This window comes from Oncorhynchus tshawytscha, linkage group LG17, assembly GCF_018296145.1.
Source record: "Oncorhynchus tshawytscha isolate Ot180627B linkage group LG17, Otsh_v2.0, whole genome shotgun sequence".
Lineage (NCBI taxonomy): Eukaryota > Metazoa > Chordata > Actinopteri > Salmoniformes > Salmonidae > Oncorhynchus > Oncorhynchus tshawytscha.
In genome coordinates this window covers 2,999,885-3,288,242 of record NC_056445.1, presented here as the reverse complement: position 1 = coordinate 3,288,242, position 288,358 = coordinate 2,999,885, and the positions used below count along the sequence as shown (strand labels likewise).

The 288,358-nt window shown below is 42.5% G+C and overlaps 4 protein-coding genes, 1 long non-coding RNA gene and 1 other non-coding gene across 6 annotated transcripts; 1 reads left to right on the top strand and 5 right to left on the bottom strand.

Annotated features, from left to right (window-relative positions):
* Positions 1-1,225: 1,225 nt before the first annotated feature.
* trnav-aac lies at positions 1,226-1,298 on the bottom strand. Its single transcript has one exon. It is a non-coding gene; the product is annotated as a tRNA-Val (tRNA).
* Positions 1,299-1,683: 385 nt separating this feature from the next.
* On the bottom strand, positions 1,684-3,306 carry LOC112237967. The gene is made up of 3 exons (XM_042300025.1): positions 3,189-3,306; positions 2,451-3,002; positions 1,684-1,998 (listed from the first exon to the last, which is right to left on the bottom strand). The coding sequence occupies exons 1-3, from the start codon at positions 3,267-3,269 to the stop codon at positions 1,699-1,701; spliced, it is 933 nt and encodes a 310-aa protein (XP_042155959.1). The 5' UTR covers positions 3,270-3,306; the 3' UTR covers positions 1,684-1,698.
* Positions 3,307-64,260: 60,954 nt separating this feature from the next.
* LOC112216706 (beta-1,3-glucosyltransferase) lies at positions 64,261-175,780 on the bottom strand. The gene is made up of 15 exons (XM_024376717.2): positions 175,546-175,780; positions 145,750-145,793; positions 126,734-126,773; positions 112,049-112,158; positions 104,216-104,292; positions 103,036-103,147; positions 101,032-101,168; positions 98,944-99,007; positions 87,519-87,650; positions 84,971-85,040; positions 84,274-84,387; positions 71,077-71,176; positions 70,492-70,611; positions 66,606-66,750; positions 64,261-65,186 (listed from the first exon to the last, which is right to left on the bottom strand). Exons 1-15 carry the CDS (start codon positions 175,607-175,609, stop codon positions 65,019-65,021), a joined length of 1,497 nt encoding a protein of 498 aa, XP_024232485.1. The 5' UTR covers positions 175,610-175,780; the 3' UTR covers positions 64,261-65,018.
* A 65,808-nt stretch (positions 175,781-241,588) lies between these two features.
* Positions 241,589-248,527, bottom strand: LOC112217233. The gene is made up of 3 exons (XR_002948440.2): positions 247,518-248,527; positions 241,961-242,014; positions 241,589-241,667 (listed from the first exon to the last, which is right to left on the bottom strand). It is a non-coding gene; the product is annotated as an uncharacterized LOC112217233 (long non-coding RNA).
* A 1,056-nt stretch (positions 248,528-249,583) lies between these two features.
* Positions 249,584-256,117, bottom strand: LOC112217232 (testis-expressed protein 26). The gene is made up of 8 exons (XM_024377504.2): positions 255,873-256,117; positions 255,581-255,764; positions 255,244-255,334; positions 254,959-255,121; positions 254,273-254,429; positions 253,230-253,406; positions 250,812-250,973; positions 249,584-250,584 (listed from the first exon to the last, which is right to left on the bottom strand). The coding sequence occupies exons 1-8, from the start codon at positions 255,891-255,893 to the stop codon at positions 250,451-250,453; spliced, it is 1,089 nt and encodes a 362-aa protein (XP_024233272.1). The 5' UTR covers positions 255,894-256,117; the 3' UTR covers positions 249,584-250,450.
* A 4,582-nt stretch (positions 256,118-260,699) lies between these two features.
* Positions 260,700-263,469, top strand: LOC112216705 (high mobility group-T protein). The gene is made up of 5 exons (XM_024376716.2): positions 260,700-260,856; positions 261,747-261,909; positions 262,082-262,227; positions 262,331-262,505; positions 262,917-263,469. Exons 2-5 carry the CDS (start codon positions 261,763-261,765, stop codon positions 263,028-263,030), a joined length of 582 nt encoding a protein of 193 aa, XP_024232484.1. The 5' UTR covers positions 260,700-260,856; positions 261,747-261,762; the 3' UTR covers positions 263,031-263,469.
* Positions 263,470-288,358: the final 24,889 nt, after the last annotated feature.

Below are 288,358 nucleotides of genomic sequence, written 5' to 3'. Positions count from 1 at the left end.
TGAGATGATTCGTAGATCAGGTAATGCGGTGCATTACTCAAACGACCCTCTTGCAAATTCTACCTAATGTATGTCTTATTTTTTCTCAGGTTGCCATCAATTGAGTACCGTTTTTAATCACAGACAGCAGAAATTGTTTGATATGTTACACGTTTAAGATGATATTAATATCTTTGTCCACAGGCATCATGGTCGCAATATCTTGAGAAATGTGGCCACCAATGGCGACTTTGCTAAAATGTGGGACAAATTCGCTCCGAGGAAAGAGAGAGAATCCTTGAGGGAGGTCATCTCAAAGGTTAACCTAAAAAAAGGTAGATTCTCTCTAGATTATTAGAAGTGTGACAAATGAGCTGATATGATTACAGAAATCCAATCCCACTGGGCACAGACATCAGTTCAATGTCTAATTTTGATATCAAATTTGGGAACTCAACCAAAATGTGAAATCAACCAAAAATGTTGGTTAAAAGGTGGGTGAAAAAAATCCAATTGTGTTTTCTCTGGTGATTCACCGTCATCACATAGATTTTTTTGTGGTTGAAATGAGGTGGAAACAACGTTTATTCAACCAGTTTTGGCCCAATGGGATGAATTTAATATACTGTAAGATTATATCTTTCTGTCTTTTCTCTTTTTCAACAGGAATATCTGAATATTTCCCAACTTGACTATTATCCCCTCCAGTCCCCAAACTCCAATATTTTAGTTCATTCTAAGAAATTTGACAATATCATCCAAACCCTCATGTAAATGTATCTTTAAACTGCATTGACTCCTTGTTCATGAATTAAAATTTCTGAAATGAGGCATTTATGAAAAAAATATCTATTACAAATACGTTACTTATTGCATGTGACAAAGAGCACTGTTTCCACCCGGTTTCAAACCGGGGAACGTTCGCGTGTTAAGCGTACTGAATTTTACAAATATTCATTGCATGAATTAAAATGTCTAAAATTAGGCATTTATGGAAATAAGTCTCTTTTACAACTACGGTAATTATTGCATGTGAAAAAGAGCACTGTTTCCACCCGGGGACCTTTAGCATGTTAAGCGAACGTCATAACCACTACACTACAGAAACTTCTGCAAGAACTATCAGCAAGGAGTAAATCCGAATTTTATAGATATTCATTGCATGAATAAACATTTCTAAAATGAGGCATTCATGAAAAATCTCTCTATTACAACAGCGGTAATTATTGCATTTGACAAAGAGCACTGTTTCCACCTGGTTTCGAACCGGGGACCTTTCGCGTGTTAAGCGAACGTGATAACCACTACACGATAGAAACTTCTGCAAGAACTATCAGCAAGGAGTAAACTGAATTTTACAGATATTCATTGCATAAATTCAAATTTCCAAAGGAAGGCATTTTTGACAAGAAGATTTCTCTGTTCCAAATATGGTAATTATTGTATGTGTCAAAGAGTCCTGTTTCCACCCAGGATGAAACCGGGGACCTTTCGCGTGTAAAGCGTACGTGATAATCACTACACTACAGAAACTGCTGCTAGAACTATCAGCAAGGAGTAAACCAAATTTTAGGGTCCAATTAGCCTTGAGTAAAGGTTATCTCACTGTGAAACAGGCAAATCAAGTGTGGAAAAATGTATTAGCCCTGGGCTAAAGCCATTTGTGTCCCTTCCCTTCCTACTGTTTTTCTATCACTCTACCTAGCTTCACCTCCCTGTCTAATTTACATTAGTGTGAGTACATGAGAGGGACTGACCTGAGCCGGTGGCAGCCTTTGGCAGGCTAAGGAACCTTATAGGCCGAGGCTGTTTGCTCCTGGGCTTGGTAGGAGGGGGAGCAGGCCTGGGTGGGCTGTCAAGCGACTTGACCGGGGTCCCAACATCCAAGTAGTCACGGAGCTCCGCAGGGGTGTTCATATCCACTGAGCTCAGGCTTCCCAGAGAGCTGGTGGCTATTTCCCCCGTGGACATGGCCGAGCCCAAACTTCTCCTGCCCATGGCCTTCACCTCATGTACCACCTTTGGTGTAGACCAGAAAAGAATGCTCCCATCATAGAAATACATATAGAACTAGTATATACATAAACTAATACACAGAGAGATCCTGTATTCTAGGATCTATTCTATCATGCTGTCAAAAAGAGAGTATCCTTTCTAACCTGTACCCCCGCACACTGACTCGGTACCGATACCCCCTGTATTTAGCCTCGTTATTGTTATGTCATTGTGTTACTTTAATTATTATTATTTTTTACTTTAGTTTATTTGGTAAATATTTTCTTAACTCTTCTTGAACTGCACTGTTGGTTTCACGGTAAGGTCTACACTTGTTGTGTTCGGCACATGTGACAAATAAAGTTTGATTTGATTTTAAGACATGGAACCACTATCTGTTTTGGCAATTTATCAGTCCAAGTATAATTCTGAACTGCAAATTTTCACATTTACAATAAATTCGAAGTCCATCCTACCTTCCAGGCCTCCTCCTTCAGGTGAGGCTCGATGTCCCTCACCTCCTCCATCAGGTCAATGGGTCCGTTGTTGTCAGCACAGCCCTGGTCCGACTGGACTTTCAGGGCTTTGACTCCCCGCCTGCCCTTCTTCTTCTTGCCCCTCTTGGAGGGAGCTCCAGTGGGAGGGACGGGAACAGGCCACACGCTACTGCTGCTGAATGACTTATTTACCTGGATGGACTCCAGAGAGTGAGATCCGGGTCGAACTTGGGCTCCGTCCACCCCCACCACATTCTTCAGTGGGGCCAGAGCTATGTGTTCAAGCCTTCGTGGCAAAGGCCTCGGTGGAGCTTTCGGCCGTGGAATGCACTGAATAGAGGGGACGAAGTGGTGCGCGAAGGTGCTGCCAACCCCGATGAGAGCAGTCCGGACATAATTCTCATGGATAGCACTTATCTTTCTTTGCTTTGCTTCCATGGCCTCTCTCTCAGCTCTCTGCATCTGCAGAAGTCTGGCATCACTGATGAAGCCACGATGGCCCTCTGGGATTGGGTAGCTCTCCTGATAGCCCTGGATCACAATGGTACAGTATGAAATGTATAGCAGAAGTGAAGTAGGCAAAATAGTTTCTACAGTGTGTCATAAAAAACTTTTAAGCTAAAGATTTTATGGATGTAGGCCTACTGTATGTCTATGAAACCACAAAATAAACAGTGATATTTTTGGAAAAACGTTTGAAAAACTGATGAGCCTTACAAAACTTGAAAACTTGTCCTGGTCATCCTGTTGGTTTAAAGCCATGTTTTGCTTCCTCAGGTTTTCGATGACGCTCTTCATCTGTGAGTTCTCCTTCTGGAGTTTGTCAAACTCACTTGATTTTTCGATAAGCCATTGATGATAAATATTAACACTCTCAAAATAAGAACTTAACCTATCTCTGTGAGATCTTCTCCTTTTGCTTGTCAGATGGAACCAGCAATTATATCATGGCAAGGCTTCCGTTACATTGTCATAATGGGGTCTGTTGACAGTGCTGAGCACATCAGCACATGGTGAACATAAATGAAAGCTTTTTGATTCCCATATAGAATCATGAATGTGGTGAATTTGTAAATACTATATATATATATATATATATAAACTCAGCAAAAAAATAAACGTCCCTTTTTAAAACTGGACAGTATTGAGAGCAGACTCTGATTGAACCACTAAAAAAATGGATCATACTGTAGTCTGTATCTGGTTTTAACTACATGAATTCTCAAGCAACTCAATGTTATTGTTGAAACCCATCTCAAAGCTGCCGTCTATGAGTCCGATGAGAGAGCTGGACAGGTCAAAGTTAGTGAGTGATGGCACTCTTCATGTAGGTCCCTGACAGAGCTTTGGTGAAGGAGGTGAACGACAGGGCCTCAATGAACTGCTGACAAACACAAGAGAGAGAACATTACTGTGTGTTTGTCCGTGTGTATGTGCATGTGTGGATGAGTGTGCAGACAGAGTACATGTGTAGCTGAGGTGGCCTGCAATAATAAAAACAAGTTTACACAAGTTTACAAATGTTTTTTTCTCTTGTTCAATTGTCTATTTTCTTGTTAGTACTTTGAAAATATTCACATCAAACAAGTGCACACTTTAAATTACACAACATAAATGCACTTTACCGAAAGCAGAATTAAAAAATGTTCCACAAATAACCCTGTCTTAGTGTACGGTTTCACATGAAAACCACAATGTATTTCACATTCATACAATAGAAACACCTATATATGAAACCATAAATAACTGAATGTTTTTCTGTATACCGCTACCTCTACAGAAAAGTGACAACAATACATTCAGCTTTAAGATAGTGGCACCTCCAGAAAATCGTCTCTCTCTCACTGTATGCACTAAAAGTCCACCAGACTGAGCGTGGTCGGCCTGTTTACCAGCTAGTGAGCACAATTTTACAAAAAACAACCAATAACATGTAAAACCAACTCAGAAATCCCTTACAAATGGATTCTTGATAAAACATCTCCTAGACAAAATCCAGTACAAGTAAACTACTCAGTAAACATAGCCTCTGTGACTCATAAATGTTTGTTTTTTTACCTCAGCTAGCATCAAGCTAACATATACTCTCACTCAATGTAAATCACCTTCTTCTCTCACTCAGTTCGACACAAAGCCAAAACAAAACCTTTCCTAATGTGATAATATCTGGACAACGTTGTTAAATAGCATGTTATTACATATTGTGTATATATTTGAACGTTTGAAGTGCTGTTACGTACCTGTAATAGTAAAAGAACAGAGACAGTTTACCTCTGTAAAGTTCTGGTCCTTATTCTGCAGAATGGTGAGCTCTTGGCCAGAACTTGCTGTTTCTCCTGCTACAACAGTGCAAAAGCGCCATCTATTGGCCTGATGGACTGCTAACGCTAAAGTATGTAGAAAATACATTTTAGATTCATTAAGACAAATGTGTGTCTGTTTTTAGTGACTTTGTTTTCAACCCATTACACATGCACAATCATACATGTGTATTTTAAAGCATTATTAAGATCCTTGAGTGTGGAACTGCAGGGCGTTTAGGCAAAAACCACATGAATTTCACATGTGAACACGGGAAGTGTTCCAAAAACATGTTTTAATGTAATCTTATGTGAGGATAATGTGATAACATGTAAAGCAACATGTGATTACATTAAACTACACATGTGAAAATGTGATCACGTTGTGTTCCAAAATTAAATTTGTGCTCACATAAAATGTAAGTTGGAATCATGTGGTTTTTCTGTAAGGGCAGGAATATAAGATGCATTTTGATGTTATGGTTGATGTTACATGATCTTGAAAATGCAATGTTCTTTGATGTTCTTCCATGTTCCTTTCCATGTATATTCCATTTTACTTTCCCCCAGTCCTTTTCACTTTTCTTGGCAAAACAAGCTCTGTCTCCGTCAAGACTTATTCAGCTTCTGATGGATTTTAAACCATTCAACAAATAGTTTTATAATGAAGAGTAGACCTAACTAAACACCCTGGATTCTTTACACACACACATTGAAGGGCAAAAATCTCAAATTTGGACTAATCAGACCAAAGGACAGATTTCCACCAGTCTAAGGTCCATTGCTCGTGTTTCTTGGCCCAAGCAAGTCTCTTCTTATAATTGGTGTCCGTGCTTTAGTAGTGGTTTCAATGGAGCAATTCGACCATGAAGGCCTGATTCATGCAGTCACCTCTGTACAGTGTATGTTGAGATGTGTGTTTCTTGAACTCTGTGAAGCATTTATTTGGGCTCCAATCTGAGGTGCAGTTAACTCTACTGAACTTATCCTCTGCGGCAGAGGCTACTCTGGGTCTTCCTCATGAGAGCCAGTTTCATCATAGCGCTTCATGGTTTTTGCGACTACACTAGAAGAAACTTTCAAAGTTCTTGACATTTTCCGTATTGACTGACATTCATGTCTTAAGTAACGATGGACTGTTGTTTCTCTTTGCTTATTTGAGCTGTTCTTGGCATAATATGGACTTGGTCTTTTACCAAATAGGGCTATCTTCTGTAAACCATCCCTACCTTGTCACAACACAACCTATTTGCTCAAACGCTTTAAGAAGGAAAGAAATTCCACAAATTAACTTTTAAGAAGGTACACCTGTTAATTGAAATGCATTCCAGGTGACTACCTCATGAAAAGGTTGGAGAGAATGCCAAGAGGCCTCCCAGGCGGTGCAGTGGTTAAGGGTGCTGTACTGCAGCGCCAGCTGTGCCATCAGAGTCCCTGGGTTTGTGCCCAGGCTCTGTCGTAACCGGGATGATGGACTGTACCATAATTGAAATATATTGTGATATTGCAAATATGGTACAATCCAGGGGTGCAAAGCTCTTGGAGACTTACCCAGAAAGACTCACAGCTTTTTAATCGCTGCCAAAGGTGATTCTAACATGTATTGTGAATACTGTAAATTAGATATTTCTGTATTTCATTTAATACATTTGAGAAAAAATATTCTGGTATAAACAAAGCAATGGCTTCTGCAAAGCACATATACATTGTCCAATCAACATCCACACATTGATTTCATTCTTCAGGTCTTTATTCAAACACAAACACACTTGGAATAAAATGCTCTATTTCAGTGTTTTGTTGCAGGTTGTGCAATGTTCAAAAAGTGTGAGAGATTAGCATCAATGTGTGTGGGGTCAAGTTTGACTTGTCGTACATATGCAAATAGCCGAGATTGTATATTTCAGGACCATGGACAAGTTTAGCGATGTTCGTACATATGCAACATAGCGATTGTATATAGGACCATGGACAGCGGCCAGCGATATCTGTCATCCAGCACCACATGACAGTAGACAGCGGCCATCTCATGTGAAGTTGGCACTGGGGAAATCCCATGTAATGAGAAACGAGGTCAAGGAGGAAAAAAGACTGAAGGAGAAGACTCCCACAGGAACTCTATGCTAAACTGTTCTGCCACATTCATTTCAAATGTTACATCTTTCAATTTGTAAATAATAGGGAACACATCTGCAAATAATTGAAACTGACTACTCAAACTACACTGTACAGCTTTAGTGTGTCTGTGCATTATTTATTTTATTTAACCAGGAAGGGCTCATTGAGATTTAAAATCTCTTTTTCAAGAGCATCCTGGCCAAGATAGGCAGCACCAAGTCTTTACAAAAATTACAGACAAACAACATGAAAAACTACAAGTAAGTAAGTAAAAGTAAAAACCATAGAATTCACAAGAGTAAAACAAAATCAAAAACAGCTAATTAAAAACATTGACAGGTCAGGGAATCAGTCTCAAGATCATTCATCAGTGATTTAAAAATACCAATCGGGACAAGTTCTTCCAGTTTAAAAGTATTTTGTAAAAGGCATTCCAAGACGATGGCGCAGAGCACATAAAAGCCCTTTTACCAAATTCAGTTTGGACATTTGGAACAGTCAGCAGGATAAAGTCCAGCGAACGAAGAGAGTACCCACCACATTTCTGAACAATAAAAATGCCAAAATAAAAAGGTAGTAAATCCAAAATGGCTTTGTAAATAAAAGTATACCAGTGACTGTGCCTATGAGTTACTAGAGAAGGCCAGCCAACCCTGGTATACAAAGTGCAGTGGTGCGTAAGGGATTTGCAGTTTAAAATAAATCTCACAGTGCCATGGTAAAGGGTGTCAATTGATCTCAAACACTGAGCGGAAGCATTCATATATAAAATATCCCCATAGTCTAGTAAAGGCATAAATGTAGCTGGTACTAGCCTCCTTCTGGCTTCAACAGAAAAACAGGCCTTATTCCTAAAATAAAATCCCAATTTCAGCTTCAATTTATTTGTTATTTATTCGCAATTTAAAAGAGAGGCCATCATCAATTAAAATTCCAAGATATTTGTATGAGGTTACAACCTCAATCTCCTTGCCCTGACAGGTAGTAATAGGTGAAAGGTTCAGAGGTCTATTTCTTGCTTTAGAAAACACCATTTGTTTAGTTTTGTCAGTATTGAGGATAAGCTTCAATTGACACAAGGTATGTTGAACAGTATAAAAAGCAGTTTGCAAGTTCTGGGAAGCTTTTGTAAGAGAGAGGCACAACAGTAAATAACAGTATCATCAGCATAAAAATGAAGTTGCGAATTTTGGACATTTTTGTCTAAATCATTTATATAAATAGTGAATAAGAGAGGACCAGGTACAGAGCTTTGGGGCACACCATTAAAGACAGACAATTTAACAGACATAAGCCCATCAAATTGAGTGCACTGAGTTCTATCAGACAGTAGTTAGCAAACTTCAATGCAACTGCATGCTCTGAAAGACCTACAGTTTGCGACAAACTCTGCCTTTTAGTATAGCATGATCAACTGTATCAAAAGCCTTAGAGAGAGTAATAAAGAGTGAGACACAGTGCTGTTTTTTGTCAAGGGCTTCAGTGATATCATTTACAACCTTCATGGCTGCTGTAATTGTGCTATGGTTCTTCCTGAAGCCCAATTGGTACATTAATAAAATAGAGTTAGTAAATAAAAACTAATTTAGCTGTTCACTCACAAGGGTTTCAAGTATTTTCACCAGGGGTGACAGCTTTGAGATTGGCCTATAATTATTTAAAAGAGTTGGATCTCCCCCTTTTAAAAGTGGTAGGACAAATGCTGATTTCCAGATCTTTGGGGCACACCATTAAAGACAGACAATTTAACAGACATAAAGTGGCCCATGAAATCAGCTGCCACTGATTCTATCAGACAGGGATCCAAAAGCAAACCATGCAACTGCATGCTTTCTGAAAGACCTACAGGATTTCTCTGCCTTAGTATAGCATGATCAACTGTATCAAAAGCCTTGAGAGATCAATAAAAAGTTTGAGTGCTGTTTTTTGTCAAGGGCTTCAGTGATATCATTTACAACCTTCATGGCTGCTGTAATTGTGCTATGGTTCTTCCTGAAGCCCATTGGTATTCCTGAAATAAAATAGTACATGAATCCTACCAGAAATACAAACTGCTCATTGAAATTTAGCTTTTCACTCACAAGGGTTTCAGAGTATTTTCACCAGGGGTGACAGCTAACATTACTGTTACCAGATTGGCCTTAATAGCCTTCCAAAATTATTTAAAAGAGTTGGATCTCTCCCTTTTAAAAGTGGTAGGACAAATGCTGATTTCCAGATCTTTGGAATTTCACTACATTCCAGGGCTAGATTGAACAGATATGTAAGTGGTTCAGCTATGTAATCAGCTGCCAGATTCAAAAAGCAGGGATCCAAAAGATCAAGACCTGCAGGCTTTCTTTGATCTAAGGATTTCAGGGCGTTATGTACCACCTGCACTGAGAATGGCAAAAAGCTAAAAGTTTGACCAGCTCTCACTGGTTCATCCACACAGGGTTGTACAGAGTCAGAGGACACTGAATCAAACAGCCTGACCAGACTTGTCATAAAAAAAACTAAGGTCAGACATTTTTTTCATTAGGTTATCAGTGGTAACATACATAAAATATTCAGACTTGGCCTTGGTCTAAAAATAAGCCAATCAGCATCAGAACATGATTTCCTTGCTTTAGCCCAGGCTAGATTACGGTTGTGAATAATACAAGACAGCTCAGAAGAAAACCATGGATTAACCCGCCCTTTAACCCTGAACCTGCGGAATGGGGCATGTTTGTTTACTATTTGGAAAAACCATCATGAAAGAATTTCCAGACAGTTTCCACATCAGGGATAAACTCAATCTGCTCCAGTCAAAATAAAACAAATCATGAAAGAAAGCCTGCTCATTAAAACACTTCAAATTTCTCTTACGAATAAAACGTGGGTTTGTTTTAGGAACCTTAGTATTTCCAACAGGAACAACAGCACAATGGTCACTTAAATTATTACAAAAAACACCAAATGCAGAATATTTATGTGGAACATTTGTCAATATCAAATAAATCAGGGTAGATTGATCTAGGCATTTAAGATTTGGGCGAGTGGGTGAGTTAATCAACTGGGTAAGATTCATAGAATTACAAAACATTTTTAAATCATCAGACACACATCAGATACAAAACAGTAATTTAAAACCATTAGACCTTGGTAGTGACACAAATTCGTACTGTTCACATCATGCCACAAATACATCGGCACTTGGACGAGTGGACCGAGTGAAAAAGAGCGAGTTCGTGCAGACAAAATGTCTAATGAACGGGAGAGCACATTGTCAGATGTCCTCACCCAGCGGCAATGTTCGTTTTCTCCAGAGTTCAGTAAAGTCAGTGCACAAAGCAATACCACGAAAATGGTCATTTTCTCTGACAAATGTAAAAAATAGATACCAAAGAACGGAAGGGGAGAGAAGGCGCTGTATGTATGAGTCTGAATGTGAGTATTTGCGCGTGTGAGTAGATTGGGTGTTGAGGTCGTAGGTACAACTGTAAGCAATTCCGTTCTCAAATGTCTGTTTAATGTGAGAAACAAAATGAAAAACACCTGTTAGACCATCATACGTTTATTGTCATTCATACTCTTATTTTTTTAACCGAATATCTTTGCAAATGTGTTCATTGTTTCAATTTAGAGCTCAGAAATATTGGAATAATGTGTTTAAGGGGACTGACATTCAAGGCGCACAACAGGATAACACAACAACCACATTTTCAATTGACAATCATTGCTTTAAATGGATGTGGTCGATAGATTTGTATAGGTAGTAAATGTGAAGCTCCAGTTCAATTGCTTGTATTCAGAGTCTTTCTTATTACATAAACAAGTACTAAGTGTTAAGACACTACAATGGCGACGAGGATGATTACCTGCAGTGTGCATCACGAATACAGATGGAGTTCGTAGGAAGAGAGGAAGATTTTGACCCTGTAGCACAACAGCTAGCAAGCAGTGAAGACGAGGGGAGAGCTGACGAGAACGAGGCGGCAGATCAAAGACCCGTGGAGCCGGAGGTAAAGAGAATGGCTAGCATCGGGAAAATAGATGTGTTTGATGACACGCAAGAAAACTGGGCAACTTACATTGAACGACTGGAACAGTACTTCATTGCAAAGACATTGCTGATAACAAAAGAGTACCAGCGTTGTTGAGTTTAATTGGCCCAAAAACATACTAAACCACTCCTCATCGCGGAACGTTTTTGTTTCCACAAGAGAGATCAGAATGAGGGGGAGGGTGTTAGTACATATGTAGCAGTGTTGAAGAAACTGTCTGAACATTGCCAGTTTGGAGAGAACCTAAATGACACATTAAGGGATAGATTTGTTTCAAATCAAATCAAATTGTATTTGTCACATACACATGGTTAGCAGATGTTAATGCGAGTGTAGCGAAATGCTTGTGCTTCTAGTTCCGACAGTGCAGTAATAACCAACAAGTAATCTAACTAACAATTCCAAAACTACTGTCTTATACACAGTGTAAGGGGATAAAGAATATGTACATAAGGATATATGAATGAGTGATGGTACAGAGCAGCATAGGCAAGATACAGTAGATGGTATCGAATACAGTATATACATATGAGATGAGTATGTAAACAAAGTGGCATAGTTAAAGTGGCTAGTGATACAGGTATTACATAAGGATGCAGTCGATGATATAGAGTACAGTATATACGTATGCATATGAGATGAATAATGTAGGGTAAGTAACATTATATAAGGTAGCATTGTTTAAAGTGGCTAGTGATATATTTACATAATTTCCCATCAATTCCCATTATTAAAGTGACTGGAGTTGAGTCAGTGTCAGTGTCAGTGTGTTGGCAGCAGCCACTCAATGTTAGTGGTGGCTGTTTAACAGTCTGATGGCCTTGAGATAGAAGCTATTTTTCAGTCTCTCGGTCCCAGCTTTGATGCACCTGTACTGACCTCGCCTTCTGGATGATAGCGGGGTGAACAGGCAGTGGCTCGGGTGGTTGATGTCCTTGATGATCTTTATGGCCTTCCTGTAACATCGGGTGGTGTAGGTGTCCTGGAGGGCAGGTAGTTTGCCCCGGTGATGCGTTGTGCAGACCTCACTACCCTCTGGAGAGCCTTACGGTTGAGGGTGGAGCAGTTGCCGTACCAGGCGGTGATACAGCCCGCCAGGATGCTCTCGATTGTGCATCTGTAGAAGTTTGTGAGTGCTTTTGGTGACAAGCTGAATTTCTTCAGCCTCCTGAGGTTGAAGAGGCGCTGCTGCGCCTTTTTCACGATGCTGTCTGTGTGAGTGGACCAATTCAGTTTGTCTGTGATGTGTATGCCGAGGAACTTAAAACTTGCTACCCTCTCCACTACTGTTCCATCGATGTGGATAGGGGGGTGTTCCCTCTGCTGGTTGTGGACTGAAACATGAACACATTCAAAAACATTTGCTCACAGAATCGGAGCTCACGTTTGCAAAGGCTGTTGAAATTGCTGTGGCTATGGAAATCGCGACTAAAGATGCATTTGAGTTGCAAAAAGAAGTACTGACCTGTCACAAATTTCCCTGCACAAGTTTTCACGCAGTCGACAGCGCCCCCGTGTGGCCGAAAAATGCAACAGGTGTGACAGAGATTGTCACAGAGCAGAGGACTGCAGTTTCAAAGACGAAATTTGTCACAAATGCAGTAGAAGGGGGCACATTCAAAGAGCATGCAAAGCAAAATTCAGTCACAACAGGAAAACTGAGAAAATTAAAGGGTCTGTGAATGCACTAGCAGAGAACAGTGGCAGTGATTCAGATGAATGATTAATTGGTACAATGGAGTTAAACACAGTGACTTCTCCCAGCAGTAGCATAATATGGGTGACACCAGATATCGAAGGCAAACCCCTCAAAATGGAGCTGGACACAGGATCGGCATTGTCTATAATTTCCACTACCGTCTACATTGAGCACTTTAAGGCTATCAAGCTGAAGAACACAAATGTGTTGCTGAAGACATACTCAGGATAGAGATTGAGCCCAATGGGGGCGTTGCAGGTCAGAGTGCATTAGGGGGGCAAACACAGCAGTTACAGCTGTAATGTGGTGCCTGGAACTGGCCCCCCATTATTTGTCAGGGAATGGCTTTCAAAAATAAAGCTGAATTGGTGTGACTTGAAAATGCTCCACACGTTCCAGTCCAAAGAGAAAGGCACAGACCAAACACTGGAACACTTGCGGAAGAAATACAACACAGTTTTCAGTGATCAGATGGGAACAGTAAAAGGCTTCACAGCAAAACTTGTACTAAGAGATGACGCAACCCCAAAATTCTGCAAAGCCAGATCTGTTCCATACTCCCTGAGACCAAAGGTGGAAGCGGAAATCGATCGCTTGCAGGATACAGGGATCCTGATGAAAGTGGACAGAAGCGAATGGGTCACACCCATAGTTCCTATTGTGAAGAAAGACGGGTCTGTTAGAATGTGTGGGGACTTAAAGGTAACTGTGAATTCAATGTTGCATGTGGACCAATACCCCCTACCACGTCTGGATGACATCTTTGCTGCACTAGCTGGTGGGCAACACTTCAGTAAAAGTGTTCTGAAACAGGCTTACCTGCAGCTACCGGTTGAAGAGAGTTCCAAACAGTACCTGACAATAAACACACACAAAGGTCTATACAGGTATAACTGCCTGGTTTTTGGCATTGCATCAGCCCCAGCCATTTGGCAACGAACTATTGACCAGAACTATTGACCAGATTTTAACTTCTTGTTAATCCAGCCGCTGTGTCAGATTTCAAAAAGGCTTTACAGCGAAAGCACACCATGAGATTATCTGAGGACAGCGCCCCAAATACAAAATCATGAAAAACATATTTCAACCAGGCAGGTGCGACACGAAAGTCAGAAATAGCGATATAATAAATGCCTTACCTTTGATGATCTTCTTCTGTTGTCACTCCAAAAGGTCCCAGTTACATTACAAATGGTCCTTTTGTTCGATAATGTCCTTCTTTATATCCATAAAAACTCAGTTTAGCTGGCGCGCTTCAGTCAATAATCCACCCAGTTTCCCTCCATCAAAATGCATACAAAATGAATGCCAAATGTTACTAATAAACTTTTCCAAAGTCAAACAACGTTTATAATCAAACCTTAGGTACCCTAATACGAAAATAAACGATACAATTTAAGACAGAGAAGGCAGAAAACTAGGTAAGAGGTAATGGCGGACTGAACGAAGTTATGTGGAGCACTTCAAGATAAAACGTAACATTCAATATTGGCAAGTTAGACTAAAATATTAGCACTACATAATCTGGTGGGTGATAACCTTCAATCTGGATAATAACACAAAACAAATCTTAAGACTAGAGACATTTATCGACAAATATTACGAAAACAAGCAACACCCAAACATGACGGAGAGTAAGACAGGGGAATCGATTTCAAAACAGAAACGTGACTCTTCTACAGACACAGGCGATTTAATAATTTCACCACCGGGAATGATCGAAACTGATCTGTTAAAATCAATAAATGACTAACTGGATATACTTGAATTAGTTAGTAAGGATATAAAAGAGTTAAAGGCAAGCCTCGAGATGAGTGATGAAAAAGCTGCGACATTGGAGAAGGAAACACACAAGCTAAAAGGGACCGTCAATAAGATTGAAACCGAAATGAACTAAATTAAAAAGGAGAACACCGTTCTGAGGGAAGCCTTACTGGACATACAAACTAGATCAATGAGGGAGAATCTGGTACTTACAGGTATCCAGGAGAAAGAAGGGGAAGTTCCTGAATCTGTAGTTAGAGAGTTCCTCCTTAAAGCGCTTCAGATCCCACACGAAGTTATCTACAAAATCCAACTTGAACGTGTACACCGCTTCGGACAGAGAGGCCAAAGGAATGACCGCCCAATCGTTGCCAAATTCGCTTCATTTAAAGATAAAATAATGGTTAAAAGCCTGGGTAAAAGACTTGCTGGGACCAAAATTGGCATGAATGATCAGTTTCTGAAGGAAATAACATAACGGCGCAAAGTTCTGTATCCAATTTTCAAAGAAAATAGATTAAAAGTGAAATGAATAGCTCTCGTCGTTGAAAAAAACTATATATTGATAATCAGTTGTTCAGAGACACAAAGACTACTCTATTGTTATTTTAAAAATTGTAAAGTTCCCATAGATGAGGAAAATAAACACAATTCTAGCCCGGTTATGGATTGTAAACAATACAATAAAAAATATAGCTTTTCTATATATCTTCACATATAACTAATTGAACACACAAGCACTAATTCAACATAGTGAAGATAAAAACTAAGTAAACAGAAAGCACAGTATGTGTGGATGGTGTGGTGTATGTTTATTTTGATTTGTTATGTTTGTGAGTTGAGTGAGTGAGTAATGAAATGGTTGCATATCCCAGAGCCAATGTATTGCTGTGGGCTGGGATATGAGAGGGCTTTCAATGCTGTTCAGATGATGGATATATTTTTATAATGAATTATAGGTCTTATTTATTTATTGTCCTATCATGGTGGAACAGTTTTAAAATAGATGATACATTTTATTTGTTATTGTCCTATCATGGGGAACTACATTTTTTAAATAAATTATATCTAATTATTTATGATCCTATTTTAATGGTACGGTCCATGACCCTATACCCATGACACCCACCTGAATGACCCAGAGACTCAGGAGAAGTCCCTAACTGTTTTATGTGCATGCTGTAAGCGGTCTGTATGCAGCCACATGATTGTCAGAGACCAAGAGCAGCACTGCCCCCTCAAAATTCTGAGCCTGTAAAGCCAAAGCCCCCTAAAGGGAGAGCATACTATACAAGGAAATTCTCAAAGCTGCTAATGAGAACCTTGATGACATTGTACCTAGCCGGTGGGGATTCCGGTGGGGTGCCCCCACCCAGGCAGTGGCAGTGCTGGCAACACTAGCTACAGTAACCCATGGGGAGGGGGTCACACTCGGACATTCAGAGAGGGGGTATATTATTGTGACCCTAGTGGCACAGAATCAAAGTTGAACTGCATGGGGATGCTTGGGAATATGGTCAATACGGGTGACTGTATTGTGGGGGTTTCAGGGTAGAGGTGTACATTTGATCTCCATCATCTAGGATCTGACAATGGTAAATAAAATCTCTTAATTTTTGCCTAATTTTTTGTGCGGTCTTGTAGGCCTTCTCGTGCAGCTGCAACTGCGAGTACATTTGTAATTCAAGACCTATCTTGAGTTGGGCTCTGGGGTGGTGCAATTGTTGAGTAAGTGAGCTTATGGTTGTGTGGGGGTATGGGTTGAGTGTGTGTGTGTGTGGGTGTATCCCACAAATGTTGCGAAGAAGTAAAAGATGTTAGGGACAATAGAGGATGATCCACAGCTATATACACTGCTCAAAAAAATAAAGGGAACACTTAAACAACACAATGTAACTCCAAGTCAATCACACTTTTGTGAAATCAAACTGTCCATTTAAAGCAAAGAAGCAACACTGATTGACAATAAATTTCACATGCTGTTGTGCAAATGGAATAGACAACAGGTGGAAATTATAGGCAATTAGCAAGACACCCCCAATAAAGGAGTGGTTCTGCAGGTGGGAACCACAGACCACTTCTCAGTTCCTATGCTTCCTGGCTGATGTTTTGGTCACTTTTGAATGCTGGCGGTGCTTTCACTCTAGTGGTAGCATGAGACGGAGTCTACAACCCACACAAGTGGCTCAGGTAGTGCAGCTCATCCAGGATGGAACATCAATGCGAGCTGTGGCAAGAAGGTTTGCTGTGTCTGTCAGCGTAGTGTCCAGAGCATGGAGGCGCTACCAGGAGACAGGCCAGTACATCAGGAGACGTGGAGGAGGCCGTAGGAGGGCAACAACCCAGCAGCAGGACCGCTACCTCCGCCTTTGTGCAAGGAGTAGCAGGAGGAGCACTGCCAGAGCACTGCAAAATGACCACCAGCAGGCCACAAATGTGCATGTGTCTGCTCAAACGGTCAGAAACAGACTCCATGAGAGTGGTATGAGGGCCCGATGTCCACAGGTGGGGGTTGTGCTTACAGCCCAACACCGTGCAGGATGTTTTTCATTTGCCAGAGAACACCAAGATTGGCAAATTCGCCACTGGCGCCCTGTGCTCTTCACAGACAAAAGCAGGTTCACACTGAGCACATGTGACAGACGTGACAGTCTGGAGACTCAGTGGAGAACATTCTGCTGCCTGCAACATCCTCCAGCATGACCGGTTTGGCGGAGGGTCAGTTATGGTGTGGGGTGGCATTTCTTTGGGGGGCCGCATAGCCCTCCATGTGCTCGCCAGAGGTAGCCTGACTGCCATTAGGTACCGAGATGAGATCCTCAGACCCCTTGTGAGACCATATGCTGGTGTGGTTGGCCCTGGGTTCCTCCTAACGCAAGACAATGCTAGACCTCATGTGGCTGGAGTGTGTCAGCAGTTCCTTCAAGAGGAAGGCATTGCTGCTATGGACTGGCCCACCCGTTCCCCAGACCTGAATCCAATTGAGCACATCTGGGACATCATGTCTCGCTCCATCCACCACCACAGACTGTCCAGGAGTTGGCGGATGCTTTAGTCAAGGTCTGGGAGGAGATCCCTCAGGAGACCATCCGCCACCTCATCAGGAGCATGTCCAGGCGTTGTAGGGAGGTCATACAGGCACGTGGAGGCCACACACACTACTGAGCCTCATTTTGACTTGTTTTAAGGACATGACATCAAAGTTGGATCAGCCTGTAGTGTGGTTTTCCGCTTTAATTTTGAGTGTCTCCAAATCCAGACCTCCATGGGTTGATAAATTTGATTTCCATTGATAATTTTTGTGTGATTTTGTTGTCAGCACATTCAACTATGTAAAGAAAAAAGTATTTAATAAGAATATTTCATTCATTCAGATCTAGGATGTGTTTTTTTAGTGTTCCCTTTATTTTTTCGAGCAGTGTATAATACAAATCGAGGTGAGGGCGATGGAAATGCATCTGGCAGTTAATCTACTTCAATTCGGTAAATGGCACTGTGTGCTCTTTCCAAAGGATGGATCCCAGTCGGTTATGGGTGATGGGATACAGGGGGTCGAGGGTGGTCTGCCGGGCATTGGGATGACAAACCAACACGGGATGAGGAGGGCTTTTAGCGGGTGGAATAGTAGGGACCAATTGGAGGCTTACTTAGTAGAAAGGCAAAGATCATGGTACAGCTATATAGACACTCAATCATCATATTACTTTTTAATGGTACGTTTACAAACATATATTTTGATAAAAAATAATTGAAAGTTGTGTCTCATTATGATAGGTGGTGAAATAAGTATAGCCAGTTAGAATTGTAATGGCCTAGCAGATAATAAGAAAAGATAAATCAGTATTTACCTGGCTAAAAGAGAAGGAATATAATATATATTGTTTACAGGAAACCCATTCAACAGTTTTAGATGAAGTTTTGTGGAAAAAGAACTGGGGGGGCGAAATATACTTCTCCCATGGGCAAAGAAATTCAAAAGGGGTGATGGTTTTAATGAACAATAATTTTGATCCAAATGTGCAAATTGTCCAAACAGATCCTCAAGATAGATGGATTATTTTAAATATGTTATTGGACAAAAAACAGATATGGCTATTACCCTATACGGTCCGAATAATGATGATCCAAGCTTCTTTGAAAGTATATATAAGAATCTATCAACTCTACAAGCAACACTAGACTCTATTATTATGGTGGGAGATTTTAATACTGTCTTAAATACCTCTATGGACCGGAAAGGAAATCACACTACAAACTATCACCCTCAGGCATTTAAGGAAATCGTGAATGTCATGGATATATTGGAATTAGTGGATATATGGAGACTTAAATACCCTGATCTAGTGAGATCTACATGGCGGAGGCTTAATCAAGCTAGTCGCCTTGACTACTTTCTTATACCATTCTCTCTGGCACCAAACGTTTTAAAAAGTGTTGATAGGGGACAGAATGCGGTCGGTTCATCACATAATTGGCATATATATTACTCTTACAGAATTTCCACGTGGGCGAGGATATTGGAAATTAATTCAAAGCCTACTAGATGATAAATTGTGTAGAACTAAGACAGAAGAATTTATAACTGACTTTTTCAGACATAACATAGGTACAGCAGATCCCCTTACTGAATGGGACACTTTTAAATGTGCCTTTAGAGGCAATGCAATTCAGTACTCATCTATAAAACCAAAGCAATTTAGATCAAAAGAGTCCATATTAACCAAAGAAATTGAAGGACTAACAGTACAGTTAGATAGCAATAAAAACGGTACCATGGAGGCACAGAATAAGTTAGAGGAAAACAAAAAGAAACGGAGGAACTTATTCAAGAAAGATCTAGTGTAATATATTATAAAAATAAAGCGAACTGGATGGTATATGGGGAAAAATGCACCAAATTCTTTTTCAATCTTCAATATAGAAATGCTACCAAAAAAATGTATTAAAACTTGTTACAAATGATGGAGTCACGCATGATTCTCCAAATGATATTTTGAAAGAGGAAGTAAAGTACTTTAAGAATATGTTTTCATTTCAGACTCCTCCATCTCCACTAACTGAAACTAATTGTATGGATTTTTTTTCCTAATTATAATGTAAAATTAATATCTGTACATGTGAAGGCCAAATTACAGAGGAGGAACTGCTTGAGGCAATTGGGGAGTTTAAGGATGGGAAAACTCCATCGCTGGATGGCATACCAGTGGAAGTATACAAAACCTTTTTTGGTATACTCAAAGGACCATTGTTGACTTGTTTTAACCACTCCTATATAAATGGTAGATTATCAGACACGCACCAAGAAGGTCTGATATCATTATTACTGAAACAGGACCCAAGTGGTATATATAAAGATCCAGTCCATTTAAAAAATTGGAGACCTCTTACACTTCAGTGTTGTGATGCAAAAATCCTAGCAAAATTCTTGGCACATAGAATTAAAAAAGTATTTTCAGATATTATTCATCCTAATCAGACAGGTTTTTTATCTTTTTGGAGATAATATAAGACAAGTACTGGAAACCATAGAACACTATGAAATATCGGGGACACCAGGACTGGTTTTCATAGCTGATTTTGAAAAGGCTTTTGATAAAGTGCGACTGGAGTTTATATATAAATGCCTAGAATATTTCAATTTTGGGGAATCTCTTATAAAATGGGTTAAGGTTATGTATAGTAACCCTAGGTGTAAAATAGTAAATAATGGCTACATCTCAGAAAGTTTTAAACTATCTAGAGGAGTAAAACAAGGTTGTTCACTATCGGCATATCTATTTATTATTGCCATCGAAATGTTAGCTGTTAAGATTAGATCAAACAATAATATTAAGGCATTAGAAATCCGTGGCCTAAAAACAAAGGTGTCATTGTACGCTGATGATTCATGTTTTCTTTTAAAACCACAATTGGAGTCTCTCCACGGCCTCTTAGAGAATCTAGATACTTTTGCGATCCTCTCTGGATTAAAACCAAATTATGATAAACTTTACCATATTACATATTGGATCACAAAAAAATGCACATTTTACATTACCATGTAGTTTACCAATTAAATGGTCTGACGGAGATGTAGACATACTCGGTATACAAATCCCAAAGGAAAGAAATGATCTCACTCCAATAAATTTTTCTAGAAAATTTTTATAGAAACTATAGAAACTAGAAAAATAGATAAGATCTTGCTACCATGGAAAGGAAAATACCTGTCTATTTGTGGAAAAATCACCCTGATTAACTCACCCTGATTAACTCACAGTTTACCTATTTGCTTAAGGTTTTGCCTACACCTAGTGACCAGCTTTTTAAATTATATGAACAAAAAATATTTGGAACGGCAAACCAGATAAAATTAAAAGGGCCTATTTATATAACGAACATGAATTCGGTGGGCAGAAATGATTAAATATTAAAGCATTAGACCTCTCACTAAAGGCATCAGTCATACAAAAGTTATACTTAAATCCAAACTGGTTCTCTAGTCAATTGGTACGAATGTCTCATCCTATATTCAGGAAGGGCCTTTTCCCCTTTATTCAGATTACACCTGCTCACTTTTGGTTGTTTGAAAAGGAAATAATCTCCAAAATATCTTTATTTTTTAACCAAGAAAGTTGGTTGCAATTTCAGTTTAATCCACCTGAAAGGACGGAACAAATAGTACAACAAATATTGTGGTTAAATTCAAATATACTAATTGATCAAAAAAACTGTATTTATAGAAGACGTTTTTTTTAAAAAAGGTATAATTTTAGTGAATGATATCATAAATAGGACTGGTGGAGTTATGTCACACATGCAGCTAACAGACATATGGAAATGTCTGCTCTACCCAAAATTACAACCAATTAATTGCAGTATTACCACAAAAATGGAAGAGGCAAGTAGAAGGGGAAAAAAGTAAGGAACTTGTATGTCGGCCCTGTATTAAAGAACATAAATGGTTAAAGAAAAGTGTGATAAATAAAAACATATACCAATTTCATTTAAGGACCAAAAAACTGACAGCTGTGCCATATAAATTGCAAAATAGTTCGGAAGAGATTTTCGATGTACCCATTCCATGGCACATGGTTTATGAATTGATACGCAAAACAACGCCGGATTCAAAACTTCAAATTTTTCAATATAAATTGCTATACAACATTCTTGCAACTAATAGAATGTTATATATATGGGGGATACAATCTTCCCAGCTCTGCAGATTCTGCTGTGACGAGGCAGAGTCATTAGATCATTTATTTTGGTATTGTCCATATGTAGCTCATTTTTGGTCACAGGTCTAGGAATAGCTGAAGAATTGCAACATTTGCCTAGAACTAACACTACAGATAGCAATACTGGGTGATTTGAAAAGCCATAGTCAATCAATCAATAATATAATAATTATTTTAACAAAAAAATTATTTTTAAATTTACAATCTGTAGAAGCTATGAGAATAGGAAGGTTCAATTCTTTTGTGAAGCATCACAGCACAGTTCGAAAATATATGGCAAGTAGAAATCCGAAATGGATGATGTTGAGAGACAGATGGGAGGGGTTGAAGTTGAGCTGAAGGGTGGGACTAATAACAAGATAAACAATGTAAAGCATACGGGATCTGTAGAATGTATATAGGTTCGGAGCTTTTGTGAAATAGCATAGTTACAAATAGAAATCAAACTGGATGGACATCAGAAATAGAGGAAGGACTACGAACAAACAAGAGAGAACTATTGTAAAGTAGACTGTGTCTGTAGAGTATGTATAAGATGTATGGATTGAAGGTAGAAGCAGAAGTGTTTATTTGTTTACTCCAATTGGGGGATCGGCATATAAATGTATATTCTTTAAAAAAGTATGTATGTCTATATAGGTATGTGTATGTATATATGTGTATATATATATATGCATGCATGTATAGATATATATATTTACCAAAAAAATATGGAGGATTGGAAATGATGCAGACAATTACATTGGAAGCAACATTCTTTCCGCAATATTAAGCTGATCCACCCTCAAAAAAAAGAAGACAGAATCGTTATTGTCTTTAACGGAGAAAAATACCAAAGTACGCACTCTCATTCACGCACTTGGAAACACCACAGCCAAAATGGCAGCCACCTAGAAAAACTACAATTTCTGGCTCATATTTCCAAAAACCAGCCTGAAACTCTTTCTAAAGACTGTTGATATCTAGTGGAAGCCGTAGGAACTGCAATCTGGGAGGACTTCGCCTTATAATAAAAGTGACAGCCATTGAAAATAGTGATCGGCTGAATTTTTTTTTGGGGGGGGGGATTGGTTGTCCTCAGGGTTTTGCCTGCCATATCAGTTCTGTTATACTCAGTTCTGTTATACAGACATGATTCTAACAGTTTAAAAACTTTAGAGTGTTTTCTATCCAAATCTACCAATGATATGCATATCCTAGCTTCTGGGCCTGAGTAACAGGCAGTTTATTTTGGGCATGCTTTTCATCCGGACGAAAATACTGCCCCCTACCCAAGAGAGGTTAAGCCGTTTTGACACGTTCTATTGTCCAGACTGTAGATAGCCAAAGAGAATTTACGAAAGCACCCGAATGTCCATTGAGAAAGCACAACGACTATACCATGTAGCTAAGCTAAGAATGATGAGAATAATAAAGTCAATAAACATTGGGTAGTTAGATAGCCTACAGTTAATATACTGACAAGTTTGATGTAGAACTACTAACGTTAGGTAGCTAGCTAACATACCGGTACATACTGCTGTAATGATATGATATGCTATGTGATTCATAAGGACAGCGTAGCTAACAAATTGTCAGCCAACAAAACATGTAAGGTAACTTATTTGAAAAGGCATTACTTTATTACATTGAGTAGCAAGTTACCCCTTGTTCGTTAGGGTAAATCTGGTCTGTGATAGGAGTGGGGGTTTTCACACCTAGCTCGGCTATTGTGTCCAAGACATCGTAGTAGTGCAGTGGTTTGCTCACATCTTGTTTACTTTTTGTATTTTTCGTCCTTTTTGTATATATTCCAATTTATTTTTCATTCAAATCAAATCAAATGTATTTATATAGCCCTTTGTACATCAGTTGATATCTCAAAGTGCTGTACAGAAACCCAGCCTAAAACCCCAAACAGCAAGCAATGCAGGTGTAGAAGCACTGTGGCTAGGAAAAACAAAAACTCCCTAGAAAGGCCAAAACCTAAGAAGAAACCTAGAGAGGAACCAGGCTATGTGGGGTGGCCAGTCCTCTTCTGGCTGTGCCGGGTGGAGATTATAACAGAACATGGCCAAGATGTTCAAATGTTCATAAATGACCAGCATGGTCAAATAATAATAATCACAGGCAGAACAGTTGAAACTGGAGCTGCAGCACGGCCAGGTGGACTGGGGACAGCAAGGAGTCATCATGTCAGGTAGTCCTGAGGCATGGTCCTAGGGCTCAGGTCCTCCGAGAGAGAGAAAGAAAGAGAGAATTAGAGAGAGCATACTTAAATTCACACAGAACACCGGATAGGATAAGAGAAGTATTCCAGATATAACAAACTGACCCTAGCCCCCCAACACATAAACTACTGCAGCATAAATACTGGAGGCTGAGACAGGAGGAGTCAGGAGACACTGTGGCCCCATCCGATGACACCCCCGGACAGGGCCAAACAGGAAGGATATAACCCCAGCCCCCAGCCCCCACACCACTAGAGGGATATCTTCAACCACCAACAGACAAGGCCGAGTATAACCCACAAAGATCTCCGCCACGGCACAACCCAAGGGGGGGGCGTCAACCCAGACAGGATGACCACATCAGTGACTCAACCCACTCAAGTGACGCACCCCTCCTAGGGACGGTATGAAAGAGCCCTAGTAAGCCAGTGACTCAGCCCCTGTAATAGGGTTAGATGCAGAGAATCCCAGTAGAAAGAGGGGAACCGGCCAGGCAGAGACAGCAAGGGCGGTTCGTTGCTCCAGAGCCTTTCCGTTCACCTTCACACTCCTGGGCCAGACTACACTCAATCATATGACCCACTGAAGAGAAGAGTCTTCAGTAAAGACTTAAAGGTTGAGACCGAGCTTGCGTCTCTCACATGGGTAGGCAGACCATTCCATAAAAATGGAGCTCCTTAGGAGAAAGCCCTGCCTCCAGCTGTTTGCTTAGAAATTCTAGGGACAATTAGGAGGCCTGCGTCTTGTGACCATAGCATACGCGTAGGTATGAACTTCAGGACCAAATCAGAGAGATAGGTAGGAGCAAGCCCATGTAATGCTTTGTAGGTTAGCAGTAAACCCTTGAAATCAGCCCTTGCCTTGACAGGAAGCCAGTGTAGGGAGGCTAGCACTGGAGTAATATGATCACATTTTTTGGTTCTAGTCAGGATTCTAGCAGCCGTATTTAGCACTAACTGAGGTTTATTTAGTGCTTTATCCGGGTAGCCGGAAAGTAGAGCATTGCAGTAGTCTAACCTAGAAGTGACAAAAGCATGGATTAATTTTTCAGCATTATTTTTGGACAGAAAGTTTCTGATTTTTGCGATTGAAAAAAGCTGTCCTTGAAACAGTCTTGATATGTTCTTCAAAAGAGAGATCAGGGTCCAGAGTAATACCGAGGTCCTTCACAGTTTTATTTGAGACGACTGTACAACCATTAAGATTAATTGTCAGATTCAACAGAAGATCTCTTTGTTTCTTGGGACCTAGAACAAGCATCTCTGTTTTGTCCGAGTTTAAAAGTAGAAAGTTTGCAGCCATCCACTTCCTTATGGTCTGAAACACATGCTTCTAGCGAGGGCAATTTCGCCATGTTTCATTGAAATGTACAGCTGTGTGTCATCCGCATAGCAGTGAAAGTTAACATGTTTTCGAATGACATCCCCAAGAGGTAAAATACAGATAATCTTACAGATAAGATCTAAACCAGGCCAGAACTTGTCCGTGTGGACCAATTTATGTTTCCAATCTCTCCAAAAGAATGTGGTGATCGATGGTAACAAAAGCAGCACTAAGGTCTAGGAGCACGAGGATAGATGCAGAGCCTCGGTCTGATGCCATTAAAAGGTCATTTACCACCTTCACAAGTACAGTCTCAGTGCTATGATGGGGTCTAAAACCAGACTGGTTTAAGAGATATCATAACCGCCATCAATAAAATATTGTTCTGTGCAGCCATCTTCATCGACCTGACCAAGGCTTTCGACTCTGTCAATCACCGCATTGTTGGGGCGGCAGGGTAGCCTAGTGGTTAGAGAGTTGGACTAGTAACCGAAAGTTTGCAAGTTCAGCTAACAATGCTAACAATGTACAAATCTGTCGTTCTGCCCCTGAACAGTTAACCCACTGTTCCTAGGTTGTCATTGAAAATAAGAATTTGTTTTGCCTAGTTAAATAAAGGTAAAATAAATAGTTAGACTCAGCAGCCTTGGTTTCGCAAATGACTGCCTCGCTTGGTTCACCAACTACATCGTAGAGTTCAGTGTGTCAAATCGGAGGGCCTGTTGTCCGGACCTCTGGCAGTTTATGGGGGTGCCACACAATTCTCGGGCCGACACTTTTCTCTGTATATGTCGACGATGTCGCTCTTGCTGCGGGTGATTCCCTAATTCACCTCTACGCAGATGACAACAGCAGAGGTGTCTTTGGAGGGCAAGTTCGTCAGGATAATATCTAACAGGGTGCCCATGTTTACGGATTTAGGGTTGTACCTGGTGGTTTCCTTGATAATTTGTGTGAGATTGAGGGCACCTCACACAAATTAGCTTAGATTGTAGGACTGCTGGGGTGTTAAGCATATCCCAGTTTAGGTCACCTAACAGAACGAACTCTGAAGATAGATGGGGGGCAATCAATTGACAAATGGTGTCCAGGTCACAGTCTGGGAGCTGAGGGGGGTCTACAAACAGGCGGCAACAGTGAGAGACTTATTTCTGGAGAGATTCATTGTTTTTAATTAGAAGCTTGAACTGTTTGGGCATAGACCTGGAAAGTATGACAGAACTTTGCAAGCTATTTCTTCAGTAGATTGCAACTCCTCCCCCTTTGGCAATTCTATCTTGATGGAAAATGTTGTAGTTGGGTATGGAAATCTCAACATTTTTGGTGGCCTTCCAAAGCCAGGATTTAGACACAGCAAGGACATCAGGGTTGGCGGAGTGTGCCAAAGCAGTGAGTAAAACAAACTTAGGATGGAGGCCTCTGATGTTGACATGCATGAAATCAAGGCTTTTTCGATTACAGAAGTCAACAAATGAGAGTGCCTGGGGACGCGCAGGGCCTGGGTTAGCCTCCACATCACCCGAGGAACAAAGGAGGAGTAGGATGAGGGTACGGCTAAAGGCTAGCAAAACGGGTCGTCTAGTGCGTTAGGGACAGAGAATAAAAGGAGCAGATTTCTGGGAGTGGTAGAATAGATTCAGGGCATAATGTGCAGACAGGGTTATGGTGTGGTGCGGGTACAGTGGAGATAAGCCCAGGCACTGAGTGATAATAAGAGAGGTTGCATCTCTGGACACGCTGGTTATACTGGGTGAGGTCACCGCATGTGTGGGAGGTGGGACAAAGGAGGTATCTGAGGCATGTTGAGTGGGACTAGGGTCTCCACAGTAAACTAAAACAATGATAACTATCCTAAACAACAGTATACAAGGCGTATTGACTTTTGAGAAAGACAAAGCGAGGCATAAAGCAATCACAGGTGTTGATTGGGAGAGCTAGCTAAGACAACAATGGGTAAGACAACAACAGCTAATCAGCTAAGGCAACAACAACAGGTAAAATGCCGATGAATGGGCAGAGAAAGTCGGTTAACTACATGCAGGGCCTGAGATCGGGGCTAGGACCGACAGATAAACAAAGGTAAACAAAGTGGAGTACCGTGATAAATGAACAGTCCAGCAGGCATCAGCTATGTAGCCAAGTGATCATAGGGTCCAGTGTACAGCAATAGATGGAACAGGGAAGCCGCGGGGTAGTCGTTGCTACAGGTGGCACGCGGGAGACAAGGCGTTTAAAGTTAGCAGGCCGGGGTAAGGAGAAGCGTGTGCTCCGACATCGGCAAAAGCCGGTTGAAGGCACAGCAGAGGAATTACGTCTGCGGACCAGTCGTGGTGGTACAGCGGAGCGCCGTGTCGACGAAGGGACCTGGCCAGATGGCGAAAGAGGTATTGTAGTTGTGGTAATTTTGTTTGCTAGCCGGGAGATGCACCTGGCTCAGGGCTAGCTTCGGGGCTGGGTCACTCAGTGGCAGCTAGCTAGCTGGAGAAATGGTCCAGGGTTTATGGCAGGAATCCAGCATTGTAATGGAGAAAAACAGTCTGAGGCTGGCAGGTATTATCCAGGCTAAAAAATGGCTGGTGCATGAACAGAGGGGAAAGGACACTAACAGTGGCTAACAATGGCTAAATAGCTTGTAGCTAATTAGCTTCTGATGGCTAGCTGCTGATGAAAGTAAGAACTTGCAACCTTTCTTACGGCTGCAGGGGCAGTATTGAGTAGCTTGGAGGAAAGGTGTCCAGAGGTGCCCAGAGTAAACGGCCCCCTTCCTCAGTCCAGTTGCTAATATATGCATATTATTAGTAGTATTGGATAGAAAACACTCTGAAGTTTCTAAAACTGTTTGAATGATATCTGTGAGTATAACAGAACTCATATGGCAGGCAAAAACCTGAGAAGAAATCCAAACAGGAAGTGGGAAATCTGAGGTTGGTCGATTTTCAACCCAGCCCCTATTGAATACACAGTGGGATATGGATGAAGTTGCACTTCCTAGTGCTTCCCCTAGATGTCAACCATCTTTAGAAACTTGAATGAGGCTTCTACAGTGTTGTGGGGCTGAATGGGAGCTGAATGAGCCAGGTGTCTGGCAGAGAGTCAAGTGCTGGTCATGTGCAATTCACATGATAGCAACCTGCGTTCCATTGCTTCTCTACAGACAAAGAAATTCTCCGGTTGGAACGTTATTGAAGATTTATGATAAAAACACCCTAAAGATTGATTCTATACTTACTTTGAAATGTTTCTAAGACCTGTAATATAACTTTTTGAAGTTTTTGCTCGACGTTATGCTGCACGAGCATTTAACCTGCACGAGCATTTGGATTTGTATACCTAAGCCCTAACAAAAGTAGCTACTTGGACATAAATAATGAACAAATCAAGAATTTATCGTGGAACTAGGATTCCTGGGAGTGCATAATGATGAAGATCATCAAAGGTTAATTATTAATTTTATCTCTATTTGTGCTTTTTGTGACTCCTCTCTTTGGCTGGAAAAATGGCTGGGTTTTTCTGTGAGTTGGTGGTTACCTAACATAATCGTTTGTGGTGCTTTCGCTGTAAAGCCTATTTGAAATCGGACACTGTGGTGGGATTAACATCAAGATTACCTTTAAAACGGTATGAGATACATGTATGTTTGAGGAATTTTAATTATGAGATTTCTGCTGTTTTGAATTTGGCGCCCTGCACTTTTACTGGCTGTTGTCATATCGATCCCGTTAACGGAATTGCAGCCATAAGAAGTTTTAACTACCCTCCAAATCAATGCCATACATCACTCCTTCTGTGGCCTCCAACTGCTCTTAAACGCTAGTAAAAACAAATGCATGCTTTTCAAATGTTTGCTGCACGCACCCGCCTGCCCAACTAGCATCGCACTCTGGACGGTTCTGACCTTGAATACGTGGACAACTACAAATACCTAAGGGTCTGATTAGACTGTAAACTCTCCTTCCAGACTCATATCAAATGTTTCCAATCCCCAAATCAAATCTAGAATCGGTTTTCTATTTCGCAACAAAGCCTCCTTCACTAACGCTGCCAAACTTACCCTAGTAAAACTGACTATCCTACTGATCCTCGATTTTGGCGATGTCATCTATTAAATAGCTTCCAATACTCTACTCAGCAAATTGGATGCAGTCTATCACAGTGCCATCTGTTTTTCTACCAAAGCCCCTTATACCACTCACCACTGCGACCTGTATGCTCTAGTCGGCTGGTCATCCCCAAAGCCAACACCTCATTTGGCCGCCTTTCCTTCCAGTTCTCTGCTACCAGTGACTGGAACAAATTGCAAAAATCGCTGAAGCTGGCGACTTACATTTCCCTCACTAACTTTTTAAATAGATATTGCCAGATGTTCACTGTTCAAGGAACAGGCCGTGGAAGCTTTATTGCTCGTAAAAGTGTCCATAACCAGAGGTAATTAACCTCTTGATTCTAGCCATCCCGGATCCGGGATCGTGAATACAGCCTCAAGCTCATTACCATAACGCAACCTTAACTATTCATGAAAATCGCAAATGAAATGAAATTAATATGCTAGCTCTCAAGCTTAGCCTTTTGTTAACAACACTGTCATCTCAGATGTTCAAAATATGCTTCTCAACCATAGCAAAACAAGCATTTGTGTAACAGCTAGCGTAGCTAGCGTAGCATTTAGCGTTAGCATCAGCAGGGAACATTTTCACAAAAACAAGAAAAGCATTCAAATAAAATCATTTACCTTTGAAGAACTTCAGATGTTTTCAATGAGGAGACTCTCAGTTAGATAGAAAATGTTCAGTTTTTCCAAAAATATTATTTGTTTAGGACAAATTGCTCTGTTTTGTTCATCACGTTTAGCTACGAAAAAAACCTGTATCCAGGAGTGTAATTATCCCCGCAGCTCATTAGCATAACACAACGTTAACTATTCATGAAAATCGCAAATGAAATGATATTAATATGCTAGCTCTCAAGCTTAGCCTTTTGTTAACAACACTGTCATCTCAGATTTTCAAAATATGCTTCTCAACCATAGCAAAACAAGCATTTGTGTAACAGCTAGTGTAGCTAGCGTAGCATTTAGCGTTAGCATCAGCAGGCAACATTTTCACAAAAACCAGAAAAGCATTCAAATAAATCATTTACCTTTGAAGAACTTTGGATGTTTTCAATGAGGAGACTCTCAGTTAGATAGCAAATGCTCAGTTTTTCCTGAAAGATTATTTGTTTAGGAGAAATCGCTCCGTTTGGTGCGTCACGTTTGGCTACCAAAAAAAACAGAAAATTCAGTCATCAAAACTTTTTTCCAAATTAACTCCATAATATCGACTGAAACATGGTAAACGTTGTTTAGAATCAATCCTCAAGGTGTTTTTCACATATCTCTTCATGATATATCGTTCGTGAAAGCCTCCTCTCTCCTCTCAATCACTGGATGACTGCGTGCAGCTTGTAGATTACACACCAATTTAGACAAAGGACACTGGGTGGACCCCTGGTAAATGTAGTCTCTTATGGCCAATCTTCCAATGATATGCCTACAAATACGTCACAATGCTGCAGACACCTTGGAGAAACGACAGAAAGGGCAGGCTCATTCCTGGTGCATTCACAGCCATATAAGGAGACAATGGAAAACAGAGCCTCAAAAATTCTGCTCATTTCCTGTTTGAAGTTTCATCTTGGTTTCACCTGTAGCATGAGTTCTGTGGCACTCACAGATAATATCTTTGCAGTTTTGGAAACGTCAGAGTGTTTTCTTTCCAAAGCTGTCAATTATATGCATAGTCAAGCATCTTTTCGTGACAAAATATTGCGCTTAAAACGGGCACGTTTTTTTATCCATAAATTAAAAGAGCGCCCCCTATATCCAAGAAGTTAAACTGTTCTGTGTTATTTTGCTCCATATCTGCCTGTCTTGTTGTACATGGAACCTGTCTCACATGCATTAACCTTACTAGTGCAGGGGTTCGGCTAGCGGAGCACCTCGACAACATTCCACTGAAAAGGCAGCGTGCAAAAATTCCAAAATAATTTTTTGAAATATGTAACTTTCACACATTAACAAGTCCAATACAGCAAATGAAAGAGAAAGATCTTGTTGATCTACCCATCTTGTCCGATTTAAATAATGCTTTACAGCTAAAGCACAACATATGTTAGCACAACATTATATTAGATCAACGCTAAGTTGAAAAAAAACACAGCCATTTTTCCAGCCAAATGTAGGAGTCACAAAATGAATCACTAACCTTTGATGATCTTCATCAGATGACACTCATAGGACTTCATGTTACACAATACATGTATGTTTTGTCCGATAATGTTTATATTTCTATCCAAAAATCTCAGTTTACATTGGTGCCTTACGTGCAGTAATGTTTTGATTCCAAAACATCCGGTGATTTTGCAGAAATACTCATAATAAACATTGTGTTATTCACATAATTAAAATAGACTTCTCCTTAATGCAACCGCTGTGTCAGATTTTTTTTTAAATTACGGAAAAAGCATAATCTGAGAACGGCGCTCAGAACCCAAAACAGCCAGAGGAATAGCCGCCATTTTGGAATCAACAAAGTTAGAACACCATAAATATTCACTTAACTTTGATGATCTTCATCAGAAGGCACTCCCAGGAATCCCAGTTCGACAATAAATGACTGATTTGTTCCATAAAGTTCCATAATGTATGTCCAAATAGCCACGTGTTGTTAGCGTGTTCAGCCCAGTAATCCATCTTCATGAGGCGCGAGCATTTCATCCAGACAAAAACTCGAAAGGTTCCGTTACAGTCCTATAGCAACATGTCAAACGATGTATGGAATCAATCGTTAGGATGTTTTTAACATAAAACATCAATTTTATGGCTGTTACTAGATTCAATGGTTTTTACTAAATTACTTGTAGTTTTTCATGTTTTCTGTCTGTAATTTTTTTGTAATGACTTTGTGTTGCCTATCTGGCCAGGGCGCTCTTGAAAAGGAGATTTTAATCTCAATGAGCCCTTCCTGGTTAAATAAAGGTTAAATAAAATAAATAAAAAATAAGGTTCCAACCGGAGAATTCCTTTGTCTTCAGAAAGGCACTGGAACAAGAGGTAACTCTGTTGGGAGCGCGCGTCATGAGACCAAGGCACTATTCCAGACCACTGACCCAAACAGGTCTCATGAGCCCCTCCTTTATAGCAGAATCCTCATTCAAGTTTCAAAAGACGGTTGACATCTAGTGGAAGCCCTAGGAAGTGCAACCTCATCCATATCTCAATGTGTACTCGGCAGGCCAAGCTTCGAAAAACTACAAACCTCAGTTGTCCCACTTCCTGGTTGGATTTTTCTCAGGTTTTCGCCTGCCATATGAGTCCTGTTATACTCACAGACATCATTCAAACAGTTTTAGAAACTTCAGAGTGTTTCTATCCAATACCAATAATAATATGCATATATTAGCATCTGGGACAGAGTAGGAGGCAGTTCACTCTGGGCACGCTATTCATCCAAAAGTGAAAATGCTGCCCCCTATCCCAAAAGGGTTATTAACTAAAAAAACCTTAAGATGTCAGCTGCTAATTTTCAGATTTACACCACATCAACACAGCCATTTTCACTGCACAATCCTATGCTATCTGTTGCTGCCAAGTCATGAATTCCCTGGGGGTTAGCCTTGCAATATCCAAGTGGTGCGACACATAGCCCTCTATATTTAAGTGTTTCAGGTACACTCCGATAGGTGTCTGCGTCACATACAGTATCTTTTATTGACATTATCTTCTATTGTTAGTCCTCATGTGTCTGATTTTCAGCATAAAGTGCTCTGTAGCCACTTAGTGTGGACACCAGGTGAGAACACACTCACACAATAACAGTCTCTCTTCTCCACTTCATCCCTCTCCCCCTTCTCCCTAAATCCTCTAAGTTATATCAGCTGTTTTGGTGAACCCCTCCCGCATCTGAACTGGCTGACACAGAGGGCACAGCATGATCAGAGGTGAGAGGTCACTTGGACAACAGGAAGTATTATTAAAGAGATGCTTTGCATTGAAATACAGACAGAGATGTAGTAGTCCCAGAGTTAATGATCCAAGGTCAGTTTTGCATTTCACCTCCTGATGATTATGTGACGGACCGTGTTAGAATAAAAAAAACAAAGCTTAATCATGCTCTCTCTCTATCCATCTGTCTCTCGTCTGCAGAGATGTTTTGATGTGAGAGAGGAAGCCAGTCCGGTCATCGCCACCTCACCCGCTCTTAAGATGACCTTCGGGCCGACTGGGGGCCCAAGGCTGGTTAGGAGACACCACAATTGTGATGAACTGAGAGAATATTAGGGTAGCACTGTAATTCATGAATCATATGCTCTCTGCCGCTGTTCTTACTTCTTTCCCTTTCTGTCTTCTACACCTCTCTCCCCACCTTGTCTTTCTTCCTCGTTTTATAATGCACACCATATGTGCAAGTACAGATTGAACTTGTATTGATAATATTACAATTATCTTAATTATAATGCATTTATAACACCTGGATGATGAATTTCTTTCAATAAAGCGTTTCACATTCTCCACTGGTTGAAATTAAGTATCTCATTGAAATACTGTCCTGTGTCCTCAGATTAATGCAATGAAAGGAGATAAATATGCATAGTTTTTTTCTGTATATATGAATTACAAATAAATCATGTTTCTAATCTATTGCATAGATACAATGTGTAATCATTGATGTCCCAGGAGCAGGAGTGGTAAACACTGATGAAAGGGTATAATTGTAATACATACATGCAGACACAGAATCATTCAAATAATGGAGTTTGATATGACTGAAAAAGAATGTCTCAGAGAGTCATACCTGAACCGCAACTTTATTTGCCAAGAAAGAGTACATGATCAGTGAATATAATCAATGTACAGGCTACAATGTGGGAATGTCATGCATGGTAATAACTACAGTACATTTTGTATATAGGACTTGCATCCTTGTGTCAGGCGTTGGGTGTTGCTGGTGCATGAAGTCAGGCGCAGGAGAGCAGAAATAAGTGAACAACACACTTTAATAAAGGCAAATGCACAAAGTAACAAACCCAATGTGCGAACAAAATAACGGTTGCCACTAAACACGGGTAAAACAGCACCCGGGAAATAAACCAGACGGAAATGTACCGACCTAACAATAAACAATGATGCACAAAGACATGGGGGAAAACAGAGGGCTAAATACACAACACATAATGAGGGAAACGAAACCAGGTGTGTGGGAAAACAAGACAACACAAATGGAAAATGAAAAATGGATCAGCGATGGCTAGAAGACCGGTGACGTCGACCGCCGAACACCGCCCGAACAAGGAGAGGCATCGACTTCGGTAGAGGTCGTGACTCCTTGGCACTATTAAGTTATTATATTCTGCTCGATCCATAGGCTTCATAAATGCCTTTCAAACTTGATGTTGATACAACAACTATGATAGCTGAGGTTCATAGATTGATATGAATATTAGTTCAGAAGCTAACGTTTTATAGGGTCCATACACAGATTGGCTACATATTGTAGCTAGCTACACATCCATAGGCATAGTTATTTTTATCCTCCACTACACAGTAAGCAAGTAAATAGTTAGCTAGCTATGTTACTTCAGCTGCATTGTAAGGCAAGCTTACACAATTGTACATTCAATTTGCAGTAAATACTTTAGCTAGCCTGATTCTTTACATCCACTGCTTCACAAGACGACAGCCTGGTTTGCTGGTTGTCTCAGGAGACCCTAAAACATTAAACAACATAAATTACAAATTCATTCTCCTAACACTAGCCAGCTGGCTAATGTTAGCTAGTCAGATAATTTACCAAAAACGCTATATAGCAAGTTAACTTTGACAAACAAATAAGCACAAACGTTTGTCTCTACATTCCTCTCAATTGTAAATGTTTTGCTTGACTCGTTATGACGTTATAATAACTTACATCTGGTTCCACCGTAATATTTTGTCAGCCATCCTTGTTGAAGAACGACAAGGCAAGGGTGGTTAGCGTCAAAATTCGTCATTGGAACCACTCGATATGATTAGTCATATAAACAACCTTGGGACCCAAACGCATAATGAGTGTTCTAACTCCCCCTTGTGGTGGTCTGGAGCAATGAAGCTGTGACACTGGTGTAAGCTCACAACTTTTAAAGGAGGAACCACTGTAGGCACACAGTGCTACAGTTGAACCTGTTAAGGGCCTAAACCTTCCTAGGCACGCAGTGCCCGCATTGCTACAGTCTAAGCTGTTAGTGGGCTAAATCTTCCTAGGCACGCAGTGCCTGCAGGAGCCTAGTCTAACTTTCAGGTGGCTAAACCCCCCTATCCTTTCATTTGTATTCACCTTACGACTCTACTCTCCCCAAGATGTCAGAATGAGTAGTGTAAGAACTTTGCCAACCATGTTTTTATGTACCGGCTCCTGTTCCACTGATTCAGATTATCCAGTTTGACTATAAATCGTTGTGAATCCTGCCGACAAAGCCAACTGTTAGGTGCTGAACAAACAAAGTAAAACATTAAAAACAACTGGGTCATACATGCTAGAACCTTTGTGGGTATGGAAGTATATATGTGTGGGATAGGACCTTTCCTAACCACTTCATCTGACCTGACCTCGGCCGAATTCCCCGCTCCTCCCCAGTGGCGATTTTAGCAAGTAAATCTTGGTGGGGCAAAAAAATTATAATTTTGGGATGCATGCCAGCAAAGCCACTACACAACACAACACTATACAATACATTAATTGCACTATAACGGTGACAAACGGTGCCCACAAACTGTTAGGGCCTACATAAAGCTGTCCCGACAGCAGTCCTAACACCTTATCACTAATACACCTGGCGGAGCCTTGTCTGGCAGCGAAACAGTTCCTCATTTACTGCCTTTTAAAAATATGCTGATAGGGCTGACTTGCTTAAACAAATGTGGTTGCTACTGACTATTGAGATGTACAAACTATGGCATAAGGGGACGACAAGCGCATAAGAGGCAATACGTAATTCCATTTACAACATTCATGAGCGAGCTAGGACGGATGTAGTCAATATAACTATTTGTTCAGCACTATTGAAATGTACAGCGATAGAATTCAGAACATGGGCCGTTCTTACAGTGTTCTCGCTGAACACCAAGTCAGAACCATAGGATAAATAAAGGGGGCTTATAAGCAGACAATGAAATGTCAGGTATACTCCCTCTCTGGCGCTCTAGGTCACCAGGCTGCTCCTGGCCGGAAGGTGAGCGCATACTCAGCAGCCGTCTGATTCCCCTACTGTAGCTGAAGCAGACGCTTACCTCCATCTCTGCCCTCCGCGGGATGATTGAAAATGCATTTAAACAGAGCCATGAACCGCTCATAAGAATCTAGCTCTTCCTCTCCTCTCTCCCAGATCCTAATGGCCGACAGTCGAGTCCTTGAACTGGAAAAGGAGTGGAGAGTGGAAAGATGGTGTCAGGTATACTCCCTCTCTGGCGCTCTAGGTCACCAGGCTGCTCCTGGCCGGAAGGTGAGCGCATACTCAGCAGCCGTCTGATTCCCCTGCTGTAGCTGAAGCTTACCTCCATCTCTGCCCTCCGCGGGATGATTGAAAATGCATTTAAACAGAGCCATGAACCGCTCATAAGAATCTAGCTCTTCCTCTCCTCTCTCCCAGATCCTAATGGCCGGCAGTCGAGTCCTTGAACCGGAAAAGGAGTGGAGAGTGGATAGATGGTGTCAGGTATACTCCCTCTCTGGCGCTCTAGGTCACCAGGCTGCTCCTGGCCGGAAGGTGAGCGCATACTCAGCAGCCGTCTGATTCCCCTGCTGTAGCTGAAGCAGACGCTTACCTCCATCTCTGCCCTCCGCGGGATGATTGAAAATGCATTTAAACAGAGCCATGAACCGCTCATAAGAATCTAGCTCTTCCTCTCCTCTCTCCCAGATCCTAATGGCCGACAGTCGAGTCCTTGAACCGGAAAAGGAGTGGAGAGTGGATAGATGGTGATGTTGAGGGAGGAGGCAAGGGTCTGATCCATAAAGTTTCTCACGGCGCCGGAATCCACTAAAGCTGTAGACACAGTACATGAGGGACAGTCAGCCAAAGAGTCTAGCAAGAAAATCTGAATCTGGAATACTCTGTCCTGGTCCAAGGGATGGAACTTCACGTGACTGTCCCTCTGCTCTAGTGGATCCCAGATTCTGAAGTACTGGACACCGCTGGATCTGGTGCCCTCCTTGCCCACAATACAGACAATAGCCCCAGCTGTATCCGTCTGCGTCGTTCTGCCTTGGAAAGGCGTGTGACACCTACCTCCATGGGTTCAGGCTCTGATCCCGAGTACTTGCCGAAGGAGGGAGAGAAGCGCTGAGAATGCCGACACTCCCAGAGAAGGTTATCCAGGCGGATGGCCATCGCAATGAGTGCGTCCAGGTGTGAATCATAATGATTAACAGGTAATGATTAACACGTAAGGATGAGTGCCAGGCATGCGTAATGATGTATCCCAGGACCAGTGGTTAGTATTCTGGCAATGTCATACACCAAAGGGGAGGAGCAGGAGAAGATGTGACAATACACCCCCCCTCCTGACGTGCAGCTCCAGCCGCAGGATGACCCCGAGGACGAGGAGTGGGTCGGTCCAGGCGGCGAATGTGGAAATCACGGATGATGTTGGGGTCCAGAATGTACTCCACCGAAACCAAACATCGCTCCACTGGGCCATATCCCTCCAAGTCCACCAGATACTGGTGCCGGCCCCTACGACGTCGGGAGTCCAGTAGGGATCTGACAGCGTACACTGGACCAGTCTCAGCTGGTTCGTTGGGCTCCTACACCTCGGCCGGTTTGTCAGATTTCCGTGCCTCAGCGGAGGCGACCAGTCCTCTCCTGATGCCCGGGATCGTCCCTTTGGTCAGCGTCCTGAAAATAGACCAATTTATTAGGGTGAGGCACATGGGCTACTAACAGCTAACTACACAATATACACTTAGTATTACTTTCTTAGCTACAGTTTACATATCTCCCTGGCATTGTAACGGCGTTCGTCTGTTGAAGGAGAGTCGGACCAAAATGCAGCGTGGTGGTTACTCATGTTCTTTAATGAAAAATAGCGATACATGAAATAACTAAATAAATACAAAAACAACAAACGAAACGTGAAAACCTAATTACAGCCTATCTGGTGAACACTACACAGAGACAGGAACAATCACCCACAAAATACACAGTAAAATCCAGGCTACCTAAATATGGTTCCCAATCAGAGACAACGAGAATCACCTGACTCTGATTGAGAACCGCCTCAGGCAGCCAAGCCTATGCTAGACACACCCCTAATCAACCACAATCCCAATGCCTACAAAAAAAACAATACGACAACACAATAAACCCATGTCACACCCTGGCCTGAACAAATAATTAAAGAAAACACAAAATACTAAGACCAAGGCGTGACAGGCATATTATATAATTTATGTAGCAGCATACAATACATTTTTGGACTCACCTTGTTGTGCTGTGCTCACTTAAACAGGAAGGTGGCACGGCGGTCTTTCGTGGGCAAATTTTGTCATCAAACTTTGTCATTAAAGTCTGGCATTCTCTGGATTTATAGTGCTGTCAAGAACTCAAAGAAAAAAGACCACCGTCAATGATCTTCAGGTCGTAGCTCTAGAAAGAGGTCCGAGTTTACAATTCCGAGTTGGATGAAAGTTCAAAACGTATTTTCCCAGTCGTAGCTCGTTTTTCCCAAGTTCCCAGTTGTCATGAACTCACTAAAGTCAGATTTTGCAGTTCCCGAGTTAACATTTGTTCTGAGCGCGGCACAAATCATGCTTCATTGACAGCATGGCCAATGTTGAATGTTTATAATTTTAAATTAGGAAAAGAGACCCTTAATCTTAGACTTGGGACCACGCAGCCACTCCACTGAATAGCAGGCTAATGATTGCTTTGCAATGCTTGCAGTTAGCCACTGATTCCTTCCAAACCACTCATTGTGGAATTTGCGATTTCCAACTAACAGTCCAATCAATGCTACTGTAGATATAATGTGATTTGACATCATTTTATCTGTGGCCAATGACCGTGAGCCTTCTTGGATGGGCACTTCTAATGTAATTCTATGGCAGCACCCAAGGGGCTTGAATTTTCTACCTCGGCCCTTAGACTTGGCGGTCACATAGAGTCCCCATGAGTGACAGAACACTGAGCCAATCACGGTGCAACGCTCCGTATTTTCTGCTGGCTAGCCCCACCACCACAGAAAGCACTGAGCTAGACTGAAACCTTTTGCATTTTGGAGCTGCCTTACTCAATAAAACAAAAAAGAGACCATGTTTGTATGCGGCTTTATAACTCAATGATATATATATTTTTTTACATTGTTTGCAAACTGATATGCGACACGTATTAATGCCAAAATAACATGCATAACAGGAGAGCCCTGCTAAAAGTGTAGGGCTCAGAGCCCCACCTGCCCTGAATGACGGGTCGCCACTGCGCCTCCCCAATCTCTGACTGTCATATCTTATCAGTGACTGAAACCAGACTGTTGCCAATTGAGCACATCTGGGACATCATGTCTCGCTCCATCCACCAACGCCACGTTGTACCACAGACTGTCCAGGAGGAGATGCTTTAGTCCAGGTCTGGGAGGAGATCCCTCAGGAGACCATCCGCCACCTCATCAGGAGCATGCCCAGGCGTTGTAGGGAGGTCATACAGGCACGTGGAGGCCACACACACTACTGAGCCCCATTTTGACTTGTTTTAAGGACATTACATCAAAGTTGGATCAGCCTGTAGTGTGGTTTTCCACTTTAGTTTTGAGTGTGACTCCAAATCCAGACCTCCATGGGTTGATAAATTTGATTTCCATTGATAATGTTTGTGTGATTTTGTTGTCAGCACATTCAACTATGTAAAGAAAAAAGTATTTAATACGAATATTTCATTCATTCAGATCTAGGATGTGTTATTTTAGTGTTCCCTTTATTTCTTTGAGCAGTTTACACACTGTTGCTACATAACATACAAATACACTGAGTTAAAAAAATAAATTAAGAACACCCCCCTTTTGCCCTCAGAACAGCCTCAATTTGTCAGGGCATGGACTCTACAAGGTGTCGAAAGCATTGCACAGAGATGCTGGCCCATGTTGACTCCAATGCTTTCCACAGTTGTGCCAAGTTGGCTGGATGTCCTTTGGGTGGTGGACTATTCTTGATACACACAGGAAACTGTTGAGTGTGAAAAACCCAGCAGCGTTGAAGTTCTTGACACAAACCGGTGTGCCTGGCACCTACTATCATGCCCCATTCAAAGGCACTTAAATACTTTATCTTGCCCATTCACCCTCTGAATGGCACACATACACAATCCATGTCTCAATCATCAAGGCTTAAAAATCCTTCTTGAACCTGTCTCCTCCCCTTCATCTACACTGATTGAAGTGGATTTATTTGTGTTTCTTCCCTTTATTTAACTAGGCAAGTCTGTTAAGATCAAATTCATATTAACAATGATGGCCTACCCCGACCAAACTCTCCTAACTTCCGGAGATGGCCGCCTCGCTTCGCGTTCCTAGGAAACTATGCAGTTTTTTGTTTTTTACATGTTATTTCTTACATTGGTACCCCAGGTAATCTTAGGTTTCATTACATACAGTCGGGAAGAACTACTGAATATAAGAGCAACGTCAACTCACCATCAGTACGACCAGGAATATGACTTTCCCGAAGCGGATCCTGTGTTCTGCTTTCCACCCAGGACAATGGAATGGATCCCAGCCAGCGACCCAAAACAAAGACTTCGTAAAACAGGGAAACGTAGCGGTCTTCTGGTCAAGCTCCGGAGACGGGCACATCGCGCACCACTCGCTAGCATACTACTCGCCAATGTCCAGTCTCTTGACAACAACAATGTCTCAGGCCAATCTCCAGCTCCAGGCCCATCTCCAACTCCAGGCTCATCTCCAGCTCCAGGCTCATCTCCAGCTCCAGGCCCATCTCCAGCTCCAAGCTCATCTCCAGCTCCAAGCCAATCTCCATCTCCAGGCCCATCTCCAGCTCCAAGCCCTTCTGCAGCTCCAAGCCCATCTCCAGCTCCAAGCCCATCTCCAGCTCCAAGCCCATCTCCAGCTCCAAGCCCATCTCCAGCTCCAGGCCCATCTCCAGCTCCAGGCCATCTCCAGCTCCAGGCTCATCTCCAGCTCCAGGCTCATCTCCAGCTCCAGGCCCATCTCCAGCTCCAAGCCCATCTCCAGCTCCAGGCCCATCTCCATCTCCAGGCCCATCTCCATCTCCAGGCCCATCTCCAGCTCCAAGCCCATCTCCAGCTCCAAGCCCATCTCCAGCTCCAAGCCCATCTCCAGCTCCAAGCCCATCTCCAGCTCCAAACCCATCTCCAGCTCCAGGCCCATTTCCAGCTCCAGGCCCATCTCCAGCTCCAGGCCCATCTCCATATCCAGCTCCAAGACCATCTCCAGCGCCAAGCCCATCTCCAGCTCCAAGCCCATCTCCAGCTCCAGGCCCATCTCCAGCTCCAGGCCCATCTCCAGCTCATATCCAGCTCCAGGCCCATCTCCAGCTCCAGGCCCATATCCATCTCCAGGCCCATATCCAGCTCCAGGACCAGCTCCAGCTCCAGGCCCATCTCCAGCTCCAGCTCCAGGCCCATCTCCAGCTCCAAGCCATCTCCAGCTCCAAGCCCATCTCCAATGCCAAGCCCATCTCCAGCTCCAGGCCCATCTCCAAGCTAATCTCCAGCTCCAAGCCCATCTCCAGCTCCAAGCCCATCTCCAGCTCCACCTCCAGCTCCAGGCCCATCTCCAGCTCCAAGCCCATCTCCAGCTCCAAGCCCATCTCCAGCTCCAAGCCATCTCCAGCCAAGCCCATCTCCAGCTCCAAGCCCATCTCCAGCTCCAGGCCCATCTCCAGCTCCAAGCCCATCTCCAGCTCCAAGCCCATCTCCATCTCCAGCTCCAAGCCCATTACCACCCCCAGGTGCAAACAGATATTCTAAAATAAAAACATTGCTCCATCTTTTCATAATCAGCACACACATTTTCCCAGAAAAAAAAACAATAACAAGCGATGGATGGCCATATATAGCAAAGCTCACCCTTAACCATTAGTGAGAGCAGTTGCGCCTTCTTCACCACACTGTCTGTGTGGGTGGACCATTTCAGTTTGTCCCTGATGTGTACACTGAGCAGCTTAAAATGTTCCACCTTCTCCACTACTGTCCCATCGATGGTACTGAGTTCACATTATTCACATCCAGTCGTAGGTATAATGCAATAAGTCATGTTTCAGGTGGGCTTGGTATTGCCACAGTGTTGTGTTGCTATTGACATGGTGATTTTGCTTCTGTTTGTAAATAACTTTGTAGCAATGGGCTGCAAAGTCACATCAAACTTTATTCACCAAGAACATTTACATATACCAGAAATTTGACCTGAAAACATGGTGTTGATATACAGTATATGGATTATAACAATATTACAAGGTCTCATGTATTTGAGTTGTGCTGGAGCATGGTAAGGTCCAGCTTGTCAGATGTACCGAAGCGTTAGAGAAGGAGCTTGACCGAGTTCAATGCAGGTGGCTATATTTTGCTCCCTTGCTACCCAGCTCTACCCTCAACGTTTTGGCCATGTTTGGTGACTTTAACAGAATGTAGATAGGATGCCACACTTTTACTCCTCAAAGACATGAGAGATCCATCGCACCCCCTTCACGACCTCTCTCCACTCAGAGAGCACTGACAGTTCACAGGGTCCAAGTTCCACCTGCTAGTACAAAGCCATTCCAACTATTTCCTACATTCTGCAATCAGACTCTACAGGTAGAGATACATTTACATCTACATGATTCTATGATATATTCAAATCAAATAACATATTTTATTGGTCTCATACACATATTTAGCAGATGTTATTGCAGGTGTAGGCAAACACTTGTGTTCCTAGCTCCAACAGCACATTCATATCTAACAATTCACAAAAATACACACAAATCTAAAAGTAAAAGAATGGAATTGAGAAATATATATTAGGACGAGCAATGTCAGAGAGGCATTGAATTGAATACAATAGAATATACTATTTACATATGAAATTAGTAAAACAGTATGTAAACATTATTAAAGTGACCTGTGAGTCCGTCTACGTACAGATTAAGTCGGAAGTTTACATACACTTAGGTTGGAGTCGTTAAAACTAGTTTTACAACCACTCCACAAATTTCTTGTTAACAAACTATAGGTCTACTTTGTGCATGACGCAAGTAATTTTTCCAACAATTATTTCACTTATAATTCACTGTATCACATTTTCAGTGGGTCAGAAGTTTACAAACACTTGTCACGACTTCTGCCGAAGTCGTTGCCTCTCCTTGTTCGGGCGGTGCTCGGCGTTCGACGTCACCGGTCTTCTAGCCATCATTGATCCATTTTTCATTTTCCATTGGTTTTGTCTTGTCTTCCCACACACCTGTTTTCAATCCCATTCATTACCTGTTGTGTATTTAACCCTCTGTTTCCCCTCATGTCTTTGTCAGAGATTGTTTATTGTCCGTGTTGTTATTTTGTTGTGTTGGTGCGCGACGGGTCCTCGTACCCATGTTTTTTCATGTCTGTACATTTTAGTGTTATGGAGCATGTTCTGTTGACATTTACCTGGTACAGATTCAGGTACCCATTTGGGAACCAACGTAAACTGGGACGTGGCGCATGGAACGCAAAAATATTCTTAGAAATATTTAACCTCCACACATTAACAAGTCCAATAGCTCAAATGAAAGATAAACACCTTGTTCATCTAGCCAGCAAGTCAGATTTCTAAAATGTTTTACGGCGAAAACATAGCACATATTTATGTCAAACCACCACCAAAGACACAGCTAATTTGAATTAGCCACGTTGAACAAAATATGCAATCAACAACCGCAGGATTAAAAGAAAAATAATTCACTAACCTTTTGAAAATCTTCATCAGATGACAGTAATAGGACATGTTACACAGTACATTTATGTTTTTTTCAATAATATGCAATTTATATCCATAAATCTCTGTTTACAATGACGCCATGTTAAAAAAAATGCTACTCAGATGTCCGGAGAAATGATGATATCTGCCGGAGCTAACGTCAGATAACAAGCAATACACATCATACACAGATTGATTGGTACGTCATTTCCGGTCACAACTTGCAGGCTTGTTTTCGAGTTGCTGTGCGTTTTGTTGCCAACCTGTTTTGCTACCTGACAACTTTACGGTTTTCACTTTTTAATTACCGTTCATATATTTATTTATTTTTTCCTCAACTTTTTCAACTTTTTCACTCCGGACGCTTTATCTGGACACGATTCATCAGGACCTCCAACAGCCGAAGCTAAGTAGTAAAATTAACATGATGCCTTCTAATTGCAGCCGCTGTACTCGCCTTACGGCGAGGATAGCTGTGCTGCAAGCCCAGCTTCAGACGCAATCGTTAGGCAAGGGTAATTTCAGTGTAGGAAAGGATGAAACAGCGTCTGTGCCACCAGTAAGTACAGATAGTTTCTCACGGTTTCTGGAAGGAAATGCTGTAGGAACGCTCAACCGGTGTCGCTCATTCAGCCGACAGAAACTTTCAACCGGTTTTCCCCATTAAGCAGCGGGTCGGAGTCAGAGGCCGATTCTTCTCTGGTCTCTACTCCTCCCGTTACGGGGTCTGAGACGCCGAAGCTTCCCACCATTAGCTCTGACAAATTGAAAACTCTAGTCATTGGCGACTCCATTACCCGCAGTATTAGACTTAAAGCGAATCATCCAGCGATCATACACTGTTTACCCGGGGCAGGGCTACCGACGTTAAGGCTAATCTGAAGATGGTGCTGGCTAAAGCTAAAACTGGCGAGTGTAGAGAGTATAGAGATATTGTTATCCACGTCGGCACCAACGATGTTAGGATGAAACAGTCAGAGATCACCAAGCGCAACATAGCTTCTGCGTGCATATCAGCTAGAAAGATGTGTCGGCATCGAGTAATTGTCTCTGGCCCCCTCCCAGTTAGGGGGAGTGATGAGCTCTACAGCAGAGTCTCACAACTCAATCGCTGGTTGAAAACTGTTTTCTGCCCCTCCCAAAAGATAGAATTTGTAGATAATTGGCCCTCTTTCTGGGACTCACCCACAAACAGGACCAAGCCTGACCTGCTGAGGAGTGACGGACTCCATCCTAGCTGGAGGGGTGCTCTCATCTTATCTACCAACATAGACAGGGCTCTAACTCCTCTAGCTCCACAATGAAATAGGGTGCAGGCCAGGCAGCAGGCTGTTAGCCAGCCTGCCAGCATAGTGGAGTCTGCCACTAGCACAGTCAGTGTAGTCAGCTCAGCTATCACCATTGAGACCGTGTCTGTGCCTCGACCTAGGTTGGGCAAAACTAAACATGGCGGTGTTCGCCTTAGCAATCTCACTAGGATAAAGACCACCTCCATTCCTGTCATTACTGAAAGAGATCATGATACCTCACATCTCAAAATAGGGCTACTTAATGTTAGATCCCTTACTTCAAAGGCAATTATAGTCAATGAACTAATCACTGATCATAATCTTGATGTGATTGGCCTGACTGAAACATGGCTTAAGCCTGATGAATTTACTGTTTTAAATGAGGCCTCACCTCCTGGCTACACTAGTGACCATATCCCCCGTGAATCCCGCAAAGGCGGAGGGGTTGCTAACATTTAAGATAGCAAATTTCAATTTACAAAAAAAAATGACGTTTTCGTATTTTGAGCTTCTAGTCATGAAATCTATGCAGCCTACTCAATCACTTTTTATAGCTACTGTTTACAGGCCTCCTGGGCCATATACAGCGTTTCTCACTGAGTTCCCTGAATTCCTATCGGACCTTGTAGTCATAGCAGATAATATTCTAATCTTTGGTGACTTTAATATTCACATGGAAAAGTCCACAGACCCACTCCAAAAGGCTTTCGGAGCCATCATCGACTCAGTGGGTTTTGTCCAACATGTCTCTGGACCCACTCACTGTCGCAGTCATACGCTGGACCTAGTTTTGTCCCATGGAATAAATGTGGTGGATCTTAATGTTTTTCCTCATAATCCTGGACTATCGGACCACCATTTTATTACGTTTGCAATTGCAACAAATAATCTGCTCAGACCCCAACCAAGGAACATCAAAAGTCGTGCTATAAATTCACAGACAACACAAAGATTCCTTGATGACCTTCCAGACTCCCTCTGCCTACCCAAGGACGCCAGAGGACAAAAATCAGTTAACCACCTAACTGAGGATCTCAATTTAACCTTGCGCAATACCCTAGATGCAGTTGCACCCCTAAAAACTAAAAGAATTCTCATAAGAAACTAGCTCCCTGGTACACAGAAAATACCCGAGCTCTGAAGCAAGCTTCCAGAAAATTGGAACGGAAATGGCGCCACACCAAACTGGAAGTCTTCCGACTAGCTTGGAAGGACGGTACCGTGCAGTACCGAAGAGCCCTTACTGCTGCTCGATCATCCTATTTTTCTAACTTAATTGAGGAAAATAAGAACAATCCGAAATTCCTTTTTGATACTGTCGCAAAGCTAACTAAAAAGCAATTCATTCTTCTTCCGGCGCCGACAGAGATGGCCGCCTCGCTTCGCGTTCCTAGGAAACTATGCAGTTTTTTGTTTTTTTACGTGTTATTTCTTACACTAGTACCCCAGGTCATCTTAGGTTTCTTTACATACAGCCGAGAAGAACTACTGAATATAAGATCAGCGTCAACTCACCATCAGTACGACCAAGAATATGTTTTTCGCGATGCGGATCCTGTGTTCTGCCGTACAACCAGTGTAACCGAGTGGATCACATGCAGCGACCAAAAAAAAAACGACTCAGAAAAAGAGGGACACGAAGCGGTCTTCTGGTCAGACTCCGGAGACGGGCACATCGTGCACCACTCCCTAGCATTCTTCTTGCCAATGTCCAGTCTCTTGAAAACAAGGTTGATGAAATCCGAGCAAGGGTAGCATTCCAGAGGGACATCAGAGACTGTAACGTTCTCTGCTTCACGGAAACATGGCTAACTGGAGAGACGCAATCCGAAGCGGTGCAGCCAGCGGGTTTCTCCACGCATCGCGCCGACAGGAACAAACATCTTTCTGGTAAGAAGACGGGCGGGGGCGTATGCCTTATGGCCAACGTGACATGGTGTGATGAAAGAAACATACAGGAACTCAAATCCTTCTGTTCACCTGATTTAGAATTCCTCACAATCAAATGTAGACCGCATTATCTACCAAGAGAATTCTCTTCGATTATAATCACAGCCGTATATATCCCCCCAAGCAGACACATCGATGGCTCTGAACGAACTTTATTTAACTCTCTGCAAACTGGAAACGATTTATCCGGAGGCTGCATTCATTGTAGCTGGGGATTTTAACAAGGCTAATCTGAAAACAAGACTCCCTAAATTTTAGCAGCATATCGATTGCGCAACCAGGGGTGGAAAGACCCTGGATCATTGTTACTCTAACTTCCGCGACGCATATAAGGCCCTGCCCCGCCCCCTTTCGGAAAAGCTGACCATGACTCCATTTTGTTGATCCCTGCCTACAGACAGAAACTAAAACAAGAAGCTCCCACGCTGAGGTCTGTCCAACGCTGGTCTGACCAAGCTGACTCCACACTCCAAGACTGCTTCCATCACGTGGACTGGGAGATGTTTCGTATTGCGTCAGACAACAACATTGACGAATACGCTGATACGGTGTGCGAGTTCATTAGAACGTGCGTTGAAGATGTCGTTCCCATAGCAACGATTAAAACATTCCCTAACCAGAAACCTTGGATTGATGGCAGCATTCGTGTGAAACTGAAGGCACGAACCACTGCTTTTAATCAGGGCAAGGTGTCTGGTAACATGACTGAATACAAACAGTGCAGCTATTCCCTCCGCAAGGCTATCAAACAAGCTAAGCGCCAGTACAGAGACAAAGTAGAATCTCAATTCAACGGCTCAGACACAAGAGGTATGTGGCAGGGTCTACAGTCAATCACGGACTACAGGAAGAAACCCAGCCCAGTCACGGACCAGGATGTCTTGCTCCCAGGCAGACTAAATAACTTTTTGCCCGCTTTGAGGACAATACAGTGCCACTGACACGGCCTGCAACGGAAACATGCGGTCTCTCCTTCACTGCAGCCGAAGTGAGTAAGACATTTAAACGTGTTAACCCTCGCAAGGCTGCAGGCCCAGACGGCATCCCCAGCCGCGCCCTCAGAGCATGTGCAGACCAGCTGGCCGGTGTGTTTACGGACATATTCAATCAATCCCTATACCAGTCTGCTGTTCCCACATGCTTCAAGAGGGCCACCATTGTTCCTGTTCCCAAGAAAGCTAAGGTAACTGAGCTAAACGACTACCGCCCGTAGCACTCACATCCGTCATCATGAAGTGCTTTGAGAGACTAGTCAAGGACCATATCACCTCCACCCTACCTGACACCCTTGACCCACTCCAATTTGCTTACCGCCCAAATAGGTCCACAGATGATGCAATCTCAACCACACTGCACACTGCCCTAACCCATCTGGACAAGAGGAATACCTATGTGAGAATGCTGTTCATCGACTACAGCTCGGCATTCAACACCATAGTACCCTCCAAGCTCGTCATCAAGCTCGAGACCCTGGGTCTCGACCCCGCCCTGTGCAACTGGGTACTGGACTTCCTGACGGGCCGCCCCCAGGTGGTGAGGGTAGGCAACAACATCTCCTCCCGCTGATCCTCAACACTGGGGCCCCACAAGGGTGCGTTCTAAGCCCTCTCCTGTACTCCCTGTTCACCCACGACTGCGTGGCCATGCACGCCTCCAACTCAATCATCAAGTTTGCGGATGATACAACAGTGGTAGGCTTGATTACCAACAACGACGAGACGGCCTACAGGGAGGAGGTGAGGGCCCTCGGAGTGTGGTGTCAGGAAAACAACCTCACACTCAACGTCAACAAAACTAAGGAGATGATTGTGGACTTCAGGAAACAGCAGAGGGAACACCCCCTATCCACATCGATGGAACAGTAGTGGAGAGGGTAGCAAGTTTTAAGTTCCTCGGCATACACATCACAGACAAACTGAATTGGTCCACTCACACAGACAGCATCGTGAGGAAGGCGCAGCAGCGCCTCTTCAACCTCAGGAGGCTGAAGAAATTCGGCTTGTCACCAAAAGCACTCACAAACTTCTACAGATGCACAATCGAGAGCATCCTGGCGGGCTGTATCACCGCCTGGTATGGCAACTGCACCGCCCTCAACCGTAAGGCTCTCCAGAGGGTAGTGAGGTCTGCACAACGCATCACCGGGGCAAACTACCTGCCCTCCAGGACACCTACACCACCCGATGCTACAGGAAGGCCATAAAGATCATCAAGGACATCAACCACCCGAGCCACTGCCTGTTCACCCCGCTGTCATCCAGAAGGCGAGGTCAGTACAGGTGCATCAAAGCTGGGACCGAGAGACTGAAAAACAGCTTCTATCTCAAGGCCATCAGACTGTTAAACAGCCACCACTAACATTGAGTGGCTACTGCCAACACACTGTCAATGACACTGACTCTACTCCAGCCACTTTAATCATGGGAATTGATGGGAAATGATGTAAATATATCACTAGCCACTTTAAACAATGCTACCTTATATAATGTTACTTACCCTACATTGTTCATCTCATATGCATACGTTGATACTGTACTCTATATCATTGACTGCATCCTTATGTAATACATGTATCACTAGCCACTTTAACTATGCCACTTGGTTTACATACTTATCTCATATGTATATACTGTACTCGATATCATCTACTGTATCTTGCCTATGCTGCTCTGTACCATCACTCATTCATATATCCTTATGTACATATTCTTTATCCCCTTACACTGTGTATAAGACAGTAGTTTTTTTTTGGAATTGTTAGTTAGATTACTTGCTTTTTATTACTGCATTGTCGGAACTAGAAGCACAAGCATTTCGCTACACTCGCATTAACATCTGCTAACCATGTGTATGTGACAAATAAAATTTGATTTGATTTGATTTGAAAGCAGCATTCCCCAAGAGAGGATGACTTTCACTTTAGCAGTGATAAATTCATGAACTTCTTTGAGGAAAAGATTATGATTATTAGAAAGCAAATTACGGAATCCTCTTTAAACCTGCGTATTCCTCCAAACCTCAGTTGTCCTGAGTCTGCACAACTCTGCCAGGACCTAGGATCAAGAGAGACGCTCAAGTGTTTTAGTACTATATCTCTTGACACAATGATGAAAATAATCATGGCCTCTAAACCTTCAAGCTGCATACTGGACCCTATTCCAACTAAACTACTGAAAGAGCTGCTTCCTGTGCTTGGCCCTCCTATGTTAAACATAATAAACGGCTCTCTATCCACTGGATGTGTACCAAACTCACTAAAAGTGGCAGTAATAAAGCCTCTCTTGAAAAAGCCAAACCTTGACCCAGAAAATATAAAAAACTATCGGCCTATATCGAATCTTCCATTCCTCTCAAAAATTTTAGAGAAGGCTGTTGCTCAGCAACTCACTGCCTTCCTGAAGACAAACAATGTATACGAAATGCTTCAGTCTGGTTTTAGACCCCATCATAGCACTGAGACGGCACTTGTGAAGGTGGTAAATGACATTTTAATGGCATCGGACCGAGGCTCTGCATCTGTCCTCGTGCTCCTAGACCTTAGTGCCGCTTTTGATACCATCGATCACCACATTCTTTTGGAGAGATTGGAAACCCAAATTGCTCTACACGGACATGTTCTGGCCTGGTTTAGATCTTATCTGTCGGAAAGATATCAGTTTGTCTCTGTGAATGGTTTGTCCTCTGACAAATCAACTGTAAATTTCGGTGTTCCTCAAGGTTCCGTTTTAGGACCACTATTGTTCTCACTATATATTTTACCTCTTGGGGATGTTATTCGAAAACATAATGTAAACTTTCACTGCTATGCGGATGACACACAGCTGTACATTTCAATGAAACATGGTGAAGCCCCAAAATTGCCCTCGCTAGAAGCATGTGTTTCAGACATAAGGAAGTGGATGGCTGCAAACTTTCTACTATTAAACTCGGACAAAACAGAGATGCTTGTTCTAGGTCCCAAGAAACAAAGAGATCTTCTGTTGAATCTGACAATTAATCTTAATGGTTGTACAGTCGTCTCAAATAAAACTGTGAAGGACCTCGGCGTTACTCTGGACCCTGATCTCTCTTTTGAAGAACATATCAAGACCATTTCAAGGACATCTTTTTTCCATCTACGTAACATTGCAAAAATCAGAAACTTTCTGTCCAAAAATGATGCAGAAAAATTAATCCATGCTTTTGTCACTTCTAGGTTAGACTACTGCAATGCTCTATTTTCCGGCTACCCGGATAAAGCACTAAATAAACTTCAGTTAGTGTCAGAGACGCATGTCAGAGACGCAAACTCGGTCTCAACCTTTAAGTCTTTACTGAAGACTCATCTCTTCAGTGGGTCATATGATTGAGTGTAGTCTGGCCCAGGAGTGGGAAGGTGAACGGAAAGGCTCTGGAGCAACGAACCGCCCTTGCTGTCTCTGCCTGGCCGGTTCCCCTCTTTCCACTGGGATTCTCTGCCTCTAACCCTATTACAGGGGCTGGGTCACTGGCTTACTGGGGCTCTCTCATGCCGTCCCTGGAGGGGGTGCGTCACCTGAGTGGGTTGAGTCACTGTTGTGGTCATCCTGTCTGGGTTGGCGCCCCCCTTGGGTTGTGCCGTGGCGGAGATCTTTGTGGGCTATACTCAGCCTTGTCTCAGGATGGTAAGTTGGTGGTTGAAGATATCCCTCTAGTGGTGTGGGGGCTGTGCTTTGGCAAAGTGGGTGGGGTTATATCCTTCCTGTTTGGCCCTGTCCGGGGTGTCCTCGGATGGGGCCACAGTGTCTCCTGACCCCTCCTGTCTCAGCCTCCAGTATTTATGCTGCAGTAGTTTATGTGTCGGGGGGCTGGGGTCAGTTTGTTATATCTGGAGTACTTCTCCTGTCCTATTCGGTGTCCTGTGTGAATCTAAGTGTGCGTTCTCTAATTCTCTCCTTCTCTCTTTCTTTCTCTCTCTCGGAGGACCTGAGCCCTAGGACCATGCCCCAGGACTACCTGACATGATGACTCCTTGCTGTCCCCAGTCCACCTGGCCATGCTGCTGTTCCAGTTTCAACTGACCTGAGCCCTAGGACCATGCCCCAGGACTACCTGACATGATGACTCCTTGCTGTCCCCAGTCCACCTGGCCATGCTGCTGCTCCAGTTTCAACTTCCACCTGACTGTGCTGCTGCTCCAGTTTCAACTGTTCTGCCTTATTATTATTCGACCATGCTGGTCATTTATGAACATTTGAACATCTTGGCCATGTTCTGTTATAATCTCCACCCGGCACAGCCAGAAGAGGACTGGCCACCCCACATAGCCTGGTTCCTCTCTAGGTTTCTTCCTAGGTTTTGGCCTTTCTAGGGAGTGCCACCGTGCTTCTACACCTGCATTGCTTGCTGTTTGGGGTTTTAGGCTGGGTTTCTGTACAGCACTTTGAGATATCAGCTGATGTACGAAGGGCTATATAAATAAATTTGATTTGATTTGATCATAAACTTTGACTAAATATACATGTTCTACATATAGTTAGAAAGATACACTTCTTCTTAATGCAACCGCTGTGTTACATTTATTTTTAACGTTACAGAATTCGTTCACTAGGCTATAATATGAGACGGCGCTCAGAAATTAGCATTATGTCTCCTCTATCTCGGAGTCCACAGAAACCCATAATTAACACATAAATATTCCCTTACCTTTGATGTTCTTCGATCAGAAGTCGTGGAAGAAGTTACACTTACCAAAAACTGCGTTTGGTTTTCAAGTCTGTGTCTTTAGGTTATCAAACACGACAAATTCCGGTCGAAATGCAGGCAAAATTCTAGTGGATGCGCATCAAAACTTCAAAATTACATATTATATGTCGACTAAACTGGTCAAACTAAGTGCAGAATCGAGCTTTAGCATGTTTTTAACATAGAAAACAATCCTTAGCGTGAACAGACAAACCTACATCGTTTGGTGAATCTTGGAACAAAGGGAGCTCCGGACCAGACGTGCGCATGAAAGTGCATGTATTTTCGCGTGACCCGGAGGTTTCAGCCCGCCAAAACTCGAGGGAGCCCGCGATTCTCACAATGAGAGGCCCCACTGAAAGGGGACATCGCGCTGAAGAGATAGGAACTGTTCCCAGATCTGTAGCTGGTTGGGAAGGGTGGGGGCAATGACGTCAAAGTTGGCCCAACTTTTCTGTTGTCAAGAGAGAGTTTGGGAGAATGGATGCCCTGAGAGTTCTGCTTTACATAGAGACATAATTTGAACGGTTTTAGAAGCTTTAGAGTGTTTTCTATTCAATAATAATTATTATATGCATATATTAGCAATTTTTGACAGATTTTTTTTCTGTTTACTATGGGCACGCAATTCCTCCAAAGGGGGCAGTAGTCAGCCCTATCCTTAACAGGTTTTAAGTCTCAATTTACACTTCATTTTGACTCTCCTGTGCCTGACTTCCCTGCCACCTATACACACGATGCTGACAACACTAAGTTGACTGTGCCTTTAACCAGCTTGGAAAACTCCATAAAATGATGTCATGGCTTTAGAAGCCTCTGATAGGCTAATTGACATAATTAGAGTCAATTGGAGGTGTACCTGTGGATGTATTTCAAGGCCTACCTTCAAACTCAGCACCTGTTTTGCTTGACATCATGGGAATATCAAAATAAATCTGCCAAGACCTCAGAAAGAAATTGTAGACCTCCACAAGTCTGGTTCATCCTTGGGAGCAATTTCCAAATGCCTGAAAGTACCATGTTCATCTGTACAAACAATAGTTTGCAAGTATAAACACCATGGGACCACGCAGCCGTCATACCGCGCAGGAAGGAGATGCATTCTGTCTCCTAGAGATGAACGTACTTTGGTGCGAAAAGTGCAAATCAATCCCAGAACAACAGCAAAGGATCTTGTAAAGATGCTGGAGGAAACAGGTACAACAGTATCTATATCCACAGTTAAACGAGTCCTATATTGACATAACCTGAAGCAAGGAAGAAGCCACTGCTCCAAAACCGGCAAAAAAAAGCAGACTATGCAACTGCACATGGGGACAAAGATCGTACTTTTTGGAGAAATGTCCTCTGGTCTGATGAAACAAAAATAGAACTGTTTGGCCATAATTATCATCGATATGTTTGGAGGAAAAAGGGGGAGCTTGCAAGCTGAAGAACACTATTCCAAACATGAAGCACGGGGGTGGCAGCATCATGTTGTGGGGGTGCTTTGCTGCAGGAGGGACTGGTGCACTTCACAAAATAGATGGCTGTATTAGGAAGGAAAATTATGTGGATATATTGAAGCAATATCTCAAGACATCAGTCAGGAAGTTAAAACTCAAGGCTAGGGGGCAATATTTTGACATCCGGATGAAAAGAGTGCCCAAAGTAAACTGCCTGTTACTCAGGCCCAGAAGCTAGAATATGCATATAATTGGTAGATTTGGATAGACAATAATAAATCATGTCTGTGAGTATAACAGAACTGATTTGGCAGGAGAAACCCCGAGAACAAACCATCCAGGGGAAAAAACTAAATTGAGGTCATAGGATTTCCCAATTGATTTCTATGGGAAGCCCTATTTATGAGGAACCTGGTTGAAGTTCCTATGGCTTCCACTAGATGACAACAGCCTTTAGTAATTGTACAATGTTTTTCTTTTGAGAAATGAAGAAGTAGGGCTATTCATTCCATTTGTCACTCTGAAGGTCCTTACTATTTTGGTGCATGTATCAGGAACAGGCTTCACGTAGTTTTTTTCCAGTATTAGAAACAGTTTATTCAGTCTTGAATTTTATCGATTATTTACATTTTAGGATACCCGAGGTTGGATTAGGAACGTTGTTTGAAATGTTTGGACCAAGTTTACAGGTAACTTATTAGATACTTTGTAGTCATATTGGGTGAGTTGGAACCGGTGTATTTCTGAATCAAACGCGCCAAATAAATGGACATTTTGGGGATATAAAGAAGGAATTTATCGAACAAAACGACCATTCACTGTGTCAATGAGACATTTGGGATTGCAAAAAGAAGATCTTCAAAGGTAAGGCATTTATTGCTATTTGGCTATTTCTGACTTTTGTGTCGCAGCTGCCTGGTTGAAAAATTATTTTAATGTGCTTGCATGGGGGCCTCAGATAATTGCATGGTCTGCTTTCACCGTAAAGCCTTTTTGAAATCTGACACAGCGGCTGGATTAACAAGAAGTGAAGCTTTATTTTGATGTATTACACAGATATTTTCGTGAATGTTGAATATTGATATTCCTGTAGTTTGAATTTGGCGTGCTGCCATTTCACTGGATGTTGTCAAATCAATCCCACTAAAGGGATTGGCGTGTGAAGGGAGCCGTAAGAGGTTTTAAAGCTTGGTTGCAAATGCATCTTCCAATTGGACAATGACCCCAAGCATTCTTCCAAAGTTGTGGCAAAATGGCTTAAGGACAAAAAATTCAAGGTATTGGAGCGGCCATCATGAAGCCCTGACCTCAACCCTATAGAACATTTGTGGACAGAACTGAAAAAACGTGTGAAAAAGCGTGTGCGAGCAAGGAGGCCTGCAAACCTTACTCAGTTACACCAGCTCTGTCAGAAGAAATGGGCCAAAATTCACGCAACTTATTGTGGGAAGCTAATGGAAGGCTACCCGAAACATTTGACCCAAGTTAAACAATTTAAAGGCAATGCTACCAAATACTAATTGAGTGTCTAAACTTTTGACCCACTGGGAATGTGATGAAATAAATAAATATGTAATAAATCACTCTCCACTATCATTCTGACATTTCACATTCTTAAAATAAAGTGGTGATCCTAACTGACCCCAGACATGGCATTTTTACTAGGATTAAATGTCAGGAATTGTGAAAAGCTGAGTTTAAATGTATTTTGCTTAGGTGTATGTAAACTTCCGACTTCAACTGTATGTACCAATTGCAGACTGTAGCTTTAAAGTCTTTATCTTGTTGTAATTTGGCTAACTGACCAGATAAGCCAAATATGATGTCTTTCCCATGACGTCCTGATCTCTTCATGAAAAATGCATTTACCTGGTAATAACAGAGAGCAAGTTGTAATCTAATTGTATTCTATTCAACTGCAAAAAGCGTTTACATCCAGAAAATTACATGTAGACATCATGTGCCAAATTTTGCCTGCTGGGTTGTTATTGTGTTGTACAGTATCCACTGGGCTGACAGGATGGAAATGTTTGAATGGATTCAAAAGAAAGTAAAATGCTGTCTATATCATTCTCATCCTTAAAGAAACTCAATCTTAATTTGTATTATATCTCTGAAATTCATATGCCATGCCCAGATGCTGAGAGCCGAGGAGCAATATCAATTTTATTTTGAATCCTGCGGCTCTGTTGTGCTAACTTGCTGTGAGCACTTCTATCTGTCCCGGGATCCTGCCAGATTCCATATAGGGGGAGAGATGCGAAAGCACAGCTAGCCTAGCTGGCACGGTGGCCTCAAATAGGAGCCGCTATTAAACGTTTCCAGCATTGCAGGAGCTGTATTTACTTTGCTTTGTTCCGGGACAATGTGGACCGCGCTGACTTTCAATGTAGCAACTGATTGCTTGCGGAGGACTACAGGAGTGAAGTAGCTACTCTTAGCAAGAAAGTAGCAAACCTACATAAGCTACTGGGGAACCCAAGCCTGCCTACTTTTTCTTTTTCTTCCACCCCAGTAGCCAGATGCCGCTCTGGTCTGGTGGAAGTTGGCCGCCGTGTCGGCTCAAGGCAGGGTTCCATCCCCAAAGGGATCTCCCCCTTCCCTAGAGAACAGAGCTGATCTCGACCCAACCAACCAGCCATGGAGGTACGTCACACTGGACATTGAAGGAGGGGTTGTCTTGCAACGGGGGTCTCCTTGGAGATGTTGAGCCCAGAACTGACACAGACAAGAAACAGCTTTGCCGCCCTGGATCCAGAGGTTCCGGCACCTTCGTCCTTGGTGGCTTCCCAATCAAGATCTGATCCGGAGGTACCTGCGTCTTCATCCTCGGCTCGGTCTCCCTCTCCGGGGGCCTCTACCTCGAGTTAAGCTCCTCGGAGCTCTGAGACCGGTCCATTCAACATCACCAGCTGTCATCATAGGCAGCTCTATGGTGAGAAACATCTCGGTCCCCAAGGCAAAAACCCTGTGCTACCCAGGAGCATGAGTACAGGACATAACAAGGCTGCTTCCAACTGTTCTACCACAGATCCCGAGAGCTGACACTGTCGTAGTCCATGTGGGGTCAAACGATATCAGGAGAGCTTGCTCAGAACATTTGAATTATTTAAAAAAAAACTGATTTTAGCACTAAAAGACTCCAAAAAACGGCAATAATTTCAGGTCCAGTATCATCGTTCGGCCGCGGGTGTGAAAGATTCAGCAGACTGCTGGCATTACACATCTGGCTAAAAGACTACTTTAGCTCTGCTGGAGTCACTTTTATTGATTATTACACCTTCTGGAAATAGAAGATACTCTACATGAATGACGGAGTCCATCTAAATCCTCTTGGCTCCTGGACTCTGTCCATGCATTTCAAGGCTGAGTTGAAACAATGACTGGTAAATGATCCAAGACCAGCTCAGTTAATCCCTACCATTGTGACAATGAGTCGTCATAATGCTGAATCAAATGTACATGATCGTAGGGGCATTGGTAAACACAATGTAAGTTATTTAATTTATGTACGCCAATTGCACTTAAAACATATGTTTATCCTACAGCTATTGTAAGCAGTAATCACAAGCCTATAAACCATAGTTACACTGTTAGCACTGAGGCGGTGTGCAATAGTAGGAAGACCACTTTATGCAGCTCACCCTGCACTATCAGCTCCAATATAAAAAACATGACTAAGTCTACCTCTGATAAGCTTCCCAGTAAAGCATTAAAAACAATCAAGCAACCCAGAAAAGTGTTAAAAATAGCCCATATTAACATATGTAGCCTAAGAAACAAGGTCCATGAAGTCAATTTTTATTTTTTATTTCACCTTTATTTAACCAGGTAGGCTAGTTGAGAACAAGTTCTCATTTACAACCGCGACCTTGCCAAGATAAAGCAAAGCAGTGCAACACAAACAAAAACACAGAGTTACACATGGATTAAACATGCGTACAGTCAAAAACACATTAGGTAAAAAAGAAAGTCTATATACAGTGTGTGCAAATGGCGTGAGGTAAGGTAATAAATAGGCCATAGTAGCAAGTAATTATAATTTAGCAAATTAATACTGGAGCGATAGATGTGCAGATGATTATGTGCAAGTAGAAATACTGGTGTGCAAAAGCTCAGTAAAGTAAATAAAAACAACATGGGGATGAGGTAGGTAGATTGGATGGGCTATTTACAGATGAGCAATGTACAGCTGCAGCGATCAGTTAGCTGCTCAGATAGCTGATGTTTAAAATTAGTCAGGGAAATAGAAGTCTCTAGCTTCAGCGATATTTGCAATTCGTTCCAGTCATTGGCAGCAGAGAACTGGAAGGTGGCCAAAGGAGGTGTTGGCTTTGGGAATGACCAGTGAAATATACCTGCTGGAGCGCGTGCTATGGGTGGGTGTTGTCATGACCAGTGAGATGAGATAAGGAGCTTTACCTAGCAAAGACTTATAGATGACCTGAAGCCAGTGGGTCTGGCGAATATGAAGCAAGGGCCAGCCGATTAGAGCATACAGGTTGCAGTGGTGGGTAGTATATGGAGCTTAGGTGACAAAACGGATGGCACTATGATAGACTGCATCCAGTTGTCTGAGTAGAGTGTTGGAGGCTATTTTGTAAATGAAATCGCGGAAGTCGAGGATCGGTAGGAGAGTTTGGCAGCATGAGTGAAGGAGGCTTTGTTGTGGAATAGAAAGCAGATTCTAGATTTAATTTTGGATTGAAAATGTTTAATCTGAGTCTGGAAGGAGAGTTTACAGTCTAGCCAGACACCTAGGTATTTGTAGTTGTCCACAATCCACATATTCTAAGTCAGAACTGTCCAGATTAGTGATGCTCGTTGCGCGGGCGTGTGGCGAACGGTTGAAAAACATGCATTTAGTAAAACTAGCGTTTAAGAGCAGTTGGAGGCCACGGAAGGCGTGTTGTATGACATTGAAGTTCATTTGGAGGTTAGTTAACAGTGTCCAAAGAAGGGCCAGATGTATACAGAATGGTGTCGTCTGCGTAGAGGTGGATCAGGGAATCACCAGCAGCAAGACTGAAATCGTTGATATATCCAGAGAAAGGAGTCGGCCCGAGAATTGAACCCTGTGGCACTCCCATAGAGATATCGGAGGGCCTGTTGTCCGGACCTCTGGCTTTGACACACTGATCTCTGAGAAGTAGTTGGTGAACCAGGCGAGGCAGTCATTTGAGAAACCAAGGCTGTTGAGTCTGCCGATAAGAATACGGTGATTGACAGAGTCGAAAGCCTTGGCCAGGTTGATGAAGACGGCTGCACTGTACAATCTTTTATCGATGACGGTTAGGATATCGTTTAGTACCTTGAGCATGGCTGAGGTGCACCCGTGACCAGCTCGGAATCCGGATTGCATAGTGGTTTTCGAAATGGTCAGTGATCTGTTTATTAACTTGGCTTTTGAAGACTTTAGAAAGGCAGGGCAGGATGGATATAGGTCTATAACAGTTCAGGTCTAGATTGTCACCCCCTTTGAAGAGGGGGATGACCATGGCAACTTTCCAATCTTTAGGGATCTCGGATGATACGAAAGAGAGGCTGAACACACTGGTAATAGGGGTTGCAACAATTCTGGCGGATCATTTTAGAAAGAGAGGGTCCAGATTGTCTAGCCTGGCTGATTTGTAGGGGTCCAGATTCAGCAGCTCTTTCAGAACATCTGCTATCTGGATTTGGTTGAGGGAGAAATGGGGAGGTTTGGGCAAGTAGCTATGGGGTGTGCAGGGCTGTTGACCGGGGTGGGGTAGCTAGGTGGATAGCATGGCCAGCCGTAGAAAAATGCTTATTGAAATTCTCGATTATCGTGGATTTCTCGGTGGTGACAGTGTTTCCTAGCGTCAGTGCAGTGGACAGCTGGGAGGAGGTGCTCTTATTCTCCATGGACATTGTCCCAGAACTTTTTTGGAGTTTGTGCTACAGGATGCATATTTCTGTTTGAAAAAGCTAGCCTTAGTCTTCCTAACTGCCCTGAAAAGTTGCATATCGCAGGGGCTATTCGATGCGAATGCAGTATGCCACAAGATGTTTTTGTGCTGGTCAAGGGCAGTCAGGTCTGGCTATATCTGTTCCTGTTCTACATTTTTTGAATGAGGCATTCCTATTTAAGCATGCTGAAATTCTGTGAAATAGCATTGTAGCTGGTCAAACACAATTTTTTCCAGAAGCTTACTAAGGGTTGTAACAGGCTGATTGGTCGGCTATTTGAGCCAGTAAAGTGGGCTTTACTATTCTTAGGTAGCGGAATGACTTTAGCTTCCCTCCAGGCCTGAGGGGAAACACTCTTTAGTAGGCATAAATTGAAGATGTGGCAAATAGGAGTGGCAATATTGTCTGCTATTATCCACTGTAATTTTCCATCCAGATTGTCTGACCCCCAGTGGCTTGTCATTGTTGATAGACAACATTATTTGGTCCGTTATACTTGGATGTGTATTGTCAGCGTTTGTTGCTGGCACGTAATCCCTTATTTTGCCAATGAAAAAGTCATTAAAGTAGTTTGCAATATCAGTGTGCTTTGTGATGAATGAGCCATCTGATTCAGTGAAGCGTTAGTAAAACTAAATGCATGCTTTTCAACCGTTCGCTGCCTGCACCCGCCTGCCCAACTAGCATCACTACTCTGGACGCTTCTGACTTAGAATATGTGGACAACTGCAAATACCTAGGTGTCTGGTTAGACTGTAAACTCTCCTTCCAGACTCACATAAAGCATCTCAAATTCAAAATTAAATCTAGAATCGGCTTCATATTTCGCAACAAAGCTTCCTTCACTCATGGTGCCAAACATACCCTCGTAAAACTGACCATCCTACCCATCCTTGACTTCGGCAATGTCATTTACAAAATAGCCTCCAACACTCTACTCAATAAACTGGATGCAGTCTATCACAGTGCCTTCCGTTTTGTCACCAAAGCCCTATATACAACCCACCACTGCGACCTGTATGCGCTCATTGGCTGGCCCTCGCTTCGTAGTCATGCCAAACCCACTGACTCCAGGTCATCGATAAGTCTCTGCTAGGTAAAGCCCCGCCTTATCTCAGCTCACTGCTCACCATAGCAGCACCCACCCATAGCACGCGCTCCAGCAGGTATATTTCACTGGTCACCCCCAAAGCCAATGCCTCCTTTGGCAGCCTCTCCTACCAGTTCTCTGCTGCCAATGTCTGGAACGAACTGCAATAATCACTGAAGATGGAGCCTCAAATCTCCTTCGCTAACTTCAAGCACCAGCGGTAAGAGCAGCTCACAGATCACTACACCTGTACATAGCCCATAACTCTACTTGCACACTCATTTTCTACACATCTATCACTCCAGTGTTTAATTGCTATATTGTTCTTATTTTGCCACTATGGCCTATTTATTGCCTTACCTCCCTTATCATACCTCATTTGCACACACTGTATATAGACTTTTTCTATTGTATTATTGACTGTATGTTTGTTTATTCCATGTGTAACTCTGTGTTGTTGTTTGCACTGCCTTGCTTTATCTTGGCCAGGTCGCAGTTGTAAATGAGAACTTGTTTTCAACTAGCCTACCTAGTTAAATAAAGGTGAAATAAGAAGGACGCTCAACATGCACAGTACTTACACAAATGACTGATGATTGGCTGAGAGAAATTGATGATAAAATGATTGTGGGGGATGTCTTGTTAGACTTCAGTGCAGCTTTTGACATTATCGATCATAGTCTGCTGCTGGAAAAACGTATGTGTTATGGCTTTACACCCCCTGCTATAATGTGGATAAAGAGTTACTTGTCTAACAGAACACAGAGGGTGTTCTTTAATGGAAGCCTTTCAAATATAATCCAGGTAGAATCAGGAATTCCCCAGGGCAGCTGTTAGGCCCCTTGCTTTTTTCAATTTTTACTAACGACATGCCACTGACTGAGTAAAGCCAGAGTGTCCATGTACGTGAATAACTCAACACTATTACACGTCAGCTACTATAGCGACTGAAATGACTGCAACACTCAACAAAGAGCTGCAGTTAGTTTCAGAGTGGGTGTAAAGGCATAAATTAGCCCTAAACATTTCTAAAAATAAAAGCATTGTATTTGGAACATAACACTCACTAAACCCAAAACCTCAACTAAAACTTGTAATAAATAATGTGGAACTTGAGTAAAGTGATGCTCTGCCTTCTTAACAACACTATCAACAAGGCAGGGCCTACAGGCCCTAGTTTTGTTGCACCTTGACTACTGTTCAGTCGTGTGGTCAGGTGCCACAAAAAAGGACTTTGGAAAAGTGTAATTGGCTCAGAACAGGGCAGCACGTTTGGCTCTTGGATGTACACAGAGAGCTAATATTAATAATATGCATGTCAATCTCTCCTGTCTGAAAGTGGAGGAGAGATTGACTTCATCACAACTTTTATTTATGAGAGGTATTGACATGTTGAATGCACCGAGCTGTCTGTCTAAACTACTGGCACACAGCTCGGACACCCATGCATACCCCACATGACATGCCACACATGACATGCCACACATGACATGCCACACATGACATGCCACACATGACATGCCACACATGACATGCCACACATGACATGCCACACATGACATGCCACAAGAGTTCTCTTCACAGTCCCCAAGTCCAGAACAGACTATGGGAGGCACACAGTACTACTGTACATAGAGCCATGACTACATGGAACTCTATTCCAAATCAAGTAACTGACACAAGCAGTAAAATTTGATTTAAAAAACAGATTAAAAAAACACCTTATGGAACAGCGGGGACTGTGAAGCAACACAAACATTGGCACCAACACACACTCACGCACACACACACGATAACATATGCACTATACATACACATGGATTTAGTACTGTAGATATTTGGTAGTGGTGGAGTAGGGTCCTGAGGGCACACAGTGTGTTGTGAAATCTGTGAATGTATTTTAATGTTTTTAAAATTGTATAAAATGTTGCTCGACCCCAGGAAGAGTAGCTGCTGCTTTGGCAATTGAGCCGACATATAGTCTCTGCTAACACGGGAACGTTACCTAACGCTGTAACACTGAACTTACACGATACTGATTGATTAGAGCCCGACTATGACAAGGTATAATGAATTTAAAGTAATGAGAAAACTATCCCTTCAAGCTGCTTTAGTAAAACTGTCCAACAGAATGCAACTAAAAGAGGATATAATTAATTAAAGTGCATTTAGTGAGTTTCACCACGTTAATTTATTCATAAGTATCCCAGACTACTCTGATAAATAGGGAAACAGAAGACCGAAGAGGACGCTCTATTCTTGGTGAATGACTCAATCATGACTTTACATTGTATAATGCACAGGTGTTAAACTCATTCTATGGAGGGCCGAGTGTCTACGGGTCTCTGCTCCTCCTTTGCACTTGATTGATGAATTAAGGTCATCAAATAGTAAGGAACTCCCCACATCTGGTTGTCTAGGGCTTAGTTGAAAGGAAAAAAAACAACATCTGCAGACACTAGGCCCTCCATGGAAGGAGTTTGACACCCCTGATGTAAAGGGTTATTTTTAACATGTCAGCCTAGTTGTATTATTCACATCCCTTTCCCCATGCTGGGCCTGTGATAAGTATTCCATAAATAAAGTTACACAAGTTCAAACCGATCACTCATGAAGTTATGAAGTAATGTGAGGAAAGTTAGTGTGTCATGAGGAGAATATGGGTGTCCCCCCCAAGCACAGGGCAAGGCCCTTTGCTTTCACAGGTATCAAATCAAAGCAATAATAAACCAAACATCTTGAGTCATTTCTCATAGCTTCTATTTGAAATTGCATTCAACAGTATTTGGTGTGTGTGATAATAGGGGCAATGAAAACACACACACGTTTTCATAGCACCTATTATTTACATTGACAATTAATAGTCATTAATTAATCCTGAAACCAAATGCCAGAAATAAAACTCCAATAAGACAGCGCAAACATATATTTTTAAGTAATAACACGTTGATATCAAAATAGTCCACATTGTACAGCATGTAGTAATAATGTTGAGATATGTCCTTGAGGGAAAAAAAACTGTTTCATTGTTCAACTTGGCAAGGAATAGATGATATCATATAAATATACACAGACAAGATCTGAACACACACTGACAACCTCAACATGCAAATCAAGTGAAACTGTGGCCGGGATTCAATACGTATAGCTGAGCGTTAGACAGCCGACAATAGGTCTTCCAAAGACGTTTTCCCCGGCGTTCGCCGAGATCGCATTCATGGTCAATGCTAGCATGTCGACTCAAGCATCATTTACCTTCGAATGTCCATTATATTGTGCTGCTCTAACGCGCCTTGGATTGAATCCTGGCCTCAGTCATGAATAAGTTCCCATATACACAGTCAGGGACAGGCTTGCATGAACCTTCCAAATGATATCTCCGCAAGATTCACAATATAGAAAACATTTACACCGATGGAGGAAACATGCTGACAATATGTTTGTCCATGACTACACACACACACACACACACACACACACACACACACTGTGTCTGAGTGACTATAACTCTTCCTTGGTGCTCTTGTTTAGTCCGTGTGGGCTTGTTGACACCGACTCATCCTTTAGCCACCTGTTGAAGACGGCGACGGGGTCGATGTTCCAGTGTTTGTGGAAAGAGATGGGCACCTGGTGGGCTAGGAAGTCTCTGGAGTAGTCTTCAGGTCGTGCCTGGAGGGACAGAACAATTATTTAAAAGCTAATATCGAGGTTATTGACTTGCATTGGTTGTGTCACAAATGCTAAAAAGTTTGCATTTGGAGACAAAACCAAAGCATGGATTGCTCTTTTATTTTGTCCATAGACTGCTTACCAGTGGTGTAAAAAGTACACAATTGTCATACTTGAGTAAAAATATAGATAACTTAATAGAAAGTTACTCAAGTAAAAGTGAAAGTCATCCAATAAATACAACTTGATTAAAAGTCGAAAAGTATTTTGTTGTATATATACTTAAGCATAAAAAATAAAAGTATAAATCATTTCACCATGTGTTCTCTTGATAAGTGCGTGAATTTCACAATTTTCCTGTTCTGCTAAGCACTCAAAATGTAACGGGTACTTTGGGTTATCAGGGAAAATGTATTGAGTAAAAAGTACAATATTTCCTGTAGGAATGTGGTGAAGCCACCGGACACCGCACTCCAGACTGTCGTACTACTCATAAACAGGGCTATTAAATACACTGGTACAATCAGAGAGAATTTCATAAACAGGGCTATTAAATCGGAGAGAATTTCAAAGACTAGTATCTTCGTTACCAAGGCCTTGCTACAACAATCAATGTTGAACTGTGAAATGTTGGTATTATCAGGTTAGAATAATGGGTAAACAGTATTAGGTCTTAAGTAACTTATTAGATAAAGGTAATGGGTTAGGGTAGTTGGTATGAGGTAAGGGTAATGGATCAAAAAAGGTATAAGGTAATGGCTAACTCCCTCTGTGCGTTTTTGATCATCCAAACGTTGTTATGTCGTGCAGTGGATGTACGACATAACAGCTAATACATATGTTCATACATGTATTAATACATATGTACATACATGTTCTCACTTGTATAAATTAAGTTCTATCTGCTTTGATTTGAATTTGTCAGAAAAAATAGCAGATAGCAGAAAGTGCTTATTTGTCAAATATGCCATAATCTGTGGTCGAGCATGCCTTCAATGTGGTTAACAAAATTTAATTAGGATATTTTCACTCCATAATACTTGTCATTTGGGTATAGAAAATCTTAGATAACATGTGTATAAAGATGAACCAATTGCTTCATATTTTCTACAGTGCATGCCAGTATGCAGCGTTCCTATTGGCGTGGAATCTTCTTCGTAGCAGTGTTCAGACAGTACGAACAGTACAGAGCTACGACAGAACATTCTGACATGTTTGGGACAATTTGGTGTTGTCGGGAGATCACAAGTGCAGTAAATCAGCTATTGTTGTCCTTGCGACACCGAGCGACTCTGGAGCTCCCATTTTTCGTGTACGACAATAACGATCATGAAAATAGTATGTGAAGCATGAGTCGTGTCAATAAAATAAAACTGTGGGTTCCTGGCATAAGGGTAATGGGTAAGGTCAGTGTTTTACCTGGTGGAAGAGGGAGCTATGTGTGACAGGGAGCCCCAGAGCGTTGAGACACATCCCCAGCACCATGTCATCAGGGGCGTCATCACGGTAACACTTGCAGTCACTGGCCAGGAGCCTCACCACCGCTGCCCTACTGAACACCATCCTGACAGGACACAACACACACACACACACACACACACACACACACACCCCAACACACATTAGCTTGGTGAGTGTTCTGGCACAGAAAATGGTTGAGCACCTAAGTGGACAATCCAATACATTATTATTATTATTAACGGCACACGTCAACATTACTACTCTGACCAACACAGTTCAGAGAAAACAAGGTTGATTGAACCTGTTAAAAAACATTATCCCAAGTATGAATACAGCAATGTACATACAGTTAAGGGTAAACAAATATGTTTTGAGCAAAATAGTGGAGTTGGAGTAGGCCATTAAAGGAATTGATCTGATGGTGCCCTCTGTCATCGGCTCCCCCCTTGCTTGAGGAGCAATAGAGAACAGAAGAGAGACCCCCACCCCCCATTTTTGCCATGTCAGAGGACACCTGGACCACCTACTGAGTAAATCAGGTGATAAATGAGATGAAAAATAGACTGGAGTAGGACTTTAAAAGTTTGTGTTCAAAAATGTCCAGTAAAGAGCGACCCTTAGCAGAGCAGTCTGGTTAATTTCACATGTACTGTACACACACATCCCACAAATAAAGATTTGTTGTGTTTTGATGTGTAGCATATTAAAAACTTTATAGCCTATTGTTTTGTTTTTTACTTTCCTAAAACAATAATTGTCCACCTCACGTTTCAGCTGTAAGAGATTTGAGCGGAAATGCATCAAGGCATTGCAAGCATATAGGCCTATAGGTATACTGTATGATATAAAAATGTTCAAATATGAAGGAAGAGAAGCTTAGCCCTAGAGACAGAGAAAGATAGAGATATGCCAGGGCCATGTTTCCAACATGCATTTCTTTATCCTTGTGAAATAGGCTACTACTGCTATACAGATATTGGCATATAGAAGGAGGCTATTTTGAAACATTTTCTACCAGAATATTTTTGTATAAAGATCAGCCAGAGTCCATTATAGTCCATTATATTGTTAGATTACAGGAGTAACTCTGGTAGGCCTGAAACAGTCTTCCTCACCTCAAGTTCAACTGACAGTTGGAGCGCCGGTGCCCACTGTCTTCATATCATAGGCCTGCAGTAGGGTTATAGCCTAATAATAGCCATACCACACAAAACCGTCACAAAAGTTTATTATTTTTTATTTACTTAAAAAAATATTCGCCCCTTTTTCTCCCCAATTGTGATCTTGTCTCCTCACTGCAACTCCCCAACTGGCTCGGGAGGCGAAGGTCGAGTCATGCGTCCTCTAAAACATGAATCGCCAAACAGCGCTTCTTAACACCCACCCGCCAGCCACACCAATGTGTTGAAGGAAACACTGTTCAACTTTTTTTTATTTAACTCAGCAAAGTCAGTTAAGAACACATTCTTATTTACAGTGATGGCCTAGGAACAGTGGGTTAACTGCCTTATTCAGAACGACAGATTTTTACCTTTTCAGCTCGGGGATTCGATCTAGCAACCTTTCGGTTACTGGCCCAATGCTCTAACCACTAGGCTGGCTACCTGCCGCCCCAGGAAGAGTCCAAACTTTTTCCATTTAAGAATGATGTAGGCCACAGCGTTCTTGGGGAACCTTCCATGCTGCAGAAATGTTTAATATTCTTCCCCAGGGCACTAAACATGACTTGGTTTTTGCTCTGACATGTACTGTCAACTGTGGGTCCTATGTGCGTTTCCAAATCATGTCCAATCAATTGAATTTACCACAGGTGGACTCCAATCAAGTTGTCGAAACATCTTAAGGATGATCAATGGAAACAGGACGCACCTGTGCTCGAAATAGCAAAGGGTCTGAATACTTCTAAATTTGAATTTTTTTAAATCTACAAAACATTTTTTGCTTTGTTATGGGGTATTGTGTATATATTGATGAGGATTTTTTTAAATGTAATCCATTTTAGAATAAGGCTGTAACGTAACAAAATATGTCAAGAGGTCTGAGTACTTTCCGAATGCCCTGTATAAGATTTCCTAAGCCTGTGTTAACCTTAGACCTTATTTTCGGCATTTATCCCAGAACTCTATTAATTTCTCCCATGACAATGGCTAAACAAACCAGAGGTAACTCATTTCCGGGTGGACCTTTAAGCTGGTGCTTAAAGCTAGTGAGGGAGATTCTGGGAGAGTCTCCAGCTTCAGTGATTTTTGCAGTTCGTTCCAGTCATTGGAAGCAGAGAACTGGAATGAAAGGCGGCCAAAGGAAGAATTGGCTTTGGGGGTGACCAGTGAGATACAGTGGGGCAAAAAAGTATTTAGTCAGCCACCAATTGTGCAAGTTCTCCCACTTAAAAAGATGAGAGAGGCCTGTAATTTTCATCATAGGTACACTTCAACTATGACAGACAAAATTAGATTTTTTTCTCTCCAGAAAATCACATTGTAGGATTTTTAATGAATTTATTTGCAAATTATGGTGGAAAATAAGTACTTGTGAAGACTTACAGAAAACGTTTGACCTCTGTCATTGCCAACAAAGGGTATATAACAAAGTATTGAGATAAACTTTTGTTATTGACCAAATACTTATTTTCCACCATAATTTGCAAATAAATTCATTAAAAATCCTACAATGTGATTTTCTGGATTTTTTTCCCTCATTTTGTCTGTCATAGTTGAAGTGTACCTATGATGAAAATTACAGGCCTCACTCATCTTTTTAAGTGGGAGAACTTGCACAATTGGTGGCTGACTAAATACTTTTTTGCCCCACTCTATACCTGCTGGAGTGTGTGCTACGGATGCTGCTATGGTGACTAGTGAGCTGAGATAAGGTGGGGCTTTACCTAGGAGAGACTTGTAGATGACCTGGAGCCATTGGGTTTGGCGACGAGTATGAAGCGAGGGCCAGCCAACGAGGGCATACAGGTCGCAGTTGTGGGTAGTATATGGGGCTTTGGTGACAAAACGGATGGCACTGTGATAGACTGCATCCAGTTTGTTGAGTAGAGTGTTGGAGGCTATTTTGTAAATGACATCGGCGAAGTCAAGGATGGGTAGGATGGTCAGTTTTACGAGGGTATGTTTGGCAGCATGAGTGAAGGATGCTTTGTTGCGATTCCCCTTGTCAATTTCTTTTCACTATAATCTTTCTACTCTAACTTCCATTTTACCTAATTAAAAAAAGGCCTCCATCTGCGCAATCAAGAGTAGCCTATAGGCCAAGGCTCCTCTTACTCTCTCTCTCCTCAGCAGCAGGCGCACGTGAGGTGAGCGGCCGGGACCAGTTTCAGTTGGACATAAGCTATACGTTTTATTGAGTTGCAGTTAGCTGACACAGACAAGCTTGCGCAGTTCCCATCACATCAGACATATTAAATTATCAGAGGACAGGTCCAATCAAGCCCAGTCGGCAAATCTATTTTAGTTGCACATACAAGAGACATGTGACTGTTACATCAGATCTGACCCAGATCCGAGACAAAAGTAAGAATTTAGGACTTGGATCCGCTCGGGTCCCTGGGCGGGTCTCGGAATTTTGGGTCTGTTGGAATCATGAAAACCTCTAGTTGGGGGTCCTCGAGGATCGTAGTTGAGAACCAATGCTCTATAAAGATGGGTTCTGTTTCAATTAACATAAAATTCTGCATCCAAAATGTATGTGTCAGAGATGCTAGCTGAGTCCCAAAAGGCACCCTATTCCCTACAGAGGATTAATACAGCATTTTTGACCAGGGCCATCAAAGGTACTGCACTATGTAGCGAATGGGGTGCCATTTGGGATGTAGAAGCTGTAAGTGACTCACCCCCCTCCTCCGGTGATGTAGCTGTAGCCTCCCTGGCCCAGCCCGTAGCCGTACCTCTCCCCTAGACACACCGGTTCAGAGGGGTTGTAACAGCTCAACAGCATCTGCAGTCTGGGCAGGCTGGGGAGGGCATACACTCATCAGGTACACATGCATGTACAAACAAACATGTGTGCATGCATGCACCATTCACGCATGCACACACACATATATTCTCTCTCATCACACAATACACACACACACTGGTACAACAGGTAGGATATTCCTCAAAACCCCCACTTAAATTTTGACTCCACTGCTCTCTACATCTGGTAACTTAACTTCCACACTAAATAAAAAATAATCAGTTTGCCGACTGTGCCCTCAGGAGGCAGTCTTGAAGAGTTCTTACATTTTTTTTTATTTGACAGTTTTTTCACTGCATCAGGGGTTTTGGCATAAGTGAAGACACACATTTTGGAGGAACTATCACTCAGACACACCATCGGCCTTAGTGTCTGTCTGTATCTTTGTGTGTGTGTGGCTGCATGCGTGTGTGTGTGTGTACACGTGTGTGTGTGTGTGTGTATATACTGACAGCTTTACCTGATGAGTGTGTCATCATCCACCACCAGCAGCCAGCTCGTCTTTGGCACCGCATCGCTGATATACCTCTCCAAGATGGCAAACGTCTTCCCACAATGACCTGTAGAACAACACACACAAAGTACCGTTTCTTTTTCTGTATGACGCAAGATTGCATTAAAGGGCTGAATCTTAATTTGAGAACTAAAACTACAAGTTGAGATCTAGAACTAGAACCATTGACATCAATGCACAATTGAAGTTAATAATTGTGCATGTCGATCACAATTTAGGGTCGACTGTGGGATATACAGTGCATTCGGAAAGTATTCAGACCCCTTCCCTTTTTCCACATTTTGTTAAAGTTACAGCCTTATTCTAAAATAAGTTGAATAAAGCATTTTCAGTCTACACACATTTTTGCAAATATATAAAAAATATCGGTCAGTGACAGTGGTGCGCAACTGGGTTATTTTCATTACTTTGCATAGATCCTTCATGATTCGTGACATGAACGGGGATCCGGTCGGTTTATCTCATTGGGGATGCCTACTCGGCAGAACAGCATGACTAACTCATGTGCGATTCCCTTGGTGGCCATGGTGCGCAGGGGAATGGCTTCCGGGTACCTGGTGGCATAATCCAGAATAACCAGGATGTATTGGTGCCTTCCGTTGCTCTTGGGTAGAGGTCCCACCAGGATTGTGTCACAATCGGTTTTGTGTGCGTCTCAGGCCCAGTCAATTTTTGTGACTCCAATCAATTTGAGTGGCTCTGTGCGTTAACTGATTCTGACATTTTCTGAAATTACAATGCAACAATATGATATGTAGGTCCTTTAAATTAAGCTTTCTGCAATATTACACATATTGCCATGGGGTGGTGATACATCTTTGCAGTTTTAAAGTTAATTTCCTGCAATTCTACACATTTTGCCAAAACTTATGTCATGTTAATGAAATCGGAGTGAGAGTGACTGACAAAATCAATGGGGGCCCCTGGGCACCTGCTCTGCATGCTCGGTTGGTATTCAGCCAATGATTACTAGATACCTGGCTAGACTAACTTACCACCCAAAAATTATTAGCTGACATTTTACTCAGTAAATTCATTGAGTGACTGTCAGTGACTGACATAATGAGAAAAATTACACCTTGTCTATTCTACTATTCTAACTTTCATCAGTAAGTTGAGACCCTGAGTTCTAAAAAATGTAATACAAATATTTTTAATGAGGGATACCTGGAGGAAATTGGATCTCTTTTAAATAAAAATGGATGGCCTTCCCTTCAATAATTATATTCTTTTACCTGACCCTCCCTGAACGCTTGAAAAAACAAACAAGTGACCCTGCACTACACCAACAATAGTAATTAAAACATATAGTGGATAGCAGAGAACACCCTAACTCCTAGGAGAGACCAGAGCCTTAGATATGCACTTTTAGAAACTGTTCTTTGTCTTCCAAGCATTACATGGCAACGTAGCAATTTTTTTAGCGTAGGGCTGCGGGCCAGAAGGTTGTGTGTTCTCAGACCACAGAGGACAAGGGTAGGGTGAAAGATCTCCTTTGTACACTGAACAAAAAATATAAAAGAAACATGTAAATTGTTGGTCAAATGTTTCATGAGCTGAAATAAACGATCCCAGACATTTTTCATACGCAGAAAAAGCTTATTTCTCTAATTTTGTGCACATCCCTGTTAGTGAGCATTTCTCCTTTGCCAAGATAATACATCAACCTGACAGGTGTGGCGTATCAAGAAGCTGATTAAACGGCATGATCATTACACACCTTGTGCTGGGGACAATAAAAGGCCACTCTAAAATGTGCAGTTTTGTCACACAACGCCACAGATGTCTCAAGTTTTGAGGGAGTGTGCAATTGGCATGCCGACTGCAGGAATGTCCACCAGAGCTGATGCCAGATAATTGAATGTTCAATGCTCTACCATAAGCCACCTCCAATGTCGTTTTAGAGAATTTGGAAGTACGCCCAACCAGCCTCATAATCGCAGAGCCAGCCCAGGACCTCCACATCGGGCTTCTTCACTTGCGGGATCGTCTGAGACCAGCCACCCGGAAAGCTGATAAATTCTGCACAAACTGTGAGAAACCGTTTCAGGGAAGCACATCTATGTGTTTATCATCCTCACTGACTGCATTTTTGTGTCTTAACCGACTTCAGTGGGCAAATGCTTACCTTCGATGGCCACTGGCACGCTGGAGAAGTGTGCTCTTCACAGATGAATCCCGGTTTCAACTGTACCAGGCAGATGGCAAATGGCGTTGTGTGGGTGAGCGGTCTGCTGATGTCAACGTTGTGAATAGAGTGCCCAATGGTGGCAGTGGGGTTATGGTGGGGCAGGCAAAAGCTACAGACAAAAACCATTGCATTTTATCGATGGGAATTTGAAAACACAGAGATACCGTGATGAGATCCTGAGTCCAATTGTCGTGCCATTCATCTGCCGCCATCATCTCATGTTTCAGCATGATAATGCACAGCCCCATGTCATAAGGATCTGTACACTATTCCTGGAAGCTGAAAATGTCCTAGTTCTTCCATGGCCTGCATGCTCACCAGACATGTCACCCATTGAGCATGTTTGGGATGCTCTGGATCGATGTGTACGACGGTGTGTTCCAGTTCCTGCCAATATCCAGCAACTTTGCACAACCATCGAAGTGGAGTGGGGCAACATTCCACAGGCCACAATTAACACACTGATAAACTCTATGTGAAGGAGATGTGTCATGCTGCATGAGGCAAATGGTGGTCACAATAGATACTGACTGTTTTTCTGATCCACGCCCCAACTTATTGTTTTAAGGTATGTGTGACCAACAGATGCATATATGTATTCCCAGTCATGTGAATCTATAGATTAGGGCCTAATGAATTGATCTCAATTGACTGATTACCTTATATGAACTGTAAAACCTTCGAAATCGGTGCATGTTGCGTTTATATTTTTGTTCAGTGTAATAAAGGCATTGCATGAATCTATCATCGTATTTGGGGATCCAAGAAGAAATATCCTTTTATAAACACATTTCATGCAATTATACATCCTTTTAAATGAATGGAGACAAGAATAATATTTTTGTTATACAACACCAGTGCATGTGAGCAGAGTAGATTGAGGAGGCGCACATGCGTAATTTGGCTGGAGCGCTGAGAGGATTTTTAAAAGTTTGGAGTGTTGGCCCACTCTCCAGCTCCAATTTTGCTCTGCTACCACTTAACCATGAGCTCTGGGCATGCTCTATCCAGCCTATTTCGGTTCCTTTATCATTATTCTTTTAATTATCTCTATTGTGTTGCATTTATTTAGCCTACCCCACTACTGGTAATGCAGATAGGGCTACCTCGGGCTGTGGCAGTCATGACATTTTGTCAGCGGTGATTGTCAAGAAAATAACTGACATTAATTAACATAAATACATTTAGCATTTACTGGCTTCCACACATAGCCTACAAGCTACTGAGGCAGACCTTTGGAACATCTACATTTTTAAAAGTCTAATAAATCCATGTAATGTAGCCTTTATTTATTTTAGACAGATCTAAAGCATGATAAGAAGAATGTGTAGTCTATTTCAGAAGAACAGAATAGCATACTCAGAGTTGTCCTTTTGTCAGGTCCTAATCTGACTATGCCATATGGCTGTATGCTACACTAGTTTATTTAGCAGTTTATTTAGCAGATAAGGTTTGCTTATTATTCCGTGTCATTATTTTATAGTATGTCGAATACAATTGAACAAAGCTGAATAAAATAAATATTTCTCCAAAACGATGAGGGAATGCGCACATGCGGCTATTCTGTCTTGACCCGTTAACAAATAAACTATACGCTTAATTTAGAGTTATTTATGCTACAAACGTTGGACTATACAGTGCATTCGGAAAATATTCAGACCCCTGGACTTTTCCACATTTTGTTACATTAAAGCCTTATTCTAAAAAAATATATTTATTTTATTGCCTCATCAATCTACACACAATTCCCAATAATGACAGAGAAAAAACAGGTTTATAGAAATGTTTGCACACAAATGAAAAACGCTGAAATATCACATTTACATAAGTATTCAACCAATCAATCAATGAAATGTATTCATAAAGCCCTTTTCACATCAGTAGATGTCACAAAGTGCTGTACAGAAACCCAGCCTAAAACCCCAAACAGCAAGCAATGCAGATGTAGAAGCACGGTGGCTAGTAAAAACTCCCTAGAAAGGCAGGAACCAAGGAAGAAACCTAGAGAGGAACCAGGCTCTGAGGGCAGGCCAGTCCCCCCATATCCTCAGGCAGAAGAGTTGAAACTGGAGCAGCAGCACAACCAGGTGGACTGGGGACAGCAAGGAGTCATCAGGCCAGGTAGTCCTGAGGCATGGTCCTAGGGCTCAGGTCCTCCGGAATGGAGGAAGAAAGGAAGAGAGAGAAAATTAGAAGGAGTATACTTAAAATTCACACAGGACACCGGATAAGACAGGAGAATAACACCAGATAAGACTGACCCTAGCCCCCCGGCAAATAGACTACAGCACCATAGATACTGGAGGCTGAGACGGGGGGTTGGGAGACAATGTGGCCCTGACCCTATATACTCAGTACTTTGTTGAAGCACCTATGGCAGTGATTACAGCCTCGAGTCTTCTTGGGTATGACGCTACAAGCTTGGCACACCTGTATTGGGGTGTTTCTCCCAGTCGTCTCTGCAGATCCACACAAGCTGTCAGGTTAGATGGGGAGCGTCACTGCACAGCTCTTTTCAGGTCTCTCCAGAAATGTTTGATGGGGTTCAAGTCCGGTCTCTGGCTGGGCCACTCAAAGACATTCAGACTTGTCCCATCGCCAACTTCTGCGTTGTCTTGGCTGTGTGCTTTAGGTCGTTGTCCTGTTGAAAGGTGAACCTTCGCCCCAGTCTAAGGTCCTGAGGGCTCTGGAGCAGGTTCATCAAGGATCTCTCTGTAGTTTTTGCCGTCCACCTATCCCTCGATCCTGACTAATCTCCCACTCCCTGCCATCATCCCCACAGCATGATGCTGCCACCACCATGCTTCACCGTAGGGATGGTGCCAGGTTTCCTCCAGACATGACGCTTGGCATTCAGGCCAAAGAGTTCAATCTTGGTTTCATCAGACCAGAGAATCTTGTTTCTCATGGTCTGAGAGTCCTTTAGGTGCCTTATGGCAAACTCCAAGAAGACTGTCATGTGCCTTTAAATGAGAAGTGACTTCCGTCTGACCACTATCATAAATACCTGATTGGTGGAGTACTGCAGAAATGGTTGTCCTTCTGGTTGTACTTTTCCCATTTCCACAAAGGAACTCTGGAGCTCTGTCAGAGTGACCATCAGGTCTGGTCACCTCCCCGACCAAGGTCCTTCTCCCTCGATTGCTCAGTTTGGCCGGGCGGCCAGCATTAGGAAGAGTCTTGGAGGTTCTAAACTGCTTCCATTTAAGAATGATGGAGACCACTGTGTTCTTGGGGACCTTCAATGCTGCAGAATTGTTTTGGTACCCTTCCCCAGATCTGTGCCTTGACACAATCCTGTCTCTGCGCTCTACGGACAAATCCTTTGACCTCATGGTTTGGTTTTTGCTTTACGACAGGAGTCCAATGAAGTTGTAGAAACATCAAGGATGATCAATGGAAACAGGATGCACTGGAGCTCAATTTCGAGTCTCATAGCAAAGGGTCTGAATACTTATGTAAATAATGTTGGTGTTCTGTCTTTACATTTTTATGCATTTTCCAGAAATTCCAAAAAATGTTTTTTTGCTTTGTCATTATGTGGGTATTGTGTGTAGATTGATGACATCTTTTTATTGAATCAATTTTAGAATAAGGCTGTAACGTAACAAAATGTGGAAAAAGTCAAGGGGTCTGAATACTTTCCAAATGCACTGTATGTTTATATTTTAATACATTCTAAAGCTGCATGGTGGGACTCTAATGATGTTTTGAAAAACGGTGCATGAAAGGCATGAGCTCTGATTTGTTTCTTGTTGAAGCTGCACACACTTCATCAGTCTCTCATTAACAATCAAACAATCAAATCACTGTCAAACGCTCCCTAAAACACTTCAGCGAGCAGGCCTTTCTAAGAGACCTGGCCCAGGTATCCTGGAAGGATACTGTCCTCATCCCATCAGTAGAGGATGCCTGGTTGCTCTTTAAAAGTGCATTCCGCATCTTCTTAAATAAGCATGCCGATTCAAAAAATGTAGAACTAAGAACAGATATAGCCCTTGGTTCAACCCAGACTTGACTGCCCTTGACCAGCACAAAAACATCCTGTGGCGTTCTGCATTAGCATCAAATAGCCCCCGCGATATGCAACTTTCCAGGGAAGTCAGGAACCAATATACTCAGTCAGTTAGGAAATTTGGAAATTAGTTAGGAAATTTGTATCCTGTAGCACCAATTCCAAAAAGTTATGCGACACTGTAAAGTCCATGGAGAATAAGAGCACATCCTCACAGCTTCCCACTGCACTGAGGATAGGAAACACTGTCACCACCGATAAATCCACAATAATCGAGAATTTCAATAAGTGTTTTTCTATGGCTGGCCATGCTTTCCACCTGGCTACCCCTAACCTGGCCAACATTTCAGTATCCCCTGCAGCAACTTGCCCAAGCCCCACCCCCGCCTCTCCTTCACCCAAATCCAGACAGCTGATGTTCTGAAAGTTATGAAAAATATGGATCCCTACAAATCAGCTGGGCTAGACAATCTGGACCCTATCTTTCTAAAATGATCCGCCAAAATTCTTGCAACCCCTATTACTAGACTGTTCAACCTTTCTTTCGTATCATCTGAGATCCCCAAAGATTGGAAAGCTGCCGAGGTCATTCCTCTCTTCAAAGGGGGAGACACTCTAGACCCAAACTGTTTCAGACCTATATCCATCCTGCCCTGCTTTTCTAAAATCTTCAAAAGCCAAGTTAACATACAGATCACCGACCATTTCAAATCCCACGGTACATTCTCCACTATGCAATCTGGTTTCCGAGCTGATCATGGGTGCACCTCAGCCACACTCAAGGTCCTAAACGATATCATAACCGCCATCGATAAAAGACAGCCGTCTTCATCGACCTGGCCAAGGCGTTCTACCCTGATAATCACAGGAATCTTATCGGCAGACTCAATAGCCTTGGCTTCTCAACTACTTCTCAGATAGAGTTCAGTGTGTCAAATCAGAGGGCCTGTTGTCCGGACCTCTGGCAGTCTCTATGGGGGTGCCACAGGGATCAATTCTCTCACAGGGACTCTTTTCTCTGTATATATCAATGATGTCGCTCTTGCTGCTGGTGATTCGCTGATCCACCTCTATGCAGACGACACCATTCTGTATACATCTGGCCCTTCTTTGGACACTATGCTAACAAACCTCCAAACAAGCTTCAGTGCCATACAACATTCCTTTGGTGGCCTCCAACTGCTTTTAAATCCTAGTAAAACTAAGTGCATGATCTTCAACCAATTGCTGTCCGCACCCTCCCACCCAACTAGCATCACTACTCTGGACGGTTCTGACTTAGAATATGAGGACATCTACAAATACCTAGATGTCTGATGTCTCCTTCCAGGCTCACATTAAGCCTCTCCAATGCAAATCCAAAATTAAATCTAGAGTCGCTTCCTATTTTGCAACAAAGCCTTCTTCACTCATGCTGCCAAACATACCCTTGTAAAACTGACTATCCTACCCTACCTATCCTTGACTTCGGCAATGTCATTTACAAAATAGCCTCCAACTACTCAGCAAACTGGATGTAGTCTATCACATTGCCATCCGTTTTGCCACCAAAGCCCCATATACTACCCACCACTGTGACCTGTATGCTCTCGTTGGCTGGCCCTCACTTCATATTCGTTGGCAAACCCACTGGCTCCAGGTCGTCTATAAGCCTTTTGTCGGTAAAGCCCCTCCTTATCTCAGCTCACTGGTCAACATAGCAACACCCACCCATAGCATGCGCTCCAGCAGGTGTATTTCACTGGTCATCCCCAAAGTAACACTTACTTTGGCCACCTTTCCTTCCAGTTCTCTGCTGCTAATGACTGGAACGATTTGCAAAAATAACTGAAGCTGGAGTCTTATCTTCCTCTCTAACTTTAAGCATCAGCTTTCAGAGCAGCTTACCGATCACTGTACACAGCCCATCTGTAAATAGCTCACCCGACTACCTCATCCCCATATTGTTACTTATCCTCTTGCTCTTTTGCTCCCCAGTATCTCCACTTGCACATCATCATCTGCACATCCCTCACTCCAGTGTTAATACTAAATTGTAATTATTTCGCCTCTATGGCCTATTTATTGCCTTGCCTCTCCACTCTTCTACATTTTCACAATGTACATTGATTTTTCTATTGTGTTATTGACTGTAGGTTTGTTTATGTGTAACTCTGTGAAAAAATACATGTCATCTATGCATTTAAATAGCGAATGGAGGAGGCTTTCCCGTGGTTCATTTTCATGCCAGCCAGGTAGGCTATACCCCTGTCGTAAAGTGAAGCAACGTGCTTAACATTAGGAAAGTTGAGAAATAAATATAGTAGGCCTAGCCTAAAAGCTGATGGGGTCCTCCTCTTTTTAATAGAGGCCATCAAAACTCTTTTCTCATGCAATTGCATAGCCTATAGAAATGTTTTTGAACATGAGCTCTCATGAAGTGTTTGATTAGATTTTCGATTACATTTTGCATTGATGTCAGAGGGACAATGAAGTGCTGAGTACCAGGCAGTTAGCACATTTTGTAGGCTGCTAATGACCATCAGCAGCATCAGTGCTTGGAGAAGCCTAATTACCGTGACTAAACTGTTACGTGGAATTTGACTGCCAGTGTGGCGGTAATACGGTCACCGTAACAGCCAAAGGCCTACCTCTGAGCCTACCTCTTAGTAGCGAGTGGTGCAGCGGTCTAAGACACTGCATCGTAAGTCTTTGAGGCATCACTACAGATCTGGGTTTGACTCTCGGCCTTTGCCTCTCCCGAGTCCGTAGGGGAGTTACAGCGATGGGACAAGACTGTAACTACCAATTGGATATCATGAAATTGGAGAGAAAAAAAAGGGTACAAGTACAAAACATTTTTAAATTAAATAAAGGTTGAATTAAAATGAAGACTGTTTAAATGAATTAAGCCTTCTTGAATTAGCCTACTTTCAGCACCAATCTCCAGTTGAAGTTTAACTCCGTTGCTCAAAATGTTCACGCTCTTCCTCTCAAACTTAACAGGACATCAGCACACACTGATACAGTGCCTTGCGAAAGTATTCGGCCCCCTTGAACTTTGCGACCTTTTGCCACATTTCAGGCTTCAAACAAAGATATAAAAGTGTATTTTTTTGTGAAGAATCAACAACAAGTGGGACACAATCATGAAGTGGAACGACATTTATTGGATATTTCAATTTTTTTTAACAAATCAAAAACTGAAAAATTGGGCGTGCAAAATTATTCAGCCCCTTTACTTTCAGTGCAGCAAACTCTCTCCAGAAGTTCAGTGAGGATCTCTGAATGATCCAATGTTGACCTAAATGACTAATGATGATAAATACAATCCACCTGTGTGTAATCAAGTCTCCGTATAAATGCACCTGCACTGTGATAGTCCGTTAAAAGCGCAGAGAGCATCATGAAGAACAAGGAACACACCAGGCAGGTCCGAGATACTGTTGTGAAGAAGTTTAAAGCCGGATTTGGATACAAAAAGATTTCCCAAGCTTTAAACATCCCAAGGAGCCCTGTGCAAGCGATAATATTGAAATGGAAGGAGTATCAGACCACTGCAAATCTACCAAGACCTGGCCGTCCCTCTAAACTTTCAGCTCATACAAGGAGAAGACTGATCAGAGATGCAGCCAAGAGGCCCATGATCACTCTGGATGAACTGCAGAGATCTACAGCTGAGGTGGGAGACTCTGTCCATAGGACAACAATCAGTCGTATATTGCACAAATCTGGCCTTTATGGAAGAGTGGCAAGAAGAAAGCCATTTCTTAAAGATATCCATAAAAAGTGTTGTTTAAAGTTTGCCACAAGCCACCTGGGAGACACACCAAACATGTGGAAGAAGGTGCTCTGGTCAGATGAAACCAAAATTGAACTTTTTGGCAACAATGCAAAACGTTATGTTTGGTGTAAAAGCAACACAGCTCATCACCCTGAACACACCATCCTCACTGTCAAACATGGTGGTGGCAGCATCATGGTTTGGGCCTGCTTTTCTTCAGCAGGGACAGGGAAGATGGTTAAAATGGATGGGAAGATGGATGGAGCCAAATACAGGACCATTCTGGAAGAAAACCTGATGGAGTCTGCAAAAGACCTGAGACTGGGACGGAGATTTGTCTTCCAACAAGACAATGATCCAAAACATAAAGCAAAATCTACAATGGAATGGTTCAAAAATAAACATATCCACTTGGCCAGGTGTTAGAATGGCCAAGTCAAAGTCCAGACCTGAATCCAATCGAGAATCTGTGGAAAGAACTGAAAACTGCTGTTCACAAATGCTCTCCATCCAACCTCACTGAGCTCGAGCTGTTTTGCAAGGAGGAATGGGAAAAAATGTCAGTCTCTCGATGTGCAAAACTGATAGAGACATACCCCAAGCGACTTACAGCTGTAATCGCAGCAAAAGGTGGCGCTACAAAGTATTAACTTAAGGGGGCTGAATAATTTTGCACGCCCAATTTTTCAGTTTTTGATTTGTTAAAAAAGTTTGAAATATCCAATAAATGTCATTCCACTTCATGATTGTGTCCCACTTGTTGTTGATTCTTCACAAAAAAATACAGTTTTATATCTTTATGTTTGAAGCCTGAAATGTGGCAAAAGGTCGCAAAGTTCAAGGGGGCCGAATACTTTCGTGGTTAGAGAGTTGGACTAGTAACCAGAAGGTTGCAAGTTCAAACCCCCGAGCTGACACCATCTGTGGTTCTGCCCCTGAACAGGCAGTTAATCCACCCGTTATTGAAAATAAGAATTTGTTCTTAACGGACTTGCCTAGTTAAATAAAGGTTAAAAAAAAAATTGCACATCCAGCAGAGAATGAGGGATAGCATCTGGCAATATAGAAATTTAACCCGTTGCGACTCTAGGGGCAGTATTTTCATTTTTGGAAAAAAAACATTCCCGTTTTAAACGGGATATTTTGTCAGGACAAGATGCTAGAATATGCATATAATTGACAGCTTTGGATAGAAAACACTAACGTTTCCAAAACTGTAAAGATATTGTCTGTGAGTATAACAGAACTGATGTTGCAGGCGAAAGCCTGAGAAAAATCCAATCCGGAAGTGCCATATATTTTGAAAGCGCTGCATTCCAATGAGTCCCTATTGAGCTGTGAATGTGCTATCAACCAGTTTACGCTTTCTACGTATTCCCCAAGGTGTCTACAGCATTGTGACGTAGTTTTGCGCATTTATGTTGAAGAATAGCCGTAGGCGTCTACATTGCGTAAATGGTCACCTGATGGCTCCCAGGGTGACTCTCGCGTAAAATACAGGAGGAAGCCATTACTCCAATCGGTCCTACTGAAAAAACAAATTTGTTTGCCATGTTTCTGTCGATATTATGGAGCTAATTTGTAATATTTTTCTTAATCGATTACGAATTTCATGACTTTTCCCTAGACTATATAAAAATGGAAAAATAATGACCCTCCCACATTTTTGTCCGGGTCCCGGTTCTGAAAATGTCTAACAGTCCCTAAGCAACCATTTATGTCGCTTATGCCTGGAGCCTGCACTGGATACCGATACCAGGTTAAGTATTACAATACTAGATACCAAAATTACAAAAATTCTAGCATTGATGTAGACGGACTCACTGTAGGGCTACCGAGTGGAGCAGCATCTCAGTGCTAGAGGCATCACTATAGACCCTGGTTCGATTCCAGGCTGTATCACAACCGGCCGTGATTGGGAGTCCCATAGGGCGGAGCACAATTGGCCCAGAGTCGTCCGGGTTAGGCCGTCATTGTAAATAAGAATTTGGTCTTAACTGACTTGCCTTGTTAAATAAATGTTAAAACAAATAAAAAAATAACTGTAGATAATGGTGGCACTACTTCTGTTGTTAAAATCAGAGAAACCAATAATGAGATGGAGACATTAGACTAAAATCCTTCTGCAAAACCATAAATGAGACTCATACAAAGTAATTTTACAATTAAATCTCAACTGTTTTAAATGTAATTTGATACAAATCAGCATAAAATTGCTCGTCCTAATGCCATAATATTGGGTCAAATTACATCAAAGTTCAAATAGGGTGCTACCATTTTAAGGCCAGCATCACACCCAAATATAGATTTTTTTCTCTTAATCATATCACAATCAACTTTAACCATTTGAATGTGGACACAAATAAAATAGGTGTCTGGTCAAAAGTAGTACTCTATGTAGGGAATAGGGTGCCATTCGGGATGATAACAGAGTGGTGAACGAGCTTTCCATGCAGAGCTAAGGCCTACCAAGTTTTTTGATTTTCGTTTTAGTGTGGCGTTGAATAATGAAGCTTACTTTGACCTCTTCTATCAAACTCAAGTCAATGGATGGTAATTTACTCCCAGAGCAGTGGTACTGGTTGAATCTGAGGTTTCCATATTCATTCCTAAACTATCCTAAAATGTGTCCATTTCCACCTGATAAAACTAAATCTTATACACTTCAATGGATGCAGTCTGTTACAAGAGTCCTGAATTAAAATGACCCATGTCGCAATCATGAAAAAACAAAACAATCTGGTCTTTGTTGTTTGACATTGAGAACCGTGGAAGAGATGAGAGCTGAAGTTTTCGTAAATGTGCAGATTCTGTATCTCAGTCACAAACAAGACACTCAATTAACAACCTCATAAGGAGTGGCAAAAAAGAGGCCCACAGCCCTTTGTTTCTTCCCAAATGTTATGATAGCAGGATCAGACAGGAAGCCAAATTATTCTTGTTTAAATAACAACACAATACAACGTGCCGTGCTTTGGTAGACTGGTATAACGTACCTTGCTGTACCTGTCGTATCAGACTCGCCATCTGCCAGAGTTAAAGGGACACTCCCAAATAAAGGTTTGTCAGACATGTCCATGTAATCTTAATAATTATGATCTAAAAGGCTAAACGGATCCTAGACTAGCACTCCTACTCTGAGATGTTATGGATACAGGCCCTGGACTAACTCACCTCTCTCTGTGTTGGGGACTCCTAGGTCAATGGTAGGTATGGAGGGGTCAGTGTGGTCACTGTAATACTCCAACAGAGATGCCTCTCTCTCCCACGTCTTCTTCACCACTGGGACTGGGGCAGGACAACAGGACAACAGGTAAAACAATACAGCTCAACACTTTCACAAGACAATAGTAAGTAGAATCAGGCTTCGGTACACAGAAAACGTGCAGCAATTATTAATAATGAATGTTAAACACATTTAGTCTTTTACAGAACTTTTTGAAATAAACATTTCAATAGATGTTTTTTGTAGTTTTTTTCCCTGTTCAATGTAAAAGAATTGGACCTGTAAAAATAAAATAAAAACACAGAAAGAGTCAAGAGTCAAAAGCATTAAAGGACTGGAGGCAACTGAGGGGAAAAATACTATTTTTTCACATCCAACCCTCATGCCATAAATACATCTAATGTCCCTTTTAGTTCTGTCTGTGTGTTAGTTGAGGATGACTGTAATTATTATAATCAGAGCAAGTAGCTGTGACCGACATGTCAGCTGGAGCTTATGTAGAATTTTCCGGATGGTTCCGAAATTCTAACGGCAAAATGTTATCTGTCTCATTAAGTTTTAATGGAGTCCTGGTACATCTGACTCAGCGCTGCCATGAAAGCTACATTAACAGTTAGGCTGTCGGGGGGGGGGTGTCTGACTCACCTCTCTCACTGTGAAACTTCTTGCATGTTTTCACAGCAACAAAGATGTCTTCCTTCTTTACAGGCTCCCCCTGTAAGAAAAGCAGGAATATAAGAATTAGACATATATTTTAGGGCCGTTTTTCCTGGGCAGGTCACATGATCAGGAATAACACTGGGCCCTAGTTATGGAACATACATCCCAAGAGGGGAGCTGTTATCGTTGTTGAAGCACCACTAACTTTTTCAAATTCCCTGCCCGTGTTGAAGAGACCTTGTGAATCTGGACAAGTTTCTCCAGATGACACATGCGGTATTATTAGGTTATTATTTGGGAGTGAAATGTAAATTGGCCATGTTAATTTAAGTGATCAGGTCTACTGCATGTCTGTCTGTGGCTCTCAGGCTGATTGCCAGAGGGAGGCCATACACCCTGCTAATAGGCTGTCCTCTGCCTCTCTGAGGCTCAAGTGTCTCAAATGGCACCCTATTCCCTATGTAGTACACTACGTTTCCCAAAGTAGTATACTATAAAGGGAATAGGGTGCAATTTGGGATGCAGACCTATGAGTTATCTCTGTCTTCTTGGCATATTAGAGCTCTGGCCAGGTTAGTGGGAAGATGTCGAGAAAAGGTAGGAGGGAGGAAGGGTAGGAGGGAGACTAAAAGGAGAGAGCCAGCATAGTCATAGATCAGAGGGGGAGAAAGGGTAGGAGAGAGAAAGGTTAGGAGGGAGACTAAATGGAGAGAGCAAGCATAGTCATAGATCAGATGGGGAGAAAGGGTAGGAGGGAGAAAGGGTAGGAGGGAGACTAAAAGGAGAGAGCCAGCATAGTCATAGATCAGGGGAGGAGAAAGGGTAGGAGGGAAGAAGGGTAGGAGGGGGACTAAAAGGAGAGAGCCAGCATAGTTATAGATAAATAAGAGGGGGAGAAAGGGTTTGGAGGGAGTACGAAAATGTATGCACTCTGGAATTAACTTTAATCAAATCGCATTTTAATGGGAAAAAACATGAATTGCTACATAATTTAGTAATTTTATGTCAAAACACATATCAAATGAGATTTTGCTTTACTACAATGTAAAAAATAATTTAAACTGAGCCATGTTGGTTTAAAAAGCTGACTCTTCCAAATGAAAATGTATCACTTTTTTTTGAGCACTCACTCTGGTTAAGAGTGTCTGCTAAATGACTAAAAGGTAATTTAAATGTATTAAAGTTAGAGAGGAATGATAGGAGGGAGGAAGGGTAGAAGAAATACTAAAAGGAGAGAGCTAGGATAGCCCTGGATCTCTCTCCCTAAGGGGAATGAGAGAGGAGAAAGAGTAAAAGGAGAGAGGGCACCTTGTTCTCTCTGAGCACTTTATGGAATATTCAGACCAGGCTGAAGAAAGGCAACACTTCCAGGGGTACAAGGCAGACACACTGAAAGGCATCAAGAACAGAGGGGAATATATTAAGCGCATCTGAGCGCAAACTAATAGGCCAGAGCTCAACACAGTGGTTTGTGTTGGGTGGGCAGCGGCGGTCCTCAATGGCCATGTTGGCATCACATTTCACAGCTCAACACAGTGGTTTGTGTTGGGTGGGCAGCGGCGGTCCTCAACGGCCATGTTGCTGGCATCACATTTCTCAGCTCAACACAGTGGTGTGTGTTGGGTGGGCAGCGGCGGTCCTCAACGGCCATGTTGACATCACATTTCTCAGCTCAACACAGTGGTTTGTGTTGGGTGGGCAGCGGCGGTCCTCAATGGCCATGTTAGCATCACATTTCTCAGCTCAACACAGTGGTTTGTGTTGGGTGGGCAGCGGCTGTCCTCAATGGCCATGTTGGCATCACATTTCTCAGCTCAACACAGTGGTTTGTGTTGGGTGGGCAGCGGCGGTCCTCAATGGCCATGTTGGCATCACATTTCTCAGCTCAACACAGTGGTTTGTGTTGGGTGGGCAGCGGCGGTCTTCATTGGCCATGTTGCTGGCATCACATTTTTCAGCTCAACACTCCACACCTGATTCAAATGAACTAATAACTACTTTTTATTTCAGCCCACAATTGGATTCATCAGGTGTACTGCTGTGGGGCTGGAGAAAAGGTATGACACCAACACGGCACGAGGGCTGCAGCTACCCGCCGATGTGAGACGGAATTCCAGTATAGAGGCTGTAGCCTGCTGAAGAGTGTCTCACCCAGGAATGTAAAGTACTTGAAGAGGATTTGACGGTACTTTAAAATATCACTTGAGGGAGAAAAAAGATTTGAGCAATGAAGTCATCCTGAGATTCCTCTCCAACCTTCTGATAGTTTGCATGCATGAAGACTGACACAATCATTGTTCCTGGGGGGTGGAGCAGACTTGGGTCCAAAGCATGTATCCTTTCCCCCCAAAATACTTGGATTTAGTGGGTGGGGTTGGCACTTTTGGGACTATTCCATTGGTGCAATTCCATTTAAACCCCAATCAAGTGCACCAAGTAAGTAAGCTGAAACAAAAAAAGTACTATTATTTCGACCTAGATCTATGGTGAAGAATAGACCTGTGATGTACAGTATGCACAACTTGGTACCTACACACAGGGGAGCAGGTCTCCTGAGGGTGGTAGCACAGTGTTGGGCAGTGGGAGAGTGTTCTGGCTCAGTACACAGCTCTGGGACTGCCGTCAGACGAGGCCCGTGGCCATTCTCCCAGATATACAGAGCTACCTGCAACAACATGGGAAGATACTGTTACTGTTTTTTTCAGCTGCTCATGCAAACACATTTTCTTCTAGAAGCAAGCCAAAGTCGGTAGCTGATGTCGACGCCCCTTCATCGGTGATTGGTCAACAGTTAGGATTCTTCAATGATGTGTTTGTTGTCATTCAACGAGAGACAAATGGTTCATGCAAAAAATTTCACTTGAAAAAAATACTCCACCAAACGTCTTAATGTAAAATTGCGCGACTAAGATCTCCTCGACAAAATGTCAAAATTATGACAGATTTCTTGAGTTTTCTTAGATTAATTCTGACTACTTTGAGGAAGTGGCTACGGCGTCTCAAGGTGGACAAACAGTACTATTGCAGCCTTTTCTTGTTTTTCAAGCAAAGGTAGTATGTGAGACGCCAGCCACACAGAAGCATGCAGAAGGCTTTACGGTCACATTGGAAATGACTGTATAAAATACTAATACAACAAAAATATTTTCTTTAAACAAGAAATATATATTTTTAAAAAGATGTCAAAATTATTGGCACCCTTGTGTTCAATACTTTGTGCACCCTCCAGTTGTGAGGATAATGGCACTTAGCCTTATTCTATAATGTTTTATGAGATTGTTAGAACACACTATTGCTCTATACAGAAACCTTCCTGATCCTTGATATCCTTCGGTCTGCGTTTATGGACTGCCCTCCGCAATTCAAACCACAGGTTTTTAATGGTGTTCAAGTCCAGAGACTGTCCAAAATTTAGATTTTGAGGACAATTAACCATTTCTTTGTGGATTTTGATGTGTGCCTGGGGTCATTGTCTTAATGGAAGTTTCATTTGCGACCAAGTTTCAGCCTCCTGACAGAGGCAACCAGGTTTTTGGCTAAAATGTTCTACTACTACGTGAGTTCATACGGTCGTTAACCTTAAAAAAGGGCCCCAGGACCAGTGGAAGCAAAACAGCCCCAATAACATCAAAGATCAACCACCATATTTTACAGTATGGATTAGGTTATTTTCCGCATATGCATCCTTCTGTCGAGGCCAAACCCACCACTGGTGTGCGTGGCAAAAGAGCTCTATTTTCATCTATTTAATCATCTTATCTGACCATAGCACCTGGTTCCAATTCAAGTGCTAATGACGTTTAGCAAACTCTAGGTGTTGCTCTCAATAAAGGCCTTTTTATGGCATCCCCTCCAAATAGCCTATTGTCATGGAGGGGGTATCTAATTGAGGATTTGGTGACCCCAAGATGCGAGGAAGTTCTGTAATTCTCCAACTATGGCCCTTGGACTTTGCACCCCCCCAATCTTCTTCACTGTGCGTGGGGACAAGATGTGTTCTCTACCTGGCAAGTGTTCCAATGTTCCAGTGGTTTTAAACTACTTCAAACCCAAATAGTGGTAGGTGGTATATTTGGTTTTTCAGTTGTTTTCATGTCCTCATTGCCTGACTTATGAAAGTCAACAACCATTTGTCTCCTTTCATTTGTGAGTTCTTTGGATTTTACATACGTGTTACCTTTTTTTAAATCCCCCAGTGAAACAGGAAGCCATGAAATGCCACAATACAGTTCTGTAAATTGAGATGAATTAAAAGTTCCTGCACAGCCAAAATCATGTTTTGCTTCTACATTGATAAAGTTAGATCATAAAGTTACTGGTCGCCTCCCCCATATCAAACACTTGGATTCAGGTGGGATTATTAAAAGGAATTTTGTGACATCACAAAATCTCTCATTTTAATACACCAGTGGTAATATCTTATTCTTTTACCTAATTTAAATTAGTACCACATTGTAACCAACATCGCAGAAGGTGTGTTCACAGGGGGGTGTGGTTTACATAACTAAGTAGCTAGTCTACTGGTGCCAAAATTTAAACTGCAGGGTGTCAGCGAATATAATTAGAGGTTTTGTGTGCGCTTTGGGGACCGTTAACAGAATGTGACTGGCAGAACAGATGTTGTATGTGGAAGGTGAGGGCTGCAGTAGGTATCTCAGATAGGAGGGAGTGAGGCCTAAGAGGGTTTTATAAATAAGCATCAACCAGTGGGTCTTGCGCTGGGTACACAAAGATGGCTAGTTTACTGGGGAGTATAGAGTGCAGTGATGTGTCCTACTGGTGATCTATAAATTACATCTCCATAACCTAGCATAGTCTAGATTTAACCTTAGCCTGCAGCTTCGATCTATGCTGAGAGTATGTCTAAAAAAATAGCAGCACAACATTTCTTAGAGTCAAGGGCAGTGGCGATATCATTAAGGTTGCAGTGACACATCCATAACCTGAGCAGAAACCAGATTGCATACCAAAGAGAACACTATAGACATCAAGGAAGACAGTCAGGTGATTATTGACAAGTTTTTCCGGCAGGGCAGGATAGAAATTGGCCTATAACAGTTAGGATCAGCTTGATCTCACCCTTTAAATAAAGGCTGCCTTCCAAGCATTGGGAACATCCCCAGGGAGAAGAGACAGGTTAAAACGTTGAGAGATAGGCTTTGCGATGATAGGGGCTGCAACATTAAAGGAAGGAAGGATCTAAACCATCTGACCAGATGTTTTTTTAGGGTCAAGTTTAAGGAGCTCTTTTAGCACCTCAGACTCAGTGACCGCTTGCAGGGAAAAGCTGGGGGAAAAGATGGAACGGCACTAGGCCTAGTGGCATTAGAAGGGCTGGGAGATGAAGCTTTGGACGGGCAAAGAGGCATTGCTGAGTCAAATAGGAATCCTGACTTAATGAAGTGCTCAGCCATAGAAATGTTATTTTTATGTCCACAAGTTTGCACCTACTGGGGACATGGCAATAACTGGGGACATGGGTTGGGAACCCTGCGAGGTGAGAGACATAAACAATAATCAAAAACAACTGAAGATGTAATATGAAAAGGAATGAGTGGAGGACATTAATCATGAACCTAAATTGAAAATCTTTTATTTGATTAAGAACTATTTCATGTGCGAGGGATATGCTACGTACAGCCTACTAACTAGCAGGAGATCCCTATGTGCACAGGTAAGATAAAGGATTATTGCCCCTGTGTATTGAAACAGGACGGTATTGTGATGAAATGGAAGAGGACTAACTACTGTTACCTTGAAGAGATAGAGAATGAAATTCACTCAATACTCTATTGCACTTTCTACCACGATTTACGCGAGTGAAAAGTCAGGTATACCATGACATTTTGTGGCTGAGTGATGAAGAAAAAGTTAAATGTATTTTTGTCCATTCTATATTCACATTTGCTGAATTTTTAGATAAAGCTTGGAATAAGAGAAAAATGGCAACCTATAATGAAATTACATATTTAGATCTAGACGTAGAGAACCAGTCAAAAGTTTGGATACATCTCCTCATTCTATGGTTTTTCATTATTTTAACACTATGATATAACACATATTGAATCACGTAGTAACATTGCACACTTGGCATTCTCTCAACCAGCTTCATTTGGAATGCTTTTCCAACAGTCTTCAAGGAGTTCCCACATTTGCTGAGTACTTGTTGGCTGCTTTTCCTTCACTCAACTCATCCCAAACCATCTCAATTGGGTTGAGGTTTGGGTGATTGTGGAGGCCAGGTCATCTGATGCAGCACTCCATCACGCCTTCTTTGTCAAATAGCCCTCACACAGCCTGGAGGTGTGTTTTGGGTCACTGTCCTGTTGAAAAACAAATGATGGGTTGGCATATCACTGCAGAATGATGTGGTAGTCATGCCTTGAATTCTAAATAAATCACAGAGTGTCACAAGCAAAGCACCCTCACACCATCACACCTTCTCCATGCTTCACGATGGGAACCAAACACGCGGAGATAATCCGTTCACCTACTTTGCGTCTCACAAAGACACGGCATTTGGAACCAACACTGTCAAATTTGGACTCATCTGACGAAAGGACAGATGATTTCTACGGTCTAATGTCCATTGCTCATGTTTCTTGGCCCAAGCAAGTCGCTTCTTCTTATGTGTGTCCTTTAGTAGTGGTTTCTTTGGAGCAATTTGACCAGGCCTGATTCACGCAGTCTCCTCTAAAAACAGTTGATGTTGAGATGTGTCTGTTACTTCAACTCTGTGAAGCATTTATTTGGGCTGCAATTTCTGAGGCTGGAAACTCTAATGAACTTATCCTCTGCAGCAGAGGTAACTCTGGGTCTTCCATTCCTGTGGTGGTCTTGGGGAGAGTTCTCTTTTCTTTGTGAAGGGCAGGGCGCCCTGGAATAGGTTCGCCCCGAGAGAGGGGCCCAAGCCCTGGAAAGCGTTGCGGTTCCGGTGGCGTCTGGTGAGCTCTCGCTGGCCCTTGAAAATCCGGGGGAGAGGGTGTAAATCTCGCGCCAGGCCGTACCCATATCCGCAGCAGGTCTCCAAGGTAAACAGCCTCTGGCATGTTAGAACAATGTACGCAAGGGAAGTCGGCAAGTCAGATCCGTAACTTCGGGATAAGGATTGGCTCTAACGGCTGGGTCGGTCGGGCTGGGGTGCGAAGCGGGGCTGGGCTCGAGCCGCGGCTGGGGGAGCAGTTGTCTAGCAGTGAAACAGTTCATTCAGCCTCATTTACTGCCTTTTAAAAAAACATAGCTGATATGGCTGACTTGTTTAAACAAATGTGATTTCTACTGAGATGTACAAACTATACAAGCTATGGCATAAGGGGAAGACAAGCGGATAAAAGGCAATCTGTAATTCTGATTAAGACATTAATGAGTGAGCTAGGACGGACGTAGTCAATATAACTATTTGTTCAGTACTTTTGAAATGTACAGCGACAGAATTCAGAACATGGGCCGTTCTTACAGTGTTCTCCCTGTACACCAAGTCAGAACCGTAGGATAAATAAAGGGGGCATACAAGCAGACAATGAAAGCTCTTACAACATTTCTTTAAAACAGGTCATATGCTACATGTGCACCACCAAGTCATACACTTAGTATTACTTTCTTAGCTACAGTATACATATCTCCCTGGCATATTACATAGTTTATGCAGCTTTATACAATACATTTTTGGACTCGCCTTGTTGTGCTGTGCTCACTTGAAGGTGGCGACCGCGGTCCATCGTGGGCAGATTTTGTCAACCAAGTCTGGCATTTTCTGGATTTATGGCACTTTCAAAGCAACTGGGAACCCGGAAAAAAACGTTGAATCATGACGTCGTCATTGATCTTCAGGTTTACAATTCCGAGTTGGATGACCGTTCAAAATCTATTTTCACAGTCAGAGCATATTTATTCCCAACTTCCCAGTTGTAATTTTAAACTTGGAAAAGAGCCCCTTAATCCCAGATTTGCGACCACATAGGCACTCCACTGAATAGTAGGCTAGTGATTGCTTGGCAATGCTTGCAGTTTGCCACTGCTTCCTTCTGTTAGGTTCCAATTTGAGTAAATAACTCACAGACACTAGAGAAGCTTAACCAAGTTTAATTCTTCCTAAAGGTTCATTACAACTGTAATTCAGACAAAAAGAAAACATTTCACACAGGCACTGATATTTCACCCTTTCTCCTAGGCTGAGTCTCCTCCTCCACAACTAAACAGCCCTGATGCCTAACAATAACATATCCTGACATAATGTAAATATTATACATTACCCTTCCTCCCTCAGTTACATTGTTATGTTCTAAGCTAAAAAGAAAACAAAAAGTCTATATACAGTGAGTGCAAATGAGGTAAGATAAGGGAGTTAAGGTAATAAATAGGCCATGGTGGCGAAGGAATTATAATATAGCAATTAAACACTGGAATGGTAGATGTGCAGAAGATGAATGTGCAAGTAGAGATACTGGAGTGCAAAGGAGCAAGATAAATAAATAAATACAGTATGGGGATGAGGTAGTTGGATGGGCTGTTTACAGATTGGCTATGTACAGGTGCAGTGATCTGTGAGCTGCTCTGACAGCTGGTGCTTAAAGCTAGTGAGGGAGATATGAGTCTCCAGCTTCAGTGATTTTTGCAGTTAGTTTCAGTCATTGGCAGCAGAGAACTGTAAGGAAAGGCGGCCAAAGTATGAATTGGCTTTGGGGGTGACCAGTGAGATATACCTGCTAGAGCGCGTGCTATGAGTGGGTACTGCTATGGTAACCAGTGAGCTGAGATAAGGCGGGGCTTTACCTAGCAGAGACTTGTAGATGACCTGGAGCCAGTGGGTTTGGCGACGAGAGTGAAGCGAAGGCCAGCCAACGAGAACATACAGGTCGCAGTGGTGGGTAGTATATGAGGCTTTGGTGACAAAACGGATGGCAATGTGATAGACTGCATCCAATTTGTTGAGTAGGGTGTTGGAGGCTATTTTGTAAATGACATCGCCAAAGTCGAGGATCGGTACGATGGTCAGTTTTACTAGGGTATGTTTGGCAGCATGAGTAAAGGATGCTTTGTTGAGAAATAGGAAGCCGATTCTTGATTTAATTTTGGATTGGAGATGCTTAATGTGAGTCTGGAAGGAGAGTTTACAGTCTAACCAGACACCTAGTTATTTGTAGTTGTCCACATATTCTAAGTCAGAGCCGTCCAGAGTAGTGATGCTGGACGGGCGGGCAGTGATCGGTTGAAGAGCATGCATTTAGTTTTACTTGCATTTAAGAGCATGGAGGCCATGGAAGGAGAGTTGTATGGCATTGAAGCTCGTCTGGAGGTTAGTTAACACAGGGCCAACGAAGGGCCAGAAGTATACAGAATGGTGTCGTCTGCGTAGAGGTGGATCAGAGAATCACCAGCAGCAAGAGCGACATCATTGATGGATACAGAGAAAAGAGTCGGCCCAAGAATTGAACCCTGTGGTACCCCCATAGAGACTGCCAGAGAAGTAGTTGGCCCTCCAATTTCACACACTGCACTCTATCAGAGAAGTAGTTGGTAAACCAGCCTTGGTTTCTCAAATGAGAGGCAGTTGAGTCTGCTAATAAGAATGTGGTGATTGACAGAGTCGAAAGCCTTGGCCAGGTCGATGAATACGGCTGCACAGTAATGTCTCGTCGATGGCAGTTATGAAATTTATTTGGGACCTTGAGCATGGCTTACAACAAGAGCAAACATTTAGCTACCAAAATAAAAGTGTCTTTCAAGCTCAATGCCAACATTTATACCAAGTCATTATCTGCTGTTAGCTAGCTACTGTTTAGGAAGGCTAGCCTTTCAAGAAAGCTAAAGTTAGCTAAGCTTGATGCTAATTCTGTTTTTGAAATTAAAGATAAATGACATACTCTGAATAGTTTTCAGTTCATGGAGTAATGGTTACTAACCCCATTGTAGCGACTGTGTTGGTATCACAATCTGGGGTGTTAACTATGTTTCTATACAAGCATTAATTGACATGGTAATAGCCCGATAGTATTGCTGAGAAGTTTTTTAAAAACTGACCCCTCTGATACTCTACGTTAAATTGTGACGTGTCATGACGTAACGCACTGCACGCATTATGCAACTCATTTTGTGTCAGACAGCCTCTTTCCACCAGGTGTAGCGCTTCTCTCGCAGTTTAAAAACAAGAAAGGGACAGGGTAAGGGGGAAACCTAGTCAATTGTACAACTGAATGCATTCATTTTTTGCGGCATCATGACTCTCAAAAGCTGCTGTTTACTTCTGAAGATAACTTTAGCGCCGCCCTAAAAATCTGATTCAAATTCGACACAAACCTTCAAATAGGTATGTAATGACACATTATATACATTCTTTATAGTGTTTTATTTACATTTTAGAGGTGATAAATTGGACAGATCGGGTAAAAAAAAAAGCTTTTTCCTCACTTCCCCACCCGCCATTTTTAAAAAGACCCGACAGAGCTCATTGCCTCCTTCAATCATGCAGCATTAAGGTCTCGTCATTGATTTTGCTGAAAAGGGGAGAAATTGTGCTTTACCATGGTATTCATATTACTGTTGACCTAAAAGTATTACTTTTTTTGGGCGCTAAAATAAGGTAAATGGTACGGAATAGTGCGATGTACAAAAGTGCGTTAGTTTCCGCTAACATTAGTTCACTAATGCTTAACAAGTTGTCTTGGCAGATTATTTAGTCAATGGTAAATGTGCGATTTGTACCAACTTTACAATAAGTCTCAAAGAAACGTAGCTAATTAAAATTAAGAAATTATACATATAGCACAAAAGCTATTTTTAAACAAGAATAAAGATAATCTCTCAATAACATGAACTAGCATAACTACAAATAATGTATGAATAAAAAAACAAACATACTGTTAATATTAATTAAGCCTTTACTAACATGAAACTGTCCCAACAGACCATTTTATAAATTAATAGTTTAGATGCTGGGACTTAAGGTTATATATTAACTAACATGAAATATCAGCTTTATAAATCATTTATTCATGCATTTTTGATGGCTTAGTAAACATACATACAAATAATTAATGTTTCGAAGATATATTAATTAATGATTTATTCTGCTTAACTAATGCATTAACTAATGTTAATATATCCTTATTGTAAAGTGTTATTCCCTGTCTTTCATATCTGAGGCTGTATCCATGAGGCAGAGAAATGTGACAGGCAATGTGAGTCCAGACAGTTGGAAGAAAAACCCAGCCGAGAGAAGGAGTGAGAGAGTGGGAGGGGGAGAGAAAGTCATACAGTGAGTGCTATTTTATTTCTCCCCTGAATGAAGGACGGAAGATGCTCTGAGATGAGGCTAAAAAAAAAAGAAAGGAAGAAAGAAGAGAAAGAAAGAAGGTTTAAGTTACAAGACCAGAATGTCCCTCAGACAACAATGTGACAGCCAGCTGGGCTTAAGGAGGTAGCTGGAAACTGCTTCTAATGGGGCTATTGTCAGATGTAATGAGTTTGTGACACCAGGTTATAATTTAAAAATTATAGCATCTACTAGGCTTAAGACAATGTTAGTGTATAGAATCTCCTGTCAACAACAGCAGGAAAGGACAGGGGACAGCAGAGAAGGATAATACAAGTTGAAGAATGTGCAGTGTCATAAACTCGATATTCATCCAATTGGCGACAGATTTTCATGAGAACATTCTAGAATTCGCATAAAGAAACACACCAGTGGTGTGTTTCCACCAAATGGACTTGTTGCAGGCAAAAACCATGGCGTAATGATAGTGCGCACACAATGTACACTGAACAAAAATATAAATGCAACATGTAAATTGTTGGTCCCATGTTTCCTGAGCTGAAATAAAAGATCCCAGAAACCTTCCATACACACAAAAGCTTATTTCTCTCAAATGTTGCACACACATTTGTTTATATCCCTGTCAGTGAGCATTTCTCCTTTGTCAAAATAATTCATCCACCTGACAGGTGTGGCATTTCAAGAAGCTGATTAAACAGCATGATCATTACACAGGTGCATCTTGTGCTGGGGACAAAAAAAGGCCACTCAAATGTGCAGTTATCACACAACACAAATGTCTCAAGTTTTGAGGGAGCATGCAATTGGTATGCTGACGGCAGGAATGTCCACCAGAGATGTTGTCAGAGAATGGCAATTTGAATACACAGAGATACCGTGACAAGATCCTGAGGCCAATTGTTTTGCCATTCATCCGCCGTCATCCCCTCAAGTTTCCGCATGATAATGCACAGCTCCAAGTCACATGGATCTGTACACAATTCCTGGAAGCTGAAAATGTCCCAGTTCTTCCATGGCCTGCATACTCCACAGATATGTCACCCATTGAGCATGTTTGGGATGCTCTGGATCGACGTGTACAGCAGCGTGTTCCAGCTCCTGCGAATATCCAGCAACTTTGCACAGCCATTGATGAGGAGTGGAACAACATTCCACAGGTGTCACGACCTCCACCGAAGGTGGCTCCTCTTCCTGTTCGGGCGGCGCTCGGCGGTCGTCGTCACCGGTCTACTAGCTGCTGTTGGTTAATGTTCACCGGTTTCTTGTTTGGGGTTTGTTTCAGGGCTATTTAAGCCTTCTATGCCCGCCTGCGTTTGTGTGGGCTTGTTCTCTGTTCTGTTTGTGGATGGTTGTGTTTTGTTATTTTTCGGAATGTTTGGTGTCCTGATTGGGGTTGGTCATTATTTTCGCCTGTTGTTTTTGGCGTGACCTTACTTACCGGAATAAATCAGGTTTTCCCTAAACCTCTGCTCTCTGCGCCCGACTCCGCACCCACCACTCCTAGCTACGTGACAACAGGCCACAAACAACAGCCTGATCAACTCTATGCGAAGGAAATGTGTCTCGCTGCATGTGGGAAATGGTGGTCACACCAGATACTGACTGCTTTTCTGATCCACGCCCTACCTTTTTTTTAAGGTATATGTGACGAACACATGCATCTCTGTATTCCCAGTCATGTGAAATCCACAGATAAGGGCCTAATTAATTTATTACAATTGACTGATCTCCTTTTAAGAACTGCTACTAAGTAAAATCTTTGAAATTGTTGCATGCTGTGTTTATATTTTTGTTCAGTATACTTTTACCACTTAAATTTTCATGTACCGAATACAAATCTAAAGTTCAATGTGTTTCCATCACATTTTCAACTGTACCGATAGTTGTCACAAAAACTGTTCCATTAAATAGTAAATGTGCATACTCTGGTCTTGGCATCTGCACTCTAGCCAACAGCTCTCAGATACAGTGCCGGAAGGCTAGTCTACATGATGACATTATTATGGATAAAAGCAAGGATATTTGTATTTGTCAAATACCAGTCAAGCATCATGTCACCAGAATAAGACCCTCAATATTTTTTGGGCAAGAGCATCAAGATCACTGTGCGCTTTCACCACCCTGTGAAGTTCATCATAACTTATTTCATCTGTAGCCTAATAGACTGAATGGTTTCCTGATTCGTAGTGGGAGGACCGCACACCATATCATTGCGTGACTTCAAGTTTATCTCAATAGGCTATTATATCAATATTTGCGCATAAAGGCGTTTCCACCACCATTGCACACATAATTAATCTTAGACACAAAAAGATCCTACCATGTTGAATATCTGTTGAATGTTGAATGTCTGCATTTATCAAATTGTACCGAAACGTCCTGTTTCCATCAGAGCTGTCATGATTAGTTTTATACGGTACGACTTTAAGTGCATATAAAACTGTGGATAGAAACGTGGTTAGTGACACACATTTTGATCCGATAACAACATCTGCTTTACTCCATGCCATCAGAAACTGTAGCCAAAATATTAAACTAATCATTTAAATTACTCTTTAATTATAAGCATTTTCATTAGAACCAAGCATTTCGATACACCAGCAATAACATCTGCTAAATATGGGTACGTGACCAATAACATTTTATTTGAACTCATAACAATAATGCTGTCGTATATACATCTTACCTCATGCTTCAGATCGATAGTGAAGTCAGACTTGAGTGGATCATCTCTCACTTTGTTTGCGAGCCTGGAACATCAAATCACTGTCTATTAGAATGTGCAGTTAGAATTTAATAAAATATGATTATTTTCCATAGACCACTAGGAATGTAACAATGATTGATGATATAATGAAAAAAACATATTGTCCAGCAGAGAACATCATTGCTGATATGTGTTTGCTATTCAGGTTTCTAAAGACCACTAGGGAAGAAACATGATCTATGTTAGCAGTGAATTCCTAAACTATGCCCCCCAGGGGGGTACGCCAAATAAAAATGTGATTCACGTAAAAAAAATATATTACAACACCTACTATTTGAAGGGTTTTTCTTTATTTTTACTATTTTCTACATTGTTGAATATTAGTGAAGACATCAAACCTATGAAACAACACATGGAATCATGTAATAACCAAAAAAGTGTTAAACAAATCAAAATATATTTTATATTTGAGATTCTGCAAATAGCCACCCTTTGCCTTGATGACAGCTTTGCACACTCTTGGCATTCTCTCAACCAGCTTCACCTGGAATGCTTTTCCAACAGTCTTGAAGGAGTTCCCACATACGCTGAGCATTTATTGATTGATTTTCCTTCACTCTGCAGTCCAACTCATACCAAAACATCTCAATTTGGTTGTGGAGGCCAGGTCATCTGATGCAGCACTCAATCACTCTCCTTCTTGATAAAATAGCAATTACTCAGCATGGAGGTGTGTTAAGTTATTGTCCTGTTGAAAAACAAATTATAGTTTCACTAAGCCCAAACCAGACAGGATGGCGTATCACTGCAGAATGCTGTTTTAGTCATGCTGGTTAAGTGTGTCTTGAATTCTAAATAAATCACTGACAGTGTCACCAGCAAAGCACCCCCACAACATAACACCTTCTCCTCGATGCTTCACGGTGGGAACCACACATGCAGAGATCATCCGTTCAGCCAAACCGCGTCTCACAAAGACACTGCGTGCGGTTGGAACAAAAAATCTCCAATTTGGACTCATCAGACGAAAGGACCAATTTCCACCGGTCTAATGTTCACTGCTGGTGTTTCTTGGCTCAAGCAAGTCTCTTCTTCTTATGGTGTCCTTTAGTAGTGGTTTCTTTGCAGCAATTCGACCATGAAGGCCTGATTCACACAGTCTCCCCTGAACAGGTGATGTTGAGATGTGTCTGTTACTTGAACTCTGTGAAGCATTTATTTGGGCTGCAATTTCTGAGGTGCAGTTAACTCTAATGAACTTGTCCTCTGCAGCAGAGGTAACTCTGGGCCATTCCTGTGGCAGTCCTCATGAGAGCCAGTTTCATCATAGCACTTGAAGAAACTTTAAAAGTTCTTTACATTTTCCAGATTGACTGACCTTCATGTCTTAAAGTAATGATGGACTGTCATTTCTCTTTGCTTATTTGAGCTGTTCTTGGTATAATATGGACTTGGTCTTTTACCAAATAGGGCTATCTTCTGTCTACCAATCCTACCTTGTCACAACACAACTGATTGGCTCAAACGCATTGACAAGGAAAGAAATTCCAAGGTAGGGTTAAAAGATGGTAGAGGGAGACTAGTGTTTAAAGGAGGGTAGATGGAGACTGGAGTTTTAAGAGGGTAGATGGAGCGTAGGGTTAGAGGGTAGATGGAGACTAGGGTTAAAGGAGAGTAGATGGAGACTAGGGTTCAACGCTGCCATCTGTAATTCAAACAACAACAAAATGGCCACCGCCACTTTTTGGTAAACAGCTGAGAGATGTGCCTGAAGAAATGTAATCACTCTCTCACGTATAGTTCTAACTATGTTTTAAAGCAATGACGTGTTTGTTTTCAATTGACATTGTTTACAAACAATGGAGTAAAACAAGCTTATATTTTGGGTTCTGATTGGACAAGACAGTTGAATGAGGCATTCATAAGTTATATTTTCCAAGAAGAAATAGCTATATAGTTAATTTAGAAGTCGAAAAATGTATGTACAAATCACAGATTGCAACTATAAAGAAAGGTAGATGGAGACAACAAAAGTTAAAGGAAGTTAGATATAGATTAGGACCTGACCTGTCAAGCAGGGGGATGCTAAGGGCCCAGGCAGCAGAGAAGTCTGGGTATTTAAAGATGGAGGGGTTCTCTGCAAAGGCGTAGTGGTGGATGATGGTCGACTCCTCGTCATGGAGAGGTTTACCCAGGAACCACTCCTGAGGGATGGATGTGACATCATCAGCATCATGATGACATAGCTGGTAACGCGCCACACATCTGGGCTGTATTCATTGAGATTAAGAATTATAAATGTTGCAGAAATAAATGTATTAAAAAGAGCAAGCTTTATTCCCAATTCGACATGACAGGCAAATGTACGTACGTCTTTGTTAAAAAAACTACAGCTTCCATGCATACACTTCTTTTAATCTGATAAACGGAAGCATACAGTATCTCTGAGGAGAGTCTACCAGTTATATTAGTAGTAGTTGTTTTTAAAGTACCCAAAACTATTTTCAGACTTTATTTGACCATGGTAAAGATTGTCCCTGCGTTAATACTGAATCGAATTCCCCCAAAATTGAAGTCACACATACAGTGTGTATACAAAGTGAGACATAAGACCACCTACATCCTCTCCTCATCCCTGATACAGTGCTCGGAGCTCAGCACTGTGTGTACCCCGCACAATGACACCCTCTGTATATAGCCTCATTATTTTAATTTTATTGTGTTAATTTTTTTGTCTTTTTTAAAAACTTTAGTTTATTTAGTACATTTTTTCTTAAAACTGCATTGTTGGTTAAGGGCTTGTGAGTAAGCATTTCAGGGTAAGGTCCACACCTGTTTTATTTGTCGCATGTGACAAACTACAATTTGATTTGATTTGTGTGATGAGATAATAATGAATACTATTTCCCACTTGGAATTGGGATCCCTTACAGGTTCCAGGCTGTCCCGGCTAGCAGATGGAAGGTTCACTTAATTATTATGCATCGTTTTTCAGAGTGAGAATAACTTGGACCTCGGTTCTCTGTTAAGGTCTGGTGTACCACCGGGAGGTGGAATTAGTTTGATGGAGTTCATTGGACGGTGTCGGGATGTACTAATCAGGATGGCCATTGGATGATTTTTGTCTCTTTCCCATGCTTTGGTTTAAAGCCTGTTTCAACTGTCGAGGCTTATCAAAACACAAATCATTCACCCATAAATCTTAGCAACAAAAACATAATTTGTGAATTCCCAAGATTACACATTTTATGTTTGACAGTAGGAGAGTCATTTGAAATTCTTATAAAACCTACACAAATTATTGATGGTAACAAACTCCAGAAAGTTTAAGCATTCACTTTGCTGCAGTCAATAGGATGAAACTTTGAAAAAAATGAGGCAACACTATCAACTGTCGTTATCTGGTTATTAAAAAAAAAATGATATTAACTCAATAACACTGTGGAGGACAAAACCTGTTCTATTGGCCTTCTGTTTGTGGTTTAAAACAAGTCGCTAATCAACCGGCAACACCTGGATCCTGAACCTCAGGGAGAGAACAGCTCTGGAGACGAGCTCGGAGTAAAATAGTTAATATCACCTTAATAAGACACAAAACAAAACCCTCCCTGCATCTGTGCTGCTGCTAAAAAACAATCATAACATCATTATTATCAATGGGCCTCCGGTGAGCCGGGCGGCTAAAGCTGCTCATACTGTGTTTGTAAAAGAGTCCATCGTTAATCCCAGACTCTAGTCACTGCTGTTGGCTAGGGTCTGAGTTTCCGAGACTAGGTCCAGCCCACTGACTCTATTACAGCAGCTGAGACAGACGGCTAGTGCTCAGTCATTGGCCAAGGAGAAGTGATGTACTGTGATTAAGGTACCAAGTAAAGGCAATTTGGGCCAAAATGTTAGTATGAGATCCATTAGACACTCTGTGGCACATACAAGAATGCCAGTGTACTGGAGTTTATTTTTCTAAACAAAGGTTTCACGTCTAAAGAGTGAGAGAGAGACAGACAGACACACACAGAGTGGTCATTTAGTGGAGATATAATCATTACAATCCTAAATCTGTGGGTCACTTACTTTTCTCCTGTCAAACTTCCTGAGGGCCTGGAGCAGCTTGGTCACCTTGACGTTAGTTTCCTCTTCCAGAAACACCAACCAGGATGAGTTCTTCCCAAACAACGAGGAGAGGCTAAGGAGGCAGAAACATCGTCATGGTCGCCAGACCTTTACACAGCTTATTGAACCAGTGGATACATTCATGATATGACCTATTCGTTTTGATCTTGTAGCAAAAGGCTAGCCTGGTCCCAGATCTGTTTGTGCTCTTGCCTACTCCATCATTGTTGTCATTGTTTGGCATGAAAATTCAATAAGGAGTTAGCAAGAGAGCCAAAACAGACTGGCACCCAGGCTAGCAAAAGGCCGAACAGGGCATAAGGTGACAGCTATAGGTAACTATCATATGGTAGGTAATCCTGTTATACAATAGGAGAAACAGTCATTCAAACTAATTAACTATTGTGTTTAGACCTTGTAGTATATCATGGTGCACAAAGTAAACAAAACTTTCATAGAACCTCAAATATTGCTACAAGGTTATTTGCGAAAAATGGTTAGTAAAGTTAGCAATTATTTCCCCCTCTTTTTTTACCTGACCCTATCAGATGGAGACAGCCATACGCTTTTCAACAACGGATTTGATAAAAAATGCCATAGCAAATTACATTGGTTTACATTGGTTTACATTGCAGAAGCCATTTGACAAACATTTGAATGCTGAAAGAGACGAGTAGATCAGGAATAGGCGTACCTCTCGATGGTCAGCGCGCGAAGCTGCACACAGCGTGCAATTTAAATCGGCTACTGATATTGCCTGGGGTTATTCGGCATGCAAAATGACTTGCAGATCAATGACTGTCAACATAATTACATTCTTAGTTTGACACTGAAGGAGAGGACACAAAATGTCACAAAATATGAGCGGTATTTTCAGAAGGTAAAACTAAAGTAATTTGAGCCAACAAAAAAAAAGAGCAGCCGATTCGTAAAGTTTGAATAGATTTTCTGACTGATAGATGCTACATTTGGATCGGTTTGGGATCCCGCAGGCCATGCACTCATATCTTAAACATTTGAACCGGGGACCAATGCCTACCGGTGAATCGTTATGTCCCTAACTGTACTGTATGGAATTAGAAGATGGAAGTCTTTGTGGATGTTGCTGCTCTTTTGAAAGCTGACAGGCCCGAACACTTACTAAGGCAGCAGAGGAAGGATGCTCCAGTCTCCCTCATTGTCTGTCAGACTGTGGAGGAGCAGGACTGGAGGGGGTGTCTGAAAAGAAAAAACGGTGTTTAAGTCAAGCCAGACAGGGAAACCCTTGTTACTGTACAGAAGTGGGACCTCTGGAAGTCTTTACTTTACAGCAGTAACATAACGACGTATTTAAGAGTAACCAAGGGAGTCTTAACAGAAGTAACCCAAGGAAGTAATTTCTTTAGAGTAACTAAGAAAGTATTTACTTTAACGCTAAGAGGTAGTCAATTTAGAGCAGAGTAACCAAAGAAGTCGTTAGGTTGTCCTTCCTCCTGCTGTAAACTAAGGAACCTTTGGAAGGACAGTCCTCAAAGAGTCTGGGTTTTAGAGTTTTAGTTAGAGATAGCAGAGACACACGGTATCATCCATTACGATAAGTAGCATATATAGAAAAATGTGAATTTTGAAATGAAATAAGTTTGCTAATATGGGTGATTGTAGCCATCAATTGTCCAATAAACAATCATCAAACTACTAGTAGTAGTTTAAAGGATCATGTTAGAAAACGGTGGAGCACATTAATGCTATGAACTTATCGCTCTTTTTATCGCATCAATTCAGGCAATTCATCACAATATGGATTTTTGTCCATATCACCCAGCTTTACTAAGTACCTATACAATGGCTATTTAAAACAAACAAACTTTGTGAAGCCTAATGGTACTGCCCTACGCACTGCTTGAAAAATTGCTTTTGGAGATGAAAACACAAACTTGGTTTCAATCAAACCTTGTTCTGAGTTGAAGGGCATGTGAGGTAATCAGTAGTGGCCTGAGGTAGTCTCACACAGAGAGGAAAACAAGGGTTCATGACTGCATCCACTCCACTCAGCAGGCTGGAGACTAAGGGGGACCATGCTGCTCACAGACACACAGCCTCTCTCCAGATTGATTTAAATACTCATGCTACTCAACAGCAATGTCCCACAAACACCTACCATCCCACCATCATAGTACTGGACTGTAACTCATTAACCCTAGTCTGTGTCCAGTGTGTTAGCCATATTAGTCAGCCGGGGGTTTGCCAGCAGCTCAGTCAAGCCCCATATACACACCAACAACATAACGAGGCTCATAATGGTATGTTCACCCATCTAAAGTTGACTTTCAACTCACCTTAGGTAGTAAGAAATAAGTCAGTTCAAACACCAGGCAGGCGGCAAGGACAAAAAGCCATGGCTTTAGGCCACTTCTAAAAAAACGATTGCCAGATTTGAGAGGAGAGTGGCATGAGGAAGCAGAGCTTGGGTGATGGCCACTGTGTGTGCAGACTCATAATCAGCAGCAGACTATTTGCATTGAACCCCCCCTTTGTTTTTACATTGTTGCTACTCACTGTTTATTATCTTTGCATAGTCACTTTACCTCTACCTACATGTTCAAATTACCTCAATTAACTCAACTAACCTGTACACCCGCACATTGACTCAGTACCGGTACCCCCTGTTATTGTTATTTTATAGGTTCTTTTTTTTAAACTGCATCGTTGGCTAAGGGTTTTTGTAAGTAAGCATTTCACAGGAAGGTCTCTACACCTGTTGTATTTGGTGCATGTGACAAATTATTTTATTTTATTTGAGCAGGAGAGAGAGATAGAGACAGACAGAGCATGATGTGGTTGTGGAGAGGGTGGACATGGAGCAGAGCAGAGGAATGGGAGGCTGATTGAGAGGTGACTCAGGGTCAGAGAGAGACAGCCATCACAGAGACACAGTATGCTTTAATCATGGAGTAGACTAGGTGGGGTGTGTGTGGCAAGGGTGGGGGAGCTTGGTCCCAAGACTCCAAAACTGCCAAGCTACAACAGCCACAGCCTCCTTACTCATACAAATCAAACTTTATTTGTCACATGCGCCGAATACAACAAGTGTAGACTTTACCGTGAAATGCTTACGTACAAGCCCTTAACCAAGTGCAGTTCAAGGAGAAGAAAATATTTACCAAGTAGACTAAAATAAAAAGTAACACAATAAGAATAACGAGGCTATATACAGGGGGCACCGGTACCGAGTCAGAGTGCAGGGGTACAGGCTAGCTGAGGTAATCTGTACATGTAGGTGGGGGCGAAGTGACTATGCATAGGTAACAAACTAACAGCGAGTAGCAGCAGTGTACAAGAGAAGCTGTTGAGGAGCATTTTGGTCCTAGACTTGACGCTCCGGTACCGCTTGCCATGCTGTAGCAGAGAAAACAGTCTATAACTTGGGTGACTGGAGCCTCTGACAATTTTATGGGCTTTCCTCTGACAACGCCTCCTGGATAGCAGGAAGCTTGGCCCCAGTGATGTACTGTGCCGTCCCCACTTCCCTCTGTAGCGCCTTACGGTCAGATGCCGAGCAGTTGCCATATGAGGCGGTGATGCAACCGGTCAGGATGCTCACGATGGTGCAGCTTTTGAGGATCTGGGGGCCCATGTCAAATATTTTCAGTCTCCTGAGAATAGGTTTTGTTGTGCCCTCTTCACAACTATCTTGGTACGTTTGGACCATGATAGTTCGTTGGTGATGTGGACACCAAGGAACTTGAAACTCCCGACCCATTCCACTACAACCCCGTTGATGTTAATGGGGGCCTGTTCGGCCTACCTTTTCCTGTAGTCCACAATCCGCTCCTTTGTCTTGCTCACATTGAGGGAAAGGTTGTTGTCCTGGTACCACACTCCAGTTCTCTGACCTCCTCCCAATAGGCCGTCTCATTGTTGTCGGTGATCAGGCCTATCACTGTTGTGTCGTGAGCAAACTTAATGATGGTGTTTGAGTCGTGTTTGGCCACACAGTCATGGGTGAACAGGGAGTAGAGGAAGGGACTAAGCACACATCCCTGAGGGGCCCCAGTGTTCAGGATCAGCGTGGTAGATATATTGTTGCCGACTCTTACCACCTGGTCAGGAAGTCCAGGATCCAGTTGCAGAGGGAGGTGTTTAGTCCCAGAATCCTTAGCTTAGTGATGAGCTTCATGGGCACTATGGTGTTGAATGCTGAGCTGTAGTCGATGAACAGCATTCTCACATAGGTGTTCCCTTTGTCCAGGTAAGAAAGGGCGGTGTGGAGTGCGATTGAGAATGTGTCTTCTGTGGATCTGTTGGGGCGGTATGCGAATTGGAGTGGGTCTATGGTGTCTGGGAGGATGCTGTTGATGTGAGCCATGACCAGCCTTCCGAAGCACTTCATGGCTACCGACGTGAGTGCCATGGGGCGGTAATCATTTAGGCAGGTTACCTTCGCTTCCTTGGGCACAGGGACTATGGTGGTCTGCTTGAAACATGTAGGTATTACAGACTCTGTAAGGGAGAGGTTGAAAATGTCAGTGAAGACACTTGACAGTTGGTCCGCGCATGCTTTGAGTACACGTCCTGGTAATCCATCTGGCTCAGCAGCTTTGTGAATGTTGACCTGTTTAAAGGCTTTGTTCACATTGGCTACCGAGAGCATTATCACACAGTCATCCAGAACAGCTGGTGCTCTCGTGCATGCTTCAGTGTTGCTTTCTTCGAAGCGAGCATAAAAGGCATTTAGCTTGTCTGGTAGGCACGCGTCACTGGGCAGCTCGCGTCTGGGTTTCCCTTTGTAGTCCGTAATAGTTTTCAAGCCCTGCCACATCCGAAGAGGGTCAGGGCCGGTGTAGTAGGATTCAATCTTAATCCTGTATTGATGTTTTGCTTGTTTGTTGTTTGTTTGTTTGTTGCTTGTTTGTTTTGCTTCTTTGGTTCGTCTGAGGGTATAGCGGGATATCTTATAAGCGTCGGATCCCGCTCCTTGAAAGTGGCAGCTCTAGCCTTTATCTCGATGCAGATGTTTCCTGTAATCTATGGCTTCTGGTTGGGATATGTATGTACAGTCACTGTGGGGACGACATCGTCGATGCACTTATTGATAAAGCCAATGACTGAGGTGGTGTATTCCTCAATGCCATTGGATGAATCCCGGAAGATTTTCCAGTCTGTGCTAGCATAACAGTTCTGTAGTGTAGCATCCGCGTCATCTAACCAGTTCCGTATTGAGCGAGTCACTGGTACTTCCTACTTTAGTTTTTGCTCGTAAGCAGGAATCAGGAGGATAGAACTGTGGTCAGATTTGCCCAATGGAGGGTGGGGGAGAGCTTTGTATGCATCTCTGTGTGTGGAGTAAATGTAGCCTTGGAGTTTTTTCCCCCTGGTTGCACATGTGACTTGCTGGTAAAAATTTGGTAAAACTGATATAAGTTTTTCTGCATTAAAGTCCCCGGCCACTAGGAGCGCCACTTCTGGGTGAGCATTTTCTTCTTTGCTTATGGCCTTACAGGTTCGTTTGAGAGGTCTTAGTGTCAGCTTCGCTTTGTGGTGGTAAATAGACGGCTACGAATAATACAAATTAGAACTCTCTTGGTAGATGGTGTGGTCTACAACTTATCATAAGGTACTCTTCATCAGGCGAGCAATACCTCGAGACTTCTTAAATATTAGACATCTGGCACCAGCTGTTATTGACAAAAAGACACACACCCCCACCCCTCATCTTACCAGAGGTAGCGTCTCTGTTCTGCCGGTGCATAGAAAATCCCGCCAGCTCTATATTGTCTGTTTCTTCGTTCAGCCACGTCTCTGTGAAACATAGGATGTTACAGTTTTTAATGTCCCGTTGGTAGGATAATCTTAATAATAGGCCATCAATTTTCTTTTCTAACGATTGCACGTTAGCAAGGAGAATGGAAGGAGTTGGGAGTTTACTCGCTCGCCTCCGGCTTCTCAGAAGGATCTCCGATCTTCGTCCCCTTTTCCGGCATCTTTTCATCACGCAAAAGGCGTGGATCTGGACCTGTTCCAGTGAAAGCAGGATATCCTTCTTGTCGGACTCAGAAAAAGTTTCTTCCAGTCCGTGGTGAGTAATTGCTTTTCTGATGTCCAGAAGTTATTTTTGGTCACAAGAGACGGTAGCAGCAACATAATGCACACAATAAGTAAAAAAATAAGTAACACAAAAAGCAACAAAATAATAAATAAATCACAATTGGTTGGGAGAATGTAAAACGTCAGCCATGTTCTTCGGCGCCATGATATGCACGCACACACAAACAAAAACTGCGAGGTCCTGCAAGTGACTGTCTTACACACAGCCACTTTTTATAGAAATATACAGCTGAATAAGTTTGACTATACACTGAGTATACCAAACATTAGGAACTACTTCCTAATATTGAGTTGCCCCCCCTTCCCCTCAGAACAGCCTCAATTCGTCAGGGACTGGACTCTACAAGGTGTCAAAAGCGTTGCACAGGGATGCTGGCCCATGTTGACTCCAATGCTTCCCACAGTTGTGTCAAACTGGCTGGATATCCTTTGGGCGGTAGACCATTCTTGATACACACGGAAAACTGTTGAGTGTGAAAAATCAAGCAGCATTGCAGTTCTTGACACAAACCGGTGCGCCTTGCACCTACTACCATACCCCATTCAAAAGGCACTTAAATCTTTTGTCCTGCCCATACACCCTCTACATGACACACATACACAATCCAGGTCTCAAATGTCAATTTAAGGCTTAAAAATCCTTCTTTAACCTGTCTCTTCCCCTGAAGTGGAAGTGGATTTAACAAGTGACATCAATAAGGGATCCTAGCTTTCACCTGGTCAGTCTATGTCATGTTGTTAACGTTTTCTATACTCGGTGTATAACCCGTACATGACGTCCAGGTCCAGGGGGATATTGAGACAACACAGGGAGGTCAGCCAGATATATTACAGTTCAGATCACATCCAATCACTGTGTGATTATAAGAGTTTGTTTTGTCGATTGCCGAGGGACCCCTGTTGCCTGACGACTCACACTAAATTATTCCACTGCTCTGTCGTTCGCTACATACTGAAGTCTGAGACTGCCATCATTGAAGTTGTTTGTGGTGACAAAGGGCACGTGGGGCTTTGTACAAAACAAAGTCCTCAGCGACTGGATCGTCTTTAACCAATCAGAGTAGCAAAGCCAATGGCTCTTTACCCAAGTGTGTTCTGGCTCTGGCCCAACCCATCGGTTTCTGGACCAATCAGACGGCCCCGAATGTGTGGCATTCGGTGAAGGGTCAGGGAGGTACTCAGATCCAGAAGCGTAGGAGAAACTAACGTCCGTGGGTGTGGTGTAGCTTTTGGTCAGAGAAAAAAGTCTGGGTATCCAGACAAGGACCCCTGCTCTGCTCTATTGACCTTGCAAAGACATACAAGGAAAAATGCATCTAACATTTGCTTTTTATCAAGTTAACCTGAGTTTTCTGAAGTTTTCTATTGAGTGACCACAGTTATCACTCACCAAATAACTAACTTGAACAGAGATTGGGTTAAATGACTTATGCAATACCCTGGTAGGTAACTGTCATATGTATTAGTCTATGTTCCAGGGTTCAGCTAAATGGACGGATGTAATGGTGGTTCTAACTAGGTGACATCTGAGAACAGGATAGGTTTAAAAAATGTAAATGATGTTCTCTTGGACTGCAGCTGATTTACATACTGAAGGACTGAATGTGTTCAATTCAGGGCACAGTTTTTCTAAACATTTAGTCCAAAATTATCCTGTACTGTTAAATTCTTCTCCCCCTTCAGATGTAGTCCCTCCTATTTAAAAAAAAAAAAACAGAATCAAGTATGCAACATATCACATTATATTTGCTAAAACAAATATTATATCATCCCATGACATTTGGTCTAAATATTGTCTTCCTCTATATTTCTAAAATAAAGCGAAAACAGGATTGAGACAACACAGGATCATTTTGATCTGGATTAAATGTTTTGAATAATGCTGACAGAATACAATATGATGTAGTCTGTTTAACAAAGACAACCATGGTGATGTATTTCATTGCATTACACTACTGGACAACACACGGCTACCCGTACCTAGTTTTCTCTACCTCAATGATTGTTTCCTTCATATCAAAAGCAATACTGACACCATGTGGCAACGAGCATGGACTGCACTGGTGCCTCAATTAATTGATGCTGATGAAGTGTATTGTGAAAAGACATATCATTTATTTCCTTGGTTGACTGCAGTATCGATACAGAACTGAAACTCTGCTTGTTAATTAGGTTGTATAACACCGTGTTAAAGGAACAATCTGCAGTCAAACAACAACAAAGCAAACACCCCATCACTGTTTTGGTAAACAGCTGAGGGATGGGGCTGGAGAAATGTAACCACTCTCAATGGTTCTATTTAATTCATTTAAAAGTCTAGCTATCTCGCTCACAAACCCGCACTGCTATTTTGATCTTGCATCCTCTGTCTCGCAAACACAGCTGACCACCTTCTTGAAATACTTCAGGCAGAAGCGTCAGCGAAAAGCAATTCAATGGCACGGATGGTGGTATTTAAACGTAAAGAGTTGAACTTGACTCGGTTACACTAAGCTGATGGTTTTCCACTCTAATTATTCCAAAAGAGTAACAGATATGACGGCTGTATGCTCCACAGGGAGCGTAGAGGAATAAGTAGGGAAGTAACAGCCATGAGCCATGGTTGAGATGGTTGAAGTTAAGGGATGCTGTTGTTTTTCGAAAAAACTGTGTGTGTATATATATTACTATCCTTGTGGGTCCTGGAAATCCACAAAAGTCCCCACAAGGGTAGTAAAACAAGGAATTCTCCATCGTGTGGACAATGAGGACAAAGGCTATTTTAGGCATAGGGGTTAGGTTTAGGGTTAGAATTAGGGTTAGGGAAAATGGAAAGGAAGTCAATTGTAGTTCCCCAAAAGGATAGTAAAACATTTGCTGTGTGTGTTTCTTTAAGTGGTGCTGGTGGTACCTGTGTGAGGCTCTGAGTCTGTTGTAACAGGTCTGCTCTCTGTCTCTCCGCCCAACTCATGTGGAATGAGTTACTCTGGCTCTGGATCACAAATACTATCTCTCGCAGGTCTGCAACACACAGACAGCACAGGAACAGATCAGAGACAGACACACACATCAGGTTAGAAAACACAGCACAGGATGTGAAGTAGCGCCACACCAACACAACACATTCCCTTTCTAAAGATATTCTAGGGATAATTAACAGCTCTCTTAAATTCCCACACAACACACTCCCTTTCTAAAGATATTCTAGGGATAATTAACAGCGCTCTTAAATTCCCACACAAACACTACCTTATTCTGACCTCCATTGTAGACAATCACCATCCCCATTAATAAAAGTTTCATTTGGCCTGAGTGACAAAGTCCATGAATGTCACTCTCACACACACACACACACACACACACACACACACACACACACACACACACACACACACACACACACACACACACACACACACACACACACACACACACACACACACACACACACACAGTAAATGATCATCAGTCAGATGGGGTTGGGTAATGCAGTGACAGAACTCAACAGATAGCTGAATCAGCCTAAAGCCCAGCTGTCCACTGTGTGTAGCAGAGGCAAGATGGGCAGAAACAAGATGGGCAGCCTAGTAAATATTATTGAGTATCTCCCATGTGTAACGAGCCCGAGGTTAACGGGGAGCCTGTTGTAGCCGCTCGACAATATCTCTTTAACGGCCTCGATCGCTCTTTAGAGAAGTGGGCCGCCTCGGCGTGCGACACGTTTACATACCATTATTGTGACCTTTATAGGGCCCGTATTACAGGCCTGGCTAATGCAGTCGGGCTTCATGTGGAATCCATTTACAGGATAGTAATGATGGGATGGGGGCTTTCCCTGTGTGACGAATCACATCGGTGGCAATGGGAACGACTGTAAACTACATAAGCTCTCGGTCTCTCTCGCTTTCCAACGGAATAACAACCTGGCTAAAGGATTAATGGAGTGAAGAATGTGTGCAACTTTCACCCATCATACTGTTCAATGGAATTACACCCAACGACCCTCATCCAATCCCCTAAGCTGTCTTTGACAAGTTTGTGATGACTGAAAACACAGTAGTCTCACACATTGGGAAAGCAGGCCACATCCAGCTGCTGTACTGACTGACTGGATGGATGGAACATGGGATTTCAAACAAACACCCTTCCTTGAGATTGTTAGATCATTGCCCTTACCAGGATATAAACCAGCAACCTTCTGGATAGTAGTCTGCCTCTCTAACCTCTTGAACAGGTCTCTGAATCTCTGGCCCCATGGCTACTGATGTCAGCCTATAAACACAGAATATGTCTATGGTGCTGCCCCAATAGGGCAGCAAGCCACATCCAGGTGTAGACACTAGAGACTATAGAGGAGTCGGCTTGGCCAAGTGTACTGATTGACTGTGCTTAGAGAGGTAGCAGGTGGCACTGGTGCTCCCAACTTAAAAAAGTTAGGAGCACCTAAAATAATGATTTTTTATTGATTTAGATGCAGCCTATATTGGGCCTATATGTAGTGGTGAGTCGTCATTCAGGGAAGGTGGGGCAAATCCACATGGTTTGGTTTCAATACTTCAAAACCAAAGGGTAGGTGCAGGTAGTCAATAGACTGGTTTTGGTTAAATTGTGAGTTTATTAAGTGGATCAAATTTGGAGCGGCAGTTTATTTTTCCTGTGAGAGCGAAGTGGTTTTTAGCAGAGTGGTTAGAAAGGACGTGGAGGGACAGAGCGGCGATGAGCAGGGTTTCCAATAGCTCCACTCACAAACTCTGGTTCTGGTCAAACAAACACAGCAGACAGACCGATTGGACGTGGAGGGCCAGAGCGTGTGATGACTCTGGTTCTGGTCAAACAAACACAGCAGGGTTCCCAGCGGTGATGAGCTCCACTCATCAAACTCTGGTTCTGGTCAAACAAACACAGCAGACAGACCGATTGGACGTGGAGGGCCAGAGCGGTGATGAGCAGGGTTTCCAATAGCTCCACTCACATACTCTGGTTCTGGTCAAACAAACACGGCAGACAGACCGATTGCCACGTTGGACATTTTAATTAGCCGCTTAAGTATTTGCACAGAATGTGGTCATAAAGATATCCGGCGGGGAGGTTTGTTTTTATGTCAAGCTTTTTTAACAAACATTAACACGGGAGGTTTTAAACACAAACAAGTCATGGCAGCCAGTGACAGGTCTGTAATCTTCCTCTGGCTAATGGTGGTGGCAGAGCGACACGGGGAGGGAGAGGGGAAGGAGAAAGAGCTGATCTGAGTACACTGGATGACACTTGAACCCATTCCCACACAGGGCCTGAGAAATCAGCAGGGGGTAAACACTGGATCGGTGTCTTTTTAACGTAGTGTGTGTGTTGCTCTGAGTGTGCAGCCTCTCTCTCCACCCTGGTTCACCACACCCCATCACAGAATCCCAATAGATCAAGAGGCTTTTTTCCCCCTTTCTCCTATATACGCACACACACCGCCCTCCTCTGAAAGATCAACTTAGAGACAATCTGTCTCTCATACCTTCACACCACCTCTAAAAGCCCTTCTCCTGAGTCCGCTTAGTGTGTCTGCTGTCTGTTTGACTCTGCGCCTGTGTGTGTACACATGCTGGTGTAATGTATTCTAAAGCCCTAGATGCCGTTCCACAACGGCTTAGCCTTCTGATACTGCAGCGAACAGCAATAACACAACAGCTGCCTGTGACTAGTTGCGAGGATCAGATAAGCTGCGTGCCAATCTCTCATTGTGTAGATAATACGTCCCCCCATGCCAAAGCAGAGGAGAAACCGGGGGTAAAAAAGAAACTAATTAAGAGTGAATTCACCGTTCCGGGCGCCATACTAATGGGTTTCGATTAATCATCAAACAACGGAGAGGAAGGTAGCGTCCCAAATGGCATCCTATTCCCTACATAGTGCACTACTGTAGACCAGAGCTCTACAGGCCCTGGTCAAAAGCTGTGCACTATGTAGGGAATAGGATGCCATTTGGGACACACAGGATGAGAGGAAAGGATAAATCCTAGTACAGTCTCCCCTTCTAACCTAATCTCCATCAGACCTTGTCCTCGCGTCCTATCCCTTTAGTCACAAATGCTTTTCCACGTTCTTCTTCTAATGCCCCGACAGCCACAGCAGGCAGGCCCAGGGGAAGTGAGTGATCGATACATTTATTGAATTACGGCTGATTTGTTGATTTGAAATGGCGGCTCCCATGCCAAAGACATCGCAAAGCACAGAGAGATGCCTCTCAATGACAAACGGAAGTGGATTTTGTCGCTCTGTTCTGTGATGTATTTTGGCTGAGAGGGTTGTGCAGTGATGCTTAAGGGGAGAGAAGGTGGCTAGGGAGATAGCGGTGTCCCTTGGCACTGGTCATGCCGTCACACGGACAATCACGGACAGAAACACACAGACACAAATGCTTGCACGGACGCACGCAAACGGACAGACGTGCAGGCAGGCACACACACACACACACACAGAGTCATTAACCTCACACCATCAACAGATGATTTATTTTACCAGGTCTTTGTCTGATCACAGAGCTGGCAAGCATATGAGTCTGCCGTTTGTTTATCTCTTCTTCCTCTCGCTCTGTATTCCATGGGGCAGGGGGAAGGCAGTCCATCGATAAAAAGACAGTATCTGCACTCAGATATATTGCCTGGAATGAGACGTGAGAGAGCTCTCCATTCTTATACTATTTCTCATCACATGGAGCCAGCCTTCCTACACTATCATCTCTGCTCAATGGCAAAAACACACTCACCCTCTCTCCTCACCGAAGGCACTGGAGTGTGTCGGAGTTGATATTCGTGGGAGTGAGAGAGAAATAGAAAGAGATGGAAAGAAGAAGACAGAAAGCAAACCCAAGTGTTTTTGTGGTGATGATCAGTGGACTTTACACAAGATCAGATAATGCAGAGGGAGAGGATGGCATGGGGTGAGGGGACAGGGGAGCATGAGGGTAGAGAGGGAGGGTGGCAGAAGGTACGGGGGAAGAGAAGTGCGTTCCCCCCTGGGATATCCTGCAGCGCCTATCATCCCCATCAGTGTCACGGAGCAGAGAAGGTGTGAAATCCACTACAGCTCACTGGCATTTAACCCTTCACACAGCTCAGGGCCCGACACACACCTCCCACCACTGTTAAACACACACACAGCAGCACAACTGGGGGAAAAAGAAAAAAGGGATGAAATAGTATGGCTAACTGTGTTACAGCTATAGCGGTTTGGCCTGCCAGAAAATTGTGACTGCAAAAAGCATAGACAATACAGAGAACGGGAAAGATCAAGGCAGGTCAATCGTGCGATTTCAATTACAGCGATTTCTTTGACAAACGAAAATCGGCTTCTGTTGAGAAAGATGGAGATCTACCGCCACCGGTGAGGCCATTAGCGTGTTGTGAACAAAGAATGTGTCATTACAGATGCAGAGCTGTCTATTGTAGCAATCAGTGCAGAGAGATGTCAATAGCTCATTTCCATAAGCGGCGGGACCAGCGTCCTCACCGCCGATGCTGATTGGGTCTGTGTAGGAAGCTTCCACGCTCCGATGGCTCGCATCATTGGGCTCCCCCAGACAAGACACTTTGGAATTATCCTGCTCCGGAATTGTTTCTCTCTCTCTTGCTAGGGATCCAATTGGGAGCTCCTAGGAGATGGGGCACACAGGAGAGCATTGAGCTGCTCAAGCGTGTCCATTATGCCAGATAGCGCCACAATCAAGGTACACATTCAATATGGCCATCTTTCAGGCCCAGTGAGGTTTCGATTCAGTCGGATGGAGAGAATTTATATTCTACCGAGGGGCGTTTTGGCAGGCCACCAGCCCATGTGTCATATAGCAAGTGCAAACGATTTCCTCTCATACTGAGTTTTAATTGCCTGGTGCAGGGATCAATAGAAGCGCAGTGTGTTTAACTTTCAGCTTACAGCGGGAAAGGTCAGTGTCATAAATATCTCTCCGTGATTTGGAAAGGGAGAGATAGGGAGCTAGGGGACAGAGAGAAATAGAGAATGACCTTATTACCACTCTCAGAAAGAGAGCCAGCCAGACTCAACACCTGAAGTTCGGAGAGGGGTATGTACGCCTACTTTAATCACACTCATTATAAATGCTGCAGTCCAGGTCTCCATGGAAAACTCAGCAAATGAGTGTTGAAGGCAGCCTTAAACCCCCTACTTTGCATTAATAATTAAGGACCCAGAGGCTATTTAGTTTTAACAGATTCCAAATCCTCACTCCCATCATCTGCTTTTAAACCTCAACGCCTTTTAAGAGTACTGTGGATGAAGTCAACATCATCATCACCACTTAGTACCGACACAGCGTGCCTCTGCATTTTGAGAGAGAGAGAGAGAGAGAGAGAGAGAGAGAGAGAGAGAAACTAGTGTGGGATATTGTTTTTAATATTTTGTGTTTGGTGGGAGTCATCGGTGCGGTCTTGATCACAGAAATAAAGAGCAGGTCAGATGAGTTCAGGAGAAAAACGGAAGGCAAACCGAGTTGGAAGACAAGAGGCGAGATTTGCTTTGTATGATTTTTTCTCTCTCCAGAGGCACACACACAGCCGAGCACTTTTGACAAGTACTCCCACAGTGGCCCTGATGTTTAGTGTGTTGAAACATGTTAGACTATCATAAGCTGCTACATATTTTAGAGGAGAGCTTTTGGCTACAGTATGGTTTCTGTCAGCAACTTGTGAGCAGGCCTCCTAGGAGGACACAATGGAGGAGATCTCTAATCATGGGCTGGCTCCCTGCCGATACAGTCGCATGTACAGTGGGGCAAAAAAGTATTTAGTCAGCCACCAATTGTGCAAGTTCTCCCACTTAAAAAGATGAGAGGCCTGTAATTTTCATCATAGGTACACTTCAACTATGACAGACAAAATTAGAAGAAAAAAAATCCAGAAAATCACATTGTAGGATTTTTTATGAATTTATTTGCAAATTATGGTGGAAAATAAGTATTTGGGTCACCTACAAACAAGCAAAATTTCTGGCTCTCACAGACCTGTAACTTATTCTTTAAGAGGCTCCTCTGTCCTCCACTCATTATCTGTATTAATGGCACCTGTTTGAACTTGTTATCAGTATAAAAGACACCTGTCCACAACCTCAAACAGTCACACTCCAAACTCCACTATGGCCAAGACCAAAGAGCTGTCAAAGGACACCAGAAACCAAATTGTAGACTTGCACCAGGCTGGGAAGACTGAATCTGCAATAGGTAAGCAGCTTGGTTTGAAGAAATCAACTGTTGGGGAGCAATTATTAGGAAATGAAAGACATACAAGACCACTGATAGTCTCCCTCGATCTGGGGCTCCACGCAAGATCTCACCCCATGGGGTCAAAATGATCACAAGAACGGTGAGCAAAAATCCCAGAACCACACGGGGGGACCTAGTGAATGACCTTGCAGGGAGCTGGGACCAGAGTAACAAAGCCTACCATCAGTAACACACTACGCCGCCAGGGACTCAAATCCTGCAGTACCAGACGTGTCCCCCTGCTTAAGCTAGTACATGTCCAGGCCCGTCTGAAGTTTGCTAGAGAGCATTTGGATGATCCAGAAGAAGATTGGAGAATGTCATATGGTCAGATGAAACCAAAATATAACTTTTTGGTAAAAACTCAACTCGTGTTTGGAGGACAAAGAATGTCGAGTTGCATCCAAAGAACACCATACCTACTGTGAAGCATGGGGGTGGAAACTACATGCTTTGGGGCTGTTTTTCTGCAAAGGGACCAGGACGACTGATCCGTGTAAAGGAAAGAATGAATGGGGCCATATATCGTGAGATTTTGAGTGAAAACCTCCTTCCATCAGCAAGGGCATTAAATGAAAAGTGGCTGGGTCTTTCAGCATGACAATAATCCCAAACACACCGCCCAGGCAACGAAGGAGTGGCTTCGTAAGAAGCATTTCAAGGTCCTGGAGTGGCCTAGCCAGTCTCCAGATCTCAACCCCATAGAAAATCTTTGGAGGGAGTTGAAAGTCTGTGTTGCCTAGCAACAGCCCCAAAACATCACTGCTCTAGAGGAGATCTGCATGGAGGAATGGGCCAAAATACCAGCAACAGTGTGTGAAGACTTACAGAAAACATTTGACCTCTGTTGCCAACAAAGGGTATTTAACAAAGTATTGAGAAAAACTTTTGTTATTGACCAAATACTTATTTTCCACCATAATTTGCAAATAAATTCACAAAAAATCCTACAATGTGATTTCTGGATTTTTTTCTCTCATTTTGTCATAGTTGAAGTGTACCTATGATGAAAATTTCAGGCCTCTCATCTTTTTAAGTGGGAGAACTTGCACAATTGGTGGCTGACTAAATACTTTTTTGCACCACTGTATATAAGGCCAATGGCACGAAGAACAATAGATATTAGGCCAGGCTAACCCTGGGGAGTACTTTTCTTCAGGGCCATAATCATATTTACAATCGCAAATGGTTTGGTCCACAGTCCGTCACACAACTTGTAGGCTAATTGCAATTTTAATGAGTACATCTTCGGCCCCTTTTTCCTTACATTTTACATTTACATTTTAGTCATTTAGCAGACGCTCTTATCCAGAGCAACTTAAAGGAGCAATTAGGGTTATGTGCCCTGCTCAACGGCACAGATACATTTTTCACCAAGTAGGTTGAAGGATTCGGACCAGAGACATTTTTGGGTACTGGCCCAACGCTTCGCAAGGTTATAAGGTGTGTTGAGGGAGTCGGACCAGAGACATTTTGGGTACTGGCCCTACGCTCCGCTAGGCTACAAGGTGTGTTGAACAATTCACACCAGAGACATTTTGGGTACTGGCCCAACGCTCCGCTAGGCTACAAGGTGTGTTGAAAGACATTCTAATGAAGGTATTTCCTATCTGTAATGTATCCGGGTAGAAGGAACATGAAAAAGATGAGTGCTCGTTTTGTACATGTAACATCTGTAAATGTCACACACTAGAGGACAACTGTGACTAAAATACATCCAATGGCTGACATGAACAGAATAATGGGATGACAATGTGGTGCTAGAGTTCAAAGGAGCTTCCATATTGATCGTGTATGATTTTCATCCCCACCATCTGTTGAGTGGAACTGGGCAGGGACAACAGTTCACTGCATTGATTTTCAACGGACGAGGAGGCAGATGCAACTAGGAGAGGAGGGTGGCGGGTTTTGGAAGAAAGTGTACAGTACAGGTTGTAGATGCCCGTATATCACACATTCTGTACACTCATTGAGGTCTGCCCCTCGGTGCACACTCAGCATCAGATGCTCCTTCTGAAGAACTCAGAACTGTTGCAGCCACACTATGTCTTCTTGATCTCTGTCCAATGTTTGCCAATTGGATACCCATACATGCTAAATAGGCCAGTGAGTTCAGAGAGTCCTAGCCTGATGCACATGCTTTCATTTAACAGTTTTTCAAATTCCAACCCCACAAACAATATCCTGCGCTTTCAGACTAGCTTAGCCTCCCTGGTGTGACAGAGCAAATTACAAATGGCAGTGCCAGATAGCTCGGTTTGTTCAGATAACAGTGTCTGTGTGCGTTTCCATTCAGCTAAGGTGCCAAATGAGGGCATTATAAACTTGTTTTCGTCTGCTTTTGTTTCCGCCTTGACCCAGTTGATTGAGCAAGCCAGCAGAGGTCTCGAGTTTCCCCTCCAAAACTCCTTGGCGGCTTCCTGGAGCCCTCCCCTCGATCGGAGCACTCTGCTATTGTATTAGAGCTCTCAAGCATGAAAGGCAAACATCAGATCCCTCCATTCGCTCTGCTTATTAAATGTCTGCTGCCATCAAATTAAGAAGAGGAGAACTCCATTGAATAGTGAACAAGTGCAAAGCTGTATTGGGTTCATTTAACTTCCCAGGGTTAACTTTCCGCGCCACGATATCCTTCTTTAATAAGGCAGGAATTCCTTTAACATCAAACAGATATCATTACGACCATTCACAAGATTTCTCCTCTATACTGTATGGGAGGGGATTTAATATCTACCAGACAACAGGATGTCTCTCAAAAATCCCTTGTTTAACAATGACGGGGAATAAGGAAGCATAGTAGTACAGAACAAGGCCTTCTCTTGCTCGTCTAAAATGTAAACATTGAGACTGTTGTGATGTCAGTGTAAAGCCTCAGTGATTTGTTAATTCCAGTACATCTCATGCTGGATTACCCTCATTAGCACAGATGCAGCTGAATATAAAACACATATCGCACTACAAATTGTGACCTACATTAATTAATATTGGCCAATACCATACAGCTCTCTCTGAAGGACTGCGTTTAAAATCAAAACACTTGCACGGAACAGGTGCTGGCGTTGGTATTCATCGATGTGACAGATCAATGACTTTAGACAATAGTACATTGAATCATTAAGCACGGTTACATGCAGAAAATAATGTGATTGTGGATAGTCAGAATAATAGTTTGTTCAAAACATTTACATGCTTTGCAAGAAGAACGATTTCCCTCATAAGCCTGTTTACATCGAGACATCTGAAATCAGGCTACCTGATGGGACTTTTGATAAATGCCGAAAATTGCTGATCAAAATAAATGTTCTACTACAGTTTTACCATGTTCATTTGGCCAAGTGGTTTTTTATTTGTATGCAAAAACAATTTCTAAGAGGCATACTTTCAGTTTTTCCAAACTCACTCGCACATACATTGGGAAAGTATTCAGACCCCTTGTCACAGTTCCCTCCGGTACTTTCCATGCACCAGTTTCAGAGGTCTACGTCACCAGCCTCTAGGAACTGAACTGTGTCAATACACACACCTGGTCCCCATTTCTTCACTGATTTATATTTGTATAAATGTGCCCTTTGGTTCACCATTGGGTTGTTGATTATGTCTCTGTTGGTCGTGTGAGTACCTGTGCCTTGTTGTTTTGGCTTTCGTGACGCTTCTGTTGAGCAGATGATTGTGGGTCTCGTCCCGAGTTGTATCACTGTGCATTTGCGTTTTCGGGTATTGTCCCGTGTATTTATTCAAGGTACTCCTCGCTCTTTTGTTTGGGTTTCAACCCTGTGTTTTGTATAGTGTTCGTTTGGTCTTCGTCCCCGTGCCTTTACATGGCACGCAAAAAATTGGGTAATTTTTTTATTTAAACTATTACACATTCCTGCGCCTGTCTCCCGATCCATTATACCAATGTGACACCCCTCGACTTTTTCTACATTTTGTTACGTTACAACCATTATCCAAAATGGATTAATTAGTTTATTTCCCGCATAAATCTACACACAATACCGCATAATGACTAAGAAAAAAACAGGTTAATTTATTAAAACTAAACAACTGAAATTTTACATAGAGTACCAGTCAAATGTTTGGACACAGCTTCTCATTCAAGGGTTTTTCTTTATTTTTACTATTCTCTACATTGTCGAATAATAGTGAAGACATCAAAACTATGAAAAATCATGTAGTAAACGAAAAAGTGTAAACAAATAAAAATATATTTGAGATTCTTCAAAGTAGCCACCCGTGGCATTCTCTCAACCAGCTTCATGAGGTAGTCACCTGGAATGCATTTCAATTAACAGGTGTGCCTTGTTAAAAGTTACATTTGTGGAATTTCTTTCCTTCTTCCTGCGTTTGAGCCAATCAGTTGTGTTGTGACAAGGTAGGGGGGTATACAGAAGATTTGGTAAAAGACTAAATCCATATTATGGTATGTACAGTTTAAATAAGCAAAGAGAAATGACAGCCCATCATTACTTTAAAACATGAAGGTCAGTCAGAGCAGAACATTAAGAACTTTTAACGTTTCTTCAAGTGTAGTCGCAAAAACCATCAAGCACTACGATGAAACTGGCTCTCATGAGGACCGCCACAGGAAAGAAAGACACAGAGTTACCTCTGCTAAGTTCATTAGAGTTAAAACCTCTGGGATATTCGGGATGGTAGCGTCCCACCTCAACAGACAGTGAAAGTGCAGGGCGCCAAATTCAAAACAACAGAAATCTCATAATTAAAATTCCTCAAGCATACAAGTATTTTGGCACCATTTTAAAGATAAACTTCTCGTTAATCCAGCCACAGTGTCTGATTTCAAAAAGGCTTTCTGGTGAAAGCACACCAAAAGATTATGTTAGGTAAGCACCTAGTCACAGAAAAACACAGCCATTTTTAAAGCCAAAGAGAGGAGTCAAAAAACAGAAAGAGATAAAAATGAATCACTAACCTTTGATGATCTGTATCAGATGACACTCATAGGACTTAATGTTACACAATACATTAATGTTTTGTTCGATAAAGTTCATATTTATATACAAACATTTGAGTTTACTTTGGCGTGTTATGTTCAGTAGTTCCAAAACATCCGGTGATTTTGCAGAGATCCACAACAATTTACAGAAATACTCATCATAAATGTTGATGAAAATACAAGTGTTATACATGGAACATTATATAAACTTCTCCTTAATGCAACCTCTGTCAGATTTCAAAAAAGCTTTCCCGAAAAAGCACACCATGCAATAATCTGAGTACAGCACTCAGACAACAAAACAGCCAAACAGATATCCGCCATGTTGTGCAGTCAACAGAAGTCAGAAATAGCATTATAAATATTCACTTACCTTTGATGATCTTCATCAGAATGCACTCCCAGGAATCCCAGTTCCACAATAAAATGTTTGATTTGTTCGATAAAGTCCCTCATTTATGTCCAAATACCTCCTTTTGTTTGCGCGTTTAGTACACAATCCAAAATCACGACGCGCAGGCAAGTCCATGCGAAATTTCAGATGAAAAGTTATATTACAGTTCGTAGAAACATGTCAAATGAAGTATAGAATCAAGCTTTAGGATGTTTTTAACATAAATCTTCTTCTTAATGTTCCAACCGGAGAATTCCTTTGTCTGTAGTTTTGCAATGGAACGCAAGCTAACCATCACGTGAACGCGTGTGGTCAGCTAATGGCACTCTGCCAGACCTCTCACTCAATCCCCTCTCATTCACCCCCACTTCACAGTAGAAGCATCAAACAAGGTTCTAAAGACTGTTGACATCTAGTGGAAGCCTTAGGAAGTGCAATATGACCCCATAGACACAGTTTTCGATAGGGAATGAGTTGAAAAACCTACAAACCTCAGATGTCAACCTTCCTGGTTGGATTTTTTCTCAGGTTTTGCCTGCCATATGAGTTCTGTTATACTCACAGACATCATTCAAACAGTTTTAGAAACTTCAGAGAGTTGTCTATCCAAATACACTAATAATATGCATATATTAGCAACTGGGCCTGAGTAGCAGGCAGTTTACTCTGGGCACCTTATTCATCCAAGCTACTCAATACTGCCCCCCAGTCCGAAAGAAGTTAACTGCACCTGAGATTTAACTTCTTGGATATAGGGGGCACTCTTTTAATTTATGGATTAAAAAACGTGCCCGTTTTAAGCGCAATATTTTGTCACGAAAAGATGCTCGACTATGCATATAATTGGCAGCTTTGGAAAGAAAACACTAAGGTTTCCAAAACTGCAAAGATATTATCTGTGAGTGCCACAGAACTCATGCTACAGGCGAAACCAAGATTAAACTTCAACCAGGAAATGGGCAGAATTTTTTAAGCTCTGTTTTCCATTGTCTCCTTATATGGCTGTGAATGCGCCGGGAATGAGCCTGCCCTTTCTATCGTTTGTCCAAGGTGTCTGCAGCATTGTGACGTATTTGTAGGCATATCATTGGAAGATTGGCCATAAGAGACTACATTTACCAGGGGTCCACCCGGTGTCCTTTGTCTAAATTGGTGCGTAATCTACAAGCTGCACGCAGTCATCCAGTGATTGAGAGGAGAGAGGAGGCTTTCAACGAACGATATATCATGAAGAGATATGTGAAAAACACCTTGAGGATTGATTCTAAACAACATTTACCATGTTTCAGTCGATATTATGGAGTTAATTTGGAAAAAAGTTCGGCGTTTTGAAGACTGAATTTTCGTTTTTTTTTTGGTAGCCAAACGTGACGCACCAAACGGAGCAATTTCTCCTAAACAAATAATCTATCAGGAAAAACTGAGCATTTGCTATCTAACTGAGATTCTCCTCATTGAAAACATCTGAATTTCTTCAAAGGTAATGATTTTATTTGAATGATTTTCTGGCTTTTGTGAAAATGTTGCCTGCTGATGCTAACGCTAAATGCTACGCTAGCTGCGCAAGCTGTTACACAAATGCTTGTTTTGCTATGGTTGAGAAGCATATTTCGAAAATCTAAGATGACAGTGTTGTTAACAAAAGGCTAAGCTTGAGAGCTAGCATATTAATTTCATTTCATTTGCGATTTTCATGAATAGTTAACGTTGCGTTATGGTAATGAGCTTGAGGCTGTATTCACGATCCCGGATCCGGGATGGCTCGACGCAAGAAGTTAAGCCCAAATAAATGCTTCAGAGTTCAAATAACAGGCACATCTCAACATCAACTGTTCAGACAAGACTGCGTGAATCAGGCCTTCATGGTTGAATTGCTGCAAAGAAACCACTACTAAAGGACACCAATAAGATGAAGAGACTTGCCTGGGCCAAGAAACACGAGCAATGGACATTAGATGCTGCAATAATTGATGTGTCGGGGGGGTCTGTTAAATCTGGAGTATTTCTCCTGTCTTATCCGGTGTCCTGTGTGAATTATGCTCCCTCTAATTCTCTCTCTCTCTCTCTCCCTCTCTCTCTCTCTGAGGACCTGAGCCCTAGGACCACACCTCAGGACTACCTAGCCTGATGTCTCTGATGCTCTCCCCAGTCCACCTGGTCGTGCTGCTGCTCCAGTTTCAACTGTTCTGCCTATGGAATAGGCCACTGTGTTCTCGTGGACTTTCAATGCTGCAGAATATTTTTTATACCTTTCCCCAGATCTGTACCATCGACACAAACCTGTCTCGGGTTCTCTGCGGAAAATTCCTTCGATCTCATGGCTTGTTTTTTGCCCTGACATGCACTGTCAACTGTGGGACCTTATATAGACAGGTGTGTGCCTTTCCAAATCATGTCCAATCAAGTTGTAGAAACATCTCAAGGATGATCAATGGTAACAAGAGGCACCTGAGCTCGATTTCGAGTCTCATAGCAAAGGGTCTGTATACTTATGTAAATAATGTTCTCATTTATTTCTAATATAATTGACCAAATTATACAAACCTGTTTTTCTTTGTCATTACGGGGTACTATGTGTAGATTTATGAGAATTATTCTAAAATGTAACCCATTTATGTAACCCATGCAGTATGTACATTTTGCAAAGAAAGAGTTCAGGCTTTTCTGCAAATACGTTTGTTTTATTGAATCGTCATGGTCACAGAAAGCAATGTCTGTTCTGTGACATATTTATGCGATCCTGATTCAGGAAGTGTGCAGTTCCGTTGTTTCAATTTTATTTTGTACATTGTCGTATAACAACAAGTAAGAGGGTATTGTACAGTGCAATCATACGGTCTGCAATATTGGTTGAATCAAGTGAGACATTTTAGAAGATTCGATGAGCAAACAGCTGAATAAATTCCTGCTTTCTGGACCTTTAAAAGTGGTCCTTTCTATTGAACCATTTCTGGATGCATGGAGAATAATCAATGAGACTCACCTAGCTGGCTGTCATAGAGGACTTCCTCTGAATCCTGGTTCTGAGAAGAGAGAGAGAGACAGAGAGAGAGAGAGCGAGATCGAGACTTATTAGAAGGCTTAGTGGCAGGGTTTACTTTTCATTTGAATGTAACAAAACAAACCAGCAGCTCCAAACAATTCATTTCATGTGACAGTCCCACCGTCCCAGTATTAACACTCCCTTAATTTCACTGCATTGTGTCAAAGAACTGTAACAACTACTGGAGAAGGAATAGGTCTATTTAGCAGTCTCAGGGGAGGATTCAGCATAACAGAATGTAAACACACCGGGCCATAGCCGCAGGAAGTCATTTGAGGGTGGGGGTACTGCACTGCCGACGGGGGTGCGATGCAGAACAAAAAAAACATTGCCCACACTGAAGATGTCTACATGGTCCGCTAGTACAGATGTAGTAAAGGCCCACTGTACTACTTTTGTAGTTGAGTTTGATAATTATCTGTACAAAACACTTAATCTGTTAACACTTGTGGAATATAAAAATACTTGCTGTATACAGTATATGTTCTCCAGTTTCTTGAAATACTTTGCAAATGCAACTTATTGCTATGTGAAAACTGAAACGGTCTATTAATCATTTTTACACTTTAGTAGACGCTCTCATCCAGAACAATTTACAGTTGTGAATGCATACATTTTCATATTGGTCCACCGTGAGAACCAAACCCACAAGCCTAAGCGTTGCAAGTGCCATGCTCTACCAACTGAGCCAGATCATCACAAACCACTTGATGTCTCAATGTACTTAATTACTGTATTGGTCATTGTTTTTCTTCATGGTGATGGAAAGGCTACAGGTACAAACCTAGATGACCAGCCTATGTACAACACAGTGCATTCATAAAGTATTCAGACCACTTGACTTTTTCCACATTTTGTTACGTTACAGCCTTATTCTACGATTAAATTGTTCAACACAATCTACACACAATAACCTATATTGGCAAAGAAAAAACAGGCTTTAAATTTTTTTTTAAAATATATTCAACAAAAGAAACTGAAATATGACATTTACATACAGTACAGTAAGTATTCAGACCCTTTACTCAGTGTTTTGTTAAAGCACCTTTGGCAGAGATTACAGCCTCGAGTCTTCTTGGCTATGATGCTACAGGCTTGGCACACCTGTATTTTGGAGAGTTTCTCCCATTCTTCTCTGCAGATCCTCTCAAGCTCTGTCAGGTTGGATGGGAAGCGATGCTGCACAGCTATTTTCAGGTCTCTCCAGAGATGTTCGATGGGTTTCAAGTCCAGGCTCTGGTTAGGTCACTCAAGGACATTCAGAGACTTGTCTCAAAGCCTCTCCTGCGTTGTCTTGGCTGTGTGCTTAGGGTCGTTGTCCTGTTGGAAGGTGAACCTTTGCCCCAGTCTGAGTGCTCTGGAGCAGGTTTTCATCAAGGATCTCTCAGTACTTTGCTCCGTTCATCTTTCCCTTGATCCTGACTAGTCTCCCACAGCATGATGCTGCCACTACCCTTCCTCAACTTGTATAACCTAAAGTTTGTTACTCATGTACTGCTGTTTAGCGATGCTACAGTAAATGTAGAAACCTCTCTGGGTTATTGGGAGGAATAATGGCCGATTCGCCGTGTCATTAGTAGTTCCTAATTGTGTGGGTTTTTTAGTGCCTGTAGCATCCAGGGCTCCTTTGCTCCAAACACTCGGCTCAATTAAGACAGTCAGAGAGCAGTTCCTCCATCGTGGCTGTCAAGTGCCTGTAGCTGCCTGCAACAGACCATGGAGGAATGAGGAAATCAATCACAGCATTGAAGAGATGTCTTTTTACCTCCCATCTTTCAGAAGAAGACAGGTCTCAGTCTTTGGGGAGGAAGGAAGGCTGTATAGCCTACAGTTATGGCAAGTCTCAGGAACTCTGCAGCAAGAGCACAGCGGTATTAATAGATAATGAGGAGGGGAGATAGAAATATATTTTTTGATTTATGACTACCTCTAGACTAACAATTACTCCACTCCTGGTCTCGGCAGGCCCCTTTGGAAAGCAGCACAATTTAAACAAGTCGTAAATTCATAGTGAGGCGGGTGTGGCACTTTTTTTGGCATCACCGGGGAGACAAGCGGAGGGGTGGGGACAGTGAATGGAGCCATCGGAGGAAATCCATCTATTAACCTCCCTCAGGAGATGACCACTTGCAACCATTAAAACAACACCGACCAGCGATGGTCATTTAGCTCATAGAAAGAGATGTCCTCCCCCTGCCTGACACCGGTCACAACAGCACCTCTCTCTTAGTCATCTGTCACTCGCTTCTCCCTATTCCCTTCCTTCCAATATTCATCAAACTTTAATGGGAGTTTCTGACAAGTACTGTATCTGGCAGAGACATTTGCATAACAGGAGGCTAAGATTGAAGATGAGCGGGAGGGAGCGAGAGAATTACAAATCTTCTATGATGCTTGTTCACTTGCATGTACCTTTTGTTGTCAGATTTGGGTGTAATCAGAGTGAAAGGCATACTTATGCATCGGAACACAAGACAACATCCAGAGCTAATTTAATTCAGTGCCATTGGTGGATAAAAAGACATTGGCTTATTTGGGCTCAGTAGCTTAAGTCAGTCAGGCCCATGGGTTTCTCAATCCTCACACTGCATTCCTCTGTAGTCGGTCTCTGAGGAGAGGCGCTGCCATCCTCAGGCTGCATTATATGAGATGATTTGCCTATATATTTCTTATATATTATATCATCCCATCCCCTGCCTCTTAAAAGCCTGGAGGCATCTGTATCTGCAAAAAGTGATCAAAAAACACAAATCGCACAGGTCACTGGCATTTGCTTCATTTTAAGCAATTAACTAACCAGCACAGAATCTAATAAGACTTAAATCTGGAGTATTTCCGGAAAGCAGGATTATTAAGTTAATCAACTAACTTCGATAAACAGGCACATACCTCTTGATTTTTCAAGTTGATAAAGCTACATTTGTACATTGGTTGTTGTTGTCAAGTCAAGTATACCTTGTCAATTTTAAGTTATTTAATTCTTATGGCTATGCCCCTTTTTTCTCCATTTCCTGCCTGACTGATGTGCCCAAAGTAAACTGCCTGTAGCTCAGGCCCTGAAGCCAGGATATACATATAATTAATACCATTGGAAAAAATTGTTTGAAGTTCGTAGAAATGTTAAAATAGTGTAGTAGAATATAACACAATAGATATGGTAGGATAAAATCCAAAGAAAAACCAACTGTAATGTTTTTGTTGAGAGACCATCCTCTTAGAAATGCAAGAGAAAGGTCATATTGAAGATTAGCTCCTTGGATGCAATTCCAATTGCTTCCACAGGGTGTCAGCAGTCTATGTTCAAGGTTTCAGGCTTGTAACTTCAAAAACTAATAAGAAATAACAGTTTTAGTAGGACACAGTCTTAGAAATCTGTGTTTGAGGCGCCATGAAGAAATTACACACCTGCTAAAATCAGTTTCCTATTGAACATACTTTCCGAAATAAATATTATAGTTTGATTACATTTTAGGGTATCTGAGGAGTAAATAGAAACATATTTTGACTTGTTGAAACAAAGTTTTGGGGTATATTTTCAGATTCCTTTCTCTACAAGTTGAACGAGTGGATTACTCAAATCGTTGGCGCCAACTAAACATACTTTTTGGGATATAAAGAAGGACTTTATCTAACAAAACGACACTATATGGTATAGCTGGGACCGTTTGGATGACAAAATCAGAGGAAGATTTTCAAAAAGGAAGTGAATATTTCATCTTTATATGTGAATGTATGAAACCTGTGCCGGTGGTAAAATATTTTGATGTGGGGCGCCGTCCTCAAACAATCGCATGGCATGTTTTCGCTGTAATAGCTACTGTAAATTGGACCGTGCAGTTAGATTAACAACAATTTAAGATTTCAGACGATATAAGACACATATGTACGTAAATGTTTAAAATCCATAATATTTATGATTATTTATTTCAATTGTGCGCCCTCCAGTGTAAGCGGAAGTTGTCCCGCTAGCGGGACACCGATCCTTATTGACGCAATTCTGGACAGTCAGCTGGCCAACTCATTGATCCAGCTTTCTGCCCCATGAAGATGGTAAATATATAGTGCCTTCAGAAAGTATTGACACCCCTGGACTTTTTCCACATTTTGTTGTGTTACAAAGCGGGATTCAAATGTATTAAGTGTTTAATTAATTAAACGATATACATTAAAAAAACACTATAATGTGAAAGTTATATAACATTTGTAAAAAAAAATATAAAAATATAATAATAAACACTAATATATCTTGATTAGATAAGTATTCAACCCCCTGAGTCAATACATGTTAGAATGTTAGAAGAGCTTTGCACACCTGGATTGCACATTATTCTTTTAAAAAAGTATTCAAGCTCTGTCAAGTTGGTTGTTGATCATTGTAAGACAGCCATTTGCAAGTCTTGCCATAGATTTTCAAAACGATTTAAGCTAAAACTGTAATTAGGCCACTCAGACATTCAATGTTGTCTTGGAATGATACTCCAGTGTAGATTTGGCCTTGTGTTTTAGGTTATTGTCCTGCTGAAAGGTGATTTTACATCCACTAAGTTGACTGTGCCTTTAAACAGCTTGGAATATTCCAGAAAATTAGGTCAAAATTAGGTCATGGCTTTAGATGCTTCTGATTAAGCTAATTGACATCATTTGAGTCAATTGGAGATGTACCTGTGGATGAGATCATGGGAAAATCAAAGGAAATCAGCCAAGACCTCAGAGAAAACAAAAATGTTGATCCTTGGGAGCAATTTCCAAAAGCCTAAAGGTACCACGTTCATCTGCACAAACAACAGTACGCAAGTATAAAAAAAACATGGGACCACACAGCTGTCATACTGCTCAGGAAGTAGACGCGTTCTGTCTCCTAGAGATGAACGTACTTTGGTGCGAAAAGTGCAAATCAATCCCAGAAAAACAGCAAATGACCTTGAAGATGTTGGAAGAAATAGGTACAAAAGTATCTATATCCACAGTAAAATGAGTCCTATATTGACATAACCTGAAAGGCCGCTCGTCAAGGAAGCTGCCACTGCTCCAAAACCGCCATATAAAAAACAGACTACGTTTTGCAACTGCACAGGGGGACAAAGATCATACTTTTTGGAGAAATGTCCTCTGGTCTGATGAAATAAAAATCGAACTGATTGGCCATAATGACCCATCAGTATGATTGGAGGAAAAAAGGGAAGGCTTGCAAGCCAAAGAACACCATCCCAACTGTGAAGCACGGGGGTGGAAGCATCATGTTGTGAGGGTGCTTTGCTGCAGGAGGGACTGGTGCACTTCACAAAATAGATGGCTGCATGAGGAAATAAAATTATGTGGATTTATTGAAGCAACATCTCAAGACATCAGTCAGGAACTTAAAGCTTGGTCGCAAATGGGTATTCATAATGGACAATGACCCCAAGCATACTTCCAAAGTTGTGGCAAAATGGCTTAAACAAAGTCAAGGTATTGGAGTGGCCATCACAAATCTCTGACCTCAACCCTATAGAACATTTGTGGGCAGAACTGAAAAAGTGTGTGTGAGCAAAGAGGCCTACAAACCTGACTCAGTTACACCAGCTCTGTCAGGAGGAATGGGACAAAATTCACCCAACTTATTGTGGGAAGCTTATGGAAGGCTACCCGAAACGTTTGACCCAAGTTAAAGAATTTAAAAAGGCAATGCTACCAAATGCTAATTGAGTGCATATGAACTTCTGACCCACTGGGAATGTGATGAAATAACAATAATAATAATAATAATAGCTATTATTCTGGCATTTCACATTCTTAAAATAAAGTGGTGATCCTAACCGACCTGAGACAGGGAGTTGTTACTAGGATTGAATGTCAGGAATTGTGAAAAATTCGGTTTAGATGTATTTGGCTAAGGTATATGTAAATTTCCGACTTCAACTGCAGGTCCTGGATGTCAGGAAGCTTAGCCCCATACGCACTACCCTCTGTAGCGCCTTCCGGTCAGATGCCGAGCAGTTGCCATACCAAGCGTTAATGCAACCTGTCAGGATGCTCCCAATGGTGCAGCTGTAGAAGTTTTTGAGGATCTGGGGACCCATGCCAAATCTTTTCAGTCTCCTGAGGGGGGAAATGTGTTGTCGTGCCCTCTTTACAATGGTCTTGGTGTGTTTGGGCCATGATAATTTGTTGGTGATGTGGACACCAAGGAACTTCAAACTCTCGACCCGCTCCACTTCAGTCCAATCGATGTTAATGGGGGCCTGTTCGGCCCTCCTTTTCCGATTTACAATCAGCCCCTTTGTCTTGCACACATTGATCAGAGAGGTTGTTATCCTGGCACTGCTGAGCTGAGCTGTAGTTAAAGAACAGCATTCTCACATAGGTGTTCCTTTTGTCCAGATGGGAAAGGGTAGTGTGGAGTGTGATTGAGATTGTATCATCTGTGGATCTGTTGAAGCAATACGCAAATTGGAGTGGGTCTTGGGTTTCTGGCATGATGGTGTTGATGTGAGCCATGACCAGCCTTTCAAAGCACTTCATGGCTACCGACGTGAGTGCTATGGCACGGTAATCATTTAGGCAGGTTTCTTTCGCTATCTTGGGCTCAGGGACTACGGTGGTCTGTTTGAAACATGTAGGTATTTCAGACTCGGCCAGAGAGAGGGTGAAAATGTCAGTGGAGATACTTGCCAGTTGGTCCGCGCATTCTTTAAAGTACACATCCTGGTAATCAGTCTGGCCCCGCGGCATTGTGAATGTTGACCTGTTTAAAGGTCTTGTCTTACAGTTAATAGTGTACCATCTCACACTTTTGTCCCACTGATGACCCAGAAGGGGTCGATGGGTTTCGTATTCAGATAAGCTTTCAGAACATTCACATCTAGCCTACTAGTCAATCAGCTCACAGTTGTCTGGACACATTCCTTTGTGAAGTGCAGGTCAATCATATTTCAGTCTCCTTTTCATATGGGAAAATTGCAACAGGAAGCCTATTGATACAGACTTTTCATAGGCTATTGGTGCCGATCACTATAACTTTGCTGGTTAGAGCCTAATGCTAGCTAGCTAAAATTGAACCTGGCTGGTTAGCTCCCAGCATATTCATGCAGGGTAGTAACAACATGATTTGGCACTATGTTAATTGTTGTTTAACTAGCTAACTTTAGCTAGCTGGCTGGCTTGTTAGCTAACGTTAAGCGTTTGATCGGACACATTGTTTACCTAGCTAGGCTCATTGTTTACCTAGCTAGCTAGCTACATGTCTTAAGCTAAAGTGGACAACACAAGTTGAATATGGCCGGTGTCGGTAAACGTCGGCAAAAAAAAAGCACAATGAAATTGTTGCCAGCAGTGCTGTTTAGGCTGTTTTCATGTTATCCTGAGGTAAACAAATCATCGGCCAGAGCATCAAGTCTGCGCTCTGAACGCTCAGAGAGCGAAACGAGATGGGTGGGGATAAAGCTTAAGAGGGTGTGTAGACAAAGAAGAGCTAAGAAACTGTAGCAGCAGGATCACAGTACACTTGAAAAAACAAAACACTAAGTCTCAAATACTCAGGACACGAACGCACAGGGTAAACAATCCAAGCTTCTGTAAAGGGAAACAGAAAACACACGTCTTTAAAAGGGGAAATCATAATGAGTAATAGAACACACCTGAGTGTCATAATAGTCTCTGCCGCCCTCTGGTGACAGGTGGAACTATGACAGTTTCCCTCCTTCTAGGAGCGGCTCCAGCCGTGGAGCCAGGTTGACCACCCCGTAGTTGGTTGAAATCTCGAAAAAGTCCTGGATCCAGGATGTCCCGGGCAGGAACCCACGCCCACTCCTCAGGGCCGAAGCCCTCCAAGTCCAACATGTACTACAGGGTACCTCAGACCCGACAAGCCTCCAACAGAATCCGGACATTTAAGCAGGACGACCATCAACAAGTCGAGGGGGCGGAGAGGCAGGGGTGGGGAGATGGGACTGGTCCTTACAAGCTTGAAACAGGAGACATGGAAGGATGGACAGACCCTTAAATACCTGGGAAGCTGGATACGATTCTCCCCAATTTCGTAGTATCCAATTGGTAGTTAAAGTTGTCTCATCACTGCAACTCCCGTACGGACTCGGGAGAGGCGAAACACAACCCAACCAAGCCGCACTGCTTGTTGACACAATGCCCACTTAACCCGGAAGCCATCCGCACCAATGTGTCGGAGGCAACACCGTGCACCTGGCGACCGTGTCAGCGTGCACTACGCCCGGTCTACCACAGGACTCGCTAGTGCGCAATGATAAGGACATCCCTGCTGGCCAAACCCTCTCCTAACCTGGATAATGCTGGGCCAATTTTGCACCGCCCCATGGGTCTCCCGGCCGTGGCCGGCTGCGACAGAGCCTGAAACCAAACTGACACTCAAACGGCGAGAATCCAGTGGACGAGTTCGGCACTGTGTTGAGAGCATACACCGTCCAGACGAGGAACTTTCACCAGTTGCTGTCCTGGGTAGAGACAAAACAGAGGAGAAACTTCTCCGGCTCCTGGCTTCATTTTCCCATTCAACTGTGGGTGGACAAGAGGAGATACTCACCGACTCCCCAACAGGGAGAAGGCGGCTTTCCAATAACTGCCAAGGGCTCCCGGTTGCCTACATCGTAGTTGTGTTCCACTGGTGAGAAAGGCGCATGGGTGCAGTTTTTTGTCCGCCTCGTTCCGCTGTGAAAGTACCACCTCTGCTCCGGTGTCTGTGGTAGATGCCTCGAAGGTACGAGTAGGATCAGGATGAACGAGGGTGGGTCCAAAGGTGAAACATCCCTTGAGCTCCATAAATACCCTGTCAGCCTAGGGAGTCCAGGGAATTGCGGGTTAGGACCGTAAAAGGCGCTGCCAAAGCACTAAAGTTGCGTATAAAACACACCACTGGACCTGCTTGAGTGAGGTGGGACGGGGCAAGTCAGCAACCGCGTCAACGGGGTCCATTCTGCAGTAGAGATAATGTTACCTGGGAAAGAAACTTGGGATACCAGGAACTCACACTTCTCTATCTTGACATATTGTTGACTCTGCAGGAGGCATCTCAGGACTTGGGGGACGTGCAGGATGTGTTCCGGAAGGGTCTTGGAGAAGATCAGAATGTCACGAGTCTTGATAGTAATCTGGTTCAGCTCTATGTAATCGATGAGTGTTTCACTCCAACCTGCAGTAGAATGGGCTTGGTCTGATATTCCACCTGACCGGAGCCAATGTGGCGTCCATCGAGGGCTTGAAGCTGCAAAGGGATGGGACATTTCATGCAAATCCCCTGAAATTCACATTTCAAAAATGATCTGCAGCCCCTGAGTCTATGAAGGCTTGAATCTGGTGCTCACGGTTGTCCCAGTGGAGGGTTGCAGGTAGTGACAGACGGTAACTGCACAGCTCATCAGGGTCTCCCCTTGTCCTTGCGTTTCCCGTCAGCTCTGGGCATGTAGCAAGAAAGTGACAGCGATGACAGAGACCTCCGTAGTAGGTCAGCCTTCATCCATGTGCCTGTCATGCTCCTGTGGGCTCAGACGTGTGCGTCCCATCTGCTTGGGCTCCTCAATGCTGGAGTTGGGGGGCTTGGGGTGCTCAGGAAACCAGGATATTGGGGTGATGTGAAAAAGGCGCTGTCTCACGAGTTCTCGAAAGGGGTTATCAATCCTGATTGCCAACGTGATCAGTGACTCGAGGTCCTCTCATAGTTCCCGAGAGGCCAATTCATCCTTGATGGAGTTCCTCATGGAAAGCGGTGACCAGGGCCTCTGTATTCCACCCACTTTCGGCCACTGGTCTGGTCCCTTGGCGAATGTTGAACAGTCGGCTGGCCGTCGCCCACGCCAGGGCCTTGCAAGAGAGTAGAGAGATGATATAGGCAATCATGGCCCGATCGGTGTGGAACGAGGAGGACTGTACACACCTTGTTTCTAGGATGGTCTCTGCCGCCCTCTGGTGACATTTATATGTGTACGTATTAATTTATTTTATTAATGTAAGTGTTTTGTTTTTCTGGCCATTTTGAGCCTGTAATCGAACCCACAAATGCTGATGCTCCAGATACTCAACTTGTCTAAAAAAGGGCAGTTTATTGCTTCTTTGATCAGCATAATAGCCTTCAGCTGTGCTAACATAATTGCAAAAGGGTTTTCTAATGATCAATTAGCCTTTTAAAATTATAAACTTGGATTAGCTAACACAATGTGCCATTGGAACACAGGAGTGATGGTTACTGATAATGGGCCTCTGTACGCCTATGTAGATATTCCCCAAAAAATCTGCCGTTTCCAGCTACAATAGTCATTTACAACATTAACAATGTCTACACTGTATTTCTTATCAATTTGATGTCATTTTAATGGACAAAAAAAATAGCTTTTTAAAAAAAAACAAGTATATTTCTAAGTGACCCCAAACTTTTTAACAAAGTGTATATACATGTTTTTGTTGTACTTTACCTCTTTTTCTCCCGAATTTCTTGATATCCAATTGGTAGTTACAGTCTTGTCCTATCACTGCAACTCCCGTACGGACTCGGGAGAGCTGAAGTTCGGGAGCCATGCGTCCTCTGAAACATGACCCTGCCAAGCCACGCTGCTTCTTGACACACTGCTCGCTTAACCTGGAACTCGGAGGAAACAACGTACAACTGGCGACCGAAGTCAGCTTGCAAGAGCCTGATGTCAGCTTGCAGGCCCCCGGTACGCCACGAGGAGGCCCTAGAGCGTGATGGGACAAAGAAATGCCGGTTGGCCAAAACCTCTGCGATGCAGTGCCTTAGACCGCTGTGCCACTCGGGAGACCCTAATTAATGTATGAATTATTTATTCTGTCTGAAAGGAAGGCAAAGAATGCAGCACATTTTTATATATTTATTTTATACAATATTCTTCCCATATAAACAAATCTATAAACAATATTCTGCTCATATGAACACATTTATTTTAGGGCAAAAGTGAACCAATATATGAGAATCTTCAGACAGGTTTAAGGGAGATACCCCACGAAAGAGATACGAGAGCATTCACGAGTGCACACGTTGTTCCCCAGTCTCGCATGCACTGATCCCCCCCTCTACCATCAACCCTACACCCACACAAAACATGAACACACAAGCTGACAGTGCTCTTTCTCTGTTCTTATCGGTCTGCCTTAGCACCAGCACAGTCTCTAAAGCAGAAGAGAAATGGCAGATTATTGCTCTGCCACCGAGTGAATCAGAGGACGATGATACATTGAATGGACAGTGTGTGTGTGTGTGTGTGTGTGTGTGTGTGCCCACGCGCATGTGGCCTCTGTTGTTCTCCCCAAGACCCAATCCTGTAAGACTGCAATGAGAGAAAACAATAAACCAACTACAACCCACCCCTAAAAATAAGACAGTATTACGGTATTAAACCCCCTGGAGTCACACGATGATGTCATTTAGAATATTGAATAGCTCCCCGTGTGTTTATGCTAGAGACCGTTTCTTACAGTGGCTGCAACTCAATCCCCTCTTCCCGCCAATATAAAGTTTTCCCCCATTTACTAACATGGGCTTGTGAAAGCGGCCTTTTTCTAAACACGAAGGGATCCGGACAAGAAAATCCAAAAAAATGTGTTGTCTGTAAAACCCGAAAAGTGTGAGCCACAAAGTCACCACCGTTGAAAGAGTAGACTCTCACTAACAATGCAATGTTGGTTGTTTGGCTCTATGATAGTCACAAGCTTTACGGCATTCGTCTGAACTCCGTAGCGGATTACCTCATTTTGAAGAGGTCTTCTCACAAAACCGACTGTGCAGACCGAACCGTTGGAGCTACAAACTAATGTCACCAATATCCGAAAAGGGAGACTCTCATGAACACAAAGGTGTTGGTTGTTCTGCTCTACGGTGCACAAAAGCTTCAAGGGAGTTTGTTAACGTAATTTCATTATTTCAATATGTATTCATTAATTGAATTCACTTAATCTATTTTATGAGAATATGTAAGATTCTTGTTTGCATAAAATAGATGGAGACCAGTCTTATCAATAATAGATAATAGTATTTATTCTCGGAGCGCGCTACCATGTTACCACGAACAGTTTATATACAAAATATGACGTCATTGGTGAATGAATCTCCTCCCGACTGAGAATAAAGCAAGTTTAAAAGTTCATTCCAACTCACTAACACACACACAGGACACACAACATAACTGAATTAACTCTTGACCCCTCACCATTATCGATCACCACTTAGCTGACAGTTCTAGTTAACAGAAAACCTAGGAATGCACTCACTGCCTTATCTAAAACACCCCAGAGCTAAGTTTCGTCGGTTCAACCATAGGGTCATTAACCTATCTGCTTACTTAACCCAGAACCCATTCCTCCTCAGACTAGTTGGAATGACATTCATTATGTTTAATTACTCCTTGTCCGTGCCACATAATCCCTTCTTATGAACTCATATTGTTAATCAGATATAATAAAACAGAGTATAAGTTTACTTAGTTACAGTTCTATTTAAAATTAGGATATTGTTTAGTCATTTATTCATAAAATTCCTAACAGAGTTGTCTGAAGGTAACCCAGTAGCGAGCTGTAAAAATTGCAAACTGCATAGAGGGTATAATGTGCCACACATAACATGACCAAACATTGGTCAAAATGTTTTTTATTTCAGCGTTTTCTTATATCGCTCAGATATAGGACAGACACTTCAAAACCTTGTTGCTTAGGAGTTCTTTTTTTTACTGTCTGTTTTGCCATGTACCAACGTGTTATTCAATGCGTTTCTATGGGCTATAGCAGTGAAGGCCACATTTAATGTTTCATCAAATCATGTTGTATATATTTTTTAGATAATTACAGGGGTCCTAAAATTCTAAATTAAATGGCTAAATTATTCATTTTATGACCATCCTAAAAAAAAAAATCCATATGTTAGCTTAGTAGAGATTGTCATTTAAGGGACAACTTTGGCCCTCCTAGACCCATCACTCTGAGAATACACTCCAGTCACTAGGAGAGCTATAAATAGTTTTACTAATCCATTGTAAAGGCCTTAAAAAGGACTCTATTGCAGAAAAGCAATTAAGCAATCTGAATATCCCTCTGCTTGGCTTCAGCAAAAGTGTGGGGGGTCATTTCACCCCCAAGCATTTCACCCTGAGTATTGCTGAATCAAGTCTATGTGCAGTTGCTATCCATTGTTAATGCCAAGGGACCGGTCTATTCAGAGCACATTCCAGGAGTGCACCTCTCTGCAGACCTCATACAGGCAGGTTGGCATAACACTGGCGTGCAAATCTCTCTCTCAGTCCATTATTTGATGGACTGTGGCAGAGAGCACTGATGTCAAATCTAGCAGCATTTTTGCCATTATCACAGAGATGGATTGTTCTCGGCTCACAGAGCTCTTTTTGCTTTTTTTCAGTGTCTGGAGCCAGAGTCTGCTCCCAGCCAGGGCTAGAGCCCAGATAGCACTCTGTCGGTCTGTCTAGGCCTGGTCTGGTAATCTTATCTGACAGGACGGGCCCAGGAACCCGGTGGTGTTAAAAAACACATTAAACTGAGTCCACACCACTCAGCTCATCTCATAGGCTTAGATAAATCTCTCAGTAAAGCTCTCTCCTCTGGAGTGGTTATCCATAGAGTGGAGGAGGAGTGAGAGTGTTGGCTACTGCAATGAAGATACAGAGATATAAAGCCATAGAGACGGAGGCTGACTGGTTGTCTGTAACTCTGACACCCATCACATGTTAGCCTCAAAACTTGGCTAGTAGCACCATGTAGGACTGATTGACTCTAGTCTGTTCATCTGCAGTGTCTGTTGACATGGGAACATTTATCTGTATAGCCCTCACCCATGGCACAGACAGGGCTGGAAAGGGATCCGAGGCTACAACTGTCTCAAATGGCACTATTCCTTACTACAGGCACATAATGCACTACTTTTGACTAGAGCCCTATGGGAAAAGGGTGCCATTCTAGGATGCAGCCTATACATCTCATACATACGACACATCTATAATACATGTATTGCCATCTATATATAATTGGGGTTACAGGGGTTGAGAAAGATCAGGGGCATTACATCTAGGAGAGGCTTGGAGAGAAAGTAGTTCAATATTATACTGTCAGCCACGTCTTCCAGAGCCTGGTTAATACGTGCTATCCAATCAAAGAGACCTGCTGATGCTGAGACCTAGAGTGTATCCCAAATGCCACCCTATCACCTATATAGGGCACTACTTTTGACCAGGACCCATAGGACTCTGGTCAAAAGTAGTGCACTATGTAGGGAAGAGAGTGTCATTTGGGATGTACACCCTAGTTTCCTCCTTCAGATCATAGAGTAGGGATGGATTTTTCTCACCCACCCATATTCAATCTAAAAGCCTCCACTCACCTGGGGCAGTGGTGCTACTGTGATGTCACGTTAAGAGCTGCGTTCACCAACTTCAATTATTCAATGTGGATGATTCCTCTGAATTCTATATATTCATATGTTCATACAAGAAATTATGTAATTGGAGTGGGGATTTTGAAAATATGATGTATGGATATTAAAAAAGTAATGTGTAATTTTTACACAGAAAAGGGACAACTTGCCAAAGTGTATTAGAATGTTATGAGACCGTTGAAACAATACAATACTAAAGCACCTATTTCTCAGCTTAAGGGAGAACTAACTTAGAGTGCTTTAAATGTCTAACAACAATCAAGAATTTTACTAAATAAGGGCAGTGAAAAATAAGTGAAGAGAATTACCATGTCAGAAACAAATATAGGGAAACCTCCAACACCAACACTTCCTGATATTAGGCAAGCAGTTATAGATTGAGATGAATCCGCTGGCTGGTTATAATAGCAGGGTTAACAGTGAATGCTGTATCTCCATGGCTAAATACAGGGTCTTGATCACTAGGCATGAAACAAAAGAACATTTTCCGAAACAGGAAGGCACTGAATTTTCGTTTTCCTTTGCACAATGTTTTGAAACGTTTGGCTACGGTGCGCCCAAATTAACAGGGCCCAGGATGCGTCCAGGATGCATTTAGAATCGTAAGAATTTTGATCAAGTTAGCAGACGGTCCAAATTCCCTATTATTGTGTCCACAGTCTCTGTGTCCTACTGAACTGTTGTGGTGCTGTACTCCTACATCTCAGCCACATAGGAGTCACTACTTGGAAGACCATTGACCCAATGGAAAATATTGAAGGACAGTTTCAGTATTTCATTTATAATTCACTGTATCACAATTCCAGTGGGTCACAAGTTACATACACTAAGTTGACTGTGCCTTTAAACAGCTTGGGAAATTCCAGAAAATTATGTCATGGCTTTAGAAGCTTCTGATAGGCTAATTGACATCATTTGAGTCAATTGGAGGTGTACCTGTGGATGCGCCTCTTTGCTTGACATCATGGGAAAAATCTAACGAAATCAGCCAAGACCTCAGAAGAAAAAAATTGTCGATCTCCACAAGTCTCGTTCACCCTTGGGAGCAGTTTCCAAACACCTGAAGGTACCACGTTCACCTATACAAACAATAGTATGCATGTATAAACACCATGGGACCACGCAGCAGTTATACCACTCAGGAAAGAGACGCGTTCTGTGTCCTAGAGATGTACATACTTTGGTGCGAAAAGTGCAAATCAATCCCAGAACAACAGCAAAGGACCTTGTGAAGATGCTGGAGGAAACAGGTACAAAATTATCTATATACACAGTAAAAACGAGTCCTATAGACATAACCTGAAAGGCCGCTCAGCAAAGAAGAAGCCACTGCTCCAAAACCGCCATAAAAAAGCCAGACTATGGTTTGCAACTGCACATGGGGAGAAAGATCGTACTTTTTGGAGAAATGCCTCCTGGTCTGATGAAAACAAAAATAGAACGGACATAATGACCATCGTTATGTTTGGAGGAAAAAGGGGGAGGCCTGCAAGCCGAAGAACACCATCCCAACTGTGAAGCACGGGGGTGGCAGCATGATGTTGTGGGGGTGCTTTGCTGCAGGAGGGACTGGTGCAATTCACAAAATAGATGGCTGCATGAGGAAAGAAAATTACAGTGGGGCAAAAAAGTATTTAGTCAGCCACCAATTGTGCAAGTTCTCCCACTTAAAAAGATGAGAGGCCTGTAATTTTCATCATAAGCACACTTCAACTATGACAGACAAAATGAGGGGGAAAAAATCCAGAAAATTACATTGTAGGATTTAATGAATTTATTTGCTAATTAATTAAATTAAATTCTAAAATGCAAGCGTAAAGAAAAACAGTCAGAACAAAATAATCTCTAATCAAGTCCTCAACCAGCTTTCTGAATTGCCCAAGAGGCAGCAGAAAATAACATTTATTTTTAAGATTGCTCTACAAATAAAAGCTGATTGACCTAACTTAGTTAGTTCAAAGGAATTTCCAGAGTAAGACATCCCTGAGACCGGGTGTGGTAACTCGTATGACTAAAGATGAGTAAAGACTTTTTGTTAACCTCTTGAAGCTAGGGGGCACTATTTTTATGTTTGGAAAAATAACTATTTCTCAGGACCAGATGCTAGAATATGCATATAATTGACAGATTGGGATAAAAAAACACTCTAAAGTTTCCAAAAGGGTCAAAATTTTGTATGTGAGTTAAACAGAACTGATATTGCAAGCTAAAACCTGAGGAAAATCCAATCAGGATGTGCCCCTGTTTTTGAAACCTCTCTGTTTTTATGCATCCATATTGCCCATTTAAAGGGATATCAACCAGATTCCTTTTTCTATGGCTTCCCTAAGGTGTCAACAGCCTTTAGACATAGTTTGAAGAATGAGCGTGAACGACCACATTGCGTAAGTGGATCGGTGGGGGCTCTCAGAGTGAGTTGTGCGCAAAAGAGAAAGGTGGCCATACTCCCGGTCCTAGTGAAAAGCAAACTGTCCCGGTTGATATAATATTGAATAGATATTTGAAAAACACCCTGAGGTTGGATTATGATGTCATCACCATCTACGATGACAGTCAATTATTGTCAAAATACGATGCTATTGTAATATCGCCCAACCCTAATGAGCATGTACGTGCAAGCCTATAAAATAGATGAAAGTTGCACAGGAATGGAAATACATCAGTGGCTAGGTTTCCATCCAATTGCCGACAGATATTCATGTGAATATAAAAAAATCTGCATGAAGAAAATGTGAGTGATGACATAGTGCATATCATAAAAAATAAAAATCTCAAATTCAATTGTTGAGTTAAATATCAAATGTGCCTACTCTGGTCTTGACACCTAGCCTACATGATGAGATTATTATGGATAAGAAAAAATATTTTTATTTAGCGAGGACCACTCCGAGTCATAGTGGGAGGACCACGCCATATCACGGCGTGACTTCATTTCGATATGATCGTTTTTAAACTGAACAAAAATAAACACGTTTCATGAGCTGAAACAAAAGATCCTAAAAACGTATTTTTCTCAAATTGAATGCAGAAATGTGCTTCCATCCCTGTTAGTGAGCATTTTTCCTTTGCCAAGATAATCCATCCACCTGACAGCTGTGGCATATTAAACACCATGATCATTACACAGGTGCACCTTGTGCTGTGAACAATAAAAGGCCACTCTAAAATGTGCACTTTTATCACACAACACAAATCCACAGATGTCTCATGTTTTGAGGGAGCCTGCAATTGGCATACTGATTGCAGGAATGTTCACCAGAGCTGTGGTAAGAGAATTGAATGTTTATTTCTCTACCATAAGCCGCCTCCAACGTTGCTTTAGAGAATTTGGCAGTACGTCCAATTGGCCTCACAACCGCAGACAACGTGTAACCAAGCCAGCCCAGGACCTCCTCCATTGGCTTCTTCACCTTCAGGATCGTCTGAGACCAGCCACCCGGACAGCTGATTAAACTGAAGAGTATTTCTGTCTGTAATGTATACAATTCCTGGAATTGTTGCATGTTGCGTTTATATTCTTGTTCAGTTTATATTCTTGTTCAGTATATATATATATAAACTATGTTTCTATTATATATATATATATATATATATACACACACACACACACACATACACTTTTGTGCATAAAGGTCTTTCCACCTCAATTTCTCCCATAATTAATTTTACCGACACAAAAAGATCCCAGCATATGGAACGAACAAATTATCGGTTGGCATTAATCAAATTGTACCATAACTTCCTGTTTCCATTACAGCTGTCGTGATTTTGTTTTATATGGTAGGACTTCACTCACATAAAAACTGGATTGAAACGTGGTTAGTGAAATAGATTCACAAAGCAACCAAAGTTTGGAGTCAAACAAAAATCCTTTGGCTGTGACTGCAGCTTGAGCCGTGGGGGCAAATGCAAACGAGAGTCAACCGCTCGCTGTCTCTGGGTACAGTCTTCCTTTAGATTTCACAGTAGTTTTTTTTTAACGTCTGGCGACTTTTTTCTCTGCCTGGCACCGTTTTAAACTGATAAAAGACCGATAAAAAAATATGATATAAAAAAACTGGGAACGTATGTGGGGGAGGACACGAGCGGGAGAATGCAGAAGTGGAAGGCAGAAACTGCTGACACTAGGTAAATAGAGTGAGAATGTCGGAGCAGTGTGTGAAGCTAAGCAGCTCCACCATGAGCACTTCTGTCAGAATTCCCCTCACACTGATAACAATTACAGTGACTGAACACCCTCATTATTGAGAGGTGAGTACACAGGACTGATTGAAAACAAAAAAAGGAAAAGAGGAAAAGAACAGCAAGAGCAACGGTAAATACCCGAGAGAGAGAAGAGATAAAAAGGGTAAGGATTTGTAGCAATAGTGTGATTTGACCCGGAGGCCATTGATCAAGTGGTTTGTTAGAAACCTTTAAAAAGGGGTTGATGAGGGAACTGGGTAGAAACATGAGAAGCATTCCAATCAGCCGAAATTAGCAACAGGCACATAAAGTCAGAGTCAAATTACTATAATTGGGGCACATTGATGCAATGAAGCAAAAAAAAAAGCATCCTTACCTGGGAGCCTGGTCTTGTGCTGCCGGTGACAATGTTGACAGGAACTGCAAAGAACAAGACAAAACGTGACACTGAAATCACTTGCTTATTAATTTACCCTTTATGTAACTAGGCAAGTCGAGCCAATTAGACTGGTTGATGGCAATGTACACCAAAGATATCGATTGGTCCAAGGGCTTCACGGTCACGACTCTGCTCAGTATAGAGGAACCTGCCTAATGAAACATCATTGGGGCCCATCGTAACAGGATATTTAACAGTCCCCTCAGGGAGGAAGCTCTTTCCTGTGTGTGTGTGTATGTGTTGGGTTTCTGATAGTGCTGTTGATGAACCCATTCCGTACAAATTTGCGCAACCGCAGGCTGCAATGAAAACTAAATGGGACTGTAGTGAATGTGCTGGCATCAAAATCTGGGGTGTGAACTACGTTTCTATTCAAGCATTGATTGACATGGTAATAGCCTGAAAGTATTGGAGAAAAGTTGAAAAAAACTGACCCCTGTGACGCTGTACGTTAAATTGGTACGTGTCTTGACGTAACATACAGCACGCATTATGCAACTCATTCTGTGTCGTACAGACTCTTTCCATTAGGTGTAGAACAGGGTGAGGGGGGTACCTAGTTAATTGTACAACTGAATGCATTCATTTTTCGTGTCATCACTGCAAGCCATCATCTCAAAAGCTGCTGTTTACTTCTAAAGATCACTTTAGTGCCGCCCTAAAAACCAGCCCTAAAAACCAGATACAAATTCCACACAAACCTTTAAAAAAATTAAGTAAATTGTACGTTACAGCGCGATGTACAAAAGTGCTTTAGCTGACTATACGCGGTGTGTGTGCACCACCTGTCATCTATGAAAGTTTGTAATTAGACCATGGAGAGCCTATATCTCATTTTAACGCTATCGATTAAAAGTAAAAGGGGAATTCGCATGAGGATTCCAAATCAATAGAGGATCAAAACAGCAGATTGGAGAATATACACTGCTCGAAACAAAGGGAACACTAAAATAACATATCATAGATCTAAATTAATTAAATATTCATATTAAATACTTTTTTCTTTACATAGTTGAATGTGCTGACAACAAAATCACACACAAATTATCAATGGAAATCAAATTTATCAACCCATGGAGGTCTGGATTGGAGTCACACTCAAAATTAAATTGGAAAACCACACTACAGGCTGATCCAACTTTGATGTAATGTCCTTAAAACAAGTCAAAATGAGGCTTTGTAGTGTGAGTGTGGCCTCCACGTGCCTGTATGAACTCCCTACAACGCCTGGGCAGGCTCCTGATGAGGTGGCGGATGGTCTCCTGAGGGATCTCCTCCCAGACCTGGACTAAAGCATCCGCCAACTCCTGGACAGTCTGTGGTGCAACGTGGCGTTGGTGGATGGAGCGAGACATGATGTCCCAGATGTGCTCAATTGGATTCAGGTCTGGGGAGCATCAATGCCTTCCTCTTGCAGGAACTGCTGACACACTCCAGCCACATGAGGTCTAGCATTGTCTTGCATTTGGAGGAACCCAGGGCCAACCGCACCAGCATATGGTCCCCACAAGGGGTCTGTAGATCTCATCTCGGTACCTAATGGCAGTCAGGCTACCTCTGGCGAGCACATGGAGGGCTGTGCGGCCCCCCCAAAGAAATGCCACCCCACACCATGACAGACCCACCGCCAAACCGGTCATGCTGGAGGATGTTGCAGGCAGCAGAACGTTCTCCACGGCGTCTCCAGACTGTCACATGTGCTCAGTGTGAACCTGCTTTCATCTGTGAAGAGCACAGGGCGCAAGTGGCGAATTTGCCAATCTTGGTGTTCTCTGGCAAATGCCAAACGTCCTGCACGGTGTTGGGCTGTAGGCACAACCCCCACCTGTAGACGTTGGGCCCTCATACCACCCTCATGGAGTCTGTTTCTGACTGTTTGAGCAGACACATGCACATTTGTGGCCTGCTGGAGGTCATTTTGCAGGGCTCTGGCAGTGCTCCTCCTGCTCCTCCTTGCACAAAGGTGGAGGTAGCGGTCCTGCTGCTGGGTTGTTGCCCTCCTACGGCCTCCTCCACGTCTCCTGATGTACTGGCCTGCCTCCTGGTAGCGCCTCCATGCTCTGGACACTACGCTGACAGACACAGCAAACCTTCTTGCCACAGCTCGCATTGATGTGCCATCCTGGATGAGCTGCACTACCTGAGCCACTTGTGTGGGTTGTAGACCGTCTCATGCTACCACTAGAGTGAAAGCACCGCCAGCATTCAAAAGTGACCAAAACATCAGCCAGGAAGCATAGGAACTGAGAAGTGGTCTGTGGTCCCCACCTGCAGAACCACTCCTTTATTGGGGGTGTCTTGCCAATTTCCACCCTATTCCATTTGCACAACAGCATGTGAAATTTCTTGTCAATCGGTGTTGCTTCCTAAGTGGACAGTGTGATTGACTTGGAGTTACATTGTGTTGTTTAAGTGTTCCCTTTATTTTTTTGAGCAGTGTATTTCTACACTGGTCAATTGGACATTAGCAGGCTGCTGTGTGTGTGTTGGGGCTACTAACAGCTTCAGATCTAAATGTATGCTCCTGGCAATCCGTAAAAAAAACCAAATAAAGACAACTGTGCCGTCTTGTTTGCTGAAAATAAGGAAATTGAAATGATTTATACTTTTACTTTTGATACTAAAGTATATTTTAGCAATTACATTTACTTTTGATACTTAAGCATATTTAAAACCAAATACTTTTAGAAATTTACTCAATTAGTATTTTACTGGGTGACTTTCACATTTACCAGAGTAATTTTCTATTAAGGTATCTTTACTTTTACTCAAGTATGACAATTGGGTATTTTCCCACCACTGACAATTTCTGAGCTTTTCCCACCAGAACACTTTGGAGGAGCAGTGACCAGATATCATCTGGCCATTTTAGGGACATGGCAATCTGCTCAAACAAAGTCAAATACAATTCCACCTCCTTTTCGTTGAAAGGTGGTACAAGCAGGCTGTTCCGACCAAGATCAAACTCCGTAGAGGGTACAGGGTGGCCTGAATGGATGTAGAGTGCTTCCATATCTATCTCGAATGGCATTCTCACATTTTTTATGTTTGGCTGCACCTCGTCTTTCCCTCGAACATTAGTTTCTGTTGCTCCAACTTTGCCTTTAGTTCTGACTCCCTCAATTGCCTGTCTACGGGGTGTAGTCTTCCACCTGCTTGACCCTCAATGATGAGCAGATTTGCCTTTGTATATTTATCTAGCATCTCCCATGTATTGTTTTTCACATATATTTCCAACTTAAAGTCCATGGCTTTAAAAAAAAAAGTTTAAGCCTGCATGTTAATGCAACTTTTAAAAAGATTTCTCCAACCTTTATAACACCTCTGGGTGGATGTCAATGACAGAAACTCTACTACAAAAATTGGCTCTTGAACACTCAAATATCTGGGCACAGCAGAGCTTCAGGGTAGGGGATTAGAGCGTGGGAAACAAGATCCCGGACGAGCCCCCATTTTGTTTTAAATAATATCTGTGGTTTAAAGATCGATACCGATATATCTGTAAAAGCCAAAAAAGGCCAACATCAGCAGATAATATCGGTCAACCGATATATCAGTCTGGCTTTAGTTTGGTGCCTAGAGAACACAAGGTTTCTATTAAAGCGTTGATCGACATGGTAACGGCTATATAGTATTGGAGAAAAGTTGAAAAAAACTGTTACATCTTGACGTGTCATAACGTACAGCACGCTTAAAGCTACTATTTCTGTCTTACAATCTCTCTCCACCAGGTGTAGCACTTCTCTCATCCTTTAGAAACAAGAAATGGACAGTAATGGGGGTAAGGGGGGATATCATGTCATTTTATGCGTCATCATTGCATGCGATCATCATTCTCAAAGCAGCTGTTTACTTCTAAGATCACTTTAGCACCGCCCTAAAACCCCGATTCAAATTCGACACAAACCTTCAAATAGGTATGTAAATGACACATTATATAAACTCTTGATAGTGTTTTATTTACATTTTAGAGGCGATAAGATAAGTTGGACAGATCGAGTGAAAAAAGCAATTTACCCACAAGACATCTGTCCTTCTCACTATCACGCATTAGTTTCGCTTCCCCACCCGCCATTTTTAAAAAGACCCGACGGCAGCGTTTAGGTCATGTAAAATTGATTTTGTTGGAAAGGAGAGAAATTGTGCTTTACAATAGTATTGACATTACAGTTGATCTTGAAGTATTACGTTTTTGGGGCACTAAAATAAGGGCAATTGTACGGACCAAGGCGATGTACGAGTTTACGTTATATGTGCATTCAGAAAGTTTCCTAAAGTAGCCTGTATGGACTCCATCTATTTAATAAGAATCCAACACTCCTGCCATGACTTGATCTTGTAAAAGGCCTATTTTCAGTAGCTTATGCTATATTACTTCTCTCATTACGCCATCCTCTATTTGAAGAACATATACTAATGCCACTGCCATCGAATGAAAGCAGCAGCAGGGTTAGGGACGTTCCGCAAATATTTAGGGGAAAGTGGGAGAAAACCAAATCAGACTTCATGGTTTTGGCGTCGAAATAGAATCCAGATTAAAACATTTTATATGCAGAAAATCCAACAGACAAGGAAGGCATATATCTTTACTTGGACTCTGTCATGCTGTGTCAATACGAAAATGTGACAGATTCAGGTCCACTCTGGCATTTCTTAATTTGTAGATTCATAAGTAACCTTACTAATAATAATAATAATAATAATAATAATAATAATAATAATAATAATAATAATGAAATGCCATGATAATAACGAAATGTAACGGCTTGTTTCAAATAGGTTTTTATTAAGAAGCAACCGTCTAAACAAGTTTACAAACCGAACTGCAACCTCCCTTTTTTTACATAGCGCCTTATAGGCCTAAAACAACGGTAACATACTGTACATTTAAACAAAATGTACATGTAAAACAAAATGTACACATAAAAAAACAATACAAAAAAATATATGAAAAAGGAAAAACGAAGTGTAATGCAATAGTGAAATCACACATTTCTTTTGAGTCTGATAGCCTATGCTTTAAATTGTGTTTGTACGAAAATGGGACAATCCTCTCCTATCGGACATTTCTTAATTTTTATACTAGATTAATAGTTAGAGGTAAAAACTTGAATAATAATAATAATGAAATGCTACTGATAATAAAGTGTAATGGTAATAGGGAAGTTGCAGAGAAAAGCCACCCTGAACTGTTATGTCAGTGACCGTGTACATTGGCCTGGCCAATTACCGTAAACTCAAATATCACAGCCGTCACAGCACTATAGCTGACGCCACCCCATTCTTTCTGCATACATCTTTTAATATAAATTCCACAGCAGTCACAGCCCTATAGCTGACACCACCCCATTCTTTCTGCATACATCTTTTAATATGAATTCCACAGCCGTCACAGCCCTATAGCTGACGCCACCCCATTCTTTCTGCATACATCTTTAATATGATTTCCACAGCCGTCACAGCCCTATAGCTGACGCCACCCCATTCTTTCTGCATACATCTTTAATATGATTTCCACAGCCGTCACAGCCCTATAGCTGACGCCTCCCCATTCATTCTGCATACATCTTTTAATATTAATTCTACAGCCGTCACAGCCCTATAGCTGACGCCTCCCCATTCTTTCTGCATACATCCTTTTAATATTAATTCTACAGCGGTCACAGCCCTATAGCTGACGCCACCACATTCTTTCTGCAGACATCTTTTAATATGAATTCCACAGCCGTCACAGCCCTATAGCTGACGCTACCACATTCTTTCTGAGTTTTTGGAAAACGTGGTCGCATAGGGAGAGGGAGATTTAGCCATAATTCTGTTACCAAACTTTGCCTCTGCACAAATCTTCCATTACACAAACACACACACTTTAAGTCGGAAGTTTACATACATACACTTAGGTTGGCGCCTTTAAAACTCTTTTTCAACCACTCCACACATTTCTTGTTAACAAACTATAGTTTTGGCAAGTCAGTTAGGACATCTACTTTGTGCATGACACAAGTCATTTTTCCAACAATTGTTTACAGACAGATTACTTCACTTATAATTCACTGTATCACAAAAGGCCGCGAAAATTATAAATATCGGTATAGTTTTTTTGGCAAGGAAAATATTGGATATCCTGTTTGGGATAGGGGGCAGCATTTTCACGTTTGGATGAAAAGCGTGCCCAGAGTAAACTGCCTGCTACTCAGTCCCCAGTTGCTAATATATGCATATTAATAGTAGATTTGGATCGAAAACACTGACGTTTCTAAAAAAAAAACTGTTCGAATGATGTCTGTGAGTATAACAGAACTCATATGGCAGGCGAAAACCTGAGAAAAATCCAACCAGGAAGTGGGAAATCTGAGGTTTGTAGTTTTTCCAAATCTTGGCCTATCGAATACACAGTGTCTATGGGGTCAATTTGCACTTCCTAAGGCATCCACTAGATGTCAACAGTCTTTAGAACCTTGTTTGATGCTTCTACTGTGAAGGAGGGGGAATGGGAGCTGAATGAGTCAGTGGTCTGGCAGAGTGCCATGAGCTCGTGACGCGGGTTCACGTGAGAGTTAGCTCTGTTCCATTGCATTTGTGAAGACAAAGGAATTCTCAGGTTGGAACATTATTGAGGATTTATGTTAAAAACATCCTAAAGATTGATTCTATACTTCGCTTGACATGTTTCTAACGGAACTTTTTGACTTTGTCTGCTCGTGTGTCATGAATTTGGATTACTGGGCTGAACGCACTAACAAAAAGGAGGTATTTGGACATAAAGATGAACTTTATCGAACAAATCAAATTTATTGTGGAACTGGGATTCCTGGGAGTGCATTCCGATGAAGATCAAAGGTAAGTGAATATTTATAATGTTATTTCTGACTTCTGTTGACTCCAACTTGGAGGATATCTGTATTGCTTGGTTTGTTGTCTGAGCGCCGTACTCAGATTATTGCATGGTTTGCTTTTTCCGGTAAAAAAATGTGAAATCTGACACAGCAGTTGCATTAATACATTGAGATATATATATTTAATTCTGTGAATAACAGTTGTATCTTTTATCAATGTTTATTATGAGTATTTCTGCAAATTGATGTGGCGCTCTGCAAAATCATCGGATGTTTTGGAAGCAAAACATTACTGAACGTAACGTGCCAAAGTAAACAGATTTTTTGGATATAAATATGCACTTTATCGAAGAAAACATACATGTATTGTGTAACATGATGTCCTATAAGTGTCATCTGATGAAGATCATCAAAGGTTAGTGATTAATTTTATCTATATTTCTGCTTTTTGTGACTCCTATCTTGGAGGTGGAAAAATGGCTGTGTGTGTTTTTGTGACTTGGCTCTCATAATCATATGTTGTGCTTTCGCTGTAAAGCCTTTTTGAAAATCGGACACGATGGGTAGATTAAAAAGTTGTGTATCTTTCATTTGGTGTATTGCACTTGTTAATGTATGAAAGTTACATATTTCTAAAAAATATTTTTGAATTTCCCTGCCTTTTCAGCGGAATGTTGTCGAGGGGTGCCGCTAGCGGAACCCCTAGCCATAAGATATCGGTATCGGACAAAAATGTAATATCGGTGTATCCATAACTGACACCTACAGTATAGCTGAAACACACAGTCCTACAGTACGGCTGAAATACACACACACACACACACACACACACAGTCCTACAGTATGGCTAACAAACACACACCGCCCTGAAGTAAGGCTGAAACACACTGACACCTACAGTATAGCTGAAACACACACAGTCCTACAGTACGGCTGAAATACACACACACAGTCCTACAGTATGGCTAACAAACACACACCATCCTGAAGTAAGGCTGAAACACACTGACACCCGTCAGAGACTTCCGTCACCCAAGTCATAGACTGTTTCCTCTGCTACAGCACGCGGTACCAGAGCGCCAAGTCTAGGACAAAGGCAGCTTAACAACTTCTATCCCCAAGCCATAAGACTGCTGAACAACTAATAAAATGGCCACCGGACTATTACATTGACCCCCCCACCATTTGTTTTGTACACTGTTGCTACTCGCTGTTTATTATCTATGCATAGTCACCCCTACCTACAGGTAGAAATTAAACTTGTGGAAACCATTTGTATGTCTCTGCGTGAGGTTTAAAGGTAGTTGCTAACTAGCGTTAGCACAATTTCTAACTAGCATTAGCGCATAGACTGGAAGTCTATGGTAACTGCTAGCAAGCTAGTCATTGCACTAACACTAGTTAGCATTGGCTCACGTAACTACCTCTAACTTCCTTTAAAGTGGATGCAGAGAGAAAAAAATGGTATCCAAGTTCATCTGACTAGGGCAAGATACAGTAAAGGGCATCATTGCCAAAATCCCAAAGTATCCCTTTAACCACTCTATGAAATTATCATAAACGTGACGTGAATGGCCAAATTCTGAAATTACAAAATGGGCAAAATGATATGCAAAATCTGAGTACCATTGCATATGATTGTTAAGAGGATCTCAAAAACATGAAAAAAATAAGGGTTTTCACTTGGATTTTTAATAGCACACGGAGAGGGGGCCAATTTCACTTCCAGCTTGTCTTGTTTCAGTTGATCGGCTTAGAGAGGAAGGGGTGTTACAGTAGCATGTAAATTATTCCAAAGATAAACTACAAAAGTTGGGAGCGTGAAATCCCTGTCTTGTTGAATAGTTGAGAAATGGGAAGCAGTCTAAAATCCACTTAATGATGGATTAATCAGAGTATGTAACACAAACAACCCAGCCCAGCTCTCTGCAGGAATACATCAAAGTTCACTCCCCATTCTGTTACATCTGTCGAAACTTGCCATCTTTTCATGGCAGTCCCTAGAGAAAGATGGGCGAAGACAGACAAAGGGGGAAAGCCATTTGAATTAACATGCTCGGCGTGCACTGCCTGCATGATGCCACTAGCGCTACTGATAAGCACCTCACTACACACCCTGCAGTAAAATGAGGTTAGCCTTGTTGTTTTCAACAATGTCTCCACTCTCCAACTCACTTACAATGAGAGAGACAGCTCAGTACTCCCTTTGATATTTTAGCAATGAGCATGGTCTAAGAAAGAGGGGAACTATGTTAGAAAGCTTTTCATGTGTCACCACATTTCATGCATGCGTGACCTCCTGTGCCTCAAAGCCATTTCCTCTGACTGGTCGTGATGACAACATTTGTTCAGCTGGTTGCCCTTTTATTTCTCAGTGCAACGGCAAACCTTTTAAGAAAGCCACCTTATTAGAACTGTTTTCACCTTCAACCCACAGTGAGAGGACTAGGAATAGTTTCTATACCCATGAAAAATGCAGTGTTAAGGTCAGGGAAAAACCAACAAGGTAGGCCCCATTTCATGAAAATGTATTGATTTTGTGAGGACGTCCTACCGATCATGGTTGATAGCACACACAAACTCGCACACAAAAGTAAAAATATAGAATGAATCACGCTGCTGATGAAGAAGATGAGCATGAACTACACTGGGTTCTATACTAGGATGAGGGAAAGAGCTTTATGGTAAAACACTGACTGTCACCAGGGGTTAGAACATATCCAGCTGCTCCTCAGATTAAACTGATGTCATTGTTTTAGAAGCTTCTGATAGGCTAACTGACTTCATTTGAGCCAATCAGAAGCTTCTAAAGCCATGACATAATTTTCTGGAATTTTCCAAGCTGTTTAAAGACACAGTCAACTTAGTGTATGTAAACTTCTGACCCACTGGAATTGTGATAGTGAATTATAAATTAAATAATCTATCAGTAAACAATTTTTGGAAAAATTACTTGTGTCATGCACAAAGTAGATGTCCTAACCGACTTGCCAAAACTATAGTTTGTTAACAAGAAATTTGTGGAGTGGTTGAAAAAGAGTTTTAATGACTCCAACCTAAGTGTATGTAAACGTCCAACTTCAACTGCACATACACAGTGCATTCGGAAAGAACTTAAACCCCTTCACTTGTAACACATTTTGTTACTTTAACACCTAATACTCAAATTGATTACATTGTTTATTTTTATCATCAATCTACACACAATAACCCATAATAAGCAAAAACAAGTACATTTTTTATTGCACATTTAAAAATGGAAAAAAAACAAAAATATCACATTTACACAAGTATTCAGACCCTTTACTCAGTACTTTGTTGAAGCACCTTTGGCAGCGATTACAGCCTCGATTCTTGGGTGAATTTGGGGAGTTTCTCCAATTCTTCTCTGCAGATCTCTCAAGCTTTGTCAGGTTGGATGGGGAGGATCGCTGCACAGCTATTTTCAGGTCTCTCAAGAGATGTTCGATTAGGTTCAAGTCCGGGCTTTGGGTGGGCCACTGATATTTTCATCAAAGATCTCTCTGTGCTTTGCTCAGTTCATCTTTCTCTCAATCCTGACTAGTCTCCCGTCCCTGCTGCTGAAAAACATCCCCACAGCATGATGCTGCCACTACCATGCTTCACCGTAGGGATGGTGCCAGGTTTCTTCCAGGCGTGACGCTTGGCATTCAGGTCAAAGAGTTCAATCTTGGTTTCATCAGACCAAAGAATCTTGTTTCTCATGATCTGAGAGTCCTTCAGGTGCCTTTCGGCAAACTCCAAGCGGACTGTCATGTGCCTTTTACAGAGCAGAGGCTTCCGTCTGTCCACTCTACCATAAAGGCCTGATTGGTGGAGTGCTGCAGAGATGGGACAACCTTCCAGAAGGACAACCATCTCCACAGAGGAACTCTGTCAGAGTGACCACTGGGTTCTTGGTCACCTCCCTGACCAAGGCCCTTCTCCCCCGATTGCTCAGGTTTGGCTGGGCGACCAGCTCTAGGAAGTCTTTGTGGTTCCAAACTTCTTTAATTTAAGAATGATGGAGGCCACTGTGTTCTTGGGGACCTTCAATGCAGTAGACATTTTTTTGGTACCCTTCCCCAGATCTGTGCCTTGACACAATCCTGTCTTGGAGCTCTACAGACAATTCCTTTGACCCCATGGCTTGGTTTTTGCTCTGACATGCACTGTCAACTGTGGAACATAGACAAGTGTGTGTCTATCCAAATCATGTCTAATTAACTGAATTCACCACAGGTGGACTCCAATCAAGTTGTAGAAACATCTCAAGGATGAAAAAGGAAGCAGGATGTGCCTGAGCTCAATTTCAAGTCTCATAACAAAGGGTTTGAATACTTATGTAAATAAGGTACTTCTGTTTTGCAACTAATAAATTAGCAAACATTTCTAAAAACCTGTTTTTGCTTTGTCATTATGGGGTATTGTGTGTAGTTTGAGGAGGGAAAACATTTATTTAATACATTTTAGAATAAGGCTGTAACATAACAAAATCAAGGGAAAAAGTCAAGGGGTCTGAATACTTCCAGAATGTACTATATATATATATATATATATATATATAGTGTGCATACAGTACCGGTCAAATGTTTGAAAAAGCCTACTTATTAAAGGGTTTTTCTTTATTTTGACTAATTGTCTACATTGTAGAATAACAGTGAAGACATTAAAAACAGGTCTCTGTTCTAATGAAATAACACATGTGGAATCATGTAGTAACAAATGTGTTAAACAAATCTAACTATATTTAATATTTGACATTCTTCAAAGTAGCCACACATTGCCTTGACAGATTTGCACACTCTTGGCATTCTCTCAACCAGCTTCATGAGGTAGTCACCTGGAATGCATTTCAATTAACAGGTCTGCCTTGTTAAAAGTTAATTTGTGGAATTTCTTTCCTCAATGCATTTGAGCCAATCAATTGTGTTGTGACAAGGTAAGGGTGATATACATTAGATAGCCCTATTTGCTAGTGCAATCTGTAAACAGTGCAATCTTTGTTAGTGCAATCTGTAAACATGTATACAGTGACTGTACAAAACATTAGGAACACTTGCTCTTTCCCTGACATAGATTGAACAGGTGAATCCAGGCAAAAGCTGTGATACCTTATTGATGTCACTTGTTAAATTCAACCCTCGCAAGGCTGCAGGCCCAGACGGCATCCCCAGCCGCACCCTCAGAGCATGCGCAGACCAGCTGGCTGGTGTGTTTACGGACATATTCAATCAATCCCTATCCCAGTCTGTTGTTCCCACATGCTTCAAGAGGGCCACCATTGTTCCTGTTCCCAAGAAAGCTAAGGTAACTGAGCTAAACGACTACCGCCCCGTAGCACTCACTTCCGTCATCATGAAGTGCTTTGCTTTGAGAGACTAGTCAAGGACCATATCACCTCCACCCTACCTGACACCCTAGACCCACTCCAATTTGCTTACCGCCCAAATAGGTCCACAGACGATGCAATCTCAACCACACTGCACTAACCCATCTGGACAAGAGGAATACCTATGTGAGTATGCTGTTCATCGACTACAGCTCAGCACTTAACACCATAGTGCCCTCCAAGCTCGTCATCAAGCTCGAGACCCTGGGTCTCGACCCCGCCCTGTGCAACTGGGTACTGGACTTCCTGACGGGCCGCCCCCAAGTGGTGAGGGTAGGCAACAACATCTCCACCCCGCTGATCCTCAACACTGGGGCCCCACAAGGGTGCGTTCTGAGCCCTCTCCTGTACTCCCTGTTCAACCACGACTGCGTGGCCACGCACGCCTCCAACTCAATCATCACGTTTGCGGACGACACAACAGTGGTAGGCTTGATTACCAACAACGACGAGACGGCCTACAGGGAGGAGGTGAGGGCCCTCGGAGTGTGGTGTCAGGAAAATAACCTCATACTCAACGTCAACAAAACTAAGGAGATGATTGTGGACTTCAGGAAACAGCAGAGGGAACACCCCCCCTATCCACATCGATGGAACAGTAGTGGAGAGGGTAGTAAGTTAAGTTCCTCGGCGTACACATCACAGACAAACTGAATTGGTCCACCCACACAGACAGCATCGTGAAGAAGGCGCAGCAGCAACCTCAGGAGGATGAAGAAATTCGGCTTGTCACCAAAAGCACTCACAAACTTCTACAGAGGCACAATCGAGAGCATCCTGTCGGGCTGTATCACCGCCTGGTACGGCAACTGCTCCGCCCACAACCGTAAGGCTCTCCAGAGGGTAGTGAGGTCTGCACAACGCATCACCGGGGGCAAACTACCTGCCCTCCAGGACACCTACACCACCCGATGTCACAGGAAGGCCATAAAGATCATCAAGGACAACAACCACCCGAGCCACTGCCTGTTCACACCGCTATCATCCAGAAGGCGAGGTCAGTACAGGTGCATCAAAGCTGGGACCGAGAGACTGAAAAACAGCTTCTATCTCAAGGCCATCAGACTGTTAAACAGCCACCACTAACATTGAGTGGCTGCTGCCAACACACTGACTCAACTCCAGCCACTTTAATAATGGGAATTGATGTAAAATATATCACTAGCCACTTTAAACAATGCTACCTAATATAATGTTTACATACCCTACATTATTCATCTCATATGTATACGTATATACTGTACTCTATATCATCTACTGCATCTTTATGTAATACATGTATCACTAGCCACTTTAACTATGCCACTTTGTTTACATACTCATCTCATATGTATATACTGCACTCAATACCATCTACTGTATCTTGCCTATGCCGCTCTGTACCATCACTCATTCATATATCTTTATGTACATATTCTTTATCCCCTTACACTTGTGTCTATAAGGTAGTAGTTTTGGAATTGTTAGCTAGATTACTTGTTGGTTATTACTGCATTGTCGGAACTAGAAGCACAAGCATTTCGCTACACTCGCATTAACATCTGCTAACCATGTGTATGTGACAAATGAAATTTTATTTGATTTGAAATCAGTGTAGATGAAGGGGAGACAGGTTAAATAATCACTTTTACGCTTTGAGACGAATGAGATGTGTGCCATTCTGAGTGTTAATCTGTAAGACTAAATTTTTAAGCGTCTTTGAAGGTGGAATGGTAGTAGGTGCCATGCGCTCCGGTTTGAGTGTCAAGAACTGCAACGCTGCTGGGTTTTTCACATTCAACTGTTTCCTGTGTGTATCAAGAATGGTCCACTACCCAAAGGACATCCAGCCAACTTGACACAACTGTGGAAAGCATTGGAGTCAATATTATAGTCCATGCCCTGATGAATTGAGGCTGTTCTGAGGACAAAAGGGGGTGCAACTCAATATTAGGAAGCTATTCCTAACGTATTGTACACTCAGTGTATTTTATGAAATTGTTTTATTGTTTCATTCACACCTGCATTGTTCGAGCTCTGAGCTTAAGTATGTACACTGCAACTACATCTGCGACCATGTGACTAAATAAAAATAGAATTGTAAAAAAATCCTCAGATTTGGCCTAGGCCTAGTTTGCAGGAAGTTTTTGAGCAGGGGATACTGACCAAATGAATGAATGAATTACCTTTATAATAAAGCATTGCATTCAGACTAACAATACAATTCCTAATGTGATGAGTAGCTTAAGCAAAGGACAAGATTCAATAACAGTATCACTGCAGCCTAAGTTCATTTAATAATGGGTGTTTGAAAAAAGCCTGTGTTGTGAACAGTGCACACATTTCTTTGACTGGGAATACAGACATACATCTATTAGTCACAGATAGCTTACCAAAAACAAGGTAGGGGCGTGGATCAGAAAACCAGTCAGTATCTGGTGTGACCACCATTTGCCTCATGCAGCATAACACATCTCCTTTCACATAGAGTGAATCAGGCTGTTGATTGTGGCCTGTGGAATGAAGTTGCTGGATGTTGGTGGGAGCTGGGACAAATTGTTGTACACATTCAAATAGCCAATCGATAAAATGCAATTGTGTTTGTTGTCCATAGCTTATGCCTGTCCAAACCATGACCACACTGCCACCATGAGGCACTCTGTTCACAACGTTAACGTCAAACTGCTCTCCCACACAACACCATAAACGCTGCCTTCAATCTGCCCGGTACAGTTGAAACCGGGAATCCTCTGTGAAGAGCACACTTCTCTAGCATGCCAGTGGCCATCAAAGGTGAGCATTTGCCCACTGAAGTTGGTTACAACGCCAAACTGCAGTCAGGTCAAGACCCTGGTGAGGATGACGAGCATGCAGATGAGCTTCCCTGAGGCGGTTTCTGACAGTTTGTGCAGAAATTCTTCGGATGTGCAAACCCACAAATTCATCAGCTGTCCCTGTGGCGGGTGTCAGATGATGCCGCAGGTGAAGAAGCCCGATGTGGAGGTCCTGGGCTGGCGTGGTTAAACGTGGTCTTCAGTTGTCCGGTTGCACATATTTCCAAATTCTCTAAAACGACGTTGGACATTCAGTTCTCTGGCAACAGCTCTGGTAGACATTCCTCCATTCAGCATGCCAATTTAACCCTCCCTGAAACCTTGAGACATCTTTGGCATTGTGTTGTGTGAAAAAACTGCACGTTTTAGAGTGGCCTTTTATTGTCCCCAGCACAAGCTGCACCTGTGTAATATTCATTCTGTTTAGTCAGCTTCTTGATATGCCACACCTGTCAGGTGGATGGATTATCTTGGCAGAGGAGAAATGCTCACTAACAGGGATATAAAGAAATTTGTGCACAACATTGTGACTCGGACTGGGTGGGTTTTTCGGGGTTGCCAGGCAGTAAAAAAAAAATGTGTCAGCACACCTTTTAGCGTACTACGGCTTCCTCAGCAGCAGTAGCTGCAGACACTAGCGGCACCAGGATTCACCTTTTAGCATATGACAGCTCTAACTCAGCAGCAGCTGCAGACACTTGATCCAAGATGGCGTAGCAGTGCAGACATGTTTTGCTCGTCCTCTCGTGTACTTTGTATTTCTAGTCTTTTTTTGTATACATTTCAATTTTATTTTCAATCTCTTTTCCATTTTAATTCAATTATACCTTCCGGTAACCTGCCTCACCCAACTTGATACGGAACCGCTATTTTTTGTTTTGTTTTTAGACCTTATAACAAGAACCACCGAGCCATCAGAAGCTAACCAGCTACAAGCTATTAAGTCATTGTTAGCCACTGCTAGCGGCCTTTACCTTCTGCACAGGTACCAGCCCTTTTTTTTTTTTTTTTTTTTGCCTGGATAATACTTGCCAGCCTACCAGTATCGGACTGTCTCTCACTACAATGGCAGATTCCTGCCATAATCCCTGGACCATTACTCCTGATCTTCACAGCTAGATAGCACCCACCGAGTTACCCAGTACCGAAGCTATCCCTGAGGCCCACCACCCGGCCTACTCAGTTGTTCACCCGGACTCCACCCAAACACGAATAGAACCCACTACTCCACCGGATACTTGCCGTAGGCTCTGGACCTTGGAACCGGATCACCACTGCTACTGAGTGGCTATAGTGGCTAATGTCCCTGCCCCGAAGCTAGCACCAGTTAGCCGTGAGCCAAGCGCATCTCCCGGCTAGCAAACTAAATTACTACAACTACAATACCTCTTTCGCCATCTGGATTGGATCCTTTGTCGACACGGCGCCCCGCCGCACCCCCACGACTGGTCTGCTGACGAGCACTCCATCCACTGTGCCTTCAACCGGCCTCTGTCGGACGTCGGAGCAAACGCTTCCACTAGCTACTAACTTTAAACGCTGTGTCGCCCGCGTGCTAGCGTAGTAACGACTACTCCGCGGCTTCCCTGTTCCATCGATTGCTGCCCCCTATGATCACTTGGCTACATAGCTGATGCCTGCAGGACTGTCCATTAATCATGGTACTCCATTCTGTTTATTTTTTGTTTATCTTTCGGCCCCAGCTGCAAACTCAGGCTCTGTGTGTAGTTAACCGACCCTCTCTGCCCATTCATCGCCATTTTAACTGTTGTTGTTTTAGCTGATTAGCTGTTGTCGTCTTAGCTAGCTCTCCCAATCAACACCTGTGATTACTTTATGCCTCGCTGTATCTCTCTCAAATGTCAATATGCCTAGTATACTGTTGTTTAGGTTAGTTATCATTGTTTAAATTTACAATGGAGCCCCTAGTTCCACTCATCATACCTCTGATACCGCCTTTGTCCCACCTCACACATATGCGGCGACCTCACCCATTATAACCAGCATGCCCAGAGATACAACCTCTCTTATCATCACCCAGTGCTTGGGCTTACCTCTGCTGTACCTGCACCCCACCATACTGCACATTACGCCCTGAATCTATTCTACCATGCCCAGAAATCTGCTCCTTTTATTCTCTGTCCCCAACGCTCTTGGCAACAAGTTTTGATAACCTTTAACCGTACCCTCATCCTACTCCTCCTCTGTTCCTCGAGTGATGTGGAGGTAAACACAGGCCATGCATGTCCCCAGGAACCCTCATTTGTTGACTTCTGTAATCGAAAAAGCCTTGGTTTCATGCATGTTAACATGAGAAGCCTCCTACCTAAGTTTGCTTTACTCACTGCTTTAGCACACTCCGCCAACCCTGATGTCCTTGCCGTGTCTGAATCCTGGCTTAGGAAGGCACCAAAAATTCTGAGCTTTCCATACCCAACTACAACATTTTCCGTCAAGATAGAACTGCCAAAGGGGGAGGAGTTGCAATCTACTGCAGAGATAGCTTGCAAAGTTCTGTCATACTTTCCAGGTCTATGTCCAAACAGTTTGAGCTTCTAATTTTAAAAATGAATCTCTCCAGAAATAAGTCTCTCACAGTTGCCGCCTGCTATCAACCCCCATCGCTCCCAGCTGTGCCCTGGACACCATTCGTGAATTGATTGCCCCCCCATCTAGCTTCAGAGTTCGTTCTGTTAGGTGACCTAAACTGGGATATGCTTAACACCCAGGGAGTCCTACAATCTAAGATAGATGCCCTCAATCTCACACAAATTATCAAGGAAACCACCAGGTACAACCCTAAATCCATAAACATGGGCACCCTCAGACATTATCCTGACCAACTTGCCCTCCAAATACACATCCAAATACACAAATACTCTGCTGTTTTCAATCAGGATCTCAGCGATCATTGCCTCATTGCCTGTATCCATGGTCAAACGACCACCCCTCATCAATGTCAAACGCTCCCTAAAACACTTCTGCGAGCAGGCCATTCTAAATCAACCTGGCCCAGGTATCCTAGAAGGCTATTGAACTCATCCTGTCAGTTGAGGATGCCTGGTCATTCTTTAAAAGTAATTTCCTCACCATCTTAGATAAGCATGCCCCGTTCAAAAAAATGCAGAACTAAGAACAGGTATACTTGCCCGTGCTTCTACACCTGCATTGCTTGCTGTTTGGGGTTTTAGGCTGGGTTTCTGTACAACACTTTGAGATGTCATCTGATGTAAGAATGACTATATAAATAAATTTGATTTGATATAGCCCTTGGTTCACTCCAGACCTGACATCCCTTGACCAGCACAAAAACATCCTGTGGTAGACTGCAATAGCATCGAATCGTCCCAGTGATATGCAACTGTTCAGGGAAGTCAGGAACCAATACACCGCAGTCAGTGAGGAAAGCAAAGGCTAGTTTTTTCAAGCAGAAATTTGCATACTGTAGCTCTAACTCCAAAAGGTTTGGGGACACTGTAAAGTCCATGGAGAACAAAAGCACTTCCTCCCAGCTGCCCATTGCACTGAGTCTAAGTAATACGGTCACCACCGATAAATCCATGATAATCGAACATTTCAATAAGCATTTCTCAACAGCTGGCTATGCCTTCCTCCTGGCTACTCCAACCCCGGCCAACAGCCCCCCCCACACACACACACACACAGCTACTCGCCCAAGCCTTCCCAGCTTCTCCTTCACCCAAATCCAGATAGCAGATGTTCTGAGAGAAATGAAAAACCTGGACCCGTACAAATCAGCTGGCTAGACAATCGGACCCTCTCTTTCTAAAACTATCCGTCGCCATTGTTGCAACCCCTATTACCAGCCTGTTCAATTTCTCTTTCGTATCGTCTCAGATCCCTAAAGATTGGAAAGCTGCCGCGGTCATCCCCCTCTTCAAAAGGGGGTGACAACCTAGACCCAAACTGTTACAAACCTACATCCATCCTGCCCTGCCCATCTAAAGTCTTCGAAAGCCAAGTTAATAAACCGATCACTGACCATTTCGAATCCCACCGTACCTTCTCCGCTGTGCAATCCGGTTTCCGAGCCGGTCACGGGTGCACCTCAGCCACGCTCAAGGTACTAAATGATATCATAACCGCCATCGATAAAAGGCAGTACTGTGCAGCCATCTTCATCGACCTGGCCAAGGCTTTCGACTCTGTCAATCCCCGTATTCTTATAGGCAGACTCAATAGCCTTGGTTTTTCAAATGACTGCCTCGCCTGGTTCACCAACTACTTCGCAGACAGAGTTCCGTGTGTTAAATGGGAGGGCATGTTGTCCAGACCTCTGGCAGTCTATGGGTGTACCACAGGGTTCAATTCTCTTTTCTCTTTATATATCAATGATGTCGCTCTTGCTGTGGGCAATTCCCTAATCCACCTCTACACAGACGACACCATTCTGTATACATCTGGCCCTTCTTTGGACACTGTGTTAACTAACCTCAAAACGAGGTTCAATGCCATACAACACTCCTCCCATGGCCTCCAACTGCTCTTAAACACGAGTAAAACCAAATGCATGCTTTTCAACCGTTCGCCGCCCGCACGACTAGCATCAACCTGGACGGTTCCGACATAGAATATGCGGACAACTATATCTACCTAGGTGTCTGGTAAGACTGTAAACTCTCCTTCCAGACTCATATCAAACATCTCCAATCCAAAATCAAATCTAGAATCGGCTTTCTATTTCACAACAAAGCCTCCTTCACTCACGCCGCCAAACTTACCCTAGTAACACTGACTATCCTACCGATCCTCGACTTCGGCGATGTCATCTACAAAATAGCTACCAATACTCTACTCAGCAAACTAGATCCAGTCTATCACAGTGCCATCCATTATGTTACCAAATCACCTTATACCACCCACCACTGCGACCTGTATGTTCTAGTCGGCTGGCACTCGCGACATATTCGTCACCAGACCCACTGACTCCAGGTCATCTATAAGTCTGTTAGGTAAAGCTCCGCCTTATCTCAGTTCAATGGTCACGATAACAACACCCACCCGTAGCACACGTTCCAGCAGGTATATCTCACTGATCATCCCCAAAGCCAACATCTCTTTGGCCGCCTTTCCTTCCAGTTCTCTGCTACCAGTGACTGGAACGAATTGCAAAAATCACTGAAGTTGGAGACTTTTATTTCCCTCACCAATTTTAAACATCAACTATCTGAGCAGCTAACCGATCGCTGCAGCTGTACATAGTCCATCTGTAAATAGCCCACCCAATTAACCTACCTCATCCCCATACTGTTTTTATTTACTTTTCTGCTCTTTTGCACACCAGTATCTCTACTTGCACATCATCATCTCCTCATTTATCACTCCAGTGTTAATCTGCTCAATTTAAATTATTCGCTCCTATGGCCTATTTATTGCCTAACTCCTCATGCCTTTTGCATACACTGTATATAGACTACTGTGTCATTGACTTGTTTATTGTTTATTCCATGTGTAACTCTGTGTTGTTGTTTGTGTCGCACTGCTTTGCTTTAGCTTGGCCAGGTTGCAGTTTTAAATGAGAACTTGTTCTCAACTAGCCAACCTGGTTAAATAAAGGTGAAATTAAAAATAGCGGCACCAGGATTCACCTTTTTAGCGTACTACAGTTCTCTCTCAGCCGCAGCAGCTGCAGCAGCTGCAGACACTAGCGGCACCAGGATTCACCTTTTAGCGTACTACGGCTCTCCCTCATCCGCAGCAGCTGCAGCAGCTGCAGACACTAGCGGCACCAGGATTCACCTTTTAGCGTACTACGTCTCTCTCTCAGCCGCAGCAGCTGCAGACACTAGCAGCACCAGGATTCACCTTTTAGCGTACTACGGCTCTCCTCATCAGCCGCAGCAGCTGCAGACACTAGCGGCACCAGGATTCACCTTTTAGCGTACTACGTCTCTCTCTCAGCCGCAGCAGCTGCAGACACTAGCAGCACCAAGATTCACCTTTTAGCATACTACGGTTCTCTCTCAGCCGCAGCAGCTGCAGACACTAGCGGCACCAGGATTCACCTTTTAGCGTACTACGTCTCTTTCAGCCGCAGCAGCTGCAGACACTAGCGGCACCAGGATTACAATATTGGCTGGGCCAGAGAAATGTGGCCTTGATTAAACATATTTTTCCGATGATTGACATTTTTTAAATTGCGATATGAATAGGCTGATGATGATCCACAAGACCAGTATCAGAAGAAGCCCATATTCCAATGGCATCTGTTAACGCTGATACATCCTAACAAAATACACCCTATGACCACCCTGCGGCTGCTAATGTGCCTTGTAAACTATCGAAAGTAGACCCATAACTGATCCCAATGTTTTCCTAATCAAACATGCATTCAAAATATGGGTCTTTTGAGCAATTATTCAAATGGATGTTTGGCAGAAATTTAAGTTATTTATTCGTTATTTTATTTAAAAAATAAAGTGCTTGATTATGTTTAAAGGCGCTGTTGGGAAAAGTTGATGCAATCAAAGTAACCAGGAGTTAGTTTGATTGCATCTAAAGATGCAATGATGTGTCTCTAAAGAGCAGAAGGAGCGTGCATCGTGGCTCGCAAATTAATCAACGCATGAAGTGGACGGCTTTGATTTCCGGAACAGGGCACCGGTAAAAGGTGTTCTCTGGCATCACGTTGGACATTGATAATCAATATCTTAGGCAACAAATTCCAACAATTCCATCTAAAATTGGGATATATAAGATACAATGCAAGAAGTGTAAAACGTTTGGCCATGTGTCAAGTGTTTGCAGATGGAAGGAATATTTTTTTGAAGAGTCTGAATGTAAAATGTTGCAACTGTGGTGGGGATCATATTTGCGAGCATGCGCCATCGTGCATAAATTGATTTTGCCCCCCCACACCAAACGCGATCACGACACGCAGGTTAAAATATCAAAATAAACTCAAAACCAATTATATTAATATGGGGACAGGTCGAAAAGCATTAAACATTTATGGCAATTTAGCCTGCTTGCTTGCACTTGCTAGCCATTTTGTCCTGAGATAAACATTGGGTTGTTATTTTACCTGAAATGTACAAGGTCCTCTACTCCGCCAATTAATCCACACATAAATGGTCAACCGAATTGTTTCTAGTCATCACTCCTCCTTCCAGCCTTTTTCTTCTCTTGACTTTATATTGCGATTGGCAACTTTCATAAATTAGGTGCAGTACAGCTACTGACCTCGTTCGTCTTTCAGTCACCCACGTGGGTATAACCAATGAGGAGATGGCATGTGGGTACCTGCTTCTATAAACCAATGAGGCGATGGGAGAGGCAGGACTTGCAGCGCAATCTGCGTCGCAACAACTATTTTAGCCCTTAGCAACGCAGACACTTGTTGTCGCGCGCGAGCAGTGTGGGTGCAATAATTGAATATATATAGATTTCAAAATGTATTTTGCAATGCTCGTGCACGCGATGCGGGCGATGTAGTCAGCCTGTTAGGGTGAAAGAGATTGAGGTATCAAGGATCAGGGCTGTACAGCAAATCTCCTATGTGGAGGCAGTGAAGAGAGTTTAAGGGGAAAGAGGCCCCAGTTCTGAAGATATGGAGGTGGATGCACCTCAACCAGTTGCAAATGGTCTACGTTTCAGATCTTTATTATCCACCTGTACAGTAGGTGGCGGAATGCACATATAATTGTTGCCAACGAGATTATACCAAAGAAGAAGTGCATTTCTTGAACCTCGACCACAAAAAACTTCAGTCTCTGCATGGTCAATGCAGCACATGCAACAATGTTGATGACAACAGTGCTGTTTTCACGTTGCTTCTTAATATAAATCCACTAGCGTTTTATATTTACACTACTAGTTTGTGTTTCTTACATCTGCAAACAACTAGTTTCTCCTTTCTTAGCAAGTTGGGCCTAAATCTTGTTAGCCGCTAATGCTAATCATTAATGCTAATCACTAGCTAGGTAATCAATGTACTGCGTCAGAGCAAACATAATTAGATATTCAACCTGATAATACCAGACCTAAATCTAGCCCAATGACCCCTCAAATATATCCAATAAAGAGTTTGAGTGATGAAAGTTGGACAGAGGGTCTTGAAATCTCTGTGCAAGAAACACTGGGACGAACTTCAAAAAACAAATGTTAGGATATTTTCTGTCAGTTGTGCAGTTATTATATGCCAGATATTTGCAAGATTGACTTGTCATTACAATAGGCATAGGCTACTGACTATTCAACTTTACTATGGTTTGCTGAGCTAGATGCAGGTATCCTATAGCCCCCTAATAGGCCAACATCTAATTTCAGAGAAATATCCAAAATGAGACTGACATTAAATGTGGAGAATGATACACTTGCAATAAAACTGTGAACATGATCACAATTGATACCTTCCAATTTAATGAATTAAACATGACTATTAATAATTGCTTAACAACACACATCTACTGAAGCTATAGGCTATTTATTCAATCGGTTTGCCAGCTCCAGGTAGGCTACACAATGGCTGCGGCGATATCGTCATTTCAGGCTACAGTAGCCTACAACTGCATATAAAGTATAGCCTACTTGATGGCCAACAGATGCAACTGTATCATAACTGTATCATTCTCCACATTTAATGCCAGTTTCATTGTTGAGTTTCTCCCATAACAGAAGCACGCGAGAGAGTTCCATAACTTCCATTTAAAATGTCCACTTGCTCAGCGCTCGAGAACCAAGAACTGTGCATGCGTAAAACCCTTCACTTGATACGGTATTCCATAAGGAAAACCAACATTAAAATGCAGTTTACTTTATCTACACATTCTAGTGCCCCTAAAGTTGTTTTCCAGTTTTATCAGTTCTACCGTGTTCATATGTTTTATGGCAAAAGGGTTGGAATGGGTGTCTGCATACTGGCAATCTAAACAGCCTACCTATGACTGGTAAAAAGTTTTTACTACGTGCACTGGTGCTGCTCGGCTGGCTGCTGAAATTCTCTCTCAACCAGTGCTCTCGACACACACAATTTTGTCCATATCGCCCAGCCCTACATTATTGCATGTTAAATGTTTCTGATAAGTGATAGATGACAAACAAATAAATGAGCTACCACCCCCACTTGCCTAGCTAGAGATCAATTAACCAAATATACAGACAGGGATACAGTAAAAACAAAATCACATTGATTGATTATTAGACAAGTCACAAGCTTTTGGTCAGGAGTACGACATGATTGATTATCAGACAAGCTTTTGGTCAGATGTAGGACAGGCTACTTGTTATGCTACATAACATGGTAGAACATTTTTCTGATCAGCTAATATATAAGCAAACTAGAATAAAGATGATCATGAGCATTCACCTCAACTTAGCTAACATATTACCAGCCTAATTGTTACCAAAGAGCCAAACGGAGATTCAGTGAATGCTAAAATCTGACATCGATTGATTTATCAATACGAGTCCCCCATGCTTGTCCCAAAGCAGTGCGAACGGTGCTGAAATTATCATCTAGGTGACCACACATGACTATTGCTTTAAATTAGTATAACGGTAGAATATGACTTTGGGAGTTTCCTTTCAAATCGAGTACAGCTTTATGAACAAAGACGCAATGCAATATGGAATTTTATTAAATAGTTTTAGGTATGGCGTCGTGTCCGAGGGAAGATCGTCAAAGACAGATGATGTGATGGCAGGTAGCCCTATGCGGCTCTACTGGCATCGAAACCCCCCAGCTGGGGGAATGGAGTTCCAATGACAGACCTTAAGGTTGTTATAGCTGGTGGTGGCTGTACAGGTGGATGGTTGTCAAAAACTGTTGCTGAAAAACAGCAAATGAGAGAAATACACTGCTCAAAAAAAATAAAGGGAACACTAAAATAACACCTAGATCTGAATGAATGAAATATTCTTATTAAATACTTTTTTCTTTACATCATTGAATGTGCTGACAACAAAATCACACAAAAATGATCAATGGAAATCAAATTGATCAACCCATGGAGGTCTGAATTTGGAGTCACACTCAAAATTAAAGTGGAAAACCACACTACAGGCTGATCCAACTTTAATGTAATGTCCTTAAAACAAATCAAAATTAGGCTCAGTAGTGTGTGTGGCCTCCACGTGCCTGTATGACCTCCCTACAATGCCTGGGCATGCTCCTGTTGAGGTGGCGGATGGTCTCCTGAGGGATCTCCTCTCAGACCTGGACTAAAGCATCCGCCAACTCCTGGACAGTCTGTGGTGCAACGTGGCGTTGGTGGATGGAGCGAGACATGATGTCCCAGATGTGCTCAATTGGATTCAGGTCTGGGGAACGGTCGGGCCAGTCCATAGCATCAACGCCTTCCTCTTGCAGGAACTGCTGACACACTCCAGCCACATGAGGTCTAGCATTGTCTTGCATTAGGAGGAACCCAGGGCCAACCGCACCAGCATATAATCTCACAGGGGGTCTGAGGATCTCTTCTCGGTACCTAATGGCAGTCAGGCTACCTGTTACGGATACAGTTATCCTGTGTGTGTATCCTGTGTGTGTGTTTCTTTTCTCTCCTTCTCCCCTCACAGGTGAAAATCATCACTCCCCAATCAGTCAACAATCAATCATCAATCAGAAGACACACCTCCTCCTATTTCCTACCCTATCACAGTTCCTTCCCCATGGTTTAAAAACCCCATCATTTGTTTGCTCTTGAGCTCAATCTCTCTGTAAATGCCATGTCTGTAGGTCTCTGTGTTTCACACTCGCTTTGTGTCTTAACCGCTCTCTTTTGTTTGAGCACCTCCATAGCACTTTGTCATCACCTGTGAGTATTGTTTTTGGTTATGGTGTTTGTTTGTTGCTGGTGGGAAAAGGGGGAAACCAAGACAAGTCGCCCATGGGCATACACTACCCGTAGGTGAACTTTGTTAAATACACTAGTTAGAACTGGGCGGACCACCCACTGTATTTTTCGGTTAGTTAGTTAGCTGTTGTTAAAGTAGGCTAGTCTAGCTTAGGGGTGTTTTTGTATATTTATTGTTTCTTTCCTTGGGTCCAGCTCAGACCCTTTTCCTGCTCCCCCCCATTACCGTGTGTTTATAAATAAACCTGGAGTTTGACGGTAGATTTCTGTTGTCGTGGTTATTTCATTCACACTTTTACTTTGTCACAATAATAATTTGCATGAGTTATGTTACGGGTCTCATTACCATCCCCCCCCTAGACTGTCGGGCCAAAAGGGATTCGTAACACTACCTCTGGCGAGCACATGGAGGGCTGTGCGGCCCCCCAAAGAAATGCCACCCCACACCATGACTGACCCACCGCCAAACCGGTCATGCTGGAGGATGTTGAAGGCAGCAGAACGTTCTCCACAGCGTCTCCAGACTGTCACGTCTGTCACGTGCTCAGTGTCACCCTGCTTTCAGCTGTGAAGAGCACAGGGCGCCAGTGGCGAATTTGCCAATCTTGGTGTTCTCTGGCAAATGCCAAACGTCCTGCACGGTGTTGGGCTGTAAGCACATCCTCCACCTGTGGATGTCAGGCCCTCGTACCACCCTCATGGAGTCTGTTTCTGACCGTTTGAGCAGACACATGCACATTTGTGACCTGCTGGAGGTCATTTTGCAGGGCTCTAGCAGTGCTCCTCCTGCTCCTCCTTGCACAAAGGCGGAGGTAGCGGTCCTGCTGCTGGGTTGTTGCCCTCCTACGGCCTCCTCCACATCTCCTGATGTACTGGCCTGTCTCCTGGTAGCGCCTCATGCTCTGGACACTACGCTGACAGACACAGCAAACCTTCTTGCCACAGCTCGCATTGATGTTCCATCCTGGATGAGCTGCACTACCTGAGCCACTTGTGTGGGTTGTAGACTCCGTCTCATGCTACCACTAGAGTGAAAGCACCGCCAGCATTCAAAAGTGACAAAACATCAAGGAACATAGGAACTGAGAAGTGGTCTGTGGTCCCCACCTGCAGAACCACTCCTTTATTGGGGGTATCTTGCTAATTGCCTATAATTTCCACCTGTTGTCTATTCCATTTGCACAACAGCATGTGACATTTGTCAATCAGTGTTGCTTCCTAAGTGGACAGTTTGATTTCACCGAAGTGTGATTGACTTAGAGTTACATTGTGTTGTTTAAGTGTTCCCTTTATTTTTGAGCAGTGTATTTAAAGCTGGAATCCTTAATGGTGAAACTGCCACATCCGTTTGGGATATAAACAACAAAGAAGTTACTTCAAAAAACAAACACAGTTTGTTTCCCTCAGACATCATTGCTCACGCAATAGAACAGCAGAATATGTACTGAACATTTTTTTTTAACCACACTTCAACGCACCTCAAATCCATTTCGTCCACAAAAAAAAAACAAAGTTGCTGGGGCTGTACTTTTTTACTGATTAGTTCCCCTTATTTCACACTCAAACATCCACATGGACAACCACATACACACCGAGCAACCCCCCCTTCCAATACAACTGTGGGAATTTCAAATCCAAACATGGAGAGTTCTCAATCCCCAGGGGGAAAAAACAGAACCAATCAAAACTCAAGCCAATTGCTGTGTGAATAGTGCACCAACAAACTGAATCTTCACTGTGTAGCACGGGAGTCCTGTTAGCCAGGATTTGCATCCATAGCTCCGCCTATGAATTTGAAAGTGGTTACATTTCCTCATCCCTCAGTTTTTTACTTAACTAAATGGCAGGGTCAGATCTGCTTGAACCACAGCAAGGCAATGATCTGCTCATACGTAGGTAGGAGCCAGAACAGCTCATAGGAGCAGGAACCATATCCTGTTTCTGTAGCGTGAGGCAGTTTGATGTACAAATATACCCCCTGGACAGGATGCTAGTCTATCGTGGGACCTTACCCCTGCCAATCCATCTGCTGAGTGCCAAGCAGAGATGCATTGGGACCCATTTTTTACAGTCTTTGGTATGACTAGGCCAGGGATCGAACTCCCAATCTTCCAATCTCAGGCAGGACAATAACCACAAGGAAGTGAGTTGGTTGCCCACACAATAGGCTAATCTACAAAACTGTGGTGTTACAGATACATTCTTGTAAAATCTACTCTATTCACTTATACCATTCAACAATTACATTAATGCTCATGAGGCTGTTAGTACAGCGTGGACAATTGGTGAGATAATCTGTAACCACTATGGTGAATAATGAATAGCAGACCTGGGTTCAAATCTTATTTGATTAAATCCCCACAAGAGCAGAAATTTAAAAAAATTCAGCTGAAAGACAATGCCTATAGTTTAGCCTACCCGTGATGTTGCACAAGAATTTAAGTCAATAAGTCATTGTTTTAAGTCAAAGTATGATATTTGTGGTTGAAGTGGGAAATCTGTAGTGGAAACTTCTGATATTTGCCATGCCAATGCCGTGTATTTCCCATGATATGATGTGCTAATACTTTTCAGTTTGTGGTTCTTTTGAGGGCTGGGTTTTATTTGAATGTTACCACCCACCAGCATGGCATTGTTTATTAATTAGAAACACCAGCAAAGTTATTCCTCTTAACAAGTCGCATCTGAGCTGAGCAATATAATAGATCATCTTTAGCTGAGCCAAACAGCTTTCACCATAGCATACACTTGGCTGCCTGAGCCATGGAGCAAATTAAAACATGTTTTAAAACCTCCACTTTTTTACCAACAAATTATTACAATCCATTGGATAGCGTCAAGGACTATGCTTAATCTGTGTCCAGGAAACCAGCCCCTCAAAGTACTTAAAGATGTCAAATAGTATTTGAACCCAGGTTTGCTGAATAACATTCTTATTTAACAAATAGTATTTAGTCAGGTTCATGGATCTTGATCATATTGATACCTATGGGTCATACATGTATATGACAAGTCTTACAATGCATAACCACATCATAATGCATTATTCCTGGCTGCAGTCTTTAGGTATTGCTAATCTGTTACCTGAACTTTTATTGGCAGAATAATGATGCAATATGAGACCTAATTTACAGTTAGCCGCTGTGCTAATTGCGTCGCACATCCATCACGTTGAGCTATTGGTCGGAGTAATCAATGAGTACAATGTAGCTATTCAAACGTAACAGCACAGTTACAATTTTAAAAGTAATTTTCATAGAATGTAAGCAAACTTGCACACCATAAACTGCGCACTCAGCAGCCAGCAAAACACTGGGGCGTATTCATTACAGAAACCGTTTACCGTAAGAACCAAACCGAAGCAAACAGAGCCAAAACCAGAGTTTATATTGGACAAATTAATTGAGGTCCCTCCCTGTTTCGTTCCGTTGACTCCCGTTTAAGAAACGTTTTACAACAGAATCGGCGTAAAGAATATGCCCCTGGTCAGGAAGTTTAGAATGTACTCAATATACAGTAGCTAGCTTCCACAGCTTGTTCTTAGCTGTCCTAGTAAAAACATGCGTTTGTGCAATTCACAATTAACTAAAAACACAATTTAACACCAGCAGTCGTTAGCGACTGTGTAACTTCTCCAATCAGGAGTTTCTAAGTTCCTAACCTGATGCAAATATGCGCAATGTCCAGTCATTTGCTGACTAGCTACATGGCTAGCTAGCGTTAGCTCTTCCAAGATGTGCAACACGGTGTCCCCATAACAAGACATGGAGCCACCGTGCTTGCTCTACTCTCTGCTTAAAGCAGCCACTTGCCACACAAAGCAACAGTAAAATGTGCATAACTCCAAATAGAATGGCAAGTTAAACAATACTTACCGAACGACAGAAAAATGAAATAAAAACCAACTGTGTGTCTGATATCTTGGTTGTCGGGTATCATCGTGCAAGACGGAGAGAGATGCTGAAGTAAACTGTTGACAACCTCCGGTGTGGCTTTGACAGTGTTTGGAATGGAATGTATTACTTTACCCACAATCTATCGGACTAAAAGGCACGCGAATGTTGTCACCTTCCCCTCATCTGGTGTGGCTCAGGCTCGCGCTCTTGTGGCCAAATGCTGCACTGTTCATAGTCGTGCGGACTAGGCTACAATAACACAAGCACTTCGTCTTTTTTGGTGGACACAATTGTATCTATTAAAACTTTCAAAGCGAAACAAATTAAATTTAAAATGCTGTCTTTATTTATATTAATATTTGACTAGATGATAGCCTGCACAAATAGCTTTGCAACATAGGCTAAACATGCACGCTTCATTAGGTCTATTTTATTACAACATTTTATACAATAGATTTCGATAGCTACATTCATCATGTCTACAATAACAGAGATTCAATCAATCTCTATTTATGTCTGTAGGGGTAGTGCTGAAATATTTAGGCCTCAATCGGGAATACCTGGATACATGGCCCCATGCAGTATTCGGTGGGCACGGGCTAGCCCACAACAAGCCCAACACAGGCGAGCCCACACCAGCTCAAGACAGGCTAGCCTGTCACACCAGCCCGACACGGGCTAGCCCACAACAAGACCAACACAGGCTAGCCCACACCAATCCCAAATACACCTACACAAGCCCAACAAAGTCTAGTCCCCACCAAGCCCAACACCAATCCTAAATCTACCCAACATGGCCCACACCAGCCCAACAAGGCTCAGCCCCTACCAAGGCCAACAGAGGCATTTTAATATTTGGGGGCGTGGTTTACACACAGTTATTTTTGTGCAACCATTTTGTGTGATCCCCACATTTTATTTTTATTTCCCACTGCCAATGATGAAGTCTTTAAAAATACTTAAATAAGTGTGTATGAGAAACTTAGTCTTCATGTAATTTCATTTAAAGTGTAGCCTCACACAACTCTGAAATATGGTCCCTATCATAATGTTTTCTTTCTCATTGCTTTTAATGTATGAGAGGTTAGCTGTAATGAGGTTTCTTAATACTGTCGGAATGAGACTCATATCTAGCCTTTTGTAATTAGTTAATTGTTTATTGGAAGTTGTGTTTATGCCTAGTTCCCACCCCTCCCCAAATTAACAGAATGTATAAACAACTTGAGGAGATTTCTGCTGCGGTCTACATGCTTTTGAGTTGCAGTGCATTCTTATGACGGTATTACATTTCTCCCTACAATGCTGTTGTATCATTTGGATCCAAAAATAAAGTTGTGGGTGGGTAACAGCCACAAATCAGATAATAATTGTGTCTATAGCCACATTTACAATGTGGTTCTCTGTTGGACACACAAACACTTGACGTGTTCCATTTCATCATCCATAATCATTCACAAAAATTGTGCTATAGGCCTTTACCCTCAAACCTGAAGTCAAACATTAAAAAACAATTTTGGCTAATTTCACCCAGAATTACAAAATTATAATATATATTGGTTTCCTTTCCCTGTAAGCAGTATATGGATAAGGTAAGACCACAATTCATGCTTTGGTTTTGTTTACCTGGCCACTATGCTAACTTTTTAACATGTGTGGCACAAAACCAATGCAAGCCAATATCCCATCTTTTTTCACACTTTGCAGCAGTTGGAATGAACAGTGTTGTGGTAACAGTGTTATCTGTGCGCAGGTGACATACTTGGGTGAAAAGCAACAGCTAACAGCCATGCTCCTGACAAATTAAGGCTACAGCCAAAACCAGTCTGCAGAATAAATTGACTGATTCTGTTCTCTTAAATCTTCCCATGCTCCAGAATAGAGTAGAATCACCAGCCCTCAAGGTTCGAAGTACTGATGGATTTATTTTCTACAGGTAGGTAGTTGATAAATTGATATGATTGGCCAGGGAGTTCACTCACCTACTGCTCCAGGTCTAAATCCATCCCTGATTAGAAGGCAAGAATGAAAATCAGACATGTTTCAGCACTCTAGGACCGTATTGAATACCCCTGGTCTAGATCAATTTCTCAGGTCTCCATGATAATGAAGGTTATATACTTTGGAGGCCTTGAAAGTGATTGTACTATAAAATGCTTTAACCAATCACCTGTTTTTGTCACATTCTAACATTAGTTCATTTTGTTATGTCTTTGTTTTCTGTTGAGTGTTTGTATCTGCACCAGACAGAACTGTTTCGGTTTCGTTCGTTCACTTTGTTGTTTTTGTTCTGTGTTCATTTACTTTATTAAATAGATGGACACTTACCGCGCTGCGCATTGGTCCTCCGATCCTTCCTACTACTCCTCGTCAGAGGAGGAAGAAGACCGTTACAGTTTTAGTGTTGTTTGTAATGTTAATACACTGAAATGAATGTCTTTCAGCACGTTTGACACTAGTCTCAACTGCCTCCAACTGCTCAACAACACCACAGCAAGTATCATGGGAAATGTATCCTTCTCCTCTGGAAACATGCTCCATTAATTATACTTTGAATTATGGCATACAAAGAGGACCTCCCATCAGCCAATGAAAACCCCAAGATAGTGGTCTTCATTGACATGGGACATTCAGCCCTCCACGTGTCTGCTTGTGAATTCATGGGCAAGTTAAAGGGATGGACAAGTAAAGTGAAACATGGCTTTAGCCAGGTAATTTATGCTAACATGTCTAACTTAAACTCTTAGTGAACACAGAAAGACAGGACACCCATTTAACATTATATCCGGAAGACAGCGCACTACACAGGGAAATGTCCCCACTTACTGCCCTGGGGCATTGGGATCTTTTTTTAGACCAGAGGAAAGAGTTCCTCCTACTGTCCCTCCAATACCACTTCCAGCAGCATCTGGTGTCCCATCAGGAACCGACCAGGACTGATCCTGCTTAATTTCAGTGGCAAGGCAGCAGTGGGGTTCAGGGTGGTGTGTTGCTGGCCAAGGTTAGCTGAAGTTTGTATTGGCTGTTTAAAGGAAACTGAACCATGGATTACAGTTTATCCTGGTCTATAGACTACTTTCAGGATGAGGAACCATCTAACATTAAGTTGTAAAATACTAAACTTCCTCTTTGAAGGAAAACATGTCTGTTCATGTCTGGTAAGCTTTTTAAAACTTTTTAAAAGTTAATAAAGTATTATTTAGGGTAATTTCACTCTGTTGCAAAACATTTTCTCCTGTTTTATTCCAACTGAACATACCCAGACTGTGTGTCTCCACAGTCAACTCTTGATGAACAGGTGTGGTCATGGCAACACAGTCTCTTAAACTCACCAGGAGGTCTTGTTCAATAGGCACAAAATGGTAGAAAAGGGACCAAAACAGAGTGAAAGAAAGGTACTATTTGAACAAAGTTTGATAAACACTTGTTTTTCTGTTTTTAAAATGCTTTGTTACAGTGTGCCCTAATGAACACGATCCAGTGTCCTGTTCCTTTGTGGAATGACTCTGAGCTATTGGCTGGCGAACAGTGTTCTGTTCCAGGGCCAAGTTCAAGGACCTGTATGCCGACCTGCTGAGAGCGAGTGTGTGTGTTGCTCTGGTGGCATTAATGGAACAGGCCCCGTTGCAGTTTGGAGACATTACAGCAGGGGAGGTTGTGGGAGGAGCCACCCACATCTCCGCTATGAAAACACAGATCCGCAAGTTCTTAAAAAGGTAATGCAGCACTACATTCAAAGCAGATGAGGCAGATGCCAATGGTTGTGCATATACACTATAATACAAAAGTATGTGGACACACACATTTCTGTCCTGGTCAACTTTAAGTGCTGTTATTATGAAGTGGAAACGTATAGAAGCAACAACGGCTAAGCCATGAAGTGGTAGGCCACACAAGCTCACAGAACGTCCTCGGTTGCAACACTTACTACCATGTTCCAAACTGTCTCTGGAAGCAACGTCAGCTCAAGAACTGTTCGTCGGGAGCTTCATGTAAAGGGTTTCCATGGCCAAGTAGCCGCACACAAGCCTAAGCTCACCATGCGCAATGCAAAGCGTCAGCTGGAGTGTCTCAGCCTCTGGAGCAGTGGAAATGTGTTCTCTGTAGTGATGACTCACACTTAACACGACAACATACAATAACATTCTAGACGTTTCTGTCCTCCAACTTTGAGGCAACAGTTTGGAGAAGGCCTTTTCCTGTTTCAGCATGAAAATGCCCCCATGCACAAAGCGAGGTTCATACAGAAATGGTTTGTCGAAATTGGTGTGGAAGAACTTGACTGGCCTGCACAGAGCCCTGACCTCAACCCCATCAAACACCTTTGGGATGAATTGGAACACCGACTGCGAGCTAGGCCTAATTGCCCAACATCAGTGCCCCACCTCACTACTGCTATTGTGGCTGAATTGTGACACGTCTCTGCAGCAATTTTAAAGCATCTAGTGGAAAGCCTTCTCCATATTAATGCCCATGATTGTGGAATGAGATGTTTGATGAGCATGTGTCCACATAATTTTGGTCATATAGAATATACTGAACAAAATTATAAATGCAACATGCAACCATTTCAATAATTTGAGTTACAGTTCAGATAACCATTTGGGAGCCAGTGTTACGGCCGTTGTTGGTGGTGGAAAAAGAGGAGGACCAATGCACAAGCGTGGTAAGTGTCCATATTGATTTAATAGAACAATCGAACACTGAAACAAAACAATAAAGCGACAACGAGCGAAACAGTCCTGTACGGTGAATACACAAAACACAGAACAGAAAATAATCACCCATAACTCAAGGGTGAAAACAGGCTACCTAAGTATGGTTCTCAATCAGGGACAACGATTGACAGCTGCCTCTGATTGAGAACCATACCAGGCCAAACACAGAAATCCCAAATCATAGATAAAAGAACATAAGACTGCCCACCCCAACTCACTCCCTGACCATACTAAAACAAAGACAAAAACAAAGGAACTAAGGTCAGAACGTGACAGCCAGGCCTACCCACTGGGGAGCTGAATGAGTTTTTCCCCACAAAAGGGCTTTATTACAGACAGAACTACTCCTCAGTTTCATCAACTGCCCAGGTGTCTGGCCTCAGATGATCCCGCAAGTGAAGTAGCCGAATGTGCAGGTCGTGGGCTGACATGGTTACATGTGGTCTGCGGTTGTGAGGCCGTTTAGACATACTGCCAAATTTTCTAAAACGACGTTTGGAGGTGGCTTATGGTAGAGAAATGAACATTCAATTTCTGGCAACACCTCTGGTGAACATTCCTGCAATCAGCATGCCAACTACATGCTCCCTCAAAACTTGAGACATCTGTGGCATTGTGTTGTGTGACAAAACTGCACATTTTAGAGCGGCCTTTTTTTGTCCCCAGCACAATTTGCACCTGTGTAATGATCATGCTGTTTTATCAGCTTCGTGATATGCCACACCTGTCAAGTGAATGGATTATCTTGGCAAAGGAGAAATGCTCCCAGGGATGTAAACAAATGTTGCCATTTTTTCCCGATTAATATGCTTTTGTGCATTTGGAACAGTTCTGGGATCTTTTATATAAGCTCATGAAACATGGGAACAACACTTAACATGTTGCGCAAAACATTTCAGTGCCACCCCTCTTGACTGTGAAAACAAACATTTAAGTTTTGAAATTGTGCAAATTTACAGCTAATTTCCCACAAATCTACCCAATGTGTCATGGTTTGGAGAGACATTTTTGCAGTTTCTAAGCTAATTCCCTTTAATTCTACACATTTATTTAATGACTTGTCATTTTAATATGATATCTGAGTGAGAACTTAATCAATGTGGACCCACTAGAGATCATGGTACCTGGGCCCGGTCGGTATTCGGCCATGATTACTACAAGTTTAGATAGCTGGCTAAATGAAACAATCTAAAAATTGTTAGCTGACATGGCTAATTGAATGACTGTCAGTGACTAACATAATAAGATAAAAACTGTTGATGGAGAGCCAAATTTCGAAATTGCACCTTGTTTAGTAAATTGAGAGCCAGACTGAGTAAAAAATTAAGTAATTTAAGGATACTTTTTGGGGGGTTGGGGGCCCCCTAGCGCCTGGGGGCCCTAAGAGACGCCTTACTCGAGCTGATTGGAACGGGCCCTGATTGCTAGACAGACATTCATGTCTTGAGACAGATTTTCAAGACGATTTAAGTCAAAATTGTAACTAGGCCACTCAGGAACATTCAATGTTGTCCTGGTAAGCAACTCCTCTATATATTTGGCCTTGAGTTTTAAGTTATTGTCCTGCTGAATGGTGAATTTGTCTCCCAGTGTCTGTTGGACAGTAGACAACCACAATTTCCTCTAGGATTTTGCATGTGCTTAGCTCGATTCCATTGATTTTATCCTAAAAAACTCCCTAGTCCTTGCTGATGACAAGTATATCCATAACATGATGCAGCCACCACCATGCTTGAAGATATGAAGAGTTGTACTCAGTGTTGTTGTGTTAGATTTGCCCCAAACATTAGGCTTTGTATTCAGGACAAAAAGTGAATGTCTTTGCCACATTTTTTGCAGAATTACTTTAGTGCCTTATTGCAAACAGGATGCATGTTTTGGACAATTTTTATTCTGTACAGACCTTCTTTTCACTGTCATTTTGGTTAGTATTGTGGCGTAACTAGAATGTTGTTGATCCATCCTCAGTTTTCTCCTATCACAGCCATCTGTAACTGTTTTAAAGTCACCATTGGCCTCAATCTCTGAGCGGTTTCCTTCCTCTCCAGCAACTTAGTTAGGAAGGACTCCTGTATATTTGTAGTGACTGGCTGTATTGATACACCATCCAATGCGTAATTAATAACTTCACCATGCGAGGACAGTTATTCATTGTCTGCATTTTTTTAAACCCTGAACGTATTTACGCTTGACATAACAAAGGTGTTGAGTACTTATTGACTCAAGACATGACAAAAAAATCCACTTAGACATTGTGTGTTATGGTGTGCAGATCATTGGCACAAAATCTCAATTTAATCCAGAGTCAAGGGGTGTGAATACTTTCTGTAGGCACTGTATCTGGAAAGGCTGCAGGTCAATCTGCAGTTAAAACAGCAACAAAAGGTAACCCTGTCTCTGTTTTATGTAAACAGCTGAAGGATGGGGCTTGAGAAATGTAATCACTCTCAAAATCATAGACAGAGCTATGGATGCAAGGAATGAACATCTATGAGAGCCACATTATAGTTTTGACCATGTTATGAGGCTGTACAGCATTTGTTTACAATAGCAGTGTTTAGGGCGTTAGGTAATCTATTCGTTAAGAGCATTGGGACAGTAACTGTAAGGTTGCTGGTTAAAATCCCTGAGCTGACTAGGTGAAACATCTGTTGTGACCCTTTGCAAGGCACTTAGCCATAATTGCTCCTGTAAGTGGCTCAGGAGAAGAGTGTCTGCTGAATGAGTAAAGTGTAAAACAAGCTTATATTTTGGGTTTTGATGGGGCTTGACAGTTGGTCTTCAAGAATCAATGGGAATCAATGAATTCAGCATACAGTATATATAATCAATTTAAAAGTCCACAAATCAATGTAAAAACTGCAGATTGCCCCTTTAAGAATTTATCAAATTGATAGATAAAAACAGAGTTAGACATAAATACTGATCTAATGCACTTCTGGTTGTTAGCACTTATTTTCTTTGGAGTGTGCTATGCTCTCTTCGGCAGTTAGTGTGCGAGTTCTCCATCATAGATGTCATCCCTTTCGTGATATCGCTCTCCTTGAGCACTGAGGGTGACGAGACAACATTGTAAGCAATAACTTCACTGGGGCTACACAGAAATACCTATCCATGTCTCTAAATGTCTCTACAAATGATTGGTTTGATTAATTAAATGTGTTTGTTTTACCTGCTCCATATGGTACAGATACAGATTAAATTGTTAGTTGGAATTTAGCTAAATCTGTTTCTAACAGATGCTGGTATTTATTATTTTAATCTCCAAATATCATGAGGTGCTTTGAAAAACGATTACCTTCCTTTCTCCAAAGTGACAAAAATATCTTTGTTAGATATAAATACTGAACTTGTTTTTGCATCAATTCCACAATTCCACTTAGCTTATAACAGCTAAGACCGCTATTTCTTGTCCTGGAAACCTACTTAGCAGACCGGTGGAAGCCTGCTTGACAGAGCCACTAAGCTGCTAACCATCAACGAAGTTAGTCCCAGATTAGTTTTGCATGGAGCCCTTTTTGTCTGGAGAAGTAAATGAACAGTTCCAGCACTGTAGGAGCTGTTTCTATTATGCTTGGTTTCGGGACAAACTGGATCACTCGGCAATTGTTTGCTTGCCGAGGATTACAGGATTGAAGTGGATTCCTTGATCAAGCAGGTCGCCAGCCTACGAAAGAAACTGGGGAAACCGCAGAGTGGAATGTTGACCTATTCTATGCAGGTGGCTGGACGGCGTTCACGCTTGTTGGATGCATCTCTCGCCTTGTTGTTTGTCATTATCCGACTGGCCGGTGTTGCCCAGAGTTCGTTTGCCAGTGGAGCCACCTCCTGCTTCTCCTACCCCATCTGATAGCAGAGTCGAAGAAGCACAGCAAGAGAAGCATGCCTATCAGCGATGGTTGCATGTCACGAGCCGTGGAAGTGGAAGACAGCAGCCTCCTGCAAAGCAGGCTACACTCCCAACGAGAGGCCCGGAGCGGATACAAACAAAGAATATATTCTCTGCCCTGGAGCCTTATCTTCCTGCACATTCGTCGCTGCAGGTACCTGTGTCTACGGCCGCTGTGCCTACTCCATCCCCGCCGCTGTGCCTACTCCATCGACGTCGGCAACCTTCCGCCCCAATTCTGTATCGAGTGGAGCTCCGTCATCTGTAGGAGGCCTGCACCAGGCGCCAGGAGCTACGGGCTCAAGTTACCCTGCCTCTCACCCGTCCGAAATCCTATGAAGCGTGGAAGATTTTTGGCAGCTCCATTGTAAGAAGTGTCACTGTTTCTGGTGCAAAAACAGTGTCCTATCCCGGAGCTGGAGTAAATTACATTAATAAGCTGCTCCAGAATGTTCTATGTCAGGATATGGTAATCGATTCTATCATAGTGCATGTGGGTTTTAATGACATTATGAAGGGCAGCTCTGAACTGTTGAAACTGGATTTTAAAGCACTGTCATGACGCTAGCCCTTTCAGTGAATTGGCTATCAGAGATGTGAACAACCCGCCCCCTCCCCTGCCTGTTAGGAAGCAGTTTTACGACTTTACAACCACGTTGTTTGTGACCTCATGAAAGACAATACAGCCACATTACGCCAACTCTGTTTATACAGGTTCCTCAGATATGAGGCTTACATCTAATTATTGTATAAAATGAATGAGTAAAGATAAAACTATTTGCGAAATTATGTAATGTGATGTTAACCTTTAAAATTAGAAAATTGTCTTCCTGTAAAGTTTAACTAAGTCAGTAGCCATGCCCAAGTGAGTAGACATTGGTTGGAAATGATGAACCAACCCCTTTTCTACATTTGTATAAGAGCCCCCGTGACCCAAAGTCACCTAAGTTCCAAATAACGAGAGGACTTGTCCTCCACATTGAAGATGGCTAATTTCAACTCTACAGACAAGGAAATGTGAGCGCTTGCTCCACATGTGAAATGGTATGAACTCTGAACTATTGATCACCTAAAGAAGAAGTGCATATTAAACTAGCAAATATCAGACTTATGGTGGAAATTAGAAGGTTATGTTATAATACTTTTATTGCATCAAATGGTTGTTTTATGCAACAGAATAAGGGGTTGTTAGAACGCTCATGTGTGTGTTCTACTCAGGATGGCCCTCTGAGAGATAACGCCGACAAGAGATTTATGATGTCTTTTGGGTAATAAAACCTGAAGAGATCGCATTCCAGAGCATGAGTTAATGTTTCTGTTCTATAAGGTACTAGGGAGAGATGACCCCAGATGACCAGCCAGACGCTGGTCTCTACACAAAGATAACTGTTTTTACAGCAGATACTGTCTGCTGTGAATTATAAGTATCTTTTATACAAATCTTAACCTTGTGACCCATGCTATACATCTGTTGTTCGTCATGTAGGTTGAAAGGGGTGTATCTTGGCTATAAAAGACCTTTGTACTATTGTCTCGGGGCTCTCAACGAATCATCTGAGGGTGATTCGTCGACCAGCCATCGTAGAGCACTCAATCGATTCAATTTAAATGTGTGCTTTGTATTGACCTTCTCCCTTATAAATAAGTGAATAAAGATTTAGTTTAAGTATAACTCTGACTTGTGTGATAAGTTTGTCTCCTTATTTGACAGTAAAGAAATTAACCACCACATTTGGCGACAGGGATGGGAATCTTCACTTGGTGACCACTCCTGATGACCTGGGTAAATCGTGCACGAGGGATCCCTCAAAGTAGGATCTCCGGGAGAACACACTTCGGGGACGAAACAGATGGATCCACCTTTGATCTGAGAGGCAGTGACCCGAGTGGATACCACATCTCAAACTTCGTTTTTTTTAATGAAAGAGGTGAATGAAACACGCTAATTTGAGTTTTTAAGAAAAGCCTCTGTTACGTATGCTCTGAGTGTGTATTCCTGTGTGAGGTTAAAATATTGTCGAAAAAAACAACTAATTGATTAGGTATGTTTGGGAATAGCATTGTGTGACTGTGATATGAGAGTTGTGTGAATGTGGAAATGAGTTTTAATCTGAAGTTTGGATAGTAACATATAAAAAAATGCTTAATCAGAAGATTGAAATTTTGATAATAAGCTTTGATATAAAATTATCTTGGGGTTCCGTTACTTCACTGCCCATCATAGAATATCACATTGTGGTATTGAGAGTGGGATGATATTTTAGAAAGCAGCTGAAGGTCTATAGTTCCTGGGAGGCTTGATTTTGCCGTGGTCTCTGGGAGGTTAGAGAATCGTTGACGATCCCATGACGTGTCGGTCATTGTCCGGGAAACAAAAGTAAAACAAATTTGGTTCCGCTGGGAATATGTTTGGAGAGCTGCTTCGTAGCTGTGGAGAGTCCTTGAAAAAGCAAATTGAATGGTTGTCGTGAGTACCTAAGAATTTCTTACGTTTTATATGGATTCTGTAAAGATATGAACATATGATGAATTGTATGTATATAATCGATTACTAGAGATTTAATAAAAGTAATACTGGGAATATAATTAGATACATAGACGTATGTAGGTTTTGAGTTGGTATTTTTAATGGACAATTTGATAAAGATGAGGTTTAAGCATTATTAAACTGTCTACAAAGTCTGGGCAATTGTCTCAGAAACTGATTGGAAGGTGTCCACTTTTGGTTAAAACTTCTTTGGGCTGAGATCCCGCTAACGGGATCGATATGACAACAGCCAGTGAAAGTGCAGGGCGCCAAATTCAAAACAACAGAAATCCCATCATTAAAATTCCTCAAACATACAAGTATTTGACACCATTTTAAAGATACACTTCTTGTTAATCCCACCAAAGTGTCCGATTTCAAATAGGTTTTACGCTGAAAGCACCACAAACGATTATGTTAGGTCACCGCCAAGTCAGCAACTCAACAAAGAGCTGCATTTAGTTTCCCAGCAACAGATGTCAATTTCAGGATCCGTCTATACAGCCCAGTGCTGCTTACCTGAGATGCCATCATCACACTGTCCTTCTTCGTAGGTGTTCGCTTTGACTTTCTTTGTGTAGGATCCTGAAATTGACATCTGTTGCTTTAGATTGAATGGTCATATCTCAGTTAATGTTTTACTTTCAGAGAGCGAGCTGATAAAGGGGTTGAAAATGTAGATTTTTTTCCAGATGTTCTCTGTCTGAGGTAAAGGCCATGGAAGATTTATTGCTGGTAAATGTGTCCATAACCAGAGGTAATTAAACTGTTCTGTGTTATTTTGGTCACGCCCTGGCCATATAGGCTTTTTATTCTCTATTTTGGTTAGGCCAGGGTGTGACTAGGGTGGGCGTTCTATGTTCTTTTTTCTATGTTTTTGTATTTCTTTGTTTTTGGCCGGGCATGGTTCTCTATCAGGGACAGCTGTCTGTCGTTGTCTCTGATAGAGAACCATAATTAGGCAGCCTGTTTTCCCACTATGGGTTGTGGGTAGTTATTTTCTGTTTAGTGTGTGTTGCACCTGACGGAGCTGTTTCGGTTGTGCCTTTTGTTACTTTATATTTAGTGTTCAGTTATATTCAATAAAATGCCGAACACGTACCACGCTGCACCTTGGTCCTCACCTTCTTCCACCAACAACAATTGTTACACTTTTTCTGTCTTCGTCTCTGCCTGTCTTGATGTATATGGAACCTGTCTCACATGCATTCATTTTAAAAAACTTAAGATGAGAGCTGCTAATTTTCAGATTTACACCACATCAACACAGGCATTTTCACTGCACTATCTGTTGCTGCGAAGTCATGAATTCCCTGGAGGTTAGCCTTGTGTCATGACGTTTGCCTCTTTGAGTATAGAACCCCCCCCTTGCCTCCTTCAACTAGGCTGCTGTGGTCAGAGGTCATAAATTCCTGAGAAGACCTCATGGACACACAGTTATAGAGAGTCGTTTTTCATGGAGACAAAGGAAATCCTTCCACCTCACAGAACTTGAGGTACTAAAAAATTTCATGTTCCAGAGAAAGTGTAAAAGATCGATGAAGAATCCAGCTACGAACTTGTCCGTTTGTCACAACTTGGGAAGCTCAAGAGAGACGGTGTGGCCACATTACCATAACGCTGTTTATATAATAGCCCCAGATATAAGGTTTACATCTGTCTGTTGTATAAGATGAATGAGTGAGTATGATACTGTTTACACTATTTTACAATGTGATTTTGGACTGTTTAATGAAGGAAAACTCAAAAAGGGAATTGGATTTGATCTAAATCAGAGGACCGCCCCTGAGCCCAGTTAGGGTCAGACATCCTGGGACTGCCCTTTTCTGCCATTCCGAATAAAACCCAACTTTGAGAAATTATCACCAGACCATGTTTTTCTCCATTAGGAGAGGACAAAGGTTGTAGACCAAGCTTACCTCAATTAGAGATGGCTAAAGGTTGTAGAATCTTTTAACCATATCACGTGGTTAAACTCTTAGACTATCGATACCGACAGAATAAGAACAAGTCTTTGATACTAATTACTAGTCTGCAGCTAGGAATTCGGTATCATTGAACGCAAAGAACGACAACCGCCGAAACATCCATTCTATAATGAATGTCACTTTGAACTATCCCCTCTAACCAAAACATGCCGGTTCAGCCCACCAGGGCACATTCTCTGTCACACTCTGACCATAGTTTACTTTGTATATTTCTATGTTTTGGTTGGTCAGGGTGTGAGCTGAGTGGGCATTCTATGTTTCATGTCTAGTTTGTCTATGTCTGGCCTGATATGGTTCTCAATCAGAGGCAGGTGTTAGTCATTGTCTCTGATTGGGAACCATATTTAGGTAGCCTGGGTTTCACTGTGTGTTTGTGGGTGATTGTTCCTGTCTGTGTTTTCACCAGATAGGGCTGTTTTGGTTTTCGTTACGTTTCCACGTTTGTTGTTTTTTTTGTAGTTTTTGTATTGATTCGTGTTTTACGTTTGTTGATTAAACATGGATCGCAATCTACACGCCGCATTTTGGTCCGACTCTCCTTCACAACAGGAAGACAGTTACATTCTCGTATCATTTCATGTAACCACATTTACCAAGTTTGTTTGTTTGTTTATGCATTTCTGTGAATTACTTAGTTAGTAATAAATAAATGATTTAAGACTATTGATGTATGGATGACTCATAGTGAAGACTGGGTTTGTGCAGATAACCAACAATTTACGACGTTTGGAATGAGACTAACGTGAGGTCAAATAAATCAATCAATAATCAGAAGACTATTGATCAGATATGAAAATATCTGAAAGGTTATATTGGGAAATTATAACTTTGTAATCTGACTACATTCCTTGGTGCCCCAAATTCCTAGGTAATTACAGTTACATGATTATTCAGTTTAATCGAGTAACTAATTACAGAGAATCTTTGATAAAAATGAAGTCTTCAGTTTAATGATAGTAAAGACACAACACTTGTAATAACCAAGTGGTGAGACACATAGTGCTCTATATTTAAGTGTTTCAGGTACACTCCGATCGGTATCTGCGTCATATACAGTATCTTCTATTAACATTATCTTCTATTGTTTGTTCTCATGTGTCTGTTTTTCAGCATAAAGTACTCTGTAGCCACTTAGTGTGGACACCAGGTGAGACCACACACACACACACACACACACACACACAATAACAGTCTCTCTTCACTTCATCCCTCTCCCCCTTCTCCCTAAATACTCTGTTATATCAGCTATTTTGGTGAACCCCTCCCGCATCTGAACAGGCTGACACAGAGAGCACAGCATGATCATAGGTGAGAGGTCACTTGGTCGGGTCAACAGGGAGTATTATTAAAGAGATGCTTTACATTAAAATACAGACAGATGTAGTAGTCCCAGAGTTAATGATCCAAGGTCAGATTTGCATTTCACCTCCTGATGGTTATTATGATGACTGACCTTGGTTTTAAAAAACAAGGCTTAATCATGCTCTCTCTCTATCCATCTGTCACTCGTCTGCTGGTATGTTTTAATGTGAGAGGAAGTCAGTCCCGTCATCGCCACCTCACCCGCTCTTAAGATGACCTTCGGGCCAACTGGGGGCCCAAGGCTGGTTAGGAGACACCGCAATTGTGATGAACTGAGATAATATTAGGGTAGCACTGTAATTCATGAATCATATGCTCTCTGCCACTGTTCTTACCTCTTTCCCTTTCTGTCTTCTATACCTCTCTCCTCACCTCGTCTTTCTTCCTCATTTTATAATGCACACCATATGTGCATGAAGTACAGATTGAACTTGTGTTTTTAATATTACAATTATCTTAATAATGCATCTATGTATTTATAACTCCTGGATAATGAACTTCTTTCAATGAAGCGTTTCACATTCTCCACTGGTTGAAATTAAGTATCTCATTGAAATACTGTCCTGTGTCCCCAGATTAATGCAGCTGAAGGGAGATAGATATGCATAGTTTTTTTCTGTGTACAGTGGGGAGAAAGTATTTGATACACTGCCGATTTTGCAGGTTTTCCTACTTACAAAGCATGTAGAGGTCTGTAATTTTTATCATAGGTACACTTCAACTGTGAGAGACGGAATCTAAAACAAAAATCCAGAAAATCACATTGTATGATTTTTAAGTAATTAATTTGCATTTTATTGCATGACATAAGTACTTGATCACCTACCAACCAGTAAGAATTCCGGCTCTCACAGACCTGTTCATTTTTCTTTAAGAAGCCCTCCTGTTCTCCACTCATTACCTGTATTAACTGCACCTGTTTGAACTCGTTACCTATATAAAAGACACTTGTCCACACACTCAATCAAACAGACTACAACCTCTCCACAATGGCCAAGACCACAGAGCTGTGTAAGGATATCAGGGTTAAATTGTAGACCTGCACAAGGCTGGGGTGGGCTACAGGACAATAGGCAAGCAGCTTGGTGAGAAGGCAACAACTGTTGGCGCAATTATTCGAAAATGGAAGAAGTTCAAGATGACGGTCAATCACCCTCGGTCTGGGGCTCCATGCAAGATCTCACCTCGTGGGGCATCAATGATCATGAGGAAGGTGAGGGATCAGTCCAGAACTACACGGCAGGACCTGGTCAATGACCTGAAGAGAGCTGAGACCACAGTCTCAAAGAAAACCATTAGTAACACACCATGCTGTCATGGATTAAAATCCTGCAGAGCACGCAAGGTCCCCCTGCTCAAGCAAGCACATGTCCAGGCCTGTCTGAAATTTGCCAATGACCATATGGATGATCCAGAGGAGGAATGGGAGAAGGTCATGTGGTCTGATGAGACAAAAATAGAGCTTTTTGGTCTAAACTCCACTCGCCGTGTTTGGAGGAAGAAGAAGGATGAGTACAACCCCAAGAACACCATCCCAACCATGACGCATGGAGGTGGAAATCTTTGGGGATGCTTTTCTGCAAAGGGGACAGGACGACTGCACCGTATTTGAGGGAGGATGGATGGGGCCATGTATCGCGAGATCTTGGCCAACAACCTCCTTCCCTCAGTAAGCGCATTGAAGATGGGTCGTGGCTGGGTCTTCCAGCATGACAACGACCCAAAACACACAACTAAGGAGTGGCTCCGTAAGAAGCATCTCAAGGTCCTGGAGTGGCCTAGCCAGTCTCCAGACCTGAACCCAATAGAAAATCTTTGGAGGGAGCTGAAAGTCCGTATTGCCCGTGACAGCCCCGAAACCTGAAGGATCTGGAGAAGGTCTGTATGGAGGAGAGGGCCAAAATCCCTGCTGCAGTGTGTGCAAACCTGGTCAAGAACTACAGAAAACACATGATCTCTGTAATTGCAAACAAAGTTTTCTGTACCAAATATTAAGTTCTGCTTTTCTGATGTATCAAATACTTATGTCATGCAATAAAATGCAAATTAATTACTTAAAAATCATACAATCATACAATTTCTGGATTTTTGTTTTAGATTCCGTCTCTCATAGTTGAAGTGTACCTATGATAAAAATGACAGACCTCTACATGCTTTGTAAGTAGGAAAACCTGCAAAATCGGCAGTGTATCTGTCACGAATCCCGCTTCCTGAGTCTGTGTTTGCCTGTGTTTCTGTCCTGGAGTGTGTTTCCGGTGTCCTGGAACGCACCCTGTCTGGTTGCCGGGTGAATTAGCTTGTTGGGAGATCGATGTTCACCCGCACCTGTATCCCATCAGTAATCTGCACACCTGTCCTGATCATCACCTCTCCCCTTCAAAAGCTCTGACCTGACATCCATTCCCTGCCGGATCGTTAGCCATGAACAGTATGTTGTGCCATAGTATCAGCCTCAAGTTGGATAGAATTTGTTTTGTTGTTTTTTACGTATTGCTTGCCTTAAACTTACCTCCGTTTGTTCTGTCTTCAGTTACTCACCCGGATCATTTACCTCATTCCCGCCTGGTCGTCGGAGGATTCCGCTACCCCATTGGATCCACCTATTTACTCCCATCAACTCACCACCGCTGCCCGCTATGCCACCTGGATATATCTACCCATTCACATTCACTTGTAAATAAATACTCACCTTCTTCCTACTCTCCTTGTCCTGGTCTGCTTCTGGGTTCGATTTTGAAAGAACGTGACAGTATCAAATACTTGTTCTCCCCACTGTATATGAATTACAAATCAATCATGTTTCTAGTCGATTGCATAGTTACAATGTGTAATCATTGATGTCCCAGGAGCAGGAGTGGTAAACACTGTTGAAGTGTATAATTGCAATACATACATGCAGACACAGCATCATTCAAATAATGGAGTTTGATATGACTGAAAAAGAATGTCTCCGAGATTCATACCTGAACCGCACCTTTATTTGCCAAGGAAGAGTACATGATCAGTGAATATATTCAACGTACAGACAATTTTGGAATCTCATGTGTGGTAATAACTACAGGTGTATATAGGACTTGCATCCTTGGCACAAAAAAGTTATTCTATTCTATTCTACCCATAGGTTTCATTAATGCCATTAAGACTTGAAGTTGATACAACTATGATGGCTAAGATTCATAAATTGGTATGAATATTAGTTCAGATCCATTTTAGGGTCCATACAAAGATCGGCTACACACTGTAGCTAGCTACACATCCATATGCATACAGTTATTTTTATCCTCCACTATACAATAAGCAAGTAAATAGTTAGCAAGCTATGTTACTTCAGCTGCATTGCAAGGCAATTTAAACAATTGTACATTCAATTTGCAGTAAATGCTTTAGCTAGCTAGATTCTTTACATCCACTGTTTCACAAGACGACAGCTTGGTTTGCTGGTTCTCAGGAGTCCCTAAAACAACACAAATTCCTTCTAATGCTAGCTAATGTATTCTAGTCAGAACTTGCTAAATCGCTATTTTTGTAAATTAACTTAATGTAAAGAAATGATTGTGCATATTTTCTTGTCATAAACTAACATATTCCTCTCAATTGTACATTTTTTTCTTGACTCGTTATGACGTTAAACTACTTACATTTGGTTCCATCGTAATGTTTTGTCAGCCAAATTTGTTGAAGTACAGACCTGAGGCGAGGTGTAATCCTTGGGCGGATGAGTGGAATTGGACCCCCTCTCCTTCTTGCGTTCCCGTAGCCACCCATCGATCTGGATGGCAATGAATGAGTTGAATGAGGCAATGAATGAGTTGAGATCCGTCAGTAGTTCCCGGGCTGCTAGTTCGTCCTTAACCTCTTCCGATACGTGTCGAACAGCGATTCTGGGTTCCAGACACTCAGCTACCAACGTGCAGAAATCCACTACAGCCGCAGGATGTCCACCGCGGCTACAGCCGCAGGATGACACCGGCCAAGAGGATGGCCCTGAGGACGAGGCCGGTCCTGACGGTGGAGGTGGAAGCCTCGGATGATGTTGGGATCTAGAATGTTGTCCAACAGAACCAAAAACCGCTCCTTTGGACCGTACCCCTCTCAGTCCACCAGGTACTGGATTTGACCCCCATGACGTCTGGGGTTCAGGAGGGACCTGACGTCCAGGGGAGGCGGAAGGGTGTCGTCTGGGGTGTCGAGGACCAGGAACCACTGGCCTGAGGGATATCTGAAAAGAGGATGAGATCTGGTAGTCATTGGGAAGCAGTAGTCGGTAAGTTACCTCATTGACTCTCTGGAGGACATTGAATGGACCCACAAACGGGGACTCAGCTTCCGGCAGGGCAGGCGGTGCGGAAGGTTCCTGGTGGAGAGCCAGACGTGATCACCAGGATGGAAAACGGGTGCCTCACTACGGTGGTGGTACAGCTGCTCCTTCTGGTGCTGGGCGGCACATTGGAGCCTCACATGGGCAGTGTCCCAAACCTCTCCTACGCACCAAAACCACTCATCCACCGCAGGGGCTTCAGTCTGGCTGGGGGTCCACAGAGCCAGGGTCAGCTGGTACTCCAGGATGCACAGGAATGAAACAGGGCCCACTCCCTCTGCCGGTCAGTGACTCCTCAGGAAACTCCCCAGCTCCTGGTTGGTTCTCTCCACCTGCCCGTTGGACTGAGGCTGGTACCCGGATGTGAGGATGACCGTGACCCCAGCTTCTCCATACATGTGACGTGAATTGGGGACCTTGGTTGGAGACGATATCTTCTGGAAGGCCATAGTGCCGGAAGACATGCTGAAACAGTACCTTGGCAACCTGGAGAGCAGTAGTGAGACCAGAGAGAGGGGTAAAATGTCAGGATTTGGAGAATCTGTCCACAACAACCAAAACAGTGGTGAAACCATCAGAAAGGGGAGGATCAGTGACAAAATATATCAACAAATGGGTCCAAGGCTGCTGAGGCACAGGGAGAGGAGGTGCGTTCTGGGGGGACTTGGTTTGGGCACATACGGAGCAGGAGTGGACGTAGCGGGAGACGTCCTGCACCAAGGTGGGCCACCTGTACTTAATGTAGATGGATGGAGTGGTGCAGGTGATACCTGGGCGTCCAGCAGCAAGGGATGCGCACCCAGGTCAAAAGCCGATCCCTTACCTCTGTGGGAACATAGGTGCGCTCCGGCCGTCTTCCATTCATCCCCCTCCAAGATGCGAATAAAATTGTAGGCACTCCGCAGGTCCAGCTTGGTAAAACGGAGCTGTTCAACAGTGGCCGGGACTAACGGGAAGGGGTAGCAGTATTTGGTGATGGCATTGAGACATCTGTAGTCAATATACAGAAGATGACCCCCTCCCCCTTGGCACAAAGAAGAAACCAGCCAACGCAAGGGAGGTGGATGAGTGGATGAAACCCTGTTGGAGAGCCTCCTGGATATACTCCTCCATAGCCTTGGTTTCAGCCACTGACAGGGGGTACAGCTACGCAGAGGCGTAGAGTGTTAGAAGGCCGATGGCACAGTCCCAGGGTCAAGGGAGACAGATGGCGCAAGTTTTGGAGAAAACCTCTTGGAGATCCTGGTAAACCTCTGGGATGTCGGCCTGGACAGCAACCACAAGACTCTCAACCGACGTGGAACCACAAGATAAGGGAAAGCAGATCTTCCAGCATCTAGGTGCCCCGGCCAGGAGACGGTGGGGTTGTGGCATTGGAGTCACGGGAGGCCGAGGATGACTTTGTGTACAGGTGCCTGGATGATGAGGAAGGGGAGGCTTTCTTGGAGAGTGGTGCTGTGATGTGTGTGACTGTGCCAGGTCCCAGTGGTCGGTTATACATTGCTTGAACCGAAAAAGGAGAGGGAGTATGATATGTTCAGGGAGGAGGCAAGGGCCTGTTCAATAAAATTCCCTACGGCTCCAGAGTCCACTAGAGCTGTGGAAACACCCCATGCGGGATAGACAGCTAGTGAAATTAGTACTAAGGGTTTGGTGGAGATTGAAGATGGTGAAATACTCACACTTACCCCAGGAGATGGATGATCACTAGACCATCCCTCTGCTCTAGTGACTCTCGGGTTAGAATGTAGCTGACACCGTTGAAGCCAGTGTCCCTCCTGGCCACAATAGGGACAGAGCCCCAGTTGTCTCCGACAGCGTAGCTCAGTCACGGGAAGGCGTGTGGCCCCTACCTCCATGGGTTCAGGCTCTGACTCAGATCAGTCAACGAAGTAGAGAGGCGATTGGAGTGCCAATGCTCCCGAAGGAGGTTATCCAGACGGACTGCCATCTCTATGAGTGTAGCCAATGAGTAGGTGTCATCTCGGCTTGCCTGCGCCATCAGCACCTCCTCACGCAATCCTCTTCTGAATAAGGTGCAGAGCGCAAGTTCCTGTTTTATGAGAAAACTAGGGGAGGAAGCCACAGCATTTGAATGAAGTCCCCTCATATTTGTCTGGAAGGGGCAAACGGAAATCGCTGACCTGGTGACGTCCCTTGGGGAAGATCAAGATGTTGAAGAACGCAGAGGACCTCATCCACCGCCGTCCCCAGTTGCGCCAGCTGATTTTGATGTTGGCAAAGTAGGTCTCCCTGTTCGCCGACCATCTGGGAGATGTCTCGGTTGGCTACTGCTTCCATTCTGAGAGGCAATATTCTGTAACGTCAGGAAGAAAGTGCAGTTAGTGGGTTTAATGACGAAGACCATTGACCAATGCAAAACTAGAAAAGCATCCAAACATGGAAACGTAGACCTCAGGAAGAGTAGCTGCATCCCTAAAAAATACAAATACAAAGTGATCACGTGATTCAGACCCAGCCTCTCTGCCTTAACCAGGGGTAAAGATTGGTAGATCACATGATCCTATGATTTGATTGAACGGTAGTGTTGATTTTGACATCAAAGTGCATACATTTTTTAAAAATCTACTTTAAATTAAGTATGATTTGATTTTAGAGACTTAATTCTATTTAAATCCCAGTGATGTGGTTAATTCACAGATACTGTATGTGCTTCATGGATAAAGATACGATTTTGTATCTGTCTCTTCTCCATTCCCAGATGAATTGAGAGTGCAGAATGTCCACCATGAGGAGAATGGGGAGGGCTCCAAAGTGAAAGTGAGAGTCCAGTTGACAACAAATGGAATAGTGGGTGTCCTCGGCAGCCGTATCAGGAGATATCAGGTGATGATGGTTGGGTTGGTAAATTCACTTTTCAATTCAGGAAATTCCCTTTGTGAATTCAAGGGAATTCATGAATTTACTGAATTGAAAAGCATTTGACCCCCAACCCTCCAGGCAAGATCCTGGAGTCTGGGCCTAAGAAGAACTTCCTAGAGTGGTTGCGCAGCCCGATCAGAAGATCTGGATGACCACTACTACATCCTCTCTAAAGTTGTCCTCACTGGCCCCATGTCAGTGTAGGTCCATGTTCCTAAACGTTTTGACTTTTTTGGGGCCAGGACTCATAGGTGGAAACACAAAACATTGTTGACACTGGTGCAAAGTTTGCCAGTGGACATGCACCATCAGTGTGACTGGCTGGCTTTGAATCCAGGTCCCCTGAGCGTCACGACTTTGTTAGCCAGTTGAGCTAAAGCTTTGGCAATAACAGCAGAAATAAGCTACAGTTTAATGAATGCCATTTGGATCCTGTAGGCCAAATGCTATACTTATAACCTGCTGTCTCATAATGCATGTTGATCTGTCTGGGTTTTACTCACCTTGATTTGTAGGATGACTGGATTGTTAGGTTTACAATCTTTAGTGAACCATGGCTTTTTATTGTGGACAACAGATGCAACCCACCGGGCAGATTAGGGCAAAACTGGTTGAAATTATGTCAAAATTATGTAATTTCAAACTATTTATGTCATTTTAGCCTATTTATGTAATTTCAACCAGTTTTGCCTGCTGGTAATGTGCTCAAATGTAATAGCTAATTCCCAGGGGACTGTGCTTCTAGGACGAAATACACACAACTCACAACACTTAGTGTAACGCTCGTTGTTGGAATGAGGTGAGGACCAAAGCGTGTTCTGTTCATCATTATATTTATTCAACAGAGAACACTAAACAAAATAACAAAGGAGACCGAAACGAAACAGTTCTGTAAGGTGACAGACACATAACAGAAAACAATCACCCACAAAACACAGGTGGGAAAAGGCTACCTAAGTATGATTCTCAATCACCTGCCTCTGATTGAGAACCATACCAGGCCAAACATATAAACACAACCTAGAAAAACGAACATAGACTGACCACCCAACTCACGCCCTGACCATACTAAAACAAAGACATAACAAAATAACTAAGGTCAGAATGTGACACCTAGATCCAGAAAGTGGTACACAAAACATCCCTACAGTGTGCTTTCTGAGGAGAGGTTTTAGTTACATTTATTTTCTTATCATATTGGAAATGTACATGTTAAAAATGTGTTGGATACGATACTTACACAAGAACCAATTTAATAGTAACACAAATTTAATTAAAACACGTTAAAATGCATTCTATTTCGCATTTGCTTATATAAACGGCGAGTTTGGGGTGCATTTTTGTTCCTAAATATATTTCAAATGAATTGGAAACAGGTTATCAAGTAATTTCACAAGTCATGGAACATGTTAGAATTATAAACAGAATGTATCGTGTGTGAAACTTTCCTTGTGCAAGGTGCCGATGTTTTCAAATTCTAGTTTGGTTTCTTTAGATTGCTGTTGGCTGTTGCTTATTCTCAAATAGTTTTTATCTTCTGTATAGCAGAAACACAGTGGTGATTAAATAACAAAAAATTAACTTCTGCCTCTGGCGATGCTCTTGAGCCAAAAGGGGTCCTTAAATGGAGTGAAATGTTGTTCCAAATTTACCTTATTGGACAGTCAGTCACCTCCCCATACCCATGAACAAAACCATATATTTGCCTCAAACTATGTGTTTTTGTGGTTCCATGGGATAAGAAATGCATTATATAATTTATACAGTACCACTCAAAAGTTTGGACTCACCTACTCATTCAAGGGTTTTTCTTTATTTTTACTATTTTCAACATTGTAGAATAACAGTGAAGACATCAACACTATGAAATAGCAGGTGGAGTCATGTAGTAAGCAAAAAAGTGTTAAACAATCTAAATGTATTTTATATTTTAGACTCTTCAAAGTAGCCACCCTTTGCCTTGATGACAGCTTTGCACACTCTTGACATTTTCTCAACCAGCTTCACCTGGAATGCTTTTCCAACCATCTTGAAGGAGATCCCACATATGCTGAGCACTTGCTGGCTGCTTTACCGTCACTCTGCGGTCCAACTCATCCCAAACCAATTCAATTGGGTTGAGGTCGCGTGATTGTGGAGGCCAGGTCATCTGATGCATCACTCTCCTTCTTTGTCAAATAGACCTTACACAGCCTGGAGGTGGTCATTGTCCTGTTGAGAAACAAATGAAATCAAATCAAAATGTATTTGACACTACAAAACATTACAGTGAAATTCTTACTTACAAGCCCTTAACCAACAATGCAGTTTTCAGAAAAATAAGTGTTAAGTAAAAATAGATAGGTAAAAAATAAAAATGTAAAATAATTAAAGAGAAGCAGTAAAATAACAGTAGCGAGGCTATATACAGGGGGTACCGGAACAGAATCAATATGCGGGGGCACAGGTTAGTCGAGGTAATTCAGGTAAAATGTATATATAGGTAGAGTTAAAATGACTATGCATAGATATTAAACAGAGAGTAGCAGCAGTGTAAAAGAGGGGGTTGGGGGGGATAATGCAAATAGTCTGGGTAGCCATTTCATTAGCTGTTCAAGAGTATTTTGGCATGGGGGTAGAAGCTGTTTAGAAGCCTTTGGGGCTTAGACTTGGTGCTCCGGTATCGCTTGCCGTGCGGTAGCAGTGATAACAGTCTATGACTAGGGTGGGTGGAGTCTTTGACAATTTTTAGGGCCTTCCTCTGAAACCGCCTGGTATAGAGGTCCTGGTTGGCCTGGAAGCTTGGCCACAGTGATGTACTGGGCCATACGCATTATCCTCTGTAGTGCCTTGCGGTCGGAGGCCAAGCAGTTGCCATACCAGGCAGTGATGCAACCAGTCAGGATGCTCTCGATTGTGCAGCTGTTGTGTCAGTGTGGGTACTCCTATGTATGTTTCTATCGATCTCTTGCCCACTACCTAACCTCATAACAAAAAAACATTTGACAGAAAAAAGGAAATGGTGGGAAACAAAAAGTGTCCACTGATATTCTGAAGGGTTACATTTAACCGATCAAATCAAATGCAATTCAAGAAATAGAGTTAAGAAATATTTCATAAATTAACTCAAGTAAAAAAATATATATATATATATATATATATATATATATATATATATATATTTTTTTTTTTTTTTAATTTTTTTATTAATATTTATTTTAATTTTAGAATGATAAACTTTTTTAATACATTTTAAAATTATTTTTTAAAGTAACAATAAAATACATTAAAATACATTCATGAGGCTATAAAGACCTCCTGAGTGGCACAGTGCATCACAGTGTTAGATGTGCCATTAGAGATCCTGGTTCGATTTTAGGCTCTGTTGCAGCCGGCTGAGACCGGGAGACCCATTGGGCGGAACACAATTGGCCCAGCGTTGTCCGGGTTAGGGGAGGGTTTCGCAGGCAGGGATGTTCTTGTCACATCGCGCACAAGCAACTCTTGTGATGGGCCGAGTGCAATGCAAACTGACACGGTTGCAAGGTGCACAGTGTTTCCTCTGACACATTGGTGCTTCTGGGTTAAGCGGGCATTGTGTCAACAAGCAGTGCGGCTAGGCTGGGTTGTGTTTCAGAGGACGCACGACTCTCAACCTTCGCCTCTCATGAGTCCGTATGGGAGTTGCAACGATGGGACAAGACTGTAACTACCAATTGGGGAGAAAATAAAATTATGAGGCTATATACAGGGGGTACCAGTACCGAGTCAATGTGCAGAGGTACAGGTTAGTCAAGGTAATCCGTACATGTAGGTAGAGGTAAAGTGACAAAAAGTGATTCTATTCCTTTTTCAGGAGCTCAAGGGACTCTCCAGCAAGGTCAGTCTTTTTTTCGTCCTTGTCCTCTCCTTCGTACAGCCTTTTCTCTGTCACATTTTATTGTGACTGTGACAGAGAAAAGGCTGTACGAAGGAGAGGACAAGGACAAAAAAAGACTGACCTAGCTGGACAAGCTGGCTCATCTACAAGTATAGGACATCATTAGTCAACATTTACCAGCACATGAGCACATCTGTTTGGAACCAATTAACGATGTGCCCCAGATTCCATCTACTAATTGTCTTGGACTGTGACAGAGAAAAGGCTGTACGAAGGAGAGGACAAGGACGAAAAAAAGACTGACCTAGCTGGACAAGCTGGCTCATCTACAAGTATAGGACATCATTAGTCAACATTTACCAGCACATGAGCACATCTGTTTGGAACCAATTAACGATGTGCCCCAGATTCCATCTACTAATTGTCTTAGAATGTTTTGATTGTCAATTAATTTATTGTCTAGCTGACTGTCCATTCCTCTAGCTCATTAGCAGTCAATAGATACACAGTGTGTTATAATTGACCTGCATTAAGCTGGTATCTTGCGGCATTAGGCACGGCCGTCACAGGGTATCAGTGGATGATTTGCTGTTAGAAACCATCTCTCCAAATCACCTGATACACTTAATGCAGAGAGCAATCACTAATTGGCTGCTTCTGTACCGAGCCATAGGATGGATTACTTAATGACTCAAAAAGAGCGATGTAAAAAATGAAATCAAATTCTCTCTCTCTGCAGAAAGTGGGTATGCCTGTGGAAGGCACAGACCAGGAAGCCGAGAGGAGACCCAGGATGTTGGAGGAGCTCTCAGCCAGAACACAGGCCTTTAGTATGATGCTAGAACAGTTAAAATATCCTCTCCCCCACACGTTATATATTTAACTTGACCTGTCCTGATATTGTCTGCAGAACACAAGCATTTCGCTACACCCACAATAACATCTGCTAAATATATGTATGTGACCAATACAATTGGATTTTGATTTGATTATATTGCATTGTTGTGTTACACTACCCTCTTATTCAGCCCCAGTTAAAAGGCACCTATGGTTGTTGTAGGATGACAACCCTGATATAATATACTGTATATTTTACATATACAGTATATTCAGATATCTTTGAATATTTATATTTGAAATATATATTGATGATATTTTAATACATAATCTGCGTCTGATGCTGTTAAAAATGTTTTGGCTATGTCACTGATTATCATAATAATCACTGAGAATAATCAATTGAAATTATGCTCAAAGTGATTAACATCACATGTGGTAAACAAACTGCCATCAGAATAAGATGGAATGAGGAAAACTCCACTCTGCCAGATGATTTATCCGTATTGACCAGGAGAGTGTGTGTGAGATGGTGGTGAGCAAGCCCAGATCCTGAGTGGAGTCTCCCACTTTGGAGAGCATGTAGACAGAAGGACTGGACAACTGCAGTCACTGACGTTACTATGGAGGAAACCAACGGCTGATAAAACAGTAGGAAATCCAATCTATAAATGGAGTTTGATAAACTGTTGGATATGTTATAAAATACATGTATACTTCAACTATGAATTGGTTAAGTAGCTTTTTCTGTAAGTAAGATGACATACTGAATTACTGTCAGATATTACAACTTTGAGAGACTGTTTAAGGCTGCTTTATTGCAGTAAATGTGTACTGTATCTGAAATACCAGTTACTTCAATTTTGGATTTTTATTAGGTGTATATTTATTTACTTACTTACTTATGTATGCCTATGTATCCTGCAGTTCAGCTTTTATCTGGTTGGAGGCAGGTCGCCAAGTGGTTATAGAAGCGAGCCTGCAACCGGAGGGTTGCCAGTTCGAATCCAAGCTCAGACACCATCGCTTGCCTTTGTGCCCTTGAGCAAGGCACTTAGACCCATATTATTGCTCCAGCGGCACTGCAACTGACCCATTGCTTCCAGCCCCCTGGGGTATGTATGTGTGTGTCTCAGGGCGTTGGGTTGTGCGCATGAAGAGGGTGCGTAGCTGAAAATGTTTGTCCTCGGGTCCGTTCGGGGTATTATTAATATCAATTCTGTGATTCCCCCTATACAGTATTATGATTACCAGCTACAAAGGGGTATTATTAATAAACATTGTGATTTCCCCTATACAGTATTATGATAACCAGCTAGGGGGGGGGGTAACCAAGAGGGGCGGGGGGTATGCCTTATGATTAACGAGACGTGGTGTGATCATAACAACATACAGGAACTCAAGTCCTTCTGTTCACCTGACTTAGAATTCCTCACAATCAAATGTTCGACCGCATTATCTACCAAGAGAATTATCTTCGATTATAATCACAGCCGCATATATTCCCCCCCAAGCAGACACATCGATGGCCCTGAACAAACTTTATTTGATTCTATGTAAACTGGAAACCACATATCCTGGGGCCCTATTCATTGAAGCTGGGGATTTTAACAAGGCTAATATGAAAACAAGACTCCCTAAATTCTATCAGCATATCGATTGTGCTACCAGGGCTGGTAAAACCCTGGATCATTGTTATTCTAACTTTCGCAACGCATATAAGGCTCCGCCCTCCTTTCGACACATATAAGGCCCCGCCCTCCTTTCGGTAAAGCTGACCACGACTCCATTTTGTTGCTTCCAGCCTATAGACAGAAACTATAACAGGAAGCTCCTGCTCTCAGGTATGTTCAATGCTGGTCTGACCAATCTGATTCCACGCTTCAAGATTGCTTCGTTCACGTGGATTGGGAAATGTTCCGCATTGCGTCAAACAACAACATTGATGAATACACTGATTCGGTGAGCGAGTTCATTAGCAAGTGAATTGGAGATGTCGCACCCACAGCAACTATTAAAACATTCCCCAACCAGAAACCGTGGATTGATGGCAGCATTCGCGCGAAACTGAAAGCGCGAACCACTGCTTTTAAGCAGGGCAAGGTGACCGGAAACATGACCGAATACAAACAGTGTACCTATTCCCTCCGCAAGGCAATCAAACAAGCTAAGCGTCAGTATAGAGACGAAGTAGAGTTCAACGGCTCAGACACAAGAGGTATGTGGCAGGGTCTACAGTCAATCACGGATTACAAAAAGAAAACCTGCCCCGTCGCGGACCAGGATGTCTTGCTCCCAGACAGATTAAACAACTTCTTTGCTCGCTTTGAGGACAATACAGTGCCACTGACACGGCCCGCTACCAAAAGCTGCGGACTCTCCTTCACTGCAGCTGACGTGAATAAAACATTTAAACGTGTTAACCCTCGCAAGGCTGCAGTCCCAGACGGCATCCCCAGCCGCGTCCTCAGAGCATGCGCAGACCAGCTGGCTGGTGTGTTTACGGACATATTCAATCAATCCTTATCCCAGTCTGCTGTTCCCACATGCTTCAAGAGGGCCACCATTGTTCCTGTTCCCAAGAAAGCTAAGGTAACTGAGCTAAATGACTACCTCCCCGTAGCACTCACTTCCGTCATCATGAAGTGCTTTGAGAGACTAGTCAAGGACCATATCACCTCCACCCTACCTGACACCCTAGACCCACTCCAATTTGCTTACCGCCCCAATAGGTCCACAGAAGACGCAATCACAACCACACTGCACACTGCCCTAACCCATCTGGACAAGAGGAATACCTATGTGAGAATGTTGTTCATCGACTACAGCTCAGCATTTAACACCATAGTACCCTCCAAACTCATCATCAAGCTCGAGACCCTGGGTCTCGACCCCGCCCTGTGCAACTGGGTACTGGACTTCCTGATGGGCCGCCCCCAGGTGGTGAGGGTAGGTAACAACATCTCTACCCCACTGATCCTCAACACTAGGGGTCCCACAAGGGTGCGTTCTGAGCCCTCTCCTGTACTCCCTGTTCACCCAAGACTACGTGGCCATGCACGCCTCCAACTCTATCATCAAGTTTGCAGATGACACTACAGTGGTAGGCTTGATTACCAACAACAACGTCAACAAAACAAAGGAGATGATTGTGGACTTCAGGAAACAGCAGAGGGAGCAACCCCCTATCCACATCGATGGGACAGTAGTGGAGAGGGTAGAAAGTTTTAAGTTCCTCGGAGTACACATCACGGACAAACTGAATTGGTCCACCCACACAGGGTGAAGAAAGCTTTACTTTTTTCAAAAACGTAGTACATTTGTTAAGTTGTTGCTGAAAAACAAATGGCAAACACTGTTACAACCAACCCCGGGACGGGGCTCCCTGTCACAAGTGGACAGAGTGTGTTTAATGGCTAATAACTCTATGTTGGAACCAAAGATCTTGGTCTTTCTCTTAATGTTAAAAATAGTATTGCAAGAAATACTGGTGCTGAGAAATAAGTAAGAAGTGTGACAGCCATCGACGGTTTCCCCTAAACAATCCTAAACTGTGCAAATCTCTAAAGTTGTGCAACAGCTCACATTTCAGCTGTTCTGATTACTTGTGATGGTGTTGTAACTCCTCTGTCCTTGAAGCATGTTGAGTGCACGGTGCACAGGACCTATGGTCACAGTTTGCGTTCCTGTTACGATTTGGATCTTATAGTCATTTGGCCGACTCCTGTTCCACAAAGCTGGACATGAAAGGATCTATGCCAGCCAGGGAAAGATCAGGCCTCTCGCAGGTGGCCGGGGTGTCGACGATATGAAAGTACTTGAGAGTGTGGTAGGTCTTGGGTCCGCCATGACTGGGTGGCTTGTTAGTACGCTTGAATATTTAATGTCGGAGCCTGAAATGTGAGAGATAGCAAACTCAATTTACTGCCAGCAGAAAATAATTGATTCCGATTGTGTGTTCTGAGCCTAGACCTGTATCTGCTTGCCTACTATCTACTGCATGATGCGTGTAATGTGGCTCACTCACCATTTCCCATGTTCTTCTGTGTAACAAGAGGTTTTCATCTCCTCCTTGATGTCTGTGTCGCTGATGGACAGTCGAGGGTGTCTAAGCTTGCTGGGCGAGTCGAACTGCAATGAGAGAGAGAGAGAGAGAGAGAGAGAGAGAGAGAGAGAGAGAGAGAGAGAGAGAGATCAGTGTAGCATATATAATAAAGAAGAGAGAGACAGTGAGGGTGAGGGAGGATGACAAGGAAAGGAAGAGAGAGAGGGAAAGATTGATGGAGGGAGAGCTAGAGGGAGAGAGTGACAGCGGGACTGAGACAGAGGGAGAGGAGAGAGAAGAGAGAGAGAAGGACGGGTTAGACAGGGGGTTAGACAGGGATGCAGCTTAAGCCCCACCCTCTTCAACATATATATCAACGAATTGGCGCGGGCACTAGAGTCTGCAGCACCCGGCCTCCCCCTGCTAGAATCCGAAGTCAAATGTCTGCTGTTTGCTGATGATCTGGTGCTTCTGTCACCAACCAAGGAGGGCCTACAGCAGCACCTAGATCTTATGCACAGATTCTGTCAGACCTGGGCCCTGACAGTAAATCTCAGTAAGACCAAAATAATGGTGTTCCAAAAAGGTCCAGTCACCAGGACCACAAATACAAATTCCATCTAGACACTGTTGCCCTAGAGCACACAAAAACTATACATACCTTGGCCTAAACATCAGCACCACAGGTAACTTCCACAAAGCTGTGAACGATCTGAGAGACAAGGCAAGAAGGGCATTCTATGCCATCAAAAGAAACATAAATTTCAACATACCAATTAGGATTTGGCTAAAAATACTTGAATCAGTCATAGAGCCCATTGCCCTTTATGGTTGTGAGGTCTGGGGTCCGCTCACCAACCAAGACTTCACAAAATGGGACAAACACCAAATTGAGACTCTGCACGCAGAATTCTGCAAAAATATCCTCCGTGTACAACGTAGAACACCAAATAATGCATGCAGAGCAGAATTAGGCCGATACCCACTAATTATCAAAATCCAGAAAAGAGCTGTTAAATTCTACAACCACCTAAAAGGAAGCGATTCACAAACCTTCCATAACAAAGCCATCACCTACAGAGAGATGAACCTGGAGAAGAGTCCCTAAGCAAGCTGGTCCTGGGGCTCTGTTCACAAACACAAACACACACTACAGAGCCCCAGGACAGCAGCACAATTAGACCCAACCAAATCATGAGAAAACAAAAAGATAACTACTTAACACATTGGAAAGAATTAACAAAAAACAGAGCAAACTAGAATGCTATTTGGCCCTACACAGAGAGTACACAGCGGCAGAATACCTGACCACTGTGACTGACCCAAAATTAAGGAAAGCCTTGACTATGTACAGACTCAGTGAGCATAGCCTTGCTATTGAGAAAGGCCGCCGTAGGCAGACATGGCTCTCAAGAGAAGACAGGCTATGTGCTCACTGCCCACAAAATGAGGTGGAAACTGAGCTGCACTTCCTAACCTCCTGCCCAATGTATGACCATATTAGAGAGACATATTTCCCTCAGATTACACAGATCCACAAAGAATTCGAAAACAAATCCAATTTTGAAAAACTCCCATATCTACTGGGTGAAATTCCACAGTGTGCCATCACAGCAGCAAGATTTGTGACCTGTTGCCACGAGAAAAGGGCAACCAGTGAAGAACAAACACCATTGTAAATACACCCATATTTATGCTTATTTATTTGATCTTGTGTCCTTTAACCATTTGTACATTGTTAAAACACTGTATATATATATATAATATGACATTTGTAATGTCTTTACTGTTTTGAAACTTCTGTATGTGTAATGTTTACTGTTAATTTTTGTTGTTTTTCACTTTATATATTCACTTTGTATGTTGTCTACCTCACTTGCTTTGGCAATGTTAACACATGTTTCCCATGCCAATAAAGCCCTTGAATTGAATTGAATTGAGAAGGAATGTGTGTGAGAGAGATCAGCCCTGTACATGCACATTTGCCCTGAACATTGCACTTTTGGCAGCATCGATAAAGAGGCTCAGAAATAACCTTTTTTTGTAGGCACCTTTGCCTCGGCGCTAGTGGCCTCAGATTCATTAGCGTTAATGACATCGGACACTCTGGTTTCTCCCTCCAGGATGGGGTGAGCTGGCATGCTCAGAGGGTCGATCAGGATCTCATAGGGAAAGTCAGGATGCTTCAAGGAGGAAGGTGTGTGGATGCTCCAATTGTCCCACTGCCCAAACGTCAGAGACAGACAGACAGACAGACAGACAGACAGACAGACAGACAGACAGACAGACAGACAGACAGACAGACAGACAGACAGACAGACAGACAGACAGACAGACAGACAGACAGAAACAGACAGACAGACAGAAACAGACAGAAACAGAGAGAGAGAGAGACTGACAGACAGAGAGAGAGCAAGACAGACAGACAGAGAGCGAACAAGACAGACAGACAGACAGACAGACAGAGAGCAAGACAGACAGAGAGCGAGAGAGTGACAGAGAGAGAACAAGACAGACAGACAGACAGACAGACAGAGAGCGACTGACAGACAGTGAGAGAGCAAGAGAGACAGACAGACAGACAGACAGACAGACAGACAGACAGACAGACAGACAGACAGACAGACAGACAGACAGAAACAGACAGACAGACAGACAGACAGACAGACAGAGACAGAAACAGACAGACAGACAGACAGACAGACAGACAGACAGACAGACAGACAGACAGACAGACAGACAGACAGACAGAAAGCGAGACAGACAGACAGACAGACAGACAGACAGACAGACAGACAGACAGACAGACAGACAGACAGACAGACAGAAAGCGAGACAGACAGACAGACAGACAGAAACAGAGAGCGAGAGAGACAGACAGACAGACAGACAGACAGACAGACAGACAGACAGACAGACAGACAGAAACAGAGAGCGAGAGAGACAGACAGACAGACAGACAGACAGACAGACAGACAGACAGACAGACAGACAGACAGACAGACAGACAGACAGACAGACAGACAGACAGACAGACAGACAGACAGACAGACAGACAGACAGAGCGAGAGAATGAGAACAGTAAGTTACTTTCACATTGTTTTTCTTTAAATTAGTCAGTGTTGAGGGTAAGAAAAAAGACAGGTATACAGTATGTAGAGAAATGATGACGTTAGTACACAGGAGGAGCTGTTATTGGGAAGGTAGTGTTTAACTGATCTAAATACCATAACTATAACAATGGCTATTATAGTTGATACAAGGGAAGCATATATCCCCAAAACCCACCACAATCTACTGGACATTAACCTTAAAACATAAATCATGAAACTTGCATACAGAGGAGACAACAGGACAAATGACCTGTGTGAATTGACCCCTACCTAAGAACACTCCATAGGCACTCCACAGGCCCACAGTGCAGTCTATAGATGAGGTGAGCAGTACTTGGTCATTGTCAACAATCTGCAACCTGGACAAGATGGTAAAAGGCAGAGAGGGCGTGAGCAAAATGTGAAGCACAATTTTGTTGTTTACGTTTGAGAAGGTGTTCACTATTAGCAGGTCCTGCACGTACAGTACCCAGTGATGCTGCCGGTATGGGCACGCCAGTAGTTTTCAGCTGAATAAATAAAAATGATTTTTACCTTTTGAATTCATAAGATCAATATAATGCTCTGAGAAAAAAATTAATCCTGCTCTCTTTTTATCTCTTTTTATCAGACCTGTTCTAATGAGTTGAGAAAACAATCTTACCTCTCATGGGGTTTTCTGAGCCAAGAGCTTATGTCTTCATGTCATTTAAGATAGACATAGCCAAGTTGGTCGGGCGCGTACAGTGAGGTGTCTCCCTTTGTCACTGCCAGTTTAGTGATCTGCTGCTAGAACCTAGACTGAGGAACATATTACTTTAGTTACACTTGGTTCATAATGTTCACGAAGAAGCCTCAATAAACCTTTTATAAATACTGTACATAGGCTACTATTAATAAATAAGCACAATCATTTATAATATAATATGCATTTTAAGCATTGACTTGTTTCTAACACATTTCTAAGCATTTGAACAGTTTCGTTGTGTAAGAATTTAGAATGGCTTATTTAGGAAAGTTACTATATTAAACTGTAGTTATTGCTTCATGCTTCATGATTTCTAGAAAAAGCCCAATCATAAAAAGGAGCACATAGGGCCTCCCGAGTGGCGCAGCAGTCTAAGTCACTGCATCACAGTGCTTGAGGCGTTACTACAGACTCAGGTTTGATTCCAGGCTGTGTCACAACTGACTGTGACCGAGAGTCCCATAGGGCGGCGACAATTGTCCCAGTATCGTCCGGGTTAGGGGAGGGTTTAACCAGGGGGGCTTTACCTGGCTCATGGTGCTCTAGCAACTCCTTGTGGTGGGCTGGGCGACTGCAGGCGGACTTTGGATTGTCAGTTGAAAGGTGTTTCCTCTGACACATTGGTGCAGCTGGCTTCCGGGTCAAGCTGGCGGGTGTTAAGAAGCACGGTTTGTGGGTCATGTTTTGGAGGATGCATGACTCAACCTTCACCTCTTCTGAGCCCGTTGGGGAGTTGCAACGATGAGTAAAAGATCATAATTGGATTACAATTGGATATCACAAAAAAGGGACTAAAATACTCAAATAAATAAATATAAAGGAGCACATGGACAGTTGCCATGGTAACATATACTACCTTGAAGCACATTCCAGAAATTAACGTGACCTTTGTTTGAAAACATAAAATAACACATCATTAGAACATATTCCTCTGTGAATTGCACCGCACAATATATTATTATAATACATTTGGTTTCCTATAATATATCATATTGTCACGCCCTGGCCATAGAAAAGCTTTTTATTCTCTATTTTGGTTAGTCCAGGGTGTGACTAGGGTGGGCATTCTATGTCCTTTTTTCTATGTTTTGTATTTCTATGTCTTGGCCTGGTATGGTTCTCAATCAGGGACAGCTGTCTATCATTGTCTCTGATTGAGAACCATACTTAGGTCCCCTTTTCCCCCACCTGTTTTGTGGGAAGTTAACTTTGTAGTTGTTCAGGGCACATAGCCCAAAGCTTCACGGTTGATTTTTTGTTCTTCGTTTTGTCGTTGTCATTTTTAACTACCTCGTCCTGTGCTATAGTGTTGGCCCTCCTACCAGTTGGCCCAGATCCACCTTTCTGAGCTTGTTAAAGGGCACTACAAATATGCTCTTCAGACAAAGCAGCAAAAACAAATGGTGTGTTGACACAGGAAGAAAAAGCAACATGATATAAATGAAGAATACAAAAGGAAAAAGGAAAAAAATGTTGTGTGACATCAAACCCACGAGTGCAGAACACAATGAGATAGCAGTACATTGCCTTAACTACCTCGTCCTCTGCTATAGAGGTGGCCCCGCATACCAGTTGGCTGAGATCTGCCTATCTGAGCTTGTTAATTATTATGGGCAGGTGGGACTGTAGCGTCCAACATCCGGTGAAATTGCAGAGCGCGAATTTCAAATTACAGAAATATAAATATTTAACATTCATGACAATACAAGTATTATACATCAAAGTGAAGCTTAACTTCTTGTTAATCCAGCCGCTGTGTCAGATTTCCAAAAGGATTTACGGCGAAAGCACACCATGCAATTATCTGAGGACAGCGCCCCGCATACAAAAACATGAAAAAAATTCAACCAGGCAGGTGCGACACGAAATTCAGAAATAGGGATATAATAAATTACTTACCTTTGAAGATTTTCTTCTGTTGGCATTCCTAAAGGTCCCAGTTATATCACAAATGGTCCTTTTGTTCGATAAAGTCCTTCTTTATATCCATAAAAACTCAGTTAACTGGCGCGCTTCATTCAATAATCCACCTGTTTCCCTCCTTCAAAATGCATACAAGATGAATCCCAAACGTTACCAATAAACTTATCCAAACAAGTAAAACAAAGTTTATATTCAAACCTCAGGTACCCTAATACTGAAATAAGCAATTAAATTTAAGACGGAGAATAGTATGTTCATTACCGGAGATAAACAACAAAGAACGCTCTTTCACTCAAGCCCATGGAAACACTACAGCTAAAATGGGAGCCACTTAGAAAAACTACAACTTCTAGCTAATTTTTCCAAAAACCAGCCTGAAACTCTTTCTAAAGACTGTTGACATCTAGTGGAAGCCCTAGGAACTGCAATCTGGGAGGACTTTGCCTCATAATAAACATGAAAGCCATTGGAAACTGTGGAAGGCTGAAAAGTTTTTTTTGGGATGGTTTGTCCTCGGGGTTTCGACTTTCATCCGGACGTGAAAATACCGAGAGAGGTTAAATGGCTCTATAAATGTGCTCTTCGGACATAGCAGCAAAACAAATAATGTCTTGAGACAGGAAGAAAAAGCAACATGATATAAATGAAGACTACAAAAGGAAAAAGGAAAAAAGAAGAGACCGAAATTAATGGGAGCTTAGCAGGCTTAGTTAACAGGTGACAAAGTGTGGGGTTGTTTATGGTACAGGGTAGTATGGTGGTCTAAGGTGCTGGATTTAGGCTCCAGTCTCTCTGGAGGTGTGGGTTTGAATCCCACTGCTGACATCCTTCTTGTTGTTTGTGCAAGTCTATGGTGTGGTCATCTCTTTGGTCTATTCAAACTTTGATAGCGTTTCCATATTCATACAAGGGAAATAACACTGCTGCCATCTTTAGCACTCAATTGCCTTAACTACCTTGTCCTGTGCTATAGCGGTGGCCCCTCCCACCAGCTGGCCGAGATCCACTGTTCTGAGCTTGTTAACCTCTCTGCGCACCGAACCCGGTAGCGGGATGAAATTCGACAACATACGGTGATCGCTACATAAATAGTCATATTAAACATTCATGAAAAAACAAGTGTCTCACATGTTTCGAAAGCCTAGCATCTTGCTTATCCAACTGCTTTGTCAGCTTTAAAAAAGGATTTACTGCGAAAGAATACGATGCGATTATCTGAGGATAGAGCCCCATAAAAAACAACTATTTCAACCAGCACAGGCGTAACAAAATCACAATCTACAATAAAATAAATCGATTACCTTTGACGATCTTCCTCTGTTTGCAATCCCAATGCTCATTGCTTCACGGTTGGATTTTTGTTCTTCGTTTTATCGGCGTCATTTTTAAATAAAGATCAAATGTCCGCTTACCATGCTGCACCTTGGTCCAGTCCTTCAGCCAGCCGTGACACATATACAGTTGAAGTCGGAAGTTTACGTATACCTTAGCCAAATACATTTAAACTCAGTTTTCACAATTCCTGACATTTAATCCTAGTAAAAATTCCCTGTTTTAGGTCAGTTAGGATCACCACTTTATTTTAAGAATGTGCAATGTCAGAATAATAGTAGAGAGAATTATTTATTTCAGCGTTTATTTCTTTCATCACATTCCCAGTGGGTCAGAAGTTTACATGCACTCAATTAGTATTTGGTTGCATTCCCTTTAAATTGTTTAACTTGGGTCAAACGTTTCGGGTAGCCACAAGCTTCCCACAATAAGTTGGGTGAATTTTGGCCCATTCCTCCTGACAGAGCTGGTGTCATTGAGTCAGGTTTGTAGGCCTCCTTGCTCGCACACACTTTTTCAGTTCTGCCCACAAATTTTCTATGGGATTGAGGTCAGGGCTTTGTGATGGCCACTCCAATACCTTGACATTGTTGTCCTTAAGCCATTTTGCCACAACTTTGGAAGTATGCTTGGGGTCATTGTCCATTTGGAAGACCCATTTGCGAACAGGCTTTAACTTTAACTGATGTCTTGAGATGTTGCTTCAATATATCCACATAATTTTCCAGCCTCATGATGCCATCTATTTTGTGAAGTACACCAGTCCTTCCTGCAGCAAAGCACCCCCACAACATGATGCTGCCATCCCCGTGCTTCAGCTTGCAAGCCTCCCCCTTTTTCCTCCAAACATAATGATGATCATTATGGCCAAATAGTTCCACCCAGTGGGTCAGATGTTTACATACACTAAGTTGACTGTGCCTTTAAACAGCTTAAAAATTCTAGAAGATGATGTCATGGCTTTAGAAGATTCTGATAGGCTAATTGACATTATTTGAGTCAATTGGAGGTGGATATATGTGGATATATTTCAAAGCCTATGTGCAAACTCAGTGCCTCTTTACTTGATATCATGGGAAAATCAAAAGAAATCAGCGAAGACCTCAGAAAAAAAAGTCTGGTTCATCCATGGGACCACACAGCCGTCATACCACTCAGGATGTAGATATGTTCTGTCTCCTAGAGATGAACGTACTTTGGTGCGAAAAGTACAAATCAATCCCAGAACAACAGCAAAGGACCTTGTGAAGATGCTGGAGGAAACAGGTACAAAAGTATCTATATCCACGGTAAAACAAGAAATAAGAAAATAAGAATTTGTTCTTAACTGACTTGCCTAGTTAAAGAAAGGTTCAATAAAAATTGAGCTACACTCTATGGCGTGCAGGTGAACCACTCAGGTTTGATAGTGTGATCTGACCTTGGGCATGGCAGCAGTCAGGTGGCAGCGGGCTGGCAAAGTGACACTGGATGTGTCCAGAGACCAGGTTCCACATAAAGACCTCCCCGTGGTAGCTGCTGGTGGCCAGGAGGGACGTGAAACACTCGTCCTCTATGTGGCCCCACCTCTCGGGACAGTACAGGAAGACCATTCAATTATATTATTATTTTCTATCTATTCTATAATTTATTGTATTGTATTCTATTAAATGTATCTTTATCCGTCCCTGCCAGCTCTACATCATTGGCCAATAAGAGCTTGAATGATCGACAGCAGGAATGGGCAGTCCTCTGAGTGTCTGAGTGTCTGTAGGTTTTTGGTGCGATCTTTCAAATCAGTGTCAAATTTAAATCATTAGACCTTAGAACTCAAATGTGTACTACTCAGTGACATGATGGATGAATCAGTGACATGATGGATGAATCAGTGGCATGATTAGGTATGAGGCAAAGGAGAAAACCCTTATGGACTGGAGCTCCCTATCCATGACTTGCAGTAGTATATCAAAGACAACTGGGGCCGTAAAGTAGGAGAGTTGATTTAGGATCCGTTTAGCCTTTTAGATCACAATTAATACAATTATATGGGCAGGGAGGGCCTGATTCTAGAGGTCAGCCCCTGACATAAGCACTCAGATTAGCCCTACATATTCTGATTGGCATTGCATGTCTAGTTCCCTATTCATGTTCCTCATTCATTTCTTATTCACCAGATCGTCCTGCCATGAGGGCCGAGGCTTCTGAAGGTAGTGAGGCTCTTCTGGTGAATCCTAGCATGGAAACATACAGGGCATGCAGTCATCATTTTGAAATGAGGATCTTTAACCAGCCATCTACTGTTGAAGAGTAGAAATGAGATGAGGCATGTGTGCATATCTAACGGGATCCCTCTGATGCCCTTTTTGTGACTTAGTAAAGTGGGCTGCCATCTCTAAGGCTCTGTTCTCTGTGCCTCTGACCTTGTCCCCAGGCAATGTTGATGGAAGTGGCTGGGAACGAGATTACTATGCCTCATAGTCACGTGGCATTTGTTATTTTATCAAACAGTGGGTACAGAGGGTACTTATTGAGAGGGAAAGGACTGTCTTTGAAAACCATCTCCTATGATGTTCTCGATGCTCTCAGAATCAAAAGGTGGATTTGAGGGCTCTGTGGGAGGAATTACAGCTCTGTGGACAGGTCCTTTCTTACTACAGGCCTGGAAGGGTGTGAGTGTCACTGAAGTGCTATGCAGTATGGAATTGTATAGAAAGTCAATTCTTCAGAACCTATCACCTAGACCTCATCTTCCTTTAAACCCGTCTCTTATGCAGAGGTACAGAGGAGAAGAAGAGGTGTTTTTTAAACAGATGTGATCGTGAGGTTAGATAGGCTACATGGTAAATTGGTAACCAAGGAAACACTCAAAGACTGCCATACATACGTAATACACTTTGAAGAGTAAAGAGGCAGGCAAGCTTATTAGGACGTTTATATTCCTCGCTGATAATAAACTCAGAATATACTCTTGAAGGATTTTCAAAGATCGTCTCATGTGTTTTGTGAAGTCATAATCTTGAAACGCTTTGAACTTTGGCATGGCTACCGGTGCAGACCCTCAGGCAGTCTCTGCTCTGGCGAAGCCAATGCAGAAGGTAATGAAAATGGGATCTCAAGGCAATAAAGTTGAATAAGTTCTAAGGGGAAGAAGGGTCAGTGGAGTGGGTAAATCATTCATTTGGAAAAGATGTGGCCTTTCTGGCTCGTAGAGATAGTCTTTCTTCACATCTATACTCACAAAGTAGACGTCAAACCTGCTGTCCCATCCAACAGACATCACATACCTGGAAAAATGTATTAAACAAGGTTAAGATGAATCATTATTCCTCTCAAATCAACAGTTGTCACATCCATCATTGGTTCTACTCACGTGTTTCTGTGGACTGTCAGGTAGGTGCAGTCACACACCTCGTTGGACTCCCCATCTGTGTGAAATGTTAATGTTATATTATAGCACATTAGTGGTTATATAGCCTGTGTAATGGAGGCAGTTGACATAAGGGACAAAAACAAACTAGCCCGTCATCTATAATGGCAGTTATAGTTACCTTTATAATGGCTTATGCCGTTGTTTAAAATTACTATGATGGCTGTTATAATGTCTTAAATAGGTGTAATGACGGCTTTATGAATCCATACATAAGGGGGCTACAGTAAAGTGTTACCAAATCATCTCATGCAGCATATAACGGAGACAAAAAAACACTGCAATGCTCCTAACACCAGCTTTATACTATGAGATATGAATTAGAATATACTCACCCTTGTTCATATTTTCACACACTGACCATTGTTAATGTTCCAGATCTTTAGAAAGCCATCCCTCCCCCCGGTGACCAGTCTGTAATGCTCCTAACACCACCTTTATACTGTGAGATATGAATTAGAATGTACTCACCCTTGTTCATATCTTCACACACTGACCATTGTTAATGTTCCAGATCTTTAGAAAGCCATCTCTCCCCCAGTGACCAGTCTGTAATGCTCCTAACAACACCTTTATACTGTGAGATATGAATTAGAATGTACTCACCCTTGTTCATATCTTCACACACTGACCATTGTTAATGTTCCAGATCTTTAGAAAGCCATCTCTCCCCCCAGTGACCAGTCTGTAATGCTCCTAACAACACCTTTATACTGTGAGATATGAATTAGAATGTACTCACCCTTGTTCATATCTTCACACACTGACCATTGTTAATGTTCCAGATCTTTAGAAAGCCATCCCTCCCCCCGGTGACCATTCTGTAATGAGGAAGATTCATCTTAATTCTTTCTTTCAAACATTTATTCAAACACATTTATTTTAGAAGTTTTATTTTGAACAAATAAGACTAACACCACAATACAAACACACAAATACAAACAAAATACCTTCTGCAGTGCACAATCTTCATCAATATTAATTTTTGTTATTACTAATAACTTCCATTAGGTAGGCAGCAGTAAGGTCACATTGCACTTATGGGAAAATATCACATTGCAATAATAATTCAGTAAAAATACCTCAAATACCATCTGTTACGGATACAAGTATCCTGTGTGTGTATCCTGTGTGTGTTTCTTTTCTCTCCTTCTCCCCTCACAGGTGAACATCATCACTCCCCAATCAGACAACAATCAATCATCAATCAGAAGACACACCTCCTCCTGTTTCCTACCCTATCACAGTTCCTTTCCCTTAGTTTAAAAACCCCATCAGTTGTTTGCTCTAGAGCTCAATCTCTCTGTAAATGCCATGTATGTAGATCTCTGTGTTTCACTCTCTCTTTGTGTCTTAACCTCTCTTTTGTTTGAGCACCTCCAAATCACTTTGTCATCTCCTGTGAGTATTGTTTTTGGTTATGGTGTTTGTGTTTGATTGCTGGTGGGAAAAGGGGAAACCAAGACAAGTCGCCCATGGGCATACACTACCCGTAGGTAGACTTTGTTAAAAACACTAGTTAGAACTGGGCGGACCACCCACTGTATTTTTGGTTAGTTAGTTAGCTGTTGTTAAATTAGGCTAGTCTAGCTTAGGGGTGTTTTGGATGCTTATTGTTTCTTTCCTTGGGTCCAGCTCAGCCCCTTTTCCTGCTCCCCCCATTACCGTGTGTTTTACAATAAACCCTGAGTTTGACGGTATAATTTCAGTTGTCGTGGTTATTTCGTTCACACTTTTACTTTGTCAGAAGCACAAGCATTTCGCTACACTCGCATTAACATCTGCTAACCATGTGTATGTGACAAATAAAATTTGATTTGATTGATTTGATTTGATTTATAATTTGCATGAGTTATGTTACGGGTCTCATTACCATCCCCCCCCTAGACTGTCGGGCCAAAAGGGATTCGTAACACCATCACATACCTTATTCCTTTGGGGTCAAAGGTCATACAGGTAATGGCAGACCTACTGACCTCTAACAAGGTTCAGAATGTACACTAGGTGGGCGTACACATTTAAATTTCATCTCAGGTGATTTTACATGAATTTTGTAAACATTCTAATTTCAAAAGCTCCTTGGTCCTGTGCCCTACTGGAGTCAAAGAAGGTTCAGAATGTGAACTAGGTGGGCCTACACATTGCACACCCTTTAGTTTGTCCAGTTTCATCTCACACAATTTTACATGAATTTTGTAATCTTTCGAATTCATCATGTGACCTACTGACCTCTAACAAGGTTCAAACTGAACAATTAGTGGGTCTACACATTACACACCCTACACATTGCACACCTCATGTGACCTACTGACCTCAAGCTACTTCAGAATGTCCACGGACCAGCTGAGACGGGCGCCGTCCAGTGCCGTAACACGACTGATCCTGGAGAAGCTGACGGGAGCCCCGGGGAGAGTTCTCTTTTCTTTGTGAAGGGCAGGGCGCCCTGGAATGGGATTAGCTCTAAGGGTTGGGTCGGTCGGGCTTGAGCCGCGGCTGGGGGGGCAGTCGCTCCCTCGCCCTTCTCTCGCCACCGTTGGAAGTTCGTTGTGCGGACCATCTCACGGTCTCTCGTGCGTGGTCTCGCAAGGGGCTGCATGTGGGGGTTTGTCGGGGTGGTGTCTGTCGGCGGGCCGAAGGCGAACCGGTGGGGGGTTGGTTTCGGCTGTTGGCGGCATCGACTCTGGACTCACGCCGGGCCATTCTCGCGGATCTACTCAGCTACGTTCATGCGGGGTCTCCGGCTGGTCGTCTCGGCTGGCGCCAAGCAGCTGACTTAGAACTGGTGAGGACCAGGGGAATTTCATTAAAACAAAGCATCGTGAAAGCCCAAGGTGGGTGTTGACGCGATGTGATTTCTGCTCAGTGAATATGAAGAAATTCTATGAAGCGCAGGTAGACGGGAGTAACTATGACCCTCTTAAGGAGTTGTTAGGGGTCTATGCTTCCAGAAATAAAGTCGAATACGTGCGATCAAACTGGAGCAAAAGGTGCCTTCAGGTCGAACGAAACCCCGGTCCGGCTGAGAGTGACAACCTCGGATAGGATAAGACAGGGGAGGTAAGGGAAGATGGCAAAGTCAGATCCATAACTTCAGGATAAATAGTACCATAGCCCTTGGAGGGCTCTTTCCAACCCCTACTCTGTGTGTCACATGTTTGAGGGTGTCTCTCCAATGGCTAGGAGACAAACTGTCTCTAGCATGTTAGTACAGGGGGGTAAGGGAGATAACGAGACAGCCCTCTATCAGGGCTCTTCCAATCCCCTCCTGTATGTCAGCTGTTTTCAGGTGTCGCTAACAATGCAAACCAAACAGGAGTTACCTGCAGATGGTGACGGTTGTTGATCGTTTACGGAAGGGGGCAGTCGGCATTCGGTCCTGGAATATGGGGCTTTTGGTCAAGCATGAAAATGTGAGGGCAGTTCCACAAAAAAAAGACTCAATGATTTGCTGCTGGGCTCTTGTAAAGAATCCTGACCTTGACAGGAAGCCAATCAGAGAATGATGGCTTGAACGCATCCCTGGCTTTGGCTGGGAGGTGGGAGTTAAATCCTGGGAGACGGCTGATGAAAGTGTACTACTGGCAACAATCTGATCGCAGAGCGGCTGTGGTAAAACATTTAAACACTCGTCGCCTGTATACTTAGATAACTCTAAACCGCAAAGGTTTGAATCGAATGCTGGCTTCGGGCTGGACCCGCTAACAGTGGAGCACTAAATTGAGATGGAATGTGCTTAGCGGTTATGGACACTGCCAGGTCTCAGGTCCGCCTGGGTGCGGGACTCTACACATTCTATGTGATAGCTCTCCTCCACGCTCCTTCGAGCATGTAGTGGAGATGGCATGTGCCTTACCATTAGGCACATGCCAGGCCTCAGGCCTCAGTCTTGCCTGAGTGTGAGACACCACACATTGCAGGTGGGGAGGTCTCCACTACGCTCACTAGACTTGAGGCAGAGATTAAACCCATTGGCCCCGCAGTGATAGGGCATTGCATGGATCTGGCTCATGACCTATGAAGTGGGGAGAGGCATCTCCAGCTTGTCTGGGGAGGGAAGCCTACATCTGATGTGGGTAGTACCATCCACGCCCATTGATTTACTGCAGACCCATAAAACTGACGAAGAAGCCTAGGTTCCCACTTGGGCACAGATCACTGAATGTCAACTTGATGAAATTCAAAGGAGCGTACCCACCTGTAGTAATCCTGTTCAGTACGAGAGGAAACACAGGTTCAGACATTTGGTGTATGTGCTTGGCTGAGGAGCTAATGGTGCGAAGCTACCATCTGTGGGATTATGACTGAATGCCTCTACGTCAGAATCACCCCTAAACCCAACGATACCGTAGCGGTGCGGATCTTTGGTTGGCCTCTTTTGGCAGCTGAGTAGAGCCATTTGTGACGGGGTTGGTATGCGGTCGGATGAGTTGCCGCCCCTCTCCTGATGCGCACTGCATGTTTGTGGGGAACCTGGTACTAAATCACTCGTAGACGACCTGATTCTGGGTCAAGTTTTGTACGTAGCAGAGCAGGTCACTTGCTGCGATCTATTGAAAGTCAGCCCTTGATCCAAGCTTTTGTCGGGGACGGAAGTCATCTTCCTCCACCATCCTCCATCTTTACTTGCGGGTTAGGAGGCCTCATGCACTCAGAGTCCGAGCAGGGGCGGCCAGACTCGGGGGCTGGGGGCAGCGCTCAGGCTGTGGAGGTTGGAGTACGGAAAAAAAGGTATGCGGGTCACCAGGTGCACAGAGCCTGTTAGGGTTACCAGGTGCACATGGTTCCTGACAGCAGGACTATAGACGTCTTAGTGATTCCAGGGAGTAAATTATACTCTATAAGGCCAAGGGAGAGGGGTGTTGACTGGGTAGGGAGAGTAGGTGTGGAGGCCTGGAGGTCTGTAGTTCCAGGGAGTAAGCAATACACTCTCAGGCCCAGGGAGAGGACAGGCAGGCGGGCAGGGAGTGTAGACCTAGAGGCCAAAAGTCAGAGGTCACCAGGTCAGTATGAAGGATCGGACCAATATGCAGCGTGGTACGTGTCCATGTTGATAATTTATTAACATTGAACACCAAAAACAAAATAACAAGGAGAACGAAGCGAAAACGAAACAGTTCTGTCTGGTGAAGACAGAGACAGAAAATAATCACCCACAACTAAAATGGGGAAAACAGGCTACCTAAGTATGATTCTCAATCAGAGACAACGAATGACACCTGCCTCTGATTGAGAACCATACCAGGCCAAACACATAAATACTACATAGAAAAAAGAACATAGACTACCCACCCCAACTCACGCCCTGACCAAACTAACACAAAGCCATAATAAAGGAACTAAGGTCAGAACGTGACATACGTGTGCATGTGTATGTGCATATTATTGCATCATCAGTGCAAGGTGTCCCGATATCTTTTCCAACTGTCCCGATATCTTTTCCAACTGTCCCGATATCTTTTCCAACTGTCCCGATATCTCTTCCAACTGTCGCTTTATCTGGTTTTAATATTCATTCTCGAATGCCTTTCCAGCCAATCAAAAATGAGTATTCAACAATGTTGTGGTATAAAAGTGGAACAAACAGCTTAAACAAATGCAACGTAACAAACATTGCTGTTATTCTGACTGCAAAGGTAGTGACTGTGTAGCCATAACAAGTTGGCTTGCTAGCAGCAAGCAAAGGATAATAATGTTGCCACTAAGCATGGCAACAGAACATAAAGAACGAACCACTGGATTGTGTCTGTAAATATCAAACTAATTGAAAGAACGACTGGGTCGCGTCTCTAGCAACAAAAAGTAAGTATGAATTTGCTTATAAAAATGTCCGTAATTCTGTCTGTGGGACCAGTATCTACTGCAGCATTTTGCAGGAATTATGTTCTGGGTGAAAAGGCCTCAGCGCCCGAGTTTGGAGTACTGGGCCCAGATTCACAAAACACTCCTTACGCAAAAACCTAAGAAGCTTCTTAAGGAGAAAAATGACATAAGATAATTCGTAAGTGCAATTCCTCAACAATATCTTAAGATTTCATGATTTTCTTACGAACTTCTCAAATATCTTCTTAATAAGATGTCTGTTGCTAGGCAACCAATTCAGCTATCTAGCTAGCAATGGCAATCATGTTAACATATTTTCTACAGAGATTACTGTTCTAAAACATGTTCTTTATTTTAAAATAAGCAACACTGAAACTTTCAGATGAAGTTTATGAGTGAATTAAACATGTTCAATTGCTTCCATGAGTTTATTCTCTCACTGCCCTGAGTTTAAGACAAGGGTTTAGCTATCAAGAATCACATTTTTTATTAACTTTTTGCTTCAGGAGAAACATAAGAAATAGAGCACAAACCTTTTTGAGTAACAGCAACTTTGCTTAACTTTCTTCATGGGTCTGTAGTTAAGGAAAAAGATAGCAGTTAATAAGACAATTAGGAATGTTTTGTGAATCTGGGCCCTAGTGTATACAGCCGACTCCATTCTGTCTTTCCATTCGGTCCTTCTCCTTCTACCTGTCTCCCACTTACCTTCCCAACTGCTGAAATAAAGTCTATGAAACTAAAGTCCATTCCCCCCCACCCCCTTTTTTTAAAGTGGGGAAAAAAAGATAGGGTTCCGAGGAGAGAATGACTTGAAACTCACGGATCCTTTGGTGCAGCTGAGACACGATCAGATGTTCCTTGGGCTGGGGCCTGGAGGAGAAATTAGGAGAGAGATGGTGAGGAGGAGAGAGGAGAGGAAGATGGTTAGGAAAAGGGATGAGAGAGGTGGTCAGGAGAAAAGGTGAAGAGGAGAGAGGAAAGAGATATTGAGGAGAAGTGATGTTGAAGAGAAGAGACGACAGACGGAAGGAGTGAGGAGAGCGAATTACTTAAAATAGAAACATTGCTTTGATTAACACATGGGTTTTTAAATCTGTCAATATTTTTCCCTATGTATTTCATCCGAGTATATTACCCTATGTACTTAATCTTAGTATATTGCCCTATGTACTTAATCCTAGTATATTACCCTATGTTCTTAATCCTAGTATATTACCCTATGTATTTAATCCTTGTATATTACCCTATGTACTTAATCCTAGTATATTACCCTATGTATTTAATCCTAGTATATTACCCTATGCACTTAATCCTAATATATTACCCTATGTATTTAATCCTAGTATATTACCCTATGTACTTAATCCTAGTATTTTACCCTATGTATTAAATCCTAGTATATTACCCTGTGTATTTAATCCTAGTATATTACCCTATGTACTTAATCCTAGTATTTTACCCTATGTACTTAATCCTAGTATTTTACCCTATGTATTAAATCCTAGTATATTACCCTGTGTATTTAATCCTAGTATATTACCCTATGCACTTAATCCTAATATATTACCCTATGTATTTAATCCTAGTATATTACCCTATGTATTTAATCCTAGTATATTACCCTATGTATTTAATCCTAGTATATTACCCTATGTATTTAATCCTAGTATTTTACCCTATGTACTTAATCCTAGTATATTACCCTGTGTATTTAATCCTAGTATATTACCCTATGTACTTAACCCTAGTATTTTACCCTATGTATTTATTAAATCCTAATATATTACCCTATGTATTTAATCCTAGTATATTACCCTATGTATTTAATCCTAGTATATTACCCTATGTATTTAATCCTAGTATATTACCCTATGTACTTAATCCTAGTATTTTACCCTATGTACTTAATCCTAGTACTATGTACTTTTTTTAACCTTTATTTAACCTTTATTTAACTAGGCAAGTCAGTTAAGAACATTATTTTCTTATTTACAATGACGGCCTAGGAACAGTGGGTTAACTGCCTGTTCAGGGGCAGAACGACAGATTTGTACCTTGTCAGCTCGTGGATTTGAACTTGCAACCTTCCGGTTACTAGTCCAACACTCTAACCACTAGGCTACCCTGCCGCCCCACATCTTAGTATATTTCTGTCTCATGTTGCCCTAGTTCAGGGATGGGCAACTGGCAGCCCTTTGTTGGCCCGCAAACCAATTTTTATATATATTTTTAGAACTGAACAAAAATATTAACACAACATGTAAGGTGTTGGTCCCATGTTTCATAAACTGAAATGAAAGATCACAGAAATGTTTCATACTTACAAAAGCTTATTTCTCATTAAAAATGTCCACTAATTAGTTTACTTCCCTGTTAGTGAGCATTTCTCCTCTGCCAAGATAATCCATCTACCTGACAGGTGTGGCATATCAAGAAGCTGGTTAAACAGCATGATGATTAAACAGGTGCACCTTCTGCTGGAGACAATAAAAGGCCACTCTAAAATGTGCAGTTTTGTCATACAACACAGTGCCACAGATGTCTCAAGTTTTGAGGGTGCGTGCAATTGGCATGCTGACTGCAGGAATGTCCATCAGAGCTGTTGCTAGAGAATGTAATGTTAATTTCCCTACCATATGCCACCAACAATGTTGTTTTAGTAAATTTGGCAGTACGTCCAACCGGCCTCACAACCGCAGACCACGTGTAACCACGCCAGCCCGGGACCTACACATCCGGCTTCTTCCCCTGCGAAATCGTCTGAGACCAGCCATCCGGACAGCTGATGAAACTGTGGGTTTGCACAACCGAAGAATTCTGCACAAACTGTCAGAAACCGTCTCAGGGAAGCTCATCTGTGTGCTCGTCGTCTTCACCAGGGTCTTGACCTGACTGCAGTTCGGCGTTGTAACTGACTTCAGTGGGCAAATGTTCACCTTTGATGGCCACTGACACACTGGATAATTGTGCTCTTTCAACTGTACTCGGCAGATGCAGACAGTGTGTATGGCATTGTGTGGGCGAGTGGTTTGCTGATGTCAGTGGTGTAAACAGATTGCCCCATGGTGGCAGTGGGGTTATGGTTGGGCAGGCATAAGATACAAACACAAGTGCATTTTATCGGTGGCAATTTGAATGCACATATACCGTGACAAGATCCTAGGCCCATTGAATGTGCCATTCATCCGCAGCCATCACCTCATGTTTCAGCATGATAATGCACAGCCCCATGTCATAAGGATCTGTATACAATTCCTAGAAGCTGAAAATGTCCCAGTTCTTCTATGACCTGCATACTCACCAGACATGTAACCCATTGAGCATGTTTGGGATGCTCTGGATCGACGTGTACGACAGCCTGTTCCAGTTCCTGCTAATATCCAGCAACTTTGCACAGACATTGATGAGGAGTGGGACAACATTTCACGGGCCACAATCAACAGCCTGATCAACTCTATGCGCTGCAGGAGGCAAATGGTAGTCACACCAGATAGTGACTGGTTTTCTGATCCACATCCATACCTTTTTTTTTTTTTAGGTTTTCTGTCACCCAATAGATGCATATCTGTATTCCCAGTCATGTGAAATCCATAGATTAGGGCATAATGAATTCAATTGACTGATTTCCTTATATGAACTGTAACTCAGCAAAATCTTTGAAATTTTTGCATGTTGTGTTTATATTTTTGTTCAGTGTGTATGTATGTATGTATGTATGTATGTATGTTTGTATGTATGTATATGTGTGTGTATGTAAGTACAGTCTGCTTAAACTAATAACACACAAACAATTATACGTTTTCATGTCTTTACAGCAGATAGCAATACATTTTCCGGCGGAATGTCTTGATAAACTTGAATGAATACCATTTTGGTTTAGTGTTTTACGTATCGTATGCTCGTCAAGAGAGATGTTAGCATGTTCCAGAACCTCAGTGAGCATTCTGCGCTGTGCTCTTGCAGTCATCTTTGCAGGACGGCCACTCCTAGGGAGAGTAGCAACAGTGCTGAACTTTCTCCATTTATAGACAATTTGTCTTACCGTGGACTGATGAACATCAAGGCTTTTAGAGATACTTTTGTAACCCTTTCTAGCTCTATGCAAGTCAACAGTTCTTAATCTTAGGTCTTCTGAGATCTCTTTTGTTCGAGCCATGGTTCACATCAGGCAATGCTTCCAATTGTATATGTGTTTTTGGAATTCCGTCGGGGTCTCAACTTAGAATAGAAGAGTTTGAATCAAAGAATACACAAGGTGACATTTCGAAATTAGGTTGTGCATCAGCCATCACTGAATTAGCCCATGTGAACAAAACATTTTTAGATTGATAAATTAGTCTAGCAGCCAGCTATCTAAACTTGTGGGGCCAGTTATCATATTAAAAACTGCAAACATTTGCCTCTACCCTATAGCAAAATGTTTAGAATTGCAGGAAATTAGCTGTAAAACTATATTTTCTCTCCACCCCATAACAAAATTTGTTGAAATGCATGAAATTAGTTATAAAACTGCTAAATCTTCTCTCCGACCTATGGCAAAATGTATAGAATTGCAGCAAATTGGCTTTAAAATGGCAACATTTTCTCTAGACCCGAGGGCCCAAAAAAGATGTATCTTCACTGTCGCAAGGGGACCGCTAAAATGTTTTGCTCACAAGGTGGGGGGTGGGGGCACTGCGGCCCGTCATGATGAGTTCTGTTTTTTTGTGGCCCCCACCCCACCACAATAAAAGTTGCCTATCCCTGCTTTAGTTGAACGAATATGATTTATTAATTCCCAGGGCAAAATTTGACAGTATATTCCCTTATTTGTGGCACCCTAATGGTAACAAATGGCACATTATTCCCAATAAAGTGCACTAATTTTGACCAGAAAGAAGTAGTGCATCAGGGCACGGAATAGGGGTCATTTAAGATACAGACCAATAGTAAAGTAACCAACTTGGTCCTGAGAGACAGCAGCGCTAAAGAGTCTGCTGCCATGTACAGTGCTCTGGTGGAGGGAGAATACAGGCATGCAGACATGTCTCCATGGACAAGGCTGGCTTTGGGGTGGTCTATAATGAGGCAGCATTGGTCTTGGATAACCCAGATCTGAAAGACAGACAGTCACCAGTTATTAAAAAGGACATTACACTTCAAAGTCCAAGTTTATCAGATGTTTTCTGACCTCAAAAGTAGTCTAGGGTCAAAATGAGTTCATATCCCTCGCTATCGGTTGTGTAGATCCAGCTATATGCCTCAAGTTTTCAACCCCAAATGAATGGAAAAGATGAGCACCACAAATCTGGATTACATTACATGGTGCTCATCTTTTCCATTCATTTTGGATTCTGGCCTATAGCTGCATCTACCAAAATGATGGCCTACAATGTGGACTTATCTCAACAGAAGACCAATTATGAGGAAAGCCAGCTGATAAGTTCTAGTTTGGAGGAGCATTAAATGGTCCCATCTTGGCAGTGTTGTCCATAGAGACAGAGAAGATATGGTTCCTCTGAGGAGATGAAGAGGTAGACGACGGGAGCAGAGTGTCCCAATAACACACCGGTGTGCTTCCTGTTAGAGAACAGCAACAGAGTGTCCCTTTACCAATGTCGGTGCCTTACTGCAGGGCTGGATGAAAAGCCTGCACACCCAGTAGCTCTCCTAAACATGAGTTTCCTATGTGTTCCCTCACCCAGGGACATAGGGGTTCCACAGACGCAGCACCCTGTCCATCCGTCCGGTCACCAGCAGAGGCCCATTCTTATTAGAAAGGACCCTCCTGGCCTTCCCATCTCAACACACCTCCTTGATCTTCCTCATCTGCTGCTCAATGTTGGTGGACGGGATAACGCATCCTGGGCGTGTTGTTTCAAAGTCATGAGTGACTCATTCGGTTATATCAATTAAGCATGAAAAGCACACATATATGAGCATACCTACACTCTTACAGACAGGCATACACACAAACATGCACGCACAGCACACATACATAGAAACAGACACTCACACACATAACAGATTGTTGACCTTGAAAGATGAGTCATCACCCTCCAGATAGTTATACAGAACAGACTAATTATATGACATGTAGACCGTTGTTTATGTCTCTGCACATATAAAATATGCTGGATTAATTGGTGTTTTTCAGGTAAACACATTCTTTTCAAGTTATAATGAGGTGGAATGATTGATATTGATTGATATTCTTTTCAGATCCTGTGCTCTACAACATAACCCCCAGAAGTGAATTTCTTTGAATTTTTAAAGATAAAAAAAAAAAAGTGCGTCATTCAAAAAGATTACAAACAGCATGGGAGAAAGTTTAGGAGGAGACAACATAAGAAAGTTGAAGACAGGTATCGAAGCATACATGTACCCAGACCCCCAGACCAAAGGGCCTGCACACCAGAAGTGAATTTGAACTTGAATACATCCAGCTGAGACCAATGAAAATTACACATCAGATATCCTATGATCAGTATCTTTCAAGCTGAGAGCAGACTTGTTTAGAAAGAAGTGTTAGCTAGAACAGAATAGAAAATAATATGACTACATCACCTCCAGTAAGGTAAATATTCAACTCTTCTAGTTCTAGCCTAGGTTTACAATTTCTCTAAAAACAAGGTATTTATGGGCGTGACAATGAGTAATTACCTATGACGAGGGCAGAGAGTTCATGGTTGGAGGTGGAAACAAACACAGATGTTTGGAAAATATTTCACTTAAAATTGAAAAGAAATCTTGAGGTATTGTTGTGTGTAAATATCATGAAAATATACATAGAGTGCTTTAACTTATTCCACATTTTGTTTTGTTACAGGCTGAATTCAAAATGGATTAAATATGTTTTTCTCGCCCATCGACACACACTACCTCATAATAGACCAAGTGAAAACATGTTTATAGAATTTATTTCTAATATATTGAAAATGAAATACCAAAATCTCTTTTACATAACTCCCACCCCTGAGTTAGAATCTATCTGGATAAGTCTCTAATAACTGCTTTGCACACCTGGATTGTACAATATTTACACATTATTCTTTTTTAAATTCTTCATGCTCTATTAAGTTGGTTGTTGATCATTGCTAGACAGCCATTTTCAAGTCTTGCCATAGTTTTGGAAGCCAATTTAAGTCAAAACTGTAACTAGACCTGTCACGACTCTGACCGAAGGTGGCTCCCCTTCCCGTTCGGGTGGGGCTCGGCGGTCGTCGTCGCAGGCCTACTAGCTGCCACTGATTATTTTCTCTCCCTCCTTATGTGTTTATTGAGTACACCTGTTTTGAGTTGGGTATAATTAGTGAGGCTTTATTAGTCAGCCGGCCCGCCTGGTTCTCTGTGCGGGATTGATTATTGTAACCCTGGTGTTTGCATTAGATGTACATGTTTGTGTATTTAGTGCAAGACTGTTTTCGTTTCCCTGTGTCTGGAGCATTTGGTTTGAGCACCCGTAAGTGGGTTGACCGTAGTTCACCGTGTGTGCATCAAAGTAGCACTTTATTGAACTCTGCTTTCCTGCACCTGATTTCACGCTCACGACACCCAGGACCTTACAGAATCCCGCACCGGATATAGATAGAGTCAGCAGGAGCAGCGGCCAACCCTCTCCCATCGATGGAGGAACGGGTCCTACACCATACCACCGTTCTCCATCGGATTGAAACGGCTATGGATCAGGTGATGGAGAGAATGGACTGATGGGAGAGAAGTGGTCTCCTCTCTCCACCTTCGGCTCTCCCAGCTCAGGACTCCCCATCCCCCGGCTCCAGCGCTCTCCGTCTTACGCTCCCGAGGGTTTGTGATGGAGCGGCGGCGGGGTGCCAGAGGTTCTTACTCCAGCTGGAACTGTACCTGGCCACCGTCAGACCCACTCCCTCGGGAGCGGAGAGGGTGAGTGTCCTCATCTCCTGCCTCACGGGTCGTGCTCTGGAGTGGGCGAACGCAGTCTGGAATGGCCCAGACTCAGCGAAGGAGCACTACCCAGAGTTTTCCCGCCGTTTCCGCGCCGTGTTTGACCACCCTCCAGATGGCCAAGCGGCGGGAGAACGACTATTCCATCTCAGGCAGGAGAAGAGGAGCGCCCAGGATTACGCGTTGGAGTTCCGGACCTTGGCAGCAGGATCTGGGTGGAACGACAGGGCCCTTATCGACCACTACCGGTGTAGTCTCCGGGAGGACGTCCGCAGCGAGCTAGCGTGTCGGGACACCGCTCTTTCCCTGGATGAGCTGATTGACATGTCCATCCGACTGGACAATCTGCTGGCTGCCCGCGGGCGTTCGGAGAGGGTACTGTGTGTTCCACCACCCAGCGCCTCCGCTCCCGTTATGATGGAGTTGGGAGGGGCTGTGCCGACAGGGGGTTCCGTGGAGACAGGGGGTTCTCCAGGGGTGGTCAGAGGAGTTTAAAAAAAAAATTTTTGCTTTATTTAACTGGTCAAGAACAGTTAAGAACAAATTCTTATTTTCAATGACAGCCTAGGAACAGTGGGTTAACTGCCTGTTCAGAGGCAGAACGACAGATTTGTACCTTGTCAGCTCAGGGGTTTGACCTTGAAACCTTCCGGTTACTAGTCCAACGCTCTAACCACTAGGCTACCCTGCCGCCCGAGTGTTCTGGAAGGTGTCTGGGAGTTTCCATCTGTGCCACGTCGGTGGAGAGTCCAGACCAGGGTCCCACGGTGTGTATTCCCCCTGAGTATGCCGATTTGGCAATCGCTTTCAGTAAAAAGAAGGCGACTAAATTACCACCACTTCGACCGGGAAGGGATTGTGCGATAGATCTCCAGGTAAACGCTGCGCTTCCCAAGAGTCACGTGTACCCATTGTCCCAAGAGGAGACGTTGGCTACGGAGACATATGTCACGGAGTCTCTGGGACAGGGGTACATTCGGTCCTCCATCTCACCCGTCTCCTCGAGTTTCTTTTTTGTGAAGAAAAAGGAGGGAGGTTTGCGTCCGTGTATTGATTATAGAGGTCTAAATGCCATCACAGTGGGGTTCAGCTACCCACTACCTCTCATTGCTACGGCGGTGGAATCATTTCAGGGAGCGCAGTTCTTCACAAAATTGGATCTCAGGAGCGCGTATAGTCTGGTGCGTATTCGGAAGGGAGACGAGTGGAAAACCGCATTTAGTACCACATCGGGCCACTATGAGTACTGCGTCATGCCGTATGGGTTAAAGAATGCTCCAGCCGTTTTCCAATCCTTTGTAGACGAGATTCTCATGGACCTGCACGGGCAGGGAGTGGTTGTTTATATCGATGATTATTCCATGCCTCTGGTGCACATGAAGAGAAGGCAGTCTTGCCTAATACTGTGAATGTCCTGGGGACTTTAAGTAGCAACCACCATCTGACCGGGTATGGTAACTGCTGGTGGTGAAGGAGACCAGACTACAGAGGTAAAGAGGGAGTTTACCCAAAAGGGCTTTGTAGATGAACGTACAACAAATGCATCTTTTTGCGCCTATAAAGAGAGTTCCAACCTACCATTTGGTACAGGGTGTAATGGTGGGTGAGTGACTTGGCATTTGTAATAAAGAGCAAGGATGCATGATAAACAGAGTCCAGTCTCTGTAAGATGGAGGAGGTTGCATGCATATACAACAAGTCACCATAATCAATTAAAGAGAGAAAAGTGGCCTGATCAAGCTTCTTTCTAGCCATAAGTGGGAAGCAAGCCTTATTATGAAAATAAAAACCACATTTCAATTTAAGCTTTATCACAAGATTATGCACATGAACTTTAAAAGACAACTTGTCATCCAACTATATACATTGGTATTTATAGGATGACACTCTTTCAATGGATAAGCCACCAGATGTGACAATGTTAACGTTCTCTGGCGTTCTACCTCTGGTAAAGGTCATGAATTTAGTTTTATGTACATTCAAGACCAGTTTGAGACCATAAAGGGGGGCCTACAGTGACTGAAAAGCAGTCTGGAGCTCTTCAACAGCCTGAACCAGAAAAGGAGCACATGATTATATGACTGTGTCATCTGTATATAGTAGATGTAACTTTGCTGGTTGAATCACATTTTCCAAATCATTAAAAAAAATTAAGAACAACAAAGGAGCTAAAATGGAACCCTGGGGTACACCTCTATTAATCTCAAGAAAGCTAGACTTGTGATTGTCAGCATATACACATTGTGTTCAGTCAGAAAGATAGTTCCTAAACCAATGTACTGTCCCTTCACTGAGACCAATGTTTCTGAGTCTCGCTAGCAACAATTCATGGTCAACTTAATCAAAGGCCTTTGATAAATCAACAAACAGAGCAGCACAATGTTGCTTTTTATCAAGTGCATTTATGATGTAATTTGCCATAGCTGCAGTTGTGGTGCTGTACCCCAATCTAAAGCCAGACTTTAGTATGTTCTTTTCAATTAAGAAATGTTTTAACTGTGAGTTCACTAGGGATTCATAGACTTTGTCCAGGATAGGGAGTTTAGAGAGAGGATGATAGTTATTAGCATCTGAGGGATCTCCTTTCTCCCTTTAGCAGTGGGAGGACATAAGCTGATTTCTAAATGCTGGGTATGGAGTTTGTCAAGAGACTGAAGTTGAAAAAGTGAGCCACAGGTTCAGTAATAATACCAGCTGCTATCTTTAAGAGGTAGGGGTCCAGGTTGTCAGGACCTGCAGACTATTTTGTGTCTATTGCCTTTAGTTCTTTATAGACCTCAGTATAAGAAACAGGCTCAAAGTTCACATGAGGGCCTATATCATAGTTGACTGTAACACAGCTTACATTAGAGGCCTGGGGCCCCACCATTATCAAAATCTGAACCAGCACATATGAAGTGCTTGCTAAAAACCCCTACAATATTGGCTTTATTCTTTGCTTCATTAGAATCCATCATTAAATGGTGAGGAAGGCCAGCGGATACATTAGAACCTGACACTGATTTGATTAGCTTCCAGAACTTGGTAGGGTTGTTTAGGTTCTCTGTGACTTCATTTAAATAGTCATCTGATTTGGACTTCCTGATCAATCCTGTACATTTGTTTCTTAGTGCTCTGAAGGAGGCCCAGTCAACATAAGCATTTGTATATCTAGCTTGAGCCTATCTGCTCCCGATCTCCCCCCTGGCGCTTGAGGGCGCCAGGCTGCCCTGCATCACGCACTCCTGCCATCTATTACGCACACCTGTACTTGCATTCCGGTTGGTGGCGACATCGGCTCTGGGTCGCCGCCGATGGAACCGGGGGTGCCTAGCCAGCTCGTCGGGCTTCCACACCCTAGCTGGCTCGAGAGGTTTACTTGCCTCGGTTGGGCCGGCAGGTTTCCATTCCTCGTCACACTCCACTGGATCTTCGGGCTCCCTCTCTGCAGCGGAATCGACAGGCATCTTGCCTCAGCCGGATTGTCGGGCTTCCATGCCTCAGCTGGATCGCCAGGCTCTCAAGCTCCTGCTGGTTTGTTGGGCTTTCACGCCCCAACCGGCTTGCCCAGAGCCCATATCTTGGCCGATTTGCCCAGGTGAGACGCCAGGAGGCGCCTCTAGAGGGGGGTACTGTCACATCTGCTCCCACTTCCCCCCCGGCGCCAGGCTGCCCTGCATCACGCACTCCTGCCATCTATTACGCACACCTGCCTTCTCTCGTCACGTGCGTCAGCAATATTGGACTCACCTGGACTCAGTCATTACCTGTTTATTTCCTCCCCTATATTTGTCAGTTCCCTTGCTCTGTTCCCTGCTGCATTAATTGTTTTTGTCTTTGTTACCCGTGTGCTGACGCTGTTCCTGTCTCGTTCCATGTCCGTTCCTTAGTAAATATTTGACTCCCCGTACCTGCTTCATCTCTCCAGCATCATCCCATGTGACAGAATGCAGCTAACATACGAAGCATCTGGCAATACTGGCATTCCAGTTGGTGGCGACATCGGCTCTGAGTCACCGCCGATGGAACTGGGGGTGCCTAGCCAGCTTGTCGTGCTTCCCTAGCTGGCTCGAGAGGTTTCCTTGTCCCTTCCACTGATTCTAAATTTCTTCACAGGGGCATGCTTATCACAAATGGTCCCAAATTTCATATAAAAATAGTCCCAGGCAGTGTCAACATCGGGAATCAGACTTACTCTGTCAATATTATGGTACAGATCATGTAAGCACGCTCCCTCATCAAACGGTCTAAAATGTATTTTAAAAATATAACGGGGTTTGCCTTTGGTCATTTTTGTATTTCTAGCACAGGCCATTGCACAGTGATCACTGACATCATTACAGAATATCCCAGTCTATGTGTATTTGTGGGGGGGTATTCATTAGAATAAAGTCCAATAGCGTTGATTTGTTCGGTGCTCTGGGATTCGGTCTTGTAAGCGGTATTAATTCACTGAGCGAGATTCAGAGAGTCACACAGTTCTTTAAAAGAGTCCGATACAGATGTACGCATGTCCCTTGTATGGCCTTTTGTTTTAGGTTATTGTCCTAAAACTGGCTTCCTTCTTTTCACTCTGTCATTTAGGTTCGTTTTGTGGAGTAACTACAATGTTGTTGATCCTATCCTCAGTTCTCTCTCATCGCAGCCATTAAACTCTGTAACCGTTTTAAAGTCACCATCGGCCTCATGGGGAAATCCCTGAGCGGTTTCCTTGCTTGCCTTCAATTGAGTTAGGAAGGACTCCTGTATCTTTGTAGTGACTGGGTATATTGACACACTATCCAAAGTGTAATTAACAACCTCGCCATGCTTAAAGAGATGTTCCATGTCTGCTGTTTCTGTTGTTTTCTCCATCTACCAATAGGTGCTATTCTTTGTGAGGCACTGGAAAACCTCCCTGGTCTTTGTGGTTGAATCTGTTTGAAATTCACTGCTCGACTGAGGGACCGTACATATAATTATATGTGTGGGGTACAGAGATGAGGTCGTCATTAAAACAATTATATTAAACACTATTATTGCACACAGAGTGAGTCCATACAACTTATTATGTAACATGTTAAAGGGGTTGAATACTTATTGACTCAAGACATTTCAGCTGGTAAAGTGTGTGAAAATTATAAGGAAAATTATCAATCAAAAGTACTTGTGAGATTTTAGGGGGCATATTTGTGCATCCGGAACAGTATTCATAAAGCGTCTCAGAGTACTGATCTAGGTTTCACCATCCATTCACGATTATGTAAAAGGAAACACTAGATCAGCACACTTACTCTGAGATGCTGTATGAACGAGCCCAGACAGCTAAATTGTCACGTTCGTCGTAGGAGGTTCCGGACTGTGACCCGTCATTGGAGGTTCCGTTCTGTGGCCCGTCGTTGGAGGTTCCGGTCTGTGAACTGTCGCCGGACGCTCTGGACTGGGAACTGTCGCCGGACGCTCTGGACTGGGTACTGTCGCCGGACGCTCTGGACTGGGTACTGTCACCGGACGCTCTGGACTGGGTACTGTTGCCGGACGCTCCTGACTGGGTACTGTCGCCGGACGCTCTGGACTGGGTACTGTCACCGGACGCTCTGGACTGGCGAGGCGCACTGTAGGCCTGGTGCGTGGTGCCGGCACTGGTGGTACTGGGCTGGGGACACGCACCTCACGGCGAGTGTGGGGAGGAGGAACAGAGTTACTGGACTGGCGAGACGCACTATAGGCCTGGTGCGTGGTGCCGGTACTGGTGGTACTGGGTTGGTGACACGCACCTCAGGGCGAGTGCTGGGAGGAGGAACAGGGCGTACTGGGTTCTGGAGACGCACAGGAAGCCTGGTGTGTGGTGTTGGCACTGGAGGTACTGGGCTGGGGACACGAACCTCAGGGCGAGTGCAGGGAGCAAGCACAGGACGTACTGGACTGTGGAGGCGCACTGGAGGTCTGGACTGTAGAGCTGACACAACCCGTCCTGGCTGGATGTTTATTTTCACTCTGCAAATGCAGGGCGCTGGCACAGGACGCACTGGGCTGTGCAGACTCACCGGAGACACAGTACGCAGAGCCGGCGCAGGATATCCTGGTCCAAAGAGGTATACTGGAGACCAGGAGTGCTGAGCTGGCACCCTCCTTCCTGGCTGGATGCCCATTCTAGCCCAGCCAATGCTAGGAGCTGGAATAGAGCGCACCGGGCTAGAATAGAGCACTGGAGACACCGCGCATCTCTGCATAACACGGTGCCTGACCAGTTACACACTCCCCACAGTAAGCACGAGGAGTTGGCTCAGGTCTCCTACCTGACTCAGCCAATCTCCTCGTGTGCCTCCCCCCAAAAAATCTTGGGGCTGCCTCTCGGGCTTCCGTGCTAGTCGTGTACCCTTATATAGTCGCCGTTCCTCCATTCTCCTGTATCCCTCCTCACACTGTCTATTGAATCACAGGCGGGCTCTGGCACTCTCCCTGGATCGATCGACCACCTCTCTATCTCCTCCCAGGTTGTCACCCACTCATCTCCCAGGTCCATTTTTCCACCAAGCTGTTCCTCCCTTTCACACTGCTTGGTCCTGGTTTGGTGCGTTATTCTGTCACCTTCGTCGTAAGGAGGAGACCAAGGCGCAGTGTGATACAAATACATACTCTTTAATAAATGAAGAAACACTAAACAAACTTACAAAATAACAAAACGAACATGAAGCTATAATCAACTGAGTACAGACACAGGCAACTACACATAGACAATAACCCACAAAATGCGCAAGGAATATGGCTACCTAAATATGGTTCCCAATCAGAGACAACGATAAACAGCTGCCTCTGATTGAGAACCAATCTAGGCAACCATAGACAAAAAAAAAACAGACTAGAAAAACCCCTAGACATACAAAACCCCCAAGACAATACAAAAACTAAACACACCACCCTTGTCACACCCTGACCTAACCAAATAAATAACGAAAACAAAGATAACTAAAGTCAGGGCGTGACATAAATGGCATTCAAATTCAGATGAAAATGATGAAAATCCCATGTTGAGTCTATGGGGAGAGGGGGGGTCCCTTTCTGTACCCTACAGATAATCATCTAACAGACAGAAATAGTTATTCCATAGATAGACACACAGGTATCCCAGTGTGCATCGAGAAATACTAAACATCACCTTTGTCCCCCAGTCCTGGTGGACCTTCCATCGTATGTATGTATGTCACATTCGGAGAAAGCATTGTCTATCCCTATGTTAGGCACATTCTCAATCTTTGGTCATTTCTTCCACATTCTGCAAATAAAGATGTAGAACTGTATGAAATAGCACATATAGTTACAGTGTTGGCACAAAGATTTTTGGCTGTCATGTTCTGTGCGAGTCCGACCAATCTGTTCAATGACATCACATTCCCATAACTAGTTAGCAGTAAAGATATTACAAATTTAAAAAGGAATACTTTGAAGTTTGTCTATTTCTGCGTGCAAACCACCTTCTTCTTATGACATAATCAAAAAACAGAAATAGTAGATTTAATCGTCATGGAAATAGCAGACAGACATTTTAAGTTATATTTGCCTTTTTTCCTGATGCTTTTTGTTGCCTTGATGATTAACTGTTGCGTTCCTGTGGTAGTTCAAAAGATGCATAAAGTTAACATTTAAAAAAAACATGTTTACCTCAGTCTCCCTACGGAGGTAAGTAATATGATATTCATGCAGCCCTAGAAAGCAGAAAGAGGAAAATAACCCTTCATAATTAATCGGCCGAGTGGCATTTAACTTGTCAACGTCTGGTAATTGAGTCTGTTGTCAAGCAGAGAGAGGAGTTACATTACCTGGGAGCAGGGTTGGGTAGGTTACTTTCTAAATGTAATCCATTACAGCTACTAGTTACCTGTCCAAAATTGTCATCAGTCACGGAACTTTTGGATTACCCAAACTCAGTAACGTAATCTGATTACCTTTAGATTACTTTCCCCTTAAGAGACATTGGAAGAAGACAAATATGGAAGTACCAATTGAATGACTTCTATTGCAGGATAAATCAGTGTTAAAGTTAACATAGCTGGCCCTATATGGATGTTAAATTTTACTTTATGGGTTGGTAATGTAGGCTTATTATAACCCATCGCTTTCTAATGCATATAATAATACTATTAAATTATATCTTTACATGAATATATATCATTTATAAATCCAAAAATGGAAGTAGCAACTACAGATTGCCCCTATAAGTATATCAATGGTGTGCGAGTCTGAGCATGTGTCCATTAGGCCTATGGATGTATTTTATCAGCATGAATTAGATTGAGCAATAAAAGCCCCACTTTTATTCCATAGGCTGGGATCCGCACTACGCAGCTGTTTTCACTGGCTGTCCACTGGTTTTAAAAACAATTATTGATAGGCAACTTAAACTTCTTGAATTTAACCATTATTGGGTTCAAATACACATTTAGATTTGTGAGCAGCCATCCACAACAACCACCATCTGTAAGGAGCAAATAGCTAAATGACAGAGCAGCAGTGTGATTCACATCAAAGCGCTATGTAGATATCAATAATAAGAGATATCCATATCGTTGTAGACTACACCACTGCCGCCATCCTTACCTCCAAGCGTATATTCAAATAGGAAAATCTTTGGATGCCGACAGCAGACGCACCATTGGAAGAAATAGCTTGGACTGTAGCCAACAAAAGCCTATTCCTTCTCTTTTCCTGCAATCCATCAAACACATTTGGTGTCATCATAATGGTCACTGACTTGTGGTCAGACTCGCTCAGGTAGAACAAATTTAAAATTGTGCCTTTTTTCAAAGCTGACTAGAATGTGTTCGAGATGTATTTATTTTTTCGTCAACATCCTTTTTGAATAAAAAAGTAATACTCAAAGTAATCATCTAGTTTTTCAAAAGAATCTGTAATCTGATTACAATATTTTTGCTGGTAACGTAACAGATTACAGCTACCGCTTTCTTGGATTCTCTTACATGTAACAGATTACATGTAATCCATTACTCCCAAACCCTGCCTGGGAGTCGTCATACAGAATAGAACACTCATCAGATCCAGTGTAGCTGCAGGCAGGGAGACAGAACAGGAATACCACTAAAGCAGGTCTAAAATCAGGCTGGATATTAGTAAGACATGGTTTAGACTGCCAGTGTGTGATCTGGTATTAGTAAGACAAGGTTTAGGCTGCCAGTGTGTGATCTACTATTAGTAAGACTAAATTTAGACTGCCAGTGTGTGATCTGGTATTAGTAAGACATGGTTTAGACTGCCAGTGTGTGATCTGGTATTACATGGTTAAGACTGCCAGTGTGTGATCTGGTATAACATGGTTTAGACTGCCAGTGTGTGATCTGGTATTACATGGTTTAGACTGCCAGTGTGTGATCTGGTATTACATGGTTTAGACTGCCAGTGTGTGATCTGGTATTACATGGTTTAGACTGCCAGTGTGTGATCTGTTATTAGTTAGATATAGTTTAGGCTGCCAGTCTGTGATCTGGTATTAGTTAGATATGGTTTAGACTGCCAGAGTGTGATCTGGTATTACATGATTTAGGCTGCCAGGGCGGGAACCAGTATTTTAGTAAGATATGGTTTAGACTGCCAGTGTGTGGTCTGGTATTACATGGTTCATTTAATGTAATTTATGCAAACTTCTAAACAAATTTCCCAACTATAACAGCATACAAGCTCCTTCATCATCAGAAAGGTCTTGTCTACATCCTCACACTTCAAAACTACTCACTGAGTCACTGCCACACGCACCCGCACACTCGCTCTTGCTCCTCTTCAGGATGAGCCCGGGGCTCCAGTAGTAGACAGCACCATCCTCGCAAACGGTGAAAATGGTGCCATCAGGGCAACGGGCTCTCCATGGCACAGGTCCCTGACCGGGGTGGGCAGGGAAAACGCCACCTGTTGGCCACACTGCGCCGACTCCTCCTCCACTGTGTAACTCATCCTGCAGGAGATAGAGCAATGTCAAATCAATATAGTAATTTATTTATCCCACTAGCTGTTATAGGAAATAATTCATATGACAAATAACATGAGACAACAGTTGAGACATTGAGATAATAGTTATTAAAAGCATGTGTGGTGTAATGATAGAAATGCAACTCAAGATCATCAGCAGTTGTGACATATATGTACAGCATACTCTAGAAATGGGCTATCAAACTAAATTCCTGGGTTCAGGCTAAAACAAAATCTTTGTTAGACATGGAATCATACCCAAACATTTTGAATTCCAGTTTCATGTCAACTGTAATTATTTTTTTGAAATGAAATTGTTCTTGTCAATTGTTTTCCCAAGGCAGTCACCGTTCCAGGGTGGGTTCTTTAGTTTTGTGCATTCTATGTTGTGTACATTCTATGTTGTCTATTTCTTTGTTTGTGGCTGAGTGTGGTTCCCAATCAGAGGCAGCTGTCTATCGTTGTCTCTGATTAGGAATCATACTTAGGCAGCCCTTTTTCCCACTTTCTGTTGTGGGATCTTGTCTACATTTAGTTGCCTGAGTGCACAACAGTAGCGGCACGTTTCGGATGTGCTTGTTTGTTTTTGCTGTGTTTCGATTTATTAAAAACATGTGGAACTCTACACACGCTGCGCCTTGGTCTACTCATTACGACGATTGTGACAAGATCCCACCAAAAATGGACCAAGCAGCATGTACAGGAGGAGTGGACTTGGAAGGAGATCCTGGATGGAAAAGTATCCTGGATGGAAAAGTATCCTGGATGGAAAAGTATCCTGGATGGAAAAGTATCCTGGATGGAAAAGGACCCTGGATGGAAAAGGACCCTGGATGGAAAAGGACCCTGGATGGAAAAGGACCCTGGATGGAAAAAGGACCCTGGATGGAAAAGGACCCTGGATGGAAAAGGACCCTGGATGGAAAAGGACCCTGGACGGAAAAGGACCCTGGACGGAAAAGGACCCTGGACGCAAAAAGGACCCTGGACGCAAAAGGACCCTGGACGGGGAGTATCGCCGTCCGAAGGAGGAGATAGAGGCAGTGAAAGCAGAACAGTGACATTACGAGGAGTTATACCAACAAGGCAAGCACAAGAGGCTATGTGGAGGGAGGGAGGGAGGGAGAGGGAGAAGGATATGAATCATTTATTAATCTATCTGTCCAATAATTAAAAGTTGGGTCTTCTGGCTGCTTTTCCAGTTCCATTTTTTTAAATATATTTTTTAACCTTTATTTAACTAGGCAAGTCAGTTAAGAACAAATTCTTATTTTCAATGATGGCCTAGGAACAGTGGGTTAACTGCCTGTTCAGGGCCAGAACAACAGATTTGTACCTTGTCAACTCGGGGGTTTGAACTTGCAACCTTCAAGTTACTAGCTAGTTCAACACTCTAACCACTAGGCTACCCTGCCGCCCGATTGACACTTACTATGTTGTGAAAGCCCAAACTCTTCTTCACTATCAGTCCAAAGTTGAGCACATCCAGTGATCTTAGGACACCCATTTCAAATTCCTGCAGAGGAGAAGGTGTCATTAAATACATTAGATCACTGAATTCCAAATCGCCCCCAAGCCCCTACATCCTAGGTACTTCCGATTTGAGGATTGGATAGGCATTATAGTAATAGCTTCATCTTGTATTCTGATTGGCTAGATAGAAATGTCGCCAAATTGCTTCCGCCTACCAATCCTCTCAGATCTACAGGATTGGCTAAGGTTCGATTGGAATTCAACGCATATATCCATAAGGAATGACCATACTAGGTCATCCCAACAACACATTCTCAAACCATAGCAGAAATGTACCTCAAAGGCCAGCTTGAGCTTTGGCAGGCTTTCAAGGGATACTCTCTTTTCAATCTATTTGAAAAAAAAGATCAATTATTGTCATAGTGTCACAAATTATATTTTTTGAAAGTACTTACACAAAGGAATGAACAGAAACTTCAGATCAAAGTAGCTTTAGTATACGATAAGCTAAAAATGGAAGTGGAACAATTTTTCATTACTGTTCCATTTCCTTTGGATAATGACGAAGATTGAAATAACAAGGCGAGGTGGAAAGGTGACAGATCAATCTGCTCTTTAAATTCTCACAGCCCATGATAGACTTCACTTTCCAGCCAATTAATGAACTCGGAGCGCTAGAGATGAAAGGCAGGGGAGGGGAGGGGACGAGGTTGAGAGAGGACTCTGTCTAACATGGCACATTTCCATTTAATTATCATTTCCATTTAATTAACAACACACATCAATAGGTGCCACCTCTGAGTGTGGTTAGACCCCCATTTTAGTGGCCCTTACATGCAGGCATCATGTAAGACCTGGGTTTATAAGTGTGGATATCGACTCTGCCGCTCGAGCATGCTTTTGGGGCACAGTCGGTAGCGCTCTGGACTTCGGGCTAGAAGGTCCAGGGTTCGAGACCTGCTACCTGCTTGTTTCATTACAATACTACACACACGTAACATTATTGCTCCCGTCCCGCTCCTTGTCCCAACCTGGACTTGAACCAGGGACCCTCTGAACACATTGACAACTGCCACCCAAGAAGCATCGTCACCTATTGCTCCACAAAAGCCACATCCCTTGAAGAGTAATGGAAACAACTTCTTGCGCTAACTAGCTAGTCATTTTAAATCAGCTACACAAACAAACAAACACACAGACACTCATATGCATTCAATCTCACACTGCACACACAAAGTGGAGGATGGGGAAGACTAGGAACATACATATCCATACATACCACGCTCTCTGTAATAATGGCCTCTCTCAGATGTGACAGCCAGAGTCTCCTAGCAACAGGCCTTTCATCCAGGGAGCCTCTTTGAGCTGTCATAAATATATTTCAGGGATAAACACGCTAACCAACTCCTGGACTGGGGGGGTGCGTGCATGTGTGGACTCAGACAGGGAGACAGACATACAGCTCCCTCTCACTAACCCCCTGACCCTGGCTGTTACCTAATGGCTAAATCTTCACTCAGCCTCTTGTTCAGTACGAAGAATGGTTTAGAAGCAATACTACTTCATTGCTTCATTTGTGTTGAAAGAAAAGTCTTTGTTGGAGTCATTTGTGCCTGCACATATGCTTATAAAAGCTAGGTCATTGTGCACATGTCATGAACTTTGTTGTACCTGTGTCAGAGGTATTTGATTAGTAATAGCCAATATTGCCAAGTCATGAAGAAATTTGCTGCATTTGAATTTGTTGTAATTTAATAGTTTACTGATGTAAATATGGGTATGTACTGCATATCAACAGTTAACATACAAATGGAGATCATTACATTTTGGGTGCATTTAAAAAATGTTTAACCACCTTGGCATCATACTTGATTCCAGCCTCTCTTTTAAAAAGCATGTGAAAAAGGTCATTCAAATAACCAAATTCAACCTAGCTAATTTCCGATTTATAAGAAATTGTTTGACTACAGAGGTAGCAAAACTGTACTTCATCTTCGTCTCTATGTTGCTCTGTCTGTATGCTACGTCTTGCTTGTCCTATGTTGCTCTGTCTGTATGCTACGTCTTGCTTGTCCTATGTTGCTCTGCGTGTGCTCACTGCTCAATGATTGTCTATATTGTAATTGTTTTTAATAACCTGCCCAGGGACTGCGGTTGAAAATTAGCCGGCTGGCTAAAACCCAACTAAACTCAACTAAACACAGGGTTCTAACAGGAGGCATCACACTGCTAGAGTAAATGGTGCTAAATAGAACCAAAAAGTGCTAAATAGTTTGTTTCATATAGCCCTCAAAATGTTCTATAAAGAACCACAACCAAGCATTCGTATTGTCTAGCAGTGCAGGACAGTCATTATTCATCAACCCCATTGCTCTCCAAATGCTTCTACTGACTGATTTGACTCCATTCACATTTCTACCTGAGGCAGAATGTACCTGCTGTCACATAGAAGTTCTTAAAGGGGAAATCTGGGATTGGTACATTCATTGTTTTACTTTTAATTTGAATGATATATGGCCATTGATTCTTGAAGAATATAACTTAACCTCTGTTTGACAACATCAGAACACAAAATATAAGGTTGTTTCACTTTATTGTTTGAAATCAATGTATAATTGTAAACAAACATTGTATAGCTTCAATGCATGGTTAAAACTATCATTTTGGTTAGTCCTTGCATCTGTAGCTCCATCTATGAATTTGAGTGGTTACATTTTTCCAGCCCGATCCTTGGCCCATTAATTAACAGGTAAACTATAAAGAGAATCTGCCCTCTAGCCAAGCTATTTCTGCATTCTCATTAGTTTACCAAAGCCAAAAGAGGTTAGGGAGCCTTTTCAAATCAAATCAAATTTATTTGTCACATACACATGGTTAGCAGATGTTAATGCGAGTGTAGCGAAATGCTTGTGCTTCTAGTTCCGACAATGCAGTAATAACCAACGAGTAACATAACAATTCCAAAACTACTACCTTATACACACAAGTGTAAAGGGATAAAGAATATGTACATAAAGATATATGAATGAGTGATGGTACAGAACGGCATAGGCAAGATGCAGTAGATGGTATCGAGTACAGTATATACATATGAGATGAGTAATGTAGGGTATGTAAACAAAGTGGCATAGTTTAAAGTGGCTAGTGATACATGTATTACATAAAGATGCAGTAGATGATATAGAGTACAGTATATACATATACATATGAGATGAGTAATGTAGGGTATGTAAACATTATATTAAGTAGCATTGTTTAAAGTGGCTAGTGATATATTTTACATCAATTTCCATCCATTCACATTATTAAAGTGGCTGGAGTTGAGTCGGTGTGTTGGCAGCAGCCACTCAATGTTAGTGGTGGCTGTTTAACAGTCTGATGGCCTTGAGATAGAAGCTGTTTTTCAGTCTCTTGGTCCCTGCTTTGATGCACCTGTACTGACCTCGCCTTCTGGATGATAGCGGGGTGAACAGGCAGTGGCTCGGGTGGTTGTTGTCTTTGAAGATCTTTATGGCCTTCCTGTGACATCGGGTGGTGTAGGTGTCCTGGAGGGCAGGTAGTTTGCCCCCGGTGATGCGTTGTGCAGACCTCACTACCCTCTGGAGAGCCTTATGGTTGTGGGCGGAGCAGTTGCCGTACCAGACGGTGATACAGCCCGACAGGATGCTCTCGATTGTGCATCTGTAGATGTTTGTGAGTGCTTTTGGTGACAAGCCGAATTTCTTCAGCCTCCTGAGGTTAAAGAGGCGCTGCTGCGCCTTCTTCACGATGCTGTCTGTGTGGGTGGACCAATTCAGTTTGTCTGTGATGTGTACCCCGAGGAACTTAAAACTTACTACCCTCTCCACTACTGTCCCATCGATGTGGATAGGGGGGTGCTCCCTCTGCTGTTTCCTGAAGTCCTCAATCATCTCCTTAGTTTTGTTGACGTTGAGTGTGAGGTTATTTTCCTGACACCACACTCCGAGGACCCTCACCTCCTCCCTGTAGGCCGTCTCGTCGTTGTTGGTAATCAAGCCTACCACTGTAGTGTCGTCCGCAAACTTGATGATTGAGTTTGAGGTGTGCATGGCCACGCAGTCGTGGGTGAACAGGGAGTACAGGAGAGGGCTCAGAACACACCCTTGTGGAGCCCCAGTGTTGAGGATCAGCGGGGTGGAGATGTTGTTACCTACCCTCACCACCTGGGGGCGGCCCGTCAGGAAGTCCAGTACCCAGTTGCACAGGGCGGGATCGAGACCCAGGGTCTCGAGCTTGATGACGAGTTTGGAGGGTACTATGGTGTTAAATGCTGAGCTGTAGTCGATGAACAGCATTCTCACATAGGTATTCTTCTTGTCCAGATGGGTTAGGGCAGTGTGCAGTGTGGTTGAGATTGCATCGTCTGTGGACCTATTGGGGCGGTAAGCAAATTGGAGTGGGTCTAGGGTGTCAGGTAGGGTGGAGGTGATATGGTCCTTGACTAGTCTCTCAAAGCACTTCATGATGACGGAAGTGAGTGCTACGGGGCGGTAGTCGTTTAGCTCAGTTACCTTAGCTTTCTTGGGAACAGGAACAATGGTGGCCCTCTTGAAGCATGTGGGAACAGCAGACTGGGATAAGGATTGATTGAATATGTCCGTAAACACACCAGCCAGCTAGTCTGCGCATGCTCTGAGGGCGCGGCTGGTGATGCCGCCTGGGCCTGCAGCCTTGCAAGGGTTAACACGTTTAAATGTTTTACTCACGTCGGCTGCAGTGAAGGAGAGTCCGTATGTTTTGGTTGCGGGCCGTGTCAGTGGCACTGTATTGTCCTCAAAGCTGGCAAAAAAGTGATTTAGTCTGCCTGGGAGCAAGACATCCTGGTCCATGACGGGGCTGGTTTTCTTTTTGTAATCCATGATTGACTGTAGACCCTGCCACATGCCTCTTGTGTCTGAGCCGTTGAATTGCGACTCTACTTTGTCTCTATACTGACGCTTAGACTTGGCGCTCTGGTACCTCTTGTTGTGTGGTGAACAGGGAGTACAGGGAGTACAGAATGGGACTAAGTACACAACCCTGAGGGGCCTCAGTGAGCCAATGAACAGCATTCAGTTCGGATCTATTGCCACTAATAAATTGCCACTAATTCGCTGCCTGCCCGAAGTCCTGTCAGGTAATAACCTCAAATGGATTCCTCTTGTGGGTATCAGCTTCAATTTTATGTAAAGAGGCAGGACCTCAACTGACACTCTACTGACACCTTGAGGTTAAACGCATCATGATAGAGATTCTATGAGTCAGTCAGTCAAAGTTTCAGCCCAATGACCGCCAATCAGTTTGGTATAAAGCTACGGGAAGGTGCTGGGGAAATGTAACCCCTCTCAAATTCATAGATGGGTCAAACCAGTAACATTAACTTTTTAGGCACCAGTACTCAAATACTTATTTAATTCAGCAAGACTGTTTGAGTTTTGCTTGGAGAGAAGCAACACAAAGAAAATGACATTTGCACTTACACTATTCCAGAGCTTTTTTACATTCTCCATGGATAGTGAACAGGCAGGCCACTGATCCGTTAGCAACCCTGACGTCTATCTATACTTGTCTCTAAGTAACAGGTGCCCAACAAACCTTCCTCTGCTGCCTGCTGGTTACCAATGTCTGGTAACACCACCCAGGGTATGAGGAGGGTAATGAGTTGGTAGACAGGAAGTCGCACAACATCCAACCACATTCAACTCCCAAAATGAGTTTAGAAGACCTATTCAAGCGAATAATTAAAAAGATTACTTCTTTACTAAAAAGCTGGGTTGTAAACAAAATACACATTTCTGTTCTCTGCAAGATAATGGGCAACAACATATGTAGCTTTTTAATCCAGAACTAGGCTTAATCTGGGTCTGGGAAACTGTCCTTTAGTGTGGTATACCTTGAGTTTGCTGAGGCTGCATGTGGGATCAACACTGTAGAGCAGTTGTGACCTCAGTTTGATTTAGTCTCCCAGGGTTACAGAGTGGCAGCGGTTCTCCTGTCTCAGCAGCTCAAGCTCCAGCCACTTAAGAGGTGGCCTGTCCTCTGACACGGACCCCAGGTACACCCTCGCGTCACCACGGGCCGATCTCTCTCCCCGCTGCTCTGGCCCGACATCTTAGTCCATCGCTCTCCTGCACTCCCCAGCTCAGCGAGAATGCGGTGAAAGAAGAACCCAAAAGTCTCAGGTTAAGTCCAGAAAAGAAGACCCTGTTTGAATACTTTGGAAGTGCATCCTTTCTTCCTCTCTTCCTTGAAGTAATCACTGAACTAACACAAATTGATAGGTGTAAGCAATGGTTCTACCACAGCTTTCACCAATCCAGCCATGTCAGATCAGGAATGTAGGCCTATTCAAGGAAGATAGAAGGGTGCATTGTTAAAATATTAAAACAGGGCCAAACCCTACAGCCCCTAGGCACGAAATGATAGACAGAAACAAAAAATGGTAGTTGCTCCACCTTGCCCTCTGATTGGCTTGGTAGGACTTTCACCATATTTATTACACTGTAGCAATCAAATCCTTTCAGATGTCCAGAATTGCCAAGTAAGTAGGGGATAGGGGCTGTTTCTGGAGTGGTAAACATTAAAAGAAATACAAGTAAATAGTTGGAATAATGTTATCTGTGGATGGCTTTATGCAAGTTCTGGTTTAACTTCCAAAAATATGTTTAAATATGCAAATCTGAATAACTACAGTCTAAATCCCAGGTCTCAGACTTCATAGTGTTGTGTAATTGGTGCTGTGACCTAGAGGGGATCCAATCTTACATTTCCTCGCTCTTCACACAAGCAGCCAAATTCTGATATTTTTCCCAGTAATTGGTCTTTTGACGAATCACATCGGCTCTTTTCACAACATATCTTTTTCAGAGCTGATCTGATTGGTCAAAAGACAAATTATTGAAGTTTTTTTTTTTTACACAGGCAGCACAATTCTGATATGTATTCACTAATTGGTCTTTTGGCCAATCAGATCAGCTCTGAAAAAGATATGATGTGAAAAGATCTGATGTGATTGGTCAAAAGAGCCTTTAGTGGGAAAAAGATCAGAATTGGTCCGCCTGTATAAACACAGCCTTAGATACTTAAAGCTTAGAGCTCAGTGTCAATGCTGTGAGAGGGAGGATAGCCCTATTTGCAGACACATCCACCAGATAATTGAGTCAGTCTCAAAACCCTTCCAGACAAACCAACCACAGAGCAGACTCAGAGAAGACGGGGGTTGCAAATGAAGTTGTTCCTTACATAATATGCGGTAGATAACTACTGTCCATCAGCGGGAGTCTGTGTGTATAGCAGAACTTCACTGTGAGTTTTTAAACTTTGCTTGACACAGCCAAGACAGTTTTTACGACAAACTCTGCATGCGCTGGCAATTAAATTATATTTACCAAAACAGAAGGTAGGAGGGGGGCTAGGAATAACAGCTTTAAATCTAATAAAATCTAGGGAAATGTATTTGTCGGAGCTCAAATTAATTAGGCTTCCAGTGCTACATGGTAAATGTAGAGCTGTGCCACTGAGTGCGCCTCCACAGCCCCTTGACAACAGTCAACAGGCTTTGAAAAACAGGCGTTCTACTCCCGTGGAGAGCAACATGTCAGTGCAACAATGCAGAAGACTCAACCCAAATCACCCCGTCAACCCAGCTCAACCCAGTCAGCCCCTTGCTGAGATGAAAGCTCACAGAAAACAGCAGCAGATAATCAATTAGAAAACCAGCACCTGATCTGCTGTTTAAAGCAACAACAAACTGACAGGTGGCAGAGCAGAGGCAGAAAACCTGGACACATTCTGAATCTCTAGTTTCCCAGCAGCTGAAGAAGGGCAAACTTTCTTCCCCTAGCGGCATCACAGTAGTCTTTGTCTGTCTGTCTGTCTGTCTGTCTGTCTGTCTGTCTGTCTGTCTGTCTGTCTGTCTGTCTGTCTGTCTGTCTGTCTGTCTGTCTGTCTGTCTGTCTGTCTGTCTGTCTGTCTGTCTGTCTGTCTGTCTGTCTGTCTGTCTGTCTGTCTGTCTGTCAGCCTGGTCCAGTGTTCAGTTCTCTGTGAGAGTGGATGGAGGAGCTCAGCCCTTCAGAGCCAGTCAGCCCTTCAGAGCCAGTCCAGCCCAGCCCACAGCCTCTGCTTCTCCAGATGTCACATTACCTGACACTCTAACCTTTCACCTGGACTCACGTGGGTGGCTCTCTGGTAACTAAGATACTAAGATAACTACTGGATGCATTTCTGCGAATATTGTCAGTTCCACAGAGCAGACAAAACCTTGGATTAGATCTAAAGGGCACCACCCTATTGGTGTAAACATGTGTTATTGTTATGTTACTACATTTACTTTTGACATTTGAGTAATTTAGTAATGACTTACAGTAGTGGGTGCAGACACTTTCGTACTAGCATGTTATAATGACGGTATTACACTACTGACTGTCTCTGAAACCTCATTCTGACGCCTTCTAAAGAAGTAGGCCTACTATTGATAAATCTGAGGTTTGGTTCTGGAATCATGGTAACTGTACCAAAGAAGAATTTGATTCAGCAAGTAAAACTGCACTTACATCTGTGAAATCTACAGTACAACATGCTAAAGAAAGTATCACAATGGTGTTATTCAGTACTGTTATAGTTAGATTGCAGATGTAAACGAAAGTATCGTTGCATTAGATTGATTGGCTTTATTTTCAGAAATGTCAAGGCAGTTACAACACTGCAAATAAAACTCACAAACAGAGCATAAACACTCGTACACACAGTCCCACAAAGGCACTTGTTGACTGGACAGTGCCTCTGGTTGTCACATGATTGTGGCGGGATGCTACAGAAAGTCAAGTATCACAGGGGCCCGGGCCAGCCAGACATCCACTCTGACCTATACAACGCAGGAGGGAGGACAGGTGACTTTGTACCTCTCTTCACCTGGCCGGTAGGGGGCACTCGGTGCAAAAATGTCTGCACAACCTCCTTATCTGTAAACACAACACATCAGTCAACATATATACAGTGCTCGGGGTGAATTTTCCCTTAGGTACAGATCTAGGATCAGATCCCCTGCCCCAATCCTTAACCATTAGTGGAGAAAATGCCAAACTGACCCAGGATCAGTGTTTATGGGCAACTTCAAGCAACCAAACAGGGAAGTGATTTGTAACTAGGAGAATAGAGTCAGGGTTCATAACAAGAGTCCGTAGCTCACCTTTGTCAGGTAGATGTCTGCAGAACTGCTGGAGCTCTTGAGGTTGTAGAGAGCGGAGCACGGCCGAGACATCGGTCGTTATCCCTCCAAAGTGTCTGTCGTAGGTGGTCAACTGGGAACTATTTTCCTGGTTGTGGATGTGACCATGAACAACAGTAGGAACTGGAACAGAAAGGGGCGGGAGATACACTGAGATCTCTAAGTGATGAGCCTGGTAGGTTGTTTAATTATTTAACTAGGCAATTCTTATTTACAATGATGGCCTAGGAACAGTGGGTTAACTGCATTGTTCAGGGGCAGAACGACTAATATTTATGTTGTCAGCTCGGGGATTCAGTCTAGCAACCTTTCGGTTACTGGCCCAATACTCGAACCACTAGGCTGCCTTATTTTACCCAAGTTTAGCTCTGAGCAACATTGTGCAGCGTGGGAAAATATTAAATGGCACCCTATTCAGTATATCAGGGATGGGCAACTTTGATGGGGGTGGGGGCCACAAGAAATATGAACTCATCATGGCTCACAGGTCTACACAATCACATCCATACCCACACATGTAGTTAGAGCCAGCCCTAGCCTGTTGGAGGCGCTAAGCTACATTTTGTTGGGGGGGGGGAGCAACAACTTGTGCGTTTTAGAGTTATTTTCCAGCAATTCTACACATTTTGTCATGGGGCATATAGAACATTTTGCAGTTTTGTAGCACATTTGATGCAATTCTACATATTTTGCCATGGAGTGGAAGAGAAGATCTTTGCAATTGTATAACTCATTTCATATAATTCTACTAATTTTGCCATGGGGTGGAAGAGAAGATTTTGCAATTGTATAACCAAATTTCATACAATTCTACTAATTTTGCCATGGCAAGTAGAGAAAACCTGCTGATGCACAACCACATTTTGAAATGACACCTTGTGTATTCTACAATTCTAACTAAGTAAGTTAAGACCACGACTGTGTTCCAACTGTATTTTCATTCTTATATATTTTGGGGGGAAATTGCCCATAAAAGGGGGGCCGGGGACGCCAGTTGCCCACCCCTGCCCTATATAGTCTTCCCTAATAGTCAAAATGAAAGGAAATCAAATGACTTATAGCAGTGGCGGCCCGCCCATAAGAGCGTTAGGGGCGGCACTCAACTTGTGATTGGTCAACAACAACAAAAAGTACTAATTTTTATTAAAATATATATTTTATATAGTTCATAGATTATGTTTTAAATGTTCATAAAAGTGCTGTAAATGTGTACATTTTCCTGTTAAAAAAATAAATAAGCTGTTCCTGTTCAATAAAGAAATAACAAGCTGTTCAGTTACTGCCCCAAAGATACTGCCAGCAGCAGCCCCGGCTTACTTCCGCACGTCAGACTAGATCTGCTCTATCAGGTAGAGGTGGCACTAAAGCGAAAAGCAATAATTCACTTGTAAATAAATTATCGTAACAGTCATGGCAGCCTGGGACCTGATAAACTGGACAACTACCTCCAACAAGAGTCGAAGGACAGAGGAATGCACTAGCTAGAACCTTCTCATCACAGATCTGGTAGGACAAAAATACATGGCCAATTTGATTGTTCCCCCCATGTTGTTCATCAGGTTCTGCTGTAGGTGACAGGGCGGGTGACATGTCGTGTGGACTAAAACAGCATAAACCCGGATGATTCACAAAGCATGATCAAATTAATTAGCCAGCTACAGTAATTTTGAGAAACACTTTTTTGGTGAAATGAACCAGTTATCTACCTTAAATACGCAGATAGCTAGCTATAGCTAGCTGTTAGCTTCCTAGCTAGTTAGCTCCCATGCCAATTTCAAGTCTTTCTAAACTCATATCTGACTAACTCGGAAATCTGAAGTTATTTCAGAATGAACGTTAACTGGCTTACGCATCATGCTTTGTGACATTATGTTAGCTAGCTATCCCCAGTTAGATAATGTGTTTTCACTTATTGCATCTGTATGCTTGTTGCATTCTCCCTAGTGCACTAGTTAATTCATGAGTTGACTGCTCATTTTAAATAGTATAATCTAACCTGATCAAAACAGTGGCAGCATGTGCAGCAGGGGTCATTCGGTTTTTGACATGCAAGAGTGAAATAGGTGTATTGATGCTGTTGTTCAAATGCACCGATCGCTTCAGATATCTTCTCAAAGAAACTACTGGTAGTTCAAAAACTTGGCACCATATTTCCGTCATGCTGCTTTGTTGACAACTCTAAACACCTCGCACCCCGGGTATTCAGCCAATCAGCAGCCGCCACTGCTCCAGGGTTTCCCCTAGGTACAGATCTAGGATCGGCTTCCCCTCCCCCAATCCTAACCTTAATGATTAGTGGGGAAAACACTGACTCAAGATTACTGGCTAGGGGCAACTTCACTCTACTCATAGGATGCATCCAGGCAGCTCATAACTTACCTATACCCCTGGGGGCAACGCCGTGCAGTGCGTTGCAGCCGTAGCGCGACATGTTGCCCCGCAGTTCAGACCGTTCCCTGGGCTGGCGGTAGTTGTGCCTCATCTCTGTGTGAGTGCAGTGAGGGACTTGGCGCTTGTGGTTCAGCGGAGTGAGAATCGGGGGGATCAACTGAAGTCCTGTAAAAAACAAAAGTGCAGAAGAGAGAACTTGCAAGGCAAATGCTGTAAGGGGTAACAAACAACTAGAGTGAAGTTGTACTACTGTCTTCTGCTCACACTAAAGACATAACCCCCCAAAACGTAGAATTACCAGGATTCAATCAATTGCAGGTAATGGCTTCCAGATAATGCTTTCAGAATTGTGTTTTAGTTCCACAGCAGAGTTATTTATAAACTGAATCATTACATGGCAAGACCTGTTCAGTTCAGACACAAACCTGACTGAGAAGTCATCTAGTGCATGCAACATGACTTATTATGTCCTGTACAAATAAAAAAATCTGTTCTGAAAGTGCTATCAGGAATACCCTTATCTGCTTGATTGAATCCTGATAAATAATTGTTTTGGGTGGGGGGTTCCGTCTTCAGTTTGAGCCGACTTTAGTTGTTTTTTTCCCCTTACAGCTTTTGTAAGCCTATAGTATCATACTCTTACATAGAGATACTCATGCTGGGGAGTACTTTGAAAACACTGAGAACTTCGAAACAGGGTGTGGCTTTGGACAAAATTAGTGTGGGTATCATTTCAGACACAGCTCAGAGCCTATATCCATAAAGCCTCTCAGGGCAGGAGTGATGATCTAGGATAAGTTTAGCCTTTTAGAGCTTAATGAATAAGATTACATGGAGAGAGGGGGAACCTTATCATAGATAAGCAATCCTACTCTAAGACGCTTGGCATATACAGTGTCTTCGGAAAGTATTCAGACCCCTTGACTTTTTCCACATTTTGTAGGTTTACAGCCTTATTCTAAAATGTATTAAATTGTTATTTTTCCTCATCAATCTTTCCGAAGGCACTGTATGCTCCCTGATCTCTCTACCTTGAGGCATGCCCAGGTAGTCAGTCCGGTAGGTGGACCGGTACTGGGCAGTCAGAGCATTTCGGATCTCTTCCTCAGAAGGAGGACTTTTCCAGGGGGACCAACCACCTACAGAGCTCTGCTTCTGGCCCTTGGGCAGTCTCCACACCATGAATGACTAGAGAAAAATGAAGAATGTTTAGCACTTTTCAAGACATCGCTGCCCAAAGAGCTTAAATGTATAAGTAATAAAGCATAGAGGTATAATAATAATAATAAGAATAATAACAGGGATGTGTCCCAGATGGCACCTTACACTCTTAGAAAAAAAGGTCCTATCTTGAACCTTAAAGGGTTTTTCGGCTGTCCCCGTAGGAGAACCTCTTTGAAGAAAGTCTCTACCTGAAACCAAAAACGTTTCCCCTGTCGGGACAGCTGAAGAACCCTTTTGAAACCCTTTTTTCTAAGAGGGTACAGTGCACTACTTTTGACCAGAGCCCTATGGGCCCTGTTCAAAAGTAGTGCACCATTTGAAATGCAACCCTGGATAGGAGCACCAGAGGGACAGACAGGTTAGTTAGCTAAATGTTAGATTAATGTTTGTTAAGAAGCTTTTCTTTCTGTAAAACGTTAATGGAAATGTATGAAAGTTTACACATTCTAAATAGTTCATGTCCAGAGGATTGAGTGTGAATGTGGATCTGTACCTGACTGGGATGTGGGTTGTTCCTCCTGTTCCCAGAGGTTGATCCTGTGTGAATGCTGTCAGGTTTAGTGGCTGGCTTCCAACAGAAGTCCTCATTGTACACAGTGGCACCCACAGGACAAGCTAGTGCATAGGAGTTTCTATGGGCTCTTGTCTTTGTAGGACTGAAAAAGATTTCACAAAAGGAGAAAATGTATAGGGAGACATAGCCTAAATGTGAATAATATAAACAACATCATGAAATAGAAATGAATTCATGAATAGTCAATCATATTTTCAGGCCTACGGTAAAACTGGTGTTGATGAACTGGGTCGATAAATGAAATCTCTTTTCTGCGATGTTTCATATGGGTCCCACTCCCACATACGTCTGTCATCTGAAATATCAAATATCACGTTAATAGACAATAACTCATTTAAATTAGTATAAAGGGGAGGTTTCTCGGACATTAATAAACCTAGTCCAAAAAACATGCTCAATGAAGAATAAGCCTAGTCCTGGACTTTAAAGCAAATTCAATGGAGAATCTCCTTACAAATATATTTATTTTCCCAAAGACTACGATCAGAGTCCGAGAAACAGCCCCAAAAAGTCTCATGTCAGGTAATCTGAGGCTCCTCACCCACGGCTGCCATAGCTGTTTTCGCTCGTGGTGAAACGTTTCCAGAAATCGGAATATTTTGGTTATTGGGCGCGATGTCTGGACACAAATGCACACATCTCTTCTCTAACTCTGCCTGGGATGGATGTGTTAGGCAAACTTGTCGATCGTGCGCTTGATGATGCTCCGGGACAGTTCCGTGGTGCTTGAAATCACAAGCGAGAGAAAGTCATTGAAAATACGCCACCAATGCAATGTAACGTAATAACAATTATGACGTCAGAAGTTATGACACTTCAGTTGTAAGGCCTACCTGGTTTGCAGGATTCTTCATCTTGAGTTTGCATTGTTCAATTTGGCCTATCTAGAAAACTTGTTTTCAGGGCTCCGTGGTGTGCAACTGTGTGTGCTGGAGTCCTTGGTTGTTATGGGAGACACACAACAATTCCTGTGAATTGCACAACAGCCGCGAGGGCAATTTGATGATTGATGCTGTGCTGCCTGGGGGGCTTGGACCCGCATGAAAGATTCAGCATCACATTTGGCTAGGTGCACCAAGGGTGGTAGACCGGGTTACTGGTGGTTACACTGTTTTATTAAAGTATATATATATATATGTTTTATTAAAGCCTGCCGAATAGGCTATGTCGTTGTGTTTGCAGGTGACCGAGTAAATGTTCTGTAAAAGGCCAGACAAGTGAAGGCAAGCACAGCATCTATATTCTCGCCATTAATGGCCAGAAGTTATGCTGATATGTTGTTGGGCCATATAATAGTCATTGTGTGGGGCAGTTTTTGGAGTTTATTTTTAAAATAGCATTTTAAAAGATTTCAAAATGTGACACAAACAAATGTTTTATTAATTTCCGCGGCACTGAAACAAAGAGGTGCATCCTATTATGGACCGTGACGTGAACGGGCAAATGGACCATTTTAAACTTGGTGGACCCTGAATGCTGATTGACCGACAGCCATGGTATAATGAGACCGTATACCACCGGTGTGACAAAACATATATTTTTACTTCTCTAATTACGTTGGTAACCAGTTTATAATAGCAATAAGGCAGCCTGGGGATTTGTGGTATATGGCCAACATAACACGGCTAAGGGCTGTGTCCAGGCACTCCACATACATAATAACAGCCCTTAGCTATGGTATATTGGCTACATACCACACCCCCTCGTGCCTTATTGCTTAAATTACTCCATGGGCTCATTACTAGTTTTGAGCCTACTTTTTGTTATGAGCACCTGGCGCACGCCCGGGAGGCAGCCCGTTTCCAAAACGCATGCCATCAGTTTTCACCTGGTGCAAACTTCTTCCCAGGCGGCATCCTGGGCCAAATAATCGAATCCCCTCAAACTTTGAAGTGTCACGCTAGACTCTAGAAAGACGACCAATCATTCGACGTCTCCAGTAAGAGCTGTGGAAAGCAAGCGCCCAATCAGACGTTTACGGAGTTGGCGGCAGCTAATAGGAGCCACAATGCATGGAGACGTCGCACAGCTAAAATCCCGCTCATCGAATCTGGCTATTACCGTTATCTTAGCAGCAAGATATTATGGTGGCAGCACGATCGAGGGATGTAAAAATATTTAATAAGAGTCCCCCTGCAAAGACAAGCTAAACTTTAAGAATATCGAAAATCAAATAAAAATATATGTAATTAGAATTAAAGTCTGCAAAACTTAAATTGGTCTCTAATGTTGACCAACGGGTTTAATACAGAGTGCTGGTGACTCCTTACTCCACCCACTCCATTCGATGTATATTAATTACATATTGGCTCATAGAGAAAATAAATATTATATGTGCTGAGGTAAAAGTGGGGTTGGGATTACTCTGTAGGGTCTGTAGAATCTCTATATAGTGTTATTTCTTGGATGGCTGTGGTTGAAATATCCAGCATCACTTTCTAATCCACCCATTCCATTGGTCCCAAAGCAATACGCTGTAGGTTTATAAATGACATATTGGTTTATGGAGATAAAACTATTCTATATGCCAAAGTAAAAGTGTGCTTGGGATTACTGACTAGGGTCTGGAGAATCTATATATGGTGTTATTTATTTGCTCTACTTTTGATCGAAAGCCCAAAGGGTATTTGGTGTTTCAAAAACAGTGTATTGCACTGTGGCCAATGGAGTGGTTGGAGTAAAGTGCTGTTAGGTATTTATAGCTCAGTCCCCCACTAAACTACATCCAGATACACTGAGTGTAGAAAACATTAAGGACATCTGTCCTTTCCATGACATAGACTGACCAGGTGAATCCAGGTGAAAGATATGATCCCTTATTGATGTCACCTGTTAAATCCACTTCAGTGTGGAGGAGTCAGGTTAAATAAGGATTATTAAGTCTTGAGCCAATTGAGACATGAATTGTGTATGTGTGCCATTCAGAGGGTGAATGGGCAAGACAAAAAAAAGTGCCTTCGAACAGGTATGGTAGAAGGTGCCCGTTTATCAAGAACTGCAACGCTGCTGGGTTTTTACACTCAACCGTTTCCCGTGTGTATCAAGAATGGTCCACCACCCAAAGGACATCCAGCCAATTTGACAACTGTGGGAAGCAATGGAGTCAACATGGGCCAGCATCCTTGTGGAACACTTTCAGCACCTTGCAGAGTCCAGGCCCTGATGAATTTAACCTGTTCTGAGGGCAAAAGTGGGGGGTGCAACTCAATATTAGGAAGATGTCCGTAATGTTTTGTATAGATTATACAGACCCTATTGAGTAATCCCCACCACACTTTGGCACTTAGAGTATTTTTTTCTCTGTAATGTATAGGCCTATATTGTATTGCAGTCCCCCAAGAAATAACACCATATATAGATTCTTCAGGCTCTACTGAGTAATGCCAAACCAACTTTTATTTTCTGCACATAGAATAGCCTTTTTTTCTCTATAAGCCAATATGTAAAAGATAGGTCGATAGTGTATTGCATTGGGACCAATGGAGTGGGTGGAGTGCGAAGTATTGCTAGGTATTTAAACCTCAGTCGCCAAAGAAATAACACTATATAGAGATTCTATAGACCCTACTGAGTGTTCCCAAACCTACTTTTACCTCAGCACGTATAATAGTTTTTTCTCTAAATCCCAATATTGAGAACATACCAATCTGAACATTGTATTTTTTGATAGTGGTCTTACATTCTTTTTGTAATTGGTTTCCACAAATTCCTTCTTGCATTTGCTTATAAGCACAATAAAAATGAATATCGATTAACATTTAATATCTCTTGAATGAGTTCTCCACTTTGCAAGAGGGTAGGTTGATGTCAGTGGCTGACTCTTGAAGAGGACGGAACTAGTTGGTTGCTCTTTGGTTAAAGATGGTGGAAGCTGGAGCAGGTGGTGAACACAAAACTAATGGCGGTAAAAGCAAGGAAGATTGGACAATGGTCCAAAAGAATTGAAAAATGACCAAAGTATTGCTGGAAAACAAAATGGATAGTTCTGGGAATGCTCCTTCTTATCTTGTAGGAGTGCTGTTTGTTGAGGAGGGGCGAATCCATTTGAAATATCCAAGCTGGTGGAAAGAGTGATGGTTTAAGTAAATGCAGTAAGGATTACGAGAAGTGGACTTGTTTTGATTTCGTGTACTCCTGATAAGCAGAAATAGCTTGGGTTACGTTGTACTGGAGTCGAGAATGTTGTCATGTTGTGCGTAGCTCTTCGGATCAGGGCACCCCTCAAGGGGGTAATATCTGGCATTTTGTGGGAAGTGCAATTGGAAGAAATGTAAAATATCCCTGGAGTGATTGATGCACGTTGGATGAAATGAGTAGTTAATGGAGAGAACGTGAAGAGTATCTGTTCTTTTGTTTTTTGAAGTGAAGTCCCTCCAAATCGAGGAGAAGTTGAGGTATGTGAATTACTGTGTACGAGCATTTGTACCAAGATTGCGATTGCTGTTGTGCCTTTTAACACGTGGAAAGTGTCTGTGATTGAAAGATGAAAGTTGTGGAGAAGATCATATTGAGTGTGGTTTGAGTTTTGATCATGTGAAATGTTGCAATTGTGGTGGGAACCATGTTGCTTCATTTTAGGAATGCCCAACAAGGGTGAAGGAAAATGGCTAAAGTCAGGTCCATCCAGAATATATCATTTGCAGTCGCTGTCAATAGGATTGAGGGATCGAGCGGTCCTGAAGGCCCCATGGTGGTGGATAGGCATTACCTGCAGGCTACAGATATTTTACAGGTTAAGAAGGTGAACTTTGTACTATTTATGGCTATGGTGATCAGCGGCACTGCCAAAGTGGAGAAAAGTCTAGAAAGATGGACATCATTGTGGATGCGTCAGAGGTTCCTGAGATTGGAGGACTTGTCGGCGAAGGAGTTTACATGAAAGGCTATCACGAGCCTTTTTACTACCCTCTCAGGCCCCAGAGCCTGAGTTGGGAAACATGGAACTTTCAACGATGGATGGAAGAAGTGGGAGTCTGTTTTGCTTTGTTTTGTTTTGTCGATTAAGTTAGTTTTTTCCCTTCAAATATGTTTTTCTTTTCTACCTTGAATACAGTAGTGGGAGGCAATATAACGTGTTAGATGTCGTCTGCACTAAAACCCTAGCCTCGTACAAACCATCCTGATCTCACAAGCTTACATTCTGTTTCTCTAAATCAGGATGCTTCATACGAGGCTACTAAAACCACTGAGGTAAATAAGAACTGGAGACTGCGTCCAAGATGTCCGGACGTCCGTTGTTTTCAAGGTAATCTACTGATATTTGCATATGCCGATTCATCTATATCTGTGTTGCATCCGGTTTATACGGACCAGGATTTGCATCCCCAGTTTACACAGACCAACACCACAGGCACACTAGCACTCAGTGCGCACAGGTAGCAACAACGGCGTCATCACGTCATCCAAAAACATGTCAGACATTGGATGAATATAAACTATAAACATAATATCTTCGGCTGTGAGTGATGGGGGAAAAAATCAGCCTCAGCGACAATTAGTGTATTATTAGGAATTTTCTGATCTGACATCTCTATGTGGCCTTGTATGGAAATTGTATTTCTGGGTGGGCATCTGCAGTATGGAAGCAAAACTGTAGTAGCAGTCGAAAATGTGCTTCTAGACCGGAACCCTGGCCACTTGACTAAAACCCCACCGAATAAGATTTACATTTGTATGTTTAGAAATGCGTGCTTTTATTTTGAAGAATTCTTCATTACCATATGAGAGTGACGTCATTGTTTGCGCTACTAGCGAATATTAATCATCGTCCCATTGTTGTTTGATGAAGCATAACGTTAGCTGGTTAGCTAACTGAGGGTATGTATTTACACCCAAAATATTAGCTAGAATACGTTGCTAATTATGAGAAATAGCAACATGGACATTTATTTTTGTTCAAATATTTAGTGTATTTTGCTGAGCATTCATAAAGCATTTGCTTGCTAACTAGCTATGTAAGTGAAATGTGGGCTAACAAAAGACAGTAAACAACTGCTAGCCAGCACATTTTTAGGCACCACCTAAAACATTTTCGTGACTTTAATTACGTTAACGTTAGTTGGTTTTAAAAACTCATGGAAGCCAGACATATCTAACGAGTTATATTGTACTACGTCTATCTAGCGTTAGTTATTTTTGCTCTAGCTAGAAGCTAACTGGCAAGCTTGGCCCGTTGCGCTGACATTAACAACGTTAACAGATTTTATTTGCTGTATCGTAGCTAACGTTAGTAGTTTTTGTTTTGTCCCATTTGATACGAGTCAGATTAGGTATCCGTGTTGTCTTTTGCAACACTAACACGTTATTTAGCTAGCTATAACGGCTCACTGCAAGGCTAGGTAGCTAGCTATTACCTACGACACAACAATGGGATGGATCCATGATAGCTATGCTTTGTTTTGGTGTTCAGAGGGGGTTGGATTCGATGCTAGCGAACTGCCATTGTAGCTTGCTAGCTACGCTGCACCATCCATATGCACAATTGCACCTTTAATTATTTGCAAAAAAGGTTTTGCCGTCATGCAGCAAGTGATAATTATTAGCGATTACAATAGTTTATTTTCAAAAAGGAGAAGACAAATGTGCACACCCCCAGGCCCCATTCTTTGTTATGGGCAGCTAGGGAGGGACACTCATTTAAATGGCCAAAGCTCAGGGTGAATTTATCCTTGTTATGTTGAAACTCTGTCTATATCCTCTCCTACTAGACCTACACAAGTCACCATGGGGAAAGATCCTAGGAAGCCGAGAGGCAAGATGTCCTCATATGCTTACTTCGTGCAGACCTGCAGGGCGGAGCACAAGAAGAAACAGCCCGAAGCCAGCGTCAACTTCGCCGAGTTCTCCAAGAAATGCTCAGAGCGATGGAAGGTAGCATTACACACCAGTGAATGATTGTGAAGTGACATGTTTCTGGTCCATATTCAGAATGGTTTTGAATTTATTTCCACCTTGGTATGTTTTGTTACACTTGAGTGACCTTGTGGACAGTCTTGCTGTGGCCATGTGGATGTGTAATCTGAATTTATACCTCTACATCCAGCCCATGTCTCCTAAAGAAAAAGGAACGTTTGAGGACATGGCAAAGCAAGACAAGGTCCGCTACGAGAGAGAAATGAAGAACTACATCCCACCCAATGGCCAGAAAAAGAAGAGGTTTAAGGATCCCAATGCCCCCAAGAGACCGCCGTATGTACCATAATTCACGAGGTTTGCATGACAGACTGGATAGCAATCCGAGAGGGGAATTAAACTTCCCTTTGAATTGACATGTGTTTGTTTGGTTTCTCAGGTCTGCGTTCTTCATCTTCTGTGCTGACTTCCGGGCCAAGATAAAGAGCGAGCACCCAGGCCTGTCCATTGGAGACACTGCTAAGAAGCTGGGAGTGATGTGGAACAGCTCTGCAGCTGAGGAGAAGAAGCCGTACGAGAAGAAGGCAGCCACGCTGAAGGAGAAATACGACAAGGTGAGCAGGGCTTTGATACAACTTTCAGAGATGGGGTTTTCACAATGACTGGAATTCTGGCTTTTCTGTGATTATCCTCTATTCAATCATCTTAGATGTTAACCTACGAACTTCTGATTTTGAATAAGATGGGTGCAGATAATTCTACCAATATTCAATAAATAGGATGAAAAAGGGGAATTTCATGCTGATCTGAACGCCATTGTCATGATGCCGTTGTCCAAATGTAAGAAATCAACATCTGAAGCATATTTCTTGGACAACTGCTATTTTGGATGGCAATTTGAGAATTCAGTGTGGGAAAATCACTTTTTAATTTTCCCTCTGTAAAACAGTATGTCAGCAGATATATTGGTTTTGGGTCCAAACATATCTGTCTGGCTCTATAAGTAATTATGATGTGTCCCACAGGATATTGCATCATACCGCACCAATGGTAGAGTGGATACTGCCTCATCAGCAGCTGCGGAGGACGACGACGACGAAGATGATGAGGAGGATGACGATGAGGATGATGACGAGTAGCCTCCCTGCTGTTGGAGGCTACATTCTTGTTTAACGCTATGTAACCCTATTGTACACACTTTACATCTCCGAACAGACCCAGACGCAACGAGAACACATTAAGTGTGTATATTTAATGTTTTAATGCTCCCTAACCGGTTAAAGGTAACACTACATGTCTTGTTTTTGTTCTTGTAGTAGCCCTTTTTTCCTGCCCATGCCTGTAACTGCTTTGGCAGATTATAAATCACTATGGAAGTAATAACTTCCCTTTAGGTGTGCAACTCTCAAATCAGATTTCTGGGTTGGTAGCGAGTGAATTATGTTTATTCTGTATTTGTTTTAAAGGATATTTTTTCATATGTTTGTCACACGGTCTTTGTATTGTTCTTTGAATACCACTCTGATAACATGCAGCTGACATTCAGGAATGTCTTAAATAAAGGTCTTTTTTAATAAATTGTATTTGTTTTTTTATTTGAAGATTTAACATTAACTAAATAAGTCATTTGGTTGACTTTGATCAATCTTGGCAAAGTACATACAGTGCCTTCAAAGTATTCATACCCATTGACTTATTCCACATTTTGTGTTAAAGCCTAAATTCAGAATGGATAAAAAATGTGTTTTACCTATCTACACACAATACCCCATTAATGAGTGTAAATACGTTTAGATTTTTTTTTTAACACATTTATTGAAAGTGAAATACAGAAATCTCTTATTTACATAAGTATTCACACCTCTGAGTCAATATTGTTAGAATCACCATTGGCAGTGATTACATCTGTAAAATCTCAAAGAGTTTTGCACACCTGGATTGTACAATATTTGCCCATTTATTCTTTGAAAAATTCTTCAAGCTCTGTCAAGTTGGTCGTTGACCACTGTTAGACAGACATTTTCAAGTCTGGCTATAGATTTACAAGCTGATTTAAGTCAAAACTGTAACTAGGCCACTCAGGAGCCAGTGTATAATTGATTTTGTGTTTTAGGCTATTGTCCTACTGAAAGATGAGGGATTTTCTCCCAGTGTCTGTTGGAAAGCAGACAACCAGGTTTTCCTCTAGGATTTTGCCTGTGCTTTACTCTGTTTATTTTTACCCTAAAAAACTCCCTAGTCCTTGCCGATGATAAGCATACCCAAGAGATGTAAACTAGTCACCCTTTGGCGAAATTCGCCGTTTTGAATCCAAAATAGGTGACCTACGTAATTTGTGTAGATCCGATGAGAAAAGTTTGGGGTGTTGGATCACTACTGGCTGTAAGCGAACGAGTGATACGCGTTTGGAGCAATACCGGCTGTATCCAAGGCTCAGCCAATCGTTCACATAACAACAGAATGCAGCACGCGACTGAAGAGAGAAGAGACAACCAATTTAGGAGTTACAGCATCAAGGCGCTCTGGAAAGGAAGCTTGCCAGTTACAGCCAAGTACCCCAGACTGCAGTGTGCAATTCGGGGCTGGGCTCAATGTGGGCGGAGTCAAACTGTTGACCCCGCCCACCTTTTTTTGTCCATCTGAGGTTTGACAGTCACACGCTGAATACAAACACACACATAATATGTTTTATTTTGATCCAAATGATATGGACCCTGATTTAACTTTCATTGTTCATTTGTTTATCGTTCATAAAATGAAGTGGGCAGAGAACAAAAGCCTCTTCACATTATTTAACATAGAAATGAAATATTATTTTGAAATGATCAGTAAATGTAAAAACAAAAAAAGCAATACGCACCATAAAAGTATTTAACAAATGTCAAATGATTCTTGATATGTAATACCCCTGTCTGTTAGGTTTATGTACTCTTGTTTGTATATTTCTGTCTTTTTGTAGTTGTTGTGTGCATCATTTTAAAAAGAATTTAAATGGAAAAAAATACTATGGAAAAAAATCATACAAACACACACGTTTGCGTAAGGCGCACGTTGAATACGAACGTATTTCAGAAGATCGAAGATCATAAGAAATATGCTATAAAGTACCAGCAGATGTGTTGTAACACATTTTGCTTCATGCTCTATTTGAGACAAGCTACAGATATTGTTGCAGTGAACAACAGACCTGTTATGTATGTCATGTACTGTTAGAATTGTGTTGATAAATGTTATTTCATTGAGCATATATATACAGTTACTACATATCCTGATTTATAATGCTATTTACTTTCCTCATGAGAATGGAGACAGACTATACCATATAGACATACTGACAAACTGAATGTGCTTTGTACATTAAGTTATACCAGCTCCAGTACAGAGATCAGAGACTCGGGTGACTTCTACGTCATTTTTACTAAACAACACAATTAACAATTAAGACAGCAGACAAAAACAAGGTTTGACACTCCTCAAAAATGGCTTCACTCCTGCTCCTCTAAAGAGGCAAAGACAGTCATTTTCTTGTTGTCAACTGCCTCCACATAGAACATCTCATCATCTCTCTGTAACTGGAACATGAATGGTTCCTTGAGGAGAATATTTTCTTCTTGTCACATAGAACATCTCATCATCTCTATGTAATTGGAACATGAATGGTTCCTTGAGGGGAATATTTTCCTCTTCATCCAGACCATCATACAACCGTAGTTCTTTAAGGGTTGTAATGCGGTCTTCCCTGTCCATCCCAATTATACTAGGGAGGGAAACAGTGGGTGCCCCTTAGAAGAACATCTGCTTCATTAAAGAAAAAGGAAGTATACATATTAAGAGTAATGCCTCATTGGGTGATCAAGTCAAATTTACACCCCACTTTCACAATACCACCATGCAAACAAAAGCCACTATTACTAAAGGGGTGTTCAGTGATATCTAGAACTACTCAACAAGTCATCACAACTATTATATCTTGCCACGCATCAAGCCTTCAGCATTACACAGTAGACTACATACCCAGTTCACAGCTCCCAGTTCGCCGTGCATTTTGTTTTCAGTTTCGTCTAGAAAGAAAACAGACTGGGGTCATTAAGTAATGTAAGGGAACCTCTAGGGATGTGTGGACCAGAATGCACCTTACTTTATCTAATAGCCTATACAGTACCTGATCCTGCAGAGCTGGATGCTGATGTGACATGCTGTGACTTCTTGGTGGGGGGGACGTCTTCTACATCATCCTGAAATATATTGGAGAGGGGGGGGTGGGTGGTTAAATCTTTGAACATTGGTTTAAGACTATACCACTCATCATATGACACCTACCTGTAGTGTGTTTTGTTTTCGCCTCCTTTTTCCATCTTTCAACCTGTCTCCTTCAGACCTTAGTGAGTGAACGACATACATTACATACATTACATACGGAAATATATATTCAGGTCAGTCTGGCTACAGTGAAACATGTGATTTTAAACTTTTTGATAATGTTCAAGACTTATGTCATGGGAAAGTTCCACAGGAGAACTAGTCACCACCATGGCCTAATTTGCTGCATGTTTTCCTTTGAAAAAGAAAATCACACAATCGGATGAGTATCCCAAAAAACGTTATATCCACTAGTGATGAGAATTTCATAATTTATACATACCTCAGTGAAATCACACTGTGCTTCCATTGCAATGTACAGAGCGTACTGTAAGTTAAGTTTTTAAGTTACGATAACAATAATGATAATAGTAAATAATATATGAATTGTGTATATAGTGTAAAAACTGTAGGAAATACGTCCCCAAAAGTGTCAAGGATAATAAACAAGAAAAAGTATGAGCAATAACAATAGTGTGCTTTGCATGCTGCAAGCACAGAAATAATAGTAACCTTTCATATGTTATAACAGAAAATAGGACTAATATCATATACTGAATAGCATCTTACCTTCACAACAAAACACCTCACAGTTGTTTGAAAAACCTTGCTTTGGTAGGCCCTGTGGTGTGAACAAGGTACAAGTTTCAATAAAGAAATGAAAATCAAATGGTACAGTTCAGTGGAATCATTTAAAGGAATATCTAACCTGAACATCATCCACACCAAAAGTCCTCCAAAGGTCCAGGGGACAAGATCCGAGCAATGTTTCTGTGAACACAGTGTATGTGAGAGAAAATACAGTCGACAGCATCTGTCAAACGAGTGATTTATGACCTATTTTATGGGTCATGTGGTTATGCCCATATATGTACATCCTGTCCTTCCGTTCTCACGCACTCGAATGAGTGTTTATTTAACCAGATAGTGCATCTGTTTATGTTAAAGCTTAAAGCTGTCATGATGATTGATGTGTAGTGACCTCATTGAACTGTGGAATGTGTTTGAAGATTTCAAAGAGTATGGCCACCCCTGTTGTAGTGAACTTAGGGCCTGGCTGTAGTATATGAAAACAGTCATGTCCGGGGGTATTGGACAGGCGCAGTATAAGTAAGAGCAGTGAACACTACAAGCGACCTCGATAAATCCCAGAGCAATAAATAAGAAATAAAAATAAACCCAGAACACTAATGAGGAAATTAAACATGTCTAATAGACAAATTGTAGGTGTACTGTGTTCCTCGTGTCAAGAACACAATTCTTTGGGAAGCTCCTGATTGTTTTAATGGAGTGTTGGATATGAGTGACGGCCATATGGGTTACATTTTCCAACCGGACGATTCAACCGTGAAGATTTTCAGAGGCCACAGCACCCTTTTAAAAAAGAAAGCAGGGAGGTTTTCTCCTGCGCTGAGGATGAGAGAATGGCTTAAGGTACGGCTGGCGCTATGCTTCTCTTTATGTTTAAAGACTTGAAGTGTTTTCAGAGCAACCTCTGTGTCCTAACTTATTCAGTTTGCAGAGGGGAAAAGTTACAATTACTTTTCTTGACTTGCCATGTATGTTGGGACTTTCATTATTGTATATACGATGTGTAGGCTGTGTAGACTCGCTATGTGTAACTAAGGGAATGGCATCAACGATACATATTTAGAGCCAGCCAAACACAACAAGGCATACATTGAAGAAACACAGAAAATCAACGATCAAATCGATTACGTAACTGTACATGCAGGCTTACTGATCAAGTAGGAAAATTTGTCCAAATAAGATTCCCTCATTGTGAGCAATTAGCTAGCTCATGTTCCATGGTTTATATTTTTATCCATGGACCAGGTTTGATTAAGATTTGCTTTAGTTAGGACTCCTGGGTGGCGCAGTGGTCTAAGGCTGCACCACCAGAGACTCTGGGTTCGATCCTAGGCTCTGTCGCAGACGTCCGCAACCATGGGGCGACGCACAATTGGCCTAGCGTCGTCCAGTTTAGGGAGGGTTTGGCTGGTAGGGATATCCTTGTCTCATCGTGCACTAGCAACACCCGTGCCGGCCGGGTGCAGTGCACGCTGACCAGGTTGCTAGGTGCACGGTGTTTCCTCCGACACATTGGTGTGGCTGGCTGCCAGGTTGGATGCGTGCATGTCTCTCCTGAGCAGGAGCTGGTCCTTGTTTAAGCTTGATGCCACTAGAGGTGAAAGGAACCCCACACACTTTCCCTTTTTCTCACTTTTGCTGACATTGTAGAACAGATGTCCACAGGTAGAAAGTGTACAATGCAATAATGTGCAGTGTAGCCCAAAGCTATTGTTTTTGTTGTGTTGAACTTTACAGACACACGTGTATATGTGTGTGTGTGTGTGTGTGTGTGTGTGTGTGTGTGTGTGTGTGTGTGTGTGTGTGTGTGTATGATTATTACGTTTTTGCTCAGAAAACATTACTTTTGCACACATGTAGCCTTGTGCACTTGATCTATGTCTATCGTGGCCACTATAATAGAGCAAAAATAGAATGATTGTTTGTTTCTATTTCTATTTCTACTTTAATTCTATTTCTACTTTAAGATGTTTTTTTCCCAAGTGCAATATTTAGATGTGTGTGGTCACAAGCGTTCTATTATAAAAGCTGTCATGGCTAACTGCCATATTAGTGTATTGAAGTGTTTGTCTTTTTGTCATTTGCAGTAAATAACATAGCTTCCTTTACATGTTTTAGCTGTGAGATAGGTTTACATGAATCACTTTTTATTTCACACACCCAGACTGATCATGTAGATCATATTCTGTTGTTTAATTAGTTAACCTGCATTTCCCCCTAGCAGGGATTTATTACATGTTTCAGAGCAACAACAAAAGTGTCCCCTTTTTGGTCCCTCAGCAGTTTGCTGATATCCATAACATGATGCAGCTGCCAACATGCCACGAAAATATGAAGAGTGGAACTCAGTGATATGTTGTGTTGGATTTACCCCAAACATAACGCTTTGTATTCAGGACAAAATACAAATTTTTTGCAGTATTACTTTAGTGTCTTCCTGCAAACAGGATGCATGTTTTGGATTTTTTAAAATTCTGTACAGGCTTCCTTCTTTTCACTGTCATTTAGGTTAGTATTGAAGAGTACCTACAATGTTGTTGATCCACCCTCAGCTGTCTCCTATCACAGCCATTAAACTCTGTAACTGTTTTAAAGTCACCATTGGCCTCATGTTGAATTTCCTTCCCCTCCGGCAACTGAGTTAGGAAGGCCGCCTGTATCTTTGTAGTGACTGGGTGTATTGATACACCCACCATACAATGTGTAATCAATAAGTTCACCATGCTCAAAGGTATATTCAATGTCTGCTTTTTGTTGTTGTTGACCCATTCACCAATAAAACAGTTGCAGAGTTGAATGGCTGTGATAGGGGAAAACTGAGGATGGATCAACAACAGTGCAGATACTCTAAATGACGCGTGAAAAGAAAGAAGCCTGTACATAAAGAAGCTTTTGCGAGGCAATGGAAAACCTCCCTGGTCTTTGTGGTTGAATCGGTTTTTGAAATTCACTGATTGACTTACAGATAATTGTATGTTCTGGGATACAGGGATGAGGTAGTGTTCAAAAATGATGTTAAACGCTATTATTGCACCCAGAGTGAGTCCGTACAACTTATTTTGTGGCTTGAGAAGAACATTTCTACTCCTGAACATATTTAGGCTTGCCATAACAAAGGGGTTGAATACTTACTGACTCAAGACATTTCCAATTTTCATTTGTTATTCATTTGTAAACATTTCGAAAAACATAATTTCACCTTAACATTGTGGGGTATTGTGTATAGGCCAGTGACACAACATCTAAATTAAATCAGTTTAAAAATTCCACCTGTAAGACAACAAAATGTGAAAAAAGTCAAGGAGTGTGAATACTCTCTGAAGGTAGTGTAGATTTCATATGACCATTTCAAATCAAGGTTATCATCGGAAATTATTGAATCAATTTTCTTTTTAAATGCTCTAATAAATATAGTGTTAACCATCTAGCAGGTTATATTCTTGTGATCGAGTTGCACAGTAATGACAGTAGAATACAAGTGTATATTAGTACGATGTAAATCCAGCAGGTGGTGCCATGGAAAGGTAGGTTTGTCAAAGGTAGGTTTGTCGCCCAAAGAAGATTATGGAGAAGGACAAATGAGAAGGAGATGAACATGGCAGGAACCACCTGGAAACCACAGCATTTGCTGGAGATGCACTGTTGAGGCCCATTGCTCCACTATGAGCTGAAATGAAGAAAAAAATAACAGTGTCTCTGAGGATGGATCAACAACATTGTAGTTACTCCACAATACTAACCTAAATGACACAGTAAGAAGAAGGAAGCCTGTACTGAATAAAAAATATTCCAAGACATGCATCCTGTTTGAAATAAGGCACTAAAGTAATTCTGAAATTCACCTTTCAGCAAGACAATTCCCTAAAACACAAGGCCAAATCTACACTAGAGTTGCGTACCAAGACGTCATTGAATGTTCCTGAGTGGTCCAGTTACAGTTTTGACTTAAATTGTCTTGAAGATCCATGGCAAGACTTGAAAATGGCTGTCTATCAATGATCAACAACCGACTTGAAAGAGCTTGATGAATCTTTTAAAGAATAATGGGCAAATATTGTACAGTCCAGGTATGCAAAGCTCTTAGAGACTTACACAGAAAAACTCACAACTGTTATCGCTGCCAAAGGTGATTCTAACATGTATTTATTATTATTTTTATTGACTCAGGGGGGGTTTTAATACATATCTAATCATGATATATTGTGTTTTTTAATAACGTTACAATTATTCTTCCGCTTTGAGAAACATTACAATGAAATCCAGTTTAATCCCACTTTGTAACACAACAAAATGTGGAAAGAGTCAACGGGTGTGAATACTTTCTGAAGGCACTGTAGTTGTTCAAGGCTTGTTGGTCTTTCAAAGACAGGAATGAATGTGTCTCTGTCTGTCACTTTTATATATTTGGTGTGTGGGTGACTTTTCATACACACGCACATAAAGAAGATACTTTTTGAAAATATTATATTCACACATTTGTCACATTTGTGCTTTTTCATCTGAAGTGAATGCTTACGGTTACTTTTATGTGTGAAAAATATGGCTGTCCTCAGATTTTTTTATGAATAGATTTTAGATGTGTATTACAATTGGCTTTGTTGCAAAACCCTATATATATCCATTATTTAGCTGGAATGGAATGTTCGTATCCTGTATATGTAACATATAAATTCTACACATCATAAATCTAGCTATAGTCTTTGGTTAGTTAGGTCTCATCCCAAAGGGCACCCTAATCCCGATATAGTGCACTACTTTTGACCAGAGTCCAGATCTCACATCATTGTATTGATAAATGTTTTTTTATACTGTATATATATATTTAAAATATTGATGCCAAAATGTATCATTTGTACAGTTCTTTATATAAAAAAAATGTAATTGTTTGTCACATTTGACTGTGTAAAACCTTGCAGTCCTAATATTTTATCTGAGAGTGAGGCGGATATATCTCATTTTGCATCAAAATGTGATCGTTTGTCTTTCTGAAATGAAACCATCTAGTGATTGGTTTCAAACAAATACATGTCTGTCATTAAACAACACCATGTCATGATTAGATGGGGAAAATCTCTTTAATAAGTTCTTTAAACAAAAAAAAGATTATTTACCAATATTTATGAAAATGTATATTTAGTATTTTGGAATGAAACTCTTCAAATGTGCTTCGTATCAGCTTGTATGATATCTGCTTGAAGTGTTGCATTAGTTTACTCATTATGTGGATATCTGAAGAGATTTCAACGATGTCAGGATGGGATAAACAGACTCTTAATATCAGCTCAGTGCAAATGTTTTCTCCCTCTGGCCCTCTGGCCCCCTTGGAAGCTATAGCCTTCAAAGACTGGTGGGTATTTTTTTTCTCACCTATTCTTCCCATTCACCATCTGTCTGAGTAAATGCCATTCAGCTGAATGAATTCTCCATCTGACACTGAAAGGCAGGATCACCCTTGGCTGGCATAATAGTAGAGGAAGATATTTAAATAGACCATTGTTTTTCAGGATCACAAAGGATATGGCATGGGTCCAGGTGAGGAAGAAAAACAACTAGACAAGACACAGTGATTCTGGGGTTTTGGCTGCCCTGTTCTTTGCATTCAATAGCCTCTTTCCCTCATTGAAAAAGCAACCTAATAGATGACAATAATTTCAAGTAGGAATAATATGTTTATTTTATGAAAAAGTAGCAATGCATTTATTTCTTCATGAAGAAGTGACAAATCATGGGTGAAAAGACATTACATCCAAGTATAAAACATGAAACAAGCATTAGTAAATTAAATGCATCTCTTTCATCTAATGAAAGTGACGACTGGGTTATGCGGGACGCTCACGGGCAGTGGGTGTGTGCCACTGGACCACAGCGCTGACTCACTGAATTGCTATGGATAAGCTACTATCATGAGTGATTCAGGCCTAAATTAAGCCAAATGACTGGGCCGGTGCTTTGCGGTGGTAATGCCGGGAATGGCCCCCCTAGATATATATTTTTTGCCCAGCAGCCCCCACCCACAGTTTTGTTTCCCCATAAAACTTTTATTTTTATTTCATTCTATCTGTGGCTGTGACCTTGAGCAAGGCATTTACCCCTAATTTCTCCAGGGATGCTGTGGTAGTGGCCTGTGGGTGTCTCAGGGGTGCAGTAGTGCTGTAGTGCAGACCAGGACCAAGGCTATATGCCGGGTGTCCACTGAGGAGTGGGAGGGAGGGTGTAATAATGCAATATTTAGTAGGTAAAATCCAGAAATGCATTCTGATTGGGAACCTAGCCATGCAATGTCATAAGGCATCGCTTCATTACCTGGTTTCGGAAGCTCATTGGATCCCAGGGCAGGGTCAAATTGGCAATTTTCTTCTCACAGAGAGGGAAAAAAGTTGGTCACTTTTTGTAGACAGCTAGCAGGCTACAGCTACTAGGCTAGCTAGCACCTAGCTTCATTAAGTTTTGGTAACACTGAATAATTATAGCGAGTTAATGGCTAAGCTTTGATGAGCATGGATATCCGAAGTCCACCAAGGAAAAAAAAACTGAGGATCACCATGCTGAGAGTGATGCCGAGCATTCTACTAGCCTGACCACCAAGGTTGAGGAGCCTAGCAGTAATACCAGCCCCCACGCCACCTGCTGACCAACAAGATCTAAAAGAGACCAGCAGGGTTCCATCACATCAAGCACCTGTTCAGTGGGAGAAAGCTGGCTTTTTGTAGCGCCTGGTTCAATCACAGAGAGTGGCTTGAATGCTAGACTTGAGAGTGGCTTAAATGCTAATTCGGGCAGAGCTTTCCCTAAAACTGGCTACTCAAGTTGAAACCATGACAATGGCAACACTAAAGGACTGGGGAAGCATACCTCTTGTAAAGAGCATTTGAAATGCATGATTTAATGGCAGACAAAACAAACACCAAGTGAAAGAAATGTCCACTCTTGTGAATACAGAGCAGCTAGGAAGAAGTCATCTGCATGTGTTGTTTGGCTGATTTTTTAAATGTAGTGTACATAAATGGGCATTCAGAAAGTACTCATACTCTTTGACTTATTCCATATTTAGTTGTGTTACAGCCTGAATTCAAAATTGATTAAATATTTGTTTTTCTCTCATCTATGTACACACAATACCCCATAATGACAAAGTGAAAATATGTTTTTAATCCATTTTTGCAAATTCATTCCAAATGAAATACAGAAGTATCTCATTTACATAAGTATTCACACCCCTGAGTTAGTACTTTCAAGAAGCACCTTTGTCAGAGATTACAGCTGTGAGTCTTTCAGGGTAATTCTCTAAGAGCTTTCCACACCTGGATTGTGCAACATTTGCCCATTATTCTTTTCAAAATTATTCAAGCTCTGTCAAATTGGTTCTTGATCATGGCTAGACAACCATTTCAGGGCTTGCTATAGATGTTCAAATAGATTTAAGTCAAAATTCTTGGTAAGCAACTCCAGTGTAGATTAGGCCTTCTGGTTTAGGTTTTTGTCCTGCTGAAAGGTGAATTCATCTCCCAGTGTCTGGTGGAAAGCAGACTGAATCAGGTTTTCCTCTAGGAATTTGCCCTTTCCTTAGCTCCAGTATGTTTCTTTTTTATCCTGAAAAACTCCCCAGTCCTTAACAATTACAAGCAAACCCACAACATGATGCAGCCAATGTGCTTGAAAATATGGAGAGTGGTACTCAGTAATGTATTTTATGATAGTTGCCCCAAACATAACACTTAGCATTCAGTACAAAAAGTTAATTGCTTTGACACAATTTTTGCAGTATTACTTTAGTGCCTTTTTGCAAACAGGATGCATGTTATGGAATATTTTTTATTCTTTTCACTCTGTCAATTAAGTTAGTATTGTGGAGTAACTACAATGTTGTCGATCCATCCTCAGTTCTCCTAGCACAGCTTAATCATTGTGTCACAAATTAGACTGAAATGAGGCCTATAGATGTATTTTCTTCAAATGATTGAACGTGAAGTTTTGTAGACTATTTCAGTCGAATTTGTCTGCCACCCACATACAGGACAATGGTTCCATTATTTTGTGTTCCACCACCCATGTTATTTACATTATTAAATGTCCATGTGGGCTGTGCTATGTAGGTAAAACCTCTCGTTCTCTCAAACAGATAATTAGTGAACATAAAAGTTAAATCAGGAGAAACAACAGGGATTATCCAGTCGCAGTACAATTTAATGACCTAAAGCATGACATTTCTACCTTTAGATTTTGTGGCATAGAGAACGTTACGATATCAGATAGGGGAGGTGATATAAATAATACTCTGAGTAAAAGATCATGTTTTTGGATTTTCACCCTCCAGACATTATTTCCTAAAGGTCTTAATGATGAAATGCCTATGTATGTTATGTTGTGAATTTGAACATGAATTATGCCCCTGTATCAGATTACTCGGTTGTTTTTCGTACGATGTACCCAATGATTTATGAAAACTTGCTCGGCAGGTCTATGTCCTCATTGGGGTTTTACAGACGTGTTTAATACGTCTTATTTACACACTTTATTTGAATATTTATGAAATGCATATTGTTATATTTGGGAGCACTTATTTGTTTTTCCTTCGCCTCCAACCACTTCGATGCGTGGAACAGATGTGGGTGGGGCTAGGTCTACATAAGGGTGTTAATTTTAAAAATTCACAAAAGCTCTGACGAAAGCCGTGAGGCCGATACGTAAGTTTATTAAAGATCAGTGATACAGCTCCTTGTTCCTTCATCTTGTTCAACTCTCACCACGCACCTGCAAAAAAGATTGCTCAGATGTGCGAGTGCCTTTTGAGTTTTACGTTGTGTAGACTTGACATTTGAATAGTAGTAGGACCAATCTACCTTATATTCTAGGGCTCTAAAGTAATACTAGTTGTGGTCCCCATTGATTTAAAATAACCCCTCAGGCATTTCATCCTGGAGCCGGGCCTGCCCAATGAAGCTACTGATACCTCTCACCAAGTCACCTAACATCTTACACTTAGAAAAAAAATGTTCTGGATGCAACTAAAAAGGGAACCCCTAAAGGTTCTATATAGAACCCTTTTGTAGTGTTCTTTGATCAGGTTATTCTTCACTGAACCAATATTGGTTCCATATAAAACCCCTGGGCTCCATATAATAGGGTTCTGTATGGAACCAATTTTGGTTCTATATAGAACCTTCAGTGGTGCCATACACTGAGTGTACAAAACATTAGGAACACGTTCCTAAATTTGAATTGCACCCCCTTTGCCCTCAGAACAGACTCAATTCGTCGGGACATGGACTCTTCAAGGTTTCGAAAGCGTTCCACAGGGATGCTAGCCCATGTTACCTTTAATGCTTCTCCCAGTTGTGTCAATTGGCTCGATGCCCTTTGGGTGGTGGACCATTCTTGATACACATGGGAAACTATTGAGCGTGAAAACCCAGCAGTATTTCAGTTCTTGACACACTCAAACCGGTTCTCCTGGCACGGTGGAGGAAATTAATTAATTAATTAGACATACTATGCTGTTTTTTCATTAAAGAATTGTCCATTGTTATATGCTAGTATTTTTTACTGATACAAACTTGTCTTGTCATCAGAGCACACGGGTTTATGAGCCATTTGGGTTCGACCACAGTATGTGACCTGCTGTGTATATAATCGGCAGGAATTTAGCTATGTGGGAATTGCAGATGAGATAAATGACTTTTTACAACTCCGTTCCCTGGCCCTGTTTCTGCACATCGGCTAACTGTCACACAGATAAGAGGATGTACTTTCTATAAAAGGAGAGAGACAAATCTGTTTGTTGAGCTTTCATCTCTGAACCATTTTGAGTGATTGTTGATTACTTCATTTTTGCAAATCTTATATTTAAGTTGTTGTTTGACAGAATCTGCAGTCTCTCTTGCTATATAATTAGACCGAGGTTAACTGCGTGCAGGGGCTGCGTTATACAGTTGAAGTCGGAAGTTTACATACACCTCAGCCAACTACATTTAAACTCTGTTTTCACAATTCATGACATTTAATCCTAGTAAAAATGTCCTGTTTTAGGTCAGTTAGGATCACCACTTTATTTTGAGAATGTGAAATGTCAGAATAATACTAGAGAGGATTTATTTCAGCTTTTATTTCTTTCATCACATTCCCAGTGGGTCAGACATTTGCATACACTCAATTAGTATTTGGTAGCATTGCCTTTAAATTGTTTAACTTGGGTCAAACGTTTCAGGTAGCCTTCCACAAGCTTCCCACAATAAGTTGGGTGAATTTTGGCCCATTCCTCCTGACAGAGCTGGTGTAACTGATTACTTCCCACAATAAGTTGGGTGAATTTTGGCCCATTCCTCCTGACAGAGCTGGTGTAACTGATTCCGGTTTGTAGGCCTCCTTACTCGCACATGGGCTTTGTGATGGCTACTCCAATACCTTGACTTTGATGTCCTTAAGCCATTTTGCCACAACTTTGGAAGTATGCTTAGGGTCATTGTCCATTTGGAAGACCCATCTGCCACCAAGCTTTAACTTCCTGACTGATGTCTTGAGATGTTGCTTCAATATATCCACATAATATTCCTACCTCATGATGCCATCTATTTTGTGAAGTGCACCAGTCCCTCCTGCAGCAAAGCACCCCCACAACATGATGTCTCCACCCCGTGCTTCACGGTTGGGATGGTGATCTCTGGCTTGCAAGCCTCCCCCTTTTCCCTCCAAACATAATGATGGCCATTATGGCCATTATGGCCAAACAGTTCTATTTTTGTGGTGCCTTCAGGCATTTGAAAATTGCTCCCAAGGATGAACCAGACTTGTGGAGGTTTACAATTTTTTCGGAGGTCTTGGCGGATTTCTTTAGATTTTCCAATGATGTCAAGCAAAGAGGCACTGATTTTGAAGGTAGGCCTGAAATACATCCACAGGTACACCTCCAATTGAATCAAATTATGTCAATGAGCCTATCAGAAGCTTCTGAAGCCATGACATCATTTTCAGTGACATCAGTTTAAAGGCACAGTCAACTTAGGTATGTAAACTTCTGACCCACTGGAATTATAAGTGAAATATTCTGTCTGTAAACAATTGTTGGAAAAATTACTTGTGTCATGCACAAAGTAGATGCCCTAACTGACTATCCAAAACTATAGTTTGTTTACAAGAAATTTGTGGAGTGATTGAAAAACGAGTTTTAATGACTCCAACCTAAGTGTATGTAAACTTCCCACTTCAACTGTAGTTTTGTCTAAAATTACTTTTTCAACGTTTTACCATTTAAATTTGTATGAAATTTACTGAGGAGGATGGTCCTCCTCTTGCTCCTCTGAGGAGCCTCCACTGATGGTAGTAAATTGTTAGACTCAGTGGCGAGAGAAAAGCCACCATGTCTAAGTGTATTTTAGGCTGCATAAAGGGTACATAAATGTTGGATGGTTTAAAACACAAGTGATTAATGAGTGGAGCAAGGACAGAGGCCTCCCTGTGAACAGAAGTTATCATGTTTTGTTTTGTCTGTCATTTAAAACTTTTTGTTCACCTGGTAAAGTAAACGTTAGACGGAAAGACAGAGGTAGAGTATAGTATAGATTGTAGAGGGAAACAAGTGTTGGTGTGGAAGAGAAATGTACTGGGTGATGGTGATTGAGAGGTCTTCTGAGTTAAAGGAAACAGAGATGTAGATTAATTGGAAAGCAAATAGGTTTAAAATGTAGGAAAGTGGAAAATAACCACATTTTTATTTTCTCTTTTAGGAGAGGATGGGGTGTCCCTTTCTCTCCCCTTGAAATATTTCCAGAGGCTGTTTCCTTAAAAGATTACTTAGTGAAATGCTGCAGTTTTATAAAGTATAAGGTATCCCGATTTGGGCATAAGTAAGGCCTGGCCATTTGTGTGTTTTTGCTCTATATTTTAACACACACACCAGCACACGCACACACAACCCACCGGTTATGAACATTTGTTAGTGGTTTTAACACCGTGTTTGTTGTAAACCGGGTAAGAAGAATGATGGAAATGTTTGAAATGTTTTTAAATGGTTTCGGGAAGTACAGGGAAAGAAAAGGGGAATACTTAATAGGGCTAACTGACCTCTAACCTTTGTTCTGACTTCCTGGTGAGACCTGATCACCCTCACTAGAAAGACTGGAGGCATTGGATGAGATTTAAATGGGCTATGTAAACACTAAGTTTATAATTTAGCAATAGTCCTATGTGTGATTCGGAACACAAGAAGGAGAGAGAGTCTTGCCACTGAATGAGGGACACCTAGTCTCTAGTCTATTTACCATTACCTTATGGCATACAATTTTCCCTATGGAGTTATCAAGAGTTGTAATTTTAATTTAATTAGTTGTTTTTGTTAACAGGCAATATTGTTTTTATTTTTTATTGCCACCCTTTGTTAAATATGCATGTGCTATCTTTACATGACTGCCTATAAAATTAAGAAATATATGTTGGTAATGGTTGACAGTTACTCCAAATGGATTTTAAGTTTTTCCCTCCTCAAGTGATATACAGTGCATTCGAAAATTATTCTGACCCTTGGACTTTTTCCACATTTTGTTATGTTACAGCCTTATTCTAAAATGTATTAAATAGTTTTTCCCCCTTATCAATCTACACACAATAACCAATAATGGCAAAGCAATTATATTTTTTTATACATTTTTGCAAATTTATTTAAAAAAACCTCAAATGAAATACGACATTTACGTAAGTATTCAGACCCTTACTCAGTACTTTGTTGAAGCACCTTGAGTGGTGATTACAGCCTGAAGTCCTCTTGAGTATGATGCTACAAGCTTGACACACCTGTATTTGGGGAGTTTTTCACATTCTTCTCTACAGATTCTCTCAAGCTTGGTCAGGTTCGATGGGGAGAGTCACTGCACAGCTACTTTCAGGTCTCTCTAGAGATGTTTGATTGGGTTCAAGTCCAGGCTCTGGCTGAGCCACTACTCAGAGACCCGAAGCCACGCCTGTGTTGTCTTGGCTGGGTGCTTATGGTCATTGTCCTGTTGGAAGGTGAACCTTCGCCCTAGTCTGAGGTCCGGAGCTCTCTTGAGCAGGTTTTCATCAAGGATCTCGCTGTACTTTGCACCGTTCATCTTTCCCTTTCTCTTTTTCATCTTTCCTAGACTCCCAGTCCCTGCCGCTGAAACACATCCCCACAGCATGATGCTGCCACCACCATTCCTTACCGTAGGGATTGTGCCAGGTTTCCTAAGGATGTGACGCTTGGGATTCAGTGTTCGACTTGGTTTCATCAGACCAGAGAATCTTTTCTCATGGTCTGAGAGTCCTTTAGGTGCCTTTTGGCAAACTCCAAAAGGCACTCAATAGAGGAACTCTGGAGCTCTGTCAGAGTGACCATCGGGTTCTTGGTCACCTCCCCCGATTGCTCAGTTTGTGCTGGCGGTCAGCTCTAGAACAGTCTTGGTGGTTCCAAACTTCTTCCATTTAAGAAGGGCCACTGTGTTCTTGGGTACCTTCAATGCTGCAGAAATGTTTTGGTACCCTTTCCCAGATCTGTGCCTCGACACCAGGGACGTTGCTTGGCCTATAGCCTTGGGACTAAAGCCCCCCTAAAATATTAATTAGCCCCGCCTAAATAAATCAATATCAGTCAATATATGTTTTAAGTGGATGTAAAGAATCTAGCTAAATAAAGCATTTACTGCAAATTGAATGTACAATTTTGTAAGCTTGCCTTGCTGATATCTGCCATGCAATGCAGATAGATGAAGTAACAGAGCTAGCTATGTACTTGGTTATTGTGCAGTGGATGATTAAAATCCCTGTATGCCCATGGATGTGTAGCTAGCTATCTAGACGATCTGTGTATGGACCCAAACGTTTGGTATACATATTAGTTCAGAAACAACCTAGGAACCTCCGCTATCATAGCCAGTTGTATCAACTTCAAAACAGCCTGAATGACATTTATGAAGCCTATGGATTGAGTAGAATATAATATCATGTTGTGCCAAGAATGCAAGTCGTATATACATGTAGTTATTACCATGCATGAGAGCCCCACATTGTAGCCTGTACATTTAATATATTCACTGATCTTGTACTCTACCTTGGCAAATAAAGGTGGAGTTCAGGTATGAATGTCTTTGAGACAATTTTTCAGTCATATCCAATAGTATCAAATTCCAGTCTGAATGATGCTGTGTCTGCATGTATGATTTACAATTATACACTTCAACAGTGTTTACCAATCTTGGTCCTGGGACATCAATGGAACACATTGTAACTAATAGACTAGAAACAGGATTTAACTAATTAAAGGCTGATTTGTAATTCATATATACAAGAATATAATTTTAAAAAATTAAAAACAGTACGCTACACATCCTATGTGTCATGTCTAAAACCAGTTCATCTCAATATCTAATGCCCTTCATCTGCATTGATCTGATAAACAGGATAGGTGTATTTCATCAAATGAGAGACAAGTGCTATAAATACATAAAACATGCATTATAATATTGTAATTGTAATCTGCACTTCACTGCACATTTGGTGTGTATTATAAAAACAGAAGAAGAAAGAGGTGGCGAGAGGTGTTAAAGACAAAAAGGGAAAGAGGTAAGAACAGGAGCAGGGAAGACAGCATATGATTAATGAATCACAGTGCTATGCTAATATTCTCTCAGTTCATCACAATTACATCGTATCTAGTCGGCCCGAAGGTTATCTTAAGAGCGGGTGATGTGGCTTTGATGAGACTGGGGGTTGGCATCCTCTCTCACATCAAAACATATCTGCAGACGAGAGACAGATGGAGAGAGAGAGCATGTTTAAGCCTTGTTTTTATGTTTTATTCTAACATTGTTAATCATCATAATGATCAGGTGAAATACAAAACTGATCTTGGATCATTATCTCAAGTGCCCTGTATGTAGCCAGTTCAGATGCGGGAGGGGTTCACCGACACAGCTGATATAACCTAGAGCATTTAGGGAGAAGAGGAGATGGGGATGAAGTGAAGGAGAGAGACTTTTATTGAGAAAATAAGGTAGTTAAAGAGACAGTGTTCAACAGGAATCTGTGTGTGACCTCACCACACTAAGTGGCTGCAGGGTACTTCATGCTGGAAAAACATCAACGGGTACACGAGGACAGACAATATTGCATAGTTATAGAAATAATGAAGTGTCTCCATGGTTGGCCCTCTTGCCTATTCTTTGAAGGTGGAAGGAGCCACAGTTATACACTTGAGCCTGCTTACTACAGTTATACACTTGAGCCTGCTACAATCCATCAATCAGATTGATACATGAGTGTGTAGGTGTGGGTTATAGGGTGTCTAATTGTTCTACATTTTTTTCAATATGGGTGACTCTTAAAATAGCCTGTTTAGTTTTTGTACAGACATCACACCCTTACCTAAACAGCACCCTCACCTCACCTGAGAAGTAGAAATCAAAGGGAGAGAAACTGTGAATTGAATAACTGCAGTTGACATAGCTAAATAAATGGAAGAATACTGTTATTGCAATGTGAATGTCTCTTAAAAGAGCCTTTGGTTGTGCATAGTGTAGTCTATGGTGTTGCCAGGGAACAGTATCCTCTTCGAAGAAGTAGGAGGTGAAGATCTCCCGCACACTGATTGCCTCTTGCTGAGTTGTTGGAACCCATCCTTGAAACATCCTGCAGAGCAGCAGACTTCTCCTCTGGCACACGGTGTCGAGCTACAGATCCCCTCCTGGTCCTCGTGTCCATCCTCATGAAGTTATGCAAGACACAGGTAGCCTTCACACACCTGAATGATTTGCAATCATCATTTATTTTCAGAATTATTAAAAGTCCATTTACGAGGATGAATATTCTGCTGTGAATCAAAAATACACTTGCAGATTTTGAATCTGCACGCACTCGGAGTTCTGTCACTCTTGTCACTTTACCAAGAGATTCGTAAACTTGTAGAAAGTTGTGAAAATATGTAAAGAGTTTCGCAGGCAACAGTTTGATTTGAACAGCTCTGGAGGCAGGGCCTTTAACTCCTGACCAATTAGTTCCCGTTGCCAAAGCCACAGCCGCCTAACCATTCGCTGGATTGTTCCATCAATCAAATATCAGGAAGTAGCTACCGACATGAGCAAGAGAGGACAAGGTAAAGAAAACCAAAACGACCTACTTGAAGGCAATTGTCTCTTTTATCTGTGTACATATTTTTTTGTGTGAAAAGGCATGACAGTGGTTTGCCTATCATGTGAAATACACTGCTCAAAAAAATAAAGGGAACACTAAAATAACACATCCTAGATCTGAATGAATTAAATATTCTTATTAAATACTTTTTTCTTTACATAGTTGAATGTGCCGACAACAAAATCACACAAAAATGATCAATAGAAATCAAATTTATCAACCCATGGAGGTCTGGATTTGGAGTCACACTCAAAATTAAAGTGGAAAACCACACTACAGGCTGATCCAACTTTGATGTAATGTCCTTAAAACAAGTCAAAATGAGGCTCAGTAGTGTGTGTGGCCTCCACGTGCCTGTATGACCTCCCTACAACGCCTGGGCATGCTCCTGATGAGGTGGTGGATGGTCTCCTGAGGGATCTCCTCCCAGACCTGGACTAAAGCATCCGCCAACTCCTGGACAGTCTGTGGTGCAGACATGGACATGGCAGACATGGACAGTCTGTGGTGCAGACATGGACAGTCTGTGGTGCAGACATGGACAGTCTGTGGTGCAGACATGGACAGTCTGTGGTGCAGACATGGAGTGAGACATGATGTCCCAGATGTGCTCAATTGGATTCAGGTCTGGGGAACGGGCAGGCCAGTCCATAGCATCAATGCCTTCCTCTTACAGGAACTGCTGACACACTCCAGCCACATGAGGTCTAGCATTGTCTTGCATTAGGAGGAACCCAGGGCCAACCGCACCGGCATATGGTCTCACAAGGGGTCTCAGGATCTCATCTCGGTACCTAATGGCAGTCAGGCTACCTCTGGCGAGCACATGGAGGGCTGTGCGGTCCCCCAAAGAAATGCCACCCCACACCATGACTGACCCACCGCCAAACCGGTCATGCTGGAGGATGTTGCAGGCAGCAAAATGTTCTCCACGGCGTCTCCAGACTGTCACGTCTGTCACATGTGCTCAGTGTGAACCTGCTTTCATCTGTGAAGAGCACAGGGCACCAGTGGCGAATTTGCCAATCTTGGTGTTCTCTGGCAAATGAAAAACGTCCTGCACAGTGTTGGGCTGTAAGCACAACCCCCACCTGTGGATGTCGGGCCCTCATACCACCCTCATGGAGTCTGTTTCTGACCGTTTGAGCAGACACATGCACATTTGTGGCCTGCTGGAGGTCATTTTGCAGGGCTCTGTCAGTGCTCCTCCTGCTCCTCCTTGCACAAAGGCGGAGGTAGTGTCCTGCTGCTGGGTTGTTGCCCTCCTACGGCCTCCTCCACGTCTCCTGATGTACTGGCCTGTCTCCTGGTAGCGCCTCCATGCTCTGGACACTACGCTGACAGACACAGCAAACCTTCTTGCCACAGCTCGCATTGATGTGCCATTCTGGATGAGCTGCACTACCTGAGCCACTTGTGTGGGTTGTAGACTCCGTCTCATGCTACCACTAGAGTGAAAGCACCGCCAGTATTCAAAAGTGACCAAAACATCAGCCAGGAAGCATAGGAACTGAGAAGTGGTCTGTGGTCCCCACCTGCAGAACCACTCCTTTATTCGAGGTATCTTGCTAATTGCCTATAATTTCCACCTGTTGTCTATTCCATTTGCACAACAGCATGTGAAATTTATTGTCAATCAGTGTTGCTTCCTAAGTGGACAGTTTGATTTCACAGAAGTGTGATTGACTTGGAGTTACATTGTGTTGTTTAAGTGTTCCCTTTATTTTTTTGAGCAGTGTATAATGGTACACATCAGACAAACTCCAGACCAGCCATTGCATTGACAGCCGCTATTGCATTAGCCAGTTGGCCTCTTCTGGCTGTGCCAGGTGGAGTACATGGCCTTCTGGCTGTGCCGGGTGGAGTACACAGTACATGGCCAAGATGTTCAAATGTTCATTGATGACCAACAGGGTCAAATAATAATAATCACAGTGGTTGTAGAGGGTGCAACAGGTCAACACCTCAGGAGTAAATATCAGTTGGTTATTTATAGCCAGGCAATCTGAGTTTGAGACAGCACGTGCGGTAGGGAGAGAGTCAAAAACAGCAGATCCGGGACAAGATAGCACATCCGGTGTTCCACAGGTCAGGGTTCCATAGCCGCAGGCAGAACAGTTGAAACTGGAGCAGCAGCACGACCAGGTGGACTGGGGACAGCAAGGAGTCATCAGGCCAGGTAGTCCTGAGGCATGGTCTTAGGGCTCAGGTCTGAGGGGAGGGAGAGAGAAAATGAGAAGGATCTTAAATTCACACACGACACCGGATAAGACAGGAGAACTACACCAGATATAACAGACTGACCCTAGCCCACCGACACATAAACTACTGCAGCATAAATACTGGAGTCTGAGACAAGAGGGGTAAGGAGACACTGTGGCCCCATCCGGCAACCCCCGGACAGGGCCAAAGCACAGCCTCCACACCACTTGCGGGATATCCGCAAACCACCACCAAGATCTTCACACCCTTGGGCCAGACTACACTCAAGCATTGGGCCTACTGAAGAGATGAGTCTTCAATAGACCTAAAAGTTGAGACTAAGTCTGCATATCTCACATGGATAGGCAGACCATTACATAAAAATGTAGCTCTATAGGACAAAGCCCTGCCTCCAGCTGCTTGCTTAGAAATTCTAGGGACAATAGGGAGGCCTGCATCTTGTGACCGTAGCATACATGTAGGTATGTATGGCAGGACGAAATCGGAGAGATGGGTAGGAGCAAGCCCATGTAATGCTTTGTAGGTTAGCAGTAAAACCTTGAAATCAGCCCTAGCCTTAACAGGAAGCCAGTGTAGAGAGGCTAGCACTGGAGTAATATGATCAAATGTTTTGGTTCTAGTCAAGATTCTAGCAGCCGTGTTTAGCACTAAATGAAGTTTATTTAGTGCTTTATCCAGGTAGCCGGAAAGTAGAGCATTGCAGTAGTCTAATCTAGAAGTGACAAAAGCATGGATTTTTGCAACATTACGAAGATGGGAAAAAAGCTGTCCTTGAAATATTCTTGATATGTTTGTCAAAAGAGAGATCAAGGTCCAGAGTAACGCTGAGGTCCTTCACAGTTTTTTATTTGAGACGATTGTACAACCATGAAGATGAATTGTCAGATCCAACAGAAGATCTCTTTGTTTCTTTGGACCTAGAACTAGCATCTCTGGTCCGAGTTTAAAAGTAAAACATTTGCCGCCATCCACCTCCAGGCTTCCAGGGAGGGAAATTTTGGGTCTTCACCATGTTTCATCGAAATGTACAGCTGTGTATAATCTGCATAGCAGTGAAAGTTAATATTATGTTTCCAAATTACATCACCAAGAGGTAAAATATATAGTGAAAACAATAGTGGTCCTAAAACTGAGCCTTGAGGAACAATGAAACTTACAATGGACAAACCATCCACAGAGACAAAGTGATGTATTTTCGACAGATAAGATCTAAACCAGGCCAGAACTTGTCCGTGTACACCAATTAGAGTTTCCAATCTCTCCAAAGAATGTGAAAAGCAGCACTAAGGTCTAGGAGCACAAAGACAGATGCAGAGCCTTGGGGTCTGACGCCATTAAAAGGCCATTTACCACCTTCAAGAGTGCTATGGTTGGGTCTAAGACCAGACTGAAGTGTTTCGGATACAGTATTTGTCTTCAGGAAGACAGTGAGTTACTGCGCAACAGCTTTTTCAAAAACATTTGAGAGGAATGGGAGATTCGATATAGGCCGATAGTTTTTTATATTTTCTGGGTCAAGGTTTGGCTTTTTCAAGATGCTTTATTACTGCCACTTTTAGGGAGTTTGGTACAAATCCGGTGGATAGAGAGCCATTTATTATGTTCAACATAGGAGAGCCAAGCACAGGAAGCAGCTCTTTCAGTAGTTTGTTTGGAATAGGGTCCAGTATGCAGCTTGAAGGTTTAGAGGTGATGAATAATTTCATGAAAGCGTCAAGGGATATAGGATTAAAAAACTTGAATGTCTCCATTGATCCTAGGTCCTGGCAGTGTTTTGATATTTTCGTCAAAGAAGTTCATGAATTCATCACTGCTGAAGTGAAAGCCATCCTCTCCTGGGGAATGCTGCTTTTTAGTTAGCTTTGTGACAGGATCGGAAATCAATTTTGGATTGTTTTTATTCTCCTCAATTAGGTTGGAAAAATAGGATGATCGAGCAGCAGTGAGGGCTCTTCGATACTGCACGGTAATGTCTTTCCAAGCTAGTCGGAAGACTTCCAGGTTGGTGGAGTGCCATTTCCGTTCCAATTTTCTGGAAGCTTGCTTCAGGGCTCTGGTATTTTCTGTATACCAGGGAGCTAGTTTCTTGTGACAAATGTTTTTTGTTTTTAGGGGTGCAACTGCATCTAGGGTATGAAGCAAGATTAAATTTAGTTTCTCAGTTAGGTGGTTAACTGATTTTTGTACTCTGACATCCTTGGTAGGCGGATGGAGTCTGGATGGGCATCTAGGAATCTTTGGGTTGTCTGAGAATTTATAGCACGGATTTTGATGATCCATGGTTGGGGTCTAAACAGATTATTTGTTGCGATTGCAAACGTAATAAGATGGTGATCCGATAGTCCAGGATTATGAGGAAAGACATTTAGATCCACAATATTTATTCCACAGGACAAAACTAGGTCCAGGGTATGACTGTAGCAGTGAGTAGGTTCGGAGACTTGTTGGACAAAATCCACTGAGTCGATGATGGCTCCGAAAGCCTTTTGGAGTGGGTCTGTGGACTTTTAAATGTGAAGATTGTGACGACCCTCCCACTCTGTCTGCAGTATTCTTTCTCTTTGCTCTTGTTTTCCTTGTTAGGATGTCGGTGGGCGGAGCTGGGAGGGTCGTCAGCGACATGGGACACACCTGGGCCCGGGTGTGTCCCGGGATAAATACACATCTTCCCCATTCATTGAGGAGACTCTCTCCATGCAGAGACAATGTTAGATTTTGGTTGTTGTCTGCGTAGAGGTGGATCAGAGACTCACCAGCAGCAAGAGCGACCTCATTGATGTATACAGAGAAGAGAGTCGGTCCAAGAATTGAACCCTGTGGCACCCCCATAGAGACTGCCAGAGGTCCGGACAGCAGAACCTCCGATTTGACACACTGAACTCTATCAGAGAAATAGTTGGTGAACCAGGCGAGGCAATCATTTGAGAAACCAAGGCTGTCGAGTCTGCCGATGAGGATGTGGTGATTGACAGAGTCGAAAGCCTTGGCCAGATCAATGAATACGGCTGCACAGTAATGTTTCTTATCGATGGCGGTTAAGATATCGTTTAGGACCTTGAGCTTGAGGTGCACCCATGACCATCAGCTGAACGGATTTGGGAGAAGGAGAAATGGGGAAGGCTTGGGCTACTATTTTGCATTGCCCCCCTCCCCTCCCCAC

What these genes read in the sequence shown, in the direction of transcription:
- LOC112217232 (XM_024377504.2), bottom strand. Translation starts at nt 255,893, where the DNA reads ATGAAGAATCCTGCAAACCAG. An exon ending in TGAAGAATCCTGCAAACCAG is followed by an intron (nt 255,765 to 255,872) that starts GTAGGCCTTACA and finishes TGTGATTTCAAG; the next exon opens with CACCACGGAACTGTCCCGGA. An exon ending in TCATCAACACCAGTTTTACC is followed by an intron (nt 255,122 to 255,243) that starts GTAGGCCTGAAA and finishes AATCTTTTTCAG; the next exon opens with TCCTACAAAGACAAGAGCCC.
- LOC112237967 (XM_042300025.1), bottom strand. Translation starts at nt 3,269, where the DNA reads ATGAAGAGCGTCATCGAAAACCTGAGGAAGCAAAACATGGCTTTAAAC. An exon ending in AGGACAAGTTTTCAAGTTTT is followed by an intron (nt 3,003 to 3,188) that starts GTAAGGCTCATC and finishes ATTGTGATCCAG; the next exon opens with GGCTATCAGGAGAGCTACCC. An exon ending in TGAAGGAGGAGGCCTGGAAG is followed by an intron (nt 1,999 to 2,450) that starts GTAGGATGGACT and finishes TCTACACCAAAG; the next exon opens with GTGGTACATGAGGTGAAGGC.
- LOC112216706 (XM_024376717.2), bottom strand. Translation starts at nt 175,609, where the DNA reads ATGATACCCGACAACCAAGATATCAGACACACAGTTGGTTTTTATTTC. An exon ending in GCACAAGACCAGGCTCCCAG is followed by an intron (nt 126,774 to 145,749) that starts GTAAGGATGCTT and finishes CTCTCTTCTCAG; the next exon opens with AACCAGGATTCAGAGGAAGT. An exon ending in AGTCCCCAACACAGAGAGAG is followed by an intron (nt 71,177 to 84,273) that starts GTGAGTTAGTCC and finishes GTTGTTCTACAG; the next exon opens with GTCATTGTGGGAAGACGTTT.
- LOC112216705 (XM_024376716.2), top strand. Translation starts at nt 261,763, where the DNA reads ATGGGGAAAGATCCTAGGAAGCCGAGAGGCAAGATGTCCTCATATGCT. An exon ending in AATGCTCAGAGCGATGGAAG is followed by an intron (nt 261,910 to 262,081) that starts GTAGCATTACAC and finishes CTCTACATCCAG; the next exon opens with CCCATGTCTCCTAAAGAAAA. An exon ending in AATGCCCCCAAGAGACCGCC is followed by an intron (nt 262,228 to 262,330) that starts GTATGTACCATA and finishes TTGGTTTCTCAG; the next exon opens with GTCTGCGTTCTTCATCTTCT.